The sequence below is a fragment of the Colias eurytheme genome, chromosome 22, assembly GCF_061535395.1.
Source record: "Colias eurytheme isolate Ceu_HAF_F1 chromosome 22, ilColEury1 Martin Lab GWU primary, whole genome shotgun sequence".
Classification (NCBI taxonomy): Eukaryota; Metazoa; Arthropoda; class Insecta; order Lepidoptera; family Pieridae; genus Colias; species Colias eurytheme.
The window spans coordinates 457,067-700,632 of NC_143001.1; the positions used below are offsets into that span (position 1 = coordinate 457,067).

Here is a 243,566-nt window from a genome sequence, read left to right on the forward strand (position 1 = left end):
ATTGGCCTATCTTTCAGCTTAGCACACAAAAAAAATCAAGCACCTTCCGCAATAATTGACGTCACCATGAGTGAAAATATCACCGTACTCGGCGATAGGTGAAAAATTGAAAAAAACGTCATAACTCCGAAAATACGAAAAATCGCATAACATACATGGGGGTGATTCGGATAGCCCTTTAGGTCCTCTACCTCCCAGCTTCCGTTCATCACTACTTTTTGGGACACCCTGTATGTTTGCTTTTGTAGTTTATGATATTAATTTTAGTATTGTCGGAATGCACTCACAATTAATGTTATTTTAGTAATAAGTAATAGTAGATGGTATAATATCAAGTGTGCAAGCTTAATTTATATATTTTTTATTGGTAAGAAATGTGTTTGTATATTAGTTAGTTTTTAAATGTAGAAAATTGTTTCGTAACAGAATTAGAACAGTTATGAATTATGAATCTTTAGTTTTAATTATCATTTGTTAAATTATAAAACATATATATAACATGTATTTTATGCATTCCTAAGGAAATATGTATGTTTCTACTTAATATATCAACTGGCTGAATTTACTTATGTGTGTATCTAGTCGTTATAGTTCTGTTTTTTAGGGTTCCGTAGCCAAAATGGCAAAAACGGAACCCTTATAGTTTCGTCATGTCCGTCTGTCCGTCTGTCCGTCTGTCCGTCTGTCACAGCCGATTTACTCGGAAACTATAAGTACTACAGTGATGAAATTTGATGGGAATATGTGTTGTATGAACCGCTACAAAAATATGACACTAAATAGTAAAAAAAAGAATTGGGGGTGGGGCCCCCCATACATGTAACTGAGGGATGAAATTTTTTTTTTCGATGTACATACCCGTGTGGGGTATCAATGGAAAGGTCTTTTAAAATGATATAAAGTTTTCTAAAAAACATTTTTCTTAAAGTGAACGGTTTTTGAGATATCAGCTCTCAAAGTCGTAAAAAGTATGTCCCCCCCCCTCTATTTTTATAACTACGGGGTATAAAATTCTAAAAAAAATAGAGGTGATGCATGCTAATTAACTCTTTCAACGATTTTTGGTTTGATCAAAGTATCTCTTATAGTTTTTGAGATAGGTTGATTTAACTGTAATTTATTATATTTGCTGCTACGGAACCCTTTGTGCGCGAGCCCGACTCGCACTTGGCCGGTTTTATTTTTTTTTACATTTATTGAAAAAAAAAATATATATATTTGTGCTAAATTTTAATTGATGTGGTTTAGTTATTGACATGTTTTATAACATAATAATATGAAAATTCGATCCATTGGATTAAATATAATGAATTTATATCGTATCTAATTATTGGGTATATCCAATTATGGAATGTTTTCGGAATTTTAATTTGTTCCTTAGTTTGGGACCAAACTTTTTAATCTGGCTCTTCTAGATGGCGGTATAAAATACTTTTTAACGTGATAACGTTTTTAAAATCGTTTTAGTCGGGTGACATGTTCAGAAACTTGTGTCACACCAAAACCTCACGAGCGCGATCGCAGGTATAACGAGAGAGAGACGGACCGATCTCCCGTCTCATCTCGAGCGCTGCCACCAATAAGACGTTATCACGTAAACATCTCGATCGTAAACCTACTTTACAAACAACCAATTTTTTTTCTTATAAAAATCTACACTTAAAACTACCTAACTAAGTACTTGCTAAGTATATCATAATTGTAATACACATGATATTTTTTCTCTTTTTTTATAAAATGTGTATAATAAAATAGCTGTTCGATGATCTCAAACCAATGGATTTTAGTATCTGTTGCAATTAAAATGTTTCTTTTTTATAATATGTAGTTTTGTTATAATATAATAATAATAATTTATTGAACTAGAACCTAGGTAGATCTGTAATGATTACATATAGCGACTGTCTGTATTTTTATATTATGTAAATCGTGTTTGTAGCACTGTTTAATAAATAATTTCAAATTTGTCTTTGTTTTATTATTATCCTTCTGGTTAAATTAATGACAGCGTAAGAACCTGGTAGCACATTTCTATACACAGGAACATTAATAATAAAGGATTAATGCTTTTTGTTTTTTTTTAACCGACAAAAACAAGAGGTTCTCAATTCGGTCGGTAATTTTTTTAATGCTATTTTTGTTTGATGTGGAATAATTTTTAATTGGTCCCATAATTTCTAAAAAGATTTGTTGAAGTGAAACTTCTTTATTTTTCTATTTATACTTATTGTGTTTGTTAAAATTACTTTTGAAAAAGAACACTAACAAGCATCTTAATTCAGATTCGTTTTTAATAATCTGAGCATAATAATCAAATAAATTTCCAAACTAAAGTAATTGTTAATAGACCACGTAGTTTTTAGCTAATTGCTTTTATGGATAAATTATTCAAAAAATAATTTAAAATCATAAAGTTGTCCTGATATTTTTAGCCTCTATTGGTCTACATTTGGAATTAAGCCGGATATATGGCAATTATTAAGCAAACAAGTTGAACAACGACGCAGTTATAAATAAGAAACAATGTTATGCAAAATACTTCTAAGAAAAAATTCAATGCATCATGGTTGACATAATTTATGTAAATTAAACTGCCAGTACGAATAAATCTTAGATTAATTTTAATTCCAACAAGGACCGCCATACAAACTGCAGTCTAAAGTACTTAATTGGCATTTTTGCATCAAATTATACTTATTCGATTTTATCTTAGTTCGTGCTCATTACAAGCTACGCACTTGTATTTCCATATAACTTGCATCATAATTGCAAAATAAATCTCCACGGAACAAGTATGGCATGCCATCTGAGGAGCGAGGCCGCATTTCTTCTAAGGTGATCAAGTCTTATTAAAAGTGTGCGTTACCCAGGCAAAATGTTTTGCTTTAGAGAGATGAGACTTAAACAAATAATTAGTGTATCATGAGGAGCAATTTGTTTACTAATAGCAAAATTTGTTTGAATTGTAGTTTTTAAGTTATTTAAGAAAAACAAATTTTGCTGGAGTAACGTTTGAAACGTTACCCAGGCAAAATCGTCTTTCAAAAATTAGTTTCAGCACGGAACCAAATACATGAATAGATAGCTTTTGTTGAGTAGTAAATGTTTATAAATAGCAAAATTTGTGTGTGGTATAATTCTTTAGTTATTTAAGATTTTGCTGCGGTAACGTTTTGGGATTTCCCAGATCTCGAAAACGGCTCAACGCAGAAGTTTGAAAAAAATACCAATAAAAGACCTTAATTTGTTTAAATTTGTTTAATCATTAGTTTTTGATTTGGTTGACGTAAACCAATGTAATTAAATGGTTTCAAAAATCAGAAGAAGCGGGTTTACATGTAAACCAATACACTTATAACCAAATAAACAGCTGTAAAAAATACCCGTGGTTCGACGCTTGTTTACAGCAGACATTTTAGATTTCATACTTTACACGCTATGAAGATAAAAACAAATTTGATTTATTTTAGACTGGTCGTACTTTAGCGATCGAATACGCAGTTCCCATAACATTAAGAAACATGGCATACTTTAAACAAATTAAAATGATTCATGAAAATTCTTTCCTGTTAATTTCAGCCTTGAATTACGGCTCTAATGAAAGTTATCTCAAAAACAAGAATATGTCAGCAATTCTCTAATAAGCCGACCAAATTGAAAAGGTCACGTAAAAGCGACTGCACCGTACGTACGGGTAATCTTCGCAAATTAGCAGCTTGGTAACCGATGTTTTGTACAGTTAAGCAGAAAAACGTTATTCGTGAAGCCGATTTTTTAATATTTTTTAAGTGCAGTACCATATTACACAATTTTTACTAGTTAATAAAAGTGTAATATCATAGTGTATAATTTATAGTGTGATTTAAAACAATACAAACATATATACATGTAGCTATATTTTTAGTACTTAATTGTCACAATGTGGTATTGAAATATGAGCTTTATGTCGTGTTACTTAGAGTGGATATTTCAACATTAAGTTAACCTTTTGAACGCCAATGACATCTATAGATGTCATGCGCAATCGTGCCCTGTGCGCCAACGACACCTATACATGCCAAGAAACAGATCATAGATAAATACAAAATAAACATATTAAACCTTTACTTTTACGTGTTTTATTTATACAGTTTATGAACTGAATCCCCAGTTATTACATAATTGTACACAGTAAACAAAATTGCCAAGTAGTTATTCAAATATTTGATGACAAAAAATAACTTAATCAATGGCTAAAAAAGCATGTTCTCTCGCGCCAATGACATGTATACGTGCCTACTAGTGATGTAGTGTAATATTCAAGTAACTTCATTAAAATTTCAGCGAAATTACTCTAATTCGCTTAATTTTTGTAATAACTACAAAAAAAATATATAAGCTTAGTCACTGAGAAAAAAGGTAAATACTACATTCTTTGGTATAATACCATATTGTCTATATTGTGGATATTGTTGATTTGAATATTTTCCTTTTCGCCAATCATGCGCATCCCTAGCACAGTATCGATATGCAATCCCTTCTGCGCCATTGACATGAATAGATGTCGGACTGGTGACGTCGTAAGCGCGTGCCGTGTTGTTAAGTGCGGAAAGTTGTAAAAATATTTTATCGAGTATTGCCGAGAGTGTGAGTGCCTCTATTAGAATATTCTTATGATACAAATTGTCGCTATGTCATATCAAAATATGGTAACCTACATATAATTAGTATTTGTAATAACTCAAGTATTAAACTAAATGATTGGAAAATAAATATGTAGTTTTAGAGCTATTACGCACTGTCGACCAGTCGCCGGCGACTGTGACTTACTATAGTTTAAATAGGGGCTTGCGCACTGTCGTCCAGGAGTAAGTCCAGTCGCCGGCGACTGGTCGACAGTGCGTAATAGCTCATAATGCAATTCCCTTTATTTAAAGGTAATAGTTGTTTTGATATTTACAAATAAACACTCCACAATAATACCTATAGTTCATATAAACTTAATAAATAAACTCGATAAGTTATAATAATATACAGCTACACATCCCTAATCAGAAGCGAGAGATTATAAAAAAAAGGATGGTTGCCCGCGCCATTGGCATGTATACATGCCAAAGGGGCGTAACTGATAGAGAATAGTGCTGTAACTTGCTGCAATTTTATATGTATTTTTGTATCTCAAAAGGTTGATTTTTTTTGTTGATAGTTGCTATTTAATGAGGTCTTAAGTTTTTACAGTAGGAGATGAGGTTAAATAAATATTATTTTTGTGTTATAAGCTGTTTATTCAAATATTCAGACGTGAATTATTATGTTTATCGATAACATTTTGGAATCCCTACTATTTTCAAGGTTATCTCATTGAATTTGTGGCTTGGCGTGGAGGGCACGGCGATGCGTTTTTGCTCTGGCGGTCAAAAGGTTAAAAGAAGGTTACGACGCTTTGACAATGATTGGTTCACGGGTTATCCACCTGTGGCAGTCACATATAATGTTAAAATATTCACTCTAAGTAACACGTAACAAAACTCAAAAATGTTGATGCTAAGGCAAAGCAATACATATAATTTGTATGAGACTGATTTTTTAAATAAAAATAATGAATCTTAACCATTTTATTATTTTAACTAACCTGACCAGAAAACTTTTGTATTCAACTGTACTAACAAAACATCTATATTATCCTGTTCATTTCAGATGGTTGCGCTTATGTATGGTGCGGTCGCATTTATGTGACCTTTTCAATTTGGTCGGCTCATTAGAGAATTGCTGACATAATCTTGTTTTTGAGATAACTTTCATTAGAGCCGTAATTCAAAGCTGCAATTAACAGGAAGGAATTTTCAGGAATCATTTTAATTTGTTTAAAGTATGCCATGTTTCTTAATGTTATGGGAACTGCGTATTTGATCGCTAAAGTACGACCAGTCTAAAATAAATCAAATTTGTTTTTATCTTCATAGCGTGTAAAGTATGAAATCTAAAATGTCTGCTGTAAACAAGCGTCGAACCACGGGTATTTTTTACAGCTGTTTATTTGGTTATAAGTGTATTGGTTTACTTGCAAACCCGTTTCTTCTGATTTTTGAAACCATTTAATTACATTGGTTTACGTCAACCAAATCAAAAACTAATGATTAAACAAATTTAAACAAATTGAGGTCTTTTATTGGTATTTTTTTCAAACTTCTGCGTTGAGCCGTTTTCGAGATCTGGGAAATCCCAAAACGTTACCGCAGCAAAATCTTAAATAACTAAAGAACTATACCACACACAAATTTTGCTATTTATAAACATTTACTACGCAACAAAAGCTATCTATTCATGTATTTGGTTCCGTGCTGAAACTAATTTTTGAAAGACGATTTTGCCTGGGTAACGTTTCAAACGTTACTCCAGCAAAATTTGTTTTTCTTAAATAACTTAAAAACTACAATTCAAACAAATTTTGCTATTAGTAAACAAATTGCTCCTCATGATACACTAATTATTTGTTTAAGTCTCATCTCTCTAAAGCAAAACATTTTGCCTGGGTAACGCACACTTATTAAAAACATATGGAAAAACTCTTATGCCCACCTCTATAAACTCCAATCTTCATTATCTCAAGGCAGGCTACGCGATTTCCAACTTTAGACCGCTTTGAGCTTTCGCAATGTTGAAACTAGATGGCATTACACGTTTTTGTTCTATTATGAAACTTAACTATAGATGATAAAATAAAAAATAGACTGCGGTAGAAAACGCTATTCGGTGCAACGCTAATTTTTCAATGGCTATGATATCAATATACTGTTCATACAATTAACTCATATTTTATTTAGTCGGCTAATACCTACAATCTCGAGAGAACGCTACACGACTATTGGACGTTGAAAACGAGTCTCAAGACAAGACAGTTGTCCATTTGACAGGGTGTTGACTCGATGTGTAAAGTGCGCATGCGTGGCTGACATATTATTTTAATTTATTGGTGTTTTCCCGCGGAAAATAACAAGTACAGAATAAATAAAAAAAAAGTTGTGAGAACATGTTTGAAGTTTTGTAAACAGAAAGTGTTTTGGAATTCTATACGTAAACATTGATCAAGTTCGTTCCCATCATTTGTTATTCGTTTTATTGTAATTCATGAATATTTTTGAGTTTTGTGAGTGAAGATTTATGTTTATTGGATTCTTATTTGATTGGTAAGTTCTTAGAAATTTAGTTAGATTTGTTTTAAAATTTAAACAGAATATTATACACACTAAATAAATGCGTAAAGCGTAGTTTATAAACGTTTCATACAAAAGCTTTTTAAAGTGGTATTTTACTTTCAAGAAAAACTTAAACTTAACAATCATTTTGTGAGTTAGGTACTGTCTTTTCTGGAATACGTACATACTATCTCGATGGAATACATTGAAGTAGCATTGCTAAAAATGCCCTATAAACAAGTTAAAACTTATTTGCACTAGGAAGTAGTGTAGTATCTACTACCTATCTATAATTATTTATTAGGTCGCTTTTTATAAATACATGCTGCTAAGTAGATATACTTACGGGAAATAAAAATTGTTCTGCTGTATAGGGAATTAAAATAAATAACGTAGCTGTAGGTAGGTAGGTGTTAAGTTTCCTATTATTTCACCTATCGTATGAAAATTGGGAAAACTTGCGGAGGAAAATTACAGTTTTATATTATCCGTTTTCAACATTTAATTAAGTAAATATTTCAAAATACACTACCAATACTATTTATATTAAATTATTAATAGCTGGTTATTTGAAGAATTTGTACTTTCTAATTTAAATTAAAGCACGACTCGTGAAGGTCGCAGGTTCTGAGCTGATTCATTATTTGAATCAGGATATTGTTAGAACCTTATAAGCCGTTACTATTTGCGTAGATTTTCAGGTTTTTGTTGTATGATTTGTTGATTTCTTAATATTTATAAATTACGATAGTATCTCTTATTTTTCAAACCAACTTATTAAAACTGTTTGTACTTTTTGTAACGATCGCGATTTTATGAAGCCATACTGCCAAATAAATAAAAATGGGTAACTATGAAACAATCTTTTAAAATTAAAAACATTACAATTAAAAATACAATGTTCGTATTTTTAATTAATAACACGATGTACAATTAACGTGAAATAAACTAAATTTTCCACTCCATAAACCATCTAGTACTCATATTATATTTACGTTAGTATGTAGTATGTACATTCAGAATTACGTAAAGCTAATTAGACGATTAAATAATTGTATGACAACACCTAACTTAAATAATTTAAAAATTATAATTCTTTTACGCTTCGCAAACACGGCAACACTGGCACTTTCTTACTTTTTTATAACTTTCTCGTTATGCAACCCATGTAAATTGCATTGTGGACACGCCTTAAATGTTATATAATCTGTGGTCGAAATAAATTATGCTAATTTAAAAAAATACTTACCTATATTCGAATGTGACGTTTGAATCGAAATATTTTGAATGGCTTGTGTTGCTATTGTTAAATAATTGACAACATGAAATCTTGTAGTTTAATAATTGACTATTGAGACATTCATTGAATTTTAGGACCCGGCTTTAAAGTGGTTACTGTCCGGTATTTCGACCCCTATAACTTTGATAAATAGAAATAAATATGATTAAAATGATTAAATATATTATCTATGCTTAAAATTCAAGAATATGTGGGTAGGCAAGGGAATGGGTAATTTCTAGACTTGTTTAACTTTAGTAGTTTCACATAAGTAATCTATATTCGGGAAAATTCAGTTTCTGAAACATTCTCTATTTAATTTATAATATCGAGAAGTGTCGACAAACTTTTCACCTTGAATATAATATTAAAAAAAATTCATTATAAAATTTCAACATTTTTATTTTTTAACCTTATTATTTTACTTTAAAAAAAATTTTTTGTAAAACGAACATTTTATACAATTAAATCTCACTTTAAGCTTCAAGGTTGACTTATACCATCTTACCTATAGGCTATACTTACTTACAAAAAAATCATATCAGAACATAATTTATTCATTCAACACAACCATCGACCACCCATCCCTAGTCCACTGGTAGCGACGCTTAACCACGTAATCTAAGATAACAGAATGATGAGAAAATGCACGTTCCTCCACGCACACCGTACGTGCTTGTGACGATTTCACTGTTACGACTTACATGCTGAATCAACAATCGATGGCTGTGTAACAGTGTGAATTTATGCCATTTTGATAGTTTGAAATGTAGAGAAACATTTTATTTAAATCAATGTAGGTATTTACCATTCTATCAAGTGTACAGATTCGCAAATAAATGGTAGGTTTAAAGATGCACCATAGATATTATAATAAAACTAGCTGACACAAACCTTACGATTATTATTTAGGGTTATAAAAAATGTATGGTGACTGATTTACACGTTTATCCAATATACACAAAATTTCATGAGAATTGGTCGAGCCATTTTGAAGATGTTTAATTACACGAAAATTTTATTACATACATACCTACCAATACATATACCAAATTATACATTTTATAATTATTTGTTAATCTTCCTGAAACTCGATAATACTGTTGAATTCGGTTTTTGTGATTGTACCTATCGGAAAACTGCTTTTTCAATAAATACATATTTATATAATTCGTATATTACGTCTTTATTTATTCAGTTTTGCTTTGGCATCAAATAATAATTATCATCACTACATAGTATAAAACAAAGTCGCATTCTCTGTCCCTATTTCCCTATGTCCCTATGTCCCTTTGTACGCTTAAATCTTTGAAACTACGCAACGGATTTTGATGCCGTTTTTTTTAATAGATAGAGTGATTCAAGAGGAAGGTTTATATGTATAATAACATCCATTAAATAGTGGAGAAGTACTGTTATTTTTGAGGTTTCTAATGTGATGTCGTAAATAATTACATTTTATCCGCTTACATTGCAAACGCAGGCTGAACCCTACGAGTTTTATCAAAATAATGTACTAAGTATTGTACACATTGAAAAGGTCTACAGAAAAGTCCGCGATGGCATATGTCTATCTCTTATGGATAACCCACAATAACTTTTTTTTGTCATTTACTTTTTACGACAAATAATGGCTAATTTTCGAAGCGATTTTAACCAATACAGCATTAATCCTTAACCAATTAAATACCTTGAATACATTGTTCATTTAATATAGATCTATATGGCCCTTTACACCGTATGATTTAAGTGAATATTTTCGAAGATATTACAGATTTAAAAATTGCGGGGCGTACCGTTTGCGGCGATACCGGCCGGCCGGGCCGCTATGTTTTTATATACAACGTTAAAAGTTTTTCTGTAGTGTATTTAGTATCAGCATTGCACCCGTGCGAAGCCGGGGCGGGTCGCTAGTTATTTATAAATTGTCTCTGCTTTACATATACAGGGTGTAATCGTTAAGTGTGCACAGGCGATTATTCCGTAACTATTACAGATATCAAAAAACTTTTAACTGATATTGAAAGTACTTAACCCAATGAGTAAAATGGCCATAATAAATTTTTAAAAATAAAACGAGAAATATCTAAAAAGTTCACTTGAAACCCTCCCATACATTTAGTATGAGATATGACTAATGACTATCCCATGTACATGAGTTGATCCAAAAGTAATTATAATCAATATTAAACCAGGTCATTAGTCATTACAGTTAAAATATTTCGCTAGATTCTAACTAGATAATATACTTCGATATTTTTTTTCCAAAACTTAGAAAAAAAAAACTTTGACTTCATCCGTAAAAACCCCTCAACGCGGCCATCTTTTCGCTATCGTCTTAAAATTTTTTGCTAAGACGGTGTTTTTTGTGCCGAGGAAAGAGATAGAAATAACTAGGAGCTAGATCTAACAAACAGGGTGGGTGTTCAAGCATTTGGAATGCCGATTTTTGAATGGCAGCCATTGCAACTGACGCTTTGTGATCAATTGCTTGATCACCAAGACCACGGCGCCCCAAAAAACTGCCGCTTTAATCTATCCCACTAATTTTCACTTTGAATTTCTTTATCGTCACTTTGGAAGCTCGCATCCAGGCCATTAATTGTTTCTTGGTTTCAGCATAAACATGGTGAACCCGGGTAACGTCCATGGTCACAAAATAATCGTGCCAAAAAATTATCCTGATCTCATTAAGAATTTAGAAATTCACCCTCTAAATGTCGAATTGTTGTTTCTTCTTTTTGTCGGCAAAAATTCTGGCACGCACGGTTCACATTCAAATTAATGTAAATACTTGGAAACGTGGCCTATTGATATGATTTTTTTGTGATAACTTAGTGAGTACATGAGCAAGCAAAAAACAGTTATTTTATATTTTTATGTACACAGGAAATACCCAATTATCATTACTTTTGGATCAACCTAGTACATTTAATATGAAAGATTTTAGCTTTTTCTTTCTTTTTTTGGTTTTCTGCTTAAATTACTTCGCAAATTTGAAACTGCAAATAGAGCTCCTCATTGTATTGCACAATGAGGACGACACTTCGATAATCTGCTATGAATACAAAATGTATGGGAAATAAAATGTATGGGAGCGTTTAATGTAACATTTTTGGATATTTCTCGTTTTATTTTCAAAAATTTATTATGGCCATTTTACTCATTAGGTTAAGTACTTTCGATATCAGTTTAAAGTTTTTTGATATATTCAATAGTTACGGAATAATCGCCTGTGCACACTTAACGATTACACCCTGTATATAACTTTAGATCTAGGTAAGGACAGGTAATTTACTAACATGAAATCTTGATAGAAGCCAAGAGTTTTGATAAGATTGCTCAATTTTGTGTGTCAATTTGAGCTTCTTTTTTGAAGTGAGTAAAGCAAACATAATGTTCACTTTGGGGTCCATCACGTAAGATTGATTTTGGTCGTTTTGTTACGTAATATTATTAATAATAATTTCTAATTTCACGTCAAATTATTATCGCATTATGAAATGAGTGTACCATGTCTAATAATAATTTAATTATGTAATGAAAAAATACGGTAAAAGTATTTAAGACGTAATAGAATTAAAATAATCATAGTTATTATAAAGCAAAGTAGGACGAATAATCTAATAATACCACTAATATTGTACTCTCTATTCACAAGGACTGCTTTAGAAGCAAAAAATGTTCGTAGAAATAGTTAATTAGTAAACAAGCTCTTATTTTTGTGTGAGTTAAATGATCACATTTTTTGTACTCGTATTCTTGTTGTAGGAAAAATTTGCAATCATTTAATTAAATGCTATCTATGAACGGATTTAAGACGATAAATAATAATATCATCGATCCCGATACGATTCCTAACATTTCAATCATAAATCTTGTATCTGTGAAACATAAGGAACCATTCCCTTTTTTGTTAAAAGTTAAATTGTAATAAACACGATTGCCTTTATGAAATAAGTAGCAATGCTTAAGCAAATATCATTAATTAGCACCCGTAATTATGTTTTCTATTTAGTAAAAACGTAAACACGGGTCACTTTTTCTTTTACGTAACGAACTTTGCAATCCATTCGATTGTTTGCCGTGGGAGTGTGAGAATGTTTGCTTTGACGGTCAAATGGCTATAAGTAGATATGATTTTTAACAATTTTTAATAGCATTCGAATGTTTTAAAAGTATGTATTTTTAAAGAATGGAAAAAAAATGGATCACGAGGCGGGCCGCGGGATTCAGGCGAAAGACGCAGGTTCGTATCCCGCCTCGTGATCGAATTTTGTCTATATTCTTTAAATTTAAATAAGTGTTTAGTGAATATTTATTAATTATATGATTATCTTACTACTTATATTTATCATACTCACGACTTCACGAGTATAAAGCACAGATAAATACAGTATCTTACTTGGAAGAGTAGGCAGGTTCGCAATAAACATGTGTAATTTATTATTTATCCATCCTTATAAACTTTCTCGTTTATAATACTAGAAGGATGTAGAAAGTAGGATAAGTCTAGACTAGATTGGTAGGATAAGTGTTGTAAATATTTATACTGTGAGATTTTGTAGTATCGAGATGGGCTTCTGCAAATGCAAATTATTTAACAAATCTAAGAATATAATTAATTTTTGAATATTATAATTATATATTTTGAATTATTATAATTTTAAATATCAATAAAAGTAGTAAAAAGCCAACATCACGCGGTGTTCCCAGGCGGTCACCCATCCAAGTACTGACCGCGCCCGACGTTGCTTAACTTCGGTGATCGGACGAGAACCGGTGTATTCAACGTGGTATGGACGTTGGCAAGCGTGTATTCGAAATTATCGAATGTATAATAATTAATTAATTCTATGTACCTATATTATATGATATATCCTTATTCAATTTGGGAAATAACATCTATATATTAGAGATATCTTCTGTTGTAAACAATTCATCAAAACAACAATAGACCGAGATAGCGATAGTGTATTGTTCTATAAATTGCTCGTCATGGTTCTGCCCACAATAGGCAGGATAAGGCCAATCTCATAAGAGAATGGTTAACGTTTTTAGAAAAACAATATCCTAGTTCTTTATGTCTTGCCTTGAGGCAGGTGAGGAAACGTATGTTTAAAACTTAGGATATTCATACGAATTACAACCATGATGTGCGTTCTTTAAAAAGGTAAGTTGGTATACTATTTCCCATCTTATTTACCTTCAGTCTTCACGTAGAGTCGTAGAATATTCTATGTATGATGTTCAAGATCAATATCATACATAGATATATATAGATAGTAGGTACCATGCATCCATTTTATATGTTCGTATAGATGTATTTCATGCGTAGGTAGTAGGTACATAGTTTAAAGTTCATATAATACATATAAGATATGAGGGAAGATGTCTCAGCTTCGATTTAGGAAAGAATAAAATTTCTCATGAGATTTTACTTAAATTTCTTACTCATTTTTATTCTGTGCTGTATTATAGACCTTTTTGGTCGTACCTACACCAATCTTTCAGACAGTATAGGATCTTCCATATTATTATAAAATCGTATATTATATATTATGAAAGAGATGCATAATTAAATAATATATCTTCCAAATCTTTAAATTTCTGTAACTAAAGTTACCATATAAATAGTTATTTGTCGTTTAATTTAAACGTAAATAAATAACGAACTGTAAGCCACAAAATCGATACATCATAGACAATCTCCAACCGCTGCCGTAATGTCATACTGTGTGTTTTGTAACATTATCTTTGCGGGGTTAAAAGCCTGTATTTATTTTAAACTTCGTGAAATTTTATATTTAATAATATCTAGCGTTTAATATTATCTAAGTTGGTACCTACCTATTCTAAAATTATAAGGATGTAATAAAATGTTTACTAAGTTATTTCTCAATTTAGGCACCGTTTATTATTCAAAAAACCTTGAACATACACCTAATGCATTAAAAACAAAAAGTTTATTACATTTTGTAAATACGTACCTATTACGTTCAGTGTAAATTTACAGTTATCACTTTTAATTTCAATGTTATTCTAAAATCGTAGACGTTAATCTACACTCATAAATATATGACTTTAATTATTATGTTGCACAAATGTTAAACGAGCGTAATTATACGAAGGTAGCCATTAAAAACTAGATCAAAACTTGTGGATGACTAATCGTAAGGAAAATCGGCCAATGTCAACCGAGCTGTTGGAATTTCCTCCATTTGTGATTTGTTGCTTTTAATTACAGGACATTTAGATTTATTCAATATTAAGATAAATAAAGGACTTTATTTAGCGTTTGTCAGTTCCTTAATCTTACAATTGCACAAATTAAATTTATATAAAGTGGTCAAACATCTACTGCAATTGTTATCCTTAACTACTTGCGCCCCGCAGTTTCATCCGCGTATCTCCGCTCCTGTTGGTCTTAGCGTTTAGCCTTCTTCGATAAATAGGCTATCTAACACCGAACGAATTTATCAAATCGGTCCAGCAGTTTCTGAGATAAGCGCGTGAACAAACAAACAGAGTCTTCAGCTTTATAATATTAGTAAAAGATATACTGTCATGGACTCATGGTATGAAAATGTGGAGAGAATATACACTTACTAGTAATTGTTAAACATCTTGGATATAAAACCTGTCGGATTTATTGTATACTTTATCTGTTTATTTTAAGATAATAATCATTTAAATGTTTTGAATATTATAATCCCTTCCGAGACAGAACACTCTCATTTCTTAAAAGTTGTATGACTTGCGTTTATTCATGTAAGTCCCTAATGTGTGTAATAAATATTAATGTTTTAACACTTAATCACCGTGCTAATCACACAAAACTTAATCTATTATATATGAATATTTAAGTAATTTTTCTCATAAAACGAACCAGTATTTTTATTAGCGTTAATTATCGTATAAGGTTAGATATTTGTTACATTCTCTCCATAAAAATGTTCACGTGAAGTTATTTAGTAACTGGTTACAACACTAGTTTATTAGCACATTACGTTATGTGCTTTTCTTGTTGCTTTTTAGTTTTTATACCTACATAATATAGTCGCTGTCACCTATAACTTCTCTATAAAAACCATAAAAACGTGAGTGAGAATGTAACTTCAACATGATGAAATTGTTTTTTTTCTTTGGTATACCTAACCCTGTACCATTCCACAGATTACTAAATAGTTTTATGTGTATACTAGCAATGCCCTGCGGTTTCACCCGCATAGATAGCGATATCGTTACAGTGAAAATTCTACTACAGGTCGGACTGTGGGTTTAATTTTTAATCACATGAAAATCACCTTTATCCCGTCCCGCACTACGGCCTTTTTTTTTTTAGTGGGGAATCTTTCATAGATACCCACGGCCTCCGGGGGAGGGGCCGTGGGTTATGTCGGATTCCTACCGACCAAAACCCCACTGTGTTCCGTCAAGACGCATATTGGTAGAATTCCTCCGTGACCCCCGCACTACGGCCTGCTCGAACAGTATACCTACTATTTTCTGTAGATTGACACTTTTAAAAATTCGTTATATCTTTTGAATGGAATATCCAATTCTTTTCATTTAAAAAGTATTTTGCTGGTATTGAAACAGTCTATAATAAAACATCATTTAATGGGATAAGGATTAATATATGTGTATGGATAACATGGTTTGATTACTGTCGGCACTTCTATTTACTTTGAAAACGTAAAAAAGTTGTTGTAGTAACATAACTACTGAAGATGGACATATGGTATCGCGGACTTTCTTGTAGATATTGATCCATTCTATAATACCGTAGAACATTTTTTTGTTCTATCTTCAATAGATTCCGCAGCGCACGCGATGACAGAAGTTTTATTGAGGATTTTTTTACACCTTGGGTTACATTATTGCATTTTTGGTAAGGATCTCTAATTTTTTTGAAAATGCAATATAGCCTATGTTGCTCAGTAAAGATGCAGTTTTCTAATGGTGAAAGAATTTTTGAAATCGGTCCAGTAGTTTTTGCGTGAAAACCATACATACATACATACATACATACATACTTACAAACTTTTCCTCTTTATAATATTAGTATAGATGTATTACCTACCTAATCAGTAATCACTAACCGTAGTGGAATTATTTACATTTATTTTTATAAAGTATGCTAGAACATAACCAGGCTTCGAATTATATCAATTTTCCGAAAAAATACTGCAAGTTATATTCAAATAAATGTCCTCTTTATATAATACACTATATTCAATATAATACACTCTACATTTAACAAAATAAACCTTTCACGCATAAAATCAGCAGTATAATCTCTTCACTACATAAGAATCTTCAAGCCACACATAGTATTATCACGGTAATAATATCTACCATGGTATACAATATACATTATCTGTGGTAGTACGAACATAAGAATCTCCAAGCCACATCACGAGTAGGTACATAGCACGTATTATGTTATGATATAGCACATTAGATGACCGGTCTGGACCGCATGCCAGCTAATCTTGCGTCACTGATCTGCTTAGGGCTGTCACTGAGATGCAAATAAAGCTTTTTTAACGTTATTTCAATATTGACATAATATTATGCAGCTATGAATAACGAACGACTCTTTATTGGTATAATGCGAAGCGCTTTTAGAATGTGTAAGAAATAAGAAGATTAATCGACTTAAAATTTGTATAACAAGCCATTCTAACACGAAGAAACATTGGTACATAATTTTACTTCGTATTTATTTTGTTGGTATTGATGAATTTAGAATTAAGTTGAAGGGCTACAAAAAGTTGACTAAATTGAAATTACAAATAATTTCTAATTTCAATTTATTTTCGTAATAATAAAATAGTAGCTCTACAAAGAAATGCTGACAACCCTACGCATCTTACGAGCTCGAGCGTACCATTATCACATTTTTAGTTGGAGCAAAGCAAAGAGGTATGAATTAAACAACCTTAGGTATAATTTATAAACGATCACCTTGTTGAGTACCTATAGGTAGGTATAGTTAAGTGTTTAGCGTAATTGTCGTATCTAGAAGGTCCAATGTTTGTTTCCATTTGTTCGGTAACTGTGAGGCGTTATAAAATAACATACATACGGTTGCATAGCATACAAATGCATAATATTACGTCGTCTCTTCATAAGATATAGGTAGCAATCTGCAATTACATTATAATAGAGAATCTACAATAACTTATGTAGTGAGTTAATTCTATTTGAGAATTCGATTGCACACACGTAAGAATTTTTATTATTTTTTATTCAAAACATATTTGAGATCAAAGCTGTATTTACGATAATGGTAAATAATAAATATTGTTGTTGCTAATAACATAAAACAAAAAATTATTATGGTTGAATAAGTTTGCAGTTATTTGTCGCTTTCTCCATAAGTATATTCAATGAAATGACGGTCCAAGTAGTATTTTGTAAAAGATCGCAAGTGAAATTAATCTGAGCAAAAAACAGCGGACGACGTCCGCGTCGCGGGCAAAAACTAGTTTATATTTAAGAGTAAACGTTGAAGTTTCACAACATGGTCTTGTAAGGAAACATTACTGAATACAAAAACTGGTTCGGTTGAAACTCAATTTATAGTTGCAACTTGCAACAAGTGTATAGGAAATAATTTATTTCTGTTTGCAAAATTATGTACTACGGTGTTTTATAAGTTATAACCTGGCTGTTTACCCTGGCTTTGTTTGGATTATGATGATGGGATAAAAACATTTAAGAAAGCCTGTGTCACTCAGAAATAATGTAGATAGAAATTTTATAAGAGAATAAACAATTTTGAGTTAATTGAATACAAACTAGAAGTCCTATTACAATCTCTTTTTAAAATGAAGTGTTGAAGTTTCATTTATTACGTACTTCTAATGGAGTAAGATGTTACTTCTTGATGATTGTATAATAAAGAGGTAGGTACAGAATATATTAAATTACAAAATTCAGTTTATTTCATTCATAATCGTTCCAATGGTCGAGTGTTAAACGCGCATAAAGCTCAGCTTGAAGTTAATTCAAATACAAATAATATTAACTTAACATTTATATTACAAGCACAAGAACAATATATTATATGCTTACTAAGATATATTAGTGATAATATATTTTTTAAGATTGCGTTTGATTAAAGACTTTCTTGGGAAATTACTTATTAATTACTAAAGTAAGCAGAAATTGAGATGTATTCTAGCAAAATAGCACGTTAGACACGTACTTCTTTGGTTTCCTTGTTAAATGAGTTTTAAGTAAAACAATTTACAATTTCAGTCTTTTATAAAATAAAATAAACTGTTAATGTTAAATGAAGATTGTTCATAAGACTACACACACTGCACGGCACAATATTATGTACCATTGAAACCCCCTCTAACCTTCGCTTATTGCTAATCGACCTAAACTAGTACAAATATACAAACTAATGCAATAAGTCAATAGTATCGATGGTGTAACTCATTTCTAACGAGTGTCACACGTAATTCTTCACAACTCAACCCATGCCGTGCAACCGGTCTGGACCGCATGCCAGCTAATCTTGCGTCACTGATCTGCTTAGGGCTGTCACTGAGATGCAAATAAAGCTTTTTTAACGTTATTTCAATATTGACATAATATTATGCAGCTATGAATAACGAACGACTCTTTATTGGTATAATGCGAAGCGCTTTTAGAATGTGTAAGAAATAAGAAGATTAATCGACTTAAAATTTGTATAACAAGCCATTCTAACACGAAGAAACATTGGTACATAATTTTACTTCGTATTTATTTTGTTGGTATTGATGAATTTAGAATTAAGTTGAAGGGCTACAAAAAGTTGACTAAATTGAAATTACAAATAATTTCTAATTTCAATTTATTTTCGTAATAATAAAATAGTAGCTCTACAAAGAAATGCTGACAACCCTACGCATCTTACGAGCTCGAGCGTACCATTATCACATTTTTAGTTGGAGCAAAGCAAAGAGGTATGAATTAAACAACCTTAGGTATAATTTATAAACGATCACCTTGTTGAGTACCTATAGGTAGGTATAGTTAAGTGTTTAGCGTAATTGTCGTATCTAGAAGGTCCAATGTTTGTTTCCATTTGTTCGGTAACTGTGAGGCGTTATAAAATAACATACATACGGTTGCATAGCATACAAATGCATAATATTACGTCGTCTCTTCATAAGATATAGGTAGCAATCTGCAATTACATTATAATAGAGAATCTACAATAACTTATGTAGTGAGTTAATTCTATTTGAGAATTCGATTGCACACACGTAAGAATTTTTATTATTTTTTATTCAAAACATATTTGAGATCAAAGCTGTATTTACGATAATGGTAAATAATAAATATTGTTGTTGCTAATAACATAAAACAAAAAATTATTATGGTTGAATAAGTTTGCAGTTATTTGTCGCTTTCTCCATAAGTATATTCAATGAAATGACGGTCCAAGTAGTATTTTGTAAAAGATCGCAAGTGAAATTAATCTGAGCAAAAAACAGCGGACGACGTCCGCGTCGCGGGCAAAAACTAGTTTATATTTAAGAGTAAACGTTGAAGTTTCACAACATGGTCTTGTAAGGAAACATTACTGAATACAAAAACTGGTTCGGTTGAAACTCAATTTATAGTTGCAACTTGCAACAAGTGTATAGGAAATAATTTATTTCTGTTTGCAAAATTATGTACTACGGTGTTTTATAAGTTATAACCTGGCTGTTTACCCTGGCTTTGTTTGGATTATGATGATGGGATAAAAACATTTAAGAAAGCCTGTGTCACTCAGAAATAATGTAGATAGAAATTTTATAAGAGAATAAACAATTTTGAGTTAATTGAATACAAACTAGAAGTCCTATTACAATCTCTTTTTAAAATGAAGTGTTGAAGTTTCATTTATTACGTACTTCTAATGGAGTAAGATGTTACTTCTTGATGATTGTATAATAAAGAGGTAGGTACAGAATATATTAAATTACAAAATTCAGTTTATTTCATTCATAATCGTTCCAATGGTCGAGTGTTAAACGCGCATAAAGCTCAGCTTGAAGTTAATTCAAATACAAATAATATTAACTTAACATTTATATTACAAGCACAAGAACAATATATTATATGCTTACTAAGATATATTAGTGATAATATATTTTTTAAGATTGCGTTTGATTAAAGACTTTCTTGGGAAATTACTTATTAATTACTAAAGTAAGCAGAAATTGAGATGTATTCTAGCAAAATAGCACGTTAGACACGTACTTCTTTGGTTTCCTTGTTAAATGAGTTTTAAGTAAAACAATTTACAATTTCAGTCTTTTATAAAATAAAATAAACTGTTAATGTTAAATGAAGATTGTTCATAAGACTACACACACTGCACGGCACAATATTATGTACCATTGAAACCCCCTCTAACCTTCGCTTATTGCTAATCGACCTAAACTAGTACAAATATACAAACTAATGCAATAAGTCAATAGTATCGATGGTGTAACTCATTTCTAACGAGTGTCACACGTAATTCTTCACAACTCAACCCACATATGGACATTAGCAAAATCCTCACGACAGTGTCATTGAATAGCCTTGTTCTCGAAATGTGTTATAGAAATCACTACGAAATCGGTAATAACTAATAAGGTTAAATCTATATGATTTAAACCAAGATGTTTTTTAAAAATATTAGATAACGTTGTTTTTGTTCCATAATGGCAGAATTCAGGTAATTGCCTGACTCGTGTAACGAGCGAGCAATGTTATCGGTTTTATAAGTGAAAAAGCGCTGCTTATAAAACGTCTGTTGTTGTTTTAAAATATAATATTTGTTGGTACTTAAATAAGCTGTCTATCTTTTAAAAGGTTTAATATTTTACGAACATTACAACGAAAACGGTAAGGCTAAATGCATATAAGTTGTTAAGTAATAGTAGTCTAACACACACCACTCTCTTGCTTACTTATCTCCAGATAAAAAAATCTTACAAAAAAACGCTCTGTTGCGATCTGACAAATAGACAAATAAACAAGCACATATATATTATAATGATTAAAAGGGCGATCCATTCATAACTATACATACCAGAAAACAATCCGTAATAAATTCATATAAAATAACCCAACATTACAATCTAAATACATGGTGTTCAAAAAATGACTTAATTGAAATTTCAAATTACAATAACATACTTCCGTCATCTACATTACAAAGTAATCAATAACAAAAGAGGCAATGTACAATCGCTATATCTCACCTTGGGCACAGATAATATAATAATATAGATAGTACCTTGGTTGTTTTGACAACATAATACAAGTGTACATGTTTAGATAATTTATGCAAGATTATTGTCATGTGCATTGAGTTGTGTCAATTGTAATGTAGCCATGGATATTGTGAGCTTTCTTATCAATAATGTACGGGTTATTTCAATATGACTTAGGGTCAAAACAAGTTTTAGAATCAGGTATTGAGTATAGTTCGAGGTAGAATGGAGACGTGATGATAATATCCTATATGTTACATTTACGTTGAATGTTTTTGTTTTAATTAAGAAATTACTTAATCAATTATTATGTACCTATTTTTGTCATTGCAGACGAGTACTTAATCGCCTTTTATAGCATTGGCTTAGCTTTTATGGCGTTTATAGCGACATTTATGGTTACAATTTACAATTCGCGGAGCTTATAAACTTTGTGCATACATAACAATTTAAAATAATTAAAAGTATATGAATAACAATATTTGAGTAGGAAACTATCAGTAGAGACACTATAAAATATTTCATATAATTTAAATATTAACAAACATCCTGTATAACAGCAGTAGATATAGCACAAGGTATTGATCGGTATGTTAAGTTGATGTGAGTGCAAGTCGGCCGAGGTCGGTCTAACCTCACATACAAATGGCCGTTTATGTCAAGTGTACGAACCCATGTGAAATAACATCATCCTGTAATCGAAAAGCTTATACCTTATTTATTAGGTATTAACACTTTTTGGCACCACATTATTAAGAAAACATAATAATATTATAATGACGGTCTTACTATCGCTGGCAACATCTTACTAGCTAATAAAAAAAAACTATAATGCATATTTAAAAAATTTCTATAGGTACATAAATTATGCATAAACATCCAAAAGAGCCAAAAATACCCATATCTATCCGTTAAAAAATCAAAATGGTTTTTAAAACATATAAATTAAAAAATCAAGTCTCGAATAACTTCAAAATAAAGCTATAACGTGCCATCACTATAAATGATAGCCACAAATCAACGTCTATACCTGAACAGAATTACGTCATTTAAGGTTCAATCAATGTGGGCGTAAGTGCGATCATATGCAGACAAAAACCATACAATAATTTACGTTCCATACATAGCGTAATTTAGATGTTGTCTGTTGAGATCTATTATGTTTTTTAGGCATATTTTAGAAGGGTAAACCCATTACATAAGTTATTATGGAGATTCATCAAGTAATCAAGTATAATAATTTAAAAAAGAATATACATTTTATTTTTTACGCACGTATCTACGTAACTTTGGTTGCCAAATAGTCGAAGTCGTCGTTGCCAAATAATCGATGTAAAAAGTACCAAATCATGCGCAAAAGAGTTTTAAATTATTAATACATTTTTTATATCTAAATCAGTCAGAAATACATTTACAAACTTCTGACAAGTAAAGACGTAAAAAAGTTCTCCGGAGAAAAACTGACATCAACCATATTTGGAGTTAAAATATTATCAATTATATGTAAAAATAATCAATACCTACTAAGTATTTAATAAGGTAAAATTATAAAAAAATGTATGCCTATACCTATAGCCCATATTTGGCAAGGTAATTAAAAGGCAAAGTGCGCTAGAATGCCAACTATGTAACTGTATTTTGTATATGGTAACACCCGTTTATAGAATATAATTTTATTCATTTGTGAATACTATGAGTCATTGTGATCTATCTATATTTTATTAATAAAAATTATTTGTAAAAAAGAAAGGTTATATTCTGCAAAAGAGCTTCTGTAAAACTACCAATTACTATGGTAGGTATATAAGTATGAAGATATATTTACTTGACAAATCGCATGCTGAATCTGTTTAAAAAAAACATAAATTATGAAGACATAAATATTATACATATTGATGTTTTAATGATAATAAAGTTAACTCGTTGACAATTTTTGAGATTTATATCAATATAGTATTGAACTTCATTATAATAGGCCTACAGGTAAATTAGCTTGGAGAAATTTTTGCGTTTGTAGTAGTGTATGGTCAGCAAATAAAATAAAACAACATTTTATTTTTAGTTTTTATTTTATATATATATAAGGGATTTTAAATTAAACTATATGTGTTTCTCCTCTGAAAAAGATGAGACTTTATTTTAATATTTGCACATTTAACATACGTATAACTTTTACATTAACTAGACCGGGAGATATTGACACAAAATTTCGAGTCATTTGTAACAGGATGGCGGTTCTACAGGGGTCTTAGTACGCAATGACAAAAAGAAAAACGATGGTGTGAACGCTGGTACCGGCGGCTTAGTCACGTAGGCGTTAGTCGAACTCGTCGGAAAAATAGCGAAGTCAAACAATTTGTAACACAAAAATTTTAGAATTTACCGATAGCCCATAAAAAAGAAGTAGGCGGTAGTGTCATGCCATACTTTTCCGGTGTGACTTACAGCCCGCCATACCGACGCGAATGTGTTGATTTAAAAAAAAACAATTCAACCATTTGTACCAGGCTAACTTTTGCACAGGTAACCATCGTCGTGCAGCCATTTACGAAAATCGCCATGCCATACTTTTCGGACGATTCCAAATGGTCGCCATACCGCCGAAAATCTGCAAATTTTTTTTTTCGCCGAACCATTTGTACCACCCTAAATTTTTTTTTCAACAACTCCTGAATGATTATAAATAGAAGTGTGATAATGCCATACCTGTGGGAGGTGGCGAATGTGTATAAGATTTTTTTTTATTGTAAGATTTTATTCGTATTTTGAACGATTAGTAACAGTATGGCACTAATTTTTCCTGTAAGTTTGAGGTTCAACGAATATAAATACAAAATTTCAAAGATCTAGGTGGTGGAAATCTTCACTTATATAAATTAATACTAAATTAATTTTTTAAGTATGGCAGCACTTTTTCCCCCTACTAGAAGTATGGTAAATATAATAATGGTCACATTTTATCAAATACTCTCCAAAAATCCAAATGCAATACTGGTACAAAAAGTTTGGCGAAAAAAAAAATTTTTGCAGATTTTCGGCGGTATGGCGACCATTTGGAATCGTCCGAAAAGTATGGCATGGCGATTTTCGTAAATAGCTGCACGACGATGGTTACCTGTGCAAAAGTTAGCCTGGTACAAATGGTTGAATTGTTTTTTTTTTAATCAACACATTCGCGTCGGTATGGCGGGCTGTAAGTCACACCGGAAAAGTATGGCATGACACTACCGCCTACTTCTTTTTTATGGGCTATCGGTAAATTCTAAAATTTTTGTGTTACAAATCGTTTGACTTTCGCTATTTTTCCGACGAGTTCGACTAACGCCTACGCGACTAAGCCGCCGGTACCAGTGTTCACACCATCGTTTTGCACGCCTCATAAGCGAAGCGTTGAGGTGGGTACTACTGTCACTTCGCGCAAAACATCTGATTTTTCAAACTTAAAATGTCTTTATGTATCATACATTGCACTTGTAAGATAATACATACACACACATATTAAGAAAAAACACTATTTTTAACATTCATGATATTTTTGATGTCATTTTTGTTATTTAAACTAGTTAAAAAACAGTTTAAAAAAGTTCTGTCTTGGACGTCCGTGTGTCTGTATGTGCGGAGGATTTTCTTGTTAACACGATAGCGACCGAAATACTTTACTAATCGAGTCTTTTTTTTTCTCTTACGCTTGAGTATGCTCAGGAATAGAACCCTTTTATTTTTCAGGGTCTGATTCGATGTGGTTTAATTGTTATTAAATAAACAAAAATAATAATTAATAAATAATTATTAAAAAAAAATTATGAGGCGTGCACTTTTGGATTTTCCAAACTATTTCTTTTTGTCATTGCGTACTAAGACCCCTGTAGAACCGCCATCCTGTTACAAATGACTCGAAATTTTGTGTCAATATCTCCCGGTCTATACGTAATAATTATAATTTTTGAATGAAATGTGTGCTTTATGTTCACGGTACCAAACGACTGCACGTGGCACCTGCGGACAGCGTAAACTGGTTTATTCTGGTTTTGTGCGTGTTTCCACTTTCCACTATCAAGTGACGATTTATTTATTTGTTTTGTTTCGTAATTATTATGGTCAAATATTAATTATGAAACAAATTATTATGGACACGATATTTTATTGTTTCACGGTAGTCGCCTTGTCGTTTGCTCAAGGACGTGAAATTGAATGATATATTTTTTTTTATAAAGTCAAAACCATTTTCTTTCAAATAAAAACTTGTTTTTATTGAAAACAAAAGTGTTGCTAGGAATAAGTATAAAATTAAATAGTAATGTTAGGATATCGAAACATTTTTGTATAGGCCAGAAGTCAGAACGATATAGTGGAAACGCGCTCTAAGATCTGAGTAATATACACACCACTACATATGCAAAAATTTCTCCAAGCTAATTTACCTGTAGTGACTTTTGTAAACTTAAAAATCCTGTTTCATGCCCTTGATTTTTTATTTTTATGTATGTAAAAAATATATGTGTATAGAGATTGCAAATTGTTTTATTTTAAGCATTGTCATATTATTTGCATAATATGCCTATACAAAGTTCCGTAAGTAAACTTTTTTTCTGAAGAACATTTTTAAAGACAAAATTAAGTTGTTTTTGCTTGCTGGTAAACATAAATTTGTTAGGACAAAAAATATATATTTAAATTGACCTTTTTACATACCTACCTACCAATTAAGCGGAAACAATTAAATTAAATAAAACAGAACATATAATACTTTGTATATAATAAAATGTAGCAGGTACAGCAACATAATACGCTATAATCGACTATAATATATGCTTACAATATATGAAAAATTACAACAAACATTCCGCACTAATAAATAAATAAAAACGATTGGTTACAAAATATGTTGACAGGCTTGTATGTATTATAATAAATCATTTCCAACTTTATGCTTTGCTTATAAATATAAGAATGTATCAAGCCACATGAATAATGAAAAAGGAAATTTTCACGAATTGCTGATAAAGTGCTAAATAATGCAAATTCAGAAAAAAATGTTTCGTTTTCAAAAGTCTTGTTTCGTCTTTCTGGACGCATTACACAGAAAACGGTTTTTTTCATGAAAACATCAATTCTGCACAATGCTTATTGCTCCGAGGCGCAATGTATGAACTAAATTATATTATTAGTGAGATTCGATAGCTATTGTAAAAAGAGATAAGATATTCATATGGATGTATACGATGACCTATTTCGACTTAATAATCACTAGCCTCGGTGGCGCAGTAGGCAGCGCGTAAGTCTCATAATCTTAAGGTCGTGAGTTCGAGCCTCACCCGGGGCATATCTTTTTATTTTCTTTTTTATTTTTTCTCTCAATTATTTTTATTTCTCCAACCATTTAGTAATTTCGCGACAAAGGAGGTCAAAGAACCGGTCCCTTACCACCTGTTTCAGTGTTGTAATGTTGAATGTTTTACGTTTCATTGCGACATTAACAGGTATGCAAATTAGTTCTAAACAATGAAATATTTACAACCTACGTAACATACTTATGCATTATTGAGCGTTCAATCATATTTAACGATGTGTTTTATTAAAATTTAAAACTGAACTTTTCAAAAAAGAAAATAATCGTTTTGAAAACAGCGACATCTAGTGATGATAAAATTAAAACAAAAAATTACGGCACGGGTATTTTCAATTTTGTAAACAAGTTTATTAAAATACATTTTATGTTTCAGATTTCAACAAACCAGCCTTCAAAAATGTAAGTAAACAATTTCTAATACAAATAAATCATAATACATATTACATACATTGTTATTTACATAACGTAATTTTTTATCAGTAGACCATCTTTGACAATTTTACGATAGGATGCTGTTAGTTTTGCAATGATTTACATAACCTTAACGTGCTAGTCAATAAGGTTCAAAATAGCACATTTCTTTTACCAAACCGGTTTTATTTTAAACCTTAATGGTACACATTAGGGTACATATTTCAACAATATACGTGTATAGGCGTGGTAATATAGTTGAGTAAGCTTTTAAGGTCATGTTAAGGCCGCCTGGGATTGTTCGTATTCCTTGAGTTTGTGCTCGAATAAAAGCAATTAATTATTAATTAACGGAACATATTGGGCTGAAGAAATTGCTTATTGGGAAATCTATATTTTTATCGATGTGTAAGTCATTTGCTGCAATATTTGTTTCTATAGGAAGGCCAAGAATTTTTCTATACTTGCACTAGAGCTAGTTAGTCCACAGGTATCTTTTAATAATTCATTAAAATAGCTTCTGAACAGAACAAAATAAATACAACTATGAGAATAATAGGGTAGCATAATCCATTCGAAGTACAAATGACGAATATAAATTGCGTAAGGCTACATACAAAAAAATATATACTTTTTCTACTCTACGTTTTACGGATGAATGGGTTACAAAATAAGGTATTAGGTATATAGTCACGAAATAATGAAATATAACTAATTATATCATCCCACATAACATCTAAGTATACACGCTGCAAATGTATTTACTATTTACTACATACAATATGCACCTTCATTAACGTGAAGGTCGTTGGATGAATCATTATGATGTAAAAAATAATAGCTTAAATAATAAATTTCAATAAAGAATAGCGAGTGCGAAAACATAAGTGCATATATAGCAACAACATAGTTTGATGCTCGCTCTTTTTTTTTTTTTTTTGTGTGTGGTGTCTCTCAATGTTAGCCAGAAGGGCTTCTACATTTTAACGCGGACGCGGGGGTGAACTGAAGGTTTACCCTGGTAGCGACATGCACAAGGGCGTCCCCCCTTGACGGGGACCACGAACCTCGGCTTGAGCTGTCGCTTGAGTGGAGGAGGCCAGAAGGGCCCTAATCGGACGGGGATGCTCGCTCTTCTCTGTAGAAACTGCTTTGCGAATCGGTGCCGGTGGTAATTATTAGATGTATTATGACGATTCTTTCATAATAGATCGAATTTTCTGAAGAAATTTTCTTTTAAAATTTTGGCACGAATCTCTTCCATAACATGACTATACAAACAACAACAACAAGAATTATAGCACAGACTAATAATAATATACTACGTATTATAGTAATCAGCCCAGCTTTTCACGCGTGACTCAGTCATCAAGGCCAAGGGGAACAGGGTATCATTTTTAATTTTTGTATAGAAGATGTTGGTTCCAATAAGTAATATTTGTAGCTGTACCCCGCAGTTTTATCCGCATTGCTCTGTTCCTATTGGTCTTAGCGTGATGATATTGATATCGATGATATCGATGAATGGGCTATCTAACACCGAAAGAATTTTTCAAACCGGACCAGTAGTTCCTGAGTAGCGCGTTCAACCAAACAAATTCTTCAGTTTTATAATCACTACATATTATTGTAAAACAAAGTCGCTTTCTCTGTCCCTATGTCCCTTTGTATGCTTAAATCTTTAAAACTACGCAACGGATTTTGATGCGGATTTTTTTTATTCAAGAGGAAGGTTTTAGTATATAATTTATTTGGATTTAGACAAAGCGGGCGAAGCCGCGGGCGGTAAGCTAGTATTAGTATAAATTTCGGTACTATGGACCACCACAGGGTGTCTACAGTCTGCCATGATTCTTTATGGCGTAGTTTTGTATTCACTTTGCACCCACAGTCGTGAGGTCGTGACTTGATTGTGTTATGTTACCGGAATGGAGCCTTTTGATGCATTCAGTTGTTTATTGTAGTTTTTATAGCGAACTTCCGAGTTCCGAGGTGTGAAGCACTTTCTATATTGGGAAAGAATTAGGTGCGTTGACGAGGTAATTCAAAAGGTTATGGTTGTATACGTAGTATTTTATTATTAGTCTGTGGTTATGGTTTGTGTAGGTAGTTCTTGTAATATAAAGCAAATGGTCAATTTGATTAAATTCCCTATAATTCTTAAGACCGGAGGCCTCAAGTATATAAACATATCGATGTTCTCAAAATTAACATACTTATTCCATCGAATAAAATGTAATACTCAAAAATATATTCTTCGATTTTTTTTTTTTGTGTGGTGTCTCTCAATGTTAGCCAGAAGGGTTTCTACATTGTGAACTGAAGGTTCACCCTGGTAGCGACATGTACAAGGGCGTCCCCCCTTGACGGGGATCTCGAACCTCGGCTTGGGCTGTCGCTTGAGTGGAGGAGGCCAGAAGGGCCCTAATCGGACGGGATATTCTTCGAAATTTAATAGTTTCAAATGTGTATGTTTGAACACGTAAACCTTCAAAACAATTAGCCCTGTTACCCATTATTTACGTGTTTCGTGAAAGGTGCTCAATTAAGTAATGTCGGTTAACCGACCGCGTCTAATGGTAACTCTCACTAAATATTATTGTATTGTAAAAGGATTTAACCTTCAATTGAAGGAATTTTAAGTTGATATGAAAATTACGAAATTATTTGGTAGGTATTTACTATAATTACGATGATAAAAAATACTTAACTGAAACTTTGTTCTGTTTGAAAGTGTTTCTAATGTTTTCCCAATGTCTCTCAAACAACACGGTCTTGTACAAAAACATGTTATACCTACTTCGATGATATTTTTCCATGGTTGACAACTTTTGCAGGAAACTATTTTCTCTAACATTAGGGTACTTAGCTAGGCTAAAAAACTATACTAACAGCAGGTCAATAATAACATAACCCGTCATGAAGGCTGAAGGCTTCTTTTCTAACAACTTGTTACTTTCAAGTACCTCAGATAAACTACGATAGAAGATAACAGAGAGAGTTAATAAGCAAAGCCGTACAATTAAATGAGTTTACTTTCACATATTTGCGAGATTATCTTCACAATGCTGGTGATAACCATCATGTAATGGGTTATTTCTTTGTTTGGCAGCTGCGTAAACATATTCACTTAGTACTAGAGTCTGTGGTACTTATAAGTGCGAAAGTTTGTGAGGATGGATGTATGTGTATGTGTGTACATGTTTGTTACTCTTTCACACAAATACTACTGAACCGATTACAATGAAATTTAGCACACATATAGCGGGTAACTTGGATTAACACATAGGATAGGTTCTATCCCGGAAATCCCACGGGAACGGAAACTACGCGGGTTTTTCTTTTAAAACGCGGGCGAAGCCGCGGGCGGATTGCTAGTAAGTAGTAGGTAGTATATTTAAATATCAACTGATTTTTGAAAAGGTCTTGCAGTTGTATTTCTTTACTTTGGGACATTTGTAACTACTTACCTATATGTAAAGATTAGAATTTTTTCAGCAACAAGAAATAAATATAAAAATTTACTCGATTTTCTCAGAATGGAACGATTTTATTAGAACTTGAATGAACTTAGAGCAGGTTTTAAGATCTACCGAAACGTTGTATAGTATCTATAGGTATAACCACGGTATAACATATTCAGAAAAGTTTGTGTTTTAGTAGGAAGTATTCGTTTATTCGTTGAAAAATCGTCTTGCCATACGCAAATTACTAACTATTCTTTCTCCAACAAAAAATCTACATTTCAAACACGATTACCTGCAAAATATGCGTATCTCCTAAATCAGCAAAAAGCCTTTAAAGCCTACAATAACATTCCTGAAATAAAAACAATAAACGAGGAAATACAAAAGCAATTTCTAGCCAAACAAAATCGTCATCAGTTTTTCAATTTGGAAGCAAGATCACGCGCGTTCTACTGCGGCTCGCACTTTGTAGATACGCTTTCCAATATAAGTTATTAATGTTATTGTTAATTGTTGTTAAATAGTTAAGTTTTGAGATAAATATTATATAATAATAATCGCATATAATAATTGACGTCATTTTATGCTTATAGGTGTCTACTTGGTTATTGTAATATTCAAGAGGAAGATTGCTATTCTATTAGTATCAATTTTTATAGAAAATATCTTATTCTCGTGTTACAATGTTAGTTACAAATTACAATACTGCTTTGAAACGGCTGCACCGATTCTCATGAAATATTGTGTGCATTATGCATATCGGGCAGGTCTAGAATTGAATCATCTATTTTTTATATCCCGTGATAAGAGTAAAGCAGAACACAATAAATGAAATAAATAAAATAAACAACATTTGCGGGGACAGCTCTTATAAAGCCAAAGAGTTTGTTTGTTTGTTTGAACGCGCTAATCTCGGGAACTACTGGTCCGATTTGAAAAATTCTTTCGGTGTTAGATAGCCCATTTATCGAGGAAGGTTATAGGCTATATATCATCACGCGACATCACGACCAACAGGAGTGGAGCCACGGGAGTGAAACCGCGCGGAGCAGCTAGTATTATATAAAATATCTTATTAGATACTTATTTTCGGGAAATCTCTATTTACTATCCTTTAAATATATCCGCATCATACAGCTATTAACGCATAAACATAACGATTGATTTCTACCACTCGACCATTCAAATATTTGCTAACAGTGAAAATAGTAGAGAAAGTGATTCGTGCTCCACGTGCTAATCATTGCTCTGCTTTACAAATAGGAAACCAGGGAAATCTCTTACGCCATACATTTACATCATTGAGGAATTCATTCAAGTTTTGCCAACATAGCTATGCTAAGTACCACAGTAGGTACATAATAGCAAACAGTACGGAAACTACAAAACGTTTGGCCTGTTTACTGTTGTATTTGCGTTTTGTCTTCTTGTGTTTGAGCGTGTTGCGTTCATGTAAAGTGGTACATATATCGTTGTTTTTGTATTACAATGAACATTTGTTGAATGTTTCAGCGCGATACTTACGTAGTAACTGTTTAAATTTATTTATCTGTGTCGATACGGGCAATTGGACATAGGCTGTGACGTAGATGACAGTCATTAGAGTCATCTAGCTACAAAATGATCTTAATTAATTTAATTTAATACTATCACAGATAAAATAATACTCCATATTATGTATTAGTAAGTACATAATACTTTTAATTATTCTGTGGTTCATTTAGACTCGTTATTGTGACGTCATAATTCATAGGTAACTATTATTACAGCAATTTAATGTGTATTCATAATATATATGTATTCCCAAAGCTAATTAATTAGTGAAACATAATCGTATTTTATAATACCGTAACATTCGATGCATTTCAATACACCGTTTATCATATCAAAGTCATTGATTTGATATATTATTGTAAGATATATTTTGAAATAGAATTTCGAGTAATGTATAAGAAATAGAGAGCCAGCCATCTAAATATGTCTTAAAAAGCTTCATATGAATCGAAAACACGTACCACAGTTGCTTTTGTTACAGTACCCTAAAAATAATATTACATATTTTGTACCTAATAAAAATTACATAGAAATAATATTACATTTTTCCGCTGATGTTGTAATTTCCTTTATTCGTAACGACATGACGTTATGTTAGTTTTTGCATTGAGATAAAAACAGATTATTACACATGTAAGTTAATGTGAAATAAATTAAACATGTTGCGTTTTAAATCTGCTACAAAGCAAGTAATTTAGTAACACTTTTTTATCTGTAATCGTTAATGAGATATTTATTTCTGCTTATGAATGTGAAAGAAGTAAGGTATGAAGAATATAGAACTAAATTCACTAAAATCCTATACCAAATTTGTTAGCGTTTTTCTGGAGGATATAACATTTTATATTCTGTGGTAGATTGAAAACAGGAATAAAATATTCATAATTAATATTTTATTTATTATTTAACAGTTTTATGTACCATTACAAATTTTACAATCATATAATATTAACAGAAAAGGAAACATTCACAGCACATAAGGCAACCTTATCGCAAATCTTATCCTTATCCAAAGAGAGTAAATAAAGTACATACCTATTATATGAATAATAAAAGAAGATATAATACATACAATTTTTTGAAGGAAAAAATTATTTTTAATTTAAAAAATTATAAGTAATCAATTATTAATTTATTATTTAATATAAATTATCTAGGTAGGTATAATACTTAATACTGAAAGTTAATAATTTTGGCGGAAGGATGTTTCTAGATAGGTAGGTACTTACCTTAATTAATAATTAGTAAGTGCATGTTATTAAATATGCTCTAGAATAACTTTCAAAATGGTTCATTATTCGTAGATATATTGTGTAACAGACAGATAGACTGAACGAATTATAAACTTCCTCTTTATGAAACCAGAACAAGTGTAGTTGCAAAATTTCGTAGAAACCCATAAACTACTCAAAGAAACATGATGTTTAAAATTGAGATCTTTATCAATCGAATTTACTATTTCTTAAAGTAAAGCAATACAAGAAAAACCGTTTTTTCTCGACATCACATTTTAGACACAGTCTCGTCAACGCGATGCAATATTTGCACCTTAACATTGCCAACCAATGAAGCACATCACTATTGCAAGGGTTCAATCGTTCGTCGACCTAAAGATCGTTGATCTAGAAATGTTCACAATTATACCTCTTGCACTGGACCGTAAAACGAACCGCAACCACAGATTAGATACCGCATGCGTGACAAGATGGTGGCGCGCGGAATGTCATTTCAATTTCGGCGCCAAAATTGCAGCTGTCAAACTGTTTACCGTTTAGAAGTGATTTGGAATACGATCTTGCAAAAAGAACTTGTACATTGGAATGGTGTAAAGTAGTATAAATGTGGAAGGAAAATCACTCTATGTGATAAAATAATAAATATGAATTAAAATATTATTTAAGTCTAGATAATGCAAGGTTATAAGTAGAGTTTAAAAGTATCATGACATTCTTATGTATTCTTCTCCATAGAAGTAACGGCATATTTAACATGTATCGAAACCGATTTGGTTCATTAAAATAGATTGTAATTTTTTTTAGTAGATATAGAGTTCTATTGTACATAAAATTATATATAAATTCATGTCGGAATTCGTATTATTATCTTCAATTCTATTAATTCTCGATTGAAACATGCATTATAGGTGTAATATACTATTATGAGTTCTTATGAAATTGTTGATTAGTTTCCGCTGTGAACGTTGATTGGCTTTTAGTTATTATGATCAATTCCTAAATATAATTATCTTGGTGATAATTATTTGACATCAAAGCAATATGTGTGGGCGAATAATAGACCTTTGGAGAGTTAAAAATATTTTTTATTGAATAGAAACTCGTTATGGTGGGGTCATTGAGGTTTATTCATGTTTTGGTATTTGTTTTGTATGAGTATTGATTTTTAAAGTGCTTTTAATAGAAATATTTAATATTTAAGTCAGTATATAAATCCACAAATCGATAGGTGTATTTCACGATATTACGTTTCTGAGTTTTATACTTACTGTATATTTTTATACTATGAACACTGGTGATAAAATACGGAGAGATATTTTAATGTTCTGAAAAGCAAAGGTTTAATTTAATTATACTAACAAATTAATCGTAAAGAGCATAGTTATAACTAAGCATAGAATAATGAAACAGTGAACCGATAATTTTGTCCACGGCTTGAGAATCGATTGCCGATTTTGTATATTCCCACTGAATTACGAAACAATTCCAATATTGGGGTCAACAGGTTTCCGTTAACATTCTAATGGAATAATTTCTGTTTTCATATAAATTTAAATCTATAGAAAGGTATAATTGAGCCTCTTTTTGGAGATTTTTTAGTAAATCATTCATTTATTGCATAAAACATGGTACATGATACATGTAATAAGGGCAATGACCTTTGTTCAGCCTCTTTCGTCTTCGTGGAATTTTTTTTGTTAAGATGTTTGGTTGATTAATTACGATATATTTGGATTTCGAAATATTATGTTTACCCATTTTGAAATTAAATTATAATAATTTTATAGTCTATTGGAGGGGAGGAGGTGCGTGAAGGACGTCGATTTTTGTTGTTATCATAGGTTTTAGAGCATGTTGGTTTAATGCTCTAAGTCAGGTAGATAGATTGTTATTGGTAATTGTTTAAATATGTCCAGCTGCCAGCAGACTGCAGACCTAATTAAATGTAAAATCTTTTAAAGAAATTCATTTAAAAATAATAGTATTTAGGCAGGCTTAGTCTTTAATTAAGTATTAAATTATCTGTTGTATTAACAACCACAAGCAAATAATTTATTGTAAGCTGCCACTACCAAAGAAGCTGCATTCCATTGTAGTTCTATAATTTGATAATAGATGGCACCAGTAAGGCATCAGAGTTGTTTAACTCGCGCTATTGAAATTATTTTTCGAATACGTAAATAGTCCGGGGAACTTGGCGAAATCATACTTACCTGGCGTAGGGGACACCGTGATCAGGAAGGCGGTTCCCCCAGAGCGAGGCCCCGCCATTGCACTGCGGCGGGGTTGACCTCTGCGATTATCCCTAATGTGGATAACTCGGACGCGTAATTTTTGGTAGTGGGGACTGCGTACGCGCCGTCCCCCCATAAGTAATAATTGTTCATTCTATGAATGAAAGTATACTGTACATATTATACTGCTAAGCTAAGTGAACGACTGAACGTGCTGAGTGCACATAGTATTGACATAGTACAAAATATATAAATAGTTTGTATAAATACATTATACAAACACTATCAAGTACCTCTAAACTCTAAACTCTAAAGGATGTATGTAGTATTTCTACTTTATTTGTTTATTCTAGAGGTAGCGTAGTAATAAATAATGATTCAATTTCATTGTTTTAATTTTCGGCTATGTAAAAACATAAAAAAATATGAACATAAAAATGATAAAACATTATACATAGTTCGATCTGTTACTTGCATAAATAAGTACAAATCAATGATTACCAATAAATAATAATTATTTAAATTGTCGAATTACATTATATTATTATTTATTAAATAAGAGTAATAAAAAATAGCAAAAAGCCAACATGACGCGGTGTTCCCAGGCGGTCACCCATCCAAGTACTGACCGCGCCCGACGTTGCTTAACTTCGGTGATCGGACGAGAACCGGTGTATTCAACGCGGTATGGACGTTGGCGATAGCTTTATTGAAATTGGTCTACTATTTATAATCAATTCATGTTAATTCATCTTGAAATAATGCTAAAAATATGTTTAACTATAAACAATAAAAAATATAATAATGATAATAACGAAACATTAATACAGGAAGTATACAATATACATACTCTATTAATTTTACGTTATTAATAAACTGAAGTCAAATTAAACTTTACTTTTAAACAATGTAAATTGCAAGGGAAGATGCAAATAAGGAAGTACAAGTAAGAAATAACAATTAAATTGATTGTACATAGCATTTCCGCGTTACACCATTCTTGCATAAAGCCATAAAATTCTGTTCGTTCCGCTGTTTGCTGCTCAATGCTCATCAATTATTGGTCCATAAAATTTCTCACAAATTAAATAAATTAATGATGAAATCTCTTTAGAGTTACTGAAATTCTAGCTTCTGGATTTAGCTTCTGATTTTTTCTAAAAGTATGTTCTCTCTATCCCATTGTTAGATTATAATTACTTAGTCCAATATATTTAGAAGATCCTTATACATATTTGTATACGTAGTATATTATTATTAGTCTGTGCTTATATCTTATTTGGTAAGATTGTTTTCCTAGATACCTATACTATCAAATAAAATGTTTCTTACTTACAACAAGCTTTGCTAGTATTAGTATTATATTATCTGTGGCTTTTATCCCACACTAGCTGCTCCGCGCGGTTTCACCCCCGTGGCTCCACTCCTGTTGCCCGTAGCGTGATGAAATATAGCCTATAACCTTCCTCGATAAATGGGCTATCTAACACCGAAAGAATTTTTCAAATCGGACCAGTAGTTCCCGAGATTAGTGCGTTCAAACAAACAAACAAACAAACAAACTCTTCAGCTTTATAATATTAGTATAGACTAGCTTTCCGCCTGCGGCTTCGCCCGCGTTTTCAAAAAAAAACCCGCATAGTTCCCGTTCCCGTGGGATTTCCGGGATAAAATCTAGCCTATGTCACTCAGAAATGATGTAGCTTTCCAACAGTGAAAGAATTTTTCAAATCTGCCAAGTAGTTTCGGAGCCTATTCAATTCATACAAACAAACAAACAAACAAAAAATCAAACCTTTCCTAGATGTTCACGCGCGAAATTTAATTACAGTAAAATAAACCGTTTTTCAATCAAGATAACGTTCACAATAGCATACATGTTGCGATAAGAACCCTTCGTAGTACCGCTATGTGGCCACAGATGGCGTAATGCGTGCGAAACTCGACCCTATTGCAAAGGAATGTAGCTTGTAAATTGTAATGAGATGTAGAATGGTATTCGCTTTTATGCTATTAAATCATAGTAACAACATTGTCTGTTATTTATAATTGCTTAGAGTTAATTACGGCTTCTTTTGTAGTTTATCTGTGACTTCTGTGAGTGACTTTTGTTTTGTAAAAAAATATTTTATTACCAAACATAAGCTATAATCAAACAAAAATAGATTAATGAATTTCTTGAGATTGTAGAGAAAATGAAATAAAAACAAAAAAAATATATTTTCCGATACCGGGAATCGAACCCGAGCCTCCTGGGTGAGAGCCAGGTATCCTAGCCACTAGACCATATCGGATGTTGGTGATTGAACGAATTTGTACATTATTTACTTGAGCACAGAATGTTCTTATAATCAGAATTGTTTTTTTTGAGTCCAAGAGCCTACACATAATTATTAAAATGTTGTTTTTTTAATATATGGGTAAATATAGAACTACACTAGCTGACACAAACTAAACAAACAGAAACCACCGTAAAAATTTCATTTTCTTACAAAAAATATTTGCCACATATGGCAGCACGATTACATAACTATTAACTACACTACATAGAGATTGCGTTAACAATAGCCATTCCCATGCGTTGGCAACCCCGCTAGAGAATGTGAAACTTGGGAAAAACTATTTATCTTGCTGTTCCGTAATTAGGGCTTTGGTAAAAAGTACCTACCTATGATAGGGATGTAATTCATATGTATGACAAGACGTAAATAATTAAATATTTAGACTTGAACGTCTTGAACAAGCTATATTATGAGTTTTTGATGATATTTTTCTTATATTATAGAAAATCCATACCATAATATATTATATTACTAGCGGTCCGCCCCGGCTTCGCCCGTGGTACATATTTCGCCATAAAAGGTAGCCTATGTTCTTTCTCAGGGTCTCAAGATTATCTGTGCCAAATTTCATCAAAATTGGGCCAGTAGTTTATGCGTGAAAAACATACATACATACATACACACATACAAACCTTTCCTCTTTATAATACATATATTAGTATAGATGTGCAATGTACATAGTTTATGCAGAAAGTCCAATAATAAAAAAGCTTTCGTTCTGAATACATATATACAAGCTATATAACTAGTATAATTTATTATGAACTAAAAATTTTATAAAAAAAATGTAAGTAATTGAATATGAACTCCAGAGAACTTTAAAAATTTCACGGTACACAATAGTAGATATCATTGTCATAACCCAAACCAGTATTGAAATATACCTCCAGTGAAAGCTGTCCACCTGTTAATTTATGTGGTATTTATGTGGTAAGTGGTTTGACCACCGACCATCGACCACCAACATATATGATCGTATCTTACCACGTGACAAGAATGATAAATTAATTTTTGAAGTATTTCTTTAGATAGCTATAGGTACCAACTAGCTTTCTGCTCGCGGCTTCGCCCGCGTTGTTAAAGGAAAACCCGCACGGTTCCCGTTGCTGCAGGATTGTCGGAATAAAACCTACCTTATGTCCTATTTCAGGTTTTAAAATATCTCTGTTATTAATTTCATTCAAATCAGTTAAGTGGTTAATACGTAAATGACGAGATGATTGTGTGTAATATGTAGTAGATATCTATTTTATATCAGCTGAAAGACTTTTTAGACTTTTTACAACAATTTTGATTTTTGATGAGATTATAATCGAAAATACGAATTCGCTCGCTTCATTCCAAGAAGAATTTACTTTTCTCAACTGAATCAAAAGCTTATAAATCAATTAATAAAATTCAACTAGTCATCGTCTATTACAGCTAGAAGCTTCTTTATCCGTCATCTAACAAAAGGGTCAAAAGATCACTAATTGTATGTTTATTCAATTATTCAAAGTAAATTCCGATTGCATAAAACTCTTACTGTCGTTATTATATAATAGATAGAATAACATTACCGTATGTTTATTATAATTAACTTCTTGTTATAAGTGATGATGATATAAGTGTAAACAGAATCTTCGTTATTTAGATAAATTATTATAATAACATTAGCTGGTATGGCAATAACAGATCCTTACTCATTTATTATTACATATTACGTGAGATACTACTTGTCTTATATTTCGAATCGATGAATCGATTTCGGTGGATTTTATATCAATGATAGGTACTTGATGTTTCGATTTAATGCAAAATCTGCTCTACATATTTAAAAAAATCTTTACACAAAAGGCTATATCTTTACTGAGTAAAATAAGGCTTTATTATTTTAAATCGAGGATCGACCCGGGTAAAGGCTATACAAACAGCCAGTACTTATATGTATTTTATATAGGAAATTTAGAAAAAAAAAACATGTCAATATTATTTTTCCCATAGTGGGAATCGAACCTACATACTGTAAAAGTCTATAAAACTAGCTACTGCACCAGCAGATAACCGACTTAAAAAGTAAATGTGATATACCCGTATATCCCTTTTTCATACAAATGTCACTACAATGTAACAAGAATGTAACACTAATTTGTTATGTTTTCAACAGATCGTTAGTCTTCCTCACAAGTATTTATATCGAGTAGTGAAAGTAGTCAATAGAAAGTAAAAGACAATAGCTAACTAGTTATTTGTATCAGCCATTATATTGTTGAGAAAATTGCCTCAAATTGATACTTTGCTAAATAATGGACGGGACAAATATGGCAATTTCTGTAGAGGTTATGTTATGAAGGAACAGGTTTTTTAACAATATAATATTTTGGTATTTCTATCTAAATTCTTGCCGTTTTTTCTGTATTGAAATATTATGTCGTGAACATAGGTACGTACTCTTTTCTTTGTATTAAGATTCCATCTATAAATAAAAATATACCGGCCGAAATGATTACCTTCTCCTTTTTTTGGAGTCGGTTAGAAATTACACACACAACCATGAAATTGATACACACACAAAAATTGTATTATTGTTTCTTTTACTTCCTTGTTAATAGCTATTTTTTGGAGGACTACTAGCATTAATAAATATATCTATTTTGTTCCAGGTACATCAACAAACAATTATGAGACCAATCAGAAATGGCGCGTCAATCTGACAGTGACGTAAGAGCCAAGATGGCGCTAGTGACATTGGTGTGTGTGCTCAGTGCGTTTGTGTGTGTGAATGGCCACGTGGCTCTGACGTACCCGCCGGCTAGGAAGTATGATTTGGACTTTCTAGATAATTCTAGAACGAAACCGCCATGTGGGATGCCTAAAGGTGAGCATTCATTGACCACGAATAATTAGTTAATACTACAGATAAATAAAATAATACTACACTACCCAATGTGATATACACTAATCTTATTTATCAGACAATTTTTTGTTATGAACAAAGCTGGGTTACATTGATTTATTAACGGAATAATAATTGAAACCTTTTCTATTATTTTCTATATTTGACCTATTGGATTTATGTACCTCCAGAAGTAGAATTATTATCGAAAATAAGTTCAATTGTTAATACATCCAGCAAAATTACTATCATCGTTAGTAGGTAGGTGGAATTCATTAGCACTGAGTTATAAATAAATAATAAAAATAAACAAGAGACGCTTTTTTATCTCATATATCACGAACATATAAAATCACTGAAAATCAAAAATTTTAATAGGTATAAAAATTAAAAATATATGTAATTGTGAACAAGACCTTACCGCCCTTGCAAGGTATAAAAGGGCACGTGATTATCTGAGTCATCCAAAAACCAAGTCACGATTTTAACATCCTGACTGTTATTGTATTTTTTGTTATTACCTGCTCCTTCAAGGTATCTTTTGTGGTAAATATAGGTACTTAGGTATTACATGTTTAAGTGATATTTGAACAATTACATTTTATCGCTTTATTTATTGAGAAGCTTTTTTATTACAAAAAAACTTTTCAAAAAGTATGTAGGTACCTAAGATTTTGGACAATTTTGAAATTTTGACTGGATTAAGTATAATGTACTAGAATGTACTTTATAATTTACACACACAAATAGATATGTAGAGATAATCTGTATAAAAAGTAAAAAAAAAATTGGACGAAACAATATGGTGAAAAAGCTTATGAAAAAGAGTAAAATATTCATTAAATAGGGCTTAAAGAATATATTCAACTATTTCAAACTTTGCCGTATAGCAGTCGTGGCCGAGTGGTTAAGGCGTCTGACTCGAAATCAGATTCCCTCTGGGAGCGTAGGTTCGAATCCTACCGGCTGCGGAACTTTTTGTTATATATTACTTAATATGATAAATAAAGCATATTCCAAAGTATATTTTGTGGAATAACAACACAATTTTATTGTAAACAGATTTAATACATTTATTAAGAGCTTGAAGCATGGACCCAATAAATATATTAGTCCATGCTTGAAGTAAGTAGTTACATAATAAAAGTATTGTTATTTCTTTACTTATACACTAATTTTCTTCATCAGCATTCAACGTAGGACATCCTAACAAAAGTTCTCTATATTTTTAGAGATTGGAAATATTTATTTATACCAATAATGTTTAAACTTTCAAGTTGCTAATAAATCAGAGTAAAATGTTGATACTTCTCAATTATAGTAAATCATTAAGGAAAATATAGGTAATACAACTTCAGAACTGTCTGATTATTTTAATATTTTTTTTAATTCGTTCCTAGAGATCTATTGTACAAAAACATCGTTTATTACGTGGTAACTTCGTGGTAACACGCAGGATCCTTTTATAACATTCAATTGAATTTGAAAAAAAACTTTGTGGAGTTCCCACAAAATTGCTTAATAATAAACTAAGGTCCAAAAAACATGCGCACGCAAGCATGTGCCTCTAAATGGGTTTCTAAATCGTTACGTCATACGACCGTGTGGCCTAATGGATAAGGCGTCGGACTTCGGATCCGAAGATTGCAGGTTCGAGTCCTGTCACGGTCGATGGAAAGCTTTTTTTATTTATTTTTTAATGACTTATTAAAATAACTTTAGGATTTGTTCCCTCTAGATTTATTTTCGTTATATGTAAAGTTGGAACGTATCTACATGCTTCCCACAGATGCTTCCTTATCATATTTATATTCTGAATTCTGATTATGAAAAGGTTATGAAAAAAAAGAAAAATATAAATTACTTATCCTCGTTAAGATGTTAAATTATACGTGAATCCTGTGTACTTACATAGTATATTATATTACCTTTATATAATACTAGCGGTCCGCCCCGGCTTCGCCCGTGGTATATGTTTACGTTTTCTCTACATAAAAACCATCCCCGTACTTCAAGGAATATAATAAAAAAAGAATTATCGAAATCGGTTCAGCCGTTCTCGAGTTATGCGCTTACCAACACATTTTGCGATTCATTTTTATATATAAGATTTATTTAATAATATAGATATAGTTATGTTAAAAATATATAAATAAAATATTAATCTATAAATAAATTACAGATCGTAAAAACTTCCGTAAACATTGTATAGACTACAAGCCCGCATAGGACAAAAATATGGGTCAAATGAACCACCAGGGGACATATCTAGAACGATAGCAGAGCAAAAAATAATAAGATTCATCACTATGCCGTCACTTGTAAGCTGTCCAACTGAGTGCAGATGAGAATTGAAAAGTACAGGTAGACTCGGTAAATTTTGGTCATATATTTTTGTACGGCATTCTTAACCATCGATAGATCCATTAAAAATAATAAGAAACCGCTCAGTGCCGTACAAAAATGGTGGTCCACCAAGCCGGAATTTTTATTTAATTTCCGAGAGTTACCGGAGGTAAATTTGGTCATTTGACCATGTACGGCATCTGTGTCATACTATTGCTATACTGCTTTTAATCCATTATTCCGCAACGCCGTACAAAAATCATGGGGACAAGGGGAAAAAATCGAGAGTTGCAATCCCCTCTCTTTTCCCACTCCAGGGGGTCATTTGACTAAGTACGGCTTCGGTTCCAAAACATTATCTAGCACTCAAAAGTACTATTAAAAGCAATGCCGTCAAAAAATAATTGTTCTTTTAAATGTATACCAATAATCATCTTAATTTCATCGAATTCTTGATATAAAGAGCTGTAAGGTCATTTGACCCTGTACGGGAACTTTTTTTTTAACATGATATTGTAAAATTCAATTGTTGTATAGTATTGCCGTTCAAAAGAAACCGTTCTAAAAAAAGTTATAGAGAAATGCAAAACCAGAAATTTTGTTAAAGTTTAAACATCGTAGATTAATGAAATATAATAGTTTTCTACACTTTATTCGTTGTTTTAAATAGTATTAACATAGATAAATTAGGAAAAAACGATGCCGTACATTTTTGTGCAGACCACATCTTTTAGGCTGATGAAAGCGACGAAAGCTACAATTTTAAGGGTGCTTTATGGCCATTTGATACAGTACGGCATTAACATATTTTTACCCAACTACGGCAAAGCAAAAGGAGGGTTATGGTTGTTTACAGGTCATGTATGTATGTTCATCTATTCCCTCGTAACTTCTAAACTACTTATCAGAATTCGACAAATGACATATCATTAGAAGCGTCTGAATTGTTCACTGGATAACCAGCGACCAGCTAGCTAAAGGCTATATGGGGTTTCACAAAATCTAATGTGGCGCCCTCTAGCGGACAAAACATACAGAGTAAAAAAATAAAGTTAAGATAAATATGCAGTGTTTGGTATCATTTGGAAGCGCTTTACTTGTACATTTTGAATATGTATATATTATTAGCATTTGCTTGTGACTTTACCTGTATTCATGGGCTGATTGCATATAATTCACATCTTTTCGTTCATAGCTTTTTTATTAGTTCATCAATTTAACGGAGTCCATTCCACCTGACTCCGACTTTCCAAGGTGATAATTAACCACCTCGAGCTTCTTAATATTAATGTATATTTATATTTTATTATCAAAATATAAAGCAAACATTTCGTTATATGGATTTTTTTCTTTTTCAGATTTTTCCCCTTTGAACCAACGAAAATGTACGGCACATGAAAAAATATTATCTATGCATAAAATACTTTAAAAATAAATTTATTTCGTGTTGTGTCAAATGACCCCCTGGAGTGGGGAAAGAGAGGGGATTACAACTCTCGATTTTTTCCCCTTGTCCCCATGATTTTTGTACGGCGTTGAGGAATAATGGATTAAAAGCAGTATAGCAATAGTATGACACAGATGCCGTACATGGTCAAATGACCAAATTTACCCCCGGTAACTCTCGGAAATTAAATAAAAATTCCGACTTGGTGGACCACCATTTTTGTACGGCAACGAGCGGTTTCTTATTATTTTTAATGGATCTATCGATGGTTAAGAATGCCGTACAAAAATATATGACCAAAATTTACCGAGTCTACCTGTACTTTTCAATTCTCATCTGCACTCAGTTGGACAGCTTACAAGTGACGGCATAGTGATGAATCTTATTATTTTTTGCTCTGCTATCGTTCTAGATCCTGGTGGTTCATTTGACCCATATTTTTGTCCTATGCGGGCTTGTAGTCTAGTAGTTTTGTAGGTATTTTTTTTAGATTACCCGTATAAATGTGGCAGTAGTGACATCTTTATATAATTAAAAATAATTTAACCTTGATGTTATAACTGCTCACTAGATGGCGCAGAAATACATTCAGAATTTAATTTCAAATTTAGTTTTATTTTTTTATTTCAATTGTTTTTTTTTGTTACAGGATCAATAAAAACATCGTTTCTCGCTGGATCAACGTTTACAGTACACTGGCATTTGGCATATGCCCACAAAGTAAGTATTAGAATAATTCACCAGGTAACCCACAGCCCGGCTAGCTCAGTCGGTAGAGCATGAGACTCTTAATCTCAGGGTCGTGGGTTCGAGCCCCACGTTGGGCGACCAAACTTTTTTATTTTTCAAAAGGTAATAGCATTTTTTTTAATGAAACAATACCAAGAAGACAGATTTTTTATTTATTTTTATTTTTGCTATTTTCAGGGTGGATTTTCTTTAAGGATATTAGATTATTTAGACCGACCACTTTTGGATCTTACGCCCAGAGCAGGCGGTACGGAGTTTGTGCGAGATGATGTTACGTAAGTATTTTTTAAAATAATATTTTATTGTATTAATGTATACATATTCATAGACCTATCTAAATTTATTGTTTCTACTAAAATTTATACGAAGCGTTTTCATATAACTGATCGACTTTTGATGTTTTTTCTTCCATGAAGTATTTATAAATTCCAAATATTTTTCCTTATTTCAAAGCTATGTTTCATTCCAATGGTAGAATGAATGGATATGGATCCATACCACCTTTTTTATATTATATGTATCCGTCTTTTAGATATTTACGTTCCACATTTTGTTAATATTTTATTTCTAAATAAATAAAAAAAAAATTCTCCTAACAGATGTTGATGATTTTCCAAAAATGCTTAACAAATTAATCTCCAAACTCTTTATCCACACTAGTGCCCAAAGCTACGAAGTGCACTTACCAAGTGACTTCACATGCGAAAACTGCACACTACAGTTGCAGCGGGAAGCTGATGAGTGGGGGTCCAAATATCGCTTCTGGTCCTGTGCTGATATCGATATTGTACAACGTGAGTTGTTCTAGAAGATTCTAGATGTTTTTGTTAAGGAATTCTAGTTATGAATATTCTGGATGTTTCCAGATGTTTTATTTTAGGATTTTTAATTTTTTTTAGTTAGTAGATGAGAATGGAAGGCAGAGGCTTCTAGCTAGATAGCTTTTTCTAAATAATTGTTGGATATTAATAAAATAATTGCTCTTTTGAATTTTAGAGGCAGTTTTGGTTTTGATTAAGATTTAAAACTTGTGATTGATATAAAGTTTAAAATAATTTTATAGGAATGAAATGAAAGCTATTTTTTATGACAACATTGTTATTTTCAAATTATATTTTAATTAAGATACTTTTGTTTATTTATCCTTAGTTTGTAAAGATTATTTTTAGCAAGTTCCATTTTTAACCGACTTCAAAAAAAAGGAGGAGGTTATCAATTCGGCCGGTATAATTTTTTTTTAACACTGTCTCTAATAGGTACTTTACTTGTTATAAATTACCATAGTCTATATAATAATCAATAGAGTATTTTATTATGGCATGATAATTTTCAATACCAATAATTATTTTTTTACACCCAGGCAAAGAATACCACGAGACCTGTTCCGGCAAGGGTTTCCACATTCTCGGTCGTTGTAAATGCAACAAGCTACACAGTGGATCTCGCTGTCAGTTCTCAGACGAATGTTCTGAAGATACTGACTGTGGGTTAAGGGGGAAATGTGTAGATGTTGATGGTACTGAGTCTCCGAGGAAAATGTGTTATTGTCCACATGGGTTCTATGGGAAGGGGTGTAATAAGAGTAAGTATTGTGGGTGGGGAGGGTGGAAAAGATGGGCAGAATAGTTCTAGGTTGGGAAATGTAAGGGGGAAAGTTATAGGTTAGAAAATATAAGTGGAAAAGTTGTAGGTTAGTATGTATAAAGTTCTGGGTAGAAAATTATGGGCCAGAATATAAGGAGAAAATTGTAGATCAGAATGTAATAGGTAGAAAAGTTTCAGGCTAGAAAAGATCGTTTGAAGTGTTTGTCAATGTATGAAAGATTTTGTTTACGGCAAAAGTCTGTGTAATAATATGAGAGAAAAGTTTTCTACAAGGGCCTTAATAATACATCTGATTCGATATATTCCAATAAATTTTAATTTAACTTAATAAACTGTTTTATTTAAGAAATTTCAATTACTTATTTCCAACATTTTACCAACTAATCAATATTTTACTTCAAATTATTTATTATGAATCCAACAATTACAACGCTATACTTGCAAAGAATCATGCTTAAAAACAGTTTTATTTAATTTCAGAGTCACCCTGGAAAGAAAAGTCAATAAATCTCGGTCTCTACAGTAAGAAGGAATTATCTAAAGATTTCCATTTGTACTGGCGAGTTATTAAAGACATGCAGGAGGTGGAGTTTGTCATGATGGTCAATGGGACTTCTTATGCTGGTAAGTTTTGTGTGGATAAAAATGAAATTAAATAGTATTGATTTTAAATTTTGAAGTTCATAATAAAGATGGATTGTTTTTCTGCGCAAGAACAAATGGAAGAAGCACATTATATTATACAATATACATATAGGAAAAGTTTTTTTTTATTTTATACAATTATGTACGTTTTTAGTACTTAGAGCTTAGAGGAATCAGATAAGTTTTAAAATGACATAAAATAATGTGTATCAAAATAAACTTGTTCAAAACATAGAATATAGATTATTTGGAATAAAATAAAAATATCAAAAAGCCAACATCACGCGGTGTTCCCAGGCGGTCACCCATCCAAGTACTGACCGCGCCCGACGTTGCTTAACTTCGGTGATCGGACGAGAACCGGTGTATTCAACGTGGTATGGACGTTGGCGATGGATGACGTGAAATTTAGGATCATAATCTACACATTACTGAATGACATAATATTATTTTCACTAAAAAACACGACTTTTTTGTATAATTGCTAATTTTGTATAGTTTAAAAAAAGACACAAATTATTGTAAAACTAGCATTCCGCCCGCGGCTTCGCCCGCTTTGTGTAATATTAAATTAATAAATTAATAATAATAAATTGTATGTAGGTATATTATATGTATACCGCTACCTAATAAATTGTATGTATACTCGAACATTCCTCTTGAATCACTCTATCTATTAAAAAAACCGCATCAAAATCCGTTGCGTAGTTTTAAAGATTTAAGAATATACATGGGACAAAAATAGCGACTTTGTTTTTTTATATTATGTACTTACTTAGTTATTTAAATATTTATGTTATTTTCAGCTATCGGTTGGCGTCCTAAAGGCTTGAAAAAGGAATGTAAAAACTTCCCTGTGTTGGGAGCGCCCCTTGAGCAATGTAAGATTTTAAATTCCTTTATTTATTTATTAATTAAATTATATACCTGGTATTTTACATTTACATATATTTATAATAAAGAAAAAAATCCTGTCAGAATGTATTTTCAAAGAATGAATAGAAAAATTAAATGACGTGAGATTAAAACCGCGTGTTTCGTCGCACGCGCACAAAAATTTCTTATAAAGAATGCATTTTAATGCTATAAAACTGAAAAATTTAAAATGGGTTGTTAATAAAAAACTGTATAAAGCTACTTGTTTCAGCTGTTTATACAATTTTATTAATTTCTTTGTTAGTGTGGGCTTCAGTACAATAACTTATTCTAGATGCATATCTATATTAATTATTAATTATGTGTATACTTACTAAGTAAATTAATTATTTCAGTAACAACATCACAACCAGAACCTTTACCGAAGCCTGAACCAAAATCAGAGAGTAAAAACAAATCGGAACCTCAACCAGAACCAGAGCCAGAACCAGAGCCAGAACCTAAGGCAGAACCTCAGCCAGAACCACAGTCAGAACCTAAAGCAGAACCGGAACCTGAACCAGAACCTAAGTCAGAACCTCAACCGGAACCTACATCAGAACCACAGCCAGAACCGGAACCATCATCTGAACCACAGCCAGAACCAGAACCATCGTCAGAACCGCAACCAGAACCAACAACACCGGAAACTAAATTGGAAACATTTGAAAACGACAGAAATAAACGTGTAGCCATGCACACACTAGATGGGTTTGATTTTAAGAACCTAGGGAATGATGTTACCGTTAAAACTAGTGTTTCCAAATCTGTTTCTAGCTCTAAAGGTAAATATTTATATTTTTGGATTGCTTATCATCATGCTCAATTTAAAGAGTTGAAAAACATCAATTTTTAATTTTTAATAATAAACTTAATCATATAACTTTATTACAATTAATGAATCGAATAAAAACTAGTTAATATAAATGATTTGCATTAATGAACATAAACTTCTAAAGAAGAATAAATAGTTGATAAACTGTAAATATGCATTATTGTTAAAGAACAAAATAACACATTTATCGTTACAACAATTTCTTGGTACATATATAAACGATTAATTCCCTATTTTATATAACCAGTAATGTGTTATATGTATTACATTGGCATACAATTTCAGGTCGCAAGAAGCGCGCAGCCCAAGAAGCACAAAACTCAAGTAAGCATGACAAATTACACCCTATCTCTTACACATTACAGCACACTTTTGTACAACACACGAGTGCTAAACCCCACAAGCTAAGCCACACAGCACAAGCACAAATACTTTTCGAATGACGCAAAACTAACGTATTTTATAACACTAATGTACATATAATTGCATGGTTGTGTGTTTTTACAGATGTAGCAACATCGACCACTATTATAGACAATGAAACTGAAAATTATCCTAGTCCCAAACCGACTGAGCCCACTTTACCGAACCGAAAGCCGTTTAAACCTAAGTCTAAATATGGTCCTAGGCCTATAATTAATCCTGTTAAAGTAGAACCCACTCCCACACCGGAACCGGAACCAGAACCTACTTCTGAACCAACATCAGAACCTGAACCTAAAGCAGAACCTTCCCCAGAACCTAGTTCTGAACCCGAACCTACTTCTGAACCAGAATCAACGCCAGAACCTTCTTCTGAACCTGCATCAGAGCCAGAACCCTCTCCTAAATCTGACCGGGAACCTAAATCAGAACCTCTACCTGAACCAACGTCTGAACCAGAACCTTCTCCTGAACCTAAATCTGAACCTTCACCAGAACCTAATTCTGAACCATCTCCTGAACCTAAATCAGAACCTTCTGAACCTAAATCTGAGCCAGAACCAGAACCAAAATCGGAACCTACATCCGAACCGTCTCCTGAGCCTGCATCAGAACCTTCTCCCGAACCAGAACCTAAATCAGAGCCATCTCCTGAACCCACATCAGAACCTTCTCCCGAACCCGAACCAGAACCGAAAGCAGAACCTTCCCCTGAACCAGAACCTAAGTCAGAACCTTCTCCCGAACCAGAACCTTCTCCTGAACCCAACGCAGAAGGCGAAGCCGAGAATTTGTTAGTGAAAGGCCTAAATGAAGAATCAGGTAACGCACAAGCTTTGCACTTATTATTACACTTTATCAGGTATAAAATAATAAAATAAACGTTTTGTGAACTAATTTTTTGTGGGGATAACAATTATTAACAACCTATGTAGAAAGGAAAGAAATAATTAACTATAATTCATAAATCATATCACAACTTAAAACAATTACGTTTTAATATTATATCACAAACAAGTAAAAAACATTAATTATTTTAAGCAATTCTAAAAAATTATGATGTAATGGCCTTTTTAATAACTACAAGATGACCTTGTTTTACTTAAAGATAACAAAAATACCTGATAGAGTGTTCGCTTGAATGTTATATGTGTATTAATTGCTGTTATTAATTTATCTAATATTTGTATCACTACATGTACTGTATTAACTTAGATTTTATTTTTGTCACTTATTTTATTAAATACTTATTATTGTGAATAAACTTGATTTAATAATAGTTTAATTAACTTGATCTTTAATGTTCTGAATGTTTATTAATTCTACATGTATATATAACTTATTTACTTATTTCTAGAAGTTTATCTATAATCTTCTGAATTCTCAATTATTCTTTCTTTTAATTTCTCTACCTTCTTAATCTTTATTTAACCTGTATTTTTCTTATTCCAATTATATTTCTTAATTGCTTAAGCTGTAACTTGCTTCCATGCTTACAACGCTCTTTCCCATTCCCTTTCCTTACTTCTTTCCCCTTTCTTCTCTCGACTCTCTTTGTTCTTCTTGAGTCTAATTCTTCATTTCAAACTCAAACATTTATTTATTCAATTAGACTACTTTTAGTAGCACTTTCGAATCGTCATTACATAAGTATTTTTAACATTTACCATTGTACTTCGTGTCGGTGGGATAAATTTTCAGGTACTTACAAGGTAAATGTGGTTGTAACAACAATATAATATCTTTAACAGGTGGCAAGAAGGCCAAAAAATACAAAAAAAATGTCAAAAAAACAAATGTTAATCATCTTTATGAATGATTAATTTATTTGTTTTTCCCTGATTTTTGACTCCGCCTCTTGATTCTATAAAATAACACTTTCTACAATTTCAGCTGAAAAAAAGTCTTTCTTCGGGACGGTCTTCTTTTTGTGTTACGGTTTTTGATTTCAATATAAATAGTTGTCACTGAGTAGCTATATATCCACCACCATTTATTATATTGTTATTAATTTAAAGATGCACATCTTATTTCCCATATTTGTGTTAAATTTTATGGTCAACATGCAAAATCAAAACAAAAAAGTGTGAAAAGTTTAGTAAATAGGCCTAAATTATTCAAAACAATTGTTCGATCTTGGTAAAAAATCAGTGCATTTCGATTTAAATTTTTAGGAAAAATTGAGGAGGTATCCTCATATTATGATGTTTTTAGATTATAATTAATTTCCGGTCTTATCATCATTTTTGTGAGTTATACAAGAGACATACCACTGGAGAATAGTTACTCCTCTGGAGAAAAGTTACTCCTCTGAAGTAAAGTTACTCTTCTGAAAGTTACTCCCCTGGAGAAAAGTTACTCAGTGACAATCCACCATTTTAAAACAATAGTTTTTCCTATTTAAATATTATTAAAAAAGCTCTATTCTAGGCTATTTCCCGGCGCACGAATACGTACCAAAATTCGACTTCAATCCCATGGACTGTACGGATATTGTGATTGGTACTGCAAGAGGCAACTATCATAGAGTGCTCGATTATTATACTAGAGATAGGTAAATATTATTATTTATTATTTAAAATAAGCTATTTTTGAAGTGAATGTTCTTTGCGCGTTGAGAGTAAAATTTCAAGGTCTTGTCATGGCAATACCGTCGATCTTTGAATCTTGCCAAAGAAGTTTCACTTCTGACACGTTTGCACATACGCTCTTTTTATTCAGGACTAAGGAGAATAACGAAAGCCATACTTTAGATGACACTTTGTTCTACTGTTAATGATTGGATGGACTAGTGATAATAGATTTGTTTTTGTACCAATTAAAATGATGATGAGTTATATAGTCCCTATGTATGCTTAAATCTTTAAAACTACGCAACGGATTTTGATGCGGTTTTTTTTAAATAGATAGAGTGATTCAAGAGGAAGGTTTTAGTATATAAGTTATTATGTTTTAAACAAAGCGGGTGAAGCCGCGGGCGGAAAGCTAGTAATTTATAAATTATGATGGATAATTTCAGATCAACTCCTCGTGTGGATACTTTCTGGGGCGGCCATGATGATATCACAGCATCTTCGGGATTTGAAGAGAATGGAGTAACAACTATTATGTTCAGGAAGAAAATTAAGGTAATCTCATTGTAATTATTGGATAGAAAATTATAAATTTAATCATTTATTTATGCTGGTAACAAAATAAAGTGGATTTTATATGGTTTTGTATGTATTTCAAATTCCGAGTTGTTATTAGGAGTTAATTCGGGAAGGTACAAATCACAAGCTAAAATACATTCAAATCTATTCAGCTGTTCTTGAGTACAAGTGGTGTATTTAATCGAATTTATCATTGCGAATGTTGTATGTTTGTTGTTCTTTAGAACGTAACATATCAATTTTATTATATTTTTGTCTGGAGATAGTTAAGAGGCGAGATATTGACATATTATAGGTTTGTTACCGTGATGATATATCTTATTTCAATGGGAATTGCTATATTCTTATTTAAATGACATAACCGCGGGTAATAGCTAGTTTAAAAATAAAATATCTTTTGACACGGTGATAGTTGCCATAATTTTCATTAAACAATTTTATTAAATACTAGCTTTCCCGTTCCCGTGGGATTTCCGGGATAAAACCTATCCTATGTCCTTTCTCGGGTATCAAAATCTATACCAACTCTATACCAAATTTCATGCAAATTGGTTCAGTAGTTAAGGCGTGATTGAGTAACAGACAGACAGACAGAGTTACTTTCGCATTTATAATATTAGTATGGATTTATACAACTTTGGCCGATTTTTATATAACTGGCAGAACAACGTTTATCGGGTCAGTTAATTTAACATTTTTATTTTATGCTGCAATAACTAACTAATAGCGCTTGGCCACGATCCTGATGGTAAACTGAGATGTTTCCTAAGATGGAGCGTTTCCCTAGAATTAATACATACTAATATTAATATATATAAATCTCGTGTCACAATGTTTGTCCTCAATGGACTCCTAAACCACTTAACCGATTATAATAAAATTCGCACACCATGTGCAGTTCGATCCAACTTGAGATAAATAAATAAATAAATCATTTATTTGCACATAGGATAGTTTAAACATGTAGGTACCACGGGCGAAGCCGGGGCGGACCACTAGTATATTAATAGATTTTAATAGATATCTATATTCATAAAAAAATAACATTCCAGGCCAAAGAACCAACCGACCATTCTCTAGTAGACGATGAAATGCATGTAATCTGGGCCCGGGGGCAAGAACTCGGGGCACAACCCAAACAGTTCTATAGACCTGATGAGATCAAGTACCACGGTCATGGGGGGCAGAGGGGCGTGGTTGGGGTTAACTTCTTTGGTAAGTAAGAGAAATAAAAAAAATGTTGTATGGTTTTATGAAACCACGGTAAAAGTGAAACTGTTCGAACGGTTCCGAACACTGCTTTGTGTAGCGCATGTCGCGTGCCGGTCGGCTGCCGAGTAGGTATACCTACTCGGCAGCCGCGATACACGCGACATGCGCTACACAGACCAAAAAGTTTGAGACGATGTAATAAAAGTTTCACTTTAATAAAAAATATCTTTGGATTTAAAGAGAGTCCTGAGCAAGGACGAACCCAGACCTGATGAAATTAAGTACCACAAAAAAAAAGCGTGTGCTGAGCACGCGTGTCAGATGTGAAACTTCTTTAGATTCAAAGACCAAAATCATCGCCTTACACTACGACTTATTGCCATGACGCGACCTTGAAATTTTACTCTTAACGCCCCTAAAGAAGTTTCACTTCAAAAAGTATGACGAATCTTAAAATGCTTCTTGATCTAAAATACATCAAGGTACAGGGGATCCCACAAAATATATAAACAGACATTCTTGAAGCTACGAAGAAGTTACAACAAGCTATATTTTATGTCCAAAATGATTCCTTTGTTTTGCCCTACATAATGTTAATTAATAATTATATACGTAAACACTTTTTTCTTCTTTCTATGTATTTAATATTATTATACTTTAATTTCCAGACGAAGTAAAATCCCCGTCTTCCGGTGGTATAACATCTCTAGACAACAAATGTGGGGCACAATTCAAACTGCCCGCAGATTGTGACGTCACAAACAGAACATGCGACTTTATTGCCTCTTGGGAGTACTTGGGGCAGAAAAGGGGCAAAGATTCGATTAGATTCACGATAACGACAAAGGAGACTAAATATTGGACGGGTATTGGGTTCAGTTTGGATAGGAAGATGGTAAGTTTTTTTAGTTTATTTGAATTCTGGTTATATTTGTAAAGATGGTTTGATATTTGAACATTGGGAGGGATTACGAAGCAATTTGTTAAAGCTTTATTAATTGTACACTGTGTTTATTTATTTATTTATTTATTTATTTCGAACTGGATTCTGTACACAGAATGTCAAATTTATTTAGTATAAATTTTATCAAGCCCTTATTATAATAATAGGCAGTTTACATCTTTTTAACTTATCAGATAAAATTACAAATATTGTGTTAAAATTTACCTCAGCATCAGGAACATGATCAGCTTGTCGTAAACTGGCCTAAATGTTTTTAAAGATCATATAATTACCAACGAACATATTTAACAATTTTGCCATGGAGCAAAAAGTTTCCTATTTCTCATAAAAAATCTACGACACTTACGACCATTTTAACCATTTCATTAACTTACCATAATTATCCTTAAAAGCTTTACCATAATAATTGTTGGATAAAGAAAAGTTGTTAAAACTTTTCTTTATCCAACAATTATTATTCTTAAAGGCTTTGCCAATTATTAACTTTTAGTTACCTTACTCTTTTGCAGTCACAAACAGACGCAGTAGTGGGCTGGGTGGACAGTCGTTCAGGCAGACCATTTTTAATGGACTCCTGGTTACCGGGATATTCTGCCCCACGCTTGGATTCCCGCCAGGATATCTCCCAGGCGAAGGGAGAAACAGCTGATGGGTATACCACCATGAGCTTTGTGAGGAAACGGGATACGGGTGATAGTAAGGTAGGTGGAAATACGGGAAAAAGTTCAAAAATACCTGGGAAAGCTTGTTGAAATATTTATTTTGAGAGAATTAGGGTAATAAAGTACATAATTTAGGTCTTAGATTATATCTTAAATATAGGTATTTTGGTCTTAAATATAGGACTAGGACATTTATTGATTTTAGGTTATGCAGAAATTTGAAGAAATGTGTTTTTCTTGCAAATAAATATACATAATTTTAATTTGAGCACTAGCCAAAGTCGAAATTTCTACAATATTATCAAAACAAAATATTTGACGAGATGTCAAGAAATCCTGCTTTTTCCAATCTTTCTTTCAAAATTGTCTTTTTACTATTGCAAGTACAAGAGTAATTTTCTAACTACCCCCACAATTTTTTTACAAACATATTTTATAAATTTTAACCATATCATCCAAAAATAATTTTTATTCCAGGACCTAGCATTCACAGACGTCCAGTGCTTATACATAATGTTCGTGACGAAGGGTGGCGGGTTCGATCCCGTCAACAAGAGGATGAGCAAACATATGTCTGTGCCGCTTATTACTGATGACAAGATTTGTATCAAGCCTTGTGGACCCGGTGAGTTTTAGTATTATTTATAGAAAAAAATAACATTTTTTGTAAAAAAAAAAACGTTTTTTTGCATAGATTTGTTGTATCTGATTGTTTTGTTCAATCAGGTAGAGGATTTTGTTTAATTCTAAACATGTGTATAAATTATTAAATTTTGCTCAGGAATTAAATTTGATTTGGATTGTACAGTGTTAGCATTTAGAAGAAGTAAAACGATATCAAAATGTCTTTTAATGCTATCAGGTTTTCACCGATGCCTTCAGTTAATAGTTTTTAAATGATTTTTATGACAAATTAGTTTTGAGACTGTGAAAAATCAATTATTCTCCATCCGGAATATCTCAAAAGAAGGTGTAGATAGAAAATACAGATATTAAGACAATATCTGTAATTTTCTATTTACAGCATAATCTTTTACAGCCTTTAACCTAACCATATATTCTCGCTTCTCAAATATTATTTATCTAGCTAATCTTTTGACTAGCTAATCTCCATTCTCACCTCTCAAATATAGCAGACTAAGCTTTTTATCTAACATATTATTTATCCCCAGAACCAACAGACGAAGAAACAACCCCCGAACCGGTTCAACCCGGTTCCCACACATACAACATATATATCCGTATAACCGGGTTAGCGGATAGTTTCCGACCGCCAGCCCCGAGTAGCCCGGATTATACTTCTTTGGTACAACAAGTTGTGGGCAGCTTATCCGGGGAATTAAGCCAGGTTAAGGGGTATAAGGATGTGATTGTGAATGGATTTATGCAGTAAGTTATACTTTGATATTAGTTACCATTATCTACGAATATTTATAATGTATAATCCCGGACATATCTAAATTGTTTATTAAAATTATGGTTAATTTGTAATCTGTGTATTGGAAAATTGAAATGTATGTGACAATATTAATGTAATTTAAATATAATATTGTATTGCAATACCTGCATAAGGTTTCTAATATGTAAAATGTATTAGTATGCAATAAATTATTTGATTTGATTTGATTAGTTACAATTTGGCATTGCATTGTCACCATAGAAATCTAAATAACAAGACACTAGAAGTCGTAAGCGTGCGTGACCTTGTCGCCACTCAGGTGATTTGCACAACACCAGTGCATTCGTCACTGTTCAGTTGCTCTGGAGACGTATGAGTGTATACATGGTGTGTTTCAGCAATTCCCATTGCGGAAATTCTTCCACAAGTTGTAATTATACTTATAAAGGAATAATATTTCATGGGAAAATATTTTTTTTTAGAAATAATGCCGTTTTTCCTTAAAATTATAGAATATTTACAAGTATTACGAGTGTCACCATAGTAATCGAAATAACAATGAATGACACAGTCGACCATTCTTATTATCACGTTTGTTCGTATTGGAGCAAAAAGTCTCATATACTTAGGGATGTTATTCTAAAATAAACCGTAAATTCGTGCGTTAGGATACATATTCAAAAGCTTAATTTAATAGTTAAGTTAGTTTTCACTAAAATCAAGCTGTCCAATAAAAGGCATAGTTTACTTGTGTGTACTGTTTAGCTTTCGGTTTGAATGTGTTGATTTTGGCGACAGCGGTTTTCATACGAATAATTATGACATTATAGCACTTCTATGTGTCTTGTTATTTAGATTTCTATGATTGTCACACTAGCAGCCCGGACTAGATTTCTTTAGTCGGATTTAATTTATAAAGAAGTGACTGTGAACGGATTTATACAATAAGTTTGATTTTGACTGTTTCTCGTTCGTTACAATTAGGCATTAGACACTAGGTTATGACGGCACTGTTAAAAAAACAACTTGATATTAAATTATACAAAAAGTATAACTTTGTTTTAGAAATCTATTCCATATCATTCACTATTATTTTTAACTTCAATTAACAAATTATTAACTTTAACCACTTTCCAGGAACGAAACGAAAGCAATAATAGCGGATTTAACCCTAAAATCAATAGAAACAAACCTCATAGAAGGTTCTAGTGGCCGTGCTATTGACGTCTCTCTCGCACAGAATGAAACAGAGCAGGACAGCGATATAGACAAATGGGAGAGGGTAGTTAGAGATACTTTGGCTAAGGGAAGAGTGGGGAATCTTAATGTGGACCCGGAGTTCTTGGTGTTCGCGCCGGAGAGCGGTGAGTTCAACTCAAATTGTTACTGTACAACCATACAACTCAATGATTTGGAAGAAACTTGCTTTGGAAGATTGAGTTGACTTATGTTTTTTAAAGAAATATATGGTGTGTTAATGTTTTTAAGATATTAAAGTATATTAAACTGAAGTTCCATTTTGAGAAGATATAATAGGTATTTGTTATACACAATTATACATAGAAGGAAACTTTAAGTATGTTTTTCTTGTCATTAAAGTGTCTGGAAGATATTTTTAAGGGATTTGAAATGAGATTTGCCTTTTTTTGGAGTGCAGTAACATTTTGGTTTAAATACTGACTATATTTTAACGATTTTTTTTAAACTATTGGACGTCAATATCAAAGGATAAAGTGTCACTGTATTTTCTAGTGTTTGATTTTTCGCGAGTATTATACATTTAGAAATTAAAGATTATAAACGCGATTAATTCATTGTATTATTTTCCCGTTTCGCACACTTTACAGCGAGCGTGGTCACGGGGCAGTCTCTTACTTCTTAACCGTTATTTTTCGCAAAAAAAAATCTTTTTTGTTTCTCCAGTGATCCTCCCCCCCGAGGCCACCCCCCCTCCCCCCATATTCTGGTCGGGAGTGCGTCTGTGGGTGGCGGTGGGGTGTGGCGCTGCTCTGGGGCTGCTGCTCGCTGCTCAGGCTGCTTGTGGGCTGATCAGTACTGCGAGGAGGCCTAAGGTGGGGATTTTTTGTTATTTTTTTGTAATTTTTTCCAATAAAACTACAATATTCTGGTCAGGAGTTAGACTATTAGAGCTGCGAGAAGACCTAAAGTGTGTCAAATATTTATTTTTTATTGTATTTACAGTGTCTCTCCACCCCCAAAACAAATCCTCTACAATATTCTGAATTAAGTCAAAGGAAGAAACAACTTACAATTAGTGCACAAATGCCGGCTTAATGTACTCTCTAATATATTATAAACAAAATAATAAACTCAAAACCTAATCTTTATCTATTTTAATCACATTCTAAAGTGAGTGAGGCCGGAACGAACATCTAGTATCTAATGTAAATTAAAAGTACCTACTTATATTAGTCATTTACATATCATATACAAAATACATACTCACATATTTACCATAAAAACATATTCAATTCCAGGACCACCTAATACCATCTGCCGCTTGGAACCTAACATCATCAAACACAAACTACGCATTTGAACCATTTGAGAACGACGACAAATTCCCCACAAACCGTCCAACTCGCCCCACATCCCCACCCCCACCCGCCCCGGGGACGGGAAAACGTCCCAAAAACGGGACAAACGGGACAAATGGGACAAATATGTCAAACGGGACCAATAGAACAAACGGGTCTATGGCCAGAAGTGGCAATGGGACTATGGGACGTCCAAATGGATATGACGGCACTTTGGGACGTCCAAATGGATATGACGGGACTTTGGGACGTCCAAATGGATATGACGGCACTTTGGGACGTCCAAATGGATATGACGGGACTTTGGGACGTCCAAATGGATATGACGGGACTTTGGGACGTCCAAACGGATATAATAATGGGAAAAAGTTTTCAAATAGCGCAGCGCAATTCTATCATGATACAAGGTCGTTGCAACGGCCTAGGAGTCAGTATGGGTAAGTTTTTTTTTATTTTTCTATTAAAAAAAATTCGATTTTTTACAAGTTTTTATATTTTTATAACGTGTTGGTAGATAAAGTTGATTTTTTTTAGATTTTCGTGAATGAGGTCACGGGCAATTTAATTATTGTGAAATCAATATTGTTAAAATTCATGACAAAATTTTACAGTAAAAATAGATATTGTTTGCTCAAAAATAATCAAGAAATTAAAATAAAGATTCCATTATTGTTAAATTATCCGTCACAATAAATAATATCATCAACACATCTTTAAAAAGTTCTAGTCCCTATAATGTACCTACTTCTACGTTTATCTAATTAAAAATAAATCATCACAAAACCAATTAAAAACTTCATACAAAATATTTCTAACATAGGTAATAATAAAAAAGAAGATAAAGCCATTCGTTTATAAAATCATTTAAAAATACACAAAACAAAAACCTCCATATAAAACAACGCCATATTCCCCTCAACATTCAACAAAAGAGCTCTCATATCAAGAGTCCATTCAAACTCTATAAAACACTTGAAACGAACATTAGTACTGAATATGATCCACTATTTCGAGCCAGTAGTCATACGACCGTGTGGCCTAATGGATAAGGCGTCGGACTTCGGATCCGAAGATTGCAGGTTCGAGTCCTGTCACGGTCGATGAAAACCTTTTTTTTAATTTTTTTTGGCATTTTGTATTATTATTTTTTCGTTCTGTGTATAAAATTTGTTGTGGAATAAACCTGCGACTTTTTATTTATTGAATTTAAAATTATGTTGAAGGATTTTTTTTTAATATTGCGCAATAAGGGAGAAAACATAATATTTTGTTAATTATAATTTTTTTGTTGATATCTAATTCTAATAAGGAAAATGCGGAAATTTATAAAATTGAAGTTACCTTCATCTCATAACTAATTCATTTCAATGATATATTTTTGTTTCATATTGCACAATATTTTTTAGAATGGTGATAGGCTCACGATTTCATTAAAGGATAGTAATTTATGCAAAGCATTCATTTAAAATCTAACATCAATTATGCTAAACTGTTACCGTTGACAAAAATGACTTAATTGATTAGGATATAATATTAGTAGGTAATTAAATTTTTCTTCAAATATAAAAGTGTAACTAAAACAAGCAAAAACATTCTGCTACAACCTATACACAATGTTTTTTGTTTAATTATTTCATCCAAAATAAATAAATAACTTATATAACTTATACACATAAGTGTTGGTTACAAAACAATAATTTCTTAACTTAACGGTGCTTTTCCACCTAAGATGTGAGAGGATACGTGGCCAGGGATGTTTGTAAAGAACCAATCATATAGCTTCATTTAGTTTGAAGTTAGAAGCGTGCATTTGAAGCGATACTATTGGTTATTTACAAACACATTCCTTGCTACACATGTTCGCACATTATTGGTGGAAATGCACCCTTAGCGTGTATTTTAATTATATTAAATACTAGCTTCCGCCCACGACTTTGTACGTGCATCCCCGTTTTTCCCCGTTCCCGCAAGAATTTTGGGAAATCCTTTCTTAGCGGATGCCTACGTCCTAACATCTACCTGCATGCCAAATTTCAGCCCGATACGTCCAGTGGTTTGGGCTGTGCGTTGATAGATCACTATATCAGTCACCTTTGAGTTTTATATTATATAGATTTTATACCATTATTTTTATTATTTCTCCATAGCTACGCTCCCCGCCCAGACAGGAGCACCTACTCCCTCCCCCGCGGGGCCCCCCCTCGGGGTGCCCCTTCCCCCCACTCCCCCCACTCTCCCCATTCTCCCCACTCCCCTCACTCCCCCCGGTCCCCCTCACGTGGGTCCCCGGACGCAACGCCAGACTTCTACTTCATGCCGTCGCAGAGGAAACACGAAGGTGAGGTTGTGAGGGTGTATGTTACACCAAGAGATTGTTAAATTAAATAAATACTTTAATGTTTTATTGAGAGAGAGTAAAAAAATCGAAAATTGACAGTAAAAGTTTTTGAAAACAAGGTCCAAAAAGTAATGTCCATAAAATTGTTTATAAAACTTTATTAGGATACTTTTTTATTCTCTCACAGTAATAATATAATGTGTATAAATTGTATGTAAATGCTATAAAATTAATAAAAAAGTAATGTTATTTGAACGGTGCTTTAGGGTTAATAGATAGGGTATATAAAATACCTACATGGTTATGTTATATCATGGGCCTTTATTATTAACTAGCTAAAATATTATCCCAGTTTAAAATGTATAAAATATGCATTAACATGTATTGTTCATTTGTTTAATTATATGTTCTAAATTGTAATTATTGAAGTTAATATTATATTGTGCCAATAATGTAGATTTAAAGTATACATTAACAATTTTATTTACATTATGTTTTTCACAAATAACATTGATTATTTGATGTAAAATCTAAAATATATTTTAATATCGACATTTAAGTACAAACATAACTACTATCTAGTATTGCTTAGGTCCGCAGCTTTAAAATTAATATAATTGTTGTATATTTTGCTGTGCTTCTTATGAAATATGTAAGTGTTTTGTAATAGCTGATAGATGTCGCTGAATTTAAACTAATCTAAATTTTCTACTTACTTACAAGTATTATTTGTATTGGTGAATATATATTTTACATGATAATTACAATGACAAAAATCGTTATTAAAAATCCTTTTTCAATCATTAAACTTTTTTAACATGGTGTGGAAACATTATTTTACCAACTTTTTAATCAGTACAAATATTTCATATTTCCCTAATAAGTACTAGTTTTAAAGTATTCATAAGTGATTTGTTACCAGTTACTTTTATCATTCTCATAAATATTAATTTTCAAAACAAATTCTTTTTATCACCTCTCTTGTAAATAACGGTGAAGGTCTGTGTCTAAACTATATTTTCTTTTTGCAGAATTCTGATGGAGTCGCTGTTACTAACACATAAGTTACCATTAAGCAAGATAGTTTCTTTCGATCACATTTCCATACCCGTTCTAGTCTTCGTCACAGTTTTAAAATAAGTTATTACCAAGAAATTACATTCGTTCGACTGCACAGATGGCAAACGCTATATTTCGAATGTGGTTTCCATTTTATGTAAATAACGCTGTATGATAAAGCAATATTATGTGTTTCATTTATTTTATTAACCTATTTTAGTCTTCCAATCATAGATGGCGTTGTTTAGATTTTAGTTTTTTAAATCAGCGCCATCTATCGGTGCTACGGTGCGTTTTTGTAAGGAGGATGAATGCTCATGTTAAGGAATTTAAATGTATCTAGTTTTAATTATTGTTGGTTTGTATAAATCGGATTTTATTAGATAATTAATAGAATTGGTTGCCAGTATGTTTTTAAATATTAATTTGGAATTGTTATTGTATAAAATTTTGCTCTTACAAGCTTCAAAGTAAGCGTTTATGAATCGACAAAACTGTACAAGGAATGACAACTTGGTCATTAAAAAAGTAAATTAAATAGTGTTATTTTATATGTACTTAAATAATTTGTAAGAATTACAAACTTCTATAATTATTGTATATATTATACCCTATTTTATGTTATCATAACACATTACATCGATTTTCTTTATAATATTAGTAAAATAAGAGAATAATTTATATGACGTAACTCCATAGTTTTAACAGAGTATTAATAATACAGTACCAAACCTAAGATTAATGATGAATAAATATTATTTTAATAGAAAACCGTTTTTCATTTATCGCTTCCTTATAACCTACAATAGAACAATTGCAATTTATAATTCATTACATAATCATAGCTAATAATATAATACCTAGTAGAGTTTGTAATACAATAATTTAAGAAAGGTATTTCTATGGCTTATAAAGGTTATAATGTGTAACTCAAGTACACTATATCACTAGCAGTATAAAATCCGTTGAGTGTGTGAAAAGCTAACTAATATACATCCATAATGGAATATGGAATTTCCATATTATATTGTTACAAACTTTAGCACATAATTTAGTAGACCAGAATTTGTACCCAGGCAAATATCTCACCTCAAACACAAATATTAATAATTAATATAATAACAACAATACTACTTACTTCTACTTCAATAATTTATTTTCTTACATAACTTCGGCATGGACCAATAAATGACTTTGCTTATATGGTTTCTATAGGGACACTCTCACGCCATCTATTGAAGACGTATGTCAAGCGATATGAATATGCATTTCTTTTATTATTACTTACACCAATAAGCATTAATTCGATTACTGATATTTCACTGCTAAATATTAAGTGCTCGTATGTATACAAAAACCATTTGTACCTAGTGATTCAAAAATAACAGAAAACAAATACTACCACTGAATTTATTTGTGGACCTAAGAAAAAACACTTTTCGAGATCATAATAATATTTGTTTATACCAAACCGTTTAATCTAATCGGTTCTTTACATATTTTTTAATTTTTTGTTCAGTCATAATACAAGCACTGTCTAGCGACATGCTTCTGAATAATATTATAACTTTCTGAAAATGAACTAAATTGTCACGATCGTAGTAGAAAGTGCCTATTGGTGAAGAACCATTTTTATATCAATACATTCATCAAAAGTTTAGAGCACAGTCAACATTTTTTACTTTTTTTATACCACGTAACTACCTAATGCTATTAAAAAAGTTCGTGCGTACAAAGTACACCATGCCAATTGCCAAGTGAAACTTGCTACGTTCAATCAATGCTACGTTCGCCCTTTTTCTCTCTCAATCGATCTCTCCCTCTTCTTAGAAAAAAGCCGCTGTACATATTCGTGACTAGATATTATAACGCCAATTGGTTTGATTCATTATACCTCTACATATTTTTGTAATTGTAATGTTGTCTATTGCACGACTCACAATGCGAAGCATAGAGAGTGCTTTACGATCGAAACATTTGTTTTGCCTTGGTTATTTAATTAAATACAAGATTGGATTACCACGTAATATCCATCATTTTCAAGATAATTTAATGGAGATGAATACCTACTGTAGTCTGTAACTGGTAAAAATTGATTCAAGAAAATTAAACGGGAAAGAAATAAAGTAGAAATAGAAAAAATAAAATTCACGTCAATCAACACTTTTTTTCGGTTGAAACACGATAGTTTGTGTAAAACTTAATTTAATGCCATTATTTTTTATTAGCTGTAGATCTACTATGCGGAAATTGGTATTGAATAATATTATGGTGATATTATTTAGCATCGTTTATAGCTGTTATCAACGAAAAACTAAAATATTTGTTTCGACGAAGGATTATGAGTCGTGCACTTTTGGATTCTCCAAACTTTTACATCATAATATTTGAGCGCTTGGCTTAAATTTTACGTAAACTTAGGTTGAGCCACGTCACTGCGTCTGCTTTTTGCAAAATAATTTCCCTAAAAAGCCTCGTTCACTAAACGGACCAAAAATACTTTTTCTGTTCGAACCAGAAGTTTCTGACATTAGCGTTTAGCATCATATCAAATTCTTTAAACTCAAACATTCATTTATTCAATTAGACTACTATTTAGTAGCACTTTCGAATCGTCATTACATAGTATTTTTAACATTTACCACCGATTCGGAAAGCAGTATCTATGGAGAAGAATCGGCAAGAAACTCCATAGTTGCTCTTTTAAATAATGTCAATAAATTTACATAATATGTAACTTATATCTAACTACATAATATGCCAAAGAACTGTCCTGTGGTTTTTACGCGACAACCCTCCATGGGTCTTTATCGTCCATATATTCCTGAATACTGTAGTACGCTCTCTGAACTAGTACATTTTTTATGTAAGTTTTAAATTTAGAACTACTAAACTCTTTAATATTGTGAGGAATTCTATTGTATAAGCGTATACCTTGACCCATAAATGAATTTTTAACTTTAGCTAATCGGAAAAATGGCATTTCAATTCTATTCTTGTTCCTTGTGCCATAATCGTGTCTATCTCCTACTCTTGTGTGTAAGTCAGAGCTTTTGTGTACATGCAAAATATTATTAAATATATACTGTGATGGTACAGTAAGGATACCAGTATTCTTAAAATGATCTCTTAGTGAGTCCCGAGCACGTAAATTATATATAGAGCGAATGGCTCTTTTCTGTAAGATAAATATAGTTTCTATATCTGCAGCCCTGCCCCACAGTAGAATTCCATAGGACATAATGCTATGAAAGTAGCTGAAATAAACCAATCTAGCCGTATCTTCATCGGTGAGATGCCTTATTTTTCGGACGGCATATGCAGCAGAACTGAGCTTACCTGCAGCGGTGTTGACATGGGCTCCCCACTGTAGTTTCTCGTCCAATGTTAACCCTAGAAATACAGTAGACTCAGTAGGATGCAATACCTCCCCGTTCAAGGTAATATCTCTGTTCAACTTTTTTACATTAGGAAGTAAAAATTCAACACAAGTGGTTTTTTTGGCATTTAATAATAAATTATTGGCAGTAAACCATTCAGATATGTGTAAAAGAGCACTGTTCACTTCGTCAACATTTGGGTCATGCCTATCCACATTAAAAATTAATGAGGTATCATCTGCAAACAGAACTATTTCACACCTATCCTGCAAATAATAGGGAAGATCATTGATATATACCAAGAACAAGAAGGGACCTAAAATTGACCCCTGTGGAACACCAATGTTAATTGACGCACCGCTAGAACGTTCTCCATTAACAACTACAGTCTGTATCCTATCATGCAGGTATGACGCTATGAGGTTCTGGGCTTTTCCTTTAATTCCTTTAATTCAACGCAGTCAAATGCCTTGGAGAGGTCACAAAATATCCCTAGAGCATTTTTTGAGTTTTCCCATGCCTTATATATATGTGTTAGAAGTGCAACTCCAGCATCTGTGGTTGAGCGCCCCTTTGTGAAACCAAACTGTTTGGTGTGCAGTAAATTATTAGATGCAAAATGACTACTCAATTGGTTTAATATTAACTTCTCGAATACCTTACTTAATGTTGGTAAAATAGAGATAGGTCTATAATTGTTACAGTCTTCTTGATCGCCCTTCTTAAATAAAGGTATAACTTTACTAAGCTTTAGTAAATTAGGAAATGTACCATAGTCACAACACTTATTAAATATGGAAGCTAAATTTTTCGCAATATTTTCTATTATATTATTAACTAAATTTACGGACATTCCCCAAAGATCACAAGTATTTTTAAGATTAAGCGTCTTAAAGGCAGCAACAATATCATTAGCAGTTACGTGTCGTAATTCAAATAATGTACTGCACCCCGCAACATGGTCCCTCAAAAAGGTCTCTGCAAGTGCTGAAGACGAATTTAAACTATTAGTAATAGTAGCAGGGACACTACTGAAGAATTCTTCAAAAGCAAGCGCAACATCAGCACTTTTGTCAATAACCCTGTCATTATTTACAAGTTTTATGGTATTACTTGATTTGCTTTTACCCATTTCACCATTAATAATTGACCAAACTGTTTTAACTTTATTATCAGAGTCGCGTATTTTTTCTTTGATATACAAACGCTTTGCAGTGAAACAAACTTTTTTAAAAATTTTTGAGTAATTTCTAACATAACTAAGAAAAGATGGGTCTTTATTATATTGCTTCATACCATATAATTCATAAAGAATGTTCCTGCACCTATGTATACTAGCTGTCGCCCATTTACTAAATGGTAAATCCTTGGTAATATTTAAAGATTTAACTTTAAATATTTTTTCAAATTCTTTATGTACTAAATTAAAAAGATTTTTAAACATTTCACAAGGACTATTAGGATAGGATTGAACATTTAGTACGGGCAGGTTTTTATTAATATTATTCCTAAATTTATTAATGCCTTTTTTAGTTATAGGCCTAACATTAATCCTTTTAAATGTAGGTATGCAATCCCATTCAAAAACTACTTTCTGGCCACAGTGATCCGAAGTCAATGTATTGAGAATATTTTTCTCTAAACAGATGCAGTCACAGTATATATTATCAATACAAGTTGCAGAAGTAGGTGTAATTCGTGTGGGTTCGTTAAAAAGTTTATATAGATTAAATGACTGAAACAAATTAACAATTCGTGTAGCCGTTTGTGTTTGTAAAAGTAAATCAATATTAAAATCACCACATACTATAACTTTTTTTTTACTCCTGCTTAGACGCTTTAATATTTCTTCCATGACTGTCTCAAACATATTATAGTCACTGGAAGGGGGTCTATAAACGCAAACAATAATATAACGCTCCAGCTCCACACAGGACAGTTCAATGGTCCGTTCTACAGAAAGACTAACAATGTCAGTTCGTTCTTTACATTTTACACTATCATGTACAAAAATAACAGAACCTCCGTGAATAGCCTGTGTCCTAAAGTATATACTTTTTAATTTGTAATTTTCAATATTTACTAACGACTGACATTGTTTAAGCCAATGTTCTGTTACACAAAATATTTTAATATTGTTATCATTCAGAAACAATTCTATTTCTAACAATTTGCTAGCCAAGCCTTGAATATTTTGATGCACAATGGAAAAAGACTGCTTAGCTGTTGTCTTATATACTAGTTTAAATCTAGCTTAGGGCTAGATTGTCTGTCTACACTTAATCTAGGTTGATGTATAAAATTACTACTACATAAAATTATAGTAGATTGATGGTCTGATACCGAACATGTACCAGACTGGTTAATATTATATGCTATTAACATAGCAAGTTCACGCTTATATCTATATGGCAGATACACTGTATTCTTTGTCAAAGTAAAAGATTTAATACATGAGTTAATGTCAAAGTAAATAAATGCATCACGATGATGATTTGTTAGGTTATACAATTTTAAATTCATATAATGAATTAATCTATTTTGTTCTTGTGTTAAACCAGGTAGGTATGGCAAGGTACACAACATAAATTTACATTTAGTCTTACTACTAATATCTAACATTTTTTTTAATCCTACATCAATATCCTTATTATTTATATTTAAACTGTCCCCATATAATATAATTACAATATTATTCTTATTAAAGCTGAAATTATCCAGTGATTTGATTATATATTTAAATGAACTGTTAGGCGTACAAACATTAGTAACTTTAAGCCCTAAGTTGTTGAGCATAGCGCCAAATCCCTGACCAATATTATCTGACCAAAATTATCTGACAAAAAATTTAGATTTATAAAATTACTGTCGATGTTTGATCAAATGTTAGTTTAGTAATTGAGCGAAAAATCACATTACACATAGATATGTGTTTTGTGAGAGCACAAAGACTTAGTTCATAATATTTTTAGAAAAAAATGGGTAACATAAAAAATGCATTCTAGACAGAAAAGGTTGCTTTAAATACTTTCACTTTTTCACATATTATTTTATGTACATTTCTATGGAACGATGTAGCATTAATTTTTTGATGAAAATTGGCTTGAGGGGTATAGTTAATTCTGACTAAGGGTGTGTTTGTAAATAACCAATAGTATCGCTTCAAAACTAAAACTAAAGGAAGCGATATGATTGATTATTAACAAACACATTCCTCACACATCATTGGTGGAATAGACCGGGAGATACTGACACAAAATTTCGATTCATTTGTAACAGGATGGCGGTTCTACAGGGGTCTTAGTACGCAATGACAAAAAGAAAAACGATGGTGTCAACACTGGTACCGGCGGCTTAGTCGCGTGGGCGTTAGTCGAACTCGTCGTAAAAATAGCGAAAGTCAAACGATTTGTAACACAAAAATTTTAGAATTTACCGATAGCCCATAAAAAAGAAGTAGGCGGTAGTGTCATGCCATACTTTTCCGGTGTGACTTACAGCCCGCCATACCGACGCAAATGTGTTGATTTAAAAAAAAACAATTGAACCATTTGTACCAGGCTAACTTTTGTACAGGTAACCATCGTCGTGTAGCCATTTACGAAAATCACCATACCATACTTTTCGGACGATTCCAAATGGTCGCCATACCGCCGAAAATCTGCAAAATTTTTTTTTTCGCCAAACTTTTTGTACCAGTATTGCATTTGGATTTTTGGAGAGTATTTGATAAAATGTGACCATTATTATATTTGCCATACTTCTAGTAGGGGGAAAAAGTGCTGCCATACTTCATAAATAAATTTATTATTAATTTATAGAAGTGAAGATTTCTACCACCTAGATCTGTAAAATTTTGTATTTATATTTGTTGAACCTCAAACTTATAGGAAAGATTAATGCCATACTGTTACAAATCGTTCAAATACGAATAAAATCATACAATAAAAAAAAATCTTATACACATTCGCCACCTCCCACAGGTATGGCATTATCACACTTTTATTTATAATCATTCAGGAGTTGTTGAAAAAAAAATTTAGGGTGTTACAAATGGTTCGGCGAAAAAAAAAATTTGCAGATTTTCGGCGGTATGGCGACCATTTGGAATCGTCTGAAAAGTATGGCATGGCGATTTTCGTAAATGGCTGCACGACGATGGTTACCTGTGTAAAAGTTAGCCTGGTACAAATGATTGAATTGTTTTGTTTTAAATCAACACATTCGCGTCGGTATGGCGGGCTGTAAGTCACACCGGAAAAGTATGGCATGACACTACCGCCTACTTCTTTTTTATGGGCTATCGGTAAATTCTAAAATTTTTGTGTTACAAATCGTTTGACTTCGCTATTTTTCCAATGAGTTCGACTAACGCCCACGCGACTAAGCCGCCGGTACCAGCGTTCACACTATCGTTTTTCTTTTTGTCATTGCGTACTAAGACCCCTGTAGAACCGCCATCCTGTTACAAATGACTCGAAATTTTGTGTCAGTATCTCCCGGTCTAGAACCCTAAACTGGGAAATTTTCCAATGAAACAACTTTTAGGTTAAAACATTTATTATAAAAAATATACAAATGTATCACAGTCATCATCATTACAGTGCACCAAAAACCTTTTATGAGTTTTAAAAAAATGAGTAAAATATAATTTCAAATTTATCACAAATTCCCATCACTTACAGATTTAGTATAAAAAAATAACACCTTTTCACCAAGTGAAGTAAATATAAAAATATTACAAAAAATATAACATCCCATATTTTTTGAAGTGAAACTTCTTTAGGCGCTTTGTAAAATTTCAAGGTTGCGTCATGGTTATACCGTGACGTCATAGAGGAAGACGACGATTTTGGTATCTTTGAATCTTGTCAAAGAAGTTTCACTTCTGACACGTGTGCTTGGCACACATGCTCTTTTTTGTTTCATTACTTTTTAACTGGATTATAGCGAGGAACGAACGCCGAGTACTTGCTTACTCTTGAATCGCCATGTGTCCTGTAAAAAAAAAGTATTATAAGTTTTTATAATTAATATTTACTGTCTATTTATCACTACATACTACACAGTATAAACTAACTATAAATTATCAAAGTCGTAAACAAAGTCGCTTTCTTGTCCCTATGTATGCCTTAAATCTTTAAAACCATGCAACAGATTTTGATTCGGTTTTTTTAATAGATAGAGTGATTCAAGAGGAAGGTTTTAGTATATAATTTATTAGTAGTGATTAGACAAAGCAGGCGGAAAGCTAGTTACTAATCCTACAAATATTATAAATGCGAAAGTTTGTGAGGATGTGTATGTGTATGTTTGTTACTCTTTCACGCAAATTCTACTGAACCGATTACAATGAAATTTAGCACACATATAGAGGGTAACTTGGTTTAACACATAGGATAGGTTTTATCCCGGAAATCCCACGGGAACGGGAACTATGCGGGTTTTTCTTTGAAAACGCGGGCGAAGCCGCGGGCGGAAATCTAGTAAGTTATAATAATAGTTATAGTATAGTATAAGGGCGCTTGTGCACTACAAGGAATTTTACTGTCCGGCATTCCGATTTTTTACGGTCCGGTTTGGCATGAAAAATCCGATGAATTGGCTTGTGCACCTGTCCGTCTTTACTCGGATCAGTGCGGTACAGTTCACGGAAGTTTAGCGGTAGAATGCTATCATATTTTTTTTGCATTTTACAAGAAACGAGTAAAAAATATAGAAGATGAAATATTATATTACTTCGTAAGATATATTTTTCTATAAAAAGTAAAGTTCCGTAAGAGATTTAAAATGCGTGTTTCACTTATTTATTTTAATCGGTGACGAGGAGCTAAAGCTATTCCCACTTGAACTTTAACTTACCAACACTTACTTAGATAATAACTATAGGTCAATGCTTGGTCAATGTATATAAAATAACAATACCGACTTCTCAAATCTCATTGCCAACTAAAAGAAAGTAAAACAAGAGCTTGCTTTCAATTGGCATATGCAGTAAAAACAGTAAAATCCAAGCAAGTGGGCATTCGAAAACAATTATACGTACAGCGACTCGTAGACACAAAAAACCATCCGGAATAGGGAAAAGTAAAATGTCGGACAGTAAAATTCCTTGTAGTGCACAAGCGCCCTAAGAGTCATAGTAACAGTAATGTTTACTGTCATAGTAACAGTTTGTTTTTTTTTTAATTCTTTATTTTCAAGGAACAGTTTAAGTTGAAAATAATTATTGTACATACAAAATTGTTATTTATATAGTTAATAAAATACCTGGAAGCTAAGTTCGAACCCGCGTCTCTTAGCTTCAGCCTCGACTTCTTTAGCAACGGGTTCTTGAACAGAGTTTTTCACATCTATATAATAACATGAACTATTTGCGTAGTGGGCTGTTATCGATTTGCGGTATGCCTGAAAAACATAAAAATATAAATAAATAGATAAACTATATTAATAATTATTTTAGTCATTATAAAAAAACTCAAAGATTTGTTGTTTCAACTAGTCTAAGTAGCGTTTTTTGATACAATATAATTTTATTATATGTATATTCCTAATAAAAAATACTATAAAATATTATGAATGCAATTGTTTGTATTTGTTTGTTTTTTCTTTAACGTCGCGGTGGAACGATTTTATTATATGTTTTTTGTATTTGGAAATATTTAAGAGGCTGAAGCACTCCGTATTGTGTAGGTTACTTTTTATTATGAAAAACCGTTACAGTTATGTAGCCGTGAAAGCGTGACAAACAGGACTAATTTTACCATAATTATAAATGCGAGTTCAAAAAAATATGGTTTTTCTTTTACAAATAAAAATATTCAACTACCCTCCTATTGAAAAACTACCTCCCACAAAGTATAAAAATAGAAAAAATACCCTCCCTATACCTGACAATCTTAATAAAGAAACTACCGTCCATCTAGTCATGAAAATACCACGCGTCTAGAAAAAAAAACATTAAAGAAAACTACCCCCTTTTTATGACAATCTTGAAATAACTACATTCTTCCTATTGAAAATACCCCCCTTTTTATAAAAAAAAGACGGATTGCACTCCGGGAGTGCCAGCAGAAGTGAAAACTTGATTATTAACGTTCAGCATGTTTGATATTTTGGAATGGTATCCTTCTTACGCTTTTTCGATCAGGCCACGTGTCCTGACGCGAGTTTAAGATTTTATACCCATTACAGACAAAGTGCTCAACGCCGCTAAAGAAGTTTTCACTTCAAAAAAACACATACCTTGGTAATATTAGGCCCAGATCCATGAACTATAAGCGGATGAAAGAATACAGTGTCCCCGGGACTCATCTCTAAGTTGGAAAATTTGCTTGTATCGTATACGGATTCGTCTAGAATACCGTGGTACAGTTTGTTTGCACCCTGCAATGTATAAATAAGAATAATTAATAAACATTAAAACACTTGGAAGAATAAATATTAAACAAAAAATAAAGAAATCCTAAGGATATACCAAATTTTGTTTGCTAAATAATTATTAATGATAGAATAATTTATTTTGTCGAGCTGTTTAAACATATTTAAAAGTTGTGTTGTATAAAAAGTTTGTGTTTATCATTTAGATAATTTTTTATTTTGCTTAAAGCCTTGTGTAATGAATTCACAAAGCTTCCGAAAAAAATTCAGTTAGCTCAAACTACCCTCTTTTTAACCAACATTCTACAAAACTACATGGACTCTGAGTACTCTTTATTCACCTGAGTATGTCCATGAGGATACAAAATATTCCTCTTATGTGATCCAGGAATAACATAAAGGCAGCCATTTTCTTTTGTGACGTCATCTACAGCCGTCCACGAAGCTATGATTTTGTCAGCTGGACGAAATGGGAAGTAGAATAGATCCTGAAATTTTAAATTGGTAAAATTTTAATATTAAGCTTTCCATTTATATGTACATGCTTTTCATAACGAATAATTTAATTTTAATTAATTAATAAAACTTTATAATATAAAATTGATTTTTTTTACTAAAATTTCATATTAAACTATTTCATTCATTTCATTTCAAATACAAAATAATTTTAAAGACAGCCTCAATTAATTATTTTGCAAAAAAAAAAGCTGACAAAATATTGAGTATAAAATAAATGTAACTCAAAATGTTACATACGCATTTGATTTCCTACTTTTTTAAGTCGCCAACAATTTTGTTCAACAAGCTCAAAACATCAAAATAAAATGTTTTTGAATGTCCAAAAACACACTTTTTCTCTTTAGAAATATTACACATATTTGTACCGCTCCAGTGTATATTATTATTGTTTGATTTTGTTATGTTTTGTGTGTGCAAATAAAGTGTTTTTTATTTTTATTTATTTTACACAAAGTGTATTTAAAACTATTTCCATCAATTTATTTTATTCTACAAAGCTCTACAAGTTAAAACCTACCTGATGCGGTGGATGTTGCCCACTACCAGGCGGTTTATTAATAAACATGCTGTTCACAACAGTAATGTTGTCACCAATGAACTGCGACAGCACGTGTAGAAGCCGCGGGTGTTCCGTGTATGTCATGAACACATCGTCGTAGTGTATTTCTTGTACCTAAATAGTAAATGTGTATTGGTTATGAACAATAGGTATATTAGTACGTGTATTGTAATAAACTACTAGACTCACATTCGCTCATTACAACTAGACTCACACTCGCTCATTACAACTAGACTCACACTCGCTCATTACAACTAGACTCACACTCGCTCATTACATCTAGACTCATTATCGCCTATTAAACGGTTATTTAAAAACGTTCGACTGACAGAAAACATTCCTAGAAATTAACAGTTATACAAATTAAAATGTAATAAGGGAAAGAGACTATAGGGATATCAATAATGTGACGATAATTACAGCTTTTATTTCCCTATTTATAAAAAATAATATTGATAAATAATATTTTTCTAGAGGAAAAGCTATTTAATCATGCTGTAATAAAAACAGAAAAATGTCCAAAAATCCTAGATCATTATTTAATATTAATGATTTCTTAAGTTGTAAAAACTCAAATTACTTTCTAAAAGAACATCATAACTTATTTTGTTATTATAATAAATGAATAATGATATTTATTAAACTCATGAATTCAGTATAAGTTTTGCGGCAAAAATAAAGGAGAGGTTATAGGTCAAGCACTAATCTTAGTGTTTATTCTAATGAAACAATGTTTTTCTCAAGTCTCAAGGTGCAAACTTATAAATATTTAACATAAGCTGAGATGAATTAATGTTATAATATTTGTATCTCTGGGAAGGAAAATAAATACTATTTGTTTGTTTTTAAACTTAAATTGAAAAGAATATAAAATTAATATTATTACTTTTAATTAAAGAATAGGTATTGCATTTTTATATGTTATTATAAATTTAAGTGGTTTTTAGTTCTTTAATTATCTAGAGCATTTAGGTTGGTGTAAACATAAAATATTACCTTATTAATAACTTGCTCCCCTGTTAATCCCTTTTTTGCTAAAGCAGCTTCTTTCACAAGCGTGGAATTCCCTCTATCTACCACTCCGTTGCACATTTGTATGAAACGTCGCCTGAAATAAATATATTCTTTAAGAAACAATATTCATAACCCATCTCTATATGTACTTATAAAATTCTCGGGTCACAATGTTAGTTACCATACACTTCCGAAACGGCTGCACTAAATCTCATGAAATTTTTTGTGCCTATTGGGTAAATCTAAGAATCAGACAACATCTATTTTTCATACCCTATAATGATAAGATCAAGGCAGAACAATGTTCGCCGGGACTGGTAGTGGATTATAAGATTACTAGATTTCCGCCCGCGGCTTTGCCCGCGTTTTCAAAGGAAAACCCGCATAGTTCCCGTTCCCGTGGGATTTCCGGGATAAGACCTATCCTATGTGTTAATCCAAGTTACCCTCTATATGTGTGCTAAATTTCATTGTAATCGGTTCAGTAGTTTTTACGTGAAAGAGTAACAAACATCCATACATCCTTACAAACTTTCGCCTTTATAATATATATTAGATATTAGATTGGAGCTGACAAACATTGTTTTGCTACGAAACCCTAATCTATTAATTATAATGTCAATAAATTGTATGGAAAATAAATATTGATCTATTTACCAACCTACAGAAAACAATAGTAACTCCACTTATAATAGGAAAAGTTGAACGGATTTCAATTTTTGGTTTATCAAGTTTGTCCCTAATTGAATTAGGATAAAATGTACCATGGGCAAAGTACAGACTACTAGTAAATAATATAATTATTTATCCTCGTTTTATTATTTTGTGTCTAAAAAGACTCTAACATATATAATTTAAGCTTGTACTCACTTGTAATTATATAAAGTATCAAATTCAAATAATCCCTTAATAACCAAGAATCCATGGTCATCGTAAAACTTCTTCTGTTCTGCAGAAATTGTGTATTTATCAGATGCATCAGCGAATACTCTGAAAAATAATTATTATTTTTAACTTTTTATAAATAAGTTATTGAACATAATTATTATACTAAAGTAGCACAGGGACATTATTTGTGAAATCTTTGTAAAAGAAAACTGTGTAGAGGTGGGCACTGGGCATTGACATCTGTGCCGCAACAAATTTATACACATAATTGAGTTATTAATAATTATGAATGAAATTATGAAATTTAAATATGAATAATAATATCTCTATGTAATTGTTTGTGACTTTGAAATATTGCCGAAAAAGGTTCCCCGTTCCAGCATGTTTACAACTTTAATTTTTAGCCATTTTATTAAATTCTATTTTCAAATTAATAAAGTACATAAAACATAACTCAGAACTTTGTATAATGTATCACTATAATATGGTTTTGTTGTAATTAAGTTCAGTAATGATATTATAGTTTTAAAATTATGTTTTGATAAGACATCAAAAGTGAAAATAAAGAAATCCCAAATTAAAAAACAATAATTAATATTATCACAAATATATTATGATAGATAAGGCAAACTTGTTTAAGTAAGTTTCTTAAATGGTCACATGACAAACAAGTTATTATTAAAAACTTCTAAATCTTGTTAAATCTGTTTATATTGTATTTTTTATTTCGTAAAATATAAAAATAATACTTACGGGTTAGCAATGGCCTTGATTTGAGGAGTCGCGGAAATTTCCATTTTTAAAAAGCTCTTTTTTCCATGAACTAGATACAAGCTACACTCTCAATTGCCAGTAATAATCTGTTTGCTATACAAGTACATAATAGCTGTTAGATCATTATCCTTTTAGATAATGTTTTTTTATTTACTATTATTTTGATTATATGGTTTCTGAACGAAAATGAGAGTTATCCAAATTATATTTTTGCACTTCACATTACGTTTAGCAATTTTATTTTTTTAACCGAATTACTCGCAATCATACAATATTGAACATATAAATCGTACTCAATCGTATTTCAATAAAAATAGGAATATTTAAATACAATACCTGTTGAGCTGTGAGCTGATTTTATTATTATTGACATACTGTCACTGTCAAGTGTCAACGTCATTTGAAGAAAATCTGCATAGATACCGAACCTTTAGGATGTTTCACAAAACCGTGCATATGCATAAGTGCAAAAACCTACACAAAAACTATTTAACCAAGGTTACACTAAAAATGAATTTTTATTATATTTTTTCATAAAGTGTTTGAGATTTTATTTTTATTTGCTTAAATACATTAAGTTCGAATTACAATATTGTTTCATCACTACATAAAGAATACATAAGACGAAGTTGCGTATATCGCAACATTGTGCGAAATATTACAGCTTATTATTAATTACAATTTATTAGCCGTCTTCAAAAAACGGAGGAGGTTCTCAATTAATTTTTTGTTCTATTTATAAGACTTGCTACCACTGACTTCTGTGATCTCAGTTATCTGCACGAAATTTGATCCAAATACGATATTCCTACTCTTCCAAGTTTTTTCTATTCAATTAAATATTTTTTATAATGTGATTTGCTCTAGCAACCAACTGCCGATGGACAGCACTTCCTAAAAAGTCTGTGTCCTTGAAACGGAAAAAATTAAAGGCTGTTTCAATTAATGTACCTAAGTGATCTTGTAGGAAACTGCACTTCAAAGAGAATACAAAATATACTACTGCTGCACTTCTTACCTCTCAAGGCAACGACGCATTTTGATTCCAGGCAGATGTATTCATTAAATGAACGCCATCTGCAGTCTAATTATTGCCTATCAGCGTAATCAATCAATGGACATAAATACAATTCAGGCAACCTTTATCCTTGCAGATAACTGCATATATATTGCCATGTTTATAAAAACATGACAATAATATAATTCTGACAAACAAATGAATAAAGTAATAGTTGTTTAATAAATAGCTTTTAACAATATAAAATTATTATATACTTTACAGAACTGATGAACACAGGTAAATATTACAATAGTATAATAATTAATAATATATACTTTTACTTTGTTCTGGTTACATTATATGCTTCAGTATTCACTCGGTTTCGAGTAGGCACCAGCGAACAAAGGTACATCATATTGTTTATCAACAATCATGAACATGAAAGGCTTGTTAGCTGTAAACTTCTTAGGGAAACTCCTCGAAACCAACTCTGCAGCTGTAGCCGCACTCGCTGTAGTACCTTCTTCGGTGACTTCTATACTTGCCTTTTGGAAGAATTCAGAAACAGATAGGTTAACGTCAGATATATAAGGAAAGCGGGCTAGCTGACTCGCAAATATCGACTCTAAACCCATATCCGCTAACAATTCCCGCATGTTGCTCAAGTCGGACATAATTTTGAACCGTGGTATCTGCACCATCACGCTTTCCTTCTCATCGAACTGTTTGAATATTGTCGCTAGAGTGATCAACTTAAGTTTCTCAATGACAGAGTACAGTGGTACGTCGGAATACGGGACGAAAAATAGAGCAGAGTATCTACCGCTACTGCCATACGGTAATTCAAGAACACTAGCATTAATTTGATCGACATCCTTCTCATGAAACATGCCGTTCACAAACATCAAATTAACGTCTCCTACTTGGATCCCTCTTTCATTGTAAAACGCGCTTATTTCTGTTTCTTCTGCTAGGAATGGCGTTTCCCAAGCACCTTTGAAGTATAGAGCGTCAATCAATAATAGGTAAACGTCTTCCAAATCGCTTGGATTTACCATGTCTTCGACTGCATTATGTGTTGCTCGGCTTACGTAATCATTTATAGTCGCTGCAGCGGCGTCAGCGTACCCGAGCGAAATAACTTCAATGTCACTAACACCGGTGCTGGCTATCCTGTTTTTAAACGCATCGTTAATAGGTAATCCTTCATCCGCAAACATTACAGCACTTCTTTCTACCGTGACATCTGGGTCCAAATTGGATTTGATCCTGTTGACGATTTCCAAGTATTTGTTGTTGAAACATTTTTGATAATGTAGTTTGAGCACCTGTTTCAGTTCAGCTAGCGTGTTGTCAGCTGCTCCTAGAGACAAACAGGATAATAGCGTCCACGGAGATAGAGTTGAAGCTACGAAATGGTTCTCCTTTTCTTGGGATATTCTTGTCAATAAATCGATTGAAAAGTCATAGATGGCTCGTTTTAACTGTGGTTCTGCTCTCTCCACGGTACATTGTGAGAGTATAGCTGGAATTAAACACAGAATAAGGAATACTTTGGGACCCATTTCGTGTGAGTATCACGAACGGGCTGCAGCGACTGACGTGTATGAAATAATTGTAGGCCTTATCGCAGTGACCCATGCGGTGATAAAAGGTTACTTTAGGTTTATTTTGGATAGATGTTAATTATTATCAATACGTGTTTTTTAATAATTATCAATTTAATTCTAAGAAACAGGCCTATGGATTCCTAAAGACGAGGAATATCCAAGCTAACAAGGAAAACTCAGTTTTGCTTCTGGCACGCCCGATGTATACAACATTTTGTAAACCGTGTCGTCGATATAAGGTACACCGTACATGTAAGTTAACTAAAACTATTTTCAAATCTTTAATAGAAATTTGAAGACACGTCTTTACTCTGAAGTTAAAGTTCCTTGAAAATAATGTCAATAACTGAATATGCGTAGTACTTTCTTTAGCAGTTATGGAAAAATAGACTTAATGGAGGAGACACCACGAACAAAATCTGTGCGCCATTTTTTTGCTCTAACTAAGTTTTAAAAATTATTATCTAGGTAGGTACTTAACGATGAAAGTTATTCCTTTGCACTTTTCCGTATTATTTGTATTATTTGTGCAATATCGTAATACACACGAAGGCATGTTTGATGCGTTTCACTTTAAAACCATTAAAAAATACCGCTCAACATACGTCACATGACGTATGTTGAGTGGAACATAAGTGATGTAGGCGGTGTCGTCTCCATATTAATATTATCTCAATGCTTAATTTGAAGATTTTTGTAAGTATTCGAAAGCTTATAGGTAGCCTGGTTTTATAAACTTTTCTTCAGAATATAAATATTTAATACTAGCGGCACATGAGTAGAAAGACGGAACTTTCTACTCATGTGCTAGCGGTCCGCCCCGGCTTCGCCCGTGGTACATATAAACTTTTTCTCTACATAAAAACCATCCTCGTACCTCAAGGAATATAATAAAAAAAGAATTATCGAAATCGGTTCAGCCGTTCTCGAGTTATGCGCTTACCAACACATTTTGCGATTCATTTTTATATATAAGACTAGCGGTCCGCCCCGGCTTCGCCCGTGGTACATATTTACGTTTTCTCTACATAAAAACCATCCTCGTACTTCAAGGAATATAATAAAAAAAGAATTATCGAAATCGGTTCAGCCGTTCTCGAGTTATGCGCTTACCAACACATTTTGCGATTCATTTTTATATATAAGAAGATATATAATATAAGATTTGTCGCCGAACGGATAACCGTTGGGGCAAAAGCGTTGTAGAGTGGAGACCGCGACTCGGCAAACGTAGTGTAGGACGCCCTAGCAAGGTGGTGCGACGATATAAGCAGGATTACTTACTTACTTACTTACTTCAACGGCGCAACGACCCAAAGAGGATCTTGGCCTCCGACACCAAATACGCAGGATTGCTGGTACAGAATTGTGCTGAAAAGCTGAAGACCGAGCCCAATGGCGTGCCTTAGTCCTATGTCCAACAGTGGATGGAAAAAGGCTGAAGAGAGAGAGAGAGAGAGAGATCTAATATATATTATAAAGGCGAAAGTTTGTATGGATGTATGGATGTATGGATGTTTGTTACCTAAAGTGTAGAACATGAACAAGAATGATGATTGTAAAATATTATAATTTAATTACAAAGTGCATTTTACTTTTCATCCGGTAAGCAGATAACGAGTTGATGTCATCGATGTTTTTACAATTATTTTTGTTATTGTATTATGTTTCAAATTTCGCAAAGGTGGTCTAGAGACTGATAGAAAAATAAACTTTAACCAGCATAGTTTGATCTCTGTGATATATAGTTGTTGTGAGTAATAGAGACCAAGATATAGGTATATTTGTCTTTTATATCTTGAATACAGGTTTAATATTTGAATAACAGTTTTTTCGATTGTTCAAGAGTAAATAACTAAATATAAATATGATTTCCTCATATATATTATTTATACCTAGTATATTATATTACCCGTCCCTGTACTTACCTAAACATAAAAATATATTAAATTGAACTACCTATATATATACCTACCTATATATATATATATATATATATATATATATACATATATATATTTTAAACAAGCTGAGCCCCATGGTTTCACTCGCGTGGCTCCGCTCCTGTTTTGTCATTATGGGCTATCTAACTCTGATACAATTTTTCAAATCGGTCTTGTAGTTCCTGAGATTAGCGCATTCAAAGAAACAAACAAACTCTTCAGCTTTATAATAATATATAGAGATATTTTCGAAGTCATGATACAGATAAGTAACCAGGGTGCATGAAGTTTTAAGCAAAAAATTTGGCAAAAAATAGCGCACTTGATTGAATTCAATTCCGGTGTGTCACAAAAAATATTGGACAAGTGTGAGACTGGCATTAGCGCAAATATTGTAAATAAATACTCCATATCAATAAAATAAAATGTCCGTCTGTGATTTTTATATAAATATGTTATTTCTTCAAAAATAAGAGGTCTTTCATAAAATACGTTCCTTAAATTTTGTCAATTTCGAACGCCTTGTGTCATACTCTGAACGATCATTTTTTACCATCACAAAAGACTTTCTTCAAGTAAAAATTTCGTTGTCATAGAATTGCGAAAGAAAAAAAAATAGTAGGTATCTAAGGAATTTATTTCAGAAAGCCGAGGGTTTCCTAAAACAAGAATTGTATAGAAAACAATGTATTGAATACCCTTGCAGACTTTGAAATCAATCCTCGTCCAATACGCAACGTTTTGCGGAACCAAGATTAGAACTATCTTAGTTTTTAACCTCGACGTTTTTATCTCCTTAAATTATCGTCAATGCTTTCAATATAACCTACTCACTAAGTATTATATGGTATTATTAACATTTTTTGTTTTGCATCTTTATAAAATAAGAAAAAGTCGGGTCAAGGAGGTTTTTGGACCGACAAATTCTTTGAACATGACTCGAATTTGCTCTTTCTTATTACAAGTATGTACATTACATCGTATTTGCATTATTTTGCCATGATTTGAATACAATATGATTCTTAAGGCTTTTGTTCGTAACGATAAACATATTTATAAATAAAAAGGCAGGCTATGTACTACAGATAAATATGATTTTTCATACTTTATTGTAAAAGTATGACTAGATGCTTACATTGTTATTGAAATAATCTAAAACATTGAAGGACAATCGTAAATAAAACAATGTAAAACTTACTCAGTATAATTATTAATAAATAGATGGGTAACTATAAGTACCGGCAAAGAGTATTATTTCAGTTTTCCAGTCAACTATCAGGAATGCAAATGGACGATTCGCTACAAATTCTACATCACTACCAACTTCCGATGTTAAATACTCGGCTATTATAGCTCTTGCACCCTTTTCCGTAATTTCAACATCTACAGCTTGAGACATTGAAGACACATGTATCTTCGAATCTGTTATACCTCTTAAATCAGCGAGATCTGGATAAAACACCCTTTTAACTCCCATGTCGTACACTAACTCTGGAATATTCTTCACAACAGTGCTTATTTTTATACGAGGTAACATCACAGTAATCAGTCTCGAGTCCACTCTTTTAAATAAACTGGATATTGTTCCCAAACGTATTTCTTTCATCTTATAATAAATATCTCGTATCGAGCCCTCTTCAGGTAGGAACACAAGCATCGATAGTTTATTTGGCTTGAAAGGTATTTCCAAAACTTTTGCGTGTATAAACGGTACATCGGTTAGTTTATAATAAGCGACGCTTTTCATCATTTCCACTTCTCCGATAGCATTCCCTTTTTCTGAATGAAATGTTTGTCTCGACGTATATGCTGGGTTGAAAGGCCAAAGCCAATCGCTCTTGAAATATGCTGTATCAGCCATCACAAATATTGTATAATTGAAGTCCTCTTCGTCAATCACATCGTCAATAATTCCGTTCATACTTGCTTGTACAATTTCATTAACTTTGTCCGTCGCTTCTTCCTTTTTCTTAAAGTTCAACATCAATATTTTGGTGTCTTTATTCTTCAGAGTTTCATTTATAAACGACTTCTTGATATCCAGGAGATGGTTGATCGCTATAACGTTGCTTCTCTTCGTCACATATTTGAGTTCCTTGTACATCCCATTTATGATTTGTCTATATCTCCTTTGGTAACATCGGTTTCTGTGGTATTTTGTTACTTTCAATAATTCCTTTTGGGTCGATCGTCGCGCCCCTCTGGCTAGTGTTATCAGTTGGATCCATGTTGATATAGGAGAGAAGGCGAAATGTGCGTCAGTGTCTTGTGAGACGCGGTCCAATAGTTGTACGGAGAAGTCGTAAGTACCACGTTTGTGTACGTTCAACACTTCGTTGTAACTGCAGAACTTTTTCGAAAACACCGTCCCGATCGACACTATTAAAATCACTGCCCGTAGGTTCATTGTGAGCGAGTCTACGCGCGGCGCGATTCGTACGTAACTGCAAGCAAACTCGGACAAGAAAACACTACGTCAGCTAACTGTTCAGTATAAAAACGAATGTAACTTCGACACTCACAGCAACTAAGCTATGTAATGACGTCGCAGACAATAATGAATCGCTTCATACAATGTGATAAACTAGGGTCACAACGTTTTATTTATACCTATGCTATGCAGAATTTATTTGTGACCTGTTTTCCAAATGTTTTAATTGATAAAAAAATAACAACAAGATATCGTCAGATCGAACGTATTGAAAACTGTAAAGTAGGTAATTTTACATTTATTGATAAGATGATTATGCGAGAAGTTGAAACAAAATAAACTATGCACACAAAAACGATTTAATATTATGAAATCATATTTTCTTACAAAATACCAACAAGAATTTGACAAAGTTACCGAACCTTGTTAGTAAAAAAAAAAAGTTTTTATAAGGTCATAATCTTGTCATAATCGGACTTTATACTACCTACTAACGGTGAATTTTTTTCGACATTTTGATAGTTTCATTGGTTGTTAGCAAGCTACTTTATCTTACATCTATTATCAAGAACAATTTATCTTAACTACAAAGATATATGCGAAGCGACAGCCCCACCTAGGTACCTAATAGCATTGAGTAATTCCTTCGATTGGCGTACTAATTTTATTGATTAGAACCTGCATTAATATTCTTGTTTGGTTGCCAGCTCTTCCATGTAACAACCTTTGTTGTTCATTAAAATCACCTACTTTAGGAAGGACAGAGCAATAAGAAGCTTTTGTTTGAGATGGTTATTTGAATTTAGATGAAAGCGATTTAGACTACTGGTGCGATTTGAAAAATTCTTTCGGTGTTAGATAGCCCATTTATCGAGGAAGGTTATAGGCTATTTTATCATCACGCTAAGACCAACAGAAACGGAGCACTGCGTGTAAAACCGCGGAGCACAGTTTTGCTTCAATATCCAAAACTGGCCGCTTTTAAAACATTCCATTCATGATCACGATTTTTTACCACCTTTTATGAACAAAATTAGCGGCAAAATTAAGTCATGGTAATTGATCATAAGGTCGACTACCTACTTGCTTCTATTAAGTGCGGTCATCAACACTATAAGTTATGTACCTATGATTTAATCATTTTATCCTTTGGCTATAACAAATGTTAGTTACCACCACATACCACAGTTAACGTCCGCGTCGGTTAAAAGCAGCCTACACCGGTCTCCAAATTGTATTGGATTGTTTTAATAGTAGAGATCAATATAATATATTTGTTTTATCAATTATCTATATTGCTGGTAAGCGTAAAACTCAAGAATGGCTCGACTTGGGCTCATTTTTTTAACAATTTTGTTAAGGTAACTACGTCGAAGGTTCTTATGGAGAGAAAACACGCAAAAGGGGCGATAGGGGCTAGGGCAGAACAACGTTTGCTGGGGCAGCTAGTTATGTATATAATTATGAGCGCTTTTATTTATAAACCTGTAGGTAGATAAACTTATGACTCTTGAATACACTTTTGGGATGTTAAAGAGAATTTTAATTGGTATGTTTTTAACAAAGGTCATCGTTTGTTTACAAGCAGTTCATCTGACCTTAGCATTGCGATTCTAGCATAGCAATTAACATGCGTTCGTTATATTCTCAATTACTCTGTTAAATCTTACAACTATTAATAAGTATTATGTATGTTTTCAAAATACATTTTTTGTATGGAATACTTCGTGATTGGATGACATCACAAAAAGTACGTGAAGAACGCTGTGGTTTCTAAATTGGGTTCCGTAGTTTAATGTTTTAGGTAGGTATATAAATTTGGTGTAAATTATGTTTTGAAAATAATAATATCGTACGGACTACGGTGATGATCGCGGAGACCTAGAGCTTGGTTACCAGAGTGGATTTCACAACTAGCATTTTTTTACTAATTTTGGTGGAAATTTTTGTTTATGATTTTTTTTTATTCAATTTGATTTTAGGTGTTAGATAGTAACTATCTTTTAATTAAATTATCAACAAGAATAAGAATATTCCCTTAATTAATCATGTTATTCCTGACACCGAAATTGACCTCCCACCAAAATTGGTTTTTTGACACCAAAATTGAAAATGATACCACCAAAATTGTTACACCCCACCAAAATTATATTTGGATGGAAAAAAACCTTGTTTTGCAATAAAAAAATGAAAAATAATAATAAAAATTGCCTTTTGGTAACAGATCTGCTGACTGCCTTGGCTGGCTTGCCTGCCTGAATAACTTTACCTTAAAATTCATGTCATGTAAAGCTAAGCGTGCAGCCTTAAAGATGGACAGAACATGTACTAGTATATAAAGATGAATCCTAATGGCTGAATATGTAGCATATTTAAAAAAAAAATAATCTTAATATGATTGTCTAGTTTGAAAGATAATCCCATGACTGGGCAACATATTTTATTAAGAAAAAAAATGTACTTACCATTAATAATCTAACATTTTATGGTTCGTGATAAAAGTATAAAAGAACTTTTTGTGATACTAACATAACCGAATGAAATAATATGTTGGGCATATAATTTGTAATTATCATTTATTATTAATTATTCCCACAAGTTACAGTTAATTACAGTCTTTTATTTTCAACAGTCCAGCTCTTTTACAACGGAGTAAGGAGTGTAGTGTAAGTTACTTAAAAATTAATAGGAAACATGTTAATTATTTTATGTAATTCTTCAAATAATCAATCACAGTACAATCACAGTTACTACCGTTAAAATAACACAAATATATAAAGATTTCTTATTACAAGAATAACGAATTACTGGGACTTCTTATACTTTAAATAAACTTTCATTATAAAGGTAGGTTAATCAATAATTTCGATGTAAATTTCTAAGAGAATCATTCCAATATCGTTTTTGCTTTCTCAATCCACCTCTTGTTATATAATCTTGCTTGCCCGGACAAATTCGACTATTTTCATCATCTTCAAAGAAGTTTTTCACAATATTGCGTAGTCTTTTTTGTTTAGGACTGATTGATTTAGGACTTACCATACGACTTATCTTCATCTTTTTTTCCAACCTCTCAAGTCTTTTTCTATACAAAAACTTTTGTTGTTGTTCCTTCAGAAGAGCTTTCTTAAGTAATCTTATTTTGGACTTTTTCTGTTCTCGGTATTTTCTAAGTTGGTTGTTCAGTTCTCGTTTAAAGATGCTACTTGTAGAAATATCTGACTGTGGACTGTTTCGCCCAGACATAGAACTGGGAGAGTGTATGCAGCTTATGTTGGGACTTATAAATGGAGAAGCGGTCTCATTAACGGGTGTGCTTCTTTGAATAGCATCGATGGATAAAGTTTCTTCAATCGGAGCAGCAGGAGCAGCTTCAACGGTAAAAGTAAGACTTTTGTTGTGGGATCGCAAAACTCGAGGTGAATTTGATATTGGCTGATGTGTTTGCTGTGACGTAGGCTGTGACGTTGTTTCGATGGGTAAATTATGTAGTGGAATGTAGCTGGACAGTATTGAAGGTAAACCTCTTCGTTTTTTTCTTTCACAGTACGCTTTGAAGTTAATATAATTTCGTCTCTGTTTCAGTCTACGGGCTCGAGGTGGTAATTCGGACAACGGTACAATTTTGCCTTCAGCTTTCTTTCTGTGGTATCTTTCGCGTTCTTTTCTTCTCAGTTCTTCAAGCTTGAGAGGATCTTTTCTGATGTTTTCTTTTCTCTTTCTTTCTGACTCTCTCTTTCTTTGTAACTGCTCTGCTCTAGTTTGTTTAGTTTTTTCTTTGGATTCCTGTAACAGAATACCTTCTTAATTTGAAAATATCTATCTACAGGATAAAAAAATAGTGTTATGTAAGGGTCCCTAGGTTATAGAGTTTACTGTGAAAATATCAGCATTTTTTGTGATTTGTATGGGCAAGTCCCTAAGCATTATGAGTTTGCTCACACAAAAGTAAAAAAAGTTACTCTTTCAGCGCTGTTATCTCGAATAGGTATAATTAATAGCCAAAGTAGAAAAGGGACACAATTGTAATACGACCTATGTATCGTCCTAAATATTTTTTAATACAGTATGTACTAAAGAAACCATATAAATATCCAATTTTAGGAGAAAAGAACAAATATCAATGATAATAAGTTAACTTCATAAGACACGTGCGAGCGCGCTCAATTATTTTAAAATTCAATGCAGTTAAAAAAATCAATATTATAGACAGGAAAGTATATTGTAAAATTACGAGGCAAGGGAAAAGAGGGCACAAGGCGGTACATTGTGCTATCATCATAATATTTCGACTCATATTCGATTTCATAGTAATTACATTAATATTTAATTCGATTTATTAATTGATTTTATCATTTTGGTCTCATGAAGCAATGTTGGTTTTAGTAAATAAACATTTTTATTTGAATTTTCTAATTTTGGTGTAAGGAAGCAATTTTGGTGGGTCTAAAACTGCCACCAAAACCACCAAAATTGTCCCACCAAAATTGGAAATTGCAAGAAAAAAATTCTTAAAAAAAAACTACGTGTACTAAAATAATAACATATTTACTAAACAATAAACAAACCAAAACTCTACTAATACTCAAAATAACAATAAAATATTACTGTCACAAGTATGATTATTTAAGTACACCAAAATTGCATAAAATCGGGGGTGTTGCAATGAAACTGTTTACTTACATTTTTTTCGGGAAACTGGTACGACACAGCACACAACCACCTGCTAAGCCGGTTAGCGCGTGGCTAAATGAAGTGCATAACGTAATTTGTATGCTTTAGGAATCACTGGTGTTTTGTAGAAATATCGTTTTGTAAATGACACCAAAATTAGAAAATTCTCGGCGACAGACCTAAATTGTGCCTGTAAAACTATACTACAGTACTTAATATAATTAAATTGATATATTTTGAATGGTCAACTATTATAAAACGACTACATAAAAATTAAAATCAAATCCTACGTCTAGTTTTTAGTTAATCGATCTTGATATTGGTTGAAGTAGGTCGGCGACAAGCCACCAAAATTGGAAATCGCCTATATTTACTTCATTTTCTTGGAATATAATAATTATTTTTAAACTATAATGATAGGGCCATATTATAAACACTGTGCTTTACGATTAAAACAAAAAATAAAAACAATATCTTGAAAAATAGGATAGTTTTCAGCCTTGCCGCGTAAAAAAGCGGTTTGGGAAATCCACCCACCAGTTAAAAAAATATGTTTGTGCATTTAATTAAGGCGCTTGAGTAAGATAAATATTGAATATTTGTACCATGTATTTTTATGAATGAAATGACAAATAGAATTAAATTAAAAACTAAATAGTTAAGTCTGTATAGTTTTTATTATTACTTATCTACATTGTAAAATTTAGAAAATATTAACATTAAAGAGGTCTAGAAGAACCCTAGAATGATCTGTTGAATGCCGCTCTGATGATGTGTCACACAAAAAAAGTGATAGACAAATATAATTCGTATAAGCCACATTCATTTTGCGATGTTTTTGGACATAGTTAATGTGACAAATAATACATTTTGAATAAAAATATTTCCTTATTATGATAATTATTCATAATAGGTACAAATATAATCTATACTTTACAATATTGGTCATAAAATCTTCAAGCAATAAAATGGATTTTATGTGCATATTATAATAAAATCATAAATTAGATTTCAAGTTAATACAGAATATAGGAATAATATGAATTTAAATTAACACTCTATAGACTACAAGCCCGCATAGGACAAAAATATGGGTCAAATGAACCACCAGGGGACATATCTAGAACGATAGCAGAGCAAAAAATAATAAGATTCATCACTATGCCGTCACTTGTAAGCTGTCCAACTGAGTGCAGATGAGAATTGAAAAGTATAGGTAGACTCGGTAAATTTTGGTCATATATTTTTGTACGGCATTCTTAACCATCGATAGATCCATTAAAAATAATAAGAAACCGCTCAGTGCCGTACAAAAATGGTGGTCCACCAAGTCGGAATTTTTATTTAATTTCCGAGAGTTACCGGGGGTAAATTTGGTCATTTGACCATGTACGGCATCTGTGTCATACTATTGCTATACTGCTTTTAATCCATTATTCCGCAACGCCGTACAAAAATCATGGGGACAAGGGGAAAAAATCGAGAGATGCAATCCCCTCTCTTTCCCCACTCCAGGGGGTCATTTGACTAAGTACGGCTTCGGTTCCAAAACATTATCTAGCACTCAAAAGTACTATTAAAAGCAATGCCGTCAAAAAAATAATTGTTCTTTTAAATGTATACCAATAATCATCTTAATTTCATCAAATTCTTGATATAAAGAGCTGTAAGGTCATTTGACCCTGTACGGGAACTTTTTTTTAACATGATATTGTAAAATTCAATTGTTGTATAGTATTGCCGTTCAAAAGAAACCGTTATAAAAAAAGTTATAGAGAAATGCAAAACCAGAAATTTTGTTTAAGTTTAAACATCGTAGATTAATGAAATATAATAGTTTTCTACACTTTATCCGTTGTTTTAAATAGTATTAACATAGATAAATTAGGAAAAAACGATGCCGTACATTTTTGTGCAGACCACATCTTTTAGGCTGATGAAAGCGACGAAAGCTATAATTTTAAGGGTGCTTTAAGGCCATTTGATACAGTACAGCATTAACATATTTTTACCCAACTACGGCAAAGCAAAAGGAGGGTTATGGTTGTTTACAGGTCATGTATGTATGTTCATCTATTTCCTCGTAACTTCTAAACTACTTATCAGAATTCGACAAATGACATATCATTCGTCGCGTCTGAATTGTTCACTGGATAACCAGCGACCAGCTAGCTAAAGGCTACATGGGGTTTCACAAAATCTAATGTGGCGCCCTCTAGCGGACAAAACATACAGAGTAAAAAAATAAAGTTAAGATAAATATGCAGTGTTTGGTATCATTTGAAAGCGCTTTACTTGTACATTTTGAATATGTATATATTACTAGCATTTGCTTGTGACTTTACCTGTATTCATGGACTGATTGCATATAATTCACATCTTTTCGTTCATAGCTTTTTTATTAGTTCATCAATTTAACGGAGTCTATTCCACCTGACTCCGACTTTCCAAGGTGATAATTAACCACCTCGAGCTTCTTAATATTAATGTATATTTATATTTTATTATAAAAATATAAAGCAAACATTTCGTTATATGGATTTTTTTCTTTTTCAGATTTTTCCCCTTTGAACCAACGAAAATGTACGGCACATGAAAAAATATTATCTATGCATAAAATACTTTAAAAATAAATTTATTTCGTGTTGTGTCAAATGACCCCCTGGAGTGGGGAAAGAGAGGGGATTACAACTCTCGATTTTTTCCCCTTGTCCCCATGATTTTTGTACGGCGTTGCGGAATAATAGATTAAAAGCAGTATAGCAATAGTATGACACAGATGCCGTACATGGTCAAATGACCAAATTTACCCCCGGTAACTCTCGGAAATTAAATAAAAATTCCGACTTGGTGGACCACCATTTTTGTACGGCACTGAGCGGTTTCTTATTATTTTTAATGGATCTATCGATGGTTAAGAATGCCGTACAAAAATATATGACCAAAATTTACCGAGTCTACCTATACTTTTCAATTCTCATCTGTACTCAGTTGGACAGCTTACTAGTGACGGCATAGTGATGAATCTTATTATTTTTTGCTCTGCTATCGTTCTAGATATGTTCCCTGGTGGTTCATTTGACCCATATTTTTGTCCTATGCGGGCTTGTAGTCTACTATACGAGCACCCGGATGGCGGAATGGAACAAAGTTTTAAGTTATAGAGAGACAGACAGAGAAACACGCGCACGCCGCACGGCTCTATATAGCAAAAAGTATCCTTATTCCATAAATCATCTCTATCATCTTTCGCAACGCCCGATAAGGAACTTCGTTCCAATAACTAAAGCAAAGAACCTTAAACCAAAGATTATTGTCTGTCAGTTTTGTTACAATTTTGTGGATATTGCACGACTCATGATGCGAAGCATCAGAGAGTGCTTTACGATCGAAAAATTTTTTTCGCCTCATTTTTGCAGCTATTCTTATTATTATAGCCTTGTTAGTTCACGGAATCAAGATATTTTGCATACTATTGTCGAGATAATTTAATGGAGATTAGTCCCATACTTTTTAAAAATTGATTTACTTCAATAGAATTGGAAAAAAACACCGAAATAGGTCAAAAAATTTTCCTGTCCGTCATGTGTGAAACCTGAAAACACTATAACTTGTGAAAAAATCCATCATTTGAGTTAAATTTTTTTTAAATATTCTAATCGATGATTGTAGGTCACTGAATGCGAATGATTAATTAATTCAGTGTCGTTTAATTGCAATTAATAAAAAACGAAAACTACAATAAGTTTTTTTTTATATATTTCATAATTAAATGAGCATTATGAGTCGTGCACTTTTGGATTTTCCAAACTTTTGCTTTATTTTCAATCAAATACATAGTTATATGCACGAGTGCTTACTGCTCAAAAAAGCTACGAAGGCTTTCCGCAGTTTTTAGGTTAGTTGGGTAAAATGTTAGCACTGAAAATATCGAAAGTAATAGAAAAATAGATAATCATGAAAGACAGGTTACTATTAATAATTTTGTGTATTTTCAATGGCATGTTCTAACTACATAAAACAAAATAGTTTGGAAAATCCAAAAGTGCACGCCTCATAATTTTTTTTAATAATTATTTATTAATAATTATTTTTGTTTATTTAATAACAATTAAACCACATCGAATCAGACCCTGAAAAATGAAAGGGTTCTATTCCTGAGCATACTCAAGCGTAAGAGAAAAAAAAAGACTCGATTAGTAAAGTATTTCGGTCGCTATCGTGTTAACAAGAAAAAGGATCCGCACATACAGACACACGGACGTCCAAGACAGAACTTTTTTAAACTGTTTTTTAACTAGTTTAAATAACAAAAATGACATCAAAAATATCATGAATGTTAAAAATAGTGTTTTTTCTTAATATGTGTGTGTATGTATTATCTTACAAGTGTAATGTATGATACATAAAGACATTTTAAGTTTGAAAAATCAGATGTTTTGCGCGAAGCGACAGTAGTACCCACCTCAACGCTTCGCTTATGAGGCGTGCAAAAATCTGCTTAATGCTTAGAAGATATCATGGGGATCTTGATTTTTTTTATAATGCAAATATTATGTAAAGAGGGTTTTTAGTTAGGTATTTATTTGCTTGCAACCCTCAACCCTAATTAACTACAAAATGGGTAGTAAATTATTATTGAGGCCAGTGATCTATACTCACAGAATAATAATACTATTTGATACATTGTAAATACTTGGTCAAGGATGATTTAGAAGTATGAGTCAAAGGAAATAAAACTTTGTTTCAATTAAAACTTTTATTAACAATTGTAATATTTATGACTAGTATCACAATAACAGCCTCATAATAAAGATACTTAACAATATGGCTTAATTAATATTTACATTAATCGTTTTCATATATTTTTTATTACATACATATTTATAAATATAATTGTATATATGAATATTAACACAACGTTTATTGGCACTTAGGTTTTATTGGTTTTAAACAATAATATAAGTAAACAGGTGTAGATAGGTTACCCAACGCAACATAATATGTTAAATTATTACGATTTTCAAGTCAAATGTGGCTGATTAGCAACAATTCGGAGCACTCTATACCTACCCCCTATTACTTATAATATCGTTGGTTTGAAATAAAAACATTAACAACAAACAGTTTTGATTTTGTACTATTGTGTAAATTGCCTTAAAAATAAAACTTATTACTATCCTAAATAAGATTTAAATTTTGATTCGAATCATCTAGCATTTCTAAATAGGAATAAAATACAACAAGAAACCATCAAGAAACTTGTATAACTAGTAAACCCTGATATTACAAACATACTTGTTAAATTTAAATAATTTGTTCAATAATTTGTCTTTTCTTTCTTTATTTTTAATAATCTGTGTCTAATTGCAATGTTTTGTCACGTTTACTCATACTTCATTTACTTTAAGAATGAAAGAGACAAAAGATAATTTTTTTAACACAGATTATGTATATTGCCTTAAATATATTTTTAAATCAGTATAATTTCGTTTTTACTATTTTTTACAACCTTGTAATGTATCATAGTGTAAAATATATTATTATTAAATTGTAATTTATAGTTCAAAGCCGTACTAAATGTTACGCATAATTTATATGAATCATTTTCATATCTAAACCTATAATAACGAATAATCTGTGATGATCCATAAACATTAAAATACAGTATAATTTATTCCGTAGAATTAGTTCAGGTCTAATTATTTCGATTACTCATAAACAAGGATACTGGTTGTGGAAGACAATGCAAAGTATGAGTTAATATTTTAAAATGAAATATAATCTTAACTTCTAAAATATAAGAAACTTTATAAATCTAGAACGCCATATTATTTGTCTTTTATCAGATTTACAGAATTCTAAATTGTTTATTATATAGTAATTCGTACTCTTATTAAAGAAAAACAATAACAGCAATAACATGAATATTTTGCATAGGCGGCCATTTATAAAAAATCTATAGTAAGTGTTTGAATTGCGTGAGTTTGAGTTCCATCAAGATATAACAATATAAAGTATAAATCATAGAATCTAATAATCTCATCTATATTCTGATTTATATTATATACTAATCTTATATATAAAAATGAATCGCAAAATGTGTTGGTAAGCGCATAACTCGAGAACGGCTGAACCGATTTCGATAATTCTTTTTTTATTATATTCCTTGAAGTACGAGGATGGTTCTTATGCAGAGAAAACGTAAATATGTACCACGGGCGAAGCCGGGGCGGACCGCTAGTAATATTATAAAGCTGAAGAGTTTGTTTCTGTCTCAGGAACTACTGGTCCATTACTATTGGTAGATAGTCCAATTATTTATAGAAGCCACGCGGGTGAAACCGCGAAGCACAGCTATTATTAATTATTATATTGAAGTCTATTTATTTTGACGTGACAACGTCTTATAATTCGATAGCGCCGGCTGCACGCACGAAAAAACATGACTCATGCGGCGTTACCTCGCTCTGAGGCGTTCCATGTAAGGCTTGAAGTGCGAGCGAGAGCGCGGAACGAGCGACAAAGAAGCACAATCGGACGCTGTCACGTTCAACTATCGTCAGTAAACCGACTTTACAGACAACCATTTTTTGAAGTGAAACTTCTATATCGGGGTTGGAAAAAAATTGAGTGTAACGTTTTTTCGTTACGCGCCATCTTGTTTTTATCCCTACCACGCGTGATTGACTTATTTCTGTAAAGTTGCATATAGTAAATTATTTTTCGAAAAATGAGGTCATAAAGAAGTTTCACTTCTTACGTGTGTACTAGTACACGCACACATTTTTTTCATTGGAAAGCAAACATCATAATAAGTACTGGGACAGCTATAACACAGAACAAATACACAGAGGTCCGGGGTTCACATTCCGATATGATAACGAATTGTTCGTTCCATAAAGAATCGTTGTTCCGTAGAGGCAGCTCTAATACAACCTGAAAAGAAGAGTTTTGAAATAAATTATTTGTGTGAATATTTATTGAAGTGAAACTTCTTTATGCACGTTGAGAGTAAAATTTCATTTTACGTCATGGAAGGCGACGATTTTGGTATCTTTGAATCTTGCCAAAAAGTATCACTTTTGATATGTGTGCTATATGCACTCACAATCTTTTTATTGTGAAATAATAGTGGAAAATATGTATTTGTTTTTAATGTAAAAATGATAGTAGGTAATGCCACAGATAATAAAATACTGGGTAGTGCGGCGAAGTATGTTGCCATATAATAAAAAATAAATGTTAAAACTTAGTTTGTTTTGAAGTTATTACAACAATCAAATTATTTGGAAGATTAATAAATAGCTAATTACCTGTTATTTTGTTGAGATTTACATACACTAATTTAAAAACTATAAAATGCTAAAAACAATGCTACTACATATATTTGTTTGGTATTCCTCAACGGTACGACACTTAGCAATTATTTAAATTAGACTGTCAAAGTTTATTTATATACAATCAGTTGGTGTTGTTAAAGATTGTAAAATATATCAGATAACTTAAGAATAATACTACCTATTAATGTTTAACACAAAGGATTTCGATACGTTATATCACAGACTAATAATAATATACTACGTATACAATGTTATATGTAGGAAGGTAATTTAGGTATTGTCTTTGGATACTTTGTATAGTTCAGAAAAAATAATTCTCGATTCAAACTATGTTTTTTTTGAAGTAGAACTTCTTCAGGCGCGTTGAGAGTAAAATTTTAAGGCCACGTCATGGCAATACCGTCACGTCATGGAGCAAGGCGATGATTTTTGTATCTTTGAATCTTGCCAAAGAAGTTTCACTTCTGAAACGTGTGCTCGGCATACGCGTATTATTCAATATACTAATGAAACGCGTATTATTCAATATACTAATAAAAAAAGGATGTAGTATTGTACTAATATGTACATTACTACTATACTACACCCTTCATTTATGGTTCAGCCATTCTCGAGTTTTAGCGAGACAAACATACAGTAATTTTCAAATTTCAATATACCATAGAGATAAAATATATTTTTTCACTTACCTTTTGAGTAGAAAATATATCAAGTAGCAAGTCACATCTATCTGTACTATTTCTGCACTCACGTAGTGTTGTTCTCGCAATGTCATATCTTGTCTTCTGAAGATCGAACTTGGCCTTAATAAAGTTCTTTTGGACTTCATTCTCTGAATTAAATACGAAGAAATAGTAGCCATTTGCTGGGACCCTGGAAAAATTCAAGTGTTTATAAAGACTATGTTTTAAAATAAACGATACATAAAACAATAAATTTGAACTATTATTGTAATTCTTATCCTTTTCTTTAAAATTAAATAAGAAGCAGGCGAGATTGTGGCTTTTTTACGCTATACGAAAGTTGATGAGGATGGATGGATGTTTGTTACATTTTCACGCAAATACTACTAAACCGATTGCAATGAAATTGGTTATGCAGGTAGCTGAAGACCCAAAATAAGATAAAGACTACTTTTTATCCCTGATGAAATTTTGATATCTGGTGAAATCTTGCATATATACCCACAGGCACCGGAAAAGAAGACGTGGGTCATGTCGGATTCTTACCAATTAAAACCGCTTTAAACAACAGGTAACCTGGGTGTCTTCAAAGCAATAAACTTTCAAGAAACAAGTATCTTCTAAAGAATCGCGCCTATCATGCCATTTTACCATCTCCATCCATACTAATATTATAAATGCGAAAGTAACTCTGTCTGTCTGTCTGTTACTCAATCACGCCTTAACTACTGAACCAATTTGCATGAAATTTGGTATGGAGATATTTTGATACCCGAGAAAGGACATAGGCTTTTTATCCCGGGAAAATGACGCAATCCTGGAAATCCCACGGGAACGGGAATTATGCGGGTTTTCCTTTGAAAACGCGGGCGAAGCCGCGTGCGGAAAGCTAGTATAATTATAAATGATGTTACATATGTATTTTGTAAAATTAAATTGTAAAACCGACATGATTAAAAAGAGCAAATGGAGTTTCTTGCCGGTTCTTCTCCATAGATACTGCTTTCCGAATCGGTGGTAAATGTTAAAAATGACGTTTCAAAAGTGCTTCTAGAAGAAGAATTGAATAAATAAATGTTTGAGTTTGAAAAAAAAAACCCACCTATAAGTAAGAGCATTAACCCTAGCCGCATCAGCGATCCCCCCCTCCCCCACCCCCCGCTCGCACAAACTGCTGGGAGTTAAGGGCAGGTTCAGTATCAACCCCTCACACTCCAATAGAGCTTCCTCACTGCTAGAGAAGGACGACCAGAACTCGGAATTGGACATGTCAATGGCGGTTGTTTCGTTTACCGTTTGGTGTATGTCCGCGTATAAGTCGGGGAGACCCTGGAATTTGAGAGAAATTAATTTCATTTTTATTAAAAAATAGAAAAAAAGACGGGTTGCACTGGGGGAGTGCCGGCAGAAGTGAAAACTTGATTATTAACGTTCAGCATGTTTGATATTTCTTACGCTTTTTCGATCAGGTCACGTGTCCTGACGCGAGTTTGCCGCTAAAGAAGTTTTCACTTCAAAAATACACTTTATCCCCTACTTCGGTAGTTCCAATTTAAAGAACATTTATTTATTTGTTTACTTATTCGTTATTGTACATTGGGTTTTATCTTATTTTATAAATATCTTAATTATGTACAAATGGCGGCCTTATGTTTGTTCGATTTTGAATTAAAAATGTTATTTAATGATTTGTAAAATTAGGCTTATTATATGAAAAGGATTATACAAAAAATGTAGGTATGGTAAATAAATAATAAGCCAATCGTTTGTTAAAAAATTACCTCCTCAGCCGCTAAATTCCTAGCTTCATCATCTTCATTAAGCTGCTTGGTGAGTTCTATCTGACCCAACATTAGTTCACGCTTGGCTCTCGCTTCTGCTCTCGCGTCGCGACGTTTTTCTGTAAATTATATAATAAATATTTAAATTATTGGCAGAAATACAAGTTATCTGTATATTTAAAAGCTCTATAAAAAAACTATTTCCGTAATAATTACACTCAAACATTTATTTATTCAATTAGACTTCTTATAAAAGCACTTTTGAATCGTCATAACATATTTTTAACATTTACGCACTGATTTGGAAAGCAGTTAAATTAGCAGTATTAAATGTCGTTTTTCAATTGACGCGCTAGTCATTCAATCAAATAGCAAATTCAACCTGATGATTGCGAACATAATACTATACGGTATAAAGATTCCAAAGTATAAAAGCCTCTTGAATGAGCCAAAGGAAAGAAACTAATCTAAATAAGTCTAATCAAGAAGCAAGTTATTAAATACATTGTTTAAAATCGCATTCTAATCCTAATAAAGGTATTTATTTTATTTTAACGGTCGCGCATCACTGGACTACACTAAACTGAAACTTTCTCTGTAACTTTTGCTGACGTGGAGACCTTCTTGGGATCATCATAATGGTTAATTTTTATTAAATTGAAACTGGTAATTTTAAATTTACTGAATTTTATGTTCAGATGCCAAATAAATGAATTTGAATCTAATTGAAAAGTTTAGAATACACAAATATGAATTACATACGTTTTAAACTACATATATGATTATTGAAGCGAAACTTCTTTAGCGTTTAGGCGCGTGAGTAAAATTTCAATGTCGCGTCAAGTAAGGCGACGATTTTGGTATCTTTGAATCTTGCCAAAGAAGTTTCACTTCTGATACGTGTGATCGGCACACGCTCTTAATAATAACTCACGTTGCCTCTGCGACCTTGTTTTCTCTTCATCAATGGCTTCCACCAGCACCTTCCGAAGGTGGTCCAGTTCTTCCTCGCTGCCGGTGACAGCGGACATCACGTTTGATAAGTCTGGTTTATCCTGGAAGAGTAATTTATTGATATTTTTGGTTTTATGGCATTCAAATGCTTTATAAATATAAATTTATAAAGAATAGAAAAAAATCGATCACGAGGCGGGACTCGAACCCGCATCCTTTCGCGCCATTCCGGGGCGGATGCCTGACCAATTCAGCCACTCGTGACCCGCCCGAGCAATCGAATTTATTCTATTCTTTCAGTTTTATGTGTCTAAAGGACACACCGCGCGCCATCTATTGAGATGATTAACTTATTAAGAGTAATTTATTTTGAACTAGCTTTCCGCCTGCGGCTTCGCCCGCGTTTTCAAAAAAAACCCCGCATAGTTCCCGTTCCCGTGGGATTTCCGGGATAAAACCTAGCCTATGTCACTCAGAAATGATGTAGCTTTCCAACAGTGAAAGAATTTTTCAAATCTGCCAAGTAGTTTCGGAGCCTATTCAATTCATACAAACAAACAAACAAACAAAAAATCAAACCTTTCCTCTTTATAATATTTGTATAGATTATTTGATTTTTAACCAACTTCATTAAAAGGAGGAGGTTCTCAACTTCTCAATTCCACCGTATATATTTTTATAAATATTGTGGCGTGATAATTTATGTTTGTATTGTATACTTATTGCTTTCAAGCAAAATATAAAAAACTAAATTTCGAAAACTAGCTTTCCATCCGCGACTTCGCTCGCTTTGTCTATAGCTTACTAAGTATAAAAATAAAATAAAAGAATTTAAAAAATTATGGATGTACTACGTTTAGTACATACCTAAATAATTTTTTAAATGAGAACCACGCTATCTATTAAAAATCATAAAAATCCGTTGCGTCGTTTTAAAGATCTAAGCATATATACGGACAGATAGACAGACAATAGCAAGCGACTTTGTCTTATACTACAATAAGTATTGATAATTTATAATCTGATAAATTTTATAGAACATGGAAATCTCTAGAATAATAAGTTTATAGATTAGAATTTCAGCGATCTTTTTATAATATATTTTTTTATTTTTGTGTGCCTAACGGGTAGATCGGACAACATCAATTTTTCCGCCTAAATAATATCTAATTGTAAGGCAAAACAGCGTTTGCCGGGAGAGCTATTACTGTAATATCATGACATTGGCCCTTATGTCATTCCTGACGAAAAAATCTATACATATAATTAAATCGTAGTAAAGTCAGAACTACATAAACTGAATATTTTTTAAAAGAATACTTGGGGCGCGATCTACAATCGATATCGAAGCCAAAAATATACTTTAAGAATTTTTGCTGTTTGCCTGTTTAATGTTATCACGCTAGACCAATAGGAGTGGTACAATGCGGGTTAAACCGCGGGGCACAACTAGTATTCAGTAACAAACAATTTTTCAATGATAAATTAAAATATTAACCTTTTCCTTATACTGCACTCCCATCGTCTCATGCAGTTTTACGAGTACCCTCTTCCCTCGGTCACCGAGGGCTTGTAATTGTTCCAACACTTGATAAAATACTTCTTTGGAATTTGTTTCTTCTTTTGTGTCCTGTAAATGAGAATATAAAGAATTAGGAGAATCAATAAAGTGATAAATTGATCTGTTATTATGTCTAAATGAAATCTTTTTGAAGTGAAACGTCTTTGGCGCGTTGAGAGTAAAATTTCAATCATGGCAATACCCTCACGTCATGGAGTAAGGCGACGATTTTGGTATCAAACTCAAACATTTGAATTGTCATAACATATTTTTAAAATTCATCTTTGAATCTTGCCAAAGAAGTTTCACTTCTGACACGTGTGCTCGGCACATACGCTTTTTATAAACGCATTTCGTATACCTATTAAATATTTTTAGACTGTAGTATTACGGAATAGCAAGTTAAAAAAATTGTTATCTGTTCGTTTCGCCCAATCTCTAAAAAAGGTGTATCAATCTTGATACAGTTTTTGGCTTTTGCCGAAGCCGCATATTCGAGGCGTATGCACTATGCATATTGCGTACGTAGTGGTTGATAACTAACATGTACATATATAATTAAGATAATATTGCTTATTAACAAAATGAAATATAATAAGAAAATATTTAACCAATTATACGAACAAGTAACGAATTATTTATGAACATTTGATAACCTCTCCTCGCGTTACATAATAGAGTCGGGACTGTATTTAGTCTTTAAAAATATATATATTTTGAATGAATTATTATAGCACAAAAAAGTATTTCTGTTTGCAATGTTCATACAATAAATGTAGTAAGTAATCTAAAATATTAATTAATGAAAGAAAATAATTTTCCAAATCCAGAATTTAGTACTACTAGAAGACCACTGGCGCCATTACAATAAAACGTACAAATAAAAAATAAATAACATATCATCATACACCTATCTATATTCTATAAAAATAATGTGTCATTCGCTTAAACACACAATAGGTATTATAATATTTTAGTTGTCCTATTGTATACCATAAAGTACACTGTAATAAAATAAATATAACAGTAATCCTAATAAACTTAGTAACAATAGATAATCATACTGATAAAGTGTGATTTTCGCTCGACAGTAGGATAAAATTTATCAAGAAAAAAAAAATTCCATTCGCGGCTTTTATTCTTCATAAAAATTCGCACTTATGTAAATTGGCTCAAATCGTAAAAAATAGCACGCGTCAATGTTTAATAAAAATTATCTTGACATAATAAAGATAAGACACGCACTTAATAAAAATAATTTAACTTCAATGCCTTTTATCATGATTATTTTGTTTCGTAGATACATATAGGTATATATGTCACGGCTAAAGGTAGGTGAGAACATAAACTTAAGATTAGCCGGCTAAACTTAGGTTTATTTTCGACGAGGTGTTAATGTTAGTTTGTTCTATCTTTAGCCGGCTAAACTTAAGTGTAACCGCAGGCCCGTGGCTAAAAATGTCGGGGTGGGTAGATTTGGTTAGCGCCGGGCCGGTGGAGGGCTTGAGGGGCCCGCACAGTGCCAGAAAACACTCGCCCTGTTCCTTACATGTATTATAGTAACCAAATCTACCCACCCCGACTCAGGGCAGAAAGCTGGTGGCTAGGTTAGGTTAGGTTAGAACTCTTAAGACCCGCACGAGCCGAGCGAGCGCAGCGAGCGTGCTGCGGCAGCAGCCGGCGAAGTGCCAGAAAACACTCGCCCTGTTCCTTACATGTATTATAGTAACCAAATCTACCCACCCCGACATTTTTAGCCACGGGCCTGCGGTTACACTTAAGTTTAGCCGGCTAAAGATAGAACAAACTAACATTAACACCTCGTCGAAAATAAACCTAAGTTTAGCCGGCTAATCTTAAGTTTATGTTCTCACCTACCTTTAGCCGTAACATATACATACATAATACGATTTCATAAACAAATCCATCTAAAAGTTAACAAACGATTTTAAAAGTAACCCAACTTTAAAGGAAGTTTTAAAAGCTATAAGTAAAAATAGTTTAGTCTACTTATTTTTAAATTTTCAAATGTGACTTTATCAAAAGTAAAGTAACTCACTTTTTAAGACATTTTCGATTTCACCAAACATTTTTAAAACATTTTAAAACCAATCTTTAATCTAAGGTTATATTATAATATTTAAAAGTTCCTTTCTAACTTGTTTCAATTAAATAAAAACGTAAATGACGCCATTTTTAGACTATTTCTGCAATCTACATAAATTTAAAAAAAGAACGTTTTTGTTTTTTTGTACGAAATTTGCACTATGTCTGTGGACAGTTTAAAAAATTTTGCAATCGATTGGTTATGGTCAGAAAAAAATGCAGTCGAATAACATTTTTCACAAACTTTTTTAGATTGTTGAAGCATTTTTACTGAATGTAAATTTTACAAATTTTTTATTATGCTAGTTATGAAAGCGTGTTTTCCTGTTATTTTGTCAAGTTAATATTTATTTTACTTACCTCTAATTGTGTTGGTTTTGGTGTTGTGTTATCTGTATTTTTATCTGCACTTTCTTTAATTATGATTGTTTTTTCTTTATTTGTACTAGGGATGCCTGTTTTAATAACATCATTTAATTTCATAGTAACATTATCAACACCCATTGCCTCACTTTTATTATCTGTTTTATTTTTAATATCTATAGAATTATCTTGTATATCTATGCTTGGAGATTTACTTAATGTATTATTATTTTCTAATTCAGTCTTTTCTGTTACTTTTAATTTTTCACTGCTGTTTCCATCGATATCTGAAAAAGAGGATTTTAATAATGAAAATCAATTTTATTGAAAAAAGTGTGAGTATACTTTATGGTCATTTTGTGGGTAATTAATAATTAATAAGGTTTTAATCGATGTACCACTGATTCGAAACCATTTTTCGTTCACATGAAATTTGAACCTTCTATGATAAATCTATACTAATATTATAAAGCTGAAGAGTTTCTTTGAACGCGCTAATCTGAGGAACTACTGGTCCGATTTGAAAAATTCTTTCAGTGCTGGATAGCCCGTTTATCGAGGAAGGCTATAGGCTATATATCATCACGCTAAGACCAACAGAAACGAAGCCACACGGGTGAAACCCCAGCGCGCTAGTCATCCATAATAGTTCAGCTAATATGAATAATTGCATTGCATTTCAAATAAAGATCATTGTTAAACATTATTTCTCTTCTCTATAAAGAAAACGATATCTTAAATGATTACTTATTCAGCTCTAATTACTTCATTTATTTAATCCGATTAAGCAATATTGTTAAAGAGCTATTGTGCGATAGTACTATCGTATTATTAGAAATTATCACAATAAGCTTTTGACATAATTGAGGGTATGATTATCTTGTGCCTTGTTTCAATAAATGGGTTCGTTTGCACAATGATATTGTTGTTTTCTTGTTCTTATGGGCGTTTGGAAGATTCCAGTGTATGTTTGTTCATTGTATCTATGTATTTATAGGCTTGATAAATTGAATATTGTGTCACAATGTATAGACTTTAATGGTTTAGTAGTTGGAGTTTCTCGCCGGTTCTTCTCCATAGATACTGCTTTCCGAATCGGTGGTAAATGAAAAATGTTATGACCACAGGTTATGACCATTCAAAAGTGCTTTTATAAGAAGTCTAATCGAATAAATAAATACTTGAGTTTGATTATGACGGGAATTTCGTTGAATTTTGAAGATTCTAAGAATAACATGATGTTGCCGTAAATTACTATATTTTTAAGTTAAATACAAGAGATTACTATATTTCGTTTATTGTTTAAATATCTATCGTTTATTAAATTATCAATACATATATGTATTCAAAGTTGTTTTCTGTGAACTTATCAACTCTTTTGACATCCAAAATGATAATTTGTATACTATAAGAAATACATGAGTAAATGAATAAAAAAACATACCCTTAAAAGACAACCATTTCCTCTGATCAATATCCACATTAGCATCCCTATGCCTGTGCAGGGCTGGTAGCGACATCAAATGTGAGGGTAGTCGGTAGTACTTGTACGACTCGGTCTTGGCCGCTTCTCGTAATGCATGCAAGCGCTCTAATATTTCACGCAGCTCCTGTGGGGAATACTTGGTTATAAAAAAATCGTGTGTGCCGAGCGTGACAGAAGTGAAACTTCTTTGGCAAGATTCAAAGATACCAAAAAGGTCATTTTACTCTATGACGTGACGGTATTGCCATGACCCGACCTTGCAATTTTACTCTCTTCTTTTCTTGCGTTTTTGTCGACATTAGATAATAGTCACAGATATATGTCGCACTCAATACTAAAATCGCATTTGAACAAATAAAAAATAGTTTTACGGACAGACAAAGAAAATCTGCCTTGATAATATAAATAAAGCACTCGATAAAATGTAGTTATTATGAAATCAGACAGACAGACACTTCAGTTTTATTTATATTGAGTATCGATACGTACAAATTATGATAAGGTTATTAATATCGGATATAACCTAACACGCTTATTGTATTTTTTTACTTTATTAACATGCTCCAACCATTAATGTGCTCACTATTTATGTGAAAAACTCTCTACCCCTTTTTTAAGCAAATTGCGCGATAAAAAATTTGCAAAAATCACTTAAAACTTAGAATTACTAAACTAATGTAGGTATGATTACAATGCATAGTGCATTTGAAACATACGCGCATAATATACAACAATTTATGGTTATCGTCGAAATCGAAATCGGTTGATATTGATCGTCCTCTAGTTATATCAAAATTTATATCTCTTAAAATTTGATAGAACAAAATAGTAAACAATAGTATTTAACCACAGATTTCCACTTACCTTAGGATCATGATCTGTGACGTCGGCCATGGGCACATTTCCCGATGACGTCACGTTCGACGAGCGACCCGGGTCGTGGAAACTTATGCCTGCTTTGTGACGTTTCATTGTATCTAACATGAAAATATGAAGAATAGTTATTTTAAAGGTAAGTTGAGCAGATTAAAAAATCTATACTATAATATTATTATAAAGCTAAAGAGATTGTTTGTTTGTTTGAACGCGCTAATCTCGGGAACTACTACGGAGTTTCTTGCCGATTCTTCTCCATAGATACTCATGTAATACTCATATTGTAATGACGATTCGAAAGTGCTACTAAATAGTAGTCTAATTGAATAAATGAATGTTTGAGTTTGAGTTTGAGTTTACTATGGTGCGATTTGAAAAATTATTTCGGTGTTAGATAGCACATCAAATGTAAAATCGATAAATTTTATCGAGGAAGGCTATATACTATATAGGCTTATATATCATCACGCTAAGACCGACAGGAGCGGAGCACTGCGGGTAAAACCGCGGAGCACAGCTAGTTTATATAATATACCGGACGATCAAAATAAAAGTGGAACTAGTGAATTGTGTGTTTCTTAAAAAAGATCTTATATATTAAAAATTGTCTGCTCGGGCAGGAAATATTCATCATGCGTTATAAAATCTGCAACATGCAGTGTTGCAAGCAACATGCAGTGTTGAAAGCAACATGATGACAACAACATGCAACAACTCCACAACATGTTGATATTGTTGCTAAACAAATTTTTACTATGAATACGGAGCACACATAACATTATGTATACTCGTTATCACTATCACTACATAGTATAAAATAAAGTCGCTTTCTCTGTCCCTATGTCCCTATGTATGCTTAAATCTTTAAACCTACGCAACAGATTTTGATGCGGTTTTTTATAATAGATAGAGTGATTCAAGAGGAAGGTTTAAGTATATAATTTATTATGTTTTAGACAAAGCGGGCGAAGCCGCGGGCGGAAAGCTAGTTTTGTAATAAAAAATAAATCTTTAAATTGAGTAATAGGTAGTTGTAATTATGATAACGTTGCAAATTTTCAGTTATTCTGTCCTATAAATATAATGTGTAATCATTTATTGCATGAGTAACTCATCAAAGATAGCGTATTATTTTAGTATCATTCGTTCGTTGATAAATGAATCATTTTATTATTATAATAATCAATGTATCATATAAGATAAGAGTGAAAAAAAGATCGCGTTCGCCGAGTACACGTGTCACAAGTGAAACTTCTTTGGCAACATTCAAAGATACCAAAATCGTCGCCTTACTCGTACTCTCAACGCGCTTAAAGAAGCTTTACTTCAAAAACAAAAAAGTTATTTTCTGTTTTATCCAGTAAACCACTCTTTAATAAATTAAATATAATATTAATATAATAATAATATTTAATATTTATTTGTTTTTATTGTTTTTATTAAAATAAAAACAAATATTCCTACAGTTAAATCAATACCTTATTATCAATACCAATACCCAATAATGAGCCCTTTTTAATAACTTCACTTACCAGGATCATTAGCCTTTCCATCTTGTTTCTTCAGCTGTTGAATCTTCTCCAGCAGTGAAGTGTTGGACAGCAGACCCAGTTTATTGGCTTCCAGAAGCTCGTCCAGCTCTTCAGAAGAATCGTCTCCAATGTAGGCGCATTCCTGCAGGTGCTTATAGCCTTTTATCATAATGAGGGACGCACCAGGCCATCTGTGAGAAAATTTGGTGAATATCTAGTCTAATAATGATAAAGTTTTGGTGAATATATAATTTAATTGGGTGATGGTATGGTTTCACCAATACAATGCTATGCTCTATTTAAGGTATGGAACTTGACAAATTTTCAAGACAGGAATGAATTGTTACGTCTTCGATCCCCGAAACAGTGATATCCCCCACAACTATCCTACCCACTCCCATCCTCCTCACTGCGATCCTCCCATCCTCCCCACTCCCATCCTCCCCACTCCCATCCTTCCCACTTTCATCCTCCCCACTCCCATTCTCCCCTCCCATTCTCCCCACAGCCATCCTGCCCACTCCCATAACCCCCCTCCCATTCTCCCCACCGCCATCCCCCACAGGTATCCTCACGATAGCCATCCTCCCCACAGCCATCCTCCCCACAGCCATCCTCCCCATAGCCATCGTCCCCACCGCTATCCTCCCCACAGCCATCCTCCCCACTCCCATCCTCCCCACTTTCATCCTCCCCACCGCCATCCTCCCCACAGCCATCCTCCCCACTCCCATAACCCCCTCCCATTCTCCCCACTTTCATCCTCCCCACCACCATCCCCCCACAGGTTTCCTCACCATAGCCATCCTCCCCACAGCCATCCTCCCCACAGCCATCCTCCCCACTTTAATCCTCCCCACCGCCATCCTCCCCACAGCCATTTTACCCCTCCCATTCTCCCCACTTTCATCGTCCCCACCGCTATCCTCCCCACTGCCATCCTCCTCACTCCCATCCTCCTTACAGCCATTTTCCTCCTCCCATTCTCCCCACTTTCACCCTCCCCACCGCCATCCCCCCACAGCTTTCCTCCCCATAGCCGTCGTCCCCACCGCTATCCTCCCCACTTTCATCCTCCCCCTCCCATTCTCCCCGCTTCCATCCTCCCCACAGCCATCCTCCCCACTTCCATCCTATCCAATTTCATCCACCCCACTTTCATCCTCCCCACCGCCATCCTCCCCACAGCCATCCTCCCCACTTTCATCCTCCCTACTGCCATCCTCCCTACTTTCATCCTCCCCACCGCCATCCTCCCCACAGCCATCCTCCCCACAGCCATTCTCCCCCTCCCATTCTCCCCACTTTCATCCTCCCCACCGCCATCCCCCCACAGCTTTCCTCCACATAGCCGTCGTCCCCACCGCTATCCTCCCTTCTCTAGCTTCTCAGGCTTCTCTGATAAGTTTATATGCCTTTGGGTAAGATATTATAAATAAATTCACTTTAATAAGTACGTACACAATACGTTGGTCCCCTTTTTGCTAAAGGTCTGCCACACTTTTGTCTTTTTCTCTGTTTTGTATTTCTTATTCTTTTTATTATATCTGTTGTTGGCTTTTGGCAAAATAAATTATTCTTTCTTTCTTTTTTTCTAATAATTGAAAAAATAGCCCTTGTTATTTCCCAGGGGTATACAGGGTGTAATCGTTAAGTGTGCACAGGCGATTATTCCGTAACTATTACAGATATCAAAAAACTTTAAACTGATATCGAAAGTACTTAACCTAATGAGTAAAATGGCCATAATAAATTTTTAAAAATAATACGAGAAATATCTAAAAAATTAACTTTAAACCCTCCCATACATTTAGTATGAGATATGAATATCCCATGTACATGGGTTGATCCAAAAGTAATGATAATCAATATTAAACAAGGTCATTACAGTTAAAATAATTATGTAGGTATTTCTCTAGATAGTCTTCTAACTAGATAATATACTTCGATATTTTTTTTCCTTAACTTAGAAAAAAAAAAACATTGACTTCATCTACAAAAACCCCTCAAATCGGCCATCACTTCGCTGTCGTCTTAAAATTTCTTGTATCGACGGTGTTTCTTGTGCCGAGGTAAGAGATAGAATTAACTAGGAGCTAGATCTTACAAACAGGGTGGGTGTTCAAGCATTTTCAATGCCGATTTTTGATTGGCAGCCATTGCAACTGACGCTTTGTGATCTGGTGCGTTGTCTTGGTGAACCAACATTCAAGACCGAAGTTTGCCATGTCTCTTTTTCTTACTAACCTACCCGCAATCTTTTAATTTGGTCTGTGTAGTAAGAGCCCTGTGTAGTAGTGGCTACCTTCTTAAAATATTCCACATTTCTTCAGCGTCCCAAAAAACTACGGCTTTAATCTATCCCACTAATTTTCACTTTGAAAATCTTCACCGTCACTTTGGAAGCTCGCATCCAGGCCATTGATTGTTTCTTGGTTTCAGCATAAACATGGTGAACCCAGGTAACGCCCATGGTCACAAATCGTGACAAAAAATTATCCTGATCTCATTAAAAATTTAGAAATTCACCCTCTAAATGTCGAATCGTTGTTTCTTCTTTTCGTCGGGAAACATTCTGGCTCGCACTGTTCACATTAAAATTAATGTTAATACTTGGAAACGTGGCCTGTAGATATAATTTTTTTGTGATAACTTAGTGATTACATGAGCAAGCATAAAACATTTATTTTATTTTTTTATGTGCACAGGAAATACCCAATTATCATTACTTTTGGATCAACCTATACATTTAATATGAAAGATTTTAGCTTTTTTTTTTGTTTTTTTGGTTTTCTGCTTTAATTACTTCGCAAATTTGGAGGGAAGTTCATTTAGAAACTGTAAATAGACCTCCTCATTGTATTGCACAATAAGGACGTCACTTCGAAAATCTACTATGAATACAAAATGTATGGGAAATAAATTGTATGGGAGCGTTTAATGTAACATTATTGGTTATTTCTCGTTTTATTTTTAAAAATTTATTATGGCCATTTTACTCATTAGGTTAAGTACTTTCGATATCAGTTTAAAGTTTTTTGATATCTGCAATAGTTACGGAATAATCGCTTGTGCACACTTAACGATTACACCCTGTATAAGTAAAAACACGACAGACAATTAATTTAATATAAACAATATAAACTGATAGATAAAACTACCTACAACATAATAAAAGAATACCTGACACAAGCAGAAACAGTTACAGTGGAGCCTTGCAGCAAATAGAAGCCCCAGTATTCCTTCATATCGTCTTCCAGCTCCAATTCTCTGGTCATGGAGACAGGCACTAGTTCCTCAGTGAAGTCTGGTGGTCCCGAAACCACGAATGCGTTGAATGTAGCATTTGATCGCACCACTTGTCTCTGAAATATGCATTTTGAGGTTAGAAGTATGCAGTTGTCATACGGCTATGACAACTGTTGCTTAACAAATGTGAACTTTAATTCTCCTAAATAATAGATAACATTTGGCTCACAATAGGTAACGCCTGTACGGCAACGTCGCACAAAAGCGCGCGACGTTGCCAGCTGGCGCGAAACATGAACAGAAGTAGAACGTATAGTAGGTATTACTACTATTATATACGAGGATAAGGTTCGCATATTTTGTTTAGCATTTTAATGAACGTGTTGCGGAGTTGCTGTCAAGATGTTGCGAGCATTGCGTGTTGCAGATTTGTAAACAACATGTTGAGAATATTTCGCTCGAAAAGCGACATTATTTAAATATAGTCTCTAGCCAGCAACTTTCTTTCACATCAACAAAGTTGATCACAACTGTTGTTAAAATATGTTGTTAAATAAATACATCAAAATAGATTTGAATGTTGAAATCGCAAAAGACACGCAGAAATAAAATTTCCATAGGTAATTTTATATCTACTGTGAATCAATATTTCAAAGTTTAAATGAAATAAAATTTAGAAAGTGGAAACATGGAAAACGAGCTCTAAAAGCTAGAAATATTAAAAGTGATAATAGTGTCAAGTAAAATATAAAATATATCTTATCGTATTGGAGCAGACGGCTGAATAATATTGACAGTTGAACGATTACAATTTACAAGCCAAGTGCTTTTATCTTTGAGTGTGATTATTGTAATCTCCATGTTGGTTGCAACTTCATTTAATTTATTATTTAATACAGGATGTCCGTATACCCAATATATTATTATACTAATATGTATTATAAAAATGAAGAGTTTGTTTTTTTGTACGCGCTAATTTCAGAAACTACTGGTCCTATTTGAAAAATTATCACTGTGTTAGATATCCCAATTATCGAGGAAGGCTATATTATTATAATATATATCATCACGCTAAGACCAACAGGAGCGGAACAATGCGGGTCAAACCGCGGAGCACAGCTAGTGTAATTTATACAGGCGTAGCACCCGGTTTAACCCCTAATAAAACTACATATGTAAGTAGCCTATTTTACTGAAAAACTATGTTAAAAGATTTTATTATCGGTCGTAGTTTTTACTTTTACATAATCAAGATGTAAATTCGTTCAATTCTAAAGACATCGAAGGTTTTTATTGTATACGCCAATGTAAGTACTTTGTAAACATAAGCAAAATTTTGTTGAACTCATTTTGAAATGAAGCTAAAATAAGCAGAAAGCGAGTAAGGCGAGTATTACCAAAGATTACTAATTATAATTAATATCTAGTTACTACGTATTACCACAGATAATATAAAACTATATTATTAGTACATATTACTAAATACGTAAATAGCAAAGTTATTCCAATTTATCTCAGATCTCTAAATTCAAACACAGACTGTATGCGTTTATTCAATAATTTAATGACGCACTTTTTCATATTATTGCGATGCAATCACTGTAGATAATAAAGCAAAGATTTATTCGCAATTATTGAAGAACTAACATCAAAGTCAATCTTTTATTATTTTATTTTAAATGTAGAGATATAATAAATTATTGTAATTTTTGATAGTACACAAGGTACATTAGATAAAGTTTTAAATTATTTGTATTTTACAGTGAACTATGTAGTTAATTCTGAGTTTATGATTTTTAAGAGCATTGAGTTTAGTTATTTTTTTAATTTTTAAGGGTTGAAATGTTGTCTAAATATTATACCTTGAATATTTACTCTCTTAAGTTTCACTTTAAAAACGAATCTGGTATTAAAATTAAGGATTTTTAAAGGTTAAACAAATTAAATCTATTGTATACATTTAAAGCATTCTTGTTTCATCTATACTAATATCCGTAGTATATTATTATTAGTCTGTGCTAATTTTATAAAGAGGAAAGGTTTGTATGTATGTATGTATGGTTTTCACGCATAAACTACTGGACCGATTTTAATGAAATTTGGCACAGATAATCTTGAGACCCTGAGAAAGAACATAGGCTACCTTTTATTGCGAAATATGTACCACGGGCGAAGCCGGGGCGGACCGCTAGTGATTGATATTTTTAGACCGTTCATTAATCAAAAGCGTCGCTTGGATACATTTAAATGGTGGATTTATCAAATGCTGATATATTGTGATTAAAATAATCTCATAAGTCGTAATATAAAATATGCCGATGCAAGGCGTGATGTGATATAGATAAAGATATTTATATTTTTATTTGTAATCTGATATTTTGTGCCGTCTGAGTTTATTTCTAGTAGCCTTTACGAGAGAAATTTTTGTGACCATTTCATGAAATTTTTGTTAAAAGTTTACTCTACATTATCTTCTTATATACAGGGTGTCCCACTGTTGGTATACTAAGCTCAAAGGAGGTTATAGTTTTGCAAACGCTGAGTACGTAAAAAATACTTATAAAATTCCAGACGTATTTTTTTTTCAAATAGATGAAGTCGTAAAACTCTATATTGTGTACACCTATAACAAGCAACCCGCCCAGCTTTGCCACCAGCACGTGAGCTATCGTTTGAGATTATGTTTTTATAGATAAAACGCTCACATTAGCGAAGCTATATATGCCGCCTGCGCGAAGCCAGAGAAGAAAACATGGATTTTTAGGAAAAATTTAGCAAAAATTTTTTGACGCAATTTTGTTGTTTTAGTATTTTTTTCGTGATCAGTGTATGCAAAACTACAAGTCCCTTCGCGCTTAGTATACCAATAGTGGGACACCCTGTATAAAAATGAATCGCAAAATGTGTTGGTAAGCGCATAACTCGAGAACGGCTGAACCGATTTCGATAATTCTTTTTTTATTATATTTAGTCCTTTTAACTCAGAACAGGAGCGTGTTTAATAAAAAATGTATACTTATAATATATGTACCTATTGTATATTATCTGTGGTACAAGTAAGACGATATTTTCAATCTATGAAAAATCTATCTATAAGTATTTCTTCAGTGCGTGTGTCTGTCATAGAACACATAAACGGCTCTACCGATTTTAATGATTTTTTTTTGTGTGAGTGATTCGAAAGATGCTGATTTATAATTTGACGCGAACGAATAATACTAGCTTTAGGGGAGATGGGCCCAAAAAACTTTTTTGCCAAAAGTTCCATTAATAAATACTTTTGAATGCTAAGTGGTTAAATTTGTCAAAAGTTAAAGTATATAATAATTATTAACAGATTACTAAAAGCCTACGATTGCCCGCTTTGCCCGAAGGGGAGGCCTAAAGCGGGCTTTCGTTTAGGGCAAAACGGGCAGTAGTTGGGTAAAGCGGGCAGGCCTGGATTTAAACAGTAGATTTCAAAATATACAGCCACAAATAATATATACAATAATAAATAGAGTAAAAGACACAAAAATATTTTATAAGTTATGTATTTCAAACAGTCATACAATTATTTTTAAATGAATATATGAAACAAAGGAACTTCTTAGGAGCTTTAAACTTTTAGCACAGAATACATAATAGTAGCTAAACGCTACAGAACGGACACTCTCCGCCTCCCGCCAAAATTAAACTTACCTCACCCCCGCGCGATCAGACATAAAATGGACCATATTTTTCTGCAAGGACGATACGCAACGAAGATTGACAACATTAATCAAATTGACTTAAAGTAATTTTATTATTTTGGATTTGTGATTATCGTTTTTCGTAGAAAATGGTTAGATATTGTGCTGTTTACGGATGTATTTCATCAGAAAAACGCGAATTTTTTTTTACGCTAGTCACAAATGTGCCAACCATAAAGCGTTAACACACACATTTGCAGTCTCTACAGTGTGACTGTCAAAACGATCATTTTGTATGGAGTGTCCGGGGTGTGCTTTTAGGTACAATATTTCCAGATACATATATGTATCTGAAATAATATTTAAAAAAATAACGCCCTGTTTACAGTCTATCATTATTTAGTCTCTAATAAGTGATACAATTATTTCATATATATTTTTTTTATAAATCCTAAAATAATGTAATAGGTAGGTATATAAGTTCCAAAAATTCTTGTTTAGACGGCCCGTAATATAAAGAGTCCATGTGGAATACGTATTCTAAAAGCTCCATTTCTTGTTCCGTAGAAAAGACAGTAAGTAGTAAAACTACCAAGCTTTACATTACACGAACCCAATTTAAGATGTCTGCAATGTCGTTCTTGGAATCCCATATTTAGTTGTTACTTTTTTGACAGGTTTTCCTAACTCTTGCACTTCTCGTTTTGCTTGCTGCATAGTTGAGCGTTGCCATGAGGCTTGTGAAGTTTTACGCTTATATTAACGCCGGTTATAAGCGGTCATCTGAAAGGAAAAAGCAAATTAACAAAAGAATGTAACATTTTAGCGGACGGGGCAAAGCGGGCGCGTGCCCGCTTTACCCTGCCCGCTTTGCCTTTTTCGACATTTGAAAGGTTCAGACGAAATTCTACCTCAATTTTTTAGACACGTGGATTTTTATGGAACTAAAATATGGCCAGATAGCCACTTAACAAATTTTGGTTAAAGGATTGTAAACACCAAAATAAAAAGAACACATATTACATACCTTGCAATATTTTTCAAAAATCTTCGAAAAACATTTATTTGTTGCAGCTTGTAAATGCGTGCTCGCAAGCGAATCCAACGACTGCCGCGAGGTGGGAGGGGTGTGGGGATCGTGCTCACGAGTCGCGCGCGCGCCATTATTTAAAATTCCGATACTATACTGAGTGCCCTCTTTAGGGTCTGTGCCCACTTTAGGCCCCTTTCCCCTACACCCGCAGCTTCGCCCGCGTAGTCAAAGAAAAACCACATAGTTCCCGTTCCCGTGGGATTTCCGGGATAAAACCTATCCTATTTCCCGGGATAAAAAGTAGCCTATGTCCTTTCTCGGGTATCAAAATATCTCTATACCAAATTTCATGCAAATTGGTTCAGTAGTTAAGGCGTGATTGAGTCAGACAGACAGACAGAGTTACTTTCGCATTTATTACCCGACTACGGCAAAGCAAAAGGAGGGTTATGATTTTGACAGGCTATGTATGTATGTATGTATGTATGTATGTATGTATGTATGTATGTATGTATGTATGTATGTATGTATGTTCATCTGTTCCCTCGTAACTTCTAAACTACTTATCAGAATTCGACAAATGACATATCATTAGAAGCGTCTTAATTGTCCGCTGGTTATAGGCTATATGGGGTTTCACAAAATCTAATGTGGCGCCCTCTAGCGGACAAAACATACAGAGTAAAAAAATAAAGTTAAGATAAATATGCCGTGTTTGGTATCATTTGAAAGCTTTTTACTTGCACATTTTGAATATATATATATTACTAGCATTTGCTTGTGACTTTATCTGTATTCATGGGCTGATTGCATATAATTCACATCTTTTCGTTATATTAGTTCATCATCATAGCTTCTTTATTAGTTCATCAATTTAACTTTTGTTTTATACTTTTTCAGCGTCGTTTTTTGTCGTAGTTGGGTTTTAGTTGTTTTACTTTTTATCTTGTAATATTAGTATGGATGTTGTGATATACTTAATATTCATCCAAGGATAGTTTTTCGACCGATAAGTGTAATCAATGTACACACTGTGCTTTAAATAAATGAGGGTGATATTATTAATTGCATTCTTGTCAAGAATATGTGCAGTGGGTAAACATGCATAAGTCAATGATCAAATATTATTGAAATAAGTGTTTGTTTCGAAACAAATTATTTTAAACCATTGTTGTGGAATATATAGTTACATAGAAGAAGTCTTGCAATAAAGAACAATAGGTATGTTAAAAATACTGTAAAAAATCAATTGATATTTTGCTTCGATTTAAGCATTTTTCAAAGATTTATTTTAAACTTGAATAATTTTTAAACAGTGTACAGAATACAGATGGATATCAATATTGTATAGGTAAATATCAACATACCTGACACCAAGTGGGTGATATTTTGCTATCTATTAATCTCATGTCTGTCATACTCATGGGGTACATCTGCCCTGAAAATACTCGATACCTGAAATAATAAGAAAAATTAACATTTTGTTTCTTGAGAATATCTTACAGGAGTATGTCCTAAAGTTAATTGAATAAACAGACATAAAGTATGTATTTTAAATAACTCTAGCGGTCCGCCCCGGTTTCACTCTTGGTACATAAAATATAGCCTATAGCACTCAGGGATCCCATACATATCTAAGGTGAGATTTGTTGAAATCGGTTGAGTAGTTTCTGAGATTAGCGCGTTTAAACATACTCATCAGCTTATTAGTATATATTTTGCCAAAGATTACATCATATGCCATACCTAATGATCTATGTATTTTATTAAAAAAGAAAGCTAATAAACTGGTATTAAAGATAATGTTGCATTGATTTTCTGTCTCTCAGAATATAATAATTACGATAGATTAGTGGTGACGTAATGGATTAGAAACTAATTCATAGATAAGGTAGCTTTGCGTCAATGGTACTTTTATGGAGTACCGAAAATGATGGTTTAATCAACTTGGTAAATCATAGTTATTATCTCATATAGGCATTAATGAAAAACAGTGCTTCGCTTGCTTATCATAAACATATTTGTTGCTAGGGCAAAAAAGTGTATTTTTAAATTTTATCCACCATGCTGTGACTGAAACGTCTGAAAAATAGATGGCTATAGTATAGTGTAGTATTAATTATCTGTGATGAACCTCCGTCAACCAGCGCGATTGATATTGGTCTGAATTTTATAAGCCATTTGTTTCCTACTGAATCAAATATTGCACGCCTCATAAGCGAAGCGTTGAGGTGGGTACTACTGTCACTTCGAGCAAAACATCTGATTTTTCAAACTTAAAATGTCTTTATGTATCATACATTGCACTTGTAAGATAATACATACACACACATATTAAGAAAAAACACTATTTTTAACGTTCATGATATTTTTGATGTCATTTTTGTTATTTAAACTAGTTAAAAAACAGTTTAAAAAAGTTCTGTCTTGGACGTCCGTGTGTCTGTATGTGCGGATCCTTTTTCTTGTTAACACGATAGCGACCGAAATACTTTACTAATCGAGTCTTTTTTTTTCTCTTACGCTTGAGTATGCTCAGGAATAGAACCCTTTCATTTTTCAGGGTCTGATTCGATGTGGTTTAATTGTTATTAAATAAACAAAAATAATAATTAATAAATATTTATTAAAAAAAAATTATGAGGCGTGCACTTTTGGATTTTCCAAATTATTTATATTTTTGCCACCGGTTCGGATCGTCTCTCTAGAGACTCTCTAGGTAGGTACATAGAGAGGCGACAAGAAACTCTAAAGGTAGTTGTTTTTTTTTAAACTTATTTTTTTCAATAAATCTTAATAATTTTAGATGGCATAATGATTGTTAAAAATTGTCTTACCGCATTTATTATATGAATATGCCATGATAGAAAGATCAACAAAGCAACTGAATAAGTACCTAGTCAATATGCTATTATAACGATTTGTACTTATTATAATAATAAATTATCTTACCTCATATACAGCGGTATGAATATAAACATCGATGGCAGCACAATCAGCAGCACAAGTAGCCGACATATTCGAATGGGCCCTCTGTAGCAAGATCGTGATGTGACGCTCGTCTGACGGGCTGCGCGGATGCGGGGGAACCCGGCTAGAGAACAATATTTTGAGTTTTGGAGAAACTATTTGAGGTTTGTGTTATCTTTAGGAAAAACATCTATCATTTTTTTTGTCAGAGCAAGCAAAGGGGCAGGTGGCCCTCATCATCAGCCCATATACGTTCCCACTGCTGGGACACAGGCCTCCTATGAGGGTACAGGCCATAATCCACCAGGCTGGCCAAGTGCGGGTTGGCGGATGACACATATCGTCGAACTTTTGATTCTTCGACATGTCGGTTTCCTCACGATGTTTTCCTTCACCGTTCGAGCAGTGGTGATGTTACAACATGCGCAGATAAATTGAAAAATCAATTTATTTCCTGCGCGCTCGCCTGGTCTCGAACCCCGGACTTATCGATTCGAAGTCCGAGGTCGCACCACTGAGCCACCACTGCTCTCGGTGCTGCAGGTGGCCCTGCCTACAAACACATTTCGTATGCTTTTGCCCTTAAAATAAGCTAATTTCTTGATAGGCCTCATGTTATAGTTGTTCAGAGTTTTGTGTGTTTATCATTTTTTTGGGAACTGCATGTTTTATAAATAAATTTCGACAAAATAAGGGAATGATGGATTCAGTAATTTTTTTCTTTAACGTTTTATTACAAAGAGTTCAGAATAAATACGCAAACACAAAAATGACGAATTATATTTGAGCCAAATTAATATAAAAATAAAAATTAATGAATTGATCAAAATTATCATATTATGTTATGTAAATAAAAATAATATATTACCTTCCAAAGGAACTAACTCTTGTGGATCCATATCACATACATTCCGATATTTGGCACGTGTATGTATTAATATAATATATTGTTATATACCACTTCACTATATACCTCTTATCTATGACTGTTTATCTGTAACAAAAGAAATATTATTAATGTTTGTAATTTAGATACGAATGTATGTACAAACTAATTATTTTATTATATTTATCGTAGTTTCTATGTTACTATGATTAGTTTTGTTCTATCATTAGTTAAACTGTAAACAGTTTAAATTCATAATTAGGTTTGTTTTTCTGAGTTCAATATATTATCTTAAACAAATAAATTACCGTCCTTTATATTTTCTATAATACAGGGTGTCTCACTGTTGGTATACTAAGCTCAAAGGAGGTTATAGTTTTGCATACGTTGAGTATCTACGTAAAAAATACTTATAAAATTCCAGACGCATTTTTTTTCAAATAGATGAATTCTTAAAACTCTATGTGTACACCCATAACAAGCAACCCTTACAAACACCCATAACAAAAACTTTGCCACCCGCTCGTGAACTATCGTTTAAGATTATATTTTCATAGACAAAATGCTCACATTAGAGAAGCGGTATATGCCGGCTGCGCGAAGCTAGAGAAGAAAACATGGATTTTCAGGGAACATTTAGCAACCATTTTTGACGTAATTTTACGTGATCAATGTATGCAAAAGTACAAGTCCGTTCACGCTTAGTATACCTATTAAATAGCGGGACACCCTGTGTAATAACAATTATTGTAAATTATCTATACGAGAAATTTTAAAGAATAAAAAAATGAGATGCCGGGCGAAACCCGCCTCGTGGTCGATCATTTTTTTTCTATTATTTTAAAATTTATATTATATGCTATAAAACTAATAATGAAATTGTAATGTACATGTTTTATAATACTATACAGATATTTGTCTGTGGCCTTGATAACACATATGTATAATATACTATGTATAGGTATACACATATGTAGATATAATATGTAAATGATAATTCGCGACTCGTTTGTAAACACGCTTCGGAATTGTTTTGAACTGTTGTAATTTAAAGTTATAATAATATTAGTGACAGGTTTTGTTTAATAGTTATTCAATGGAATATATTATTATAATATGTATTATACAATAAGTTTTTTTTCGCAGCTACTAGATTAAAATGATATAATTGTTTGAAAACAAAATAATAAACCTACAGTCTGTCATAATTTATCTCTATTGTTGCCTGTTGGTTATATTTGATAAGAAAGAAATTTTTCTTTCTTAAATATTTGAATAGTTGTTTTTCTTTAAAAATAAAACATTTCTCTTTATTATTTAGCTGAATACGTCCATTCTGAGCTACTCTATACTGATAAAATATTGATAAAGACAGTTTGACACCGTACATACTGCGTCCGTCGATTCTCAAACTTATTTCATACTACATACATAGAGTTATTTCCTCAATAATTATAAAAAATTGTATTCGAAGGGCCATAAAGCATGAATTCAAAATAATGATATTATTATTTTGCAAGAATGGTAAAAGCATAGAGTATCTATTCATGAGAGTTAATTGAAAAAACGTTATTTTATTGTAAGGTTTCCCATATTATTTGCATGTTTAGTTTCGATTTAAAATCGAAAATCGGAGACAAAAGACATCTGCGAACAGCTGTGTTAATGACTGACAATAAAACATGTTTTTCTTGATAATAATAGATACTTACTGTATTTTTATACATGTAAATAGTAGAACGACATTTGTTTATATTGTTTTAGAATGTGGACGCAAAAATTGGTGAATTTATTCCGATCTAGTCATGCATGGAAAGTTTCGATTCAGATGTTTATTGATATTATGTTTATTGAATATTAACTACTATACCGCCCGCTTTGTCTAAAACATAATAAATTATATACTAAAACCTTCTTGAATCACTCTATCTATTAAAAAAACCGCATCAAAATCCGTTGCGTAGTTTTAAAGTAAAGCATACATAGGGACATAGGGACAGAGAAAGCGACTTTGTTTTATACTATGTAGTGATGATAACCACAGATATATGTATACTACAACTATTATTATTGGTAGCTTTCTGGTTAAAAACGACAAATGATATAGCTCATAGACCTTTCTCATGAACCACGTTATCCATTGGTGAAAACAGATTGAAAATCGGTGCAATGCTCTTGAGTTTTACGCGAACAGACAGAGAGACAGACGAGGCTTAGGGCTTTTTATAATAGGTACCTATTAAATATGATGATGTGATAAGAACTAATATCACAGTGCAGAATAACAATCATAAATGTCCTAAATCCTAATATCATGAATACTTTGTATTACACCTTGTATTTTCCGAAACATCTTCCATTTTAAAATTATTTATTTATTATATATGTATTGTTTTCTGTGACTAACTAATTATTTATAGAGTATTGTTTCTATTGATAACGATACTATGTAAATAAAAGTAATTAGCGTGTAATACGATTAGATTTTATGACCTCTTGAAGCGATGATGCATTATAGTAATACTGGTTGTTCCCGTGACTTTTCTTGTTGAAAAGTAGTTTTTCTGCGTAATTTACAATATTGATGCTTCGTTGTTAGTTTTAGCATTATGTTAGCATGTAATACGATTAGGGATTTTATGACCAAAGCGATGATGCGTTAGTAACACTAGTTGTGCCCGTGACTTTACTCATGGGAGTTGGTCTAAAGTAGTTTCTCTGCGTAATTTGCAATACATATTGATTATTCGTTAACTATTACTTTTAGCGTTATGTTATATGACCTATTATTAAATTTATTATGACTAAAAAAATATATAAAGATGAACGTAAGTAATTTAAATGCCAACGAAGAAAACAAAACCATTCTGGAAAGCGCTAAAAACGTAATATGACTGAAGAATCAACATAATATTGAGATGTTCTAGACATACTTAACTTACGAGATGATATTATGAGACTTATGACTTAAAAATAGGTTAAGAATTACTGCTAATAGTAGTAGTGAAATAAAGTACTTATCGGAGTTATTAAAACTGGCTCACACTGGATCATAAAATGGCATAACAAATGGATTTCCCAGTAATTTCGGGTGCTACGTGGGTTGAGTAGATTGACCTTGGGTTTACAATATTAGACTTGTAACTAGCTGAAACCTGCGGCTTTACACGCGTTGTGCGTAAAAGTTCAGAGGACAGAGTACCTTTAATGATCTAAGCTTTAACTGTAAAACTGTTTAGAATAGAAATTAGAATGTATCTGTGTACCAAAATTCATGTAGGCCTGGATATACAATACTAGCTGCTCCGCGCGGTTTCACCCCCGTGGCTCCACTCCTGTTGGTCGTATAGCGTGATGATATATAGCCTATAACCTTCCTCGATAAATGGGCTATCTAACACCGAAATGATTTTTCAAATCGGACCAGAAGTTCCCGAGATTAGCGCGTTCAAACAAACAAACTCTTCAGCTTTATAATATAGCCTATAAACTTCCTCGATAAATGGGCTATCTAACACCGAAATGATTTTTCAAATCGGACCAGTAGTTCCCGAGATTAGCGCGTTCAAACAAACAAACTCTTCAGTTTTATAATATTAGTATAGATTAGACTTTAGTATAACCATTTGCAATCCGCGGCTTCACTCGCTCACTCACTAGATACCTAAAAGGTAACCTGTATGCTAATCGGAATTCGGAAATATACGACGCGTTAGAGTATAATATGTTCTATTATTATACTGTGTACAATAGTTCAAATAGATCCAATAATATAATACACAAATACCGCTTGCACCTGGTATTAATTTTATAATGCAGTTTTACTGCATAATGGTCTGACAGGATATAAGCAGTAGCAAGCTGCCAATCGTCGGCGCCTCGTGTTTTCATATAAATATTGATCATACACACAGAAGGACATTGCTCTTACTTAAGGACATAGTAGGTAGTATGAAATACACGTGCCTTCTAATTCTAACACGTGTATAAAGTATGCCTTAGATTTATTAGGGTCACGCTCACGCTGAGTTTTCACAGTAAAGTATATAGGGTTGAATTTTTTTATGTTATCTCTCTATGTACGAGAAATTCTGTTGCACATCCTACTTCACTACATAGTATAAAACAAAGTCGCTTTCTCTGTCCCTATGTCCCTTTGTATCACGTATGCTTATACGGATTTTGATGCGTTTTTTTAAATAGATAGAATGATTCAAGAGGAAGGTTCTAGTATACTTACTAGGTTTTAGAAAAAGCGGGTGAAGCCGCGGGCGGAAAGCTAGTTATATTATACTTAAATGCGAAAGTTTGTGAGGATGGATAGATGTTTGTTACTCTTTCACGCAAATACTACTCAATCGATTATAATGAAATTTGGTATGTAGGTAGCTGAAAACCTAGGCTAAGATAAGAATAATATGGAAATATTATGTACCTACGGCATTTACATTATAGCGAGTGGAGCCGTGGGTGAAAACAACATATTATATAACGAATTCTTGTAAAACTCTACCAAATCGTATATTTTCTTTGTATAATCTATTTCTTAAAGAATTTAGTATGGCGTTCCTATGCAAAATAATTCTGTTGTTGTCTAGAATCTCTTATATATAAAAATGAATCGCAAAATGTGTTGGTAAGCGCATAACTCGAGAACGGCTGAACCGATTTTGATAATTCTTTTTTTATTATATTCCTTGAAGTACGAGGATGGTTTTTATGTAGAGAAAACGTAAACATGTACCACGGGCGAAGCCGGGGCGGACCGCTAGTATTAAATAGATTTTTTTTTACCCGGGCACTAGGTCAGTAAAGTCTAATTTTGCATCAATACAAGCAGACGAGATGTAATTTTAAACGAAATTTGTTAGTCTAAGAAAAAGTAACAAAAAAAATCTACGAATTTAAGTATACCTATGTAATTGAAATTTGAAAGGAAAAAGAACCTTGACCTTAATAAAAATGACATGATATTTTGAATTGAAACTTCTTTAGGCGCGTTGATAACTCATGGCGTCCGCGTCATGGCAATACCGTCACGTCATGGAGTAAGGCGACGATTTTGGTATCTTTGAATCTTGCCAACGTTTCACTTCTGACATGTGTGCTTTGTACACACACACTTTTGTAAAAAAATAACAATTCAAATTGATTATCTTCTCCATCATCATTATTTTGACACGTATTTTCCAAAAAGACAAACAATTTTATCAAATAAAATATTTCAGGTAAAACCACAAAACAAACAGTTCAATATTATTAGAACAGCGAATGCCAACGTTATGTCACACGTGGCAACACGTGGTGGGGAATACATTAAAAACATTTAATAATAGACCTTGCATACGTTATCGTGGACCACTACATATTTGTGTTAACATCAAATAAATGTTATTTATATATGAGAAATCATTTAGCTTGTTTTGTGTATAAGTGCTTGGTACATAATAGTTATAAGAAAGTTTAGATCTGGCTAAAGCTATACAACTTACAAATCCTATACCGTAGTATAAAATAATAATATGTGACTTGTCCGTTTTGCATATTAACGAAAAAGTTATCTAATCTAGAGTCAAGCGTCTAACTCCACACTAACTCTACAAGCCCTATCTTTAAAAATCCTATACCGTAGTTTAAAACTGTGCAGTGATTTGGCTGTTTTACGAACTAACGAAAAAGTTATCTAATGTAGAGTCAAGCGTCTAACTCCACACTAACTCTACAAGCCCTATCTTTAAAAATCCTATACCGTAGTTTAAAACTGTGCAGTGATTTGGCTGTTTTACGAACTAACGAAAAAGTTATCTAATGTAGAGTCAAGCGTCTAACTCTACAAGCCAGCTTTCTTTACCAACTCTATCCGGTATTTAAAATAATTTGCGAACTTCAGATGGCGCAAAATGAAAAATGTGTTCACTTATGTAGAGTCTAGAGTACGTTGTTCTTGGCTCTACATTACATTTGATAACTTTTTCAGAATGCAAGAGACTACTTTTCTTCGATTTATACTGTCTATGGTGCAAGTACCAAGATTGTAAAATCTTACTTGAAATCTATTTTTAAAAGCTTTTAAGGTTAAAACGTAAATGCGTTCGTGTTTATTAACATTCCGAATTGCAATGTAAATATTTAAGAAAAACTCTGAAATCATGTGATTTTAGTCGTGATTTGATAAAAATTTAGTCGGTGGTATTTTATAGCTCAAATAGTAGGGGTTAAAACTTGTTATTACTTGAAATACATATATCTAATAAAACTCAAACTCTAAACTCAATCTCAAACATTTATTTATTCAATTAGACTTCTTCGAGAAGCACTTTTGAAACGTCAATACATATTAAAAGAAATAGTAATACACCTAAATAGCATTAAAATCAGAGCTAGCCTATTTCTGAATTAGATTTAAAATTAATCTGTGTTTTAATTTGTGATTTTTAATATTATAAAAAGTTTTGTAGTATAGGTACGTAGGTATAAGGTGAAGAGGATCAAAGAGTTGAAATTATAATTTTAAATTTTTAAAGTGAAACTTTTATTACATCGTCTCAAACTTTTTGGTCTGTGTAGCGCATGTCGCGTGTATCGCGGCTGCCGAGTGCCGGCTGCTGCTACCTACTCGGCAGCCGACCGTCACGCGACATGCGCTACAGTCTACACAAAGCAGTGATCGGAACCGTTCGAACAGTTTCACTTTTACCGTGGTTTCATAAAACCACACAACATTTTTTTAATATGGTGTAGTTTGATAATTTCCACACTTTTCTGTGATAATGTAGAATGTAAACATACAATCAAATGTTTTATTAATGCTGTACTCGGTTTTATAAGTCAAGATTATGTTTTTAATTTATATTTATTGAAGCTATGTATTACGAGATTTTGATTTCATTAAATATTTTCATTTGGATAAAAAATTTATGAAAATAGTTATTTCTTTGTAATAATTTTATGATGATAATACGTATAGGTATACAGTTTTATTAATATTATTTATGATTGTTTTTGTGTTGAAATCAAACTTGTATCATTAATTTATCACGCTCTAAAATACAAATAGCTCTAACCACTTCACTATAGAGACTTATCTCTTGAATTTTGCGTAAAATAGCAGTCGTAAATAAAGATAAATATAAAACGAGGTTGCTCATTGTCATCGCGGAAGTTTTAGACAATACAATGTTTTAAATAAATGCAAATACGTATGTATAAAATAATATTTAAAACTAAAACTATTCAAAATAAATAATATGTGGATGACTGAATGTTAACATAATATTAACTTATGATTAGAGAAGTCAAATTATCAAATACCTAATTAATATTCAGATTCTTTATGATGACTTCAAAACAACATTTTTTACATAGGTAAGGATTATATTTCACATCTTATTCGTATAAAACTATCATATTTTTATAATAAATAACTGTATTAAGCGATAAAAATAAAAACTAAGTTCACCAGCACAATAGCACTAAATTAAAAACAAAATCTAGGTTTACCTTAAAGAAACACGTAAACACACAGGTCAATAACCTTTATTCCAATTAATAATCACGTGCACTCACTACAATTTGTATACGTAGTATATTATTATTAGTCTGTGCTACAATGGTCACACGACGACTGAACGATAACGTTTAAAAATATCGTGGATATTATAAATGCTATTGTATAGGCCGAGAGACAACGACGTATTTTGGTTAGACGCTCTATTTTTTATCAGTGCGAGATCAATTCATCGCAATCTATGTAGGACATCTTTGGTTTCAGGGGTATTTTTTATATTTATTTTTGTTTTGCAAGTTGGGCTTGAGAAGTTATAGTTTCTAGATGCTGTAACAGACTAGGCAAGAATTTCCTAAGAAATAAAAAAATTACTTTTAAATTTATTTTGTATATTTGCTCATCAAACCGGGATCTGGAAATTTATACGGCAATGAAAAGCTGGCAATAACTTGAATTTGATATTTTTGGTTTTATGGCATTCAAATGCTTTATAAATATAAATTTATAAATTGCGCCCCGTGATCGAATTTTTTCTATTCTTTATAAATTTATATTGCCAATAGCTTGTCAAGTTGCAAATTATAAGTTTCAGACGTGAGATGATTTATTAAGTCAAATTTTCAGAAATATTCTTTGTTTAAGGTATATTATGACGAATTATAATGAGAACAATTGAATCAAATTGGACCATAATTATAATACATATTGTATTCAGATGCAAATAATATAGGCAATTAGTGGAAGATGGTGAAAAAATTAATAGAGATCGAAATATCATCGCTTGATATACTTCGCTCCTAAGATCCTCTAAATAAATAAACTAATTTCGTTAACTTATTAGTTGTAGGTGCGTGTTTTTTTATAAGCTGAGTCTTTAATACCAATGTCTAACAGTTTTAAATAATGCAAACAAACTTAGCTTGAAAGACGTTGAAAATTTTCACGATTTATTAATGTTGGTATGTCAGTCTATCACATAAAAAAGTCCATTAAGCCATACATTTGGATTAACCTTGTATCTACGATACACATAATCTGCATATAATCAGCGATTATTAAAACAAACATCACTATATGTCTCTAGCTCTCAGACTATAATGACTCTATCATAACGGGTTGGATATTATTTTGTGAGATTTTATTTTTATAGATTAGGTGTTACATTTGTTTAGCGCGTGAATAGATAATAAAGTTAATGATATTGTTTGTTTGTACATATATTATGTATAATGATTATAAGCCTGCTAAGCCATTGATGAGAAAGTACTTATTTTTTATTTTCTTAGAATTAGAGCAAAAGTTGGCGGGGGAGTGTAAATATATTTGACTAGCTAACGCCTGCTTCTTTTCTCATTTTATTATGTCGTCACATTTTTAGCGCTTTTAGAGTGATTTTATATTTTGAAATGCTGAATTTTAAATCTACGAAGTACGCAGTGAAAACTCTCATTAGAAATTAAATATTGCAAATTTTAATCAAACTAATTATTATCTATTTATTTAAATCATTTTAATGAGTAGGTACTGTAGTAACTGAATTACAAAAAGAAAGGCAATCTCTATTAGTTAATTTATTTGCCAAGCCATTAAAAGGCGGAGTGTATTAATTTCTTTATATATAACTAGCGGTCCCCTCCGGCTTCGTCCGTGGTACATATTTCGCAATAAAATACCTTTTATGCCTATGTTCTTTTTCAGGCTCTAAAGATTATCTGTGCCAAATTTCATCAAAATCGGTCCAGTAGTTTATGCGTGAAAACCATACATACATACAAACATTTATATATAGATATTTATGATCTGTAATTGAAATGTATTATAGTTTATACATTTAAATGATAAACCTGCCACAATTCTTTATTAAAATACGGGTGAACGTTTTTGCCTCGATTTTTATAAAGGCGAAAAGCATAGATCCTAAACGTATTTTCAATTTTCATGCTGATATTAACATAATAATAACATAACACAGAGGAAGAAAAAAACCAATAAAACATAATATATTTTCAAACTTTATTTACAACTCGCTCCTACTATGCTTGTGCCAATTCCTGAACGAAACGATCGATGTAAGAACGTCCTTAGCAAAAACATCAGGTAACTCCATAGCTAAGAAGTGACCTCCATCATCAATGGCAGTAGCTTTCAGGAGGTTTGGGTATTTGACTTTCAAGACCCATTCGGGTTCGTAGGTAAGTTCATTCTTGGCTTGGAGAACGCTGGTCGGGACTGGGGTTGGTATTCTGGAGGTAAAGAATATAAATATAAGAATAGTGCAAATATTGTGTCTGCAAGGGACGCAATTCGAGCATATGAATCTTTGAATATCCTACTTTCTACTAATATGTATTATAAATGGGAAAGTTTGTATGTTTGTTTGTTTCTCCTTCACGCAAAAACTGCTTAACCGATTTTCATAAAATTTGGCAAACACATAGACTGGTAACTAATAGGATATTTTTTATCCTGAAAATACCACGGGAACTGCAACTATGCGGATTTTTCTTTGACTACGCGGGCGAAGCTGCGGGCGAAAAGCTAGTAGACATAAAAACAACGTATTTGCATTTCTATTAAACTTAATCATTATCTGATAAATGTCTTCAACTGATGAATAGACTAAAGTCTAAACGATGTATTAACCTTAAAGTAGGTATTGTTTGTAATTCAAATAAAAAGCATTCAAAAGAACTTCCAATCATTAAAATCAAAATGTCTATCACTAAACAGCTCAAAAAATAACTCACTTATCAAGACCCAGTCCAAGGAACCGCTTATTAAACGTCTCAGAATACAGTCTCATAGACGTCGTGATACTATTGGTCACCCAGTAGACCATCACGTTATCAATGAGCTGCTCCTTGGTGAAGCGCTGTGTGAGCCCGCCGTCGGGCTGCGAGCGGTGTTCCGGTTTGGTCCACGTTGAGAACTTCTCTAGAATGTACGCTGCTAATCCTGCTGGAGTGTCTGCGAGCGCAACGCCTGGGAGGGGATAAAAATAAAATGCAAATTATCTGTCATTATACTCTATGAGTTCATGTAGTTTTATATACAATGAATTTTAGAAAAGCCAAGTATTCATGGAAAGCATTTGTTGAGCAACAGTTGATAAACAATGTTGCTGGTAATCTTAAATGTTGTCGTTTCTCGCTATACGTCTGTTATTAAACTGAGCAACATGATCAGCATGTTGAAAGCTCTCTAAAGTAGTAGCATATATCATAGCATCATTTGTATTGGTTTATAGGAATAATTAATGGTGTAAACTGTAAAAGTTTATTAAAAATAACGTTCACGCATAAATGCAATAAAATAGTCTTAAATTATAAGATTTGTAGGTGACAAAATCGGACGAAATTCTACTCTCAATAAAATTTGTATCTTACCAATAGTATCCGGCTTGGTAGACTGTATATGCAGGTATCCAGACTCCTGCAGCAAGTAACTAAAGTGTTCTCCCAAAGGATACATCCTATCAGCCACGTCAGAGCTGACCACTAGAGGTGGATATATCGAGCCCAAGAGACGAACTATGGAAGACCATGGGTGCGTCATAAGGAAGGCTATGTTCGTGTGGTAGCCTAGTATTTCCTAGAATGTTAAGATTGGTTTTAAATGCTAAAGTATCTATGAAAAACGCTCAAATCATTAAGTCATAATATAATATGTTAAAGTTTCAGAAGACTGCTTCGTTTAAAAGAGAAAAACTAACTTAAAAAAAATGTATGCATGTACTAGAGTACACACGTAAGAAGTGAAACTTCTTTATGACCTTAAAAATGTCACGAGTATGGCGTAACGCAAAAATGTCACGCGTACGGCGTAACGCAAAAATGTCACGCGTACGGCGTAACGCAAAAATGTTACACTAAATTTTTGTCCAACCCCGATAAAGAAGTTTCACTTCAAAAAAATATCAAACGAAATCGTCTACTTATTCTATTTTCAATTAATCCTCATTCGCTATTTGTAGGTTAATCGAAGTTCTTGCCGATTCTTCTTGGTAGAATCAATATTCCGAGTCGGTGGTACATAGTAAAAAAATAAAGCTGTAAAAAAAATTGTAAAAGCTTACACGAATAATTCGTTTTATTTTTGAGTTTCATTTTCATTGTTTCTTACATTTGGGAAGAAAGTAGTCATAATGCTGGTGATAATTGCTCCCCAATCTCCACCCTGGATGTAGTACTTCTTATAACCGAGTCTTGACATAAGGTTTCTCATCACTATGGCCATCTTATCAGCTCCTAGGCCAGGACGGACTGCACCCTGTTAAAATATTAAGTTTATAAATCTATATAATAAAGATGAATCGCTAAAAATGTTGCCAAGCGAAAAACTCGAGAAATCAAGCAAATTTTTGAACATTACCTATTGAAATTCTTATGGAGAGAAAGGACGAAAAAAGTGCAATAGGGAATAACAACGTCTGCTAGAGTATAGCTAGTAAGGCATCTTTAATTTTGATTAACAAATTATTTAGAATATTATGATCGATTATTTTCTATACAACTTATTCTTATTCATTAAATAGCGTTCGATTTGGTGCGCAATCATTGCTTTTTCCATTTTCACGGAATGTAGTCGGAGCTAATTATTTATCGTTAGGATTTTTATATTTCTACCTATAAACTAAGGTACATAAAAGAACTCACACTAGAAAAGCCATAACCAGGCAGGCTGGGTATGATCAGCTCGACTGCGAAGTCCCTGTCCTTATTCGCAGCAGTGAGGAGTGGTATAGCGTCATAGAACTCCAGGAAGGAGCCTGGCCAGCCGTGCAGTAGCAGCAGTGGTACCACCTCTTTACCTGCAGGGACCTGAAAAATATTAAATTTACAGAGTAAATAATAAAGTTCCGTAGCACGAAGGGCTTAGACGAAGGGATAGTTTCATCTGTTTTTATGGCTTAATCTCGCAAAATAACAAGCATGCAGATCATAAAATTAATAAGGTTTACTATAAAAATTTAGGTGAAATGTGCTTCATGAAAAGATATTCTGATTTATTCAATTTATAATTTCATTTGTTTTCCTGATATAGTTTAAAGTTTGGCTATTTAGCGTCTCTTATAATAATTTCATAATCCCGCAAAATAATAAGCATATTCACGAGCATCATAAAATCGATGGCTAAAATATAAAAGCTTGGATGAAAACGCTTCAAAATAACAGAAAAATCTTCTAATTTTATCTCCTCTGCTGATGAAGAACATACTGCAAAACTTATTGTTTTAAAAGCTTATTGAAGCGAAATTTTGTAAATTTCTATGGAAAGGAAAATTAAAATGAAAAATTATATGATATGAAAGAAAAGTTGTATAGTTTACCTCTGGCGTTACTCTCACGAAGTGTATGTTCAATCCTTGAATGTTTGTCTTGTAGTGTTTGTATTGGTTAATGTATTTTTCACGAGCGCTGTAAAACGAATAAGATACATTACATTTAATAGACCTTTGGTCTTTTTTTACTTATTCGCTTTTTTTTAATTGTCAATCGTTCTTTCCTAAGCATCAGAACTCAATTTTTTTAATCATTATATCCTGTAGATTAAATCATATAATATGAAACAAGGAACAGTATGTATGTTTGATTATTACATTTTTAGTATAATTTATCATCTATATAACTTCACGCAAAATTCGAAAGCTTTACCTAGAGCTCGAGCGTGGCCACCAACTTTGAAATCATACCCTATAAAGAATCAACTAATTAATTAACGAAATTTATATTTAAATGATTAATAATAATGAAATGATAATTTAATTGGACTCATTGATTTATATACAATTATAAAATTTGCATGCTGTTTTTTAATGACGGCTAAACAACCTACATTATACCTAAGTAAAAATGTAACATCTAAAAATACCATGTTTAACGTAAATAAAGAATTATGAATACAATTTACAAACCTGAATGGATATTCCTCTACCCAATACTTCAGCCAGGACTCCAGCTGTTTGCTATTGAAGCCATATTCAAAAGCGATTCCCTCTAATGGCGGAGTGAGCGGGTGACGATCTCGGAGACGTTCCTTGATGTCTTTGACGATCTTTAAGTTTTAAAGCATAATCTTATAACTAATCTATGACCTTTGTGATATATAATATAAATTAGTTACACTATTAAAGTGTATATACTATGATGGCTTTTATAATAGATCTCGTGATTTCGGCTTGCAGCTGCGCTCGCTTTGTCTCAAACTTGACAAATAATAAATTGAAAACCTTAGTATTTAACCACTGTATCCATCAAAAACACCGCATAAAATTCCGTTGCGTAGTTTTAAATATAATATCAAGTATAATGTAGCTATAGACAGCGAGAAGCGACTTTATTTTATACTATGTAGAGTCGTAGAGATTGGTAGACAATTTACATAATACTAGCTTTCCACCCGCTGCTTCGGCCACTTCCCATTCCTGTGCGACATACGACCCTGAATTCAATTTTCAGTTCCTTCAATATAACAATCTCTTACCAAATTACTGAACTCCACTTGGAAAGGTACGATACTGTCATTATACTTGGATTTAGCGAGTTTGGGCCCCCACCACTCCTCCAGGTCGATGTCTGGTAGTGGAGGGGGGCTTTGGAAGTAGAAGTACAGTATTGGAGCAGAAACACCCACTAAGATGGTTAGGAGTATCAAGCGTAACATCTAGAAAGATGAAATACGTATAAGTGGAATTAATGCAAAGATTTTTTTCAGTAGGTAATCATTTCAGCTTAATACTCAATTATTAAGTTAGACTTATTTTAGAAGTGCTTTTGAATCGGCATATTATAAGGTATACTAACAACTATGCATGAAAATCTTAATTAACGTAAATAAATAAGTAAAATATTCTTCTATAATATTAACGATTCCCACACAATAGTCTTCAATTTTAAGAATCTATCCATTGAAACTTACTCGGCAAAGTTGAAAAAAATCGCTATAAAAGGTAAGAACTGAATTAGTCAATACACAAATAGATAATTACAGAATTTAGAACAATTAATTATCTACCTTATATTTCACAAATGCCCCTATAATAATCGCTATACACATATTAACTTTTCACATTACACTTTTATAAACAACACATAAATCTAAGCCAATGAATGACTGAATTAAAATTGAATGAGCTACAACCACGTGTCTATGATAAGTTTTATCAAACAAAAGATAAATAATAAAAATAAAAATTGTTATCAATGGGAATATTATATAGATTTTATAATCCATACTAATATTATAAATGCGAAAGTAACTCTGTCTGTCTGTCTGTTACTCAATCACGCCTAAACTACTGAACCAATTTGCATGAAATTTGGTATGGGGATATTTTGATACCCGAGAAAGGAGATAGGCTACCTTTTATTGCGAAATATGTACCACGGGCGAAGCCGGGGCGGACCACTAGTAATTAATAATATTTTATCATTAGGGACTCTACTCGATTACGTAATTGATACTCTAGTCGGCATAGTAGAAAATACCGTTTTCCTTCCGGTCCGTTTTTTTATATATAAAAAAATTATATTGAATGGTTAATTTTTGCAGCTAAAATGAAATAATGGGAACATACTAATTACATTTATTATTACATAAATATTCTTGTTATGAGTATACTATAATAACTAACTATATAAATTTATTTGTTATGAGTATACTATAAAACAAACTCTTCTTTTTTATTAAATTTTTTGTAGAGACCAAAGGTATAGGTGTAAAAAAAATTGTCTCAGTCTGGCAGGGCACAGAAGTCCCTAAAGAAAATCGGCTGAAAAATAAATATTATGCATCTGCCCCTTACCCCACTAGGGGACATGGGACTTCACTTTTAAAGGTATGGACAAAGATCAACTCTACAAAATAAATTGATAATTCTTTCATCAACGAGATAAATGGCTCCTGAATGACGATGGATATTTTTTATCATGGGTCAAGGTCAGAACGATCTGTTTTGTTTTATAATAATACTTGTATACGTAGTATATTATTATTTATTACTAGCGGTCCGCCCCGGCTTCGCCCGTGGTACATATTTACGTTTTCTCTACATAAAAACCATCCTCGTACTTCAAGGAATATAATAATAAAACCGGCCAAGTGCGAGTCGGGCTCGCGCACAAAGGGTTCCGTAGCAGCAAATATAATAAATTACAGTTAAATCAACCTATCTCAAAAACTATAAGAGATACTTTGATCAAACCAAAAATCGTTGAAAGAGTTAATTAGCATGCATCACCTCTATTTTTTTTAGAATTTTATACCCCGTAGTTATAAAAATAGAGGGGGGGGACATACTTTTTACGACTTTGAGAGCTGATATCTCAAAAACCGTTCACTTTAAGAAAAATGTTTTTTAGAAAACTTTATATCATTTTAAAAGACCTTTCCATTGATACCCCACACGGGTATGTACATCGAAAAAAAAAATTTCATCCCTCAGTTACATGTATGGGGGGCCCCACCCCCAATTCTTTTTTTTACTATTTAGTGTCATATTTTTGTAGCGGTTCATACAACACATATTCCCATCAAATTTCATCACTGTAGTACTTATAGTTTCCGAGTAAATCGGCTGTGACAGACGGACAGACGGACAGACGGACAGACGGACATGACGAAACTATAAGGGTTCCGTTTTTGCCATTTTGGCTACGGAACCCTAAAAAAAGAATTATCGAAATCGGTTCAGCCGTTCTCGAGTTATGCGCTTACCAACACATTTTGCGATTCATTTTTATATATAAGAAGATTAGTCTGTGATAATACGATTCATGATCATTAAAGTAATTTGATTCTAATGTATGTAAATATAAAAAAATTTAGTATTTCGGCTCATGTTTATCAACACAAATGTTATTCTGTAATGTACCTACTACCTACCTAGTTACCGGTTTCTTAAGAAAAAGATTTTTTATTTGGTTTCAACTTTATTCTATGTAAATTAAGAATTTAATGTAATTCTTCATTTTACTTTATAATAATCTTATATATAAAAATGAATCGCAAAATGTGTTGGTAAGCGCATAACTCGAGAACGGCTGAACCGATTTCGTTAATTCTTTTTTTATTATATTCCTTGAAGTACGAGGATGGTTTTTATGTAGTGAAAACGTAAATATGTACCACGGGCGAAGCCGGGGCGGACCGCTAGTAATAAAGTAAAAATTATCATGCATAATTGTTTGTCTATAAAAAAATAATTATTATTATTCAATCGATTTCCATAAGCAACGATGAACTAGTACTACGGAACTTACATATTTCAATTATACTTTCAGAACATTTTATGACTGAAAAGTCCGTTATGAATATTTTTATGACAAAATGTACTAATAAAATAAATACATAATTTACTATTCCCGAGACTTTAAAAAAAATTGTACATACATATAAAACATATTTTGTTACCTGATCTGCATTCAAATTTCAAATAAATAAGTCTGCGGCTTTGAGCTTTTAATGGTTAAAATCTAACCACTCTACAATAATGCCACATAATTAATTAAATCATTTTTCAATAATTATAAAAAAAAAAACATTATAACTTACGATTTCAAACTTTTGTTATCTCGCTTTAACTTCACCCAAGTTCATTTGAGTGACAGAGACAAAATACACCTGATTACCGTGCACCCTGTATCACCTTATAACTAAAACTGAAGCGCTTTGATTATTTTTGTTATCAAATTATATAAGTTACATAACTTTTAATGTGGCCGAAAATGACCCATAACCTCTATTAGATAAGGTCACTTTTCAAATACTGGGTATTTCGTACATAAGATGTTTTGCAGCTTATACTTTTTAAGCGCCAGTACAAAACCACGTGTCTAAATTAAAAAAAAACTTGCTGTATCACTCTGAATAATGTTTTTCGCTGTTTTCTCGATGTTTTATTATAATACCAAGATTTTTTTTGTTTAAATATCCTGTAAATTTCAAAATCATAATCTTAAATTAATTATTTAATACATGGACCAAAGAAGAGATGCCAAAAACACACCATATTTTACTAATTAAAAAGCATTCACAATACATATTATTTACCTAATTATTGCATAATATATTTTTTTTTTTTTTTTTTATATAAGAGGAGGCAACAGAGCAGACGCGTCACCTGATGTTAAGTGCTCTGCGTCGCCCATAGGCACCAGCAATGCCGGGGACATTGTTAGTGCGTTGCCGGCCTTTAAGGTAGGAGTACGCTCTTTTTTGAAGGTCCCTAAGTCGTAACCGTTTGGAAACACCGCATGAGGAAGTTCGTTCCATAAACTCGTGCGCGGAAAGAAGCTTCTTTTGAAGCGCGCAGTTGAATAATATTTAAAAATAAATTAAACGGAACTATTATTAAAAAAGTCTTATCCTACTCATTTCCCACTTTCCTTCCATAATTTTAATTTATTATCACAACCATTTATATTGTCTTCCTACTCTGTCGCAATCATCAGCAAATTATTGTATTCTCATTCTTTTCTCCTGTCAAATTCCTGAACGTCATTTGCCGCCATTTCGTCTGCAAATAATACTTACAGGTAACACTTTACAGGTATATAGGTTTACTTTGCGAAGTACTGGAGTGGCAAAAGAACCACGGTCTGCTCACGAACAAGGAGAATTCTGGTCTAGCAATCAAATGTGAATCTCTATTAGCCTTTTGTCTCGTCGACTCCCAGCTCTCAAAACACCATACGATGAAACAAGAAGACCTGAAGACGTAGAATATTTGAGATATGGCAATGAGGAAAACGAGGAATATAAAATAAGAACGCATTGTAATAAAACCTTTTTCTTTGGAAAGGATTTGAAGATTCTCCGCAGGCAGTATTATTTGCAGACGAAATTGCGGCAAATTCAGGAATTTGATTGCGCCAGGGAAGGAAGGTATTACAGAAGACAAGAGAATTATTAATAGTCAGGATAAAAATATTGGGAAGGACACAACACAGGTTACATTTCACTACATAGTATAAAACAAAGTCGCTTTTTCTGTCCCTATTTCCCTATGTCCATATGTATGCCTAAATCTTTAATAGACTACAAGCCCGCATAGGACAAAAATATGGGTCAAATGAACCACCAGGGGACATATCTAGAATGATAGCAGAGCAAAAAATAATAAGATTCATCACTATGCCGTCACTTGTAAGCTGTCCAACTGAGTGCAGATGAGAATTGAAAAGTACAGGTAGACTCGGTAAATTTTGGTCATATATTTTTGTATGGCATTCTTAACCATCGATAGATCCATTAAAAATAATAAGAAACCGCTCAGTGCCGTACAAAAATGGTGGTCCACCAAGTCGGAATTTTTATTTAATTTCCGAGAGTTACCGGGGGTAAATTTGGTCATTTGACCATGTACGGCATCTGTGTCATACTATTGCTATACTGCTTTTAATCTATTATTCCGCAACGCCGTACAAAAATCATGGGGACAAGGGGAAAAAATCGAGAGTTGTAATCCCCTCTCTTTCCCCACTCCAGGGGGTCATTTGACACAACACGAAATAAATTTATTTTTAAAGTATTTTATGCATAGATAATATTTTTTCATGTGCCGTACATTTTCGTTGGTTCAAAGGGGAAAAATCTGAGAAAGAAAAAAATCCATATAACGAAATGTTTGCTTTATATTTTTAAAATAAAATATAAATATACATTAATATTAAGAAGCTCGAGGTGGTTAATTATCACCTTGGAAAGTCGGAGTCAGGTGGAATGGACTCCGTTAAATTGATGAACTAATAAAAAAGCTATGAACGAAAAGATGTGAATTATATGCAATCAGTCCATGAATACAGGTAAAGTCACAAGCAAATGCTAGTAATATATACATATTCAAAATGTACAAGTAAAGCGCTTTCAAATGATACCAAACACTGCATATTTATCTTAACTTTATTTTTTTACTCTGTATGTTTTGTCCGCTAGAGGGCGCCACATTAGATTTTGTGAAACCCCATATAGCCTTTAGCTAGCTGGTCGCTGGTTATCCAGTGAACAATTCAGACGCTTCTATGATATGTCATTTGTCGAATTCTGATAAGTAGTTTAGAAGTTACGAGGGAATAGATGAACATACATACATGACCTGTAAACAACCATAACCCTCCTTTTGCTTTGCCGTAGTTGGGTAAAAATATGTTAATGCCGTACTGTATCAAATGGCCATAAAGCACCCTTAAAATTGTAGCTTTCGTCGCTTTCATCAGCCTTAAAGATGTGGTCTGCACAAAAATGTATGGCATCGTTTTTTCCTAATTTATCTATGTTAATACTATTTAAAACAACGGATAAAGTGTAGAAAACTATTATATTTCATTAATCTACGATGTTTAAACTTTAACAAAATTTCTGGTTTTGCATTTCTCTATAACTTTTTTTAGAACGGTTTCTTTTGAACGGCAATACTATACAACAATTGAATTTTACAATATCATGTTAAAAAAAAAGTTCCCGTACAGGGTCAAATGACCTTACAGCTCTTTATATTAAGAATTCGATGAAATTAAGATGATTATTGGTATACATTTAAAAGAACAATTATTTTTTGACGGCATTGCTTTTAATAGTACTTTTGAGTGCTAGATAATGTTTTGGAACCGAAGCCGTACTTAGTCAAATGACCCCCTGGAGTGGGGAAAGAGAGGGGATTACAACTCTCGATTTTTTCCCCTTGTCCCCATGATTTTTGTACGGCGTTGCGGAATAATGGATTAAAAGCAGTATAGCAATAGTATGACACAGATGCCGTACATGGTCAAATGACCAAATTTACCCCCGGTAACTCTCGGAAATTAAATAAAAATTCCGACTTGGTGGACCACCATTTTTGTACGGCACTGAGCGGTTTCTTATTATTTTTAATGGATCTATCGATGGTTAAGAATGCCGTACAAAAATATATGACCAAAATTTACCGAGTCTACCTGTACTTTTCAATTCTCATCTGCACTCAGTTGGACAGCTTACAAGTGACGGCATAGTGATGAATCTTATTATTTTTTGCTCTGCTATCGTTCTAGATATGTCCCCTGGTGGTTCATTTGATCCATATTTTTGTCCTATGCGGGCTTGTAGTCTATAAAACTACGCAACGGATTTTGATGCGGTTTTTTGTATTAGATAGAGTGATTTAAGAGGAAGATTTTAGTATATAATTAATTATTAGGTTCAAAGCGGGCGAAGCCGCAGGCGGAAAGCTAGTAGTGTATAAATTAATTGTACAAATAATTACATATATCTTTGCAGCTAGTAAGCAGTTATGTTTAATGACGTATTAAACGTAGGAAATAAGAGGAGGGAGGGGTTTTCTGAAAATTTTGTTATTAATTATGAAGGTATTGTTATATATTACGTATAATTAGTACGGGTATTAACTTGGGTTGTTGAGGAAGTGATTATGAGGAAGAGGAGGAGGAAGAGGAATTTTCATACACAAATTTAGAGGATGCGGATGAGGAAGAGGATATTTTTTTGAGGAAGAGGATGCGGATGAGGAAGCGGAAGAGGAAGCGGATGAGGATAAGGATGATAGGAAATTATAATCAAAATTAAAAAACAAAAACTTTTAAAATTAAAAATTAAAACAAAAGCCATTCTCCTATCTCTACATGGTTAGGGGAGGTTAGCTCGCCCGATCGCGAATTTACAAAGCCTGTAAGTACCTATTTGAGTCACGAGCCGGACTCAGATGAGCTTTTGTTTATGCATATTACTCGAAAAAACCCACAGAAAAAAACCTAATCTATATCAGTGCCAGAAGCGACATTAGGCGATTTCCACAAAAAAAGAACTAACTGGTAGATATTAATATTATGTAAGCTTAAACAACCTGTTTGTTTTTTAATTCAAATTGACTTTTGACAAACATTATTTGGTAAAATATGTTTCTTCTGAGTATGAGAGAAAATGTTATATTATTATGTTTAGAGATAAGTGTTAGGCGCAGATATAAATATGGCGGTAAGACTCTACTCTTGTTCGTTAGTAGAGTCCGACTCGTAACTCAAATACATAGTTTAAATAGGCTTTGTAAATTCGCCGCCCGATCGGATCAGCATCCTCATAAATTTCCTCTAAATTTTGAGGAAGCGATAGCGGAAGAGGATTTTTTTATTTTCATTTTTGAGGATGCGGTAACGGTAGAGGAACCCAAAATATTGCGGAACTTCCGCATTATGAGGAAGCGGAAGAGGAATCCTCAACAACCCTAGTATTAACTATAGAATATAGCATCTATTACACTAGTGATAATGTTTTAATTATTTTTGATACCTATAATACGAAGAAAAATTGAATGCAGTGAAGTAAAAAAAAAGTTTTTTTTTAATATTGCTATTTTAATTACTTAAGGATATTTACTACTTGTTTTTGAATGTGTGTAATTATTTCTTTGTATGTAATTGTTTTAATTTTTTTTAATAAATGGTAGGTAAACATAATATTGTATTGTTTATTCATCATGTTCTACCAACAATGATCAAATTATCCATTTCAGATATTATTTATTTATATGGGGGGATGCGAACAGCTAGTTATATATGTTTTTAAATAAACCGAATCTAACCTACCCCCTTTTCATTATTGATCGATTTTACATACATAGGTAGATTATTTAATTTACATCGATAGATTATAATCTACCAAAAAATGCGTTTAATTGACTGTTTGTTTCACACTTTTTGACAGATTACAATCTTACGGTGACATAATATTATTATGTAAATCTAAAAATATCCCATATTCAGCATGACGCAGCACTTTTTTAATTTATTCACACAAGGTCTTATGTGGATTCTTAGGGAGAATAAAATATACCGTCATAGATACGAATAACGATCTTATTCATTCAGATTAAAAGTTATTTCTTATATAATGTGATAAAAGTTATCAAATAAATTCAGTTTGAAATATTAGGCTATATAGAGTGAACGTTAATGTGATTTCGGTATTTTTTGTCTCTCTCACTCGTGTGAGCGTTGGTGAAGTGGAAACGAGATAGCAAAGGTTCATTCATAAATCGTAAGTTATGTGTAAATATTTATACCTATTAATACATATATTTTATTGGGAAAAATGGAAAAATATAATTTTTTGTATAGAAGGTTTCTTAGGAATGGGAGCACTGAGCGAGTATTTTTAGACATTCCCTTTCTAAGGGCGTGAAATTTTCATACTTTTTCATATTTATTGATCAATTTTATAGATGGACACATGAAACTTTGCTGTTAGTATAAAAATAATAATTCAATAATTGAAGTTCGTAATTTGCATACCTACAGGTACAGGGTGCTACAGGTGTGGAATAGTAGTTGCAAGTTCGTTTGAAAAGCTGTCACTCATAATGATGCAGGCAAATTAAAAAGCTTCGTCAGTATAGAAATGCCCGGCATTTTGTATTATACCAAGAATTTCTGGTTAAATTATTATCATAGTTGCCAATAAAGTAAAAGTTTTAATATTTGTCACGATAAAATATTATTGTTATAAGGTTTTATTTTCCCTTGCTTTTTAAACAAAGGATGTATAAACATTATCCTTTGTGAATTTATTATATTACTAGAGGTCCGCCCCGGCTTCGCCCGTGGTACATATTTCGCAATAAAAGGTAGCCTATGTCCTTTCTCGGGTATCAAAATATCTCCATACCAAATTTCATGCAAATTGGTTCAGTAGTTTAGGCGTGATTGAGTAACAGACAGACAGACAGAGTTACTTTCGCATTTATAATATTAGTATGGATTGCATTTATTTTCAAAATACTATCATATCTGTCATCAAAGTTAATCAATAATAATCAATCATGATATCTGATTATATGAAGACCAACTGGGAGTTTAATCTTAAGTAGGTAATTACTGCTAAAAGCGGAAAAGAAAAACATCACGATGACATCGGCATGTTCCCGAACCAAAAATGGCCTTGGCCTGTAATAGTGGACTAAAATCGTTCATAATTTTGATCATTATGGTAGCTTACTCAGTTTATTTTAAATGGTTTCCTAAGAAGAAATCTCTGTAAGAATCGATGAAATCTAATTCGTGATTCTGAATCACGTGAAATCTAAATCGTGTATGCCGAGCACACATATCAGAAGTGAAACTTCTTTAGCAAGACACTAAAATCGTCGCCTCGCTCCACGACGTGACGGTATTACTATTACGCGACCTTGAAATTTTACTCTCAACACGCGTAAAGAAGTTTCACTTAAAAAATAAGCGAATTTAAAAGCTCTAAGTCTAATTTAAATAAATCTTGTTATGGAAGATCTGCTATACACGGTATTTTATCCTTTTCTAGATGATACGGTTGATACTTTTCATCATCTTGGCCGGTGTTTCTGCGCCAATACTGTACTTCTACTTCAAAAGCCCCCCTCCACTACCAGACATCGACCTGGAAGAGTGGTGGGGACCGAAGCTCGCGAAATCCAAGTACAATGACAGTATCGTACCTTTCCAAGTGGAGTTCAGTAATTCGGTAAGAATATCTTCTTGAAACATACTTTGCATTCATTGTGTAACTATATTGTTTTGTATTGCATATAGATTAGAAATAAAATTATGCTTTAAACTTTAAGATCGTAAAAGACATCAAGGATCGTCTACGCGCCCATCGCCCGCTCACTCCGCCATTAGAAGGTATCGCTTTTGAATATGGCTTCAATAGCAAAGAACTGGAGTCCTGGCTGAAGTATTGGGAGGAGGAATATCCATTCAGGTTAGTATTACAGGATTTAAAATCTTTACGTTTTGCCTTGCTTTGTGAAAAGTTTTCAAATTTTGGGTAAATTTTATAAGGAGCATTGTTTCTTGTTTTGAAACAAGGGTGTGGTTACCTAGAAAATCATTATTTTATAATTCGTCTAATTTGTTTTGCAGCGATCGTGAAAAGTACATTAACCAATATAAACATTACAAAACGAATATTCAAGGATTGGACATACACTTCGTCAGAGTAACTCCAGAGGTAAGTTTTCCATTCTTGTTATCAAGAATTATTTTTACCGAAGTGAAATTAATTAATTCTACTTAGTAATTAATTACTAAGTAGTTTGAATGTCAGAAAACGGCGATGTAACGATCCTATTCTTCGTTTGATCAATATTTTTCATATACTACTAAATACTTCATTTTTAATCAGGTCTCACCTGGCACTGAGGTCGTTCCATTGATTTTACTGCATGGATGGCCAGGGTGCTTCCTGGAGTTCTATGATTCTATACCATTCTTCACTGCTGCGAATAAGGACAGAGATTTCGCAGTCGAGCTGATTATACCTAGCCTGCCTGGTTATGGCTTTTCTAGTGTGAGATTTTTATTTCATTGTACTTGTTCCACCAAGATATATGACGCATCAATTATAAGGTAAATATTAAACATTTATTTGTCGTGTAGGGTGCAGTCCGACCAGGTCTTGGACCTGATAAAATGGCCATTGTAATGAGAAACCTAATGTATAGACTCGGTTACAAGAAATACTACGTCCAAGGCGGAGATGCTGGCGCTGTTGTAGGCAATGTTATGGCCACATTCTTTCCAAAGGTATTTATAGAATTACTAGCGGTCCGCCCCGGCTTCGCCCGTGGTACATGTTTACGTTTTCTCTACATAAAAACCATCCTTGTACTTCAAGGAATATAATAAAAAAAGAATTATCGAAATCGGTTCAGCCGTTCTCGAGTTATGCGCTTACCAACACATTTTGCGATTCATTTTTATATATAAGATTGTATAAGTCGAATGGTAAAAAGCGAAAACAAAGGGCATATGAAAACCTCTATAATATCCATAATAGGATTAATTAAAGATTACATACTTAAATTATCAATTAATAACCATTTCTCCGTTACTTAAAAAAATATTTATCCATAATAGGGATATCACGATGTTTTAAAGTAATATAATTTCTCCCCTATTTTAAACTACATGATATTTTCATACAATAAAATTTCAGGAAGTATTAGGCTACCACGCGAATTTTGCTCTACTAGCAACTGCGTGGTCATCGATCGTTCGACTCATGGGCTCAATATATCCACCTCTAGTGGTCAGATCTGATTTGGCCGATAGGATGTATCCCTTGGGAGCACACTTCAGCTTTGTATTGCAGGAAATGGGTTATTTCCATTTGCAAGCTACTAAACCTGATACTGCTGGTAATAAACTGTACAATATCTTAATACTATTATAAAGGCGAAAGTTTGTATGGATGAATGGATGTTTGTTACTCTTTCACGTAAAAACTACTGAACCGATTACAATGAAATTTAGCACACATATAGAGGGTAACTTGGATTAACACATAGGATAGGTTTTATCCCGGAAATCCCACGGGAACGGGAACTATGCGGGTTTTCCTTTGAAAACGCGGGAGAAGCCGCGGGCGGAAATCTAGTACTGCATAAATATAGACTGACTTTTGTGTGGAATAAATTCTTTAATCTACTTTTACTTACCAAAAACAAAACCATTAACGTTGAATATTTTGTTATCCGATCAGGCGTAGCTCTCGCTGAATCACCAGCAGGATTAGCAGCATATATTATAGAGAAATTCTCGACCTGGACCAAACCGGAATACCGCTCGAAGCCTGATGGCGGTCACACGCAGCACTACACCAAGGAGAGACTTATTGACAATGTTATGGTCTACTGGGTGTCTCGTAGCATGACAACATCTATGAGATTGTATGCTGAAACGAACACTATACGTTTCCTGGGGTTAAGCCTCGATGAGTGAGTCGTTTTTATATTTTGTAGACTTTGTGGTTTGAGTTTTGTCGTGAAATTAATGATTAATTACATTTTACTTTATTTCTCTAGACATCAGGTATTTTTTTATGGTTTTAAAATTTAAATAATCTAAATTATTCAAATATATCCTAAAAAATATTCAGACGACCCATAATCCTTCTTTTATAAATGCTAATAACTTATTCATATGTATATGAATAAGCTAGTAAGTGATGTATCACTTACTAGCTCTGTAAGAGCCAACCAATATTGATGAAAAAGTAATAACAATCTCCATATAATATATTTCCAGAATACCAATCCCAGTCCCAACCAGCATTCTCCAGCCGAAGTATGAGCTATTCTACGAACCAGAATGGATCTTGAAGTCAAAATACACCAACCTTCTAAAAGTTACTGTCCTTGAAGATGGAGGTCACTTCTTTGCTATGGAGTTACCTGATGTTTTTGCTAAGGACGTTTTGACATCCATCGCTTCGTTCAGGAATTGGCACAAGCAATTTAGTCGAACTGAGTTGTAAATAAATTTTGTTGTAAAATATGCGTTTTATTTGTACAACTTACTCCTCTTTATTAAAAACTTATCATAACAGGCAGGTTAAGCACATTGTTTAACAAACATGATAAGATCAACGATAACAAACATGGATACCAGAAGTAACATGGAATTTAGCAGGAATTTTATTTATATGTAATTACTATGTCACTCTAAAATTGTAACCTGTAGCATTATAAAATCTTCGCATAATACGTAAATACGATAGATTCGCACAACAACATAACCATAAAATATTAGCGAATGTCACTATTTTTCGACAACTTGCAATCTCACTAGTTAGTTTATAATCTTACCGTTTTTACAATCTTACGACTACAACTACAAAAGTGACGTCAAAAAGCTTCTTATGAAAGTTCTTCACTTTTATGCTATCCAAAATTAGAACTGCTGTTCTATAAGAAGTTACTGGTTTCTTAACTCAACTAAGAAAGAGTTTTACAATAAAATAGTACTGAGTATGAATCTGAATTCTTTCCTTTTTTGAACAACAAACAATAATAACAAAAATACATCAACAGTAGAGGTCCGCTATGAACAGATTTTAGCAGTCTGTCTATATTGCACGCCTCATAAGCGAAGCGTTGAGGTGGGTACTACTGTCACTTCGCGCAAAACATCAGATTTTTCAAACTTAAAATGTCTTTATGTATCATACATTGCACTTGTAAGATAATACATACACACACATATTAAGAAAAAACACTATTTTTAACGTTCATGATATTTTTGATGTCATTTTTGTTATTTAAACTAGTTAAAAAACAGTTTAAAAAAGTTCTGTCTTGGACGTCCGTGTGTCTGTATGTGCGGATCCTTTTTCTTGTTAACACGATAGCGACCGAAATACTTTACTAATCGAGTCTTTTTTTTCTCTTACGCTTGAGTATGCTCAGGAATAGAACCCTTTCATTTTTCAGGGTCTGATTCGATGTGGTTTAATTGTTATTAAATAAACAAAAATAATAATTAATAAATATTTATTAAAAAAAAATTATGAGGCGTGCACTTTTGGATTTTCCAAATTATTTCGTCACTATGCTCAAACTTTATTAGGATTGATTAAATAAATAGCTAATAGCGATAAAGCCTATCGAATATACCTATATTTTTTTTATAACTTATTAGGTAACACATTAAAGAAAATATAGATAAAAATAACAAATAAAAATGCAGACTTAAGAATAAAATATATTGAAACAACAAAATGTGGGGACCTAAAGTGTGTGTAAGATCGAGGCCTCTCAGCAAGGATCGTTGATAAGTGTACAAAGTTCGAACTAAGTTCGTACGAAGGGACCGGATTCTGCACGAATGTACTTAGAATACTGTCGCTCGGCTTGGTTTTCTGGCCCTAGTTTCTCTGTTTTGGTCGCCGAGAGACTGAGTCGCCAGCGACTAGTCGACATTGCGTAGGTAATGGCTCGCTGCAATGAAAAATGTTGCAGTTGCCCTTTTGATAACAAAGTAGTGCGGGTCAGACTTAAGCATAACATTATAATAAAATGATAACAAATCGAAGCGATTTCGTTTTATTTATTTCGTGAAATAGAGTGAACGTCAATTAGCATTCACTTATGAGAGCGTTGGTTGAAGGTCGAAGTTAATAAGATCAACCGGTTTGAAAAATGAAATCGTAAGTTTATATTAAGTTTATATTATTATCCTGCCCTAGAAGACGTTTTTATGCCCTATTGCCCCTTTGTCGTGATTTCTCTTCATAAGAACCAGCTGTACCCGTAACGAAAATAACCGAATAAAATTGGTCGATTCCTTCTCGAGCTTTAGCGATTCATTTTTATCATAGGTATAGGTAAAATATAAGACTAATATTTTGAAAATAAATTTTAAGTTAGGTTAATTGTAATCCATATATCTATACTAACAATACCATACCAAATTATTGTTTTGTAAGAAATTACCTACTTATATCGATCAAATATTTTTATCTACCCCCAAATAAGGGGCATTAAAAAGTTAAGCACGTGTCGTTTGTGATTTGAAATGGATAACTGTGTACAAATATATTTTTTATTATTAATTATACATGTAAAAATCATAATGACTTGCTTGTGGACTTGCTACAGATGTAAAAAAGATTGTTATACGATTTTCTTAACGAAAACGGGTTTTTTGTAAAAAAATAATAATAGGATGGAAATTTTTTTGCCTACCTACACTAGGTATATTTCTTTTACATATTTTGATTAATTTATTTTAGACTTCAATTCAATATGTTTAGGTACCACATAGACCATATTACATACTACGTATACAAAACAATTGTATGAGTAGGTAGGTACATAAAATGTCAAAAATCGAGAAAAAAAAACAGTATTCAAGGTGATGCTGCAAAAATCTAAAAGGTAATCCATACTTAATACTTAATACTTAATAATATTATAAATGCGAAAGTAACTCTGTCTGTCTGTCTGTTACTCAATCACGACTAAACTACTGAACCAATTTTCATGAAATTTGGTATGGAGATATTTTGATACTCGAGAAAGGACATAGGCTACTTTTTGTCCCGGGAAAATGACGCAACCTCGGAAATCCCACGGGAACGGGAACTATGCGGGTTTTTCTTTGACTGCGCGGGCTAAGCCGCGGGCGGAAACCTAGTAAGATATAAACAATACGTGGTCTTATGTGGATGCTGTGTAAAGTTCAAAACGGAATAATAACGCCCATTAATTCTCCAAATAAAAGTTATTTATCTTATGTATAATTTTAGACAACAACAAAATTATTACCGTGGTGACTGGTGAGTCTTGAGGGTGAGTCCGTAGACTCACCCTGTGAGCCGTGGTGAAACTGAGTCAAGTTTGAAGGATAGGGTACAAAACGACTTAAGTACCTAATGCTCCCACTTTAAAATGTACCTTATTCCTTGAGAGTTAGGATCCATTTTCGCTCGCATTAAGAGTTATGTATCTTTTAATTTGATAAAAACAATAAACATGATCATACCGATTCATTTGTATTTTATAGTGATAGAGAATGAACGTGTAAATCAGGTGTGCGTTATCTGTTTTTGTCTCTCTCACACATATAATATTTGGTGAGGTGGAAGCGAGATAACATAGGTTAATTGATATTCAATCGTAAGTAATATTGTATTATTATTAATTAAATGTTGATAAATATTACGTAATTATTAAAGATTAAAGATAGTTTAGTTATTTTTATAACTTTGTAATTTACTAATCCGACAAAATAAGCTATATTTTTGTTGTTTGTGATGAAATGAAACTATTTCCAACAAAACTAATGATTGCTACAAATAGATTACTTCTTTATCTGTTTAGCAGGAAAATTTTCGATTGAAATGTTGATTTTGATGTCGTAAAAGCGGTCAAAAACCGGCGAAATTATTCGAGAATAGGTTATGTGCGTCACGTTTCACTTGGCTCGAACGGGTTACCTACCGTTCACTGAGATAATTATTCCGTTATTTCTGCACTCCAAATTGACGGTATTATAAGTGGTTATTCATGATCATTTTGCTTCTTTAAAATAACCTATGTATGCAGAAATAATGCTTTCAAAAGCACGGGAATAATATAATTTAAGACCACGTAAATAAATGATAAGTAAAATACCTTAGCTAGGTAGGTAGGTATCTTAAAAAATTAAAATAGAACCTACGATATTTTCACTATTTGCTCATGCGCATGAGTTTTATGGTTTTACCGTGTGATATTTTAGGGTTAATTTATTTTGTCAGTCCGGGCCATAGAGATCTAGAGAGATGCCAATCGCTTGCGCTGAGTACGAAACCTGTGTCTCATTACAAATTTACGCACACAACTGCAGTAAACAAAATCAAAACAATACTTCGCGTCGTGTGCGTGTCATCACACAAAAAATATATGAGAGCATTATGAGAGCGACTATTCGTTCGCACACTAGATTGTAAGTGACGTACGTATACAGCACCACTACAGCTTGTTCTTTTTTTGGGCATATTGCTGCGACACCGGCCCCGCCCCCTAACCATATCTCCCTTTAGTTTCTGTGATCTGTGGTCCGGGCGGATCGTACAGAAGTTTCTTATGAAAAATGCTCGAAACCTGTTTAGATATCGCAACATACCTAGTACCGGTTTGTATTTGTATTTTAAATTGCCTTTTTACAATAATATTATAAAGAGGTACCTACTGGATCGATTTTAATTTTTTCACCTTATTAGAAAAGAACAAGGGCTATATTTCATTTATTTTATATAATAATAAATAAAATGAAATATAGCCCTAGTGTCTTACAAATTATAATCTGACCGCTGACGATCAGCTTACAGCTATGTTTAATTTCCATGAAAGTGTATAGCAGACTTCTTATCCGATCTAAGTGTATCGTACGGTGTATTACCGATTACGTACAGAGAGAATGCGCGTACGACGTACAAATTCAAATTAGTACGTACACGAAGTCTGAAGCGTATTGTAATTTTTATGTGCATTTCTGTAAATTCCTAGTCATTTCGATGTTCAACTGCTATCACTTTTTAAGCATATCAATATAAAATATATTTTTTATCGTACATGAACAAGAAACAATTTATACTGGGATTACGATAACTGTAGCGTACTTGCGTACTCGCTTCTTGTACGCTGTTATTTGAACATGTACGTGCTTATTTGATATTTCGTTCTTACCCCATCGCGTAGTACGGTTCACTTAGGATTTGATATCAACCAACCTGCTATAAGTTATTTTACAATAATAACATACTGCTGTACATTTCGTTGAAATCGGCAAGTTTTAGAACATATGATGTTAATCTTAATTACAGTATTTTTGAAAGACAAACGTTGACATATGTTTATTCTAAACAAATAGATATATTATTATTTAAACTCTATGAGGAAGCGTCGTTAATATGTTTTTGGACATAGTAATGACAAAGTTATTAATGTACCTTATTCAAAGACAAAGCCTTCCCAGTATTTACAAAAAAATTCTCCTAGAGTTATTTACTTTGTAATTCAATTAGAGGTCTTTTCAACCCTGCTTGGCAAGAGGTCGTAATCTTAATATACATATATAAATCTCGTGTCACAATGTTTGTCCTCAATGGACTCCTGAACCACTTAACCGATTATAATAAAATTCGCACACCATGTGCAGTTCGATCCAACTTGAGAGATAGGATAGTTTAGACATGTAGGTACCACGGGCGAAGCCGGGGTGGACCGCTAGTATTTTATAAATAAACTACGCTCTACTAGTCAGTTTCATTTTAAAGACTTCTACAGCCCAAACATTACATCTTATCTTCTTTCCAGATGTTTCGCTTGATAGTCCTTAGCGCTTTGGCGGGTATCGCTGCACCAATAATATACTTCTACTTTAAAAGTCACCCTCCACTACCAGAAATCGACCTGGAGGAGTGGTGGGGACCCAAGCTCGCTAAATCCAAGTACAATGAAAGTATCGTACCCTTCCAAGTGGAGTTCAGTAATTTGGTAAGAGATTTTTATTGATATATTATTTTCTATCTGAATACTCTATTTTGTTGATTTGAAACACTTTATTGTACAATCCCATTTTTCGTAAATGTATAAAAACAACTTTAAAATTTCAAGGTCGTGAAAGACATCAAGGAACGTCTCAGAGACCGTCACCCGCTCACTCCGCCATTAGAAGGTATCGCTTTTGAATATGGCTTCAACAGCAAACAGCTGGAGTCCTGGCTGAAGTATTGGGCGGAAGAATATCCATTCAGGTTTGTGTTGATAATAAATAATTCTTGAATATTTCAGGCTTTAAGATGAATTTGAATTGCTTGTGGTCATATTTTGATTGAATTATTAACTGACAAATTTGTTACAGCGCTCGTGAAAGATACATAAACCAATATAAACACTACAAGACAAATATTCAAGGATTGAACATACACTTCGTGAGAGTAACGCCAGAGGTAGAGCAAAGAACTTCAATAATTACATATCAGAAACAGTTTTCTAACTATCGATAATAAAGCTTGTCATAAATAAAAAGTTACCAAGGTTGTACATAATATTGTACACCAGGATAAGAAATGAAACAACCGTATATTTTTATTCATTTATTAGGTTATTCATTCCACTTCATATTTTATGTCCAATCAGGTCCCTGCAGGTAAAGAAGTGGTACCACTGCTGCTACTGCACGGCTGGCCAGGCTCCTTCCTGGAGTTCTATGACGCTATACCACTCCTCACTGCTGCGAATAAGGACAGGGATTTCGCAATCGAGTTGATCATACCTAGCCTGCCTGGTTATGGCTTTTCTAGTGTAAGTTGTTTTCCATTATATATTTGTCACTACGGCCTGCTATTATATTACCTGTACTATGGCTTAGAATTTGATTTACATTGACCACTTATGTGAAAATTATAATATTTTTCGCGTAATACAAGTAAAGCTCAACTAATTTGTGTCTTTTGATTTAAATAAAAAAAAAATATGTACAGATAATTAACAAATAGTAGTACAATCCTACTAATATTATAAATGCGAAAGTTTGTGAGGATGTGTACGTGTGTGTGTTTGTTGCTCTTTCACGCAAATACTACTAAACCGATTACAATGAAATTTAGCACACATATAGAGGATAACTTGGATTAACACATAGGATAGGTGTTAATCCTAATTATCCCAGAAATCCCACGGGAACGGGAACTATGCGGGTTTTTATTTAAAAATGCGGGCGAAGCCGCGGGCGGAAATCTATTATTTATATTAAATAAATAATTTATTTTGAGCAGGGTGCAGTCAGACCTGGTTTTGGAGCAGATAAGATGGCTGTTGTAATGAGAAACCTGATGTCTAGACTCGGTTACAAGAAATACTACGCGCAAGGTGGAGATTGGGGTTCACTGATTACCAGTATTATGGCTACTTACTTCCCAAATGTAAGAAAACCAAAATTTATATATTACCTATTCCTTTACGACTAAGATTTGGCCATATTAATAGTTAATTTCGAATAATTCATGACACTTTCACACATGGCACGATCTGATCCCATACTAAAGGTTATAGTTATCGAAACCAAATGGCTGGTATACATACATACATAATTTGAAATATGTATATACATATATATAGCGTTTATATAGAGGACTAATATAAAACTTAACAATTCCAGGAAGTGCTAGGATACCACACAAATTTACCATTCTCGATGAGTCCATGGTCTTCGATAGTCCGTATCTTCGGAGCGATATATCCCCCGCTAGTGGTTAATTCCAATGTGGCTGATAGGATGTATCCTTTGGGAACACATTTCAGCTTCTGGCTACAAGAGAATGGGTACATGCACCTCCAGTCTACCAAACCTGATACTGTTGGTAAGATAGCTTTTATATGTTATGAATTTAATGTAGAGAATTTGGTCTGATTTTGTATGGATCAAGTCTTCGGGTTAATACACTTATCCAGATTTTTTTGTAAAAATTATAAAAATGAGTTTATAGTGAACTTCTTCATCATATTTTTAACCCCTTATTATAATAATAAAAAAATACTAAAGGGGCTATAATATAAGCATAACTTTATTTACTGCCTTACTATTTCTTTTGAACTTCCGCAAATTACATTTGAAGTTCGTAGTTAACAAAACCTATATAAATGGTATAACATTCCATCATACAAGTTTTATCTCCTATCAGGTGTTGCGCTCGCTGACTCTCCAGCAGGTTTGGCAGCGTATATTCTAGAGAAGTTCTCAACATGGACCAAACCGGAACACCGCTCGCAGCCCGACGGCGGGCTCACGCAGCGCTTCACCAAGGATCAGCTGATTGATAACGTGATGGTCTACTGGGTGTCTAATTGTATCACGACGTCTATGAGACTGTATTCGGAGACGTTTAATAAGCGGTACCTTGGATTGGGGCTCGACCAGTGAGTTGATGAGTAGGTATATTATGCGGCATACTCAGCGAGTGTTAATAATTTAGCCCTATGGCTTGCTATTGTTTTTAAGTTTGATACTTGAGAGATCTATCGATATAATATAAAATGAGTTTGACCTTTTTTGATACAAAATTATGAGAATTATGATACAAAAATAACCTAAAATGACCTTTCTATTTTTTGATTAATGATATTTTGGTAATTTCAAATTTGAATGTAGTCGTAAAATAGGTGATATTAAATTATATGCATGTCATTCCAATTAATAAAATCTTTACTTTAAATATTATTTGAATGTCAAAAGATAAATGCTACTGTCATCAGCTCTAAAAAACCGCAAATATAATTCCAGAATACCAACCCAAGTGCCAACCTTCGTTATCCAAGCGAAGAATGAAATCACCTACGTACCAGAAATGGTCTTGAAAACAAAGTACCCCAACCTTTTGAAGGCTACAGATATCGAAGATGGCGGTCACTTCTTAGCCATGGAGTTGCCTGAAGTATACGCTAAGGACGTTTTAACCGCGATTACTGCGTTCAGGAATTGGCACAAGGAGAAAGAAGCACGTAAAACTGAGTTGTAAATAAACTTTTTTTTTATTGAAGATGGCTTTTATTTGTCCTTCCTTCTATATGAAAATTGTAACTCGATACCTAACTAGTCAGTTATAGCTAGTTTAACGTAGTCATGTTTTGGGCAACTTAACGCAAAAACATAACACTACTATCAACATTAAGTACCTACTTTAGAATAGGTGGTTATTGTCTCAACTGTCAATTTCAACTGAATATCCCTATAATAGATAGATATGTTAGAAAGTTAATAGGATTTTCGCAAGTCTTTCTCAATTGTCCTTATTACAATAGATATTAGGTTCAAATAAAACAACAGGAGGGCTAGGGCACTCGCTCGCGCTTGTGATTGGTTCAAAATACGATCCAGTAACCAATCAGAAATCAGATTCCCGACCCCTATTCGAAATTTGAATATTCAGCATTATTTTATTTCAGTTCTATTACGACCTTTGATGGGAAAGGATCCTATAGTGTGCGTCCACACTGAATGCGCGGTGGCGGCGGCCTAGGCGGGCGCGACGAGCGGGCGCTCGCGGTGGCCACACCGACGCGCGAGCTCAAGTAGCGGTTCGACGTTTTTCGGGTGTTGCAAACTTTGGACGATTTGCTATTTTTACTGGACAGTCCGATTTTGAGACGAGATCATTATAGAAGTTGTACACGAAATAAATAAAACAGAGGAATAACGGGTGAATCTTATATGAAGAATTGAGATTATACCCTACAAAATTACTGTGGTGTATATAAGTGTTTTATATTGAATCGCACTTATAAATAACTAGCGACCCGCCCCGGCTTCGCACGGGTGCAATGCTGATACTAAATACACTACAGAAAAACTGTGAACGATTGTATATAAAAACATAGCGGCCCGCTCCGGCTTCGCACGGGTATAAAATATATAGCCGGGCGGCCGGCCGGTACCGCCGCAAACGCTACGTCCCGCAATTTTTAAATCTGTAATATCTTCGAAAATATTCACTTAAATCATACGGTTTAAAGGGCCATATAGATCTATATTAAATGAACAATGTATTCAAGGTATTTAATTGGTTAAGGATTAATGCTGTATTGGTTAAAATCGCTTCGAAAATTAGCCATTATTTGTCGTAAAAAGTAAATGACAAAAAAAAGTTATTGTGGGTTATGCATAAGAGACATATACCATCGCGGACTTTTCTATAGACCTTTTCAATGTGTATAATACTTAGTACATTATTTTGATAAAACTCGTAGGGTTCAGCCTGCGTTTGCAATGTAAGCGGAAAAAATGTAATTTTTTACGACATCACATTAGAAACCTCAAAAATAACAGTACTTCTCCACTATTTAATGGATGTTATTATACATATAAACCTTCCTCTTGAATTACTCTATCTATTAAAAAAAACCGCATCAAAATCCGTTGCGTAGTTTCAAAGATTTAAGCGTACAAAGGGACATCCGAGAATGCGACTTTGTTTTATACTATGTAGTGAAGAAGTTTCACTTCAACAATTAAGTATTTACCGCTATTTTACGAAAAACAATAAAGGATATAATATAAGAAGTCGAGCGACAAGACCGAACTGGTTTGATACCCCCGCCGTCCGCGCATTGGGTCGCTTGCTGACTAGGCCCGTAGTGTGGCCAGAACGCGCGGATAGGAGAGTTTGAAAACTACGCGCGCTGGCTCGCTCATTACCGTCGCACTAGGCTTCCGCCATAGTCATTTCAATGTGGACGCAAAGGCGCGTTTCATACGTTTGATATTTCGCGCCCGCCGCGGCCGTCGCAACCGCGCTAGGCTCGCAGTGTGGACTTGCACTTAGGGATTCTACAGAAATATTATAGTTTCATTGTGTTATAATAATTTGTGTGGATTGCTTTATAGTGATCAGTGTTTATGCCCACCGTAACGAATACTGCTGAAAATAAAGGTTAGAATTAAGTATATTATTTTATAACTAAAGAAACTACTCATGAAAAGAACAAGATTATAAATATAAAACAAAATCATGAAAATAGGCTTCATAAACTAGAGAGACTTCGTCCTTTTGAGGGTGGATTAAAAGTAATTTTATATAGATTCTCGAAGTCAATGTACCGAAAGTAAATTTTCATAAGTAACTAAGTAATGTAAATATAACAAGTAAATTACGTACACGCCGTACATACACCACCAAACCAAACATCTCTATATTGTTTTTTATTTCCGCATCAATTTTAAACCCACTGGCATAATATTATATAGCCAACATGGTTAAATAACTTAAATATTATCAATGTAAAGTAAATAGAATAATAATTATTGATAATTATTATCAATTTTAATTTAGTCTGGTACAGATAATTAAAAATACAATGTGATGATTTGAAATTAATTTCTATTTATATTGCCGGATGTTGCTATCACAGGAAAAGATGCATCGGTTGGTATTTATTTTAAATAAATACTTAGTATAATTGTATTTTTCGTATGTATATAGTTATTTTCAATAGCGTTTATTGTTCTTTGTGATGGCATTAGATAAAGACTTAATTTTTTAAATGTTCCAACTAAGTGCTAATTTTATCAATGCTCCTTAAAATGATTATTTATTTATATTTATATGTATTATACATATAAATAAATATGATAAAAGAGTATTTAATAAATATGATACAAGGAATAACAAAGTTTTTAGATTTGACAAAGGCATTTGATAATGTTTATAATGATGTATAACTCCCAACTAAGTATAAGAACATGCCACATGGGTTCTAATATGGATTAGAGGCATTGATTTGGCAAGAGTAGGTAGTTTATTCTATGTAGGTATCATTCGTAACAATTTATTTATTTATTTATTTAAATAAGTACACAATGTAGAGAAATCGCAAATTTCATTCATAAACATGAAATTTTTAATTGGTGTGCCACAAGGAAGTATTGTGGGACATTTGCTATTTCTCTAGTGTATATTAATGATTTTAATTTGAATTTGTGATTAGAGTCTCAATCTCAGTTTTATGAAAATTTCCAAACAAGTATAACTTGGTGTAGAGTACCGTACTGTGTATCTTAATTGTAATTAAATATGACAATTTGTGCCTCCTAGCGTACACCAACGCTATGACGTCAGACCAAGAGTCGTGTTCGGATGAGGAGCCAGACAGCGAGATGCTGAGCGATGATCTGTGCCTGCCTGATAGCGATGACGACAGGCAGTGTACCAGGACTACACAGGTAATAAGGTGTACCTTACACATGTATTAAAATGTGATTTAACAAAGTAAAGCTATAAGTACGTTAATCATTTTCAACCCGTCTTTTAACCACATTATTTCATCAAGGCATTTGCCAAGTTTTATTAAAAAAAGGATTTAAGTTTAGTGTAAATCAAAATCACCAACATTGTATGCTTTTGCTTTATGTGTCTTATGAATAACGAAGTTTTGTCCACAGAATCTGCCAGAGGACATGCCAACCCTGAACGCCTGTCTCCTTCGGCCTCCTCGCAAGCTGTTCACCAACTGCAGGGAGCGCTGGCGGCAGCAGAATGTCAGCGGCGCGTTCGCGGAGCTGCGGCGGCTGGTGCCCACGTACCCGCATGATAAGAAACTCTCCAAGAACGAGATATTAAGGATGGCTATCAGGTAGGTACATAATTACAAATAATAAGTAATAGTCCAAACTATAGACTATCTCTACAAAGTGGATTAAGTGCTTATACATACATATATATTAATCGTTGTTTCTTTACAGGTATATAGGCTTACTATGCGAAGTACTGGAGTGGCAAAAGAACCACGGCCTGCTCAGGAACAAGGAGAATTCTGGTCTGGCAATCAAATGTGAATCTCCATTAAGCCCTTTGTCCCGTCGACTTCGTCTTAAAAGACCATACGACGAAATAAGAAGACCAGAAGACGTAGAATATTTGAGATACGGCAATGAGGAAAACGAGGAATTCAAAATGAGAGCACATTGTAATAAAACCTTTTTCTTTGGGAAGGATTTGAAGATCCTCCGCAGCCAGTATTATTTGCAGACGAAATGGCGGCAAATGCCCTTCAGGAATTTGACGGGAGAGAGAAATGGGAATAATTTGCTGATGATAGCGCCGGGGAAGGAAGACGATATTAACAGTAAAAATAAAAATAACGAGAAAGATGGTGAAAAATAAAAGGATAGGATTAGATAACAGTCAGTATTGACGGTTTTTATACAAAATTAGAAATGTTGAAAAGTTAAAATGATATCTATGCAGCCAATGTGCAGCTAATAGGTAGTTAGTAGCCATTTTAAAAGATCGTGTATTATAATTATTGTGATGTTACTACATACGTAGTATTGAAGGAAATCTCTCTGTTTATTAATGAATTGATAGTAATGATGGCATTGTTGGATAATTTCAACTTAAGTTCGAGTATTATAGTGAATCTAATTATGTATGGTAGACGTGAAAAAATGTTCCAAAAATTATTCTTAAATAATATTATGTGCAATAATTTATTTGTAAGTATGTATTGTAAATGTTTCATAATAAATATGTAGTAAAAAATATGGTGTCGTTTCAGTCGTTCGTTAACAGTCTACTTGGTAGAGAAATAAAGGTTACCTATATATTAAATCAATATTTTTAGACTACAATTTGAAGTACCAACATTACATAACCAACATTCAAAATTCAAATGTACCTCAAGGTTCATTAACAATCTTGCTTATTTATTTCAGTGATGAAAAACCCAAACACATATTCAGCGTGATGCTGCATTTTTTTTAGATTGATACATGCGTTGTTTTGTTTGTATGATTAAAAAGTATGATGTTCAAAACAAGTAACAGTATTGTAGGGACACACATATGCAATTCGCTGAGCGAGCTTTTGTATATGTGTGCGTCCACATTGTTTCCCCGACGCTTTCTACATTTTATTAGAATTATTATTTAGTAGTGCTTAACGGCTAGTTGTAACAACACATATATTGTGAAGAGTAATAAAGTGATTAAAGGAAAGGCATTATTATTTGAGCAACCTTGGGGGCGGCAGCACTACTCAACAAGTATTATGTAGGAAATTTCCACTTTTCAAGATTCTATTTATTCCATTCGTATCTATGTAGTTAACTAATTGTTCAAATTGTCGCTCACATTAAAAGTTATGTTTATATGCCCACGGAAATCTATACATACTCTGTTAGCTCTATTTAATATTAGCATTTAGTTTTTACAGTTTTTACTTCAAAAAGTTAATTTCTGTCGTTCTGTACCTACTGTTTAGGAATCTAGAGCGGTAATTGCCACTCCATTCTTCTATATATACATACATATAATAAATCTGTAGAAGGGTCAATTCTGTACATGGAAAATATTGAAAAAATAAATAGCAGGGGGTGTTACTGGATCGATACCAAACCCAAATATGTGATTAAAAAAATTTTTGTCTGACAGACAGACGTCTGTCTGTCTGTCTGTCTGTCTGTATGTGAAGACATCACGTGAAAACTAACGGTTCGATTTCGATGAAACTTGGTATAATTAAACCTTATTATCCTGGGCGTAAAATAGGATACTTTTTATCCTGGAAAAATACGTAGAAAAAAATTAATCTTAATTTTTTCAGTTTTATCCATAGACGTTGTTCTGTTGAACCGCGAACACACGTTGCGTATTATTATAGGCCTAGCCGTATTTGAGTCCAATAGATATTTATAAGATGTCATTGTCAGAGTTACTCAAAATGGAGAAATAAACCATCCACGCGAAGACCGACATCCGCGCGGACGGAGTCGCGGGCGGAAGCTAGTCACGAATCACGAATAAACGTTGATTTATGAAGTGAATCTTCTATAGGTGCGTTGAAAGTAAAATTTCAAGGTCGCGTCATGGCAATACCGTCACGTAATAGTGTAACGAGACGATTTTGGTGTCTTTGAATCTTGGCAAAGAAGTTTCACTTCTGACATGTGTGCTCGCCACGCACGCTTTTTGTCTAAATTACATGTATATTCAATATTTGGTAACAGTGCAATATAGATACTGTCGATAAGGTAAAATGGTGCTAATTTTTAAGCGACTTCAAAAAAAGGAGGTTACAAAATAAAAAAAAATAAGATGAGGCATGGGAATTTTTTTAAATCATCTGTTATAAAGACTGAAACAAACACTAATATTCTTCACAATACATATCAAGAAAAAAGGTAAAAAATGAAGCATATTCCCATAGAAAATATCAATAAAAGTTAATCTCACCCCACATTAGGGGCATTAAAAAGTCGAGCACGCGTCCACTGTGAATCCCCTCAATTCATGCGAGATCACAAATAATTTGGAAAATCCAAAAGTGCACGCCTCATAATTTTTTTTAATAAATATTTATTAATTATTATTTTTGTTTATTTATTAACAATTAAACCACATCGAATCAGACCCTGAAAAATGAAAGGGTTCTATTCCTGAGCATACTCAAGCGTAAGAGAAAAAAAAAGACTCGATTAGTAAAGTATTTCGGTCGCTATCGTGTTAACAAGAAAAAGGATCCGCACATACAGACACACGGACGTCCAAGACAGAACTTTTTTAAACTGTTTTTTAACTAGTTTAAATAACAAAAATGACATCAAAAATATCATGAACGTTAAAAATAGTGTTTTTTCTTAATATGTGTGTGTATGTATTATCTTACAAGTGCAATGTATGATACATAAAGACATTTTAAGTTTGAAAAATCAGATGTTTTGCGCGAAGTGACAGTAGTACCCACCTCAACGCTTCGCTTATGTGGCGTGCAATTGATTGGATACATTTTGATTTTATACTAGCTTCTCACCCTGATTTTGCCATTTGCGAATAAAGTAAGATAATATGAGTACCTAAGTAAATTTATGAACTACATACATAGTAGTTATAGTGTGTATATTTGAACGTTATTAAAAGAAAACGAATATCCAACCTTATAATGAGAATATATTATAATATGATTATAATATCATTATAATTTATAATTAAATATTATAATGCCAGACACTTTCCGTGGACCATAACTTAAAAGGTCTAAGGTTAATTGATATGCATTTATATATTTATACATACCAATACCATACCAATTAATGTTTTGAAAGAAATTACATCAATCCATTGAGATAATATTAATCAAATATTTTTATCTAACCCCAAATATGGGGCATTAATAAGTGTCGTTTGTGATTTGAAACCGATAAGATAGGTAATTGCCCACAAATATTTTTATTATTTGTACATCTAAAAAACATAATGACTTGCTATAGATGTAAAAAATATTATTTAAGTTGGTACCTAAATCTAATACAATTTTCTTATCGAATACCTACCTATACGAAGGCAATTTTTGCCTACCTACACTAGGTATATTTCTATTACATATTTTGATTAATATGTTTAGGTACCACATAGACCATATTATTACATACTACATACAAAACAATTGTATGAGTGCCTACTCATACAATTGTTTGTACATAAAATGTCAAAAATCGAGAAAACAAAACATTATTCATGGTGATGCTGCCAAAATCTAATAATAATGAATAATAAGATATAAACAATACGTGGTCTTATGTGGATGCTGTGTAAAGTTCAAAACGGAATAACAACGACCATTAAGGGCGCGTTCCCACTATGTCGTAACGACTAATTTATCGTTCGACGACTGTCGTCTCTACCTGTTCCCATTATAACGATTGTTTGTCGTCAACATTTTTTATCGTTTAGCGACTGTCGTATCTAGCTGTTCCCATTGGATCGCGACCACATTTTATCGTTTCCTGGGAGTCGCTTTGTCGTTTACACATCATCAGCAAGCTACAAATCTAGTCGCCTCTGCGTTCGCTTGGTGATTACTAGTGCGTTTACTCTCCTGAGTTCAATGGACGTTATAGAGTTGCCGTCCACGATTTTTTATCGTTTTACGACTGTCGTGCTTGCCGTTCCCACTGTCACGACAAAGTGTCGTCACTGCAAAAACTGTCGTAGACGACAGTAAATTGTGTCGTTCTAAATGTGAACACCTCCATTTAAACATATAAGCCACGACACTTAAAACTACACGATTATCTGTCGTCACGACACGGTGGGAACGCGCCCTAATTCTCCAAAAGTTAGGTATTTATCTTACATAATATAGACAACAACAAAATTATTTCACTTGTGACTCAGTTTGAAAGATAGTCATGTACGAAACGACTTAAGTACGAAATGCTCCCACTTTAAAATGTACCTTATTCCTTCAGAGTTAGGATTCATTTTCGCTCGCATTAAGAGGTATGTATCTTTTAATTTGATAAAAACACGAACAAACCGATTCAGTTTGTACTTTATAGTGATAGAGAATGAACGTGTAAAACAGGTGTGCGTTATCTGTTTTTGTCTCTCTCACACATATGATATTTGGTGAGGTGGAAACGAGATAACAAAGGTTAATAATTGATATTCAAAGGTTAATATTAAATAATATTGTTGCTATATTTGCTATATTTTTAGTTGCTATATTTTTGTTGTTTGTGATGAAATGAAACTATTTAAAACAAAACTAATGATTACTACAAATAGATTACTTCTTTATCTGTTGATAGCAGGAAAATTTTCGTGTTGATTTTGATGTCGTAAAAGCGGTCAAAAACCGGCGAAATTATTCGAGAATAGGTTATGTGCGTCACGTTTCGCTTGGCTCGAACGGGTTACCTACCGTTGGCTAAGATGCCGTTAATTCTTCACTCCAAATTGACGGTAATAAGTGGTTATTCAATATCATTTGGCTCCTTAAAAATAACACATGTAAGCAGTAATAATGCTTTAAGCACGGGAATAATATAATTTAAGACCACGTAAATAAATAATAAGTAAAATACCTTAGCTAGGTAGGTAGGTATCTTAAAAAATTAAAATAGAACTACCTACCTATGATATTTTCACTATTTGCTCATACCCATGAGTTTTATGGTTTTACCGTGTGATATTTTAGGGTTAATTTATTTTGTCAGTCCGGGCGGATCGTACAGAAGTTTCTTATGAAAAATGCTCGAAACCAATATCTAGACAAGATATCGCAGCATACCTAGTACCTACCAGTTTGTATTTGTTTTTTAATTTGGCTTTTTACAATAATATTATAAAGAGGTACCTACTGGGTCGATTTTAATTTTTTCACTAATAGAAAGCTAGCTTATTAGAAAGGAACAAGGGCTATATTTCATTTATTTTATTATTAAATGAAATGAATGAAATATAGCCCTTAATGAGCGTCTAGTCTTAATATTTATAAATCTCGTGTCACAATGTTTGTCCTCAATGGACTCCTAAACCACTTAACCGATTATAATAAAATTCGCACACCATGTGCAGTTCGATCCAACTTGAGAGATAGGATAGTTTAAACATGTAGGTACCACGGGCGAAGCCGGGGCGGACCGCTAGTATTTTATAAATAAACTACGCTCTACTAGTCAGTTTCATTTTAAAGACCTGCTTCTACAGCCCAAACATTACCTACATCTTATCTTCTTTCCAGATGTTTCGCTTGATAGTCCTTAGCGCTTTGGCGGGTATCGCTGCACCAATAATATACTTCTACTTTAAAAGTCACCCTCCACTACCAGAAATCGACCTGGAGGAGTGGTGGGGACCCAAGCTCGCTAAATCCAAGTACAATGAAAGTATCGTACCCTTCCAAGTAGAGTTCAGTAATTTGGTAAGAGATTATTGATATATTATTTTCTATCTGAATACTCTATTTTGTTGATTTGAAACACTTTATTGTACAATCTTCTTTCAAATTTCGAGGTCGTGAAAGACATCAAGGAACGTCTCAGAGACCGTCACCCGCTCACTCCGCCGTTAGAAGGTATCGCTTTTGAATATGGCTTCAACAGCAAACAGCTGGAGTCCTGGCTGAAGTATTGGGCGGAAGAATATCCATTCAGGTTTGTGTTGATAATAAATAATTCTTGAATATTTAAGGCTTTAAGATGAATTTGAATTGCTTGTGGTCATATTTTGATTGAATTATTAACTGACAAATTTGTTACAGCGCTCGTGAAAGATACATAAACCAATATAAACACTACAAGACAAATATTCAAGGATTGAACATACACTTCGTCCGAGTAACGCCAGAGGTACAGCAAAGAACTTCAGTAATTACATATCAGAAACAGTTTTCTAACTATCGATAATAAAGCTTGTCATAAATAGAAAGTTACCAAGGTTGTACATAATATTGTACACCAGGATAAGAAATGAAACAACCGTATATTTTTATTCATTTATTAGGTTATTCATTCCACTTCATATTTTATGTCCAATCAGGTCCCTGCAGATAAAGAGGTGGTACCACTGCTGCTACTGCACGGCTGGCCAGGCTCCTTCCTGGAGTTCTATGACGCTATACCACTCCTCACTGCTGCGAATAAGGACAGGGATTTCGCAATCGAGTTGATCATACCTAGCCTGCCTGGTTATGGCTTTTCTAGTGTGAGTTATTTTTCAATTTTATTTTTGTCACTACGGCCTGGTATTATACATTTTATTACCTGTACCTACTACGGCTTCGAATTTGATTTACACTGACCACTTATGTGAAAATTATATATTTTTCCCTAATACAAGTAAAACTCAACTAGTGTGTGTGTTTTTTGATTTAAATTAACTGAAATTAAAAAAAAATGTTAAAATGTGTACAGATAATTAACAAATTGTATAATATTTATCTCAAACAAATAATTTATTTTGAGCAGGGTGCAGTGCGACCTGGTTTTGGAGCGGATAAGATGGCTGTTGTAATGAGAAACCTGATGTCTAGACTCGGTTACAAGAAATACTACGCGCAAGGTGGAGATTGGGGTGCACTGATTACCAGTATTATGTCTACTTACTTCCCAAATGTAAGAAAACCAAAATTTATATATTACGAGTTACGACTAAGATTTGGCCATATTAATAGTTAATTTCGAATAATTCATGACATTTTTTAACACATGGTACGATCTGATCCCATACTCAAGCTTAGTTATGGAAACCAAATGGCTGCTATACATACATACAATATATAAAGTAAACTTATATAGAGAACTAATAATATAAAACTTAACAATTACAGGAAGTTCTAGGATACCACACGAATTTACCATTTTTGATGAGTCCATGGACCTCGATAGTCCGAATCTTGGGAGCGATATATCCCCCGCTAGTGGTCAACTCCAACGTGGCTGATAGGATGTATCCTTTGGGAAAACATGTCGGCTTCTTACTGCAGGAGACTGGGTACATGCACCTGCAGTCTACCAAACCTGATACTATTGGTAAGATAGCTTTAATCTACTATACAAAAATAAGTCGGGTTTTCCTTCCTGACGCTATAACTCCAGAACGCACGAACCGATTTCCATGGTTTTGCATTCGTTGGAAAGATCTCGGGCTCCATGAGGTTTATAGCAAAGAAAAAGTGTCTCTGGTGGCCAAATGGAGTTCGCCAGGTTTGCTAGTATGTTATGAAACTAATGTAGTGAATTTGGTCTGATTTTACACTTATTCAGTTTTTTTTGTAAATATTATAAAAATGAGATATAGTGAATTTCTTTATCTTATTTTTAACCCATAATTATGTTAACGATATAATTATGAATACGAAAAGGGCTATAATATAAGCTGCATGACTTTATTTACTGCCTTACTATTTCTTTTGACAACCGCAAATTACATTTGAAGTTTGTAGATAACAAAACCTAGGTATAGCCGTATAGATAGATAGATAGATAATACTTCATTGGACACACACAAGATTTACATAAAACACAGAAAAAGAACAAGCATATGCAAGTATGTACAAATGGCGGCCTTATCGCTAGGCAGCGATCTCTTCCAGACTACCATTAATTTGAACAAGGAAAACACATATAAAGAACCTATATAAATGGTATAACATTCAATTATACAAATTTTATCTCCTATCAGGCGTAGCTCTCGCGGACTCTCCAGCAGGTTTGGCAGCGTATATTCTAGAGAAGTTCTCAACATGGACCAAACCGGAACACCGCTCGCAGCCCGACGGCGGGCTCACGCAGCGCTTCACCAAGGATCAGCTGATTGATAACGTGATGGTCTACTGGGTGTCTAATTGTATCACGACGTCTATGAGACTGTATTCGGAGACGTTTAATAAACGGTACTTTGGATTGGGGCTCGACCAGTGAGTATACTTTGCGGCATTTAGCTTTGTTTGGTTAATTTTCTGTATATTTTATTTCTGCATCCATTGTTTTATAAAAAAAAAACTCAATAAATATGTAATACAAAACCAGAGACAAAACTCTTAAGAAAGTACAGTAGACATCATATTAAAATTTATTTAATTTTTAAACAATATTATAAAATGTGTAAAATTGTCTACGATTACTTCATTATAATATTCATATTCTGCGTATTATGTGGTCTTATCCAGACTTTGGAACACTATTTGCAGAAAAACATTTCAATTAATAAAATCGTTTACCTTAAAATTCCCTTCCATTTCCAGAATACCAACTCAAGTGCCAACCTTCGTAATCCAGGCGAAAAATGAAATCTCCTACGTACCAGACATGGTCTTGAAAACAAAGTACCCCAACCTTCTGAAATCTACAGATCTCGAAGATGGCGGTCACTTCTTAGCCATGGAGTTGCCTGAAGTATACGCTAAGGACGTTTTAACCGCGATTACTGCGTTCAGGAATTGGCACAAGGAGAAAGAAGCACGTAAAACTGAGTTGTAAATAAACTTTTTTTTTATTGAATATGGCTTTAATTTATCCTTCCTTCTATATAAAAATTGTCGCACGATATTATATTTTTCGCAACTTAACTCGCACATTGTTCACTAAACATTCCGACAAGCAGTAACAATACTATAGTCTGAAGTAAAGCATAGTCTCTCATCTATCAAATTCAACTGAATATCCCTATAATAGATATGTTAGAAAGTTAATAGGATTTTCGCAAAGGTTTTTCTCGTTTGTCCTTATTACAATAGATATAAGGTTTAAATAAAAGAACAAGAGGGCTAGGGCACTCCGCCCTCGCTTGTTATTGGTTGGAAAATATGATCCAGTAACCAATCAGAAATCAGATTCCCGACCCCTATTCGAAATTCGAATATTCAGCATTATTTTATTTCAGTTCTATTACGACCTCTGATGGGAAAGGATCCTTTAGGGATTCAACAGAAATATAATTTCATTGTGTTATAATAATTTGTGTGGATTGCTATATAGTGATCAGTGTTTATGCCCACCGTAACGAATAATACTGAAGATAAAGGTTAGAATTAACTATATTATTTTATAAATAAAATACTAGGTACTCAAATTGACCCCTTGAAAAGCACAAGATTATAAATATAAATAAAAATCCTGAAAATAGGCTTCATAAACTAGAGAGACTTCCTTCTTTTGAAGGGTTATTAAAAGTAAATTAATAAATTTTCTCGTAGCCGACGATTCGAAAGTAAAATTTCATTAAGGACATAATATGTTAAATAAGTATGGGTATCATTTAAGCTATCACCAAATTAATTAGTTTTGTGTTTCTTAAATAATAGGGTTTGTCCTCAAAATAGTAGATCTGTCACCAAAATGTAGTCACCAAACAATGCAAAATCAGTTCCACATTAAATCACCTAAAATCCTGAGATATAAGGTCTAGTACCAAATAAATGTTTTTGTATGTATTATAATAGGTGTGTCCTAATAAGTATATAAGCAAACTAATTTAAAGAGATCACCAATAAATCATATTATGTTACTAGAAAATTGCAATAAGTTCAAATAAAAAATTAGGGTTGTCCAGGGTTGTCATCATCGATTCAACCAAAAGATTCTGCTACTTAACTAGACTCCCAAGGTTCTAAATTTCCACTGGTACTTAGTATAAATTATATTTAAATAAAATGTTTAGCAGAGTAGTAAATAAAACAATTAAAGTCAAAATAATTAATATTTATAGTTTAAAATAATTACCACTGAACAGCGCTGGTTTAAAATAGCTGGCTTATGGCTAGCAGAATAGTAGGTAGATAAAACACTTAATTAAAGTTAAAATTGGATTGGTCAATTTTTAAAGCGCGCCAATTTGTCTCCGGCCCTTTGATCATTTTTTCATTAAAATTATAAATTGATGTATTAAATTGGTAACGAATACTATTAATTTAATATCTGAACGAAATAAAATGATACTACTGTATTGGTGACAAAATATCAAATAAAAAGGAGTCGCAGTCAGGGATCGATAATCGATTTATTTGGTGACAGATCTACCATTCTGAGCACAGAGCTATTATTTAAGTAACAAAACTGTTATTATAAGAACGAAGTTTATATTCATGTAATGCAATATAATTTTATTGGTTATCGATCTCTTATTTTACACATATATTAACATTAATTTGATAATTCATACCTGGGAACAATTTTTGTTTATCTGAGAACGAAAATATTTCGTGGTGATAGATCTATTTATTAGGTGATACAACTTGATGACAAATATAAATTTTGGTGATAGAAAATATAGTTCCCAATAAGTATGTACGTACACGCCGTACATACGCTATATTACCCGTCCGATTAGGGCCCTTCTGGCCTCCTCCACTCAAGCGACAGCTCAAGCCGAGGTTCGTGGTCCCCGTCAAGGGGGGACGCCCTTGTGCATGTCGCTACCAGGGTGAACCTTCAGTTCACCCCCGCGTCCGCGTTAAAATGTAGAAGCCCTTCTGGCTAACATTGAGAGACACCACAAAAAAAAAAAAAAAAAAAAAACGCTATATTCAAACATATCTAATACCGTTTTTTTAGTATTTCCGCATCAAATTCCAAAGCACTGTCTTATTATTATATAGACATTGCTAAACCACTATCACAATACATAAAGAAAATACCAAAATGGTTAAATAACTTGAATATTATAATATAGTCAAAATAAAGTAGAACAATTATCAATTTTCATTTAGTCTGGTACAGATAATTAAAAATACAATGTGATGATTTAAAATTAATTTCTATTTATATTGCCGGATGTTGCTATCACAGGAAATGATGCATCGGTTGGTATTTATTTAAAATAAATACTTGGTATATTTGTATTTTTCTTATGTATACCTATAGTTATTTTCAGTTTAAGTACTGTAATTTGTCATAGCATAATAGATAAAGACTTAATTTTTTTATATTTCAACCAAGTTGTATTTCCAGAAATACATAAAATAAAATAGAAGCAATCTCAACAATAATTATCGGCCTATCACTATAAGTAATTACCATATTATTTGCAAATTTTTATCGAAAGATGAATGCTCTCTTAACCAATTAACGTAATAAGCTTCGCTTAAAGTAGTTTTTACAGTATTTCAATAGAACGTTAATAACAAGGAATATCAATATTTTTAGATTTGACTAAAAGGCATTTGATGTTGTTTATCAGACGTATAAATACGCAGCATTATAAGACATATTATTAGAGGCTTTGTTCATAAATCAAAAAAGATTAATTTATCTAGTACATATAACAATGTAGAGAAACCGCAAATTTTAATCATAATCATCAAATAGTTAAATGGTGTGCCACAAGGAAGTATGGTGGGACATTTGCTATATCTAGTTTATATTAATAATGATTTCCAAAACGTGGTGAATATTTCACAACTTACGTTGTAATAAAATATTAATTTGATTTGAAATTGTGATAAGAGCCTCACTCCCAAATAGTAGTATATCTATTTTGGTGTAAAGTTACTTTCTATGTGTTGTGATGATATTTAATATGCCAATTTGTACCTCCTAGCGTACACCAGCGCTATGACGTCAGATCAAGAGTCGTGTTCGGATGAGGAGCCAGACAGCGAGATGCTGAGCGATGATCTGTGCCTGCCTGATAGTGACGACGATAGGCAGTGTACCAGAACCACACAGGTAATAGGGCGTACCTTATAAATTATAATATAGTGTGATTTAACGGAGTAAACATATCCTTAATCCCATGGTGTAGGTTTATAATTAAAGCTATAAATTATATAGGTCTATAATCTACATTCATCGTTCACACATCAGAAAGAGAACAAATAGCTCCAAATTCATACATAACAATTTACATTAAAGTATTTGCTAAGTTAGTAAAAAAGATTTTAGTTGAAGAAATCAGGGTTTTTTCGTGTTAAATTAGGATTTTAATCAAAATAGTGAAAAATTTCATTCTTTTCCTTTTCATGTGGCTTATGAATAACGAGGTTTTCCACAGAATCTGCCAGAGGACATGCCAACCCTGAACGCCTGTCTCCTACGGCCTCCTCGCAAGCTGTTCACCAACTGCAGGGAGCGCTGGCGGCAGCAGAACGTCAGCGGCGCGTTCGCGGAGCTGCGGCGGCTGGTGCCCACGTACCCGCATGATAAGAAGCTCTCCAAGAACGAGATACTAAGGATGGCTATCAGGTACATTGTAATTAAGTACAAATAATAAGTAATAGTCCAAACTATAGACTGTCTCTACATAGTGGATTAAGTGCTTATACATACATATATATATTAATCGTTGTTTCTTTACAGGTATATAGGCTTATTATGCGAAGTACTGGAGTGGCAAAAGAACCACGGCCTGCTCACGAACAAGGAGAATTCTGGTCTCGCAATCAAATGTGAATCTCCATTAAGCCCTTTGTCCCGTCGACTTCGTCTTAAAAGACCATACGACGAAATAAGAAGACCAGAAGACGTAGAATATTTGAGATATGGCAATGAGGAAAACGAGGAATTCAAAATGAGAGCACATTGCAATAAAACCTTTTTCTTTGGGAAGGATTTGAAGATCCTCCGCAGCCAGTATTATTTGCAGACGAAATGGCGGCAAATGCCGTTCAGGAATTTGACGGGAGAGAGAAATGGGAATAATTTGCTGATGATAGCGCCGGGGAAGGAAGACGATATTAACAGTAAAAATAAAAATATCGAGAAAGATGGTGAAAAATAAAAGAATTAAGGATATGATTAGATAATAGTCAGTACTGAAAGTTTTTAAACAGGATGATAAAGTGATGAATTATTAAAATACATATATAGCTATGCAGCCAATGTGCAGCTAATGGGTACCTAGTAGTTATTTTTAAAAGATCGTGTATTATAATTGTGATGTTATTACATCCAAATGAGATGTAATATAGGAACAACATATTAAAATGTATTGAAAGAAATCTCTCTGTATATTAATGTTTTGTTCGTAATGGTAGCATTGTTGGCTAATTTCAAATTTACTACTACTAGTGCAACTAATAATTTATCGTAGACGTGAAAAAATGTTGCAGAAATAATTAGATATATATTCTTAAATAATATTATGTGCAATAATTTATTTGTAAGTATGTATTGTAAATGTTTCATAATAAATGGTATAAAATATGATGTCGTTTTTTTTCAACAGTCCACTTGGTAGAACAATAAACATACCAGCAAATATCAATAATTATAGACTACAAGTTGAGGTACCAACTGCACTTTAACAATCTTCTTGTTGTTTATGTCAGTGATGAAAAACCCAAACACATACCTATTCAGCGTGATGCTGCAATTTTTTTTAGATTAATACATGCATTGTTTAGATTATACAGTATGATGTACAAACAGTGGCGTAGCTAGGGGGACAAGGGCCCTGGTGCATAGGGAAAGAATCGGGCCCTCCTCCTCCCCTCTTTCCGCGTAGTTTGAACTTATATTTGCCTTCAAAATTATTGATAAGAATAAGAATAGAAAACAGTAAGTGAACTTATCCCTATAGTAGGCTAAATCCATACGTCGTCTCTATGAGAATCTCCATGTGTTTAAAAGAAGAAAAAGGGAATAAATAAACAACGACGCACATGACTTATATAGAATATTTACTATACAGATGATATTAATTAATGGAAAATACGATTTTTAACAGAATTCCCCGCCCAATTCACAATTTCTTGTGCGCTTTAATTTTTGCGAATTCGTCTATAATTTCACTCAAATCCAAGTTTGATGCCGCCTCATTTCCTATTGGAATTAACGATATATGTCGGAGGCGATCTTGTCGAATGCTGTTTCTTAAATATTTATTTATAAATTATAATCTTCAGTTTACTGAAAGATCTTTCTGCTGCCGCGGAAGTAACAGGAATTGTATGAAATAGTAGCATCGAAGTATACACTTCCGTTCCGTCTGTCTGTCTGTTACTCAATCACGCCTAAACTACTGAACCAATTTGCATGAAATTTGGTATGGAGATATTTTGATACCGGAGAAAGGACATAGGCTACCTTTTATTGCGAAATATGTACCACGGGCGAAGCCGGGGCGGACCACCAGTGTAGAGATAAATTTTCATGTTTAGAAAGGCGTAGTCACACGTTACATATATGTATATCTACCGTAGCAGACAACGTGTGACTACGCCTTTCCAAACATAAAAATTTATCTCTACATAGTGGAATTCTGAAAATCTTGTTTTATACTTTTTCAGCGTCGTTTTTTGTCGTAGTTGGGTTTTAGTTTTTTTACTTTTTATTGTCTAAATTACATTTATATTTTATGTTCAATATTTGGTAACAGTAGGTACAGTATAGATTCTGTCGATAAGGTAAATGGTGCTAATTTTTAACCGACTTCAAAAAAAGGAGGTTACAAAATAAGAAAATAAGATGAGGCATGGGAATTTTTTTACATCATCTGTTATAAAGACTGAAACAAAGACTAATATTCACTATTAGATATAGAATAATATGCTTCACAACACATAACAGGAAAAAAATCGAAATTGAAACATATATTCCCATAGAAAATATCAATAAAAGTTAATCTCACCCCACATTAGGGGCATTAAAAAGTCGAGCACGCGTCAATTGTGATCTCGAATGAATTGAGGGGATTATTCAGTTGGATATATTTTGATTTTATACTAGCTTCTCACCCTGATTTTGCCATTTGCGAATAAAGTAAGGATACTAGGTAATTTATGAACTACGTAATTGTTATATTTGACCGTTATTATAAGAAAACGAATATCCAAATTCCAAACTTATAATGAGAATATACCTACAATATCATCAAAATTTAAAATTAAATACAATATATAACAATGCCAGACACTTTCCGTGGACCATAACTTCAGTCGGACGCTCTAAATCTCTCAAAATATTTTTATTACACCTAGGTACATATTGAATTGCTAAGGTGAGGTTAAATTATATTTCAAGAGAAATATATTCATACATGCATACTTAGGTATTTTTGAAAACCATGACCCTACTTCTAGCACAGTCGGGTAATAGATATATTTTATTATTATGATAAAGCACGCATCCAATAAGGATATTAGCACAAGCCACGTGACCCGACGCCGCTCGCGGTTGCGATAAAAATATTTGCCTTGAATTAATTTGAGATTTGCAATTCATTGCTTGGATAATGCTTTATTAATTCCTTATCAATAAGATTTAAAGTAAATTTATTTTTTTGGTTTTCTGAACAAAAAAAAGAATATTAGAAATATTTTTTTCCTTGTAAAAATAAGAGAAAATAAAATCAAAAATATTGCATGTATTAGAATATTAATTTAAGGATTAAATAAAAAAAAATACAAAAGTGTGCGATGGCCGGGAATCGAACCCGGATCAACTGCTTGGAAGGCAACTATGCTGACCATTACACCACCATCGCTTGTGAAGCCCATTTGAAAAATCAAATCTTGTATTTTTTATTAAAACTGTAAAGTGAATTAGATAAGTAAGTACTGTAATTATTATAATTTTGTTTTATTAATTTATTTACATTTTACGTAATAAACAAGTTGCTATTAATAAAGTATAGTTTTAACATTTTGTTATAGTGACTTGTAAGTTGTAACTAATTTTGATCGAATAAAGAATCACTTTACAGATCTATTGTTATTTTATGAACAGAATTATTGTTCCTTTATTTATTATTAATTATTAACTTATTACCTAATGTTATAAACGTGATGGTTTTTGATCTTTGGTAGGTAGGTACTCTTTTAATCAAAATCGTGAAGCCTGTATGAAATTCGGTGCAGAGATTTAGTGCCAGTTCGTATAATATGATGTATATATATCGTATATATACGATATATATAGGGTGGATGTACCACTAGTTGACCATTTAAGCGGTTTTATCTTTAGCTATATATAAAAAACGGGTTATTTGTTTTACGTTCAATGTTATTTTTGGGACACAGATAATTGAATACTCACTGTAACTATTGTTCTTAATATCAATTTGATAACCTTCAAAGGTTTTATGAAAACTACTCTGAAAGTTATTTCTGCTAAAAACACCATTACTTGACCACTGTTCACCAATATCTGACCATCATTACTCTAAAAGTTGACCATTTTCAAAATGGACAAAATGTCCTTCTTCGAACATTAGTTTTGTTTAATAAATAAATATATTATTTAATAAATAAAGATAGGTTGATGAAATCAAACCACTTGGTCACGGAAATCAAGTGGACAACTCAAGGTTAATAATATTCTCGGCCCCGAAACCTGACCAACTAAGTTCGGTATAAAAATCTTACGGTGGTCAGCTTTTGGAAATATGCAACATGCTAGCTAAAAGCTATGACTTAACTACGGCTTATATGGTTTGTTAAATTAGGTAGGTATAAGCAGACCAAAGCAAGTCTTTCTTAGCAAAATATAAAGAACCAAGAGCTGACCATACTGGTCAACAATAGGCGAAAAATTGTTTTCGTTGCTCCAAAAGATAACCAGGCCGCTAAAAATCATGAAAAACTGTTCATGCCAAAAATGAAGCCGAAAGTCTATAACAGAATGGTTCAACATTATGCCTATAACAAGACATATAAAGAGTAATCGATTGCATTCAAGATAAATTAAGATTTCCCAATCAACTCCCGATAAAAAACTCTTAGTAAAAAATGTGATTACTTACGGGGCACCTACTTAATTACATCTTCGTGTTGAAAAAATGTCAATATTTCTGACCAATGGCAGCAAGGTTTGTTTTTATTTTATAGATGATGTTGCTTTATAGAAAAAACAATAAACTATCATCTGGGGCTGCCGTATTTTCTTAATTGGCGCGTATATTTGAATTTCGGTCATGTATTGGCGCTTGGTCAGCTAGTGGTACATTGACCCTATGTCGTGGCCATATCGTAAATTAGCTCATTTCATGATATGATCGATCATTTCACGAAATGGTCGCATTTCATGAAATGGCCAACATAGTTTGATCAGATCGTTAAATCGACAACGTTTCACGATTTGGCCATCCACATTTGGCCAGATCGTATAAAATATAAAGAGTCCATAAAATATTAAAATTCAGAATATTTTAAAAACTTGTTTAATGTCATTTAAGTTAGTGCCGCGGCAGCGGCCGGCGCATGCTAGAAGCGAATCGTTTTTGCAATAAAAACAGTTAGGTTAGGTTAGGTTAGACTTAGGTTAAAACAAACAATCATAATACTATAGTAGGATATATAAAATATATATATATCTTAAAAGAAAAAATGCGTCTAAAATTATTTTATTTAAGACGCATTTTTTCTTCAATACATATAAGATATCCACATTTTCCATAGTACTCGAACCGTCGTAAATTCTTTGCTATGACATTCTTCATATTGTTATTAAGCGAATTATGAAGTTTTTAACTGCGAATAATTAAATTTTCGCCATCGGCCGCCATCTTATCACATAAACACAGAGCTTGCAGCGCCTCTACCAATGATTAATGTAGCTATTTTACGATATGATCAAATAATTTTTATCATTTCATGAAAAAACCGCGCGTTTAGTTGGCCATATCGTGAAACGATTTCTTATCATTGATCTGCTCAAGCCACATCATGATGTGGCCAAACTAAATTGGCCATTTCACGAAATGCGACCAATGAGAATTTCGTGAAATGGCCAATCATATCATGAAATGAGCAAATTTACGATATGGCCACGACATATAAATAATTATATTACTTGCATTTTGTACATTATTTTTGTTGTTACATGCATTTTAAAGCCTCAGATAGTTTTCTATTATTTTTAATTTTAATCGTATATTCTCATAGCCAATAAAACCACAAAATATAATGATAAATAATAACTACTCTATCGCGCCTACCAGTCACGTGTGATGTCATTTGTCAAACCCTAAAGTGCCCTAAACTTATTCATCTGTTCTCTCGAGGGAAATGTACTTTGAACTGTGTTAAGTATGGTCCTGACTCCTGTTGATAAGATTGTTGGTATTTAATAAATAAGTAAAAATATGATAGGATTTTAAACGTTCCTAATGAACTTAAAAACTTAAAAAATATTTGGATATTGTAAAGAGAGTATGTATACCAAATACATATATATATAAATTTATTAGATACTGAATCGATTAATTATTTTTTCCTAAACTACTTACCTACGTAGAATCTATTTAGTAATCTGTGGTACCTAGTACGTTAAACGTAATTGTTAAAATAACAGTCGTATTTTTCCCACTTTTTTGCTCTTGTGAAAGTTTTCAGAGGATAAAAATTAATTACTCCCTAATCTTAGCAGACTATACTTTCCGGTGTTTATAAAACATGGCGCCGAATAATCTTCAGTTAATTACTTGATCCGTTATTTTATGATGCCTACGAAAAAAATTTAAACTTCATAAGTACTTTTAATCCCTTTCTCTTAAAATATCTTGAGCTGCGTGTTAATTCTTAATTTTTGGCCATGGGATTTATGGCAGGAATTAAATTATTATCCCGAAGATAAAGTAATTTATAGAGTATACATTTTTAGTTGTATTTTTGTTACACGTATGTTAATTATTATAGTAACTATAAATCTTACAGTTTGAAAATTAAAAGCTACGTTTAAAGGTAAAAAGTAGTTCTCAATTTAAGTTTCATTTGTCTTTATCATTCACAATCTAATAATTTATTGTAACAATATTTTCATCATTTCCATAAAATTAGAGGCACAATAAATATTGTTCATAACACCAGTAGTGAATGTGTTATACGTAAACGTATTTTATCACTCTCAGAATAACAAATAGATATAAATTGCATCATTAAAAGATTGCCAGCCCTAAAATCACTTATCCAAAACAAATTGGGAGCAACCCTACTGTTATCAGCACTTCGCACGCGTGCCGGGTTGCCACCTCGCGCCGTTATGTGGGGATAACAATAGGGCTGCCACTCGCTTGTTTATATTTTTATTTATCATTTATATTGGATTAAGGAAGTGTTTATAATATAAGGGGTATTGTTATAGTGTGAGGCTATTTTATTTGTATATATTGTAATTACTGCAATTAATGATATTGAATGGCTAGACCGATAATCATTAGTATTTTTATCGTCAAGAGAAGATTTTTAATTAATGTTGACAATTAGCTGATAATAATAATATAAACTTTATTTTAAATTCATACAATCTGTGTAAAAGTAAATGATTGAAGAAGGAAGTGAAATAAAATACAGTTTAATATATAAAATGTTCTTTATTTGTAAAAAAATGTATTCTTATTAACTTAACATAAAAAACTTGGTCTTACAAAATATAAATATAATAATAATTCATTACCCGCAGCCCTATTGAACAATTCTAACTATACTACGACACATTTTCAACATGATCCAATTGATGAAAGTTTTTCACCATAAAATTTATTAAGTAAGTATAAGAATCATCTAAAAATATATTATTCTATTATTTGCTAAAGAAAACACAATTTATATGAAATTATATTTTTCTTGAATAAGATACAACAAAAAGATCTTTCTAAAGATTTGAAAGCCTGTATGTATGAAAAGTTAAGTGAAAATGCTGATTTCTATTTCATACAAATAAAATCACAAGATACTTGAGTAGCAGACGCAAACATTTAACATGCATGTTAACTATTATAATTAAAACAATACAAATCTAGAAATTATTAAACTACGGACTTCTTATAGTTATGTATAAGGAAAGAAAACAATATTATTTACGAAAACTTTCTACAAAGATTCTAAGAAGAAGAAAGATTTCCTGAAACAGTAGGTACATACATATTTAAAAAAAAAGACGGGTTGCACTGGGGGAGTGCCGGCAGAAGTGAAAACTTGATTATTAACGTTGAGCATGTTTGATATCCATCCGTCTTACGCTTTTTCGATCAGGTCACGTGTCCTGACGCGAGTTTAAGATTTTACCATTACAGAAAAAGTGCTCAACGCCGCTAAAGAAGTTTTCACTTAAAAAATCGTAAGTCGTAAATCGTCAGTGTACCATTTACTTAAATATATTTTCAAACTTTAATAAAACATTACTGTAATACAATGTCTACAATATATTTTATCAAACTTAAAGTTCAGTTTTCATGCCATGAAAAGCTCTGAATTTCTGTACAGCCTTAAATACATCTTTAGCGAAAACGTCCGGCAGTTCGAATGCTATAAAATGGCCGCCTTCATCCAAGACCGTGTTACCGAGGAGGTTGGTAAACTTTATACGTAAAATGCTTGGAGGTTGGTAGAATAGTTCGTTCTTCGCTTGTAGCGCCCATGTTGGTACTGGTGTTGTATATCTGGTATAAAAATATTAAAAATAAAGTTTTTAAGGGTAAGAAACTATTTTCACAGGCTAGGCGTTGCTCCGGTTTGGCAAAAAGACTGAAGTTCGAATCCTTTTTCGTTTCTCATTTAAAAAGCATAGGAATGCTATATAACTAAAATATTAAAAAGCGTTGTTATTTTAATAAGTTCTAGGTTATCTATAGGTATGGTCATTTTTAGATGGGTCAGGCATGGTGATCACAATGTATGTATGTATATTTGTTGCTCGTTCATGCGATAACCACTGAATAGATTTCCATGATATTTGAGAGGGATGTAGCTTATGTATCAGAATATATGCTGTAGTAATTCTTGCTATAGCCCGCGGGCGAATCCCTGAAATATCTAGTTATTTAAATATTCACACTTTTCCTCACTTATAGGCTTTTTATTTAATTTAATAAATAATATACTTACTTATCCAATCCCAGTCCACGATTCTTGTTAGTCATAGCTTCAGAATACAATCTCATAGATGTAGTTATACTATTACTAGCCCAATACATCATTAGGTTATCGATCAGCTGTTCCCGCGTGAACTTGCTGAGGCCGCCATCTTGTGACGCGCGATTTTCGAATTTGGTCCAAGATGAGAACTTTTCTAGAATATACGCTAGCAGTCCGGTTGGTGAGTCGGTTAAAGCGATACCTGTAATATTTGTTTTATTATAAAAAGTGAGTTTTTAACAATATTTTAAAATCTATACTTATATTATAAAGGTGAAGAGTTTGTTTGTTTGTTTGAACGCGCTAATCTCAGCAACTACTGGTCCGATTTTAAAATTTATTTCAGTGTTAGATAGCCCATTCATCGAGGAAGTCTATATATCAACACGCTAAGACCAACAGGAGCGGAGCCGCGAAACCGCGTAATACCTACTAATTCTTTACAAACAATAATAATTTACACACTCTAGAATTTAGATCACCCTTACATTTTAAATAATTTTCTTCACTTACCAACAGTATCAGGTTTAGTGGCTTGCAAGTGGAAATATCCGAATTCCTCCATCAAATACGCAAAGAACTTGGTCAAAGGGTACATGCGGTCTGTGAGCTGAGGTTCCACTACAAGGGATGGAATGAAGGCTCCCAAAACTGTTTTCAATTGGGACCAGCCATTCTGGAAATAATTATCAGCTTGTAATAATGAATAAAGAAAGAAACAAGCCTTATTGGCGATAACAAATTAAAACTATCTTATATGGTAGATATGGCAATCGCGACAGACTGTTCTGGAAGTAGTTTTAGTAGTCGAAGTAAATAAATAAATAATATTGATTCTTTGAACCTTGTATCAGAGGTAAATAGAAAACACGTTAAACGGCGTAAACACCTTATTTAGATGGAATTTATAATTTCTGTGTGATAAAAGAAGAAAGAAAGAAAGAAAGAAGAAAGAAAATACGTTTATTTTGTAAACAGTAAACACAAAAGTGTTTAAAGCAAAATAAAGATTTTATTTATTTTATTTTATTTATTTTAGTAAGACAGAGTATCTAAGACACAATACATTAAAAGCAAAAATAAATGAAAAATATATCGTAAGCGTAAATACTAAAAAGGATCGAGTTCAGCATATGCCAAGATTGAATATCTGTATCAGGACACAAAATTCATAACAATACAAAAATTAAAACCAATTTAAGAAGGTATCTACTCTAAAATCGCGTTACAACAAACCATTTATTTTTATTTTTATAGTAACTCTTACTTATTTTCTAACGAGATAACTCAATACCGATGAAACATCGAAAATCTAACTAAACGATAATTACTTACAGAAATGAACAGCATATTGGAATGATATCCCAGAACCTCCTTAGGGAAGAGCACAGTCATGGCGCCCGCGACCCCCGCGCCCCAGTCCCCCCCCTGCACGTAGAACTGCTTGAAGCCGAGCTGCTTCATCAGGTTGCGGAATATCACGCCCATTTGAGCGGGACCTAAACCGGGACGGACTGCTGGCTGTAAGGGTTAAGTATAATAATCTGTACAGTGTAGAATGCGAAGAGAAAAAACTTCACTCTTGTTCGCTATATTAAAGAAAACTTAGATCATTACTTAATTATTTATGAAAGAAAATAAAATTTTGTACCCTTAAATCTTGTATAAATATAATTATGTAGAAATATATTTGGCCGTCTTTGGCCATTAATGGCCGTTCCCAATATTCAAACTACGGTTATAGATAGACAGCTATCTCCGATAGCTAGTAAGGCTCTATCTATCGTAAGATAGATACGATATTGGAAACGGCCATTACTGGCTGACAGCTGTCAAAACGTTATTGGGACGCTCAAATAGACAAATTCAAAGAGAAAAATATACCTCTAGAAGCAGTTAGGCCTCCAGACGACAGATAGCGATCAAAGATAGGTTAGCTTATCGCTAGTAAGCTTATTGGGAAGCCAAAACAAAAGATAAATAGCATTTCCTATCTTTAGTAGGGTCAAACCGAAGATAGATACGACATTGGGAACGGCCATAGGTTGGTTTTATATTTTATCAATCACATCGTTGTGTTAAAAAAAGAGAACAAAAGAATACTTATGTCGAAAAATTATTGATGCATTAAGATATGATGCAGATGCATATGCAGAAAGATAACAGGCGTCACATTCGAATCATAAGTCATTTGTAGGATTTTTATATCTCCCACTAAAATTACCTACACAAATCTTTATTCGTGTATTAATTGCAGAATCATCAACATTCAGAAAATGTGCTAGAAATGCTGTAATCTTACATCAGAAAATCCGTATCCCGGGAGGCTTGGTACAATCACTTCGAACGCGAAGTCATAGCCGTCTTGTTGTTTAGTCAACAAGGGAATTGCTTCGTAGAACTCCCGGACAGAGCCTGGCCAGCCATGTAATAGCAGCAGAGGTACTACATTCACCTTGTCGGAAACCTGGAAGACAGGAATAAAAATAACTACATGATTTACTTGTAAATAATAATAATATGTGTAATTTTGGTGTGGTAGTGACTAGTGACTAAATCTGGATACCCTTTTCGTAGTATATTATTATTAGTCTGTGCCCTTTTGAAAATACGTAGTATAGAAACACAGACTACTTCGTATACTAATAGAAAGTATTTTTAATAGCCAGTGCTATTATTTTGAGAGTCTTCCTAGATGTCACTACGTACAAATAATTGAAAGTTATGTCGGTAGTTTACTATTTCACGTGAAAGTTCATAGATGGCATTGCTTTATACTCACATTATTTAGGATTATAATAACGCATAGAGAAGCTGAAGAATTTGTTTGATTGTTCATTTGAAAGAGTTAATCTTGGGAACTACTTTTCGAATATTATAAAGTTAATATTAAAGTGAACAGTAAATTTATTAAGGAAGGTTATAGACTATAATATGGCTATCACGACTGATTCTACCATGGCCGTGGGTTAGTTAGACTCTATGTATCTCTAATAACCTTATGTAAACAGGTGTTGCTATGAAGATACAAGCACACGCTTCCATTGTATTTACTTATGTACTTATTTAGTAGGTACGTAAACAAATGCAAGCAAACATTGTATGTACTACAAAATACAGGATAATTTTGCTTACACACGAACTAATACTTTTTTGTTTCTTTTTGTAGCATTTACATATCGTTCACATGAAATAGGTACGAGTACGATTACATAAAAATTGAAACATATCAGATTACTATAGCTGTTCCGCGCGGTTTCACCCGCATTGCTCCGCTTCTATTGGTCTTAGCGTGATGATATATTATAGCCTTCCTCGATAAATGGGCTATCTAACACCGAAATAATTTCTCAAATCGCACCAGTAGTTCCTGAGATTAGCGCGTTTAAACAAACAAACAAACAAACTCTTCAGCTTTATAATATTAGTATAGATAAAAGTAAACATTACCTCAGGTTTAACTCTGATGAAGTGTATATCCAGTCCTTGCACATTGGTTTTAAACTGCGGGTATTTATTTAGGAACTTCTGCCTTTCAGCAAATGGATATTCCTCTGCCCAGTATTTCACCCATGGCGCTAAAGCCTTGCTGTTGAAGCCATATTGGAATCCAACATCTTCTAACGGCAGAACCGCTGGTCTGTGGCTTTTTAATCTCTGTCTGAGGTCTGTTATTAGCTGGGAATATAGCAGTATTTATTAATCGGTGATGTTTGTGTTGATAATATTATCAGTGTGTTTTTAAATTTGATTTTTGTTACAGTGATTAACGCGAAACGCGTTCGGTGTTACTTTTTCATCATCATCATGGACAAAAAGCTTGTTACAAATTACCAGATTAATAAAATAATTATTACTCATGAACTTTATATTTACAATCGTATCATGTTAATCTTTGCTATACCCTCATAGAGGCCCGTGTCCCAGCAGTGGGAATATGGGAAGATGATGATGATGAATCTATAGCATTTTTCTTGATACATACCTCAGCAGAGAAGTTAACTTGGAAGGGGCGAATGCTTCTATCCTCCTTCCCTTTCATCTCCTTTGGCCCCCACCACTCCTCCAAATCTAACTGGGGTGGGGATTGGGGCAGCAGCACTTTAGCTGCATACCAGACTATGCCGGAAATTATGAGCACCGTCAGCGTAAAGAACAGCATTTTTGCCATCTGTAAAATATAAAGGGGACTTTTAGATTGTATTTAACAAAATAACGTAAAAACTTTTATTTTCCGAAGTAGTGGGACACAAAAAGGGGACCTAAAAAAAATAAAGACCTAATACCTAAAAAAATCAAGAAAATATACATTTTTTCGCATCTGGCTAGCCGCTTCATTAATGGCCTAGGCTCTTGATGAAACAATTTCAATGTTCCTTTCACGTACCGCGATGATATTATATAATTATTAATTACGTTATTGAATGAAAATGTATTAATTGAATGTATGTTTGTTGCCAAATTAAATACTTAACTATTTTTCGATAAAAAGACTCAGACAAATAATTACTGGACATACCTACCTAATCATAGATAATATGCAAATACAATATATTTAATTATCTTGTAAAAATGAATACATATACCTCTTATTATCTCAATTTATTATCTCAATTTGTAAATGTTGCATCAGATGTATTTGAAATTAATTATTTATTTGCAAAAAATCTCTAATAAATTAGAATGCGAAAGTCCGTTCACCTTTCGATTTGGTGTGCAGATTAGAGTTAGAGCTCTGAATGGAGATATGATAGGTTTTATCCCGGGAATCCCATGGAAACGTGAACTAAGAATGCGGGTTTTTCTTTGACTATGACGGGCCGCGGGCGGAAAACAATTAAAATATGTGTATAAAAGCATTCTCGAAGACATCAATTTTAGAAGTTAATTTTTGCGATATATTCATAATAAAATCTCAGAACAATAGTACCTATTCCTTGATTTCCTTGTTAGTTGTTCTGTTACCTTTACCTCTAGGATGTCGCAAATTATAAAACAATTGACTTGCGAGACTGGGTCTATTGACCAAAGCTAAGGGGAACTATACTTCATACACCTACTACCTATAGTACTTATATTATCTGTGCCTCCACTACTACAATAATTTGACAGAAAACATCGTAATGTACATAATATTAGAAATAGAAAACTTAAAAGTTATTAAAAATACACTGAAAAATCTACTATGTCTATTCTTGTAAAAAAAATGGGAATAAAACATAGCTTTATGTTCATTGTTTTAGAGAAAAGCAAAGGTTTTATGTATGTAAAAATACTTAAATTCTATTATGTATAAGGACAGGCAAACAAACACGATTAGAAATTATTATTTACTTGCTTCTGGGCCAGTATAACCAGCCATGGTTTATTAAGGTATAACATGAATTTGCCAGTCAGTTCAATTCACGGCGTAAACTTTCTGGAAATAAGTGGTCATAATACGGCCCCTGTTTTCCAGCTAATAAAGTATCAACTAAAAAAAATAGGCGGCGTAAAACTTAAACAAACCATGATTACTTACCTTATCGTCTTGAAAAAAAATATGTAAAAAATACATAATGTCACATAAAATTTGAAAAAATGTAACTAAAAAGTGAAACCTTTTCACGTAAAAAGTATAGCACAGTAGCACTGTTCTATTATTTTGTACTAATAATTAAATAAATTATATTACCTATTTTATTAAGCATAAAATTTAACACTAGTTGTTTATACTTAGGCGGAAGGTTTTTAAATGATTTTATATAGTGCCGTTGATTAGTTTTATTTCATGTGAATCATTTTATGGTTCCGGAGTGAAATTTCAAATTAATTCTGGTAAAAAAAACTAGCTAGCGACCCGCTCTGACTTTGTTTTATTTGTCTTATGTAGAGATTATTTACGAAATAGAAATAGAAATAGATTGATTAAAACATAAATGAATTGCATAACAACATAGGGATACTAAAATAATCTATACTAATATTATAAAGAGGAAAGGTTTGTATGTATGTATGTATGGTTTTCACGCATTAACTACTGGACCGATTTTGATGAAATTTGGCACAGATAATCTTTAGACCCTGAGAAAGAACATAGAACATAGACCAACCTTTTATTGCGAAATATGTAAGTACCGCGGGCGAAGTCGGGGCGGACCGCTTGTAAATCTATAAAAATACTGCCCAAGCCATTATGGCCCAAGCAAACGTTGTTTGCTCTATTGCCCCTTTTTCGTGTTTTCTCTTCATAAGAAACCTTCTTTTGTGTAAAAAACGTTTTAAAGACTTGGCTGCGTTCTCGAGTTTTACGCTTAGCGATTAATTTTAATTATGTACCTTACTAACAAGAATAGAACCAATATTATACCATTGTCATGAAATCGTGACAATTATTCTGAATGAAGGAATGATAACACAAAGTAAACCCATTTTGTAACATGTTTTCGTATTTCACTTTAAATCTACCTTAAATTATGGTGAATACATTACACTATTTAAAACGTAACCTAACACAAACTACAAAATTTTATGTTTTAGAAGAACTGGCGCCAAATTCTCTTTTTAAAATTAGGATAGATAAAAAAAGCTTTCGCTCTCGCTCTCCAAGCTCTTACGCTCGCGCTTGATTTTTACTTTTTTTAATATTTTTTAGTTGGACTGTGGCAAAGACGTAATATTTATCTTTTTTTATGGTCTGTGGTCAAATTTTCAAACTTTTTTAACTTGGCCCATTTCGACAGCGGATTTTACGGGAAATTTTGAACAATTTGCCTTCTGACTTCGTTTCGTCCTAAAAAGGTGTTCAAAGTGGTCACTGGTCAGTCATCATATTCAGGTCTAATAAATAACTACTTTACCTACATCTCCTAATGAATGGTCGTTTTAATCTGCTTGCATGTCTCAAAATTCATTAATATTTGTGTAGGTAGCCTTATTATTTTTTTTGTTCATTTCAAATGCAATGAACACATAAACCATCGCTTTAAACAAAATATTTTTTAGTTATCCCAAAAATATTTTTCTTCATAATTAAATAGAACCCACAATTTTATTCTATTTCGCCTTGATCAGATTTTCATCTATTTTAAATGTTAATTACCTTATATTTTGTTTTATTATATAAAGTGCATAAAAAACATGGAAAAATAAACAAATACAAACACAAAACATAATTTATTGCAATGATATGCTGATAACGTTTATTTTACATTTTTATCACACCATTAGAATTGGAATAATAGATTATTATTTATTATCTTATATTATAAACCGCATAAATTGAATTGTAGTGAGCGCCTTGACCGCGAGTGGCTTCGATTTAACATTTTTATATGGCCGCATTATAACAATACTGTATGTACATATTATTGTACAATATGTATTTCTCATGTTGACAGGGTACCGGTAGCTAGCAAGCAATTTGTAATCCGTTATATTGTTGTATCATCGTGTTATCAATTAATAAAAATCTTGTAAAGTTTTTATTTAAAATTCAAATTAATGTTCATCTATTTCACATGCATATTATTCATATTGATTGGTATCAGAATGACATAATATTGCATTTGAATCGACTTGAGTAAAAAAAGTATAAATCGAGAAAACTTTTTAAAAAACATCAAAGGTCATAGAGTAGTGACTTTTAAAATTTTAATAATTTGTTTGCCGTAACTACCGGCCGGTTTTAACCATAGAGTCTAGAGATAAGATAAAAAATCGATAACTCGTACTCTAAATAGCATTAAAAAAAATTAAGCATTTCAAATATTTATTTCATCATTTCTGAACATAGCTGTTATTTAATTAAAGTTTTCTGAATCAACCTGTGTTTTTGTTTCTAAGATAACCTCAACGTTATTAAAATAGGTTAGTCAAGTTTTTATACATTAAAATAGTAAGTACATATTATTATTTAGATACATTACATATTATACTGGGAAAAACGTTAATATAGCGCTTAAAATACGAATGTAGATAGGTAAATATTAAATAGTGTGTAGGTATTACCTTTAATCGTGAACTACAGCAATTTATACGTCTCAACCCACGATTGAATATTTTTAAACTGTTGAATGCTCAAGCAGTGTACTAAATGATTATGAATATTATTTTGTTGAGATATGAGGTACTCAAGTATGTATTTCTATACTTGAATGTAATAATATCGAGGTAATGATTTATGATACCGAGTCAATGTAATCGTACCTAACTACACAACTTGTTTTAATATTACCTTGGTATTATATTACAATAACCTTACAATAATAATCTTTGATCCAAACAATGTACAATATAGTTTTTGCTTTACATGTAGCAAATGACGGTACAAACCTAAGATAATAAAATATAAGCAAAAACATGCATATAATTACTAAAACTTGCAAAAAATTAATGCGTTAAGATTAGCGCCATCTGTACAAAATCACTAGAACTATATTAAAAGTTGTACCGCTAGTCTACCGCATGCACCTTGCATGCTATAAAATAATTTCTAGTTATTATGATAGATGGCGCTTTACTCAATTTTAAGAATCATAGATTTAATTATTCAAAAAAAAAACCCATTTGCAATCTTCAAAAGTTAATATTAATTTATATTCGTTATGTAAAATTCTTTAAATATTTTCAACTAGTGATCCATAGTATTTGAAAAGGAAAATTAGGTACTTAAGTATTCCTTCATGAAAATCATCATTACTTACTTTCAAATTTAAATAAAAGTTATATGTGTTAAATGACAAAATTTACTCATAAAATATTATATTGTTCCTGTTACAATTATTGTTCTCTTCAGTAGAAACTAAGGTCAAACTTACCAACTTCTCAGCTGTATGGTATGAAACTAAGGGTTTAAATTTTAATTGTAAATCACAGTGCTGTCAAATGTAATTTACTTATCTACATTATCTGCCTATCTGAAAGTATCATTGCATAGTATCATCTAGTACTGATTGTTTGATAAGGTAACAATGATGAGTGATGACATTACATAAAATTAATTATACCTACATACAAAAAATCCTTACTGTCTGAATTTGATAGTTTTGGTTTTATGGCATTCAAATGCTTCATAAATATAAATTTATAAAGCATTTGAATGCTCGAGTCCCGCCTTGTGACCGAATTTTTTCTATTCGTTATTAAAAATTATATCCTTACTGTCTGTATATGCAAACTTGCGTTTGAGGTAATTTTTGTTTAAAATGACGTAGGCGTAATAAAATAACGACATTACAAATAAATCTATTTTATTAGGCATTTCAGCGTTACACGATTTATCTAGAATAAAAATTCATTAAGTTTGAATGTATTAAATTAATAAATTATGTGAAGTGCATCTCATAGTTTCACTACATGCTTTATTGTCGCAATATTATTGTCATAATATATTCCTAAATATTATAGGATATTTGATAAATAATCAGGGTGTGTTATATTAAAGATAACAGACACCTACTTTATATAATATAGAATGCATACGTACCTACATTTTGTTATATGTCAATACTGATAAACGATAGGCACAACATAATTTTATTATCCAGTGAAAATATATTTTTTGCTATATAGTTAGCTCTATTAAAATTGACATAATTAAATTATTACATTGATAATATAAAAGCAATAAAAAGCCAGTAAAATAATATTATGATTAACAATATTCAGCTCCCTTTGTTTATCAAATTTCCTCTGTCACAAAAATGTTCACATAGCAAGACCCTACTTTCTGCATTTTCACACAATTTCATACAATCTAGATTCATTTAATAAAACACTAAGCTAATTAAAGCCGTTCTATTTTAATTATCTACCTTATTATATTAATAATTGTTTTTTTATTATCATATTGTAAAAAGTATTAATAATTAAACTATGATTTGAGAAATTATAGAAAGAGGTACATATACTTTAGTGGAAAATATATTGTAGGTAGGAAAAATAATTTTAATGTAAAACCAAATAGTTAGGAAAATATTTCTTGAAACATAATATTCATACACAAAATAAATAGCCTATATAATTGATTTCATTAACATTTTTAATCCTATAGACACATTAAAACAGTTTTTTTTATATTAATTACATAAACATGACTTGGCCGTTATCATAGACAAATATATAAACCCAATATCATTATATTATTCGTCCATGCCGTTATAACAAAATTCAATATCAGATTCACAACGGTACCATAAGATTGTTTTGATTCATAATAATTTTCTAAGTTTAATATATTATTGTCTAAGTTCTAAAACAGGAATTATATTTTATTCAGGCACGCTAACACATCACAAGCTAAAAGGCTAGGCGTCACCTACGGCTAGTTTACACAAGTGAAAAGAATATATTAAGTAATATTTATAATCTGTGGCATCTGTCATTTGGAAATATCTTCGTATTTTTTTTTCTTTTATGCCATTAATTTATTGGATTAAAGCCCTAAATAGAATCTTCAAGTAAAAATAAAAAAATCTTACATTAAGTAAGTACATCAGTTATTATATATTACTTTTTATTATTTACGATAAAATATTTTTATCCAACAAAAATAATAGGTACTCTATGTAAAGGAAAAGTAAAAAAAATAATTAAAAATTATTTCTGACAGCTGTCACAGTTATTTTTTTTATAAACAGACGAAAGATTTTAAAAATAATATGAATGGCAGTAGTGAATAAAAACAAATTTCGCTGTTTAAATCAGCCATAAATCAGCATAGAATATTGATGGAATAGTTTTAAATTGACAGTTTTTTTCAATTTCATTGACAAAATAATATGTTCATCTAAATATACTTGCAAGCGTTTTAAGAAATAAATGAAAAATATTTACAATTTTCTATAAGTTGTGAAAACCATTGACATCCAATCTACTTATTATCCATACAGCAAGCAATTATTTGGAACATTTGAAGCTATTTTTCAATAGAATATTAATAATTTTTATTATAAAAATCTAGAAAATGTATAAATTCACAACCTATTAATTTGTCTATTTTACTTTTAATATAAGATTGTGATTTTATGTTTTTTTTTTTATTATTTGGGATCAAATCGATTAGCCGTAATCCTACTAGCATAATTACTAAATACTAACTAATTTTGGGTTCTAGGCCTCCAATTTAATAATATCTTTCTTATTTACATTAACATGTCAATTCGAAATTATTTGTTTAAAATATTATTTATTATAATAATTTTTCGACAAGTTCATAGCTTTAGATATCAGAATATTCCATGAAATTAATATTCACATCATTGTTCCATTTTTGAAGTGAAACTTCTCCAGGCGTTGAGAGTAAAATTTCAAGGTCGTGTCATGGCAATGCCGTCACGTCATGGTGTAAGGCGACGATTTTGGTACCTTTAAATCTTGCCAAAGAAGTTTCACTTCTGACACGTGTGCTTGGCACACACGCTCTTTCTTAAGAATACACAATACATACTTAGGTATAGGTACATATATTGATTTCAAGAATAATTATACTCATATAAAAGAAAACAGTGTTGGTTCTTATCAACGACTTCCTAAGGACTAACTACTAATACTCATTTAGAAATAAAATCCTATTAAATCTAACATTAAACAATTGCATACACTATTATTTAAAAATAATAACATATTAGAATAAATAAATTATTAAATTCCTTTACAATTATTATAAAATAACATGATCAAAAATTACTTCAGTATTTTATTTCAGCATAACTTTATTGTCATATTTTTAAAAGTATTATAATTATATTTTAACAGTGATAAACGCTCAGATAAATTAATACAAATAACTATGTATATTAACAAAAAAAAATAGATTTATATAGAGAATCTCCCAATCGTAACAATTCTTTAAAAATAATATTTTATTGTCAAGTTTCGATTTAAACTATGTTTAATTTATGCGTAGCCGTTGGTTTATCAAAGAATTCTCGTTTTGGAGTTTTGTAGAGTTTTTATGATGATATAAATATAAGATAATACTATTTTAATATAGAAAATTACATGAAAAACATCCAGATAAAGTAAGCAGTAAGTAATTAAAGTTTCAATACATTGGCGCTAGTATCGTATTACATTTTAAGTTTTGACAGCTGTAGTAAAAAAAAAAACATTTTAAAAATAATTTTAAAATATAAGAACAATAATTTTTATTTTAATAGTGTCAACTTATTTATTATGATAAAATATTATAACTTTTTTCAATTGCAAAAACATAAATTTAGCAGCAACTAGTGTTCTCATTTCGTCATAATTTTATTATTTCATTCGTTTATTTACTTTTTGATCGATGTTATTGTTACTACCCACACCTTTACATATTTACCATTTTTTTCTGTGCTTTTATTTTTCGTGTTCACAGAAAAGAGAAGTCTATTTTGTGTTTGTACGGGTAAAAAATTCAAACTATATTATCTGTTAAATACTGCGCATTTGATACTCAAATATTGTTAATTAAATGTAATATTCCTTGTTGTATCAAATACAGGATGTTATTTCACATTTATTCATTCGTTTACTGTCGAAATTGTCCATAGTCAATCGGCCCTAAATGTAAATGACATAATATTATATTATGGAGGAAAATACTTGTTATCTACATCAATACATATTATAAATATAAGCCTACTATCTAAAGTTTATTGTCTTATTTATTGTCACGTTATTCAATAGATTGAAAGCTCGATAAAATAGTAAATAGGGTAAACGCATTTTGATTATTTTTGATAAGTACTATAGATTATTTTTGCACTTGAATTTGCAAGCGTTACTCAACTTTTTAATCAGTTTTTGAGCCAATAAGCGTTTAAAGATATATTTCGTGTACCGCTATTGGTCCCCGCTATGCTTAAACCTGCAGTTCCTCACCTCATGTCTAGAGAGTTCTATTAAAGTCAACAGATACGATCGGTAGCAAAAATTCTAAGCGGTCACTTCGGAGTTCGGAGTCTCGTCGATGCGTATGTTTGTGTGAGTGAGCGGTTTATAACGTTTTGTAGAGAGTTACGCTACTGTTCGTATTCTGTTTACTGTGGTTCTATACATTCAAGGTATACAGAAAGAAATTCTAAGACATTTCTTTCTGTATACCTACAACTTTGTCTATTTTTATTGTCAAAGTTGAGTACCGGTTGTGAATTCGTTCTTCTAAATTTCAGTTAATCTAACTGGATTAAATTGAAAATAAATTAAGGCTTCATTGTATATTAGGAATATAGCTTATTTAAAATAATAAATTGTATAATATTAATGGACCGCTAAATAGAGAAGTTATTTACAAAATTTTATTTTACATTTTTTAAATATATTTTGTTATTTGTATTTAGATTTTTCTAGATCTCATCGATAACTGCTATTTGTAATATTTCAGGGATTTAAAAATAATTTGAATTAAGATATGATAAAGGATATGTAGGTATAAATTACTAAGAGTAACAGTGGTATTAGATAAAAATGTCAGTATTTAATTTATTTAGCACAGCCAAAATTTTGCAGTGGACTCGATAGTTTAAAAATATTATTATCTAATTATTTTCAAAAAGATTTGTCTTCATTGATCGAAATGATTTATTTAAGAATTACTGAGAAATGTCTTTGAGGGATACAATCATTTATCTATATTGTATTTTTAATAGAATTTCTAATAGCAACTTCAAAATAAGATTGAGAAAATAACAAATAATTACCTAATTGTTCAAACGAAGCTAATGATCTGATGGCAGTACCCTCTTACCTCTTGGGGCTTAAACTTTGGACATAATTGGGGTCCATTTCATCCAAATCTCTACCCTTTGTCTCTGGTACGCAACAAACTACAAAACAAAGCCCTCCCACACTTATGGAAGCATACAACCAAAAAGCCCCATACAATCCTAACGCTTGCTGAAAATCTACAAACGTTTTAACACCAACAAACGCACAAAGATAACTGAACGCTGTAGCCATAGCACTGCCGAAAGCCCTGTATTCCAAAGGAAACAATTCACTGATCAAGAGCCAAGATATAGGACTCATTCCTAAAGAAAAAGCAATCGTGAAAACAAGGACACAAAGTAAGGGGATCCAATCATTCTGCCCAACGGTCTGATGGAACATGACATTCTGAATTCTCTGGTTCCGATGAACCTCTTCGTAATAAGCGTAACTACCGAAACCAGCTAAGGCCATGGACATTAAAACAGAGCTGACTATAAGTAGTGGAAGACGACCGACTGTGTCTATTAGAAGACCAGAGAGACATGATGCCAATAATTGTACGAAAGAAACTGCTATTGCTGCACCGTGAGGATTCATACCGCCGAAGGTTTTTCTGAAAATTGGCACAGCATAGAAGGAAAATGCATGAGCTCCAGAGAATCTCTGGAACATCATGAGTCCACACGTCACTAAAATAGGTCCAAGAAGGCGATTCATAGTTCTAACGTCTAAAGAACTTATCAATTGACTGCTAGACATTTGACTTTGTCGTTGACTGAAATTCTTGCTAGCCAGTACGTTGGTGCGTATTGTTGCTAGTTCCTGGGCAACGTCTGAGTTTGGACCGCGTAACCAAAGCAGGCTTTTGTAGGCCTCTTCGTCTTTACCGATTAGCACGAGGTAGCTTGGTGTTTCTGGGATGTATAGAACCGTACAGAACAGTAGTAGTGGAGCAGCTGATATACACAAAGCTAGTTGCTGCCAATCCAAGTAGGCTCCTATGGTGAAACTGAAGAGAACTCCAAGATGGCCGACCACTTTGAGCACGGCGCTGAGACAGCCGCGTATATCTGGCACGGATATTTCGCTGATGTACACCTGAAATTGAACAAGAACAATCTGTAATTATTGGTAGTTACTTAATTAAATAAATGGATTTGGGTAATGCCTACTTTTACACAAGAATAGCAAAAGTTTCTTTGTAAGTTCAATTTACGAATATTTAAGGCTTTTGCTTTTTTATAAGCACTCGCTGAAGACTTATCTGCAATTAAGTTATATTAATAAGTAAATTCAATAAAATAACTATGGAAGAAATCCATTATATCCATATATTCGCTTGCCACGTCATCAAAATGCTTATAAAATTATTTTCAACTTTTGCGTGATACATAAATAACTATAAATAAACACTGAAATTTTTTTTTCAATCAAAAATAAACGGGATGCTTCAAATCTAAAAGAATTTTCGCTACGATGGTGTAATCGGAGAAATGTTTACATTTAATTTGATGAAGTTGTTTACAAACTATTATCAATAAACGATGATCTATTCCGAACGAATTTTCTTATCATTCCTTGGTCCTAACGTTCTAATTAACAACGACAAAGCCCTGATAAACAAACATACCCGAAAACTTTTTAAATTACGCCATCTCAACGGATTTCCTAATATAAAGTTCGAAGCCTGGAATTAAGGCTCAGGCTTTGTATATAATAACGTTATCTTGTAAAAGTTTCCCTTTTTGGGGAATTTTATGAAATTAGTCAACGACGTCGTGAGGGAATTCCGGAAAGTTCTAGAAGTTCTTATAATCAATTAAGGGGGGTGTGGAAGTTATTGCTTTTAATGTTGGCATTACTTACAGTAGCTGTGTAGGAATTTGGGTCACATTTTTTCAACAATTTAATAAAAGTATTTAAATTTATTATTTCATTGAGATATTAAGGACATTGTAGAAAAATGAAAATATATGATAGTCTTTGAATACTGTTAGTAATTTGGTTTACAGCATGCATTAGGAAAGTTTTAGATGGAAAATAATAATAAAAAGAAAATACAGTGTAAAGTTTATATCAGGGTTATTAATTATCTAAATCTCGATATTTATTACAAAAAACTACGACCAGTTTCGTTACCTACATAAAATCGAATTAAAATCGAAATAAAAGTGGAACTAGTGAATAATAATAATAGTCAATTAAATGCATTTCCATAAAGAGGTATCAATACAGTATAAATTATACTAAATAGAGAGTTTTCGAGATGAAATATAATATTTATGGAAATCATATTTTTATCTATTGACGAGGATATTTGTAATAATAAAGAGAAAATTCGTTTCCTTCGACGGGTATGGAGCAGATAATATTTGACATCCGTATTATTGATCGGTTTTTAGGGACTGGGACCTAATATAACAGAAATATCTTATACCCTTCGTCAATTTGAAGTTATTGCGTATAATAAAATATTCATATAAAGTTGTATTGAGTGCTAGCGTAGAATATGGAATAATATTATGATTTAGATTTTAGAAAACTTCAAAATAATTAACAAAATACTTGTAAATAAAACTGTTATTTTAAGGAAACCTACGATTCAGCCGTTCTAAAGATAGCTTCGAATGAATGGAAAACCAAAGACTGTATGACTGAACTTACTTGGAATTAATCACTTGAAAAACTGTTATTTTTAGTAAATCTAATAGTAAGTTTGACGAAAATTTTACAATTTGAAACAAAAGTAAGAAAAGCACCTATTTTATCTCTATGTATACCACTTCAGATGAAGTGACATCGTCTAATTTTTTACACAACAACACACTGAACATTAGTTACAAAGAAAGAATGCCAAAATACACACACAATAATTTTCACACAACATAACACACCTGCGAAAGCATAGTCAATATAGAGCAGCAGAATCCCCCCAAGAAGGCAGTAATACACATCATTCGAACCGACGTGGCTAGCACAGTCAGCAACCAGGATAAGCTGCAAGGGGCCGCAGCTAGGGACAGCACGCGGCGCCGCCCGTGCCGCATGGCTGCGCCGCCCGCCATGCCGCCAAAGAGCGCTCCTGTAATACGAAAACAGATTTTTGGAAAATGCATGGATTTGGAAATTGCAAAATGCAATTATCTTATTTTGGCAAAATAATTCATGATTAATTATATCCATGTTTAATTAATGTTATAATTATATCCATGTTATATGTTAAAGTAGTAATAATAGTAATATTATGAAAAGGATTTTTAAGATTGCACTTTTTAGGAAAAGGTGTTTCTAAGAGTCGAAGGTAAGTCGACTGTCTCTGTAGATATTATTTATTTTCAGAAATTTTACGCCATTTTTAAACCTTTAGCTTGCTATTATTCGTAATGTGGCCTTTATGATATTGTCTCTTTATTATCATTTGGACGACATCAAATAGGATTATGAAAATGTATTAGCTGTTAATTTTCTTAGGTAGTGATATACTGACAGATGAATTATCATCTCTCAGTATATCACTACCTAAAATAATATTAATTTTAATGCTTTTAAACGGTGTGCTTTATAGGGTTGTAATATCACACTGTTTTCATTGTTACATAATATCTATAGTATCATAACTTGAAAATTAAAGTAAAACTCACCCAAAAAAGACAGCGACGCTAACCATGAAGCCTGTTGGTCTGTCAGTTGGAAGTCGCGTCTGGTCGCATTTGCTGGACCCTGGAGTGATGCGATTGCGGGAGAACTGTAGCCTTTACCCAGTCCAGCTGAGAATGGCGCTAGGGACACTGCTAGAGCTGCTATCACCTGAAAAAATTAAACATATTAAATGATCTACATAAATATTATAAGTAACATTTAAAATATATATGTAATATCTCATTAATTCATTTCATTCATTTCATCATTTCATTCATTTCATTCATTTCATTCATTTCATTCATTTCTTTCATTTCATTCAAGTCAATCATTCCATTCCTTTCATTCATTTCAATTAATAATACTGAATTAACAAACTTTGTCAAAACTCATTCTTTATTTCATTAATCAAACATTCATTAAATGAACGAAGCTTTAATAATAAATAAAAACAATTGAAATAGAGGATTGTTTTTTGACGATTTCATGATCTGGTTATATTGGCTATATTGGCCACATCATGAAATGCGAGCAAATCTACGATATGGCCACGACATATACATACTTAGTTAAATAACAGATACTTTTTTAGATAGTCTTACTGAAAATACAATTCAATCATTAATTTATGTTTTATCGAATAACGTCCCTCATCATATTAATATGTATAATATTATATAGAAAATTGAGACTCCATCACATATCTGATAAACTTCAAAACACACTTTCTTCACGTTCCCTTACAAAGTACATACACTTACAAGAAATAAAAACAAAATAATTCCATGTCACGCACGGACCACGGTACGTGCCTAAACACTGATGGATATTGTTTACCGCTCCTTTAGGTGCCAAGGTACTTATGTTAACGGGAGTTGCTCGTACCATAATTTAATACTATAGTACTTGTACATATTATAGTAAATTCTAGATTATTTTGTACTAGTTGCAACCGGCGGCGTCTCGCGTGTGTACCCGGGTTTAAAGTAGAATCTATCTATCTCGGAATCATAAGCAGTTTTTGTGTAAAAGGGTAACAAACATCATACAAAATTTAGCATTATTAAAATAGTTAATAATTAACTTTACTTAATTAAATATTTCTATTTATATTGATATTTATTTAATTAAATAGTTAACTTTACTTAATTTTCAAATAGATGGCGTTTTACCGTTTTTCCAACTTATAAAACAGTTTTCTGATCAGCCTGTGATCAGTCTGTTTTATTAAAAATACCGCCCTATTTATCAAACAAAATTTCAATTTTACGACAAAATTACCTATAAATATAATCAAGTTGGAAACTTATTAAATTTTTCATCGAATAATAACAAAATAGGTCAATAACCTTTCAAGTTTTTCCTTTGAAAGCATCGTTAACCCTTTTAAAATTGGATCCTTGAGTTTGGAAACGTTTGCAGAATTATTAATTTTGGATACGCCGATTTTACTGCCAAGTGCGATCAAGTGCCTACTCCATTTTAAGATGCTTTTTGTTGTGGAATTTAGGTATTTTATTTTTATCTGATGCTTTCTTAAAGTCGTCTCTTGATGATAAAATTAATGTTGTTGACTTGTCCATATTAAAATTCAGTCATATTTAAATTTTAAAACGATGGATCAGTAAATGACAGTGTTTAAATTATGTTATGCAGGTTTGATTTGTACTTCTAATTTGTGTTTATTTTCAACCAGGGCTTTGCTGTATTTTTTTAAATTAAGTAATGTTCGGTCTTTATAAAAAAACTTTTAAAGCATATAGTAACCTATACAAAGATTTTCATGACCCGTTAAATATAATTTTGTACGCGGTTTCGTAAACTATCGAATTGTATCAAAATTTACATCGATCGATTACCACATCCACATTTTCCCAGTTCCTGTAAACACGATGACGTAAGCAGTTTGGAACATAACCGGGTCAAATGTTAATGCATCCAAAGTTCAGCCTTTTTCACGATAATTTGTATTTCGGATTATTACGTAAATTGGAACGTTATTTTGCGAAATTAATAGCATCAGGATTAATAGCGGTATAAAATTTGTTAATTGAAGTGAAAAGTTTTTAACGATAGAATTTTAAGCAGATCACTACGTCATAGTATAAAGCCAAGTCGCTTCCCGCATCTGTATGTACCTACCTGTGTAAACGGATTTTTAATCATCGAGATAGTATGTAGTAGTACATATATATCTCGATGTTTTTAATAGATATCAGTTCTTTAATATGTAGATAGATTGATTCGAAAGCGGATGAAGCTGCGGGCGGAAAGCTAGTAGGTAACTAATATAACTATAAGACGTATACATTAATTATATACCTAATAATATTAAATATTAATGTATTGGCACTCTAAAAACAATCTCGTTACATTATTATTCTTATATCTGCACGTATCAAAATGTATGTATCCAAACTGTGGATAATGTTGTTGGTTGGACAGTTATACCTGTATTTAGATTAAGTTTTATTGTACAATTTACCACTGTTCTGCTGTTTATTATCCCTAATAAAGAAAATAAAATAAAATATCTAATTGTCGCAATTTTAACTACATTCGACATGTGTTTGAAACCCGACCTACTCTCTCTTACGACCCTCACATACATTCTGCGTCGAATGAAACATTTGATAAATCTGTATAAAAACAATGATGTGTACCTACCCTTTAGTTTCTGTGATCTAGGTGGTACCTACCATCGTGATACGTGTAGATAAATAACGTATCTACTACGAAATGCCAACTCTATACATATATATTTCTTAATTAAAGAAAATTATAACTACTTATCCATATTTTATGCATCTCTCCATAATACCATTACACGGGTACCACTATTGACCATAATATGGAAGATACCCGGTCCTTTGGAAGGCTTAAATAGGGACACAGGTCCATCACGCAGAGGCCCTTTAGAGAATTTTAATGTGTTGTTAGCCACCAGCCGCAGCCTTATTATTCAAATCTTAAAACATATACATTTCTGTTTATGGTATACAAACTATAATATGGTTTTCTCTCTGCTGGAAGCATGTTTTATTTTATTATTTACTAGCGACTCCCCGACTTTACATGGGTACAATTATGCAAGAAAAATAATACTTCAATATGAATCACTCTATCTATCTTGCTCTAATTGCTATCTATAAAAATCTGTAACTTCGTTTAAAGATCTAAGCATACATAGAGCTGACAGCGAATTTTATTTATTTATTTATTGTATGTATAGATTTATTATACATTCAGAAAACATTTTTACAATTCTAAAATACTAAACAATTAAAAAAATAAACTCTAATACTACAAGTATGTTGTGTATTATTTTAGTACGAAATTTAGTTACTAAATTGTAACTTTTTTTTGTTGTCGATAGGGAAGCGCTTGACGCTGAGATGTGGTCTAAGATGGTACGCGCTTCCCTGTACCTGTTCACTCTACGCTTGAAGACCCCCATATTGTACTCGAACTTACGAATATTGTACAACTAGGCGGTTAAAACGTCAATATAATTTGGTCTTAGTTTGAGTGTGGTTTGCTATATGAGACATAATCAAACATGAGCGAGGCGAAACTAATTTGACTAGAGCTTTAATAACCGACTTGTGTGTAAGTTGGTAGAATTAGATTTATTAAGGCAACCCGTTTACAAGGGAATATTATGACAAACCTCTTGTATTAAGTTGACCCGGGATAATAAATAATTATAATTTACTAGCGGTCCGCCCCGGCTTCGCCCGTGGTACATATTTTCGTTTTCTCTACATAAAAACCATCCTCGTACTTCAAGGAATATTATAAAAAAAGAATTATCGAAATCGGTTCAGCCATTCTCGAGTTATGCGCTTACCAACACATTTTGCGATTCATTTTTATATATAAGAAGATAAGTAGACTGTGTTACATGCTAAGGATGCTTTCTAGAAGTAAAAGAATTTGATTTACATTATAACGATTAACGACGTAACAGACAAAAGAAATTAATTGTTTCCTCTATAATAAATTAATTCCTCTATAATAAGTTTATATTTAGATTTTGTTCATAGAGACGACAAATTTCGTGATATTACCTATCTACGAAAGATCGAAGTTCATGTTTATAACAATTTTGGACATATGAATCTACTAAATTTCGTTAACGTCTTTATGTTTATTTTTCTATATTTTCCGTTATTTACAAAAAAATTAGTATTTTCTTGCCGTTAAGCATTATAAAAAATACATTCAGAACCAAAACAGTTCAACAAAATCCGAAGGATCGAACATGAAATTTCTCGACGTAAAAATATGATATCTTCCCTCTATTAGGCGCCATGTTGAATTTATTATGTTTATTTATTTAAAAAGGTGCACACCACAGCTGACAATTTTGCCTCGTTATACACAAATTATTATGTGATATAGTCTATCAACGATCAAGATGTTATCATCAACATCTCATTTCGCAGTTTTGACGTTTTGCACAGATAAAGTAAAAATAATATCTAGACTTGTTTCAGTTTTGGCGGGGACATCCCCGAAAAACATAATATTTATTTGAATGGCCAAGAAGGACAATCGTACTAAACCATCGTACCACGGCATACTAAATTTAATAATAATTACGTACAAAAACTATATATTTTATTTTAATAAATATACTTAGTACTTAGTTAGATGTAAGTGTGAAATATAAAGTACTAGCTGCTCTCCGCGGTTTCACCCGCGTCGCTCCGCTCCTGTTGGTCTTTGTGATGTTAGCCTTAGCTTTAGCCTAGCCTTTAGCCTTCCTCGATGAATGGGCTATCTAACACCAAAATAATTTTTCAAATCGGACCAGTAGTTCCTGAGATTAGCGCGTTCAAACAAACAAACTCTTCAGCTTATAATAATAGTATTAGACCGGGAGATACTGACACAAAATTTCGAGTCATTTGTAACAGGATGGCGGTTCTACAGGGGTCTTAGTACGCAATGACAAAAAGAAAAACGATGGCGTGAACGCTGGTACCGGCGGCTTAGTCGCGTGGGCGTTAGTCGAACTCGTCGGAAAATAGCGAAAGTCAAACGATTTGTAACAGTATGGCACTTATTTTTCCTGTAAGTTTGAGGATCAACAATTAATATAAATACAAAATTTCAAAGATCTATGTGTTGGAAATCTTCACTTATATAAATTAATACTAAATAAATTTTTCAAGTATGACAGCACTTTTTCCCCCTACTAGAAGTATGGCAAATATAATAATGGTCACATTTTATCAAATACTCTCCAAAAATCCAAATGCAATACTGGTACAAAAAGTTTGGCGAAATAAAAATTTTTTTCAGATTTTCGGCGGTATGGCGACCATTTGGAATCGTCCGAAAAGTATGGCATGGCGATTTTCGTAAATGGCTGCACGACGATAGTTACCTGTGCAAAAGTTAGCCTGGTACAAATGGTTGAATGATTGTTTTATTTAAATCAACACATTCGCGTCGGTATGGCGGGCTGTAAGTCACACCGGAAAAGTATGGCATGACACTACCGCCTACTACTTTTTTATGGGCTATCGGCAAATTCTAAAATTTTTGTGTTACAAATTGTTTGACTTTCGCTATTTTTCCGACGAGTTCGACAAACGCCCACGCGACTATGCCACCGGTACCAGCGTTCACACCATCATTTTTCTTTTTGTCATTGCGTACTAAGACCCCTGTAGAACCGCCATCCTTGTTACAAATGACTCGAAACTTTGTGTCAGTATCTCCCGGTCTATATAGATTAGACTTGACATTCAAAAGAAAAAATATTGAATAGTTCTTTTATTATGATTTTTAGTTCATTATTTATTATTACATTTACGGTTAATTAAGCAAACTACGTGCAAAATGTTACAATGCTAATTATTACTATGTTTGTAAACTTCGGTTAATATTTGTAAACATAAGCATTGTTGTATTATAATTAGACAATTATTTAAGCAAATAATTATGACATTATGTTCTTTAAATTAAAGTATACAAATAATATATTTTGTAAACATAAAAATTAAAAATGGTTCCACTTCGATTGTGATTTACTTGCTTTTACTAATAGGTATGTATTAAAGGTACTAAGAACATAATATTACTTAATTTATATATACAAAGGTCGTGATGTTAATCCTCAAAACAAACAAATGTATTTCTACAGCTTCTGAATAAGTTTATGCGTAATTAGATTTTATGTAAATTAAATTGATATGTATTGAAATAATTCAATTATGCGATCTTTTAATCTTTATATATCGTGGATTAAGTACTTGAAATTATCTAATTACTACTTTATCGATTGGCTCTTAAAGACTGATATTTAAACTTTTATACCTACTACGTATTTTTTTTATGTGTTATTCATTTATGATATAAAAAGTAATATAATATTAGTTAATACAAAATTGTTTTAATTGAAATATTTTAAAAATTGTTATTACCTTGGGAAAATAAAGAGCTTAGAAATGAAAGATAAAATGTTCACATTTTCATATAAAATCAGAATTGTTATAACATAAGCAACAATAGGGATGCCTAGCAAAGCTGTAGAACTAAGATTAGTATTTCAATTAGCGCTTTCATAATTCCTTGACAAAAGGCAAATTGTACACAAAGCTTTATAAAGTCATGGAACTGACCATAGCTGGCATTCATCGTGAAATAATTCTCTTGGGAAGAAATCCGGTAAGCGCTGGACTTTGTGGTTACCACGGGCTGGGCTACGCAAATAGCGTTTTTTGGAACTATTTTTGAAGTTAAACTTCTTTAGGCACGTTGAGAGTAAAATTTCAAGGTCGCGTCATAGCAATACCGTAACGTCTACGAGTAAGCGGACGATTTTGGTATCTTTTAATCTTGCCAAAGAAGTTTCACTTCTGACACGTGTGCTCGGCACACATGCTCTTTTTTATACGTAGTGCGTTGTCTCCTATGTTCAGACTGTAGTCTTCATGCATATTTATTACGCTAAAATAATGAAATTGCTTCTATCTTAGCCTTCTATATGCTAATTGATTTCGATCGTAAGACATAGTTGCTCTTTTTAAATCATGTCAATTTTAAATAATAATATTATGTTCAGATATATAAAAATAATGCCAAAGAAGAAAATGTACTAGTTCAGAGAGCCTATTACAGTATTAAGGAATATATGGACGATAAAAACCCATGGAGGGTTGTCGCGTAAAAACCACAGGACAGTTCTTTGGCATATTATGTTAATATAATTATTATGATGTTACATATGTAATTTGTGAAATTGTAAAACTGATATGATTAAAAAGAGCAACTATGGAGTTTCTTGCCGATTCTTCTCCGTAGATACTGCTTTCCGAATCGGTGGTAAATGTTAAAAATATGTACCTAATGACGTTTCAAAAGTGCTTCTAGAAGAAGTCTAATTGAATAAATAAATGTTTGAGTTTGAGTTTGAGTTTGAAGAAGATAGGACGTAATTCGTGTTGTAAAAATCATCGATAGAGCAAATAGCGAAACTCCTATCATGGATGATGGATGACATATTATTCGATCACAACGCGTTGTGGCAATAAGGAAACCCAAGACGTGTTCTGAACATTAATAATTGATTTTAAAAGTGCCACAACGGAATTTTTGCCAGCTGGCAGCTCTTAACTGTAGAAACTGCTTTCCTAATCGGTGGTAAATTGGAAAGCTATGTATATTGATTCTAGTAGAAGTCTAAATGAATAAATATATTGTAATGTTTGAGTTTGAGTTGGTTTACCATAAGAAAATAGACAGGCTATTGTTACTTGAAAATTATTAAATTCACACAAAAAGTTGATTCTGACACTCGTCAGCCGACACTTCGACACGCTCGCTTCGTACGTTTACTCCGTTTTTGTAATAAATTAGCAATAATATCAAAATCGCTCTCCGCTCTCTTACCCGCTACTTCAATGGCGCTGACCTAATTATTAATCTGCCACTAACAGAGAGAATAAATCATTTCTGCGTCAAATTGTAACGTGATGAGTCAAGCCGATTGGGGATCAGAAAGCTTACATCATAACTATTATTAGATTCGTAGATATTAGGATTAAAGAAAACCTAATTGAGTGCAAATAGTAAGAAGATATTATACAGTGTCCTGGTAGGTTATGAAAAATGAAAAAAAAAATAGTCAAGTTCAAAAGCTCGTGACGGAAGGACGGACATACAGACACATAGACGGGTAATGAAGTCTTTTTAATAGGATCGTTTTACCCTTTGGTTACGGCACCTTTAAAAGTGTTATACTCTATATACCGGATACGCTATGTTATAGTTATTAATTGATTATTTAATGAGATCTATAACAAAATTTTAACCACTGATTTTTTTTTACCTTTAACATAAGCAAAAAATAATAAGTTAAAATATTATAAGACATTTTATTATCAAGTCATATTTGTATCTGTTTTTGTATGTATGGATATGAACATGTTTTTTCAGCAGAAACTATTTTCACACACGATCTCATCCCGTACTAAGCTTTCGCTTGTGTTATGAAAACCAGATGGCTGATAAACATACATATATATGTCGGAGTATTGATTTATTCAGTTGGTATTAACGCCATCTATTGGTAAAGTTGTGAGTATTTTTAATATTGACGCAGTAAGACTTGAAGTTTTAACGAATGAATTTATGACAATGACAAGTGACAATGACATTTTCCTTGAGTCAGTAGTTTGGTAGGTTGGGGGGTGTCAGTTCGAACGACACTTGCCGCCCGACAGCCAACCGCGCCAGTTGTGCGCACTGATTCTTTTTATTATTTACGATCATGGCGGACGTTGAAATTAATCGCGAGGAATCTCCGAAAGCAGCGGTGGGATCTGACCATCATTCCTCCAGTGTATTTAACCGACACCCTGCTACTACGAGCGAGACATATTTCCGAGAATCGGCGAACCAATCCGCCAAATCAAATACTCCACCAACTGCAGGCTACGTGCGCGTACAGCTGCAGCGTGAGCGAGGCGAACGAGATCGAAGTCGTCATGTCAGGTATCTCTGACAAATCAGGTACGATCAGATTTATTAAAAAATACCGCGACGGACTTTGTAACATTAGATAGACACGTTGCTACCTACCCTCAAATTAATAAAAATAATAAACGACCTTCAACTTCGAGCTCTTTCTGTAGTGACTTTAAGCAGCGTTAAATTGAAACAAATGACCATGTTATGTGCCACAATTGCGGCAAAATGGGGCACTATAAGCGAAGTTGTAAATTCCGTCCGCACAGTAAGGTTTCACATTTGGAAACGTTTTAATTAAAATGTTCCCCGCCTGTCGATAAAAATGTTCAGTGCACTTATTGTTGCAAATTGCTGCATACAAAGCAGGTGTGTTTCTCTAAACAACGAGCGAAAAATAAAAAATAAAAAAAAGTGTCCGTTAATATGTGTGTGTCTAGTCAGAATCGCCGCTTGTTAAAATTATTGTTGGTAGATTTCAATTACAAGCCCTCGTAGATAGTGTATCTAACTGCTCGCTTATTCATAAACCTATCGCTGACGTTATGACCGGTGTACGAGATTTTTTTTATTTTACGCGTTTAACTGATATTGGCTCCACTCCGCTCAGTCTTTTTTCCGTATTACTTTGCCTATAGAGATTGATGATATTCACTTAGAGGTCGATTTTTTTGGTGGAAGACCTCATGACGTCATTGTAGGGTGGTATGTTTTTACGCGACTCGGGGTAAACTTAATAATTAAAAATAAAGGCGTTCATGTTTCTCGCGATGTTCGTGCGCACGTTTGTGCTTTGCAAAGTGCCGATATAGAAGCAATGGATACCTACCTTACAGACATCCAAGATATTGCTCGTTTACGTGCTATTATTGAAAATTTTAATGAAAACTCCTTAAAGGGGAACTCTCAGACGGTCGTAACAACAGGTGAGATGGAAATTAGATTATAAGATCCAAACAAAATAGTGCAGCGTCAACCTTATCGCCTGGCCCCCGCGGAACGCAAGGCCATGATTGACATAATAGTTGACCTCCAGTCTAAAAACATTATCAGCGAGAGTACGTCACCATTTTCAAGCCCGGCTATCCTCGTGAAGAAGAAGGATGTCTCTGACAGGTTGTGTATTGATTTTCGTGAGCTCAATTCGAATACCGTGCGCAATATGTGTGTCATGAAAAGCTGAGTAAATATCCTATGAGTTTACCAGAAATGTCTAATCAATTTGATGATTTGTAATAAGAGTGAGTTTTATTTTTCTAATCGGCTTTAAAAATTAATAATTAAATATTGAGTTATGTTAAAATAAAATGATTAGTCGCCAAAGTAAACGGCATTTGTTGAGATACACGATTGTATTTATTATGTCGACGGTTGCGATATGATGATTTTTCCATTATTTTTGTTGTTGGTGTTTTGGTTAGTAGAAATGTTTACAATTTATTTTGTTGATCAATGCTAATAAAGGATCGCATCCCTAGACGCTTGTTTCTTTTTCCTTTCCTAAGAGGAGCTGATGGCGTAAATTTAGCATTGGAAGCTCCGCGCTTCATGCGAGAGTTTAGCGTTGGAAGCCCTGCGCTTCACGCGTAAATTAAACATTGGAAGCTCCGCGCTTCATGTGTTGGCACTACATTGGAAGCTTTGCGCTTCATGTATTGGCTCTATTTACATTGGTACTACATTGGAAGCTCCGCGCTTCGTGTGTTTGCTCTAACTACATTGGAAGCTCCGCGCTTCATGTATTGGCTCTATCTACATTGGAAGCTCCGCGCTTCGTGTTTTGGCTCCACATTGGAAGCTCCGCGCTTCATGTGTTGGCTGAATCTACATTGGAAGCTCCGCGCTTCATGTGTTGGCTCTATCTACATTGGAAGCTCCGCGCTTCATGTGTTAGCTTAATGTACATTGGAAGCTTCGCGCTTCGTGTGTTGGCTCTATCTACATTGGAAGCTCCGCGCTTCATGTGTTGGTTCTATCCACATTGGAAGCTTCGCGCTTCATGTGTTGGCTCTTTCTACATTGGAAGCTTCGCGCTTCGTGTATTGGTTCTATCTACATTGGAAGCTTCGCGCTTCATGTGTTGGCTCTATCTACATTGGAAGCTCCGCGCTTCATGTGTTTGCTCTATCTACATTGGAAGCTCCGCGCTTCATGTGTTTGCTCTAACTACATTGGAAGCTTCGCGCTTCATGTGTTTGCTCTAACTACATTGGAAGCTTCGCGCTTCATGTGTTGGCTCTATCTACATTGGAAGCTTCGCGCTTCATGTGTTTGCTCTATCTACATTGGAAGCTTCGCGCTTCATGTGTTGACTCTACGTGGGAAGCTCCGCGCTTCATGTGTTGACTCTACATGGGAAGCTTCGCGCTTTGTGTAGGTTCTACGTTACAAACTTTGACGCAAAGTTGTGATCAGAGCTAAATAGGCTTAGAAATCGCGCGAGAACGCGCTTATTGTCAGAATGGCCGTGTCGGAGTATTGATTTATTCAGTTGGTATTAACGCCATCTATTGGTAAAGTTGTGAGTATTTTTAATATTGACGCAGTAAGACTTGAAGTTTTAACGAATGAATTTATGACAATGACAAGTGACAATGACATTTTCCTTGAGTCAGTAGTTTGGTAGGTTGGGGGGTGTCAGTTCGAACGACACTTGCCGCCCGACAGCCAACCGCGCCAGTTGTGCGCACTGATTCTTTTTATTATTTACGATCATGGCGGACGTTGAAATTAATCGCGAGGAATCTCCGAAATATAAATTTAAATAAATACTTATATAGATAATTAACATCCAGACACAGAGCAAACATCTATGTTCATCACACAAATATTTGCCCTAGGTGGGAATCGAAGCCACGACTTCTGGCTTGGAAGTAAGCTAACCGATCAGTCCAAATTGAATCACCTTTTGCTTAATATAATTTAAAGATGAATTAAAGCTAAGAAAAATATAATAGGTTATTATTTATTGGTCATCATCATCATAATGATTGGTTAAGTACTTATAACATGATAGAAACCGAAGACTAGTGCTAGTTAATTATTAAAATTAATTATATTCGTGGAAAACGAAACATAAATCTCAACTTATCGGCCGGTTTTGTACGAGATCAACAAAGAAAATTTTGCCTTACCATATCGGTCAAGTAAAAATCAATGAAGATTATGCTACGCCCATTATATCAGAGTAAATGTTAAGCCAGTACTTATAAATATGTTCAAAGATTAAGTACTTATCCCGAGTAGAGATCAAAACTATCGAAAAGATAACCACCATAGAGTATATATAATAATATATACTCTAAGATAGCCACAGATAATATAATACTATTCTTATATAGCTATATTATGTACAATGTATCGGCGAATATAATCCTAAAGTATGAAGTTTATTATTATACCCGTGAAAGTTTGTGAGGATACTAAAGATGTTAGTTACTGCTACGAATTTTGGGTCTGGAAGAAATTTAGTATGGAGATGGATTACTTATTGTATGGATTATAATGTAGTCTATATAATATTTATAGTTAGTTTATAGTATCTATCCTGTAGAGTGTAGAATGTAGATAATAAATAATACATCTAACTTTATTGGAAGAAACCGAATATTTTTCCTGTACTTATACGGATTTTATAGATTATTAAAAGACGTGTGGCACTCGGGGGTAAAGCTAGTGCATGCTATGCCTTCAAGCCTCACCTCTGCGCCCGTCGTGAGGTTTTTCGATACTAAATTTCTGGTTTCGGTCCCCGCGCTCAATATAGCCCGTGATAGAAGCTATGCAATAGCTTAAAAATAAAAACGCAGATAACGTTAAACTGGATCGTTAAATAAAATGGCTAGGCTGTTAATTAAACAGCTGATAAAGCAACTTATAAACTGACTAGATGTTTAGGTACGTGTGTGTTATGTAGGATACATGCAAATTTTAAACCAGTTTTTCATTTTAATTGATTTATAGTTAAGTACTTAAAAATGAAAAATACATTTTGCAAAATTGAAATGTAACAGATTGTAATGTAATACTTAGCGATATAACGATCATGTACTACATAGTGACTACATAGACCCTTTGGTCAAGGACGGACCCGAACTCGGGTCGGCTAATGCCCGTAATTATCCATCTTGACTAAACTTAATGGCATAATCTATATAAATATGTTTCATAATCACTTTACATGTCATAATGTTTCTATTTCAGAGCCTGAGAGTTTACTGGTATTGTAATTTGAACTTCAGTTATATATGTTTTTATTGTTACTTCAGTTTTCCGCGCGTGGCTTCGTCCTTTTTATAAAAAAAATGTATGCGTGTACTAGAGTACACACGTAAGAAGTGAAACTTCTTTATGACCTTAAAATGTCACGAGTATGGCGTAACGCAAAAATGTCACGCGTACGGCGTAACGCAAAAATGTCACGCGTACGGCGTAACGCAAAAATGTTACAATAAATTTTTGTCCAACCTCGATAAAGAAGTTTCGCTTAAAAACTTAAGCAATTATGTTCTTAATCCTTTCTCTTGAATCACTATATTAAAACAAAACCGCTTCAAAATCCGTTGCGTAGTTTTAAAGATTTCGTTATACATAGTGAGCGTCAGCGACTTTATTGCAATTTGCACACTATGTAAGTAGTGATATACATTGTTATCTCAAAACATGTTGTAGAAGTTTCTCTCGTATACAATATTTAGTATTAAAAAGTAAAAAGGTTTTATTTATGCTTAAATGTAACGTTTAATATGGTACGCAAAGCACAGGCCCTTTTGGTCGAAATTTAAAAACAAGATCTGTATGCAGACACCAAAAACTGCAAGAGCAAATAACCGTTTCAACTTGCTTGCTAACCGCATTGTAGCTTAGCATATTAGATAATATGGACAAGATAAAATCTGAAGCGTACATACCTGGGGTAAATGTCGGTATCTGCGCGGTGCCGGAGTCTCTGCTGATAAGCACTTTCCGTTTGGAACTTTCACTGTATCATCCTTTTTATCATTCAGTATCGGAATATTGTGCTTCTCGAAATAACCGTTTTGTATCATTTGGTCCAAGGATACCTCTAACTCCCTAGCTGCTACGGTTTTCTTACCGCAAACTGGATCATCGACCACCATTTTCTGGCAACCCGATACCTCTGAAAACTTCACTATTTTCTTCGTTTCGTCTTTCTTTTTCCTCTCTTTGGGTATATCGGTTGTCCAATAACGTACGTTTTGTTCTGGTATACGAAGAGGCTTGCAAACAGCCACATTTTTTGGTTTTGCGTAGTCAGTTCTACGTTTATTTCGTTCATAATCATACGGCTCTCGCGGCCTTCTTTCTTCGATTCTAAAGTCGTAATAGTCTTTCTTATATCTCCTTTCGTTGTAATGAGGTCTGGGTAGGGAGTTGTATTTCGTATAATTAGTTGGTAGGTTCAAGTATTCTGGTCTAATTGGTCTGAATAATGACAAGCGGCCCTGAGCTTCGTCGAAGTCGGAATAAATGTCTTCGTAAACGTAACCGTTTCTACGTGGACGATCGATTCGTTGGAATCTCTCACTTCTGTACCGGTTTGGTTCGGAACGGTTCACTTCGGAACGGCTTGCTTCGTAGCGGTTTTGCTCGTAGCGTCGTCTTCTGTCATATTCATAGTCAAAGTCTGATCTTCTATCGTACAGTAACCTTTCACGCGACCCGGCCATCCTGCTGTCTGGAAAAAAATGAAAATTTAATTAAATACTTATTTTAATTATAATTTTCAGGAATATAATATTTTAGTATTGGCATTTGTTAATGAAACAAATAAATTTATTCTATGAAAAGCTAAATTATATTTTATTTCTTAAAATTACAACAACGTCGCAATATTCACGAAATGCGGCATTTTCTTAAAATAATGACCGAATAAATTGAATAAATTGATTAATTGACCGAATAAATTGATTAATTGACCGAATGAATCGAATAAATTCCACAGTAATTTATTTAGATCGACAATTTGCTTGAGTCAATGGCCATTTAAGAAGTAAGATATCGCATTTTGAGCCCCTAAGGTTTTGGAATTTCAATACAAAATACTTATTTAATAATAAACGAACCGCTCAAGTTAATGACGAGGATTTGACTGCGTGGATGCTTCTCAATTGTATGTCGTTTATTCTTATGAATTTGAAGAGACTTCGACATTGCAGACGTAGAGAGAAAGACGTTAGAGAAAAAATATAGAAGTAGGTTGTAGGTTGTAGGGACAGATTTAACCGCATTTAACTACGTACGTACATATATATATGTATTGTAAAAGGTATAAGCTCAAACTGCTAATAGATTTGGTTTTTAAATAAAATGATGCAGATTCTTTCAATTTAAAACTTTTCTTATTAATATTTTACCGCTATGCAGCGGGGATAAATAAAAAAAAATAGTTTTAAATTGTAATAGACTCTACTCTAATTTATCTACTGAAAATTCCCATTGCCCATTTTTTCTGAATATTTTCTTTCATCGATTTAATCAGTGTTGATATAAAATAAATAATAATATTATGTTGGTACTTTGATAATTTGCTTCATATCTACAAATTTATTATGTTAATTTATGGAATACTTAGGTATTATATTATGCAGAGCAGCCATGAAAAATATTACTAAAATATTCCTTCTGCGGATGAAACCAAAATACACTTCAATTTTTAAAACCACGTTGTCTCACCTTTTCAATGAACTAAACCTTAACCACTAAACTATAATTCTTCAGTATATTTATTTAATTCAAAGTTTCTGGGATGGGTTGGAATGTGAAATTAGTGTCGCATAGCGGCAGACCTTGGAACTTTTGTGTGGAATGAAGCGAATTTTTGCGTTGTCGTGACTCTGCCAAATATTACAACTGTTATACTTATACGTATTTTGTATGAGTATAACATGATGTTTTTTTTGGGTTATTTATTCATTGCTAGCTTTCCGCCCGCGGCTTCACCCGCGTTTTCAAAGAAAAACCCGCATAGTTCCCGTTCCCGTGGGATTTCCGGGATAAAACCTATCCTATGCGTTAATACAAGGTACCCTTTATATGTGTGCTAAATTTCATTGTAATCGGTATTTGCGTGAAAGAGTAACAATCGTATGATATAATACACTATAATATTAGTAGGATAGGATAGGATATATTATTATGCTGGTTTTTGTTGTATTTATTCATTACTACCTTTTCGCCCTAGCTTTCCTACGTGCTTTGTCTTAAAACCTAATAAATTATATACCTCGAGTCACTATATCTATTAAAAACCGTATCAAAATCCGTTCCGTTGTTTTAAAGATTGCATAAACAATAGGGACGGACAGACAGCAACAGGGACTTTTTTTACTATATTGTAGTGATTATTTGCATATCTAGTTGTTAATTAATGCAGATTATCTATAAGATTGAATTACTGATAAAGTAAATAAATAAACAAAATGTTAATAATGATGCATTAATGGCTTTGAATTAAATGAGATGAATGTATGATATTTATAGAGACAAAACAACTTTTTATAGTAGCTTCGGCTTTCGAATCAACTAAATTACACTTCGAACTTAAACATTGCAACTTACCTAATAAATAAATTATCATGTACCTATGATATATGATAATCGTAAATTAAGTAGCTTTTCTCTGAGCGTTTCCCAAAGGTAATTTTTGCTTTTTTAAGAGAACTGAGCTTACATAATATTTTACATGCAAATCCTTTTAATTTTAGTATAGCATGGACACGACAACTTATTTTCTGCAATACAAATGAAAAACAATTAGTATCGAAATCATACAGTCAATAAAATAGTTGGTGTAATACCATCGCAGTCAACGCATTGCTCAATGAATTAATTTGCAAGCGAAATGCAATTATTGCTAGTGGCAAATTCGATTGATTTAACATAATTGATAACCACGGTTGGAGCGGATGCTAACCGTTTTATTAGATGCTGTTGAAATCTGGAACGTATAGAAATGATTCGGATTTATAGTTATAGTAGTATATCTCAAATGTACAAAATTCAAAAATTCAAAATTCAAAATTCTTTATTTGGAACAATAAAAACACAGATACAAAAAACTTTATGAACGATGGCACCTATAAAAGCTTAAAAAAGCTGTGGCACAGATGCCAACGCCCGCCTCCATACATTAGAAGTTCCAGTGACTAACATTTTTACAGTAATAATTCCAAAAGAAAAACACAAGAAAACAATAAAAGTAAGTAAGACGAATTACACAAATTTAAAAAGACATAAATGTGCAGGTGTGTATATGTATATGTGAGAGTGTGAGATTGTATGTGTGTGTGTGTATATGTGAGAGCGAGATTATGTAAGTTGTGTAGAGGTGTGTGAGGAATGTAGAAGTTTAGATGGTGGTTTTAATAATTTCTTCAGTTTTTTCATAGGAGAGGGATAAAAGCCATTTAAGAAGTATTGTCTTTAGCTTATGGTGACAAAGTGGGTAAATATTAAGGACCCGATTAATTTTATTGTAGATACAAGAACTAATGAAAGGATAGTGGCGACTAGCTACTGCTGTTCTTCGAAATTTGATAACACAAACCCTGTCGTTTCTGCGCCTAGAATTTATGAAGTCTGAGTCATACACGGTATCTGAGTGCTTCCTCAAAACAACTTTGAGAATAAACAATTGTCTTACGGTAAGAACTTGGCAAAGGGCATATAATTCGGTGGTTGGATAGCGGAGAGGTTTGTTAACGAGAGCTTTGAGGATAGCCCGTTGGGCTCGTTCCAGTCGTATCATCAACGATTTGACACAACTAAAAACAAAAACAAAAAAATATAGTTGTTAAGAGTGTTTTTTATTACAGTATTACATTATTAAATTTTTAAAGTTCGAGGAAAATCTCTCGTCAATTCTACTAAATGTTTGCCCCTATGCATGCTCTGACATTAAAAAAAATGTTTTTCGTCCTTTTTATGAACCTTTTTTTTTATTTTTTCAGTGTGTTATTCGTGGCCCGCGGTGTCATGCGCGTGGCTCCGCTCCTGTTGGTCTTAGCGTGATGAATGATGATATAATATAGCCTATTATAGCCTTCCTCGATGAATGGGCTATCTAACACCGCATTTTTCAAATCGGATCAGTAGTTCCTGAGATTAGCGCGTTCAAACATACAAACAAACACTTCAGCTTTATAATATTAGTATAGATTATCAGTGCTATAGATGTGACATGTAAGTATCTTTACCTCTCACCTTTCGTCCCAAAATAAATCTTACGTTACTTTGTATCACGAATTCGGAGCATTCAAAGAAGAATTTGTTTATATGAATAAATTCATTTTTACAGTCATACGAGTCTCGTAAATCGAGACGCGGGGTTGACGAGCTAAAAATGGTCTTTGACGGGACAAATAGTGTTGTAATGTGTCGATGTTTTTATTTATTGATTCTTGTTGAAAAAAAAGATGACTAATGTGTTGAGATGTATTAAATTATGTCTACAGGTTGAATTAAATGAATGATTTTGTGAACGTGATAATATTCATATTTGACAAAAAAATAATAATGTAAAAGCTAGGTTCATATTATAATAATATTCAATACAGTAGGCGCATGGCCGTTGGTTTTATGGTGAAACGTGATAGAAGATTTTAAATCTAAAGGATGAAATAAAGCCATTTTTCATCCGAAATAACAACATTAAATTATTTTTTCTACGATTAATAAAACTAGTTTTCAAGTAAAAGGATATTTTTCAATTTACCACGGCCTTTTCCCGACATGATACCCAACAACTGGTACTGATTTAAAAGATGAAAAGACTTTTAACATCCAAAGGTGATAAATTGTCGACAAAATATCGATAAGCACCGCACATCACTACAAGTGACGCAGTGCAGTACGAATCTTTACGTCCGATAAGCCGGCAACAAAGCGTCCCCTAAACGGATCACATTATTCAGAAAATCATATTTATATCGAGGATTAGGCATTTGTTAGTTATATTGAAATAAATAACAATTATGATACAGTTAATTTAGCTTCAATAGTAAAAGTTACATTAAATTGATAAAACAATTTATTGAGCCAAAACCTAAATGTTAGTGAACTTAGCAGATCATTTTTAGCAGATCAAAAAAAAAAAGTGAGTTATTATCGCGTGCAGTTGAGTTCTACAGTTCCTGATACTTTTTAGAAATAGTTCTGGCGTTTTTACCTTAAAAAACGACATTTGAAAAAATGATCTGCCAACTTCCCGTAGCAGATCATTTTTAGCAGATCAAAAAAAAAAGTGAGTTCTTATCGCGTGCAGTTGAGTTCTATAGTTCCTGATACTTTTTAGAAATAGTTCTGGCGTTTTTACCTTAACAAACGACACGACATTTGAAAAAACCCGACCTGGACCCGGCTTAACGTGATGCTAAGACGTAATGCTACGACGTGATGCTACGACGTGATGCTACGGCGTGATGCTACGCTGTGATGCTACGGTGTGATGCTACGGCGTAATGTTACGGCATGTGTTACGGCGTGATGCTACGTCGTGATGCTACGGTGTGATGCTACGGTGTGATGCTACGGCATGATGCTACGGCGTGATGCTACGGCATGATGCTACAACGTGATGCTACGGCATGATGCTACGGCGTGATGCTACAGTATGATGCTACGGCGTGATGCTACGGCGTGATGCTATGGCGTGATGCTACCGCATGATGCTACGGCATGATGCTACGGCATGATGCTACGGCATGAAGCTACGGCATGATGCTACGGCATGATACTACGGCGTGATGCTACGGCGTGATGCTACGGCATGGTGCTACGGCGTGATGAAATATGACATAAATAAATTTTCTAGTGTTTCATTTTACGCGAGTATTTCTAAAAAGTATCAGGAACTGTAGAACTCAACTGCACGCGATAAGAACTCACATTTTTTTTGATCTGCTAAAAATTATCTACTACGGGAAGTTGGCAAATCATTTTTTCAAATGTCGTTTTTTAAGGTAAAAACACCAGAACTATTTCTAAAAAGTATCAGGAACTGTAGAACTCAACTGCACGCGATAAGAACTCACATTTTTTTTGATCTGCTAAAAATGATCTGCTAAGTTCACTAACATAAAACCTAAGGCCAAAACAAACAGGATTGAACATAATATCTCGAATAATATTCTGATAATTCTTATCAATCATCAGCCTATCTCCACACTGCTATGTAGTACCTAACAAGACTAATTTGGGGTTTATGTAATGGGTAATGTTATCCTGAAGATAACCTTACCAACTTTGGTACTATCTACCATACTCTGGCTAAGTTTCAAATGTCATTTGCCACAGATTATTAAAATAAGATTCTAGGGACTAGACAATGATATTTTATGTATAGATACGTTATATACTCACAATATATCCAAAAAAAATGCATCATATGCAGTGTCAGGCACACACAAATACAATTTTCATTTTACTTAATTTATTACATTGACAGACTATATAAGAGAGATGGCTCTAATAAAATGATATAAATAAAAAAGACAAAGATAGTTTGTCACTTCCGCGCAGGTGTAAGCAAAAGTCATAAGAATTCACCAATTAAATATAAATAAACAAATAGTTGCCACGGTAATTGGCATAGATAAACGACACAGAAGGTTCAATGTTATAGATGTTAGGTTTCCTGCACAAGTAAATAAATGTGACAATTTCATTTACTATTTTATGATTTTTATGATGTCGTATTAAATTGAAAAAAAAAAATAAAAACTTTTTTGGAGATATAACTGTATTAAGTATTTATTACTAGCTGTGGTGTTCGTTTAAGTCATCATCATTTCACCCGATAATCACCCACCCGAGCATACTGCATATAGTCCTCCTTATAGAACTCCATAAGGACCGATCTTACGCTATTCGTTTCAAGGCAGTTCCCGAAACCCGTACAAGGTCATCACTCCAACTTGTAGGATAATTATAATAATAGTGGTGCTTAGATGAAAAAAAAGGATGAAATAAAAGAAAGGATGAAGTATAAGCCTTTTTTATCTAAAACACAAATAAAATTTATGTTCAATACTTAGCTATTTACAGAAAAGCAAATAGCCTTTTTCGTCAGTAGCGGTAATCTTTTCTTCAATGTATACATACGTATATTCAACATCATTTTTGCAAACAAACATTTTTGCCATCACGATTTCATTGTATATAATAAATAGATATATTTGTTAATTATATGCACTGTGTGGATTTAAATATAAAATTAATCAAGTATTTACCCAAATCGAAATTAATAAAATAACCGTTCTATTTTCAATAATCGTATCTACATGATAATCTTTGAACACAGTGTACGCTAGCTTTGTCACACTAGTGATTGAAGCAATGTTTTATCCCTTTCATTATTTCAATACACGTGTCAAGCAAGTGTCATTAATAAAGAATTGTAAATTGTTATTTTTACTCTTAAACTGTAATAATTTAATATATTTTGCTGTGATATGATATTCCTTTATCTTTCTTTATTTTTTTGCACGAATACGTGCACTTTCTGAACACACAGGAAGGCATTTTCGACAACTTTAATGTACCTATAGGCACATGCGCTCACTGGGACCGGTGACAATCTGACTGATTGCATTGGTCCCAAATAGGACCAATTCACGGAATCAGTTTTGGTGCGTTGATGACGTATCTACCTCTTGTTTCTATATATAATATCATTGGGACTAGAATTATAAGAGGATTATGCATCTGAAATGTCATAGATAAAGAAGAAGAAGAAGGTTTGTTGATGTGTCGCTGTCAGAATCACAACATATAAAGAAAGTCTCCGCCGCGTCTGTCTGTCTGTTCGTGGTAAACTCAAAAACTACTGCACCGATTTTCATTTCGTTTTCACCAATGGATAGCGTGGTTCTCGAGGAAGGTTCATACACACACATACACATATAGGCACACTTTTTGGAAAGTTTTGAACAAAAGCCGTGATCAGAAAGCGTAAACAAAATTGTTAAACTCATTAATAATCTTTATTTAGTGATGTTTTCCTTCACCGATGAGATGATATAAGAGATAATAGAACAATGTGAAATAATTTAAACAAAAAATGTTGTGTGGTTTTATGAAACCACGGTAAAAGTGAAACTTTATCGTACGGTTCCGAACACTACTTTATACCTACTCGGCAGCCGACCGTCACGCGACATGCGCTACACAGACCAAAAAGTTTGAGACGATGTTATAAAAGTTTCACTTTAATATATATCAATAGTCTTAATTAAGTCTTCTTATTCGTATAAAACAATTAAATGTAACCGTTAAGTGAACACTGAACATCTTATATGTAGTAGGTAAATTACCCTTTAAAATTAACGACCTGTAAGCTTATTTAATTACATACAGTTAATACTGTGCTATTTAAAGATAATTGGATAAGCTAAATTTCACAATTCCACAGATAATATGAAATTATACTAATTGTACAATAAAATGTTCACAATAAAAAAATGGTCGTACCCATGATATTACCTAAAGCAAAACTAATGTTTCTTTTAAAAATGTTGGCGAATATATATTTTTAAATTGAATTATGTAAACTTAAAATTGTGATTCCATGTTGCCTGAATAATATAATAAATAAATTAAAAATTAAGTGTGTTTAAAATACTGCATGTATTCCCAAATGTGACTAAATCCAGATACATTCATATTGTTAGAATAAAAAAACTGCATATTTATGTTTCCAAATAAACTTATATTCAAAACACTAGCGACCCGCCCCGGCTTCGCACGGGTGCAATGCTGATACAAAATACACTACAGAAAAACTGTGAACGTTGTACCTATATAAAATTAAAAACATAGCGGCCCGCTCGACTCGCCCGATAGCCGGGCGGCGCGGCCGGCCGGTACCGCCGCAAACGCTACGTCCCGCAATTTTTAAATCTGTAATATCTTCGAAAATATTCACTTAAATCATACGGTGTAAAGGGCCATATAGATCTATATTAAATGAACAATGTATTCAAGGTATTTAATTGGTTAAGGATTAATGCTGTATTGGTTAAAATCGCATCGAAAATTAGCCATTATTTGTCGTAAAAAGTAAATGACAAAAAAAAGTTATTGTGGGTTATCCATAAGAGATAGACATATACCATCGCGGACTTTTCTGTAGACCTTTTCAATGTGTATAATACTTAGTACATTATTTTGATAAAACTCGTAGGGTTCAGCCTGCGTTTGCAATGTAAGCGGAAATAATGTAATTTTTTACGACATCACATTAGAAACCTCAAAAATAACAGTACTTCTCCACTATTTAATGGATATTATTATACATATAAACCTTCCTCTTGAATCACTCTATCTATTAAAAAAAACCGCATCAAAATCCGTTGCGTAGTTTCAAAGATTTAAGCGTACAAAGGGACATAGGGACATAGGGACAGGGAAAGCGACTTTGTTTTATACTATGTAGTGATTTGGCTATAGTATAAGCACAGTATTACAATATTATTTCCTACAGTAAGGAATCGCCTTTGATGTCGCGCGATACCGCCGCCAGCGTAGGTACTTACGCTGCCACACGAAAATACGCTAGGGTTGCAACAAATGGGAAATAAAACAATTTTGATTATTAATATGTATTATGATGAAATCATTTATTCATATGTACATTCAAAATAATTGCGATTATTAAATCTGATGTAATTATTTGTTCATAAATATATAATTACAGATATTGCACTGCTAAATATTATTTACGTGGACACTTTATTTTTGGATGTTCTTAATTGTATATTATACCATTTAACTAAGTAATGCATTTGCATTGGGATGTACAATCTGATTAGAAAATAATGAGGACAACATATACATAGATTTGATTTTAATTCAACAGATACAATTAATACAATCTTTCTGAAATATTGTTTCCTTCTGGGATTTCAATGTAGATTTACATCCGTAAACGGAACAGTTTTTGCGCGTCATAATAGAATATGTAAGTACCTATGTATAATAAAATTATTACACAAAAAATACGACTGCGTCATCCTTTCGCGATAGTTAATGCAAACTCAGCGTGATTGCATTAAGCGGCCCGCGTCGCCCGACCCCCCGCCAGTTCCCCTCCGTTTCTCTGCACAAGTACATTCGTCGCCATACTGTAGGATGGTAATACTGTGGTATAAGCTTCTGCATCCAGGCCAAGGTTACAAGATTTGGGAAGCGTTGTACTGTCATGTGTTTCATCCGGTGAAAATACGACGGTAGTGGAAATCCTATTATTTATGGTAAAACCACTATAATATATAATACTAGCTTTCCGCTCGCGGCTTCGCCCGCTTTGTCTAAAACCTAATAAATTATGTATTAAAACCTTACCCTTGAATCACTCTATCTATTAAAATTCCATAGAATTGTAGAGCAATACTACTGATAAATAAGTTAAACAATTTATTTATTGGTCAGCATAGCATGGACTGATAAATAAGTAAACTGCAACTGCTACTTTTTTTTGCAAACATGCAGGCATTCTATACAAAAAATAGGTTACGGCCTGTCTTAGCACCTAGAGCCTGACGGGAGGTTACTTTAAAAAACAGCTCTAAAGACTAAAACTGCAAGTCACACAAACTTCACCAATAAATTATTTAATCGCATTACCCATTGCATTTTAATCATTTGTTAGTAATGCAATGAGATAAAATTTAGCAAAAAACGATACGATTTTCAGCGAAAGTAATTAATAAAGGCAATGCTCTTCTTAACCCAGTTTGTACAAGATTTTGATAACAAAGCACGTCCGACCTTAGTTCTAATTAGGTTATGATGAGAACACTAACAATAACCGTTTAGATCTAGTATCAAGGTCAAACTTACTATGTGACCTTACCATAATGATGTTCGAAGAAATTGAAAAATAAACACATATAGGTAGTGCACCTAAAAACCAACTGCCGAGCTGAAAGCAAAGTTATGCCTTTCTACCCTATTAAGAATATGTACCTACTTAAAATTAATTATAACAAATAGTAAGTTTGCGAAGCTTTTTAGCATACCACCATCGATATTTTTAAAGAAGATCTGACACACAAAATTGTATAATTTTCGTAACTAGTAACCTCAAAATAAAATGAATGAAAAAAAAATGATAAAAGTTTAAATCATTTACCAACTACCGTAACAAGAAAATCCTTATTTACCAATTTCATTGATATGAGAGCACTTTCTACTTTTATCAAATTCATCCTATATTTAGCTTAAACAACACGTCTCAAAAACCCACACCATTAAAAAAACCTCAAAAGCGGTAAAAACTTGACCCGTATTTTCCCAAGCTGCTTTTTCGCAAGAGATCAATTTCCGATCTCCTATCTTCAATAAGGATATTTAAATTGTGCCTTTTAACTTTCCTACAAGATTTTTTGCAGAAATAGCTGTTTTAAGTGAATTCAGAATGAGGAAATCAATTTGTTATTTGTCTGTTCTGCGTTTTTGAACGAATGGATAAAATGTGCTTAATCGTCTAAAGCTTTTTTATGGAGCGTTATGCTTATTATTTTACTGTTGTTTTAATTAAGAAACGCTTTGCAGAAAAGTACTTTTTTATTTTTTACCTTTTACATTATATCTACCTACTATTTCAAACAGTTTGACAAAGATTAATTGCTTGTCGGTAAACAGACCGACCATATTATGGTCAATCAATTTCGTGAAATAAATATATTCTGAAAATGGTCAAGCTTACAATTCATTAAAATTACAAAGTATTATCAATTTCACAGATTTGCTTGCCAACTTGCATTTTAAAGCACACAACATACAGGATATGTAAGAGCTAGGTGCTCCTATTTCTGATCCCTACGTTGGATATATAACTATGTAGAAACTTAGAAAGGTATTGTTTTCTAGCTTCTGTTGACTCATTGACACAATTTTTTTATCTCGGAAATACTTCCTCACAAATCTTTACTAATATAATAAAGCTGAAGAGTTTGTTTGTTTGAACGCGCTAATCTTAGGAACTGTGTTTCTGTGTTAGATAGCCCATTTTTCGAGGAAAGCTATTGGCTATATATCATCACGCTAAGACCAACAGGATGCTTTTAGGTTATATACGTAGTTTCACCAGCCTTTTAATAGTTTCAGAAGCTAGGTTTACATTATCAAAAATTTAATATTTCCCTGGTCGAGCAGGCCCGATAGGCATGTCAATTAATAAAATGCCATTTGGCAGCCGTGTCGTCGCACTGCGACAGTAATGCTGTCTTTTATACGGAAAATATTATCAATAAGAACTGACGAAATGCTAAAAGCAAGAATAACCTGGACTTTATTATATATAGGAGTAAAATATTACAAGTATCTTGGTAAAGTTATAGCGTGAGTAAAAAAAGAATGTGCCCTGGCCTTACTGGAGAAGATTAATGAAATAATGGCTATGACTTTTGATAATAATTTCTGGTACTTTGTACCTTGTGGTCCCTTTTTTGCTCGAAATTATTATAATTAAAATATCCGCTAATCTCCGGAATTAAGGGTCCGATTTGAAAAATTCTTTCAGTGTTAGATAGTCCACTTATCTATATATCATCACGCTTAGACCAATAGGAGCAATGCGGGTAAAACCGCTGGACACAACTAGTAACATAATACTTACCTATATCAGGTTTTATCTACAGAATACATAAAAACTGATAATATATTTTCTTGGTAAAGCACAACCCAAAAAAAAATAGAGCATTTTACTTAATGTCAGGAAATTCAATACGTAATTCAACATATTTTCTTGATTGTAGTGAGCTTTGTCTTTGGAAACTTTGTGCTCAATCTCACAATGTATCCGTTATATTCTTTTTGTTTGTTGGAATAATGTTTTAATAATGTTTAGATGACCTAATAAAATAGAAAAAATACTAAATAATGAACAGTTTTATCCAAAAAGTTGTGGATATAAACGAAATTTAAAAATTACATTAAAATGCCATTTATGCTTGTCTGGTTTGATGTTACGAGTTTTTTATAATATTCTCTGCAATGACATATGACCTAAAAACATTTTCATTTCACGGTTTCTGAGTAGCTATAGTATATTATAGTTACATAAACTTATTATAAACTCGATTTGGGACAGTTAAAACTATGTTATTTTTGTAATCTCAACGCTTGTGAAATATGGCCAAGTTAGACATACAAAGACGTCGCTTTTTCAATTTTCGACATTTTTCCCGCGACCTTGTTCGGTCTGAATTGTTCCCAGCGTAATATTTCTTAAAGCGACTGGGTTCAAGTTACAATATATTACATTATATGGGGATAGTTCCCAGTTGGTTTGCGTAAATCGACTTATTTTATTATCTTTGAAAGTTTATTCGTGTTCTGTATTGCGGGATTTTTTCTTTTCTTTTAGATATAAATATTTATTACAAGTTCACGATCCTGGCTTTTCTCGCTGTTTAATTTGTTTCTGTGCTTTGGTACACTTTGCTATTCAAATCTGATTGTTCAATAATTTTGCTTATAAGTGTTTAAATATCCATTCTCGGAAAATGTTATGATTATAGCAGAAGTAAGGTTATATTATAAAACAAGTGTAAAATAAAAAAATAATCATCAAAATTGGTTCACCCAGTAGAAGGTTCTGCGGTAACGAACCCAAAGAGAAATTATTAATACAGTCGAATTAAGAACCGCCTCCTTTTTTAAGTCGGTTAAAAATTTATTATGGTGGCGTTTGTTTATAACATTAGCATTCACAATTTAAGCAAGGAAAGTTAGTTATGTGGAAACAAATGAAAATTTAAGAGCCAGATTAAAAGCTATAGACAAATTAAATGGAGCCTCTTAGTTTCTTCCTCAGTGATTAACACGTTCACTGCGGCATGTCCAGTATCGGGCCATCAGCGACTACACCACAGTGCGGCGCCCAAAATCGCAGTTTTCACCGTGGTGCGGCGAGGTTTTTTATATGTTAATCAATGACTAGAAAAGAGACAAATATATTTTTGTGATCACAGTTTAAAGTAGGACTCAATTTCGTTTAAAAATCGTATGGCAAAATATTGGACCAACGCATAGAAAAGAAACCGTTTCTTTTGTGTGCGGCATGTCAAATATTTTGCCATGGACAAGCACCTCATGCCGCACTGTACTGCGAGCGCGCCGCGTGTCAGTCTCGCATAGTGATGCACCAGGACCGAAGCACTTTTCTTTTGAGTTTTTTTAAATGACAATGATACCTTAAAGGCTTTAGTTTTTTTACTTTCTTTTATTTCGTAGCATAAATGCAAAAATGTGATGACAGTTGTGAAAATAATATAAAACATTAAAACAAAAGTTACTGAACAAATTAAAACAAAAGTTACTGAACAATTTCCTGATAGTACTCTATCAAGTACCTTGTTTTATATGTGTTTTTTTTTGTATCGACGATCTCGTTATCTGTTAACAAACAGACTGAAATATACAAAATTGATTTATATCGATATCGATGTTTTATTTTACAGTGTTTCCCATCGCTATTACTGTAAACATGCCGTATCAACGCAGTGCGGGATGGCAAATAATTTTTCACAAAATCAGGGGTTTACATTTTCCCTCATATCTTTTAAACTATTCGGTCAAACTAAAAGCTATTCATGCGGTATATACTAGACTATATATACTATTATCTGAAAAATTTTTTTTGAAATATCTTGAAATTTCATGAAATTATTAACCTTCAAAGTCAGAAGGTGCGATGTGATAAAAATGGCTCATGACGCACAGTGGTGAACTTGCCGATGTGAAGTATGGAAGACATGCCGCAACAACGGTAAGTTTGGCATTTTAGGTGCCGCAGTGAACGTGTTAAAGACAATAAGATGTGAACGGAATATGTAATTAAAGTTGTTCCTTCAAGGGTATGGGGTTAAGGCATTTCACATATTATGGGTTTCTTAGAAGGAATTTTCGACAAGCAATTATTATTTATAATACACAATGTGTTTGTGCTTTTAAGGTGTTTTATTCGAGTTTTAGTTTTAGCCATATTAGATTGGAACTGACATTCTCGTATATTATGAAAAAAGGAATATTGGTGCAAATATAAATATCTGCACCAATATAAAAAAGCTATGAAATAGGTATTTTTTAATACAACATAATAAAATGTTATCAACATCTGTCGAATAATATCGTGACTTCCAAAACGAAGCATTACTTCCATTATCGATATCAATTTATCTACAAAATTAACTATTTTTTCCACAATATTAATCAATCGATGGAATCAAACGCGAACAATCAATCAAACAATCATTAAGATTGGTATCAATCAATCAAGTTTTCCAACTACGAGAACTAAAGCTCTTAGCTTAAACTTACAGATCTAGTTTAATCTAATACTAGGTTATACAATCGGTTTTACTCGCGTGGTTTGAATAGTAATAGAACAGCAATTATTTTCTAGAACATTGCTAGAATTCAACTAAGTTGCTCTATATCGACTTTAAATTTGAATAAAACTTATATCTAATACATAATTGAAATCTATTTTGCGTAAATGTTATTGTGTGGCAAAATATTTTAATTTATATTTCACGTTACTTTTCGACTAAAAAAATTCAAATTCTATTGATTTTTTGGGGAAATGAAAACTCCAATATGTATGACTAGATTAAAACATAGAACTAATCATTCGAAAACTACGCTTATTCACAAAGGTTGTATTGAAAATATCATAAACCGCGGCAAATAATTTGAACACACACACACAGCGAAATATGTATGAATGCTACACGCACACATTGTATCCGGAAATTATTGGATCGAAGCGGATATAACCGGATTATTCCGGATCACCTGCATACGCTTTTAGTTTGATTTGATGGAAATTGGGCAAAAATTTAATTGGCATTCGCTATATTGTATTGTTTCAGTAGAGAAGAATGTGAATAGTATGCAATAGATTAAAATTTACAATACATTTTTCCAATATTACAAACGGTCTATGGTTCAAACTGATGAAATTGATAAATAAATGGGTCAGGTGATTAATATTGAAGTTATTTGGTGTGTTTTTTCATTATTTACAGAGAAACGGAAGATGGACATGATTTGAATAACTACAAAATAAGATACCTAGGCAACTTTTATCAGAGCATCTCGTGAAACAGTAGGTAGTATATTGTGTAGAGCCTTAATTAATAGAAATAGCGAGAGCAGATTCCGGTTTAAGTTACCAAAATGTTTAAAAGGATAAATTAAAATAAGTAAGTATGCAATAAATTCGATAAATATTTCTTTCTGATTTCATTGCGATCACCATTAACTTTAAATTTATAAATTGTTTATTCCAGCTAGTAAAGCTTTTATTTAAAGATTCAATACCTAATATCAGATTTAGAAAATTCGTAATCGCAAAATCGCAAATTTTCCATTAAATTTGAATACTCAATTACAGGATGGTATTCATATCCGTCCTTGAGACGTAACTCGATACGCAAGGAGGCTGTAAATCAAAACAAATCCAATTATCGTCCCACACAATATATTGGAACATTCTCGTATCGTTTTATCACTGTGTATATTTTGGATGGATCTTCGGATCGTGTATGGAATAGGGATGGAAAATTGTATGGGAGTGGCCTTGGTTGTCTATACTAATATCACAGTATTACAAAAATAATATTGTAATACTGTGCTAATATTATAATGAGGAAAGGTTTGTAATTATGTATGTATGGTTTTCACGTATAAACTGCTGGACCGATTTTGATATAATTTGGCACAGATAATCTTTAGACCCTGAAAACGAACATAGCTGCTACCTTTTATTGCGAAATATGTACCACGGGCGAAGCCGAGGCGGACCGCTAGTATTTAATAACTCATAACTGTTCTATCAATCTTTTAGATGTAGTAGTAAATGTAGTCCTTCAAAAATGACCAATAAGTAACTAGTAAATATATTTATCAATGTGTAGTTGGACTAGATAATAATTCTTTACGTTTTCCAGGATCACTTGGTTTGAAAACTCCAAGAAGTCAAGATTGATTGACTTACAAAACATCTCTATTCATTACATGTATTTGGGTTCAATGAACTTTCTTCTATAACGTCAATATAATCCTACACATTTATAAAATAAGAAATATTATTGCGGAACTGAAATCAACTCGAAGTACGTATATCATTATAACTTTTAAAAGCTAACTCTCAACGTACAAATACTTTGGCGATTTTTCATAAAACTTCAACGTTACCTAGTTGCTGAAATTCAGTTTCAAAACAACTTTTCACTTCTACCATTCGTTGACTTCGGTCATAATATGATATTAGTTTAAATGTCAAATTATTTTTACAATAGTAATGGTATAATATTTTGTAGAGTTAAGTATATTATGTACTATATTTTTGTCTAATTTATTTAAGATATCTGTAACTTCATCAATGCTAATTGTATGCTCTACTTTATATAAGGAAAATCGACCAGTGAAACAGATGTAAAATGCATCTCCTGTACCCCACAAGGGACACGGAACTATAATTTAACATACCAATACTATACAGGGTGTCCCACTATTGGTATACTAAGCGCGAAAGAACTTGTAGTTTTGCATACACTGATCACGAAAAAAATACATAAACAACGAAATTACTAGTAGGGTCAAAATTTTTTTGCTAAATTTTTCCTGAAAGTCCATGTTTTCTTCTCTAGCTTCGCGCAGCTGACATATACCTACCGCTTCGCTGATATGAGCATTTTGTCTATGAAAACATAATCTTGAACGATAGCTCACGTGCTGGCTGCAAAGTTGGGCGGGTTGCTTGTTATGGGTGTACACTGTACACATGGAGTTTTAAGAAATCATCTATTTGAAAAAAAAAATGCGTCTGGAATTGTATAAGTATTTTTTACGAACTCAGCGTATGCTAAACTATAACCTCCTTTGAGCTTATTATACCAACAGTGGGACACCCTGTATACTCGAAAAGCAGTACCCTCTGAATACAGTTAAGTAAAAATACCTAAGCTTTTGTACAATGAAGCCATGAAAAAAAACATTAATTCGTTGAGAACAAAAGTAAACAACAATAGAACGGTTGAGGTAATATTTATAGCTTTGTGTTCGTTCTTTTGTTTGTTTGATTAATTGATTCCAGTAATGTATTGACTGATTGCGTGATTAATGATGTTTTAAATGAATTGTGACCGTAATTGTGTTGAATAGAGTTGCAATATCTTAATGTATTAGTGGAATTGATATATGTCTGTGATTTTCGAACGAATGCTTTCTTAAGAATTGTTGTTGCTTAAACAATATCACAACATATATCGCTATATACTTTTGTTTTTGATTCGGCCTTCACATAGTATTTGAAACGGCTGGGCTGATTTTAATATGATTGATAGATAAAGAAGTTTTTATTTTCAGCGTGGACATTGTCGAGGCATTGTGAAATATCGAGGCAGTCGAGCGTGCAAAAATAGTTAAAATTATTATGTTTAAAGGTGAAACAACATTGGTCAAATTGGCAAAGAAAAACATAGTTGAGAAAACCTCATGTCTACAAGTCTACATGTCTAACTCAAAATTTATTTCTACCAACTCGCACTTGGCCGTAGTCATTATTTTACTATGCTTATGACTTTAACCCTCGTAAAAAGCCTATTATCCCGCAGTGGAAACAAATATATTACAATTAAAGTATAAAATATCACACATTAACGTTGTCTAAGCCCACATTTACCATTTGTTAAACAACATAATTGAAAGAAGAAATTCAATTATTAAAGGTATAAATACACTAGCTTTCCGCTCGCGGCTTGGCCCGCGTTTTCAAAGAAAAACCCGCATAGTTAGGGATGAAACCTATCCTATGTGTTAATCCAAGTTACCCTCTATAGGTGTGCTAAATTTCATTGAATCGGTTCAGTAGTATTTTCGTGAAAGAATAACAAAGATACACATACACGCATATACAAGCTATAGTATTATATAAATGCGAAGTAATGAGGATGGATGTATGTGTATTGTGTATGTGTATGTTTGTTACTCTTTCACGCAAATGCTACTGAACCGATTACAATAAATTTAGCATACATATAGAGGGTAATTTGAATTAACACATAGGATAGGTTTTATCCCGGCAATTTCACGGGACTGAGCGGGTTTTTCTTTAAAAACGCGAGCGAAGCTGCGGGCGGAAAGCTAGTTCACCATGATAAATTCTTAAACAACTTAATTGAAAGACAAAATACAATTAGGTATTAAAGGTATAAATACATTCTGTAATGTCTGGACCCGTATTTACAAACCATCTTCAGACTCGAATTCAAACATTTATTCATTGTTCAAACACAATTAAGTTATAATGAATGTCTTATTTATTTATTTATTTTAGGGCCGATTTTTCAATGCTTGGATAAAACTTATTCGTCGAATAATGTATAGAACTACCATTTTAAAAACGTATTCTAATTGCCCGTATTTGACAGTTTACGTGACATATTTTTAATATTATCGTGTAATACTTTATTGGACGGATAAGTTTTATCCAAGCATTGAAAAATCGGCCCTTAACAATTACCTATAGATGACAGAGATCCATTAATGTTAGTACGTGACTTATAAGCTAATGTTAGTAAATATTAAAAAAATAATACTAATTTGGATTTTCTCCTGAAATAATATAAAAATATGTTTGTTTTTTAATGTTTTTTTAAGACTGATTTTTTAACCAGGCTACGATTAGGTCTATCCTTAAATTTAAGAAAATATAGCCTATTTCACACCGGAATAGCGAAGCTTTCTGCTGTTAAAATAAATATTAAAATCTGTAGAGTAATTTTGGGGACCTTTTGAATTAATTTTGCAAGCTTTGAAGACAAAAAATTTTCCTCATCTTATTAGGGTAGATGGTGTACAGATAATCATATTAAAACAACACAGAAACACAATAATAATCAGTGTTGAAAAAACGTAAGAAAATATATTTCAGACCTTTTTAAAACTAAGCTTTGGTTCAGAATATTATTTTTTATGATTTTTTTTTCAAATACATACTTTACAGTAAAATAGTGAAGGTATGTGTGGCCTTATGAAAAATATTTTATGCCTATTATTATGCTGATATATCACTATTTTGAGATTGTATATGAGGGCTATATAGATTTTGTTTTTTTTTTTTAATAATTGTCCCCAAATGGACGGTATGTACAGGCATAAAAATATTATTTTCTTCCATACATACAAATTTGAAAACTTGACAAAGTATGAAATGTTTTTTATTAATAAATTTCGGAAAATTCCATATACATATAGAAAAATTAAAACAATAATAAACTTTTATATTTCGTGTAGATACTTACTCAATTGATCAAGGCATGACGAACCAACAAAACGCACCCCTATGAAAAATTATATAACTCACATTAAAAAAGGTTTTATAGCGAAATATTTGCAAAATAGTTCATGTATCTGTTCCACCAGCCAGCAATCATATTTAAACCTTTAGTTCTAAATTTCAAAAAAAGTAAATCAAATACAAAAAGGTCGAATATGATGGCTGGCTGCATAAGAACATAAATTTTATTTTTTATTGATTGTTGACTGGCTAGATGTTTTTTAATTTTTTTAACCTTTTTCAAAATGGCGTAGGCTTCGCCGTTTCGCGTCCGTTCGCGGCAGTACGCCGCTGCGACTGAAACCAATCCCCTGTAGGGGGTGTGCTATACTTATGTGTTTACATCTTAAATGGGGTGTGCATAGAGCAGCTTTGACGTAGACGTTTTTATTATTGTACTAATATTTTTTGGTGTTCGGAAATAATGTAGAGTTTGAGGTGCTATATACATAGTTAGTTTGTTAATGGCAAAATATATAAAAGGGAAAAATAATAAAAATGTTTCATAGACTTTATGCATCATGTATATTCAGTGGCGGTACGTTCATACAAGCCGAAAAGCCCGGCTTGCCTTAGAAATTCGCTACGAGACAGGAAAATACCCATATTCGCGTTTGAATATTCGCGCGCAATGAGCAATTCATAATTTGCTCCGAAATTCAATGAAAACTCACCTACAATATGATATACAGGGTGTCCCGCTGTTGGTATACTAAGCTCAAAGGAGGTTATAGTTTTGCATATGCTGAGTACATAAAAAATACTTATAAAATTCCAGACGCATTTTTTTTTCAAATAGATGAATTCTTAAAACTCTATGTGTACACCCATAACAAGCAACCTGCCCAACTTTGCTGGCAGCACGTGAGCTATCGTTTAAGATTATGTTTTCATAGACAAAATGCTCACATTAGAGAAGCGGTATATGCCTCCTGCGCGAAGCTAGAGAAGAAAACATGAATTTGCAGGAAAAATTAAAAAAAAAATTTTTGACGTAATTTTGTTGTTTAAGTATTTTTCATGTGATCAGTGTATGCAAAACTACAAGTCCTTTCGCGCTTAGTATACCAATAGTGGGACACCCTGTATAATACGCCTAGCATAAAACAATGACGAATTCGAGTAAACTTTTTAATTTCATCCTTCTTCCTATCGGAATAAGGTCGTGCCTTTTATTTGGACGTTACAACCTAAATTGGATGGATTATAAACAGTGCGGTGTCTCGCTTGCACGCGTGGGCTTTTACCGGGCTTTGCGCTCATCTCTTCTAACGTATGAAATTTCGCCCGAGTAGCTACATACCTAGCTATAGAACTCTATAGCAATTTCTATGGCGAACAAAGCCCGGCTTTAACAGTGTGAAGATAGTTACGATTGCGCGAACGAACGTCGTGAATATTATTGTTATTTGTTATTATAGTTTGTTTGAGCGGGTGATTATATCGGTGTAATTTAGGTTAAGTTTTTCGAATTTTGTGGTAAAATGAGTGTCGTGACAGCAGATTGTGTTGTAAATTGTGATGGTTTGCTTTGTGCTCAGCGGGGGAAAGGTAAAATCGTTAAACTTTACTGAAAAACAACAATTAATTTCTTATCAAAACCAACTCCCGATTTGTGCATTACCGAAACTAGTAAGTCAAATAAACGAAATTTTATTAATTGTAATGTTTACGAACGATTTCATGAATGAGAATTGCTTAGAAGAAGCCTTTCCCCAGCTGTTGAAACTTGCACATTTGGTAGTTACGATTCCTGCTAGTAAGTAGGTAGTAGTTCTTCCACGGAGCGTGCTTTCTCAAATTAATTATTAAGAAATACACAAGGCCAAGAACGCCTTTCTGAATTAGGCATCAATAATTGCCATAGAAAAGGAGCTGTTAGGTAATTGAATTCTAAAACAAACGCCTACTTTCTATAATTCCGATGTTATAAAATCTTTCCTTCAGAAAGATTGGCGTTTTGAATTAGAATATAAATGATCTGTATTCTGTACAACTTTATTAATAAATAATATAATGCGGGCGCGCGTGAAAATTTAAAAGATTTGATTCGGTATGTTCACGTTTTTTTATAAGTTTTATAACGAACATAATTACACAGTATACCTAGGTAGGTATCTTATTCAGGAAAAGGGTACCCATCAAACACTTATAAAAATTTGGGCTTGCCCAGTCCTTACACCCTAGGCACGCCACTGTGTATATTGTGGGGTAAAGACAATACTTCACTTAATTTATGTTTATTATTGAATGAGACGATATAAAAAGTGTGCGTTGGCCGGGAATCGAACCCGGATCAACTGCTTGGAAGGCAACTATGCTGACCATTACACCACCAACGCATATACTTGTATTTACAAAATGTCACGTGAATAGACTACAATGCTATAAATGTATTGTTGATTTACTTGTACATACTAGATAATATTGACACAGATGCTTCCGTTAAATTATAAAATTTAACAGCATTGTGATGAAAACCTATGGTAAATACAAAGGCTCTATATTGTAGAGTCCATTTTGCCAATAAAAATAGGATTGACGTAACTGAGTATAGCAGAGCTGAGATACAGCATTTTTATTTACATTGTTTTTTTTACTAATCATACCTAGTAGAAGCCTCGACTAGGAGTCTCTTTCAGTCATAAGAAGAGCAGAATAAACATGGTTGGGCGCTTTTTTTTCTCCCTCTAGTTAATCGATAAGTAACATTATACGATATCGTCCTGATTTCGTTTGTTTTGATCTATTTGACTTTCATAATATGTAACTAACAATATTCAGGCATTGATAAGACAAATAACAATTTAATCTGTTTTCAATATCCACTGCAAAACGTTCAAATTTCACCGAATTAACATGTTTTATACCGACACAATTTATTGTGATTTTTAATGAATCCACGATATGAAAGCACTATTATGTACATAGATTGAAATATTTCAAAAGGATTATTTGTCATGCCAGCATAATTAATTTATAATATTCTGTCTCTATAGCTTCATTACTCTTTACTCGCTGTGGTACAAATATACAGTATAAAGTACTACGGATGTTATTATTACTGCTTACGATTCGTTGCGGAACTCAAATTATATTTCTACGTATTTCTTAACATTTTCAATGATTTATCTAACATTTATAGTGTATTTTTCAGTATTAAGGTAGTCTTAGCATGAACAATGAGGTCTCGTCTTGAAATATAGAGGGACAATGGAATTGTTTTATATGAGAAACAGATTATAATTTATTACAAATAAATAGGTATTTCAGAACGATAGTAACGAAAATGTAATAGTAAAATACAAATCAATATCTATTATCACCATTTTAAAGCTGCAGAATTCATTCGAATAATCTTATCTCAGGATTTAAGTACTGAAATTCAAAAAAATATTAATTATGTTTTTGTTTAATGTTAATTATTATAACTCGTACATATACAAAAAAAAATGTTACAATAACTGGGAAAATATTTCGGGTAGTATTTAACACCCCTTAATAGGGTAATGTCACTGGACATCATGTTCATCCATTCATCCATCTTCTTTTCCATCATAAAAAAAAAAAGTTATAAATTACTTTATACTAGCTTTCCACCCGCGGTTTTGCCCGCTTTGTCTTAAACCTGATAAATAATATACGAAAACGAGACAGAAAAAAGAGACGGGTCTCTTGAATCACTATATCTATTAAAAACCCCATCAAAATCTGTGGTGAAGCTGCACATATTTAACAGTTTCTAATACTCATAGCTATAGAAGTTAATAAAAACGTTAAGTTGCCAAATTGGAACGCCGTGGGATTAGTAGTCCGAATGAGTTGTTTTTACATGTGACGTCACTTTATACAGACTGATTCTTCGTTGCATTAGAAAAAGCTGTAGGCGCCGAATTCTTATCATAAGTATAATTTAATAATATTTATACAAAAGTATCTTGTATATTATATTTTCATCTTATCATTTTTTGGTATACAAGTAGTAAATCTTACTATATAACACTTCGTATCGAATTCATTTATAATTAATGAAGAATTGTAACCAAAATGTTACGCCTTGGTAATTTGCATTGCAACATTGTGAATGACGCTGATGTTGAGGGTTGCTATTATTTTACGTCAGGCATATTATTTTAAAATTGAAAAAATCAGTTTTAAATACGTTAACTATACATAGCATAAACGAAATTTATTCGATTAATCTTAAAACAATTTAATATAAATTACCTTGAGGTACAGTATTGACGTATGCAATTTTAGTCCGTATCATGGCTACACTAAATTGCGTAGTTATATTGATATCTATATTAATAACGTCTAGGAATGCTTTTGTCTTGCTATATTAAAACATTTGTACGATGTAGGCATGTCTTATGGACTAAAGTTGTATACGTAGTATATTATTATTAGTCTGTGGTAGTATATTATTATTAGTCTGTGACTAAAGCAATATTATACAATAGTTACCTAAACTAATTGATAAAAAATTACAATAAAAATCACGATAACATTTTGTAGCATTTCAAAATTTTGTAGTTAGGTACTCATGAATTATTTTTCTGTAGTTTATATCAAATTGTTATAATAAAGTAAGAAATAAATAATATAAAGCATTATAATTATCTTAATTACTAATTCATTCAATGTCATATTTTGTTAAATTATGCAGAACACTCTGTATGTAATATTTTTTAACGACCCAGTGATTTCGCGCCTCGGCGGCTGTAAGCTGTATCATGTTTTTTCAGCTTAAGACTTAATATCGCTCACACTGTATGTTGTTTGTTGAAAATACAGGATGTATTTTTTAAGGTATAGTGTTTTTGGGTTGTGTTAATTTTAGGTGTTGTTATTTTGAATATATTACGTGTGTACTTAATAACTCTTAATTATCTATACTGACTTTATAAAGAGGAAATTTTGTTACTTTGAAACGAGTAATCAGTAAAATAAATTAAGTAAATTTGTGTGATTGGTTAAGAAAAAACAACATGGTTCAGTAATCAAAAATGTTGTGTGGTTTTATGAAACCACGGTAAAAGTGAAACTTAGGCACAAAATTATCGTATTTGTACGATAATAATTATCGTACGGTTCGACCGTCACGCGACATGCGCTACACAGACCAAAAAGTTTGAGACGATGTAATAAAAGTTTCACTTTAACAATATTTGTCTAATATCTATTATATATATTATATACCTATTTTATATACATATACGTTTTATATGTATATAAAAATATGAGATAACTCCTGGCCCGAGACAATTAATACCTATTATCTCTACCAAAGATCGAACCCAGAACCTCTCGAATGAAAAGCTACAACCACTTTAACAAGGAGGTCATATCACATACAATGTTCCTAAACACATGCAAGTAAGATATTTCCCAGTTAAAATGCACCTGTACATTTTCAGTTTAGCATCTCGCTCGCACCTATTGTTTTGCATATATCCGTTTCATCTCTGCAATCAATTATTGGCTGTCGGTCGATCGAGTTTAGGATAAAATGCATTTATGTTTCAGGTTAAGTCTTGAGATATGACCGAAAGAAGATTTTAATTCATTCAGTGCATCTGTATACAGTAATTGGTGATATTCCAAATTAACTGATAATAATCAGTGGTAAATGTGGGACTTAATGAAGCACTTTGAAATGTTTACGTGAATAAATCGTTTTGATAACGTGTTTGAGTAGGTATCTAATATGATTGGAACTGAAAAATATCTAATTCTCATTTTGCATAATAAACTTTTAAAATTTGATTTGTTTTTATTACCTACATCTATTGTTGTATAGAAACCTAAACTAAGGTTTATTGATTATTGAACAGCTGAAATCTTCGTTCTTACTATAGAAAATTAATCTGTGTTACAGTTTACAATTACTGTTATCTGAACCGTTGATACAATAATTGTTCCAATTGTTCTAAATTTATACAACTTTACAAAACTAGGTAGTTATCTGTAGGTAGATAATCTGTGAACTAGAGCTTACTTCTGCTCCTGTTAGTTCAACAAAACTTATACAAATTAACTAGGTACTAATATGTAGTAATATGATAATCACAGACAAATAAATCGAAAGAGTGGAGAATCTTAAAAAAAGCGTGTGTGCCGAGCACACGTGTCAGAAATGAAACTTTTTTGGCAAGATCCAGAATCGTTGTTTTACTCCATAATATGATTGTATTGCCATGATTGCATTGTATTGCATAATCTTGAAATTTTACCCTCAACGCGCCTAAAGAAGTTTCACTTCAAAATATAAATCTTCAGATATATCCTCCTCAATCATTGTAACATGTTTACTCCAAGCCAGGGGGCATTGACGCTTTCCACTCGTCGGAAAAAACCATGTTCCTACCTCTCTATCTCGTACAGAGTAAAATACACTATGAATGTTCAATTATTATAACTATGAATACCAATGGTCGAAATTAATATTGTATTTGTTGGTATAACATCTCTTTTCGGCCGCAAAAGCTAAATTAAACACACAGATAAATTTACGGTATAAATCTGCTTTGGATTTGTGAAGATTGGACTTGAATGATTGGTTTATTCAAAATTTCATCGTGTAAAATATATTTTTACATAAATAACTTTTGACAGATCCTTCCATACTTAATACAAATCTTAAACTAGTTACGCTCATATTATATTGTTAAGATAGGTAAGTGATTTTCGTATTAATACGATGGAAATCAGAAATCTTATTTCCATCGATGTATGATAATTAAATGCATTTTAGAACCTTTAACCTTCGAGGAAATTTTGTATATGTATATAAAAGTGTTATACTGTGGTCGTAAGAACCAAGCATAATAATCACAGATTAAACCTTTTTCATAATATAACCCTAACAGTAAACAGAGCACAGTAACCGTACAACCAATTTCTCTACCCTGTGGCAACATATTAAGATAATAGTACCGCATGCATCAAGTGCACTTGAAATATAAATTTACAATCCTCGAGTGGTTTCTTTAAAGCCAAACCTATTTGAACACTTCATCTGATTTATTACTCTAATGGACCAGTATGAAACGCGATGCATCATGCTAAATTAACATGTCATGGTAATGCAATTAATTAATTGTTCTGCATTTGCATGTGAAAGTAATTCGCGATTTTCTTCGTAGAAATTTTAAGTGCCTGCGATAATTTTTATCGCAATGCTTATTAACGTCATTGCTAATAATATACCGCAGGCGTTTATTTTTGTGGTTTCATTGCGTCTGTATTACACTGCGATAAAAGATATTATAATGTATTGTTTCTTTGTATATTAAAAAAAATATTCTGCTATTCAGTGAAGGTTTAATGTTGAAAAACATATTCCACTAAAAGTACTCTTCATATAGTCCGTTTTCTTATGGGAAAAGGTATACATTTTTGAGTAAAGCAATGCCATTTGGTACGAATGTTGTACTCGTCCACCTAAGCCCAAATCGCCTGGTAGCCAGTGTCTACTCCCCTGCAGAAGGGAGGGAGGAGAGTTATAGAACAGAGCGCCCGGCGCTCGGAAAAAAAATTCTGGTGGATTCATTTGGCCCTATGAGTCGAGTTTGGTGTCGTTATCAGGTAACTAGATGATGCCCGATTCATTCCCCATACCAGTTTTTTAGGGTTCCGTAGCAAAATATGTCACAATCTTTAAAATAATAAACTTTTGGCAGTGGCAAAATCCACACAAACCAGTATATTTTTATTTTTTTGTATCAAACTTGGTTTATAAAAAATACTGTCTGAAAGGCCATTTCATGCAGATTATAAAAACATTAACATGTAACATATATCTTACCATTTTCAATGTGAAATAAATTAGAGAAAGTACAGGAACGTTCGTCAGCGCAGCGTAGGGGACGGCTAATAGACCCGAAAAATAAGCAATAACATAAAACAAAAACCAGTCAAGTGCGAGTCTGACTTGCCGATCGAGTGTTTCGTACTTATTTGTCCTATACCATGTTATCTTGTCTGGTAGGACCTGGTTAACTGATACACACACACTTTTGTCTTTATAATATTAATGGGATTTTTAATCATCTTTAAATTATAAATGCAGTCAGGTAACATTGTTAAAAATAAAGATATATAACAGTAGAACATTTTTGTATTACTTATAATGACAACCACCTCCACAATTACATAATTCGGTACATTTGAGCTGGCGTATAAAACACTTCAATCTGGAATTGCAAGATTTCACGCACTGACATCTTATCAATTCAAAGCTTCTCTTTTCTTTTTATTTCAGGTGGGCAAGGAATATTTTGATTTTTTTTAGGTCCCTAAATATATACAGCCTGTAAAACTGCCCTTAAGGTGTGTTGTTTAAGGGCAGCTTCTGTGGGAGGCAAATTTTCGATTTGCCTGTCCGTTTTTGTTAAAAATTTGTTTGCGACCCTCATTTACTATCACAGCGGGGTACAATGTGAAAAACAAACATGTACTTATAATAATTATAAAAAAATATAAGTTCTGGATAAGAGTAACCTTAAAATATCGTGACCGTCCTTACCTATCATGCATTGTAGGTAATCACAAACTTTTCAATTTCACTGTTGCATATTTGCCACTGTAAAGTGCTTCAAATCCTCGTGTGACATTCGGATATGCCTTCCATACCTCAAATGCAGGTGTACCTATAGCTCTTTTAGACCTTCTAGCTTTGGAACACACGATATAGAAGTAGTAGCCAAAATAATGTTAAGAACAGTCGACAGATATGGCTAGTACAGAATATCATGTATTCCAAGCTAGAAGGTCATGTTAATAAAAATTTTTCACTTACCACATTAAGATTTCAATTTTTCGATTGAAGCCTTCAGAATAATAAAATCAAATTTTTAGGGTAGCTACCTGATCGATAGAGCAAGTTTTTAAAAGCCAAATGGAAAACCTTTTTTATGTGATTTTATTTTTTTATGGGCCCTTGAAGTTATGAACATACTGGGTAATTTTATCTTTCTTGGCATTTAATTGTTTTTTTTATTCCATTCAAAGATCTAACGATAGTAAATGTTACCATACTGAATTGGCCTATCTTTCAGCTTAGCACACAAAAAAAATCAAGCATCTAGCGCAATAATTCACGTCACCATAAATAAAAATCTCATCGTACTCGGCGATAGATGAAAAATTGAAAAGAATGTAATAACTCCGAAAATACGAAAAATCGCATAACACACATGGGGGTGATTCGGATAGCCCTCTTGGTCCTCTACCTCCCAGCTTCAGTATATCACTACTTTTTGGGACACCCTGTATATCTTTATTTTTAACAATGTTACCTGACTTCATTTATAATTTAAAGATGATTAAAAATCACACTAATATTATAAAGACGAAAGTGTGTGTGTATCAGCTAACCAGGTCCTACCAGACAAGATAACATGGTATAGGACAAATAAGTACGAAACACTCGATGGGCAAGTCAGACTCGCACTTGACTGGTTTTTGTTTTATGTTATTGCTTATTTTTCGGGTCTATTAGCCGTCGCCTACGCTGCGCTGACGAACGTTCCTGTACTTTCTCTAATTTATTTCACATTGAAAATGGTAAGATATATGTTACATGTTAATGTTTTTATAATCTGCATGAAATGGCCTTTCAGACAGTATTTTTTATAAACCAAGTTTGATACAAAAAAATAAAAATATACTGGTTTGTGTGGATTTAGCCACTGCCAAAAGTTTATTATTTTAAAGATTGTGACATATTTTGCTACGGAACCCTAAAAACTGGTATGGGGAATGAATCGGGCATCATCTAGTTACCTGATAACGACACCAAACTCGACTCAAAGGGCCAAATGAATCCGCCAGAATTTTTTTTCCGAGCGCCGGGCGCTCTGTTCTATAACCCCCCCTCCCTCCCTTCTGCAGGGGAGTAGACACTGGCTACCAGGCGATTTGGGCTTAGGTGGACGAGTACAACATTCGAACCAAATTTCATTGCTTTACTCAAAAATGTATACCTTTCCATACAAGCATGCCCATAAGAAAACGGACTAATAAGGGTGTACTTACTTTTAATACTCTTTGTAGTAGAGACGAGATATTTTATTTATAAAAACAGCAATCCAGTTAAAAGTTATGAGTATTCATTGTAAAAGATACGGGTCGTATTAAGATTTGAAAGTCCACCCGTATCATGACAGAAAATAAACGTAAATGTCAAAACCAAGGACAAGTTTGAAAGAGTAAAAGCTTGAGCTTTTAACATTAATTTGTTGTGAATTTAGTTTTCTATTTATCTTAAGAATTATTTATAATTCATAGAATTATTTGGCTTGTGATTCTAATTTAGTGCAGTATATGAAATGTTTATTGACTTTACATAGTTAGTTACCAGATGAAAATATAATTTTCAAAATCGTTTAAGGAGTTTTTGAAATCATCCATTATTGAAAATAATGGATCATGAGATAAAAGATATAGTCTATAAGGTATTTTATAATATAAATTGTTTTATATGAATAATTATTATAGGGGTAAATAAGACACAAATTTCGTTTGACCTTTTATTAAAACACCTACATCATTAAGTACATATAAATACATTGTGTACACCTGACAACACTCGCTTATATTATATACAATCTAGAACACAAGTTTATAAATAATATCTGGAATTAGGCACCACATTATAGCACCTAGACACATCTAAGATAGTCTAAAATTTGGAAGAATACAATACAAATTTCACAAAACGTTACCCAATATCTTTTAACATTTTTGTGCGTAAACTTTTGTACAAAATATACATTTGTAATATATTTTTAAAAACTTCAAAATGCAACCCATGTTCCATGGTGGGATTTAAAAAGTTATTTTCATTTAAGGCATTTTTTTATATTTTTTAAATCGAGACTTTGTCTCTATAAAACCTGAATCCTATTTGTCTAAAAACCAATGTTAACCACAACGCTAGTGGTCATTCATATAAAATATATATTTGCATTTTACATAAAATATAATATTCTGAATATAAAATATCGAAGAACTCGCTTCAATCACTGGATATTAATCATTTTAATTTTTAATCGTTTAAATTGCATAAATAATTTATACCTATTAATTATCTACATTCTACTTTATTATTTTTATACACGCAAAATGTCATATTTTTAAGCGATATAATATCTCGTCAATTTTTCTGAAAATCTCACAAAATTATCTAAATCTATCTACATATTGAAAATTCGGTTCTATTTGGCAATACGAATAATACTTAATCTACTTTATTTACAATTAACAACAATCTTAATTTTACTAATTAAATATTTAATTTCTACTGCTTTCAACTGCATGACTAAGTTAAAGTGCTCTAATGTAATCAAAGAAAAAATCTCATGAAT

General features: G+C 32.7%; 14 protein-coding genes and 12 non-coding genes across 29 annotated transcripts; 12 read left to right on the plus strand and 14 right to left on the minus strand.

The window, feature by feature from the left end:
• Positions 1-6,852: 6,852 nt before the first annotated feature.
• On the plus strand, positions 6,853-64,265 carry nahoda (DOMON-like domain-containing protein nahoda). Of its 3 annotated transcripts, XM_090115073.1 has the most exons (24): positions 6,853-7,166; positions 27,440-27,465; positions 40,952-41,166; positions 45,627-45,697; positions 45,905-46,002; positions 46,388-46,521; positions 47,088-47,309; positions 47,813-47,956; positions 48,784-48,858; positions 49,249-49,677; positions 50,013-50,051; positions 50,235-50,972; positions 52,581-52,704; positions 53,170-53,278; positions 54,355-54,517; positions 55,183-55,409; positions 55,988-56,179; positions 56,618-56,765; positions 57,313-57,529; positions 58,677-58,903; positions 59,463-59,611; positions 60,038-60,534; positions 62,245-62,435; positions 63,467-64,265. In XM_090115073.1, the coding sequence occupies exons 3-24, from the start codon at positions 40,986-40,988 to the stop codon at positions 63,472-63,474; spliced, it is 4,383 nt and encodes a 1,460-aa protein (XP_089971199.1). In that variant the 5' UTR covers positions 6,853-7,166; positions 27,440-27,465; positions 40,952-40,985; the 3' UTR covers positions 63,475-64,265. The 3 variants fall into 3 exon arrangements, with proteins under 3 accessions (XP_089971199.1, XP_089971201.1, XP_089971200.1); XM_090115075.1 differs by lacking the exon at positions 50,235-50,972; XM_090115074.1 differs by lacking the exon at positions 27,440-27,465.
• Positions 13,146-13,264, minus strand: LOC149898482 (5S ribosomal RNA). Its single transcript, XR_016458052.1, has one exon. It is a non-coding gene; the product is annotated as a 5S ribosomal RNA (ribosomal RNA).
• TRNAM-CAU (transfer RNA methionine (anticodon CAU)) lies at positions 26,967-27,039 on the plus strand. The gene has a single exon. It is a non-coding gene; the product is annotated as a tRNA-Met (tRNA).
• Positions 35,939-36,100, plus strand: LOC149898484 (U1 spliceosomal RNA). The gene has a single exon (XR_016458056.1). It is a non-coding gene; the product is annotated as a U1 spliceosomal RNA (small nuclear RNA).
• Positions 36,548-36,666, minus strand: LOC149898485 (5S ribosomal RNA). Its single transcript, XR_016458055.1, has one exon. It is a non-coding gene; the product is annotated as a 5S ribosomal RNA (ribosomal RNA).
• On the minus strand, positions 38,190-38,261 carry TRNAE-CUC (transfer RNA glutamic acid (anticodon CUC)). Its single transcript has one exon. It is a non-coding gene; the product is annotated as a tRNA-Glu (tRNA).
• Positions 42,074-42,155, plus strand: TRNAS-CGA (transfer RNA serine (anticodon CGA)). Its single transcript has one exon. It is a non-coding gene; the product is annotated as a tRNA-Ser (tRNA).
• On the plus strand, positions 42,783-42,855 carry TRNAR-UCG (transfer RNA arginine (anticodon UCG)). The gene has a single exon. It is a non-coding gene; the product is annotated as a tRNA-Arg (tRNA).
• On the plus strand, positions 45,732-45,804 carry TRNAK-CUU (transfer RNA lysine (anticodon CUU)). Its single transcript has one exon. It is a non-coding gene; the product is annotated as a tRNA-Lys (tRNA).
• LOC149898490 (5S ribosomal RNA) lies at positions 48,250-48,368 on the minus strand. The gene has a single exon (XR_016458053.1). It is a non-coding gene; the product is annotated as a 5S ribosomal RNA (ribosomal RNA).
• On the plus strand, positions 61,125-61,197 carry TRNAR-UCG (transfer RNA arginine (anticodon UCG)). The gene has a single exon. It is a non-coding gene; the product is annotated as a tRNA-Arg (tRNA).
• A 7,167-nt stretch (positions 64,266-71,432) lies between the features above and the next one.
• Positions 71,433-78,355, minus strand: LOC149898492 (phytanoyl-CoA dioxygenase, peroxisomal-like). The gene is made up of 8 exons (XM_090114925.1): positions 77,988-78,355; positions 77,217-77,336; positions 76,329-76,440; positions 75,291-75,446; positions 74,596-74,742; positions 74,120-74,260; positions 73,145-73,282; positions 71,433-71,872 (listed from the first exon to the last, which is right to left on the minus strand). The coding sequence occupies exons 1-8, from the start codon at positions 78,029-78,031 to the stop codon at positions 71,819-71,821; spliced, it is 912 nt and encodes a 303-aa protein (XP_089971051.1). The 5' UTR covers positions 78,032-78,355; the 3' UTR covers positions 71,433-71,818.
• Positions 78,356-79,229: 874 nt separating this feature from the next.
• On the minus strand, positions 79,230-80,635 carry LOC149898493 (serine protease inhibitor 77Ba-like). Its single transcript, XM_090114924.1, has one exon. It carries the CDS (start codon positions 80,571-80,573, stop codon positions 79,374-79,376), a length of 1,200 nt encoding a protein of 399 aa, XP_089971050.1. The 5' UTR covers positions 80,574-80,635; the 3' UTR covers positions 79,230-79,373.
• A 3,117-nt stretch (positions 80,636-83,752) lies between these two features.
• On the minus strand, positions 83,753-85,115 carry LOC149898494 (serpin I2-like). Its single transcript, XM_090114978.1, has one exon. It carries the CDS (start codon positions 84,966-84,968, stop codon positions 83,772-83,774), a length of 1,197 nt encoding a protein of 398 aa, XP_089971104.1. The 5' UTR covers positions 84,969-85,115; the 3' UTR covers positions 83,753-83,771.
• Positions 85,116-87,551: 2,436 nt separating this feature from the next.
• On the minus strand, positions 87,552-90,045 carry LOC149898495 (uncharacterized). Its single transcript, XM_090114828.1, has 3 exons — positions 90,041-90,045; positions 89,676-89,715; positions 87,552-88,778 (listed from the first exon to the last, which is right to left on the minus strand). The coding sequence occupies exons 1-3, from the start codon at positions 90,043-90,045 to the stop codon at positions 87,849-87,851; spliced, it is 975 nt and encodes a 324-aa protein (XP_089970954.1). The 3' UTR covers positions 87,552-87,848.
• Positions 90,046-96,057: 6,012 nt separating this feature from the next.
• LOC149898496 (uncharacterized) lies at positions 96,058-127,732 on the minus strand. Its single transcript, XM_090115145.1, has 15 exons — positions 127,661-127,732; positions 120,143-120,268; positions 119,257-119,398; positions 117,672-117,759; positions 111,535-111,716; positions 108,352-108,542; positions 106,808-106,920; positions 105,902-106,067; positions 104,455-104,744; positions 101,926-102,057; positions 100,408-100,528; positions 99,474-99,592; positions 98,795-99,021; positions 97,699-97,882; positions 96,058-96,605 (listed from the first exon to the last, which is right to left on the minus strand). Exons 2-15 carry the CDS (start codon positions 120,171-120,173, stop codon positions 96,459-96,461), a joined length of 2,133 nt encoding a protein of 710 aa, XP_089971271.1. The 5' UTR covers positions 120,174-120,268; positions 127,661-127,732; the 3' UTR covers positions 96,058-96,458.
• Positions 127,733-129,684: 1,952 nt separating this feature from the next.
• LOC149898497 (juvenile hormone epoxide hydrolase-like) lies at positions 129,685-137,321 on the minus strand. The gene is made up of 9 exons (XM_090114908.1): positions 137,220-137,321; positions 134,151-134,330; positions 133,582-133,721; positions 132,997-133,084; positions 132,323-132,487; positions 131,790-131,936; positions 131,054-131,258; positions 130,415-130,649; positions 129,685-129,910 (listed from the first exon to the last, which is right to left on the minus strand). The coding sequence occupies exons 2-9, from the start codon at positions 134,328-134,330 to the stop codon at positions 129,685-129,687; spliced, it is 1,386 nt and encodes a 461-aa protein (XP_089971034.1). The 5' UTR covers positions 137,220-137,321.
• Positions 137,322-142,595: 5,274 nt separating this feature from the next.
• On the plus strand, positions 142,596-146,966 carry LOC149898498 (juvenile hormone epoxide hydrolase-like). Of its 2 annotated transcripts, XM_090115180.1 has the most exons (9): positions 142,596-142,694; positions 143,973-144,152; positions 144,253-144,392; positions 144,554-144,641; positions 144,816-144,980; positions 145,070-145,216; positions 145,629-145,830; positions 146,175-146,409; positions 146,720-146,966. In XM_090115180.1, the coding sequence occupies exons 2-9, from the start codon at positions 143,973-143,975 to the stop codon at positions 146,946-146,948; spliced, it is 1,386 nt and encodes a 461-aa protein (XP_089971306.1). In that variant the 5' UTR covers positions 142,596-142,694; the 3' UTR covers positions 146,949-146,966. The 2 variants fall into 2 exon arrangements, with proteins under 2 accessions (XP_089971306.1, XP_089971307.1); XM_090115181.1 differs by lacking the exon at positions 145,070-145,216.
• A 3,008-nt stretch (positions 146,967-149,974) lies between these two features.
• LOC149898499 (juvenile hormone epoxide hydrolase-like) lies at positions 149,975-155,498 on the plus strand. Its single transcript, XM_090115179.1, has 9 exons — positions 149,975-150,090; positions 152,275-152,454; positions 152,575-152,714; positions 152,822-152,909; positions 153,100-153,264; positions 153,738-153,884; positions 154,121-154,322; positions 154,644-154,878; positions 155,243-155,498. Exons 2-9 carry the CDS (start codon positions 152,275-152,277, stop codon positions 155,475-155,477), a joined length of 1,392 nt encoding a protein of 463 aa, XP_089971305.1. The 5' UTR covers positions 149,975-150,090; the 3' UTR covers positions 155,478-155,498.
• Positions 155,499-157,276: 1,778 nt separating this feature from the next.
• Positions 157,277-159,958, plus strand: LOC149898500 (uncharacterized). The gene is made up of 4 exons (XM_090115184.1): positions 157,277-157,388; positions 158,550-158,677; positions 158,897-159,087; positions 159,197-159,958. Exons 1-4 carry the CDS (start codon positions 157,355-157,357, stop codon positions 159,615-159,617), a joined length of 774 nt encoding a protein of 257 aa, XP_089971310.1. The 5' UTR covers positions 157,277-157,354; the 3' UTR covers positions 159,618-159,958.
• A 3,831-nt stretch (positions 159,959-163,789) lies between these two features.
• LOC149898501 (juvenile hormone epoxide hydrolase-like) lies at positions 163,790-168,237 on the plus strand. Its single transcript, XM_090115183.1, has 9 exons — positions 163,790-163,907; positions 164,979-165,158; positions 165,251-165,390; positions 165,498-165,585; positions 165,776-165,940; positions 166,204-166,350; positions 166,566-166,767; positions 167,420-167,654; positions 167,982-168,237. Exons 2-9 carry the CDS (start codon positions 164,979-164,981, stop codon positions 168,214-168,216), a joined length of 1,392 nt encoding a protein of 463 aa, XP_089971309.1. The 5' UTR covers positions 163,790-163,907; the 3' UTR covers positions 168,217-168,237.
• A 397-nt stretch (positions 168,238-168,634) lies between these two features.
• On the plus strand, positions 168,635-172,861 carry LOC149898502 (uncharacterized). The gene is made up of 4 exons (XM_090115182.1): positions 168,635-168,760; positions 171,275-171,402; positions 171,728-171,918; positions 172,033-172,861. Exons 1-4 carry the CDS (start codon positions 168,727-168,729, stop codon positions 172,451-172,453), a joined length of 774 nt encoding a protein of 257 aa, XP_089971308.1. The 5' UTR covers positions 168,635-168,726; the 3' UTR covers positions 172,454-172,861.
• Positions 172,862-175,087: 2,226 nt separating this feature from the next.
• On the minus strand, positions 175,088-175,159 carry TRNAG-UCC (transfer RNA glycine (anticodon UCC)). Its single transcript has one exon. It is a non-coding gene; the product is annotated as a tRNA-Gly (tRNA).
• A 4,237-nt stretch (positions 175,160-179,396) lies between these two features.
• Positions 179,397-188,595, minus strand: LOC149898504 (juvenile hormone epoxide hydrolase-like). Its single transcript, XM_090115024.1, has 8 exons — positions 188,517-188,595; positions 184,513-184,698; positions 183,978-184,205; positions 182,830-182,994; positions 181,863-182,048; positions 181,041-181,203; positions 180,498-180,729; positions 179,397-180,052 (listed from the first exon to the last, which is right to left on the minus strand). The coding sequence occupies exons 2-8, from the start codon at positions 184,696-184,698 to the stop codon at positions 179,830-179,832; spliced, it is 1,383 nt and encodes a 460-aa protein (XP_089971150.1). The 5' UTR covers positions 188,517-188,595; the 3' UTR covers positions 179,397-179,829.
• Positions 188,596-194,223: 5,628 nt separating this feature from the next.
• Positions 194,224-212,512, minus strand: LOC149898505 (facilitated trehalose transporter Tret1-like). Its single transcript, XM_090115088.1, has 4 exons — positions 211,733-212,512; positions 197,843-198,008; positions 197,096-197,283; positions 194,224-195,299 (listed from the first exon to the last, which is right to left on the minus strand). Exons 1-4 carry the CDS (start codon positions 212,510-212,512, stop codon positions 194,235-194,237), a joined length of 2,199 nt encoding a protein of 732 aa, XP_089971214.1. The 3' UTR covers positions 194,224-194,234.
• A 21,952-nt stretch (positions 212,513-234,464) lies between these two features.
• On the minus strand, positions 234,465-234,536 carry TRNAG-UCC (transfer RNA glycine (anticodon UCC)). Its single transcript has one exon. It is a non-coding gene; the product is annotated as a tRNA-Gly (tRNA).
• Positions 234,537-243,566: the final 9,030 nt, after the last annotated feature.

What these genes read in the sequence shown, in the direction of transcription:
- LOC149898500 (XM_090115184.1), top strand. Translation starts at nt 157,355, where the DNA reads ATGCCCACCGTAACGAATACTGCTGAAAATAAAG. An exon ending in GAATACTGCTGAAAATAAAG is followed by an intron (nt 157,389 to 158,549) that starts GTTAGAATTAAG and finishes TGTGCCTCCTAG; the next exon opens with CGTACACCAACGCTATGACG. An exon ending in AGTGTACCAGGACTACACAG is followed by an intron (nt 158,678 to 158,896) that starts GTAATAAGGTGT and finishes TTTTGTCCACAG; the next exon opens with AATCTGCCAGAGGACATGCC.
- LOC149898505 (XM_090115088.1), bottom strand. Translation starts at nt 212,512, where the DNA reads ATGGCCGGGTCGCGTGAAAGGTTACTGTACGATAGAAGATCAGACTTT. An exon ending in GATACCGACATTTACCCCAG is followed by an intron (nt 198,009 to 211,732) that starts GTATGTACGCTT and finishes TAATTTTTTCAG; the next exon opens with GTGATAGCAGCTCTAGCAGT. An exon ending in TATTGACTATGCTTTCGCAG is followed by an intron (nt 195,300 to 197,095) that starts GTGTGTTATGTT and finishes GTTCAATTTCAG; the next exon opens with GTGTACATCAGCGAAATATC.
- LOC149898504 (XM_090115024.1), bottom strand. Translation starts at nt 184,698, where the DNA reads ATGGCAAAAATGCTGTTCTTTACGCTGACGGTGCTCATAATTTCCGGC. An exon ending in CGGGATACGGATTTTCTGAT is followed by an intron (nt 182,049 to 182,829) that starts GTAAGATTACAG and finishes TAACCCTTACAG; the next exon opens with CCAGCAGTCCGTCCCGGTTT. An exon ending in CCAATATGCTGTTCATTTCT is followed by an intron (nt 181,204 to 181,862) that starts GTAAGTAATTAT and finishes AATTATTTCCAG; the next exon opens with AATGGCTGGTCCCAATTGAA.
- LOC149898495 (XM_090114828.1), bottom strand. An exon ending in ACCAGTTTCCCGAAAAAAAT is followed by an intron (nt 88,779 to 89,675) that starts GTAAGTAAACAG and finishes ATTCTGTTACAG; the next exon opens with GAATCCAAAGAAAAAACTAA.
- LOC149898493 (XM_090114924.1), bottom strand. Translation starts at nt 80,573, where the DNA reads ATGGGTCCCAAAGTATTCCTTATTCTGTGTTTAATTCCAGCTATACTC.
- LOC149898492 (XM_090114925.1), bottom strand. Translation starts at nt 78,031, where the DNA reads ATGGAAATTTCCGCGACTCCTCAAATCAAGGCCATTGCTAACCC. An exon ending in ATCAAGGCCATTGCTAACCC is followed by an intron (nt 77,337 to 77,987) that starts GTAAGTATTATT and finishes ATTATTTTTCAG; the next exon opens with AGTATTCGCTGATGCATCTG. An exon ending in CTGGGCCTAATATTACCAAG is followed by an intron (nt 73,283 to 74,119) that starts GTATGTGTTTTT and finishes TATGTTTTTCAG; the next exon opens with GCATACCGCAAATCGATAAC.
- LOC149898501 (XM_090115183.1), top strand. Translation starts at nt 164,979, where the DNA reads ATGTTTCGCTTGATAGTCCTTAGCGCTTTGGCGGGTATCGCTGCACCA. An exon ending in AAGTAGAGTTCAGTAATTTG is followed by an intron (nt 165,159 to 165,250) that starts GTAAGAGATTAT and finishes TCAAATTTCGAG; the next exon opens with GTCGTGAAAGACATCAAGGA. An exon ending in TACCAAACCTGATACTATTG is followed by an intron (nt 166,768 to 167,419) that starts GTAAGATAGCTT and finishes ATCTCCTATCAG; the next exon opens with GCGTAGCTCTCGCGGACTCT.
- LOC149898497 (XM_090114908.1), bottom strand. Translation starts at nt 134,330, where the DNA reads ATGTTACGCTTGATACTCCTAACCATCTTAGTGGGTGTTTCTGCTCCA. An exon ending in CTGGTTATGGCTTTTCTAGT is followed by an intron (nt 131,937 to 132,322) that starts GTGAGTTCTTTT and finishes ATATTTTAACAG; the next exon opens with GGTGCAGTCCGTCCTGGCCT. An exon ending in TACCAAGCCGGATACTATTG is followed by an intron (nt 130,650 to 131,053) that starts GTAAGATACAAA and finishes ATCCCCTCCCAG; the next exon opens with GCGTTGCGCTCGCAGACACT.
- LOC149898494 (XM_090114978.1), bottom strand. Translation starts at nt 84,968, where the DNA reads ATGAACCTACGGGCAGTGATTTTAATAGTGTCGATCGGGACGGTGTTT.
- nahoda (XM_090115073.1), top strand. Translation starts at nt 40,986, where the DNA reads ATGGCGCGTCAATCTGACAGTGACGTAAGAGCCAAGATGGCGCTAGTG. An exon ending in ATTTGGCATATGCCCACAAA is followed by an intron (nt 45,698 to 45,904) that starts GTAAGTATTAGA and finishes TGCTATTTTCAG; the next exon opens with GGTGGATTTTCTTTAAGGAT. An exon ending in TGATATCGATATTGTACAAC is followed by an intron (nt 46,522 to 47,087) that starts GTGAGTTGTTCT and finishes TTTTACACCCAG; the next exon opens with GCAAAGAATACCACGAGACC.
- LOC149898498 (XM_090115180.1), top strand. Translation starts at nt 143,973, where the DNA reads ATGATACGGTTGATACTTTTCATCATCTTGGCCGGTGTTTCTGCGCCA. An exon ending in CTGGTTATGGCTTTTCTAGT is followed by an intron (nt 144,981 to 145,069) that starts GTGAGATTTTTA and finishes TTTGTCGTGTAG; the next exon opens with GGTGCAGTCCGACCAGGTCT. An exon ending in CTGGGGTTAAGCCTCGATGA is followed by an intron (nt 146,410 to 146,719) that starts GTGAGTCGTTTT and finishes ATATATTTCCAG; the next exon opens with AATACCAATCCCAGTCCCAA.
- LOC149898499 (XM_090115179.1), top strand. Translation starts at nt 152,275, where the DNA reads ATGTTTCGCTTGATAGTCCTTAGCGCTTTGGCGGGTATCGCTGCACCA. An exon ending in AAGTGGAGTTCAGTAATTTG is followed by an intron (nt 152,455 to 152,574) that starts GTAAGAGATTTT and finishes TAAAATTTCAAG; the next exon opens with GTCGTGAAAGACATCAAGGA. An exon ending in CTGGTTATGGCTTTTCTAGT is followed by an intron (nt 153,265 to 153,737) that starts GTAAGTTGTTTT and finishes TATTTTGAGCAG; the next exon opens with GGTGCAGTCAGACCTGGTTT.
- LOC149898502 (XM_090115182.1), top strand. Translation starts at nt 168,727, where the DNA reads ATGCCCACCGTAACGAATAATACTGAAGATAAAG. An exon ending in GAATAATACTGAAGATAAAG is followed by an intron (nt 168,761 to 171,274) that starts GTTAGAATTAAC and finishes TGTACCTCCTAG; the next exon opens with CGTACACCAGCGCTATGACG. An exon ending in ATACTAAGGATGGCTATCAG is followed by an intron (nt 171,919 to 172,032) that starts GTACATTGTAAT and finishes GTTTCTTTACAG; the next exon opens with GTATATAGGCTTATTATGCG.
- LOC149898496 (XM_090115145.1), bottom strand. Translation starts at nt 120,173, where the DNA reads ATGGATCCACAAGAGTTAGTTCCTTTGGAAG. An exon ending in TTCATACCGCTGTATATGAG is followed by an intron (nt 117,760 to 119,256) that starts GTAAGATAATTT and finishes TTATTATTTCAG; the next exon opens with GTATCGAGTATTTTCAGGGC. An exon ending in TATCACCCACTTGGTGTCAG is followed by an intron (nt 111,717 to 117,671) that starts GTATGTTGATAT and finishes TGCATATTTCAG; the next exon opens with AGACAAGTGGTGCGATCAAA.